The sequence below is a fragment of the Natrix helvetica genome (assembly GCF_964273705.1).
Source record: "Natrix helvetica genome assembly, chromosome: 7".
Classification (NCBI taxonomy): Eukaryota; Metazoa; Chordata; class Lepidosauria; order Squamata; family Natricidae; genus Natrix; species Natrix helvetica.
The window spans coordinates 20,107,531-20,376,578 of record NC_138558.1 but is presented as its reverse complement, the minus strand read 5'-3'; the positions used below and the strand labels follow the sequence as shown (position 1 = coordinate 20,376,578).

The 269,048-nt window shown below is 39.8% G+C and overlaps 5 protein-coding genes across 10 annotated transcripts; 3 read left to right on the top strand and 2 right to left on the bottom strand.

The window, feature by feature from the left end:
* The first annotated feature begins 6,169 nt into the window (after window positions 1-6,169).
* Window positions 6,170-19,677, top strand: LOC309395724 (alcohol dehydrogenase class-3). Its single transcript, XM_081960218.1, has 9 exons — window positions 6,170-6,325; window positions 9,216-9,317; window positions 10,062-10,203; window positions 10,782-10,869; window positions 13,514-13,733; window positions 15,234-15,494; window positions 16,177-16,312; window positions 17,975-18,113; window positions 19,338-19,677. Exons 1-9 carry the CDS (start codon window positions 6,314-6,316, stop codon window positions 19,360-19,362), a joined length of 1,125 nt encoding a protein of 374 aa, XP_081816344.1. The 5' UTR covers window positions 6,170-6,313; the 3' UTR covers window positions 19,363-19,677.
* Window positions 19,678-20,154: 477 nt separating this feature from the next.
* On the bottom strand, window positions 20,155-45,465 carry METAP1 (methionyl aminopeptidase 1). The gene is made up of 11 exons (XM_081960214.1): window positions 45,222-45,465; window positions 42,141-42,192; window positions 40,224-40,336; window positions 34,531-34,591; window positions 33,005-33,096; window positions 32,756-32,839; window positions 32,168-32,306; window positions 30,671-30,802; window positions 28,940-29,083; window positions 26,006-26,071; window positions 20,155-24,506 (listed from the first exon to the last, which is right to left on the bottom strand). The coding sequence occupies exons 1-11, from the start codon at window positions 45,333-45,335 to the stop codon at window positions 24,343-24,345; spliced, it is 1,161 nt and encodes a 386-aa protein (XP_081816340.1). The 5' UTR covers window positions 45,336-45,465; the 3' UTR covers window positions 20,155-24,342.
* Window positions 45,466-51,859: 6,394 nt separating this feature from the next.
* EIF4E (eukaryotic translation initiation factor 4E) lies at window positions 51,860-76,276 on the top strand. The gene is made up of 7 exons (XM_081960220.1): window positions 51,860-51,995; window positions 61,985-62,100; window positions 65,442-65,537; window positions 66,497-66,560; window positions 67,079-67,192; window positions 72,796-72,935; window positions 75,222-76,276. The coding sequence occupies exons 1-7, from the start codon at window positions 51,957-51,959 to the stop codon at window positions 75,334-75,336; spliced, it is 684 nt and encodes a 227-aa protein (XP_081816346.1). The 5' UTR covers window positions 51,860-51,956; the 3' UTR covers window positions 75,337-76,276.
* A 33,307-nt stretch (window positions 76,277-109,583) lies between these two features.
* TSPAN5 (tetraspanin 5) lies at window positions 109,584-172,619 on the top strand. Its single transcript, XM_081960472.1, has 8 exons — window positions 109,584-110,188; window positions 161,863-161,913; window positions 165,595-165,741; window positions 166,914-167,084; window positions 168,265-168,390; window positions 168,926-168,973; window positions 169,060-169,176; window positions 170,451-172,619. The coding sequence occupies exons 1-8, from the start codon at window positions 110,108-110,110 to the stop codon at window positions 170,514-170,516; spliced, it is 807 nt and encodes a 268-aa protein (XP_081816598.1). The 5' UTR covers window positions 109,584-110,107; the 3' UTR covers window positions 170,517-172,619.
* Window positions 172,620-181,163: 8,544 nt separating this feature from the next.
* Window positions 181,164-267,749, bottom strand: RAP1GDS1 (Rap1 GTPase-GDP dissociation stimulator 1). 6 transcript variants are annotated; one of them, XM_081960206.1, is made up of 16 exons: window positions 264,715-264,802; window positions 263,588-263,849; window positions 241,182-241,292; window positions 226,434-226,556; window positions 225,170-225,295; window positions 210,299-210,445; window positions 203,988-204,116; window positions 202,399-202,524; window positions 198,518-198,661; window positions 197,017-197,148; window positions 195,789-195,923; window positions 191,812-191,937; window positions 191,153-191,292; window positions 189,118-189,244; window positions 186,284-186,412; window positions 181,164-181,748 (listed from the first exon to the last, which is right to left on the bottom strand). In XM_081960206.1, exons 2-16 carry the CDS (start codon window positions 263,676-263,678, stop codon window positions 181,621-181,623), a joined length of 1,914 nt encoding a protein of 637 aa, XP_081816332.1. In that variant the 5' UTR covers window positions 263,679-263,849; window positions 264,715-264,802; the 3' UTR covers window positions 181,164-181,620. The 6 variants fall into 6 exon arrangements, with proteins under 6 accessions (XP_081816332.1, XP_081816334.1, XP_081816333.1 ...); XM_081960208.1 differs by having other exon boundaries at window positions 191,153-191,289; XM_081960207.1 differs by having other exon boundaries at window positions 241,182-241,289.
* Between the last annotated feature and the right edge of the window lie 1,299 nt (window positions 267,750-269,048).

The window sequence follows — 269,048 nt, the reverse complement described above, 5'->3', positions numbered from 1 at the left end:
TGTCAGTAAATTTCTCCTCAGTTCTAAGTTGCTTCTCTCCTTGATTAGTTTCCACCCATTGCTTCTTGTCCTGCCCTCAGGTCCTTTGGAGAATAGCTTGACTCCCTCTTCTTTGTGGCAACCCCTGAGATATTGGAAGACTGCTATCATGTCTCCTCTATTCCTTCTTTTCATTAAACTAGACATACCCAGTTCCTGCAACCGTTCTTCATATGTTTTAGCCTTCAGTCCCCTAATCATCTTTGTTGATATCCTATTGTGGCAACCAAAATTGGGTGCAGTATTCCAAGTGTGGCATTACCACATTATTAAAATATTGCAAAACATAGGAGATAGAAACATGTCATAATTAAAATGTGTTGTATCCTTGTGTTGTCCAGACATTCTGGTACTGTCAATCATATTTAGAAACTGAAAGCTATTTTCCATAAGATCTTACTGACAGAGGAAGATTTAATTAAGGTACAGCATTTCTCCAGTGTCATTGGCAGAATAGAATTCCAATTGCTGGGATTTGGAGAAAAATGAACTGAATTCAGATTATCCCTCCTCCTCATACAAAGACAAATCAGACACCCACCTACTCAAATCCTGTCAGGATCATATTTCTACCCTGTTTCCCCAAAAATAAGACCTCCCCAGATAATAAGCCCAATCGGGCTTTTGAGTCCGTGCACTAAAATAAGCCCTCCCCCAAAAATAAGACCTCCATGAAAATATTGCAATATAGCAGCAGCCATGAGGTGACCACACTCGCCGCCTCCTGCACCTCAAAAATAATAATACCTCCCGAAAATAAGGCCAAGTGCTTATTTCAGGGGTCAAAAGAAAATAAGATCCTGTCTTATTTTCAGGAAAACATGGTAGTAAATCTAATACAATCCTTACATTTAAAACAAGCTAAACTCTTTAGACAAAAAAAAAAACCTAGCCTTTTGCTTGGGTGGATACAGGATATTGGAAGCTTCCAGGTGAATGGTTTATTTTGAAATAATATGTAGAATTTTAGAGTGGGGAGGAAGAAATCATCATTTTCCACTTTCCTCTTCTATTTTTCCCATTGTTTCTTTCCAGCAGTACTCCTGGTCTTGGGCCAGATTTTCATAGCCAATTCTTTTTCATATTGGCTGCTGCTCAAAGTTCTGATCTGAAAATTGCTTTTCAAGGCTTATGGATATAAGCAGTTCTTGACCAGAATTTCTGTTGCTAAGCAAGGTGTTGTTAAGTGAGTCGCACCCAATTTTACAAGCTACTGCCACTGTTTTCACTGCAGTTGTTAAGTCAATCACCTGGACATTAAGTGAAACCAGTTTGCCCCATTGACTTTACTTGTTGGAAGGCAGCTTAGGCGGTCTCAAATGGTTATCACATGACCTCGGGATGCTGCAACCATTACATGCCCGTTGCCAGGCATCCTAATTTTGATCATATGGAGATGTTGTGATGGTTGTAAGTTCAAGGACCAGTCATAAGTCACTTTTTCCAGTGCCATTGTATGTTTGAACGATTGCTTAACAAATGTTTTTAAGTTGAGGACTGCTTATACTCCATTTCCCATCCTGCCTTCTGCAAATGCTTCCTGGGAATAGACCAGAAAAATGGTGCATGTGCAAATGCCCTAATAGATATCACTTTGCCTTTATCCCTCCACCCCTCCCAAAAAAATACTAGTAAATGACCCTTTCACAGATAATGCAAACCTGTAACCAAGACCTTGGGAACTTCATTTAAACCTATATGTGAAAAGCTGGTAGGACTGCCTGAGTGCTGGAGGGAACCTATTAATTAGACCAACATTTCTCAACCTTGGACATCAGCAGAGCTGGCTAGGGAATTCCAGGGAGTTGAAGTCCACCCTTCTTAAATGTCCAAGGTTGAAAAATGCTGGTCTAGTTGAAGTCCGCCCATCTTAAACTAGCTAAGATTGAGAAACTTTAATCTAGACAGGTTTAAGTCAGGTTTCAGCTAGGATTCAACATGGAGACAGCCTTGGTGTTGCTTGTTGATGACTTAAGTAGAACTGGGGTGGGAATATTGCTCCTTGATCTCTCGGTGGCTTTTGATGTTATCAATCGCAGTATCCTTTTTGTACCAGTAATCAAGTTTGGAAATTGAGGATATTATTTTAGTGGCTATCTTCCTTTGTGGCTAGTTCCGAGTGGTATTCATGGGGGAGAAATTGTTTCAGGATCCAATCTGAATCAGTCACTGGTATCAAAGATTTAGCCTTCCATGCTTTCAGACTCATACTTTTGGAGTCCATCCTCAGGGAACTTCTCTCTTTATGTGTGCACTGGGCTCTTCTGTGGGCATTGTATTTAGGTAGTGCCTGGTTCAGAGGTGGGTTCCTACTGGTTCGGCCTGGTTCGACCAAAAAGATAGTAACTCATCCTGCCACGCTGCTGAACCAGTTCCATCATCGGCGCCACCATCTTGATTTTCAGTTTTGTGCATGCACAGAACAATCTTCATTGCAAAAATTTAATTTCCTTTTCCTTTTCTAACATTGTGCGCATGCGCAGACCTTTTTAGGTGCAAATGCGCACAAGCGAAGCTGGGAATGGGAATTACAGCTTATCTAAATTGCTCTACTGACACCTACTGTTCATAGAAGTCACTGTGCTGAATCGGCAGTAATGCCGGCAGGAACCCACCCCTGGCCTGGTTGTGTGTGGCTTTTAGTGTTAATTGGTGTGTTGAGAGCCAGCAAGTTGTTGGTTGTTGTTTCCTTGTGCTGCTATGTCCTCAGTTCCTAACTATCGGGTAAGGTGGGGGTAAATCAGCAGTCCTGTTGATTGACAAGGGGCCTATTTCCTAGGCTGCAATCATTTCCCTGGGTATTTTTGTCCTTGCTCCGCCAACAATCTTAGTAGCTGCGAAATTGAATGTGTGTCCTTCGTTGCAATGCGAGGCTACCAATGAATTCTGATCACCGTGTCTATGTTCTTGTAGTCTGGTGGTTAGCTTCCTCCCCATCTGCCCTATATAGTCACAAGGGCAACCCCTTGCAGGGAATCCGGTAAATTCACATTAGAAGTTTCTCCCACCTCCTTTACCGGATTCTCAGGGATATGTTAAACAGAAGGAGGTGGGAGACCTGTATATTTGCCTTATATTTATCCTGGGACGTGTATATTCGCCTTTATGTGTGATTGTTTCTTAGTCCCTTTCTTTGTGCTATGCCCTTTCTGTTTAACATATCCCTGAGAACAAAAAATGAAAGAAGCATTAGGAAAGAATACCATAAAAGGGTTACAGTTGTTATTCTTTCCAGCCAATCAATCTGCAAGAAAGCCACAGTCCTTATTTCATATATTCCTCTGCAGAACCTGTGAAAACTACAGCATGATGGGAATTACACCTTATCTAAATTACTCTACTGACACCTAATGTTCACAGAAGTCACTGCAGTTTTCATGGCATTTGCAATTTCCTCATTCCTAGGGCTGAGATTCACCCAAGATCATCCAGCTGGCTTCGTGCCCAAGGTAGGACTAAAACTCAAGATCTCCAGGTTTCTAACCTGATGCCTTAACCACTACATCAAATTGGTTTTTAAAATTTTAAATTTACTGATCCAGTAAATATATATTTGCATTCCACATAAATAAATAAAATTAAGTACTTTGATCTTTAAGGGCTTATTTGGAAATAATAAATGAATGCACACATTTATCTTGTAAAAACACAGTGATTCATTCACCTTTCAAGTTTTTGTTGTCCAAGATTTTTTATATTCACATTCTTAAGCTTGTGTGCTTGTTCAGTTCTACATTTTATATTTTTTATAGCTTTTCCAACTATACATATTGGGGTTAGATACACATTATTTAATTAAAAACAAAAATTATACAAAGAATAGTTTGCCCATGATACTAGTCTCCTTTAACATGGTCTCCTTCAATTCTGGTGGCACAATATATAAACCTTACCATAGCTCAACATTCCTGTAGTTAAGTGAGACATTTGTTAAGTAAGTTTTGCCCCGTTTTACAACCTTTTTTGCCATAGTTGTTAAGCCAGAGGTGGTATTCAGCAGGTTCTGACCAGTTCTGGAGAACCGGTAGCGGAAAGTTTGAGTAGTTCGAGAACCGGTAAATAAATATCACCTCTGACTGGATCCACCCCCATCTATTCTCTGCCTTCCGAGTCCTACCTGATTGGGAGGAAATGGGGATTTTGCAGTAATCTTCCCCTGCCATGCCTACTAAGCCACGCCCACCAAGCCACGCCCACAGAACTGGTAATAAAAAAATTTGAATCTCACCACTCTATTAAGCGAATCAGTTAACAAGTTAGTAACCCAATTGTTAAGTGAATCTGGTTTGCCCCTGACTTTACTTGTCAGAAGGTCGAAAAATGCCATCACGTGACCTTAGGACACTGCAACCGTCATAAATATGAGCTAGTTGCCAAATGTCTGAATTTTGATCATGCGACCATGAGGATATAAGCCACTTTTTTCAGTGCCGTGGTAACTTTGAACGGCCCCTAAATGAACTGTTGCAAGTAGAGAGTTACCTGGACTTTAGGCCTGTGATGCGGAGGTATGACAGACAAGAATAAAGCATCTCACTTAGCAGAGGTGGGTGAGAAAAATCCCAAGGAAAAAGGCGATTACTACCATGTCCGTGGTTGAACTAGAACAGCGATGGAGAACCTTTTTTGGCTCGCGTGCCACAAGTGGGGGGAGCACACGGGGGTCGTGTGCAGGCGTGCCGCACCCATAATGCAACCCACGACCCCCCCAGTGCGCATGCATGCACAACACACGACCCCCCCATTTTTACATGTTTTTTTCGCCCTCCCGAGGGTCCAGAGGCTTTATAAGAGCCTGGGGAGGGCGAAAAGAGCCTCCCCCGCCCCCCGGAGACCCTCCGGAGGCTCCAGGGACCATCCGGAGGCTTCCCTGAAGCCTTCGGAACGCTTAAAACCACCCTCTGAGCAATCCGGAAGTGACTTCCGGTTTGCTCGGAGGGTCGTTTTAAGCGCTCTGAAGGCTTCAGGGAAGCCTCCGGATGGTCCCTGAAGCCTCCGGAGGGCCTCCAGGGGGCGGGAGACTCTTTTCACCCTCCCCAGGCTCCTATAAAGCCTCTGGAGCCTGGGGAGGGTGAAAAATGGCTTTTAAAAAGGTGAACTCAGCTGGCCAGTGCGCACATGCGTGCTTGCCAGCTGACAGGGCAGCTCCTCGCGTGCCCTGACAAATGGCTCCGCGTGCCACTTGTGGCACGTGTGCCATAGGTTCGCCATCACGGAACTAGAATGAAGACGCTACCCTATTTGGCCAAGAATTCTGTTCTTCTGTATCTTTTAATGTGGGGCTGGGTTTTTGCAACTAGGAGAGACTTCCGACTTTCATCCTCAAAACGATGCTATGGGGCACTGCATGTCAGAACAACTAGACACAAGGACAGTTCCCCACCCCACATGCCGTCCCTCTGCTAAACAACTAATTCCCACAACACCGTCAAACTATCTAGAAAAGCAGTGTTACCATCATTATTCTCATCTTCCCTATTACCTACCTCCTTATCTTCTTATAACTATAACTTTGTTATTTGCATCTTACAACTTAAATTGTTTAATTAGTATCCTAGTATGATTTATGTTGATTGCATATGTAGTATCCATGACTATTACTAAGTGTGGTATCTAATGTTTTATGATGAATGCATTTTTACAGTGACTATGATCATGATCTATCACTATTGTTGTACGTACCCTGAGAGCGTATGCACTGGAAACAAATTCCTTGTGTGTGTAATCACACTTGGCCAATAAAGAATTCCGTTCTTCTTCTTCTTTTCCCTTCCCCTCTCCTCTCTCCTCCCTCTCCCTCCCTCCTCCTCCCTTCCGCCCTCCCTTCTTCTTCTTTTCTCCCTTCCTTCCCCCTCCCTCCCTCCTCCCTTCTTCTCCTCCCTTCTCTCTTCAACCTTCTCCTTTCAACCTTCTTCTTGTCCTCCTCCTCCTCCTTCTCCTCCTCCCTTCCTCCTTCCTCCCTTTGTCTCCTTCTCCCTTCAACCTTCTCCCTTAACTCTCCTTCCCTCCTCCCTTCTTCTCCTTCAACCTTCTCCCTTCCCTTTCTTTCTTCTTCGAGCAAACAGCACCTGACAGTACCGCACTGGCTTGGGAAGGCGCATTTAAAGCAGGTCAGCCCTTCTAAACCGGAGGGAGGCGTGTATTCACACGTCAGCGCCTCTCTTCCACCCTCCTCCTGTGGTAGGCAGATCCCTAGACGAGTGCGCATGCCTCGGCCTTCTTAGAAGAGATCCCTCTGAAGTTGGTGCTTTGGGCTGGCTGGTTCACGTGTCCCATGGCGAGCGGGGTAAGGAGAGGCTTTTGCGTTGGCGCTTCGGAGCCCCGGAACTTTCCCACCGAGAGCAAAGCGGCCGCCTACGGCTCAAGCTGCCTCCAGGCGAACTTTGTCCTCGCCAAAGGGAGGGTGAGAGGCAAGGGTGGCCCTGGGTACCAGCGACGGGAGCTTGCGGCTTGCTTCCCACCGTATCCAGACCTTTGCCAAAAAACTTCATGGAGTTTAGTAGGGCTTCCTTCCAGTGGGCAAAGGGTCTCCTTGTGTTTTTTTAAAGAGCCCGTATTGGGCTGGCGAGACCCCCTGAGTACAACTTGTGGTATCTCGGACTACAACAGGTGGGAGAGGTGTTTTCTGTATCGCTTGCCTGCCACGGTGTAGTCTAGATAGATTAACAGAGTTGGAAGGGGCCTTGGAGGTCATCTAGTCCAACCCTCTGCTCAAGCAGGAGACCTTGCACCACTTCTGACAAGTAGCCGTCCAGTCTCTTCTTGAAAGCCTCCAGCGATGAGATTTGGGGGTTTCAGAAGACACGCGTGTCTGTGCGAATAGGGACATTCAGATATTCAGGCATTTTAGCAGCCGAATCCCAGGAACACAGCCTTGTGTTTCTCCGCTCAGACAAAAAAAAATCACCGAGTTGTACTTGATTGTGGTCTTTGTGTGCTATTTTCCCCCCACTTGGCTTGAAATCAATGATTCCTCTGGTTGATTTGTCCTGATTTCTGCTTTGATTACCAGAACAAACTTTATAAATGCTTCAGGCATTCAGATTTGGTTTTCTCACACTATCCCTCTATCCACTGGGTTCACAGCAATGCTAAATCAAAATATGAGGTGTTTTTTTTTCTTATTTCTAGATTGGGATGTTACATCCTAGGTAGTGTGATTTGTAAGGCAATACATTCTGGGTTGTTTTACAAATCCCTTTAGAAGTGATTTGTAAAGCATGCTTTAGACTTGAATACATTCTGGTTGGAATATTATATTCTAAACATAATGTGTAATGCATTCTAAACATAGTATAAAAGTACTTGATAGTAGCTATTCAACAAGCCATGTTTTAAGTTTCTCGGTTTTCTAACATAAAATTTGCATTCACACACACTAGTATTTGGATATATTTTTTAACTTGGCACGTTTTCTCAGTTTCCCTCTTAGTCTTTTCAGCTGGAGAGGAGTCCATATAAGTGAAAAAATAATATTACTTTCAAATACGTTTTGTGCTCCCAATTTCCAGAATATACTCACACAGTGAGGAATTTGAGAGTATAGTAGCATTTATTTATTTTATGTATTTATATCACACTTTTATTATTTTTACATGTAACTCAAGGCAGTGACATTTTCCAATCATATCTTCCTCCTCCTGTTATTCCCCCAAAACAACATCCCTGTGAGGTGAGTTGGACTGAGTGAGAGTGATTGGCCCAAAATTATCCAGCCGGCTTTCATGGCTAAGGCAGGATAAGAACTCATGGTTTCCTGCTTTCTAGCTTGGTGCCTATACAGTTTTTCAATAAGTGAACTCCTTCGGAAAACTAATGTGTTTATGTGGTCCTGTAACTTGCTACTTTCTTACTTTGTTAGGACTATAATTTCCAGAATTTTCCTGCTGCTTTGTTGGTGCAATAATATGGGTAAAGTTGGTCATCTTTACTGAGATTATTGCATAGCCAAACAATTTACATGTTCAAGATCCTATAGAGTTGAAAACAATATAGCAGTTGCAGAATAATGAAAATTACTTACAGAATATAATGCCCTGTATTTCATTACAGAATTCACTTTCAAGTGTTGCTTTGCCATTGCTAAGGCAAATCTTCAGAGCTTCAGGATTCCAATTACCAACTTAACATGGCTTGGACATCTTTTATTTCCTCTGAGTAATATGGTGTTTTAACTAGTTACCCAAAACTGTACAGACTCTATAAAAATACAAAAATAAAAATTATTCTTCTGCAGTTGCTTAAAAAACCTGATTATTGCTTAATGCATCACATTTATTTCTCTAGCCTTTTGCAATTTCTAATTGCTAACCATGCATCTTAGAAAATACTTTCAATGTTTACTTTTTTAAGGAAAAGTTAAGGAAAAATTGCTTGAAATTGATCTGTTAGCCCGTGTAAATTACAAAACTAGTGCTTTGTTCTCAAATCAGAAATTCTACATAATTCTTATCAAACATATCTCACTGTAATATAAAATGGATTTATGCCTAAATACTTTGATCATTTATACTTATACCTTTTTCTAATGAATGCATAGTTCGTAAAGATAAGAACGCTGGGAAGACTGCAAATATTTTACTTGGCATCACGTTTTTGAACCTTGCTCCATAAAAAAATGAATTGGTTTCCGTCTTATGATAGATTTTGCAACTTTGTGCATTGCAGTAAGAATTGAACAAAACGTTCAAAACAAAGCTTAAATCCAGATTAAAAAGGACAAGTGATAGTGCTGTGGAATTTTTTCCACTTTTCCAATTCCAAATGACATTGGCAAATTAAGAATTCTACACCCCCCCCTCCATCTAAACATTTAGAGTAGGGGTCTCCAACTTTGGCAACTTTAAGACCTGTGGACTTCAATTCCCAGAATTCCTCAGCCAGCAAACCTTTGCTGGCTGAGGAATTCTGGGAGTTGAAGTCCACAATTTTTGCTGGCTGAGGAATTCTGGGAGTTGAAGTCCACAAGTCTTAAAGCTGCCAAGTTGGAGACCCCTGATCTAGAGTGTTAGCTGATTTTGTTAGAAGTGAAGATCCATTTCCAATTCTAAGATGATCTCCAAAGTTCCAGTAATGAGCAAACTTGAGTGTTGAATGGAAATGCTGGAATTGATCAAGATTCAAATGTGATTGTCTCCACTGAATTCATTACATGGAAACTTTCTTCTCTTCTTTAGGTTATCAAATGTAAGGCAGCTGTTGCCTGGGAGGCAGGCAAACCACTCTCCATTGAGGAGGTGGAAGTCGCTCCTCCAAAAGCCCATGAAGTTCGTATCAAGGTAACGAATCAAGGGTTGAGTTTTAATAGGTCTGCACATGCGGGCATAGTATTCATTGCAGCTACTCTTAATTGCCAATGCAAGACCAATAGTTTGGGTGACTAATTTTATACTTTACAATTCTTGCTTTCCATGATGAATGATAGAATCCAGAAATAGAATTATTAATAACAATTGCAAGTATTAAGACTATGCATTAGTCCAGTGATAGCGAACCTTAAGGTTGCCTGCAGAAAAGCAGTTTGCCTTGGGGATTGCTTTAATGTCTAAAAACATAAGCTGAATCCTGGAAGTGTTCTGTCTATACCAGGGGTGTCAAACTCAAGGCCCGCAGACCAGATACAGCCCACAGGGTGCTTAGATCTGGCCTGTGAAGCCACCCTGGAAACAGCAAAGGCCTGGCCCACAGTGCCTCTGCCAGTGACAACGGGGCCCCAATCTCCGTTTTCAGCTGGGACGGCCTGCTGCAATCCTCTGTCAGCGAAAACAAAACTCGGGAGGACCAACCTTCACTGACAGAGAGTTGCAGGAGGCCATCCCAGCTGAAAACGGAGATTGGGAGCCCATTTTCACAGGCAGAGCACAGGCCACCACAGGTGCCCCTGACACGAGTGACATCAAGCTGGACATGCCCCCCCCCCCCCCCGGGCACACCCCGAGGTCAAATACAACCCTGATGCAGCCCCCAATAAAATCGAGTTTGACACCCCTGCTCTATACAATTATTCATTGTTAACTTCCTAGATTATTGCTACTGCGGTGTGTCACACTGATGCTTTTACTCTGAGTGGCGCTGATCCTGAGGGAAGCTTTCCTGTTATTCTGGGTCATGAAGGAGCAGGGATTGTGGAGAGTGTTGGAGAAGGAGTGACTAAATTTAAACCAGGTAAGAAGCTGGGTCTCTTGATGTTCCATCGAGAGAAATAATGGCATAATAAGAGGGATAATCTTATATAATGTCTGAAGAGTCTTGGTTTTCTCCAGTCAAGCATATTAGATGGCGTGATTATGATATTGTTTCTGCTGCTTGTGCATCTCTGCTTCAGGTTAGAACATTCAGTTCTCTCCATTCCCTATTTGAGAGGTTCTGATTTTTGCCTTAAAAAATAAAATGTGTTAAACTCAGTGCATTGATTTTGCATATTCTTCTAACCAAAGAAATAGGAAAAGTATGCATTTTTATCTAGCGGACTCTGGGAGACGACAAATTGCCCACCTTGTGCTTGAAGTTTTATTTATAAAAATAAAAATTCACGTAGGCAAAGGCAAAGACTCACATAACCTCACAAAAATGTGAGGAACAGGCATAACCTAATCTACCCCACCTCCCTTTTATTGTGTCCCTTGACATACCCTGCAGTCCTTAGCCACTCAAAATAGAGAAATGTGTGAATAGAGGAGTTCTACACTGTAGAAGTAATACACTGTACTTCTGATCAGCTGAAATTATTATCTGTTTTTCAGGAGACACGGTTATCCCTCTATATATTCCTCAATGTGGCGAATGCAAATTCTGCTTAAACCCTAAAACGAATCTCTGCCAGAAAATAAGGTTGGTGCTTTTCATTTTCTTTCCTGGTTTGTGTGTTACAGTAATCAAATGTGCTTTATTTGCTTTTTGGTAGAACAGTGTTATGTGTGCACATTTGGCTTATCAAGTGGAACAAGGAGGGGTTTGATGTATTTTCTCAGTGCCAAGTTTATACAGACAGCCTGTTCCATAGAACCCAAATGTCTTCCTGGCAGCGTTCAGTTTCATTGCCCCAAATGGTTCTTTGCCCTGTTGTGTCCATGCATGGGGATTTATAATCCAGCTAACTCAAATGGAGGCTCATTGTTAATGGTGTTCCTTTCCTAAATGATGTGGTATATGCAGTAGATGAGAAAACTGGAAGACTCTTGTTTCCCATTTCATCTCCAGTTAGGAGAGAATTTTAAAGCTTCAGAATTCCCTTCAAAGCTCCTGTGTGTGAACAGGATGTAGACCTTGGATGAGAAATCAGCTTGTTGGCAATCAGAAATAATATATCAATAGGATAGATAGATAGATAGATAGATAGATAGATAGATAGATAGATAGATAGATAGATAGATAGATAGATAGATAGATAGATAGATGATAGATAGATGATAGATAGATGATAGATAGATAGATAGATAGATAGATAGATAGATAGATAGATAGATAGATAGATAGATGATAGATAGATGATAGATAGATAGATGATAGATAAATAGATAGATAGATAGATAGATAGATAGATAGATAGATAGATAGATAGATGATAGATAGATAGATAGATAGATAGATAGATAGATAGATAGATAGATGATAGATAGATAGATGATAGATGGATGGATGGGTGGGTGGGTGGGTGAGTGGAGGGGTGGAGGGGTGGAGGGGTGGACAGGTGAAGGTAGGTAGGTAGGTAGGTAGGTAGGTAGGTAGGTAGGTAGGTGGGATGGTAGGTAGATAGATGGGTACAGAGGTGGTATTCTACTGGTTCGCCCAAAACGGTAGCTCTGACTTCAAGACAACAGCGAACCGGTTCTCTGTTTCTGTGAAAGTGGGCCACTCCTCAGCTGTTAAAATTGAATATGTATATTGAAAAGGAACTATAAATACCATCCACACAAAATGGAGCTTGCTCAGAAGCTGAAATACACCAAATAAATGAGGTGAAAGAGTGGGAAGAAAAGGAGAGAGGTAAGGGAAGAAGAGAGGGATAGGAGAGAGGGCAAGGAGGGGGGGGGAGGAGAATAGAAATGAGGAGTGGAAAGGGGAGAGAGGAGAAGGAGAGAGGAAGGGGAAGTAAAAGAAGGGAAGGATGACAGAGGGAAGAAAGGAGGTAGGGAGGAGAGAGGGAGAAGAAAGTGATGGATAAGGTACAAATATGGTGTATGGCGAACAGAAGAGCAAATAATTGTTTTTTGGGAGTTGATGGTAAGATGAATTGATGTAAACATTTAATAATACAATACGATGTTGGCTATGTAATAGTATACATGTGATTATATGTTATGAAAATGAAAAAAATAAAAAACTTTACAAAGAAAAAAAGATAAGATATAGGTAGATAGGTGGGTAGATAATAGGTAGGTGGATGGATGATAGATAGATAGATAGATAGATAGATAGATAGATGATAGATAGATAGATAGATAGATAGATGATAGATAGATAGATAGATAGATAGATAGATAGATAGATAGATAGATAGATAGATGATAGATAAGATATAGGTAGGTAGATAAGATAGTAGGTAGGTAGGTAGGTGGATCGATGGATGATAGAGATATAGATAAGATAATAGGCAGGTAGATAGATGATAGGTAGGTAGGTAGATTGATATTGAATTGAGCCTTAGTATCTCTGAGCTTGTTTTTGCAGACATTTCATTGCAGGTAGTATCAATGCCTTGATCATCAATGAAATAATATATGTAAGGCAACCTAAAACCTGTAGGATACTTCCCACAACAGTTATGTTAATTACAGTTAAATTAAACCATGGCTGCCTTAATGCTGATAAAGATTGCATATTATCAGTGAGATTAGAGCAACCTTAAGCCCTAGGCCCAAGAGATTTCTATAAAGAGAGATCACAAATTAGTTTTTAGCTTCCAAACAAAGACCTTGGCCAAGCAAGGAAGTATGTTTGAGCCGTAGGTTTGGTTGGCAAAAAAGGCTGAGTGGTGTTTTGATTTACCTAGGAAGCAAGCCTTGCCTCTAAAAGTCACATTTCTGGTAGCATTATGAATTTATTGGGGGAGACGAATTCCTTGCATAAGATATGCAAGTAACACCTTCTTACTTGGTTTTATAGCTTATTTTTACAGACGTCTGCCTATCCATTAGTGTTTATAGATATAATTTGGGATTGCTCCGGAAGACACAAAAATGTGGCTGAGGGGTTCATGCCTACTGTGGATTGCCTGCCCTGTGGCTTGTTGAATCGGCTACCATTGCCTGGGTTCACACCGCATGCTAAATCTTAATCCATGGTTTACACATGGATTTTGCTTCATATAGGCTGCAAAGCGTATAACTAAGTTTCATCTCGGTATGGTATGCCTAACCCAGATTTATGCTACCCAAAAACACAGTGCACCAAATCAGGGTTTTAGGTCTGTACCGCAGCCTGGCAATAACTTAACATATTGTGATACGTGAATGATGTAATTTTCCCACCGCAGAGTCACTCAAGGAAAAGGTGTGATGCCTGATGGTACCAGCCGATTCTCCTGCAAAGGAAAGCAAGTTCTCCATTTCATGGGAACGAGCACCTTCTCAGAATACACGGTTGTGGCTGACATATCCCTGGCAAAAATAGACCCTTCAGCCCCATTGGACAAAGTCTGCCTGTTGGGCTGTGGAATTTCTACTGGTTATGGGGCAGCCTTGAACACTGCAAAGGTAGGACACCTGCTTCCTCTCCATTATTTTTCTTACAAGATCATTTTAATCCTATTTTTAAAAAAATGATATTTATATATCCTATTTTGACACTGCCCCTCATAGAGCAAATCTGGGCGGTGATTATAATATAACGCAGCGAGTAGGGCAGTGTTTCTTTTTTATTAATAGTTTTTATTAAACTTTTTAACCTTTAAAAACAGAAAGAAAAACAACAACAACACATACAGAAAAAAACAAGGCACACATAACAATATAAAGTAGTTTTACAGCCCTCTGTATCGGCTTACATATTTAGCTTTTATAATTCTCTATTCTACATTGCCTTCCTATTGGTTTTAGCATCTATAATAGTGTAGTAACAGTTGTACTCACAGTTGTAACAATAATAATTTGTTTATATCACCATTATATTTATATTATGGTCAATACTTTAAGTTTGATAGTAATTAGTAACTTTGGTTAATTTTTATTCCATACTAGTTTAGAAAAAGCAAAAAAAAAGAGACTTCTATTTCCTGTTTTGGCTTCTGTTTTCTAGTCACTTATACATTCTATTCCATATTTTATAATAATCCAATTCTTCTCTTTCTTTTAACTCTGTAAAGACGACTTTGCAGTAGCCTACAAAGAAAACCTCTATAAAATGTTTTATAGATGACATTTGCCCCCAGCGAGATTGGCCAAAATGTATCCAAATCTATCCCCCAAATGTTGGAGATGCAGCCACATGTCTGGAACATTCTACCATATGTGGTGGATGTGCCCCATCACAAGGAAATACTGGTGTAAAATTCAGAAATGGTTGGAAGAAATTATGGAGCAAAAGATAGAACTGAAACTGGAACCGTTCTTATTAGAAATATTAGACCCAAAAATGGACAAAAAAATCTCAATACTACACATACTCACTGCAGCTAGGATTGCTTTCGCACAGAATTGGAAACAAATCAATACACGCACAGTCAAAACAATAATTAGAAATGTACCATGGAGTTAAGGGCAGTATTTCTCAATCTTAGCACTCTTAAGATGTGTGGACTTGGAGGAGGTGGCACTGGCTCTGTAGAAGTAGAAGGCTGAATTTTCCTTAGTAATTGTTTGTTTTAATTCTTCATTCTTTCTCCTGCCTCTTTTATTTTAAGCAGGTAGATTAGTAATGCATGACAGCAAGCCAGTTATTAATCCAGGTTAAGGTGACATATAAAGCCACGGCAGGATAACTAAATTAAGAACAGATCATGGCTATGGGTTGAGCATACTTTCTGCATATTTTCCTCATGTCCCAGAGTTAGAGGAAACCTAACCAGAATATAGCTTCATGTGATAAATGAGCCTACCCAAATTAACTTTAAAGCACAAGTTAACGTTTGTCAGTTTTAAAAGCAGACTACAGCTTGGCTTAGTTTTTGGACAAGCCTTGAACTTTCCCTGTGTAAGAATTGTTTTCTGTAGCTTTCTTTACCACACCATTCGTTCAATTGTCACATTTTCTTTCAGGTTGAACCTGGTTCTACCTGTGCAGTCTTTGGCTTGGGTGGAGTTGGGCTAGCAGCTATCATGGGCTGTAAGGCAGCCGGTGCATCCAGGATCATTGGGGTTGATCTCAACAAGGACAAATTTACCAAAGCCATGGAATTTGGGGCTACGGAATGCATCAACCCCAAGGATTTCAAGAAGCCTATTCAGGAAGCCCTGGTTGAACTAACAGATGGTGGAGTGGATTACTCCTTTGAGTGCATCGGGAATGTCGGTGTGATGGTAAGCACAATCTGAGGCCTCTTCTGTGGACCCACCAATTTTATTTTTATTAAAGTGGCTTCTACATTTAAAAAGTGAAACGGGAAGACGGTATGTTACAAAGTATGGGTCTCTAGTGTCATCTTATTTACAATGATATTTTTACAATATTGTGATTGTGCAGTATCTGTACTCATGCCTTGCTTGTAATTTTTCCACCTCCCAAGAAAATAGCCAATGGTAAGCTTTGTATTGCTAATCCTTTGGCTATGGGATTATTATAGCAATAGACGTATATACCACTTTAGAGTGCTTTACAGCCCTCTCTAGGAGGTTTACAGAGTCAGTATATTGCCCCCAATAATCTGGGTTCTCATTCTACCAACCTTGGAAGGATGGAAAGCTGAGTCAACCTTGAGCTGGTGAGATTCAAAATGCTGGTAGTCAGTAGAATTAGCCTGTAATACTGCATTACAACCACCGCACCACCCTGACTCTTATTAACTGTTATTAACTCAGTGGTTAACTGAGAATCTGCTAAATATTTGTTTTGTGATTGGCCACAATCCTATGTTAGCTATTTTACAAGAGCATGGAAAATATCTTTTCAGAATTCTAACTGTGCCCTCTCATTGAGCTATGGCCTTTCCTGTTTCTTGTGTCACCTCAATATATTGCCTCTTTTCCCTTCTACGTTCAACAGAGAGCTGCCTTGGAAGCATGTCATAAAGGTTGGGGAGTGAGTGTGATAGTCGGAGTTGCTGGCGCTGGTCAAGAAATTGCTACCCGTCCATTCCAGCTGGTTACTGGACGAACATGGAAAGGGACTGCTTTTGGAGGTACAGCTGTGCTGGGATACAACCATTGATATTGCTGAGCTGGGACCTTTTCCATTGCCAGTCTAGCTAGTACTTGGAAGTTGGAACTCAAGCATCTGGAGAGCTCCCCTAGCAAGGACTATAGCATTTCAGTCCCACCCTCTCTTTATTGAAAACTAGCCGATGACCCGGCATTGCCTGGGTATTTATTTATAGGGGGGAAATATCTGGACCAAATTCGATAATTTCTAATGTTGGATTTTACCCCTTGCCAGAGGGATTCCCCTTGTGGAGTACTGAGAAGCCATTACCATGGCAACTCGACTGTGCTGTACAGGAGAAGCCAGTATGGCACAACAGGCTGTATCTTAACAGAATACACACCCCGAGGGGTATTAGGGTTGTCTTACCCCCATAGTATTTTTCTCCAGAGGGTAAGTCATCTGTGTACCATATTTGGTTGAAATTGCTCAAGGCGTTCCAGTTATGCTGGAACACACACACTCACACGTTTTTAGATAGATATAGATGATAGATAGATAGATAGATAGATAGATAGATAGATAGATAGATAGATAGATAGATAGATAGATAGATAGATAGATAGATAGATAGATAGATAGATGATAGATAGGATATCTTCTCACTAATGTATTCTTGGTGCCCAGCTTTGTGTGATGTTAAAGACTACATATAAGTCTTTTAGAATGTGTTGGGAACTGTATGTAGATAGTGGAGAAAATGAGTTTGATTAAAGTAACATACCTGTCAGCCTCTGTTTCGCTATTTGCTTTCGGCTGCCATTGAAACGGGGAGGGGGGCCTGGTATTTGGGAGGGGAAGCTTTTGTACAGGAGAGATTGTGAGTTTTGGTCAAACCGTATACTGCACATGCTGAAGATTAGCAGTTGGTGTCGGTCAAGGCCAACGGTCCGCATACCTTCCTGAAGATGCTCCTTGAAGATGGAACTCGCATGACACCTAAGGCATTTGCAGATTGGACAGTGGGATGAGGGTTGCCAGGGGGAGGGGGTTGATCACGTATTGATATGTATGATTTTGCGGCTTTAGCCTCAGATCTTGCTTTGCTTAGCTACTATCTTTTCATAACCAGTAAAAGTACTCTTAATTCTGCAAAATGGAGTTAAGTGGTTTCTTTCTTGGTTACTGAGGGAGGCCGGCTTGACAATACCCAAAGTAAAAATATTTTTTCTTACATTCTGCCCAGCAAAATTGCATCTCCTCCATACTTTTTCCCTTCTTTTCCAGTTTAAATCCATTATGTTGAAACTCAAAATTGGCAGCACTTTAAGTAGTGATAGTTGTTACTGGTTATATTCCCATGTTCTAAAAAAAAAGTTTCTACAACTTCTAGAATTTATAATCCTTCTTAATCTTCTACGTAAGATACATCATTTTTAAAACAACACACAAATTATGTGGAGCAGAACTCTTGCTTATAAAGAAAATTAAATGTCCTTTCCTGCACTTACAATGAAGATATTAGAGACGATTACCATTGCAGTTGTATTATACGCCAACAGTGATGGAAGATCTCCATTGTGGAATTTGAGATTCGTTGTTACTTTTGTATTATTGTCTGATATTGCTGTAAAGATGCTTAATTAGGAGTATTTTATCTTGTGCTGATTCTGCATTAAGTAATAATTTTATTTCATGTCAGGTTGGAAGAGCGTGGACAGCATACCCAAGTTGGTAGCTGAATACATGTCCAAAAAAATAAAAGTGGATGAATTTGTGACCCATACACTACCTTTTGAGCAAATTAATGAAGCTTTTGAACTTATGCATGCTGGAAAGAGGTAAGGGTTTTGCTGCATATGAAGTTTATAACACAATTTTATATAGGATTTTTAAAGAGATAATCCCTACTGAAGAATGGGCCTTATTTTTAGTTAGGTAGGTCAAAAATTACCGTTTAGTATTTAACCTGTACAACTGGCATCCTTTTTTGTTTTTGTTTTTCCTCTTTTTGATAGCGGCTTGGCTTTTTATACTTTTTTTTTAACCATCTCATGTTGCTTGGATCAGCTGCCTTCCTTTGAATGGGAAGTGATATCAGTATGCCAGTTTGGGTGCTGGAGTATTTTCCAAGATTTTGAGTCGATCCATTTAAAACTTCTTGGTGTTTTCTTCTGATGTGGGAACGCAGCTGTTTTGGTAAGATATTTAGCTAGAGAAAATACAGCTTGTGCTACAGGTTTTTTTCAGGGCCATAAGCCTGATGCTTCGGAGAAGGGCAAGTGACCAGAATCCTTATTTTAAATGTAAACGTTCTGTCTTTTCCTTGCAATCTTACACTGGGAAGAAGTTAGAAAGAGGGGAACTCAAACAGATAAAGGGGGAGCAAAGGGTGAATTACATAAAGAAACCAATTAATTTGACTGTTCAGTTGTACTTGATTGGAAGAGTTGCTGAATGCATGGAGGGCTACAAGATACTGTTATTTATCTGAAAATATGACTAATTTAAGATATCTTCTAAAACATATTGATAAAATATGGTGCTCAAAAATCCTCCAGTTGGTGCCATGTCAACCTTTATCTTCCTTTCCTTTCACTGGAAATGATGAAATAAAAAACTGGAAATGGGATAAGAGAAAAATGTAGCTAGGAAGGAAGGGGGGGGGAGGACTGTTTAAACTGCTTAGATATGCAAATAGACTGCAGTGCTGAGCATTCTGGGAATTGTAGTCCTCACCTCTGAAAAGTACATAGGCTGGAGAAGGCTCATAAGACAAGAGCATTTTCGTTTTTATTGTACAATTAATTATTTGTTAGCTTCCTTTCTCTTTAAGGTACCTTAAGTTTAGAGTACAAAATACTTGTCTATTTAATTCAATAATTTAATTTTCTTAAATGTCTTATTTACCGGAAAAAATAACGTCATCTTTTTGGTGACTATAAGTCTTGCATAATTTGAGGAAAAATACAGCTTTCTTACTAGTAAATATACAATAAGAAATATTACTTTTGTGGTATAGTGTAACTACACAGTTTGAAATTGTTTTTCTTTCCACTTTACAGCATCCGAACTGTTCTGAAACTTTAAAAGGTCTGAAGAAATAATGTTTAAAACCTTTCAACACACTTTTTGAAATGATTGTAATGATCAAATTGGAACCCTCTTCTGCAATTAAAAGTATGGATCATGCCTTAAAATAGCACACACCAGCTGGTTTTTTTAAAAAAAAATACTGTGTACAATCTAACTTTTTCCATCTTAGTGGACATGAAATATCAAACTGTAAACTGTATGTTTACTTAGAATCACAAACTATTTTTAATACTTCTACTAATAATCAGTTTAGGGTATTTCTGCCCTTGGAAAAAGAATAATGATTAAAACTTGTCATTACCTTATAAAGATATATTTATGAAGTTTTTTTTTCCCCTTTCAGGTTTACCCACAATTATTCAGGGATTCTGTTGTAGTTCTGGTTTGTTTCAATAGTGGTAATGAAAGATAAGCAAAAAAAAAAAAGGTCTTATTATAACCATGGATTGTGTGAATAGGCTGTGGTTTCCCAGAACAATATAACCCTATGAATAAATAACACAGCTCCAAGTTAGACCTATTATAGCTTTTATTCAATGGGGGGGGGGGGGGAGTAACAATAAGCAGAAAGCCCCATCAATTGATCTAGATTACCCATACTCATATATTTCACTGATATTTGCTCAGAAATATATGTTGCATTCCACCCTTCCCAATTGCCAATGCAAGAGCACAAGTCACATAATTTCTAGATTTCCCTATGACATGATAAGACAGTTCCAGGGCCCTGAAACAACACCGAGATAATTTTAAAAGCTGTTTCCATAAGAAAACTGTTGGGTTGGGTTGTTTTTGCTCATTAGAACTGGGTTTCACCTTTCTTGTTAAACCCACTGCTGGCACAGTAATTTCAGATGTGGGTTTTTTGTTTTGTTTTTTTGACATGTAGGGTACAATTCAAAGGCCCCTTATTTTTCTGGAATGTTAAACATGTTTGGAGGCTTGAAAATGTTATGGGCCATTCTCACAAAAGAGCTGAGATAGTGGTGGTTGGTTTTACCACAAACCACCTTTCTGGTTACCAAAAAGGAGATTTGGGAGGAAAGGGCTAACTCCATGTTTTAAGTAGCAGTTGGAACCTACAGCTTTTTTATCTCCTAGAGCAGTGTTTCTCAAACTTGGCGACTTTAAGTCCTGTGGACTTCAATTCCCAGAATCCCCCAGCCAGCATAGCTGGCTGGGGAATTCTGGGAGTTGAAGTCCACAGGACTTAAAGTCGCCAAGTTTGAGAAACACTGTCCTAGAGAAAAGGTTCATCTCAGTTAGCATAACTAGTAACTGGTAAAGATGGGTGTGAATAGCAAAACTACATGTAACAAACTGGTGCAGTAAAATTAACCTGCATTTCAACCTTTAGACCAAATGAACTTTCTCAGTCTCCTCCTCTTCAAAAGGTGGGACTGTTGGACCCATTGTGCAGTGACCAGAAATGTACTTCAAAGTGCCACCTACTATTTTAGGTCATTGGAGATAGCTGATTTACCATAACCAAAATGTCAGGGAGCATCAGAGTCAATATTCTGACCCAGTGAGGCTAATTTTTGCATCCGAGGCAGCAGTTACTATAGTCTATGAGCAGCTATCACTTGTTTTCTAAAAATGTCATGTTATTCCAGCTGCAAAAAAATCCGAGAAATGAAAGGGAATAAACTTGGTGAACACACTTTGAACTATCATTGTGGGAAACCACGTTAATTCGTGTGGTGGAAGAAGTATAAGACTCAACTGTCATACAGTATATGGTTCTAATTAGAAGCTCTTTTGGTAAGGCAACATGGAGTTCCAACTATCACATTAGGCAATAATGTAGTTTGATTTTTTTTTTAACTTTAAGGGGGTTGTATGAAACCAACCCAAAGGGTGGTAAATAATCATGGTTTATATCTTATTATCTCACCCAGCTGAGGTTCATTCAACTCAAATATATGAATCTAATAATAAAGCCAAAATCAGAAGTCGGCATTGAAGTACATCTAAAATTTGGTTCTAGAAACAAAAGTGCAAGTGGTGCATGAATGACGTATTTCCTCACCTGGCACATTTTCGCTGCTGCTTTTGGTCCCTATCTGAACTTGGTGGCTTTTCTGTTCTATCCCCTGGTCAAAGACATCATTTGACTTCCTTGGGCTAGCCCCTTTGTTGCTGGTTTCCCTCCTTCTGATCCAGGCACCTCAATATTCTGCCATATCATTTTGGCTTTAAAATTCAGGTCCACTTTCTGGAAACTTTGTCCTGTTGGAACTTTGCAATGCTCAATTAGGTACACTGATCTTCAGCTTTCCTTTAAAAGTCATGAAATTCCAGCAGTCGGGATATTTCAGCAGTCTTCTGTCTGAGCTCCTCTTTGCCAAATCTTCATTAACCAATGCGCCATATCTACCTATACACCCTTTGCTAGACTAACTCTTCTAGAACCAGCCTTCTTAAAGGCTCCGTCCCCCACAAATGTCTTTTTCAGGCACCCAAAGACTAAGCAAAGTGTGACTCTCAGGGCAACAATAGCACTTTCATTTAGCTGCCCTGTCACAACTGTACTTCTTTCAACACACGCAAAAAAGGAAAGAACAAACTCTAGGGCAGCAATGGCAAACCTTTTTTGGCACGGGTGCCATAAGTGGGGGGAGCGCAGGGGGGTTGTGTGCGGGCGTGCCGCACCCATAATGCAATGCGCGACCCCCCCCAGTGCACATGCGCACACTACAGGCATGACCCCCCCCCCCATTTTTTGCATGCTTTTTTCGCTCTCCCCAGGCTCCAGAGGCTTTATAGGAGCCTGGGGAGGGAGAAAACAGCCTCCCCCGCCCCACCGGAAGCCCTCCGGAGGCTTCAGGGACATTCAGGAGGCTTCCCTGAAGCCTCCAGAGCAGTCAAAACGAACCTCCAAGCAAACCGGAAGTCACTTCTGGTTTGCTTGGAAGGTTGTTTTGAGCGCTCCAAAGGCTTCAGGGAACTTCAGGACACTTCCCTAAAGCCTCCGGAGCAGTCAAAACGAACCACCGAGCAAACCAGAAGTCCGTTCCTGAACTTCCGGTTTGCCCGTAGGGCTGGTTTTTTGTGTTCCGGAGGCTTCAGGGAAGCTCATGAAGCCTCCGGAGGGCCTCCGGGGGGGGGAGGCTCTTTTCGCCCTCCCCAGGCTCCTTAAAGCCTCTGGAGCCTGGGGAGTGCGAAAAATGGCTTTAAAAAAGGGTGAACTTAGCTGGCCAGCGCGCGCATGCACACTGCCCAGCTGACAGGGCAGCACCTCGCGTGCCCTGAGAAATGGCTCCACGTGCCACAGGTTCGCCATCACTGCTCTAGGGCCAACCACCCAGACTTCTAATCTCCTTTCAATGAATAAGTTACCCCTTTTGTCATACCTGCTCTAAACCTCCAAAGAACAATAAAGTCAGATGCTGCTGATGGAAGCTGAGATCATTTAAATAGCTTACAATGATTTTATAACTAACACAGAGCAGAAATGAGCATATTATGCCCATGATTTCATGACTTTTATTTGTCTTCATTTCTGTTGCTGTACTTCAACGCTGTATGGATGAAGTAGGTACCAGAATAAACAATGGTTGAAAAATCATTCTCATTACAGAATACAGATGGAAACAGCCACTGGCCAACAAAATTAAGCCTTCCCTGACATCAACCATGGTAAATCTGTATAACCAATTCACATAAAGTATGAGGGGACATTATCATACTATCACCTTTGTTACTGGTCTAAGGATCTTTGGGGAAAGAAGAATTATTTCCAGGGTTGTCCAAATCTTGCACATTTCAAAGGCATTATCTTTGCTGCAACAGCTTCCTTTTCATGAAGCATCACATTGGCCAGTTGCAATAGCACCTACACCTGGTTTGTCAAATGCCTAAGAACATTTCAGGAAAATAATTATGTGATAAAATGGGCCGTGGGAAACATGCAGCATTATATCTTACTTTCCTGTCTGTGGCTCAGTTCTCATTACTACTGGCAAAGTTTTCCTCTTCAATCTGCAGTGAAGCTGATTTCAGTTGTTATGGGCTCAAAATTAACCATTTCTGATCCCGTTCCTGACAGCTGCATGTCACAATCCCAAAGTATCATTTGGGGTACTTTAGGGTATCAAGTGAGCCCTACAGTGGACAAACATTTGATCATGGCAATGAAGTCATATAAAGTCACAAATGTTACTATGCATGGTAGACAGGAATTCTTTGTATTTTTTTTTCTATTTCAGTTGGAATAACAGCTTTTTACTAGTAAAATTTTAGAACCTTATTGGCTGTCAAGTGCTACCCATTTTAAAGCTGTAATTTGGTAAAAGCTCAAACCAGGCGGGATATCTCAGTAATTTTGGCCTCCCTGCCTCACACTTCACGGCTTTTCACAGAGAACCCCTAGGCAAAGGCAAACTCTCTTCATTAACTAGCGGTTATTGTACTTCTATGTACAATTAAAACAGAGGCAACCAAAATGGTAGAAGGAAAGGCAGCAAAGTTCTAGAGGGACTAGTACACAGTACTAGTTTCATTTTTGTAGTATATAATGCCACCTCTGAGTTGTAAACAGGCGAAAGCCTAGCCTGTTTAAAACTGCCTTTGCAGCACAAGCTGAGCAGGGATTGCCTTTGGAACAAGAAAAGTTCAAAAAGTAAAGTAAGCTCTCACATTCACCATGAAAACGTTGTCTTAGGTACACCAGCTGACAACTGTGGCAGTGACAAAAATCATCTGAATCCCAGCTTTTTGTTTTTGCTGTTGTTTTCTTTTGGTGGGCGGAAAGGAAAACAAAGGGGTGCTACTTGGGAAACTCTTTTTAAAAGTTCAAACAGTGTTGGGGTCCTCTGCGTCAGATTCTTCCGGGTTGTACAATGCAGATTTGCATTTCCCTTATCTATTAGGCAATGACAAGAAAACAGGTGATAAAATCCCCCTTCCATCCTGTACATTAGTAAAATGCATAGTACAAATGCTCATTTCAAGGTCTTCGCGTGGCTTATACTAGCACTGGGTCATGAAGTGAGGACGAATGCTATCCAACTGCCGGGTTAAGATGTCACACCCAGTATCTGTGACTAGGAGTGTGTGCTCAAACTGAGCTGACCGCTTGCCATCTCGGGTAACTGCAGTCCAGCCATCGGGCCAGGTTTCATCTTGCCACCCACCTAATGAAGACAACATAAACAGATTCAACATAACGAACGTAACACAACAGATACAGCTTCTGCAATTGACTATGGAGAGTCTCAAAACATCCAGTCATGGTTGTCCCAAAGGTGCTTTTTCCAAAAGGTTTTTTTTCTTTGAAAACATTTCGCTTCTCATCCAAGGAGTTTCTTCAGTTGAAGAAGCAGCTTCTTAAATGAGAAGCGAAATGTTTTCAAAGAAAAAAAAAACAAAGTCCAATTATCTTTCGGAAAAGCACCTTTGGGAGAGCCTCATCAATGGTTCATTCTTTTTACAAAAAGAAAAACTTCAATGGTTCATTTTTTTAAAAAAGAAAAACTTCAGCTTTTTATTTAGGCATACTGCTTATATATATATATATAGAATGTTGGCCTAATTTTCATTAAGCAACATCTCTGGAAGAAGTGTATTAAAGCCGATAACCCTGCTGTTTTCTCCCCTACAATCATCTTGGATAAAAGTGAATACATAGCCCCCGCCTCCTCTATTTTCGGAAGCAATTGTTCCCCACCCTTTAAGAATGGTTCCAACATAAGAAAATTTATTGGTGCTGTTCAGAAGCTACTTTTCAATCAAATCCCCAGAGAAGACAATCTTTTAGCACAGGTTGATCATTTAGCTAATGCTCATGTTTTTTCCAAGGTTTATTTTAATAAGCATGAGGAAAAACCTGTTTTTCAGTCCACTGATCATTAATATTCTGTTGCTATCTGGACAACATTTATTCACATATTCTACTCTGAGTATTACTCTAGTAATATAGACCATTTATAGCAATGGTGGGTTGCCAAATTTTTTACTACTGGTTTGGGTGTATTCCTGCGCACGTTCACACGCGCAACCCTTCTGCACATGCGCAGTAGAGTCTGGGCGGAGCCTCCCGCTGCCGTTACTACCGGTTTGCCAGATCTGGGCCAAACCGGCAGCAACCCTCCTCTGATTGATAGGCTCCATATCCTTATTGTCTCTGCTCCCTTGCATTCTTATTACTCAGTTTTTATATATTTTAACAAATTATCTCTATGAAAAAATATGCAAAAGGATCCAATATATGCCAATTTGTAGAAGATATTGTTTTTTAAAAAAAGGGGAGGAGTCCTCTGAACTCTTTTATCATGATGCCCTCTTATAATTTTATTTACATACATGACACTCAAAAGTATATTTAATAATTTGATTGTGCAGATGTTTAAAAAGCAAAATGCTATTATGGATTTTTTAGAACTGACTAGAGAGCCTGTCAGATAGTTTAGGCATAACTTAAGAACAATCTTGGATACAATATCTTGTACCTTCAAGAAAAGATGTAACAATGCAAAAATATGCAGCAAGATTTCGGTTCAACGGTTGGAATATACTTTGCCTACAAGATAGCAGCTCCCCAGTGACTAGGAAATGTTCATATATAGCTCCCAATTTAATTTCAAGAAATTTCCAGTTAGAAACAGAATTCCTTAGATTCATAAAAGCATATTACCTTCACAGATCATTGGTTCTATCGTAAATGCATGCCCAGGCTTCATTACTCCAACAGCTTTATTTTCTGGGAAGGACAATAAAATATTATCGGGAAATGATCACTTCTCAGACAAGACAGGAATAAAATACAAGACAATGCTAAAGTACCACAATGTACAGTAGTTGTACACAGTTTTTTTTTAAAGCCTTTCTTTTATTTTCTTTCACTTACTATAAAGTACTTTGGATAGAGGTATTGAAAGTTGGATCCAGTATAAAACAATTCACCCAAAACAAAAAGTAGATTTAAAAAATGAATTTACAAAAGTCCTTTGTAATTTTTACTTTCCTACCTGCAGCTGCCAATCCTAACAAAAATCAATTCTAGTGATTTCCTTCCCACCCAAATAAATGTATACATGCTTTTGTTAATGTGCTCGTTTCTTTGGTAAGTGAGGTTATTATATCATGGGTTTTTCTGTTTTTTTTTATTCTTATAAGCTGCCCAGAATCACTTGTATGGGACAAGTGACTATATAAATCATATAAGTAATTAAACAAAACACCTAGAGTGGACATATAAGTGAATGTATATACTTGCTAAAAGGTATATATTTAAAAAGGGTAGGGAACGAGATAAATAGCCTCACAATTTAATAATTAGTGTTTAAAACTTTCTATAAAAGCTATTCCACTTCTATAATTAAGAGATTTCCATCTGCATGGAACAATTTCATAAAGATTTGACAGAGAAAAAGACCTTCATGGGTTAGTACAGTCACCTTCTTTGGGCAGGTAAGGAAATGAAAAAGAATCTACATCAAACCAAGGCAAATATATAACAAGTTCCAGAAATCGCCACGATGTAAAAAAGATGTGGAGACTCTAGAAAGAGTGCAGAGAAGAGCAACAAAGATGATTAGGGGACTGGAGACTAAAACATATGAAGAACGGTTGCAGGAACTGGGTATGTTTAGCTTAAGAGAAAGAAGGACTAGGGGAGACATGATAGCATTATTCCAATATCTCAGAGGTTGCCACAAAGAAGAGGGAGTCAAACTATTCTCCAAAGCACCTGAGGGTAGAACAAGAAGCAATGGGTGGAAACTAATCAAGGAGAGAAGCAACTTAGAACTGAGGAGAAATTTCCTGACAGTGAGAACAATTAATCAGTGGAACAGCTTGCCTCCAGAAGTTGTGAATGCCCCAACACTGGAAGTCTTTAAGAAGATGTTGGATAGCTATTTGTCTGAAACGGTATAGGGTTTCCTGCCTAGGCAGGGGGTTGGACTAGAAGACCTCCAAGGTCCCTTCCAACTCTACTATTGTATTGTATTGTAAATGTCAAGATATAGCATTAGCCTGGCCTTTTTAAAGCAATTAACCATTGTTTCATGAGTTGTTCCCCTTCTTTAAGGAAAGAATATAGACAAAGTACGAGCTGTATCCATATCTCACTTCTCAGTCTGGCCTATGTTAACAGTCTTAAAACTAACTATGGTTTGCCTAAAAAAGCCATGATTCTACCTGTAGCAAATGTGGGGAAATTTCATTATTTTCAATAAGAGCAATATAACTTCATAATGTATTTACAGTTGCACAAAAATAGAAGACATTCACTTATATGTGTATTGTAGGTATTTTATTTAATTAGTTATATGATTTATGTACTTGTTCATCTCATCTCTGGGCAGCTTACAAGAATAATTAAAAACACCGAAAAACCCATGATATAATAAACCCATGATATAATAAACCCAGATACCAAAGAAATGAGTATAAAATCCTTCACTGGCATCTGACATCTGAGCTTGTGGTAAGATTTACAATAGGATAACCATGCAATCTCATTTTACTATCCATCAATCTTCACATCCTCTACTGAGAAACACTTCCACCAATCAATCTGAATTATTAACTAGACTAGGCGAGAAGGGGAGCAGACAGGCAAGCTAACTAGGAAAGAATGGGATAGCAGGAAGAATTGTTCACATTACTAAAATACAGGCAGTCCTCGACTTACGTTCGTTTAGTGACTTATGACAATTTTTCAAGAGTTACAACCTTTGCAGCATCCCCAGGATCACACGATCAAAATTCAGATGTTTGGCATCTGGTTCATATTTATGACCGTTGCTATGTCCTAAGCAGTGGTGGATTTCAAACCCCGTTCCAATTGGTACGGTTGGAATGGGGCTGGCGGCATCCTCATGGATGCGCGCAGTACACACGCACACACACACGGCACGCGCATGCAGCTTAGTGCCTCCGCAATGCTCCAGCTGCTCTGCAGAGCATCGCGCAGGCGCTGCACGCACCATGCGTATGTGCGGCAGCGCAGAAGCTTTAAAACACAGGTAAGGAGCTCGGGCGGGTGGGTCCTCTAGAGCACCGTACCAGAACGTTATCCGTTGCTCCGGTATACCCGGGGCGTACCACCTCCGGTATACCCGGGGCGAACCCACCACTGGTCCTAAGGTCATGTAATCCACCTTTTTGATCTCCGGACAAATAAAGTCAATGGGGAAGCCAGATTCACTGGGTTAGTACTGGGTTTACTAACATATCGACTGCAACGATTTGCTTAACAACTGTGGCAAGAAAGGTCGTAAAATGGGGCAAAACTCACCGAACAAATGTCTCACTTAACCACAGGAATGTTGGGCTCAATTGTAGTTGAAGACTACCTGTATATTGTTTGTGGAGCTGCCCTTCAAGCGTACATCCACAACAATATTAACTGCTTCAGCCAGTATTCTGATTATAAAATAAGCCTTTGTGCTTCCCAAACCATTTTAAGATGTTCCTAAAGGCCAAGATACACATATGTGTCTATCAGTTCCAACGCCAACTTCACTGTCTTTTAAGGTCATCAGCTATAGAAATGTAGGAAACAATCAGGTTTACCGATTGCTAGCAACACAACACCAAAGTCGGTATTCCTTATACTTACTGGCATAATGTGGCACATTGGGAGCGGTGTGGAACAGCTTATGAATCCCATGCCCACAGTAGCTCCGAACTACTGAAAACCCATTGGCTTGAGCGTGCTTCTGTATAATATTTCCCAATTCTCTATACCGTACACCAGGCTTTACTGCAAAGCAATGCAGACGTTTAGAAATCACAATGAAAACAACGGTCACTATGCATACACATATTCTCTTCTTTTGCACATGTGCACGTTCTCCCTCAAAGAATTGCACAAGAGCTCAGAATTTATGATACAGGGTGGAAAAAGGAAGAAAAGGAAGACTTCTGATCAAATACTTTCAAATGTAAAGATTTCAAGTTTGGACTCACAGAACATTTCAACAGAATATTCTCGGGGAGAACAAGCTTACCAGCTGCCCAGGCTAAAAAGACAAGTATCATTTCTAGTTTTCAGACACTAGTTCCACAGCTACAACTAAGGCATAACACAGTTTGCATTGTTTGTGGGATGGCTGTATAGGGTGGCAGGCCAGCTTAATTTTAAAAGACGGTAAAGTCATGGAGGCTCAGGCTATAAACTGCTATTGGACTTGATGGCTGTTATATTACCTCTGAAATCATGAGCAGCAGCATTTGCCAAATCTTAGGGAGCAACTCATTCCCCTTCTATGTTTGTGAACCTCCTAAAGGCATCTGCATGGCCCTCAAATGACAAAAGATGCTGAAAACATGGACCTCTGGCCAGGTTTGGCGTGTGGCTTAGGATGACGGGTGAATCCAGTTGTTGTTTATAGCTTAGCATGATAGGCTCCTACTTTAATATGCTTGTTTTACTAAACATTGTTTTAACAGTGTCTTGCAAACCACAGTGGTTCTCATAGGCAAGAAAAGGGAAGAGCTACAAAGCCTTCAAACTGTGAGTCATAATATTTAGGGTAGGCAAGCCAACATTGTGGCAAGTATACACTCTCTTTTGTGTGCTTCTTAAAGACACTTAATATTTTTAACTCTTTCTCTTTTAATTACCACAAGTAACATATTTGTGCTTTAAGAGAACAAAATTTCCTCTGGTTCTCTCCAAGGTTTAACTGTTGAGAAAAGCGGTATTTATATATTAGTCCACGATGGATTTTCAATAAAAATACAGCGAAGTGTAAATCATTCCTTGGGGAACATAAAAAAGAAAACTCTGTGTCCTGTTTAAGTCTGAGTATTAGTTTCCCCTGCAAATGCTAAAGCTCCAGGGGAAGAATTTTGATAATCAGTTTAATCTATTATTTTGTTATGCAAGCTAATTGCCTGGATTCTGGAGAACCTGAAGTGCCTCCAGTAAGTAACTGTTTTACATGCTTAAGATGCCTAGAGATTAAGTTTCATCTTATGTTACCTTAATTCATTTTCACTATCTGGCTCAAAACATTTTTAATTTGTCACCAACATGCAGATTTACAAGAGAAACAGACTGCAACATTCAGCAAAGAATTCTAAACTTGACATTCCATTAAAGTTTAGCCAGTGCTCTGGAAATGATCGATTTCCAGAAACTTTATTTAAGCAATTTATTGCGCTATTAAAATTAATCATTTTGAATAAGCCAGTCATCACCACCAAAAGGAATAAAATTATAGCAATTTGGAACAGTGCAGCATGTTGATTGAGACAGACTCCTTAAGGGAGGCGCGACTCAATGTAACTGATCTTCTGTCTGTAATGTGTAAAAAGAAAGGCGCAGGTTTCAAAACGCTCTTACCTGCATCAATTGCTTGCATTAGGCATTCATATGTCGTCTGAACTAATCGTTTTGCACCCTCATCAACTTCTCCAACATAAAATGTCTCATTGAGATCCCCATGATAACCATTACGATAAACAGTAATGTCCACTACAAGAAACAAAAGGAACACTCTGTTCTTCGTATTCTGTTTTTGCAATCATAACAAGCCTACAGATCAACTATCAAAAACACATCACAAAATCAGAAAGCACGTGTGTGTGCCCCAGGACTTAGCTCTTTTTGTCCTATTTTATTTGACATCCATATGAAACCACTAGGAAAGATACACCATCAGTCTGAAGCTAGAAATCACCAACATACTGATGACATTCAGCTGTATATTATCTGATGGGTGCTAGGCTCCAGAGGGGAAATGATATTAAGACTCAGATGGAATCCCAGCAAAACAAAATGACTGTTTATCCAAAAATTACCTAGAGCCAGAATAATTTCATATTTAGTGTTAGAGGTGATTATAGCGCCTCTGGAAGATTTTACCTGGAATCCTGGATTGAAAGCTCCTCCTAAAACATCAGATAGAGACTCGGCCCAGGGAAGCCTCTGCCCAGCTACAGCTGAGAACCAAATGCAAACATTTCTGCAAAAGGATGCTCAAGGGGTGATTATTTCTGTCCTTACCACCTCACAGTCGAGTCAAAATATTGTGTTTTATTTGGGCTGCTTTTGAAGACAAAACAAAAACTATTCCAAAGTGCAACAAGTTGACTGTTGATGTCTCACACTTGGGTCAGAAGATTTTCAGAGTCCGTTGCATATGAATATTGGAAAATTAGTTGACGATATCAATGGCTGTACCAACAACATGATAATCAAAAGCCTCCTTGTTTAGTGATGAATTATCAGGAATTAAAAACAGAAAGGTCCTGTTAGTTCAGATTAAAAGTTTCTCATGGTGATTACCAAAAGGCATCTGAAGAAATAGCCATAACATCAGCACGTAAATATAATTTACAATCTGATATGGCAATGCAAGAATTATTTTTCAGACTGATAAACACTCACGGGTCTCTTATGTATACAACCAGTTGCAAAACTCCCATTTTCAGTTCAGGCTCCTCTCAAAAAGCTTGACAGCCAAAAGGGACAGTTAGTTGGAAGATGCAGAGACTTTTTTTTAGAAAGAAATTGCTATAAGTTTATGGCTTTAATTCTGGACAAATGTAAAAGTTTGAAAAGAAAAGAAACAAAAAGAGCTTAATCGGTTGCATCTGTATACAATTAGCCAAGTAGGAGATGAATGAACTATAACCAGTAAGCTTCCCCGGCAATTTTTTTACAAATATCAAAAATAAAGCATATGTTTTAAAGTTTGGTAATCCCCAAAGCAAAACAAAACTAATTATTTTGGAAGGATATCGTCATTAGATACATGTTTACATATACTCTCTCTCCAATGGCGATATCCTTCCAAAATCCTATTTCCTATGAAAATATTTATTTGAAGTTTCCTACCATTAACAATATCGCCTTCTTGTAAGCGTCGTCTGTCTGGAATGCCATGGCAGATGACTTCGTTTACTGATGTACAGCAAGACTTAGGAAAATTGTAATAATTCAGTGGTGATGGGTAACAATTTCTGGCAATGCATGCCTGAAAAGAATTTTAAATAAGATTTAAAAATATTCCAAAGTGTAATTTTAATAAATGCAGCAAGTTTAAGAAAGCATAATTTCTGAAAGATGAACTAAAATCAACTATATAGGATTAGACATTTAAATCTCTCCCTGGAACAAGGATCTATTTGAGACCCAATAGCATAAAATACACATGATGCCTGATAATATTAGCTTCCTGATTTTTTTAATTTTAAGTATTAGGGGAAAATGAAAGTCAGATAGTAGAGAGTCTGGCAGGTTTGCAGAAAAGTCTCAAGAATGCGCTGGTGCTACAGATGTAATGTTGGGAATCTATGAACTAATGTTATATAGCCACTCCTAACTATGCAGGAGATTAGTAAACTGGGTTTAAAAAAAAATTAAAGACAGAATCAAGCTTTAGAATATGGTAACAAAAATAGAACCTCATCAAAGGATCCTTACTAAATGAACAGCATGATCTATTTCTTCAGTGGTCACACCTGCTTTCACCATCATGGCAGCAACATCTAAGACTTCTCTAGCAAGCTGAAAGATAAAGGAACAGAAATTATTCATAATAACAAACAATTTTTACGGAATCAATATAAATGCATATATATGTGTGTGATTACATTTTCAAAGAAAGCATGCAAAAACATTTCTTTTTAGATTCTACTTCATTTTAACTAATGTTGTACAGTATAAACTTACCCTACACACAACTCGCATCCCTTCTATATCTTCTGAAGAAAGGATCTTTATCTGAGAAGTTCCTTTAAGGGTCTGTTCTGACTCAGACATACCTAAAAGAAAGGATTATTACCATTATGATAACTAATAAATTGGTCTCCCAGGTTTCTTCCAGAAAGCACAAGCTTAGAAAACTTATAAAGCTGTCCTCTTATTTTATTCCAACAATGACACCCAATGAGCTGAGTGATGATTGCTCAAAAATCACTAGGAAACTTGTGGTTCAGTGGGAATTTAAATCTGGTTATTCCAGCCCCCAATTCCAGCTATTATATTATACTGGGAAATGATATCTATTCACAATAAATTTTAGAAACAAATGCATGGTGGTTGCATTCAAAAGCTATGGAAGGTTTACATCCAGTAAACTACCACAGCATTCGCAAATAAATCAATGGTTAATATAAATCAATGGTTAATATAAATCAATGATGTGACCACATCTGGAATAATAATGTGTGCAATTCTGGGCACCACACCTTAAAAATGATACAGTGGAAGTAAAGATTCAGAGGAAAATAAAAAAGGGGCTGGAGCAGTTTCTCTGCAAAGAGAGGTTGCAATATTTGGGGCTTTTTAGTTTATAAAGGAGACAAGAGAGAAAGAACATGATTGAAGTATACAAATTACCTACAGTGTGGATAAAAAGAAAAAGAAGGAGAAGGTATTCTCTCCTTCCCAAAAGAACCAGAGGTCACCCATTGAATCTTAAAAGAATCGGGACTGACTAAAGGAATTTTTTTTTACACAATAAGCAATTCAACTTTGGAACTCACTACCGCAAAATGTAATCCTGGCTACTGGTTGGATTCCAAAGAGTTGGGATTAATGACTATTAGTTTGATGGCAGTATAAGTGCTTCTGAAGGCCATCTACTGGAAGACTAGAGAGCTTTCCTATGCAATTGGTTGGTCATGGTGAGAACAGATCACTGAACTAGATGGGCTAGGCGTCCAATCTAGATGGGCAGAGCTGATCTCCTATATATGGCTGGATCAGCTTGGATCCAGATGAGAAATTGGAATGCTCTAATGTTGAAATGTCTGTACCAGAATGTTCCATTCCAGAATGGTAGGTTTTGCACATAAAGTCTGCAATTATATTTGAAACTTTTTTTAAAAGATAAAGGGTATTAATAAAAGTGAAATATAAAACAGGAGCAAAACAAGAAACCTTGGATATGACACATCTTACTTCCCCTAATTTTTCTCAAACATTTGACAGAGTTATCTGACGAAATATTGTGACCAAATGTGTGTTACCCAACAGAAGGGTGGCTAATGCTTGTTTGTCAAATTAAAGAAAAACACACTTCTGCTTGAATTTTTTTGTTCGTTTGTTATTTTTCTAAAGCAACTGGTCACCAAACCTGCAGCATAATACAACCAATATTTTTGAGACATACCCGTTCTGAAAAAGAAATAATTAACACAGTTTAAATTAATCACAGGCTCAACAAATGAAAATTGTACTATGCCTATAATTACCTAAGGTGTGATCTGCATAATCTGGCCTTTGAATGTAACTCGGCACAGGCCTCATTGGCATCTAAATAAAGCACAATTAGGATCTGTTTAAACATATTTATTAGCTTAGTCATTCTGAATGTGGATAACAGTTGCTAGAAAACAAACTATAAAATGGATATTTTCAAATCAAATGAAAGCATATATTAAAATCTCTCATCCAAGAGACGCAAGCCAAGTATGTTGTTTGATGAGCCGGTGTCAGATAACAAGAGACACAACAATGGGAGACATCAGCAAAAGTAACTGGGAGCCCAAAGTATATACCGTAATTTTTGGACTATAAAATGCACCTAGCTTTTGGGAAGGAAAACAAGAAAAGAAAATCTGCCTCTACCTCCCAGCAATTTGCCTCCTTGCAGCAAACAGCCTGGTGAGCTTCAGCACAGCCTGATTTAGCATAAGCAGCTGATTGACAATTGGATTGGCCTCCCTGAATACCGATGATCAGCTGTTCCAGACTGTGGGGATCGCCGCTGCCCTGTGGCGCCATTGCTGCCCATTGCCACTGGCAGCTCCATGCACCTCCATTTTCGGCCTCCACACCCCGTTTTTGGCCCCTTCCAGGAGAAGGGGATAGGCGGTAGCGGCGATGGTCGGCAGCAATCCCCGCAGCCTGGAACAGCTGATAGGCGGTATTCCAGGAGGCAGATCCAACTGCCAATAAGCTGCTCATGCTAAATCAAGCTGTGCTGACCAGGCTGTTTGCGGCAAGGAAGCGAATTGCTGGGAGGCAGAAGCTGAAGGGTGGGGGCTGGTGGGTGAGTGGGGCTTTGGCAACATTAGCTCTGTAAGACGCACAGACATTTCCACCCACTTTTGGAGGAGGGGGAGAGTGTGTCTTATACTCCAAAAAATACTGTAAATAAAACCAGAGTTCCAAAGGAAGAAGACAATACTCTAGGTAGACAGATGTTAGGAAATCAAAGAATATAAGAATACAATAGCAGAGTTGGAAGGGACCTTGGAGGTCTTCTAGTCCAACCCCTTGCCAAGGCAGGAAACCCTATACCGTTCCAGATAAATAGCTATCCAATATCTTCTAAAAGACTTCCAGTTTTGGGGCATTCACAACTTCTGGAGGCAAGTTGTTCCATTGATTAATTGTTCTGTCAGGAAGTTTCTCCTCAGTTCTAAGTTGCTTCTCTCCTTGATTAGTTTCCTTCCATTGCTTCTTGTTCTACCCTCAGGTGCCTTGGAGAGTAGCTTGACTCCCTCTTCTTTGTGGCAACCCCTGAGATATTGGAACACTGCTATCATGTCTCCCCTGGTCCTTCTTTTCATTAAGAGAAGAAACTGAACTGGGGCCAGGAACTGGAGACAAAGGCAAGTGCACACAAATGTCCTTAGTAATTCTCAGCCTTTCTCTGAAAAAGTGGATGAAGAAGTATCAACACTGAGCTCCAATCATATTCCTCTGGGGATCCTAAGCTCCATGAAGCCTGGTGCACCCTAGAGAAAAAGTGTTCATCTCCCGAGTAACCCTCCCAAGATGTCTATCTTTAAACCATTCGGTACGTTGCTCTGAAACCTAGCAATCACACTGAACTCCTGGGCTCAAAAATCAAGAGAGTTCTTCTTGTTTAGCTGCTTAAATTACAAGCACAAAAGACAAAGAAAATGCTGTTTCTGCTTCTGGTTCAGTCTAACACTTTAGGAAATAGGTCTCTGTTAGTACTCAAGTTCCCCAATCCTACCTCTCTTCCTCTAATCAGGATTTCTTAGAAGTTGTCAGGGGAAAAAATGCCCTGGGGAAATCTGAGATCAATGGACCGAGGCTGATTCCCTTCCGCATATCTTTTGAGATATTAAAAAATAAAATAAAAGTCTTTGACAAGTATATTCTAATTAACAAACAAACTTTAATACGAAAATAATAAAAGTAAATGAAACAGAAATAACTAATGGTTACATTTTGATAATGAAAGCTACGTCTGCCAAGCTGGCAGCCGAACAAAGAAGAAGGGAATTTTGGAATGTGTAAACGCATGCGCAATAAATCACTTTCAGATAAGAACTTTTTGTTTTATGACCTGCGCAATAAAGCTTTCTTAGTTTAACTCTTGAGTGTCAGTTTAGGCAGTTCAGGCCTAGCAAACTTTTTAACATCGTGACAGAAGTGGCTATAGCTTAAAAATCCTGAGCTATAGGAATGAAGCCCAAATAAAAACGATTTTAAAAAATAGTCATTTGGACAATAGCCAAGTTTTCAGTAATTCCACCATTCCTTTTTATAGCTATTGAAGTGATTGTATATTTATGAAGTTTCAGTTTGAGAACATGAAGTTAGAGACAAAACAGAATTCAGTAACTCTGAATAACAATGTCATACCACATTAGCTCCCAAGCAGAAGTGGTATTCAGCAGGTTCTGATCAGTTCTGGAGAAGCGGTAGTGGAAATTTTGAGCAGGTTTGGAGAACTGGAAAAATACCACCTCTGACTGGCCCCACCTCCATCTATTCTCTGCCTCCCGAGTCCCAGCTGATCGGGAGGGAATGGGAATTTTGCAGTAACCTTCCTTTGAGTGGGGAGGGAATGGAGATTTAACAATATCCTTCCCCTGCCACGCCCACCAAGCCACGCCCACAGAACCGGTAGTAAAAAAAATTGAATCCCACCACTGTTCCCAAGGCATAATGTGAGCCTTCCAAATACATTCCATTGAACTTGTAATATTTAGGTGGCAGAAGGAGAAAATATTAAATGTGTACTGCTTCAATTATATTTTGATTTGCCTTTTTGTTTCCTTGCTTTTTGAGTTGAAATAACAAGCCCCCCAACAAGATAACATGCCCTTGCCTTTAAGGATTGCAGAAGCACTGTAGGAAGCCTGTTGCTTCAATAAGTTTTCTAGTTTAAACTGGATGTCCCAAATCATTGCACTAAGAACTGCAGCTTATTCCAAATTTTCTATAGACTCACCCAGCAAGACAACAAACTGGGAGTTCTCATTTGTATTAAAAGTTGCAAACTGGCAAAGTCATTATTATATGAATGACAGTGACTTATGCTGCAATGTACAGAAGAATTTACAATTTCATACTTTATGTCACACATTTAGCAGCTGCTTATAACCAGAGAGGAAGATTCTCAAAATCTTGTTTAACCAAATGTATTGAAGGAGAAAAAAAGATTAGTTTAGAAAAGTATTAGCAATTATTTATGTAAAGCAATTTCTTATGTTCCGAGTATGATGTCATAAAAGCCTTAGAAGACATAGAAAACACATTCTGAAATAGGTTGGCAAATCACATTAACAATGATTTGAGAAATCAGTTATAACTGTGACTCAGGAGTGCCAGCATCATAAAAATATAACTGTAACTAAATCATGACTGATTGAGCGGAGAGAAAATGGAAGTAGGTAATAAAGAAACTTAAACCAAATTGTCCAGCACTGGGTATATGTTTTTCTTTGGCTTCTTCACATGAATCATTACCTAATTACAACAGAGACATTTAAATAAGTACTTTCTGATAAGCAGTAAAAAGCATTACCACCATAATCAACTACTGCACCCATGATAACAGAAAATTATTTTTTCAAGTTAGTGTTTCTTCAATGACAGAGATACTATTGTACAAGAGTTCATCTCCTAGCAAAAAACCTAAACATTCTGTTAGCAGCTTTTATCCAAAGTCTTTATGTTTGGGCAGGAACTGAATTATTTGTCAGTCCGCTCTACGTGGTTAGTTTATGAATTCACTTATTATAGCTTAATGCTACATTCAAAACAAATTACTATGGTTTATTCAAAAACCATGTTTAACTGATCCGAGTTTAATACATTATTAGTCACTACCTATACCAGGGGTCGGCAACCTTAAACACTCAAAAGAGCCACAAAGATCCTAACCGGAAACACACACACACACACAGACGTTCAATTCTGGAGCCGACCCAAAGTCCAGTTCCTCCACCATAGAGTCGCCTCCTAGTGCAGCATCTTTTTTCCTCTGCCGACTGGAAGTCCGGTTCCCCCACCATAAAGTCTCCTACTAGCTTTTTCCTCTACCTGTCCTAACCAAAAGCCCTATCAATTATGGAGCCAACCGGCAACAGGGAGCCATAGCAGAGGGATAAAAGAGCCACATGTGGCTCCAGAGCTCGGGTTGCCAACCCCTGCCCTATACCATCTGCGCCTGTCAAGATTTAGAAAGGCCTTAAAATATTTTTTTCCAGAGCCTATATGAAATTGGAAGAACTCCTCTAAAATATATATTTTAAAATGCCTGATTTGTTCTCATCAAATTGAGCTGCCTGTTTATATGCACAGTCATTTCCAAGCTGTGAAAATATTTGCAGAATAAAACCCGAATCTTCTATTATGGACTATCCACTAAAACAGATATGACTAATGTTTCCTTTGTTCTATATAGAGCTGGTCTTTGACTTTAGCATACAATTGGAATCGGAATGTCTGTTGCTAAGCAAGGTAGTTGTTAAGTGAGTTGCACCCAATTTTACAACCTTTTTTGTCTGAGTTGTTAAGCGAATCACAACAGCTTTTAAGCAAACGATGCAATTATTGAATTTGCCAGGCAGAAATCATCAGGGAAGATTGCAAATGGAGATCACATGACCCTGGGACACTGCAGTTGTTGTAAATGTGCCAGTTGCCACGTGCCTGAATTTTGATCACGTTAATCAAAACGCCAAAAATGGTGTTTTTCACAAAAACGGGCCCGTTTTTTGTCAAAAAAAAAGAGAGGCATGCATAGCCTTTAGGAGGCTTGTAGAGTGCTCCTGGAGGCCGGGGGGGGGGCAAAAACAAGCAAAAAACTTCCCGTTTTTCACTCATTTTTGCCCTCCCCAGCCCCCAGGAGCACTCTGGAAGCCTCCTAAAGGCTATGCACGACCATTTTTGCAAAGGGGGCGGGGTTTTAGGAGGCCAAAAATGCTGTATTCAGTATAAAAGACGCACCCTTTTTTTTTGAGGGAAAAACGTGCGTCTTATACTCCGAAAAATACGGTAGGTACTCCTTGACTTACTACACTTACTGACTGTTCAAAGTTACAAAGCCACTGAAAAAGTGACTTATGACCATTGCAGCATCCCCATGGTCATGTGATTTACATTCAGATACAATACAATAGTAGAGTTGGAAGGGATGCTTGGTAACTGGTTCATATTTATGATGGTTGCAGTGTCCCAGAGTCATGTGATCACCTTTTGTGACCGTATGACAAGCAAAGTCAATGGGGAAGCCAGATTCACTTAACAACCGTGCTACTCATTTAACAACAGCAGTGATTCACGTAACAAATGTGGCAACAAAACTCGTAAAATGGGGCAAAACTCATTTAACAAATTTCTCACTTAGCAACATAAATTTTGGGCTCAATTGTGGTTGTAAGTTGAGGACTACCTGTTTAAGCCTTCATGGAAGTGGACTTGATTCATAAAGACAAATAATATAATTTGTTATAAAATGTTCTCTTTAATGGATAATAGGATATTTTAAATTGTCTGATATACATTATGGTAAATAACTATCAAAATTGTTTAATGTGTACACATCTTTAAAAAAATAATTGGACAATCAAGTTCTCTAACTGGGAGAACTATCATGAAAAAATTACCTTCCTGTGGTTTGACTGGCGGAAAAACTGAACAAAGTGACACATTTCAGTTATTTCACCCTATTTACCAGTGGATAATGTGGCCTGAGTTTCCCAGTATATCGATAACCAGCCCAGGGATCTGTGTTTATGTCTCCATCTACAGTCCAGGCAGAAACTTCTCGTTTTGCTTTCTCATCTTCTATAAAACAAAAGCAGAATCATCACTGATTTTAATTAAGAAACTTCATCGAACATCAGAAATTGAAAAGTTAGATGGATAGATGGAACTTCTTTCCCTTCTCTTATTTAGAGCTCTAAATTCCCCTCCTCCCTCCATGCTTGCTTTTCCTGTACAATCTACCGTATTTTTCTAAGTATAAGACGCACCGGAGTATAAAATGCACCAAGATTTTGAAGAGGCAAATTTTTTAAAAAAGGTTTTGCACCCTACAGACTTCGCAAAAACAGCCTGTTTTTTACAAAAACGGGCCCATTTTTTGTGAAAAAAGGGGCATATCTAGCCTTTAGGAGGCGTAGAGTGCTCCTGGGAACTGGGGGGCAAAAACGAGCAAAAAATATGGCTCATATTTTGCTCGTTTTTGCCCTCCCCAGCCCCCAGGAGCACTCTGGAAGCCTCCTAAAGGCTATGCATGGCCATTTTTGCAAAGGAGCAGAGTTTTGGGAGGCCAAAAATGCTGTATTCAGTGTATAAGTCGTACCCAGATTTTAACCGTCATTTTTGGGGGGGAAAGGTGAGTCTTATACGAAAAATACAGTAACTCGGATACTATTTGTATAAAGATCATTTTTTGCCAAAAAGCTATAAAAAAAAGAAATAAATCCAAGTCAGTACTAAAGCACTGGCCTAGTCTTGCCTTGCCCAGCAAACAGTAGAGTTTGTCAAAACTCTACTGTACCAATCATGCTGTGTCTTTATTTTTCAGTTCCTCTGCCTCCCTGAACTCATTTTTAAATACAGGTAGTCCTCGGCTTGCAACAGTTTATTTAGTGACCGTTCAAAGTTACAACGGCACTGAAAAAAGTGACTTATGACCGTTTTTCACATTTACAACCTACCATCCCCATGGTCACGGGATCAAAATTCGGATACTTGGCAACGGACTCATACTTATGACCATTGCTGAGTCCCAAGATCATGTGATGACCTTCTGTGACCTTCTGACAAGCAAAGTCAATGGGAAAGCCAGATTCACTTAATAACAGTGTTACTAACTTAATAGCTGCAGTGATTCACTTAACAACTGTGGCAAGAAAGATCATAGAATGGGGCAAAGCTCACTTAACAAATGTTCCACTTAACAACAGAAGTTTTGGGCTCTATGGTCATAAGTCGAGGACTACCTGTATGCCATGTCTTGCACCATTCCTGAAGCAGTAAAAGATCACAACTGTTTAAGAAACTAAAGTCCAAGGTCCCATTCAGACATAGAAACCTACCAATGTATAAAAAGCATTGTCCATAAAATACTTAGAGAGCAATCAGAAATATTTTAAGAAACAGACTAAAGTGTCAGATCACTTTCGTGACTGTACCACTCCAAGCTACAGTTGTGGCTTCCCACGTGTATGAATGTTCTTCCATAAAAAATAAGAAAATGTATATAGTAATAAAAAGGGAATCAAGGAAAATCATAACTTAAACCATTTTCCTCTGTCATCTAGATTGATTAATATTTCCCATTGTGTTATATGAATCTAGCTGCTCTAAATTATCAACTATGTCTACATTAGTACAGCCAATTGAACAAATTCAATAAACCATACTTAAGCAACACATCATTCAGTGCAAGACATGGACTTGGTTTTTTCCTTTTCTGTTATACAAAAGACCCTTGTATGATGTACCTCAGACAGCAAACCCACATTTATTACATCAATAACAACCAGTTATTACAGATTGATTTTAGGATGATTTGATGTCACCATCAACAAAATAGATTGTAAAGGAAATATGATAAAATCATAAGGATGTACTTGCTTACTTGCTTTCTTGTGCAGCAATTTGTGAGTAGCCCAGCTTCCTTTAAAACATTCCTAAAAAGGCAAATTATATAAATTTAGCAATACTTTGAAACAGATTAACTTTATATGGCTTACACAGTTCCATAGGTTATAAACCAGACCCTAGAAAGATGAAGGAAAATAGGTTTTCCTTACAGTTCGCTGCACTTCAGTTCAAACAGCAGACACTTATTGGATTTATTTTTAATAAGGCTCAAAAGCCACTTGACATATAAATGTATATGCTTAATATTGCTTTTATATATTTGTAGTATATGTTTTAAAGCACTTTACAAACATATCTTAGTTTAGTCTTGGACTGGAAACATGGAGCCCTTTCATATCTTTTTTATTATCACACTTATTTGCCACCCACCTCTCAGTTCAAGGCAATTCTGAGTCTTTTATGGCAATTATTTGTTGTGACTATCTGAGCATTTACAGCCACCATATTTGGATGGGACATAAGTTTGTAAAAAGCACAGTAAACAAATTTTGGCATTTCCAAATGGAAAATAGTTTCCTGGAGCCTAAATGATAACATTCACAGTACTGCTAGATAGTACAGAACTCACCATCACATCTACCTACTGGTTGTACCCTACCATTAAAAAATAAAGTTTTCATGCAGCTCAAAACAAAAATTTAGCAAAATCATGGAGAGGAGATTCAACCATTGCTAAATCCCTCATTCCCTAAGGCAACATGTAGATGGTTTCTTCTTACAATCCTGTTTTTCAGGAGTTTACTTTAGCCTGGAGTAGTTACTGCAAAAGGCAGCTCCACAGCACCACTAAAAAGGTAGACAGCTGAATTCCTCATATGTGTAACATTTCCACACCTATCTTTTTTTTATCCTTCAAAAATACATTCTGAATGCTTGATTCAACCTGCTTTCCTATACACATATGTTCCTCGACCCAGTTCTATTAAAAGCAAGCCTGACTTTCTTCATAATTTGTAAAACGGTTGCTCTTTGCAACAAGAGCAAAAATACAACACAAAGATGTTCCCATTTCCTTTACTCCCAATTCTCATCATCTTCAAACATTAATTTATTAATGACACAGAGGTGGTTGCTGACTTAATTTTGTTCCCCCATCTTGCTTTCTTGTATTAATTTCTTAAGAAAAATAATCAAATGGATTTCACACATCATAAACCTTAAAAACCTGACAGAAGCAGAGTCTGATCTTGTGGCCCTCCGGCACGTTTAACGTGAAGCCAATTAAAGTATTCACCATCAAAAAAGATTGCAAAAGGCTTCTTCTTTCAAAACCTGGCAAACATATATTTGTCTGAATACCACAGAAACCATGTAAAATTTAAAGCAAGCATTTATTACATAAATTACACAAATTTTCCTGAGTTTCCACATTCATGCCAATCATTACGGACATTGCATGTGTTTTATACTATGCACTATACACTAAAACTATGGTTTATGCTTTTACTAGTGTGTATAAATATGAACTCGGGTCCCACTCCAAGCAACATCAGGATCATTAAATTGGATAAATGAATCAGACTTACATTACTGAGTATTTAAATAGGATTTGCAGTAGGAAAAAAAATGACACTTCCTTATAACGGCTCCTCAAATTTCTGTAGCCAGCTCAGGTAACACAGCCAGATGACTTTGGCTAATTTCAAATGAGCATGGTACCTGGGTGGTGTACCAATAAGACACCCAAGAACTCTTAGCAAGGCTGAAATAGTGAAATACCATTTTGGAAGGAAATCATGGCACATTATTTCTCTACTAGTTTCAGTTAAAACTACAGGGATATGTCTATACAGTCATCAAAAGCTGCAGCTGATTCAGAGGAATATTCCACATGAAGGACAGAAATGTCAGCACTTTGGAAAAGGGAGGAAGATTTTTCTTCTAAAAAAAAAAGAAGGTGGCTCACCTGATTTTAAAAGCTGAACTATGGAAACAAAGCCATGAGATTAAATGAAGACAAGGCAGGGCACCCATGTTCAGAATCATTCTTAATTATGATTGCATTTCAGGATCCCTAAGACCCTGGAAAATTTAGAATAGTTCTGGTGCCAAGGCCTGGGCTTTTTTTTCAAATCTGACAGAGAAACTTGTTACAGTTAATATCAAAAACTTAGCCTCTGGGCTGCTTTTAGAGGGAAAGTTTTGGCAAAAATTCCCTCGGCAATCAACTAAAATATCCAAAGTGCAACAAACAATCACTTGTTGACAGACTGGAAGAACCAAGCCCTTGTTTTTTTCCTCTCCAAAATCTGTCTTGTGAATCTTGAGGGCAGAACGGGGTTTGGTTTTTGTTTGTTTTTTAAGTGGGGATGTCAGGCTTTGTCCTTCAGGATGTATGGGGCCTATTCCTAACATTAATGAGTAAGAAAACGCATCTCCCCTTGCTTTAGATTTTTCCGACTTCTGACATGTGAACCCCGGGATAGAAAAACCTTTTTTTTAAAAAAAGGGGGTGGGGGTGGGGGTGGAGGTAAGGAGAGGGACGGTAAGAAAGAATTAGGGCTTCTTTAGTTCACTGGTACCAGAGTTGGGTGTGTTGGACTACAAGTGACATCGCTGGGAAGGATGGACGTTGTAATCCTTTGCTCTACCAAATCCCAGGTGAATGATAGAGCCTTCCTTTGGCTTTTCCTCCCTTAGCAACAACCAATGGAAGAAGGCAAACTTGAAAGAGAGAGAGGAAGAGAGACTAGCAGAAACGCAGAAATCTCGGCAACGCCATGCAGCCTTTTTGAATTCAGTCCCTCACTTCCCAGCAAAACGTGCTCGGGCGGCCAGACAACAGGCCCGGGCCCAGCCAGCCTGAGTCACACCTGCCTTGGCAGGGCAGCAGCCGCCCCACATATCCGTCTCCCCCACCCCACCCCAGGCGCAGGCAAGCCCCGTGTCCCCGAGGCCCCCCAGTGTTGAAACCGAAAGAAAAGCGGGCCGAGGCGGCCGGGGCCCCGGCTCGATCCGAGCTCCCGTCGCCGGAGGAAATCTCTTGGCGGCCGAAGCTTTCCGCCGAGCCGCCCTTTGGCGGGCAAAGGACGCCCTCGAGCAAGCGGCGCTTTACCTGCGAGCAGAAGTAGGAGCCCTGGATGCCCAGCTTGATGCAGGTGGGGCACTGCAGCTTGGCCTCGCTGCTGCAGCCCGCCGTTTCGCACACCCGGGCTTCCACCGCCGCCATGCTGCCTGCTGCGACCGCCGCCACAGGAGCGACCCAGGCGGACGGCGGGAGCAGCAGCGGCAGCAGCCACCACCGGGAAAGGGCGGAGGGAAAGGCGGAACTCTCGGCCTGGAGGTTCCCGATTGAAACAGGGAGGGGCTCCAGGACCCGCTTGCCCCCTCCCCTCCCCGCCTCTCTCCGCCCTCTTGAAGGGACGGGCGGGTGGAAACGGAGGGAGGTGGCGTCGCTACGAGCAGGCCCCACCGCCTGCAGCCGACTCGCCTCCCCGGGATATCAGTCTCCGGCACGTTTCTCTAGTCGCCGAGAGTGGCTTTCCTCACCGCTATGTAAGCCCGCGGTTGTTCCGCGAGTTTGCGCTGGAGACACGCGCGAAGTGCCCTCATCCGGACTTGTTGCACACGTCAGGCTTCGCACGACCAACTTACCTACTCGGATAACGGATCGTTGGGTTCCTCCGGGCTCGAGGAGCTTGCGAATTCGCTGCCTTGGCTAGTTTGGCGATATCCGCGGGATCCTGCTGGAATGGCTTCTGGCTCTCCGATTTTATTTATTGGCTTATTTATTTACTTATTTGTTTTTTTGATTTGATTTGTCAATCGTTTACAAAATAATAGGTATAAGAATAAATATGAGTATGAATGAAACGGGGATGAATAAATGGGGACAGTAGGACAGGGACGATGGTACGCTTATGCACGCCCCCTTTTACAGACCTCTTAGGAATGGGGTGAGGTCAACAGTAGATAGTTTAAGGTTAAAAATTATGGGGATTTGAAGATGTTAACAACAGAATCGGGTAGTGCATTCCAGGCGTTGACCCCTCTGTTGCTGAAGTCGTATTTTCTGCAATCAAGTTTGGAGCGGTTTACATTGAGTTTGTATCTGTTGTGTGCTCTTGTACCATTAAGGTTGAAGCTGAAGTAGTCATTGACCGGTAGGATGCTGTGTGTGGATAATTTTGTGTACTACGTTCAAGTCTGACCATAGGTGGCGTAGCTCTAGGTTGTCTAAGCCCAAAATTTTAAGTCTGGTGGTGTAGGGTATGATGGTGTAGGGCAGAGGTCTTCAAACTTGGCAACTTTAAGGGTTGCCACAAAGAAGAGGGAGTCAAACTATTCTCCAAGGGACCTGAGGTTAGAACAAGAAGCGATGGGTGGAAACTAATCAAGGAGAGAAGCTACTTAGAACTAAGGAGAAATTTCCTGACAGAACAATTAATCAGTGGAATAACTTGTCTCCAAAAGCTGTGAATGCCCGAACACTGGAAGTCTTTAACAAGATGTTGTTTAAGAAGATTTGTCTGAAACGGTATAGGGCAGGGGTGGCGAACACGCGGCTCGCGAGCCGCATGCGGCTCGCGGCCAAAATAAATGAGGCTCTTTGCCTCTTACCATTATTTAGTTTACTGTGGCTCGGATCGCGCGCTAAACCCGGAAGTACGGTCGACGCGACGACGCTTGCCTGCACTCCACCAGCTCTCCACCAGTACTTCCGGGTTTATCTCAACAGCGCCCTCTGCTGCGCCCCAAAAAATAATGATTCAAAGTCTAGCACAGTTGCTGCAGGATTCCGGTGAGGTTCTAATGATTGCTCAAATTAATAATAATGGTTGCATATTGAAGCTCTGGGTTCAGGAGCATCAGGGTTTTAAATAGGAGAAAACATTTAATTGAATTTCCATGGTTAGTATATTTCCCAAAATTCTACGAGTGTTTTTCTCACAGCCTGTAATTGTAATAGATATCAAAGATAATCCAAACTCATATATATATTATAATACATATATTAGGTTAAAGGAAGATAATATTAGGACCAGGCTTTACCCATGTATAGGTTGTACTCGATTTACAATCACAATCTCGTCACTGAGCAAAGCAGTCATTAAGCGAGATATGTGACTGCTTTGTTTAATGACTGCAAGTGTGGCATTCCTGGTTGTGGTCATCAAGTAATCTTGTAGGTTGTTAGGTGGACAGAGATTCCACTTATTTATAGATTTAAAAGTTATACAGCAGCTCTAATGGGTTTATAAAAATTTATAACAAAAAACACCTGACTGAGCATGTTATATTATGTGTTTAATATATTATTGTTAAAATTATATGCTTTTGTGTGAGTGTTTGTCTGTTTTGGCAGGTCACTGCATGGTGTGGCTCTCTGACTCTCACAGTTTAAAATTTTGGCTCTTTTTGTCGAACTTGTTCGCCACCCCTGGTATAGGGTTTCCTGCCTAGGCAGGTGAGGTGGTTGGACTAGAAGACCTCCAAGGTCCCTTCCAACTCTGCTATTGTATTGTATTGTAAGAACTGTGGACTTCAACTCCCAGAATTCTCTAGCCAGCAGAGCTGGGAGTTGAAGTCCACAAGTCTTAAAATTGCTAAGTTTTGAGACTCCTGGTGTAGGGTATTCCTGAATTTGCTGGGACTTGAGGGATAGACTTGGTAGAGGATTTTAAGGGTGAAAGGGGAGGAGAAAAAGCCTTCTATCTAATGTAAAGCGGGCTGATTTAGATCATCATTCCAATCCTTCTTATCCAAATTATTTAATTGGAGGTAAAATGCTCAAATAGTATGGAAAAAGATCAAAGGAAAATCAATGCTTAACATCAGAAAAAAAATCCCGAAATAAAAAATATCACATTTGCACATAGTCCTTCTGAATCTGTTACATACAGTTTTTTTTAATGCCAGCTGATTCACTGGTAGGCCATAGGCTGTCCTGGCGCACCAGTGTGTTTGTATACACTTGAAGCAGAGCCTAGGGGACGTCCCTTTTCCAATTGACTTTTTATTTTTTTAAATATTATTGTCATTATAAATTAATAAGTTAGAAGATGACATGCCTGCCACATACTGCATACTTTTGTTGCCTAGAGCATTTCTCGGCCCCATAGTTATGATTTGAAAATAACAATGATAAGTTTCCACAAGCTCTTGTTTCATTTAGAAGTACCCCCTTCCATATTCATCCACAAAAATACAAAAAAAAAATAGACAATGAGATAAGGTACATTCTTGGGTGTTGAAGAAGAAACAATTTTACAAGTTTGGCTTCTGGTAGTTGTTCATGACTGGTCCTAACTTTCTTTGAAAGTTCGGCATATTTTGTTTTTTTCAATGAGTAGCCTTGAGTGCATTTTAAAGTATAAAATGCTTTAAATGACCATCATATATACTACATTAACAAAATTACATGATTCAGCATGAACAATTTTTAAACTGTTTGGTTTCAGAACTGAATTCTGTCATAGTGAGTAATTCTGTCATTATGGTGAGTATTTGAATCCAATCAATCCTCCTGTATTCTCAGTTAAATGAAATATTATCTGAAATATGGATCTAACTGAATTGAATTCATTGGAATAGGACAATACTTTTTGGGGATAAAACAAAAAGATTTGGCTACTGCTTCTGAGTATATAAGATTTTGATTACGTAAATTATTATGTGTTTACAGTGTATGACTATACTATCTGGAGATAAGGGCCGAGTTAAGGAAGAATTTATTACAAATGGTTGTTTTTTTAAAAAGGTATTGCTAGATGCATATTGTTAGGCCTTTATCATTAGTGTCATTTTGATTTTTATTAACATCCTAACAATGTAATTAACAATGTTAAAATTCTTTTATTTGAATACTATAAACTCAAAGATTCAAAACTCCATGACAAGGATAGGTTTGATGGTTTATTTTCTTCTGTGATAGGTTTTTGGGGGGATGGATTAAAATGTTTATACATAGCTTAAAAGAGAACTATTAAGTGTACATGTTACCATAGCACAGTTATATTACTGTCTGAAGGGAATTCCATACTAAACAAAAAAAAAACCTTCACAATATGGAGTTTTACCATATTGCACATTATCCATCAGAATGCTACATTTTGATTTCAATTCTTATGATAAACCGTATTATTTTCCTGAAATCAGAAGAGAAAATCTAAGTGGAAAATTGTCAGAAGAAGATCAGAGAAACAGCACATCAATTAAAGATTAAGAATAAAATAAAGGATGTATTTTGAAGTCATATTAAAATATTTAAGTATAGTGTATAATTAAACATTCATTCCTTTCTGATCAGTAACAATAAAATAAGACATTGAAAGATGTTTTATGCTGTACATTGAATATGTGTTAATCCAACATTTCCTATTCCTTCACACTTCATAAATAATGAATATACTGGTATATACATTGATTCAATAGTGTTTGACAGACTCACTCATTTGATTTTCAAGAATTTTCCTTTTCTCTTTACCCCATTTTGCTGCATATCCATAAAGAGAATCTGTAATTACTACACATTTTATTCAATCTTTTATTTGATAGGAATTCTGAGTAAACATTCAGATTTCATTGTCAAGGTTTATCCTCACTGCTCGGTATTTCCAATATGAAGACATTCTGCTAACTGTTTTTAGGAGACATACCCTCTTGTAACAGGAATTTACATAATCTTCAGCTGTTTCAGTTTTAAAGTTATATTTGTCTGACACAAGTCTTGCTACAGGAATAGTCTACAATATCTCATTGACAGTGTAAATAATATCAGGCACAGGGATCTGGCCATCTCCCATTGACTATTTTCTACTTGTGGCTATGCTTTCAATGAAATTTAATACCTTGGGGAATGCCATTTCACCTATTTCAGTATCATTTTGCATTCTTAATTGGATATTTCTTGGTGCTACCTACTGAGACACATGTTGCCATCTGCCTTTTCTTTACAGTATTTAGTGACTTTAGATACCTAGGTAATGGGGTTAAATGGATGAAGAGTTATATTGGTTTTGCTTTCTAATGCGACATACTTCACTATACCAAACTGGCTCTCTTTTTACAGTGTTAAATTTATCAGTCAAAATCAAATTTAAAGAGAATCAAGGCAGTAAACAAAAATGTGTAATACTCAAAAACATTGAACTAGAATGCAGTCATTATGTAATCTGAGGGGAAATGGTGTAATTTGCTGCAGAAATTCCTTGAAACAGGAATATAGCTGATACAATCTCAGTGTGTAGCACACTATATGGGACTGAATAAACTATATTATAATACAGACAGAATAATCAAAGACGGGACAGATCTTTGGACCATTGAAGTACTTATAAGATAACATTACAGAATATATATTGTTACTTTTCTATACAGCAGCTCATAAGACTTGTTTCCAGGATAGATACTTTATTAAACTTTATGCCACTTAACTCTCAATGATTCTGGGCACCTCACAACCTTCAAACAAAGAAATTACAATACAAAAAAAAATGAATAAGATGCCAAGTGGGATGAAGATACGGTGCTGAAGATGTGACTTTGTTTATTGTACAAGTGTTTAGATGCATTCAGATTGTTTTTCCTTTCTCACAAGAATAACTAAATGAATTTTGCAACAAATTGTCTTCAGTTTTGAATGAAAACAAATATGTGTCCCAGGATAATGCTGCAAGATCCAATCTGGGTTGGTCACCGGGACCAGAGGTTTTGTCTTCTGAGCTTTCGGAGTTGTATTGGAGTCCATTTTTGGGGAACTTCTGTAGCCAGTCTGGCTACAGTTCAAAAGCTTGGAGGACAAAACCTCTGGTACCTGTGACCAACCCAGATTGGATCCTGTCTTCATTTGTGTACAAAATGCCTTGTCTGAGGGATACACTATTTTCTTCAAAATGTTTGTTATATAAGTCTTCCTTTGATCTGTTATTTTCTGGATGTATTCAATTTCAGCTTCCATCATCCCCCAACCAGCATAGTAAAAAATCAGAAGTTTACTAGCACTTTTTTTGACTAACAGCGCATAATAAAATGTGTTAGTTGGAAAAGGGACTCCTCTCCTCCAGATTTTGTGCCCCCTCCCAAAGTACGGCTGCCCACCTACAATGTGACAGTTGCTCACCATAGGCTTTCAAAGAGATCGAGATCTACCACATCTCAAGATCACAAAGACAACACTCTTAATGAAAAGACAGAGTAAGCAAGAAATTGGGCAGCTGCACTGGAATCTATGTTCCTATACCGAAAGTGGGTCCCTCGTCAAATTATCTCTAGGATATATCCTCTGCTTTGGGTACGATTAAAACCCGAAGGTGAAAGAAGAAGAACTGTTATCGCTCCCATGTCTTCCCGGCTCGCATTCAGATTTTGGATAGGGAGCTGAATGGTGGCGACCGGAGCGGGGCGGCTTGCATCACACATGCTGACACCCTGTGACAGAAAAGGACCAGCTGCGCCGTCAGGCCGGGCATCGGCGGGGGGATGCAGAGGTCACACCCGCAGGCTGCTCCGGCAATTGCCAATTTCGGACTCGAGGAGTCACTTTTCCCCACTCTGAGGAACCTCGCCTCAGCCTGACATGCCCCTGTCTGCCTTTCCCACGTGATTTCTCTCCTGGAAAGGGAAGGTGGGGAGAGGGAAAAAAAATTAACCCGAGACTACAATTCCCAGAAGACGCTGCTGCTTCTGCTCCTTCTGGCAGCGGGCAACAACCCCCTCCCCGCACCGGACTTGCGCACGCGCCGAGCCGCCAAAACGGCCGCCGCCTCCACGTGACTCTCCACCGGCCAATCGTTTTCGAACCTGATTTGTTATCCGCCTTCCCTTTACCTCTCTCCTCCCCTCAGCGCTTATGCGATCAGAGCGATCTAAGATGGCGACGGTGGAACCGGTGAGTGTCCTTATTCCCGTTTCCTCCCTTCGGTTTACCCCCCCACCTTTTCCTTCCCTCCGCCTTCCTCTTTTTCTCCGCCCTCGTTCTGTCACGTAGGCTTCCGTGAAGATTGTGAAAAGACCGCTCGGCCCTGAAGGGAGGGTGACGGGGACACAAAAATCTCAGCCAGAAAGCCCCAAATTGGGGGGGGGGGGCAGAGATGGTTGGTTGAAGAGGGAGGGCGGCCTGGGAAGTGGTGTGTGTGTATGTGTGTGGCGCGCGCGCGTGTACGGCGAGCGAAAGGCGCCGGCGTGTGCGATGGAGCGCCTTGGCGGGAGGAGGATGGGAAGACCTGGGAGGCCCGGGAAAGGGGGGGGACTCGGAGCGCGTGAGGCGAGCGGCCAAGATTTGTGCCGTCACAGTTTGGGCGGGGGCGTTGAGGGGGCGACGGGGAAGGAGGGGTCGTGTGACGGGTGAGGTGGCGAGAGGAAGGCAGAAGACGGGTGCAGGGCGAGGAGAATTCACCACGAGAAGAGTGGAGGGCGGAGCTCGGTCGGACTCCGGGCCCCCATCCTGGACGTAACTTCTCTGTAATTCGCCGTGCCAGCTAGCGGAGAGTGTCGCTTATGCCGGCCTATGTCTCCTTGTCTTCCCCGCGCCTGCCAGACTCAAAAAAGGCCCAAACACTGGCGGAGAAGACCTTCCTCCACAGCTCCCATCCATGATCTTCGTGGCTGCTTCCAATGCTGTCACAACGCCCGTTTGTTTCCTCGTCCTGCGGTCTCCGAACCAGGAGACAAAAATTGCTTTCTTTAAAGATCCTTGGCTTAACTTGTTCCCTTTTTCTTCTTTTGAATTTCCCAAGAAAAGTATAGTTATAATTGAACCCCATAGAACCGGCTAGGAAAGAAAAAAAACTAAAATTATTTAACAGGAGCATAATTTGGGGCGGATCTGTACAGGCTAGATCATTAGTTGTACTTCAGTTTTCAACTTTTCCTAAAGAAGGTCGTCTCTGATTTAGGCTTTCTTCATACACTTGTCCAATACTTAAATAGACTTTGCTCCTCTTTCCCCCCTAGCTGTGCAGAATTTTTAAGGCCAAATATTTTCAAATACTAATTTGTTGAATATCCCACACACACACATTGCAATGTACTGTATTGTAAGTTGAGTGCTGAACCACAGAAGTAGGAGTTGACATGCAATGGAAAATGACAGTAGTAATACTAAGCAGGGGGAAATACTGGCACTGAACCAAGAGAACTGCAGTTGGCACTGACACTGTAGGTAGTAGCAAGTTAAACACTGAAGTAGTAGTTCACTACAAAGCATCCATGTACTATGTGCCTCTGGATCTAGTTATAAAAAATGTTATCTGTCATGTTCTAGAGTAGGCACAATTTACAAGTATATTATTTTTCTAGCCCATAAATGTTGCCAGGGTTTTTAAGCTCAGAAGAAAAAAACTATGGAATGATCCATAATTACCACTAGATTATAGCTTTAAGCGTGTTTGCCTTTTTGGAAACTCCTTTTCTGATAGGCTTCACACAATCCTAATTTTTATACTTTTATAAGCGTTATCCATTTTCAACGCAAGTAGAGAAAAAAGTGCATGTATACAGAAGAGTTATATGAATGACAGTTTAAAAACTTTGAATCATAGTTATTGAAAGCCATTCTGGGTTATTTAGTTCAGTAAATGTAAGTTGAAATTTTGAATATGTCCATCTGCGGTACTTTGTTTACTTACTTGAAAGACAGGCTTATTAAATCTAACATGAAGGAAAGACATTGAGCGTTCATATAGTTTTGTTATATTATGGGAATGAACTTCAAAAACATTCAACTATCAGCAAAATCAATGAAGCCAAAGTGGATATATTTAGTTCAGAAGTTTTATTGTGTGCAGCAATTTTAGTTGATGCTTCTCTTTTAAGAAAAGAATTTATTAAAAAGGTAGTTTTCACAAGCTAATTTACAATTTAACATGATTAAGTATAAAATCATGGGTTCAGTTTTCAGATGATCCACAAGTATGCATAAGGATTAATTTCATTCCTGTTTAGATTGCAAGTTAAAGGGACGACAAGTCTGTGTTGTTGGTTATTTAAAGATTTTCTTCACCTAAGGTATAATATATCTTGTAACTGCAACTAAGAGAACAGGTAATAAAATTGAAAGTTACATATTTAATCAGTCTGTAGACTACTAATATCAAATGGTTATTTTTATATGCTAGTTTTAGCTAATATAGTTTCTGTGTACCATCTGTTAGATGGTAATATCACTATATCTCCAGATATTCTAGCACAGGGACATCAAACTTGTGTCATCACATGTCATATCAGGACTTTTTCTCCTTTGCTAAACTGGGCGGGGCCAGCACATGACGTATGCGGGCCACAAGTTTGACACCCCTGCTCTAGCCTATAGAATGTAAAAAATAAATCCTCATAGTTATCTTTATTTCTCATAGCACTTTCATTTAGAAATAATGCTTTTGTACCTGGATTATTATTTTTAGCCTTTGTTAACGGGCAGAAAAAGGTCTCATATTTTATAGATGTAAGTTTAAAAGTGGCAGGAGTATACCATTTACATGACAATAGAGGTGTCTTCTTTACAGGTAGTTCATGGTTAATGACCACATGTTCAGCAAGTTACAACAATGTGAGTGAGTGGTACTAAGATCAGTCCTCAAAGTTCTGGCCACCACAGCACCCAATCATTGCATTTTGCAACCTTTTCTGCTGGCTTCCTTCAAGCAAAGTCAATGGGGAGCTGGCAGAGAAGGTGGCAAGTCACTCAGGTAAGTCTCCTATGCCCAGCAACTGCACCCAAATCTCTCTTCCATTTGGCACCCAAGCCTTGCTTGCTTGCACCACACTCACATTATGTGTTTATTCTCCTAGGCACTGCTTGGAGTGTCCAAGCACGGGTTAACATCAGCTTGCTGCCCAAGGACTGAGTTCGAATTCTTGTAGCTCCGCCTCTTGCTCCCCTCAGAGGCTCAGTTTTAAAAACTCAGTCGCCCTACAGGACGCAATTTGGGGAGATCCAGTCCTTGAACAGCAGACTGGACCCTTTGGTTAGTGTAGTTAGCTCCTTTTGAGTAAAATAGTTAAGTTTAGTTAGCTCCTAGATAGAAGTTTGTTATTTTTCTGTATTTTTCTTGGATTTTCTTGCATTTTCGGCTTTTTGCAGTTTGAATTTGGTGCGCGAGCCAGGCTGCCTGGAGCGCGACTCGCTTCTCGCAGCGACGAGAGCAGTCGCACCAGGGGGGTTCGTTTGGCGGCTGCCAGCGGACAACGGGGGTGCAGGTAGGAGGCTAGGACCCCAAGGGACAGCATTAGGCTGTTGCCTTTTCCCCCGGTGCCGCTCCAGGCGCGAAAACATGAACGGCGGCCATTTTTCTTTTAGATTTTGGCGCGCTTTTTCTGCCGGGGCTTTTAGCCTCATCGCGTTGCCTGCGCTCTCTGCAGATCGCTGCAGTAGGGGTTGAAGAGGACCATCGCAGGGTCTCCTGACTGGGTCTCTTCCCCTCCAGACCTACAAGCGGCCGCAGGGGTTCTTTTGGTCATCTAGACCATTCACCCTTGCCTTCTTCAGCGCGGATCTGCTGGCTTCCGACCTCATTTCAGCCGGAGCCATTTTCCAGCCACCACTTGCCTACAGCAGGAGGATCCCAGAGATGCAAGCCTCAGATTCTCCAGCACCTCAGCCATCGGGAAGGATTCCCAACGCTATGGAGAAGCAAGTGGATCAGCAGGCTGGCCCACCAGCAGCTAAACGCAGCAGGACCAACCCTGCTGCTAAAGGTGAAGGGGTGGGATGCCCAGCTAAGGGGAAGGCTCCTAAAGCCAAGCAGCCTTCTAAGGCTGAGGAGAGACTAGATGCTAGGAGGCAGAGGGCCCTGGAGAAACAGTTCCAGAAGGCCTTTTCTGCCCAGCAGGCCCTTCCTCCAGCCCCTACTCCTGGGGAGGAAGGGGTTCCTGTTCCATCTACCTCCAGACAGGGGATTCCTCCCTCCCTTCCAGGGGAAAGTGAGGAATTTGATTTTTCCCCTAATCCATCCAGGGCCTCTATGGGTTCCCCAGGCCATTCCCTGGCAGCAGATTACCTTGATGAGGCAGACTCCCTGGCAGAGGAGGGGTCCTTCATCTATTCAATAACTGGGCCAGATACCCCTCAGGCCCACGATCTCCCCTTGCCCAAAAGCATGCAGGAGGTGGTGGCAGAGGCCATTTCCAGGGGTATCACTGATGGGATGATGCAGCTGGCATCTAAGCTTCCCTTTGCATCTGTTAATCCCAGTAAGGGGAAACCAGCTAGGGCACAAGGTCCCCCAGCTAGGGAAGCCTCACCTGATCCCTCGGGCATCAGCGAGGTTTCTGACTCAGAGGAGGTGGAGCGTGATGCTCCAGACCTCTCTGAGGATGAAAATTCCACTCCAGAGCCTCCCCCCTCTCTGGGTCTTTTTAACTCTTCCATGTTTAAGGCTATTCTGACTAAGGCCCGGGCTGCAGGACCCCAGATGGGCCTTCCAGCCCCCAAGCCCAAACCTACCTCGGATCAGGCTTCCATGGTGACCATCGGTCCCCAGGACCCAGGGGCAGGGCTTTTCAACGAAGTTTCCCCCCCCCCTTAGACTTGGTTCCAGCCCCTCAGCTGTTCCTAGACATTATCCAACGCCAATGGACCCAGCCTGGTTCCTTGGCAAATCCCAGCGGGAACGACAAGAGGCTATTTACCATGGAAGAGCCTCTGGAGGAGCTTCTAAAGCTTCCCCAGGTCGATGACCCCATTATGTCCCTTACCTCCAATTCAGCTCTACCTGCTGAATTACTGGAGGGGCTCAAGGCAGAGGACAAAAGGGCTGAATCGTCTTCTATCAAGACGCATATGGCCACTGCCTGGGCCATGAGAGCATCTTCTGCCTCTTCCTACTTCGGGAGGGCAGCTCTCTTCTGGCTTCGCAAACTATTGGCCGGCCTACCGGCTGGGGACACTAAAATGAGGCAGAACGTAAATAAAATCATAGCAGCCATAGAATACTCTGCTGATGCCTCACTTAGCGCCACTAAGTTTTCCTCCAGGACATTAGCCGCCAATGTGACCTCATGTCGCCTACTGTGGCTCCGCCACTGGCAGGCAGATGTCAAGGCGAAGTGGAAGCTGGCTTCCGCTCCCTTTAAGGGTGGGAAACTTTTTGGGGAGGCCTTGGATTCCTTTCTGATTGAATCCAAGGATAAACGCAAGGTACTCCCAGCCATGACCAAGAAACCTGAACGCAAGGGCCAGCCCTTTCGGAAGGGTTCCTTTCGGGGCTCCGAGCCTTCCACCTCCTCAGGTGGTTCAGGCCGTCCCTTTCCCCAGTCACAGGAACGTCCCCAGGACAGATCTTTCTACAGGGATAGAAATAGACAACAGGGCTACCGTAAACCTTCCCGAGGGGGGTTCTCCAACCGCCCCTTCAGGAAATCCAAGTGACAGTCACAGGGACCCTCCCATAGGCGGCCGTCTCCAACTCTATGCCGCCCAGTGGGAGGAGACCACGACGGACGTGTGGATCCTCAACACGATCCGTCACGGCCTGACCCTGGACTTCCTTTCCCCCCCCCCCCCAAGATCCCGGGTTCGCTGCCCCACTCCCAGGTCACCTCACAAGCTCCAACTAATGAGGGCGGAGATAGACCACCTTTTAGAGATAGCGGCCATAGAAAGGGTACCCGAGGGTCAGGAGGGCACAGGCTTCTATTCCATCCTGTTCCTAGTCCCCAAGCAATCGGGAGGGGTGCGGGCAATCTTGGACCTCAAGCGACTCGACAGGCACCTAGAATACAAGCGTTTCAAGATGCAGTCCCTGCAGACCATCCTGGGTTGCATCAGGCAGAGAGACCTCTTGACTTCGATAGACCTGAAGGAGGCGTACCTGCACGTTCCGATTCACCCGGCGCATCGCAGGTTCCTGAGGTTCCAGTTTGCCAACCAGCATTTCCAGTACAGAGCCCTTCCCTTCGGACTCTCGTCAGCCCCACGCACCTTCACCAAGCTGCTGGCCGCCATCGCAGCTCACCTACGCTCAATTCCAGTGAGGCTGGAGTGCTACCTGGACGACATCTTGATCCACTCGTCATCAAGGGATCAGGCGCAACAAGACCTCAACACCACCATTCAGGTCTTGCAACAGTACGGCTTCTCGGTCAACCTGGCCAAGAGCCATCTCAACCCGACCCACAGGATCCAGCATCTCGGCACCATCATCGACTCGGAGTCCTGCAAGGTCTTCCTCACACAAGAGAGAGTGGACAGCATCAGGTCTCTCGTGCGGAGGATCCGGTCCACCAGGTCAGCAACGGTAGTTTCCCTCTCTCAACTGCTAGGGAAGCTGGTGTCCTGCATTTCGGTGGTCCCGTGGGCACACCTCCACGCGAGGGATCTCCAGTGGTTCCTGCTGCCCCTCCAGAGACGCATGGCCAGCAACTCCAAGAGGGTGATACGTCTCCCTCCCAAGGTAATCCGTTCCCTCCGATGGTGGCAGTCGGACGCTCTCCTAAAGGGTTCCTACTTCAAGGAGCCGGAGCGCCTGGTCATCACGACAGATGCCAGCCTCTTCGGGTGGGGGGCGCACCTTCAGAACCAGGTGATCCAGGGCAGATGGTCTCCAGCGGAGCTCGCCCACAACATAAACTGGCTAGAGCTCCGGGCTGCCAGACTGGCCCTGAAGCATTTCCTCCAGCTGATCAGGGACAAGGATGTGCTGATCCTGACCGACAACATCGCCACGAAAGCGTACATCAATCATCAGGGCGGCACACGATCCCTTGCTCTGATGACGGAGGCGGAATCCCTGGGTCGGTGGGCGGAACGACACCTCAGGTCTCTGCGGGCAGACCACATCTCGGGAGAGGACAACGCGACTGCAGACTGGCTCAGCAGATCCACCATCCAGAACGCGGAGTGGCGCCTTCACCCAGATCAGTTTCATCAGTTGTCTCTGCGATTCGGCCTTCCAGTTGTCGACCTCTTCGCGTCTCCGGCCAACGCCCAGCTACCCAGGTACTTCACGAGGTTCCAGTGCCCAGGGGCGGAAGGCACGGACGCTCTTCGTTCTCCCTGGCCTCCGGGTCTGCTGTACGCCTTCCCGCCCCTGCCGCTAATCCCACAGGTCATCGGGAAGATCCTGACAGAGGGAGCGGAGGTACTGTTGGTAGCTCCTCACTGGCCGAGGAGATCCTGGTTCGCCGACCTGGTCAGTCTCTCAGTGTCTCGTCCCTGGCGCATTCCTCAGGACCGCATCTCCCTCAGCCAAGGGGCCATCCATCACCCGGAACCCCAGTGGCTGAAACTTGCCATGTGGCACTTGAAGGGGAGATCCTGAGGCTCAGCGCATACTCGGAGAAGGTGATCCACACCATCCAGGCATCCAAACGTCCATCAACGATCAGAATCTATGAAGCCACCTGGTCGGCCTTCTCTCGCTGGTGCCTTCATCACCAGATCTCTGCCACTTCTGCCACCGTTCCCCAAGTGCTGGACTTTTTGCAGGACGGCCTTGACAGGGGTCTGGCACCAAACACCCTCAAACGCCAGACTGCCGCCTTGGCCTCCATCCTGTCTACTGAGTCGCACCTGTCCCTCAGCAAACACCCGCAGGTGCGCAATTTCCTCAAAGGAGCCACCAATCTGGCTCCTCCTACCATCCACAGGTATCCTACCTGGGACTTGTCCGTGGTGCTACGTTCTCTGTCCGGGCCACCATTTGAACCCCTTCGGACAGTTGGACTACGCCACCTGACCCTCAAGACGACGTTCCTCATTGCCATCACTTCGGCACGCCGGATCTCTGAACTGGCGGCCTTGTCAGTCAGAGAGGACCTTTGCGTCATCCACTCCGACAGAGTGATATTACGTCTGGACCCGGCATTCGTACCAAAGATCAACAGCGTTTTCCACCGCTCGCAGGAAGTGATCCTCCCGGACTTCTGTCCGCATCCCAGGCACTCCAAGGAACGTGAGTGGCATAAGCTGGACGTCCGCCGTGCCCTACGGATCTACATGAAAAGAACAGCTCCTTTCCGCAAGTCGGAGGCCCTCTTTGTGTCATTTCAACCTGCCACCATGGGCAAGAAGGTCACCTCCGCTACAGTAGGGCGCTGGATAAGGGCGTGCATCCAGCTGGCCTACGAACATCAGGGCAGGCCGGCGCCTCCTCGTATCACTGCACACTCAACAAGAAGTGCTGCCGCATGGGCCACCCAGGCATCCATTGAGGACATCTGCCGGGCTGCTACATGGTCAGGCCCGTCACCGTTTGTCAAGCACTATAAACTGGACACCTTTGCCTCGGCTGAGGCAGCCTTCGGGAGAAGAATTCTGCAGAGGGTTGTGGCTAGCCCCGCGCCCGTGAACAGTTCTTCCCTCCCTGGGGGATCATAGCTTTGGCATGTCCCGTGCTTGGACACTCCAAGCAGCGCCTAGGAGAATGACCGTTGTCTTACCTGAATGGTCTTTCTCTAGGCGCTGCGGGAGTGTCCAACCCCACCCTATCAGGGGTCGCGGGGTAGTTTCTTCATTGGACTGGACTATTGCATTGACAGTTCCTTTGGACACTCCTTCGTTTTTAAAACTGAGCCTCTGAGGGGAGCAAGAGTCGGAGCTACAAGAATTCGAACTCAGTCCTTGGGCAGCAAGCTGATGTTAACCCGTGCTTGGACACTCCCGCAGCACCTAGAGAAAGACCATTCAGGTAAGACAACGGTCATTCCCTCCCCTGCATCATTCATTTACAGCCTACTGCTTGCTTGCAAGCCATCTGGGACTTTCAACTTCCTGCTACTTTTCCCACAGTCTGGTTGTTGGAAGCCAGCAGGAAGTTGTGAGAAGATCCTCACTTACCAACCACAAATCTGGTTTAATGTGGACTGCTGGAATTGTCACTAAGTGTCTAACCCTACACTCTAATCCTGAAATGTAATGATGTGGTCATTAAGTGATTGGACATTGTCAGTAAATGATGGGCTGGAATTAGGAAATTACCATTGTTAAGATTCCAGAAAAAGTAATAAATAAATCTAAATATAAATATAAGGCAGGTGAGATCTTGCCGAAACGTTGCAAAGACAATCTCAATCTTACACGGGAAAAGACCCGAATACAACAAAACCAGCATAACTACACCCATGAAAATCTACGAAAACATATTTGGGCATACCAGGGGTTGTAACACACACACACACACACACACACACATATCCCCACTGAAATCCTCTACGTTAGTCATAACAAATGCTTCACACTAATAATTTGAGAGTTTAATGTAGCTAGCTTTATTTGCAACTGTTCTGTTACAGTACTTTTTTTGTATTTTTTTATACAGTGTCTGTCCATAAAATAATTTTGCAATAAATAACATGTGTACATGTTTTCTAATCAGATGTATTAGTGTATTACAGTTGACAGTGATTTGTGCATGCCTTAAATTTTATCATGTTTTAATATTCCAGATCTTAATGAAATATATAGAAAGGGCAAGAAATCTCTATGAAAACATAGCTGTTTACAATGTAGTAAAGTTAGCAATAATTCAAAACGTATGTTGATTGGTACCATTGTCTGCTCTATTTTATCTGAATCATACATTTGGAGTGTGCATGGGGCCTATGGTAAATGAATCTCTTAATAGTATATGCTATGAGAATTACTGCATGAAGAAAAGTAAAAGTTTGATATTTTTGCACACATTTGATAATATAATCCTCTGTGGAGAAATATATTCTATCTTATTGTTTCAGTTTCAGTTGTCTAAGGTGACTTTTAAACTTTACATTCATTCTAATTGTTCTAGATTTGGAAAATATAGACATATCAGTATTAAAAAAGATTTGCAAATGTTAATGGCAGACTATTTGAACATGGTGGTTATCTTTTAAATAAAGCTTTGTGCATAACATATTATTCTTTGTAAAGAAGCAAGTTAATTGTTTATTTTGTTTGTCTAGGAAACCATTTCTAACCCTCAGCCTTCAGAAGAGGAGAAAACTGAGAAAACTGAGACACCAGCAAGTCAGGAGATTGCGAGTCCTGAAACATACGTTAAGCATCCATTACAAAACAGGTGGGGCATATTTCCTTTAAATTATGTAATAGCATGTTCCAAAACAGAATTAATTAGATATTTTGGAATGCTTTTTTTTAAAATGCAGAATACATGTGCACAAACATCCTCTTTTAGAAAAGTTGGGGAACATTTGTCTTTTATGTTAAATTACAGGTCCTTTATGACTACCTCTGAAGTATTGTATGTTCTTTATGTTTCAAGAGATTTCAGTTGAAAAACACTATATAACAAGGTTCCATATCATTGTCTGTGTTGCAATTTTAAACTGGAAAGTATAACATATTAACTCACCATATGTTTCATACTATGATTTGTATAACATACAGTAACAATTTGAAGTGCAGTGTTGACAGGTAAATAAGTTCTTGGTTTAAAAGTCAGCTAATTGTCCTATCTACAGTAGTTTGAGCCAAATCATACTTTGAACTATAAATAGTATACTCTTCCTATTCAGAATCTTTAAAAAAATTCAGTTTCTTCCCAAAATATTACTTTTGAATGCAATTAAAATCTTTGCCCCAACTTTCCTTGGTCATCTTAATAAAGGTAGAATGTGGGTGATGACTGGTTCAGTACTTTTAGGTTTTAGTTGACAGAACAGAGCCTGCTAGTCTCAGAATTCTTTCAAAAAAAATTCAGCTGATGAAAAACTGCTAAGCCCTGGGAAATAATTGATTTTATCTTGATTTTAATAAAAATGAAGACACATTTTTGTTTTTCTTTTCTCTGTTCAGTTTTTGGAGCCCAACTTTCCACATACAACTCAAGGCCTTAAAACAGCTCTTGATATGAAAAAAAAATGCACATGCCTGATTTGGTTAATATATCTACCTCCTGTTTTTGGTTCTTGAGCTATCATGCAAGGCACTAAATACATTCAGAATTTCAGAAATGATATAAAACTACAAAGGTGATTCAAGGAAATAATCTTAAAAATCTTATAAACCATGACTATAATAAATAGTACTACTAATTAAATGTGCCTATGAAATTATGTATAATAGCTTTTAATTCTTTAGGATGATTTCTTTTTTAGTTTCCAACTAGAACGATTTGTCAGCAGTAATCCTTCCAAAATTGTATGGCATCCTTCAACCTGCAGCGTTGAAAACCAATTTTTTAAAATAAGTATTTTGTGTCTCTGTGTATTACTTGCTTTATATACTGCATTTTTATTCATTTTATGACTTTTCTGCATGACAATTTTATTTTCAGTAGCATTTACAGATATAATGTCTATACAAAATATGTCTGTAAAGATATACACTTTCACTTTTTCAAATGGGAAGGAATACTTAATCTGATTCAATGTAATAAGGTCAATCCAACCCGTGCTGCTGATAATTTAAGGCAGGGATCTTCAACCTCCAGTCTGTGGACCAGCACTGGGCTGCGCAAACAAGTGAAGCCCCATCTGCAGGATGCAGGCAACATCGAAACCACGCCCCTTACTGTCCATGGAAAAACCTCTTTCCATGGTACCGGTCCCTGGTGCCCAAAAGTTTGGGGGCCATTGATTTAAGAGACAGTAATGTAGGACATGCAAAACAAAACACTTCATCGCTAGAATATTTTCTTTTTGTCAGAATATTTTTTTCTTTGAAATTGAAATTATTTTCTCTTCAGAAAGACATATTTTCAAGAATACATGAAATTAGAAGTGACCTGTTTGGGGAAACCTTTTCAGAAACAAATGTCTTCAATCTATACTTAATTGCAGCACTATACCTTAGATATTATGCATAGCGCATATGTTTATAATTCCCATTTTATTTTCACATTTTGTTGAACAAACATACATTCATGTTTGTGAATTGTCATATTTAATTACTATTTTTCATTTTAGGTTTCCAATATTTTGTGCAAGAAAATGTTTTAAAGCCTGAGTAAACCAATAGCTAGAATTGAAGTTTGTTCTCAATATTAGCGACTACATAAATGTTTCTGAGGTGGTCAAAATTAGGAAATGAAAGCAATAATTCTTCCCAATGACTTGTTTCTCAAACATATATTAGATTGGCAGTGAGCAATATACCCCGTTTCCCTGATAATAAGACCTCCCCAGATAATAAGCCCAATCGGGCTTTTGAGTTCATGTGCTAAAATAAGCCCTCCCCTGAAAATAAGGCCTCCCAAAAATACTGCAACACAGCAGCAACCATGATGTGACCACATGCACGCGCACGCCTCCTGCAGCTCAAATATAATAAGACCTCCCCAAAAATAAGGCCAAATGCTTATTTCGGGGGTCAAAAGAAAATAAGATCCTGTCTTATTTTTGAGAAAATATGGTATGAATTTACAAATTGTCAATATTCTTGGCAGAGACAGTTTTATAGTAGTTTATTTAAGGAACATAACATGCTCTTAGCTTAAAATTTGAATTATCTCAAATGCATGCTTTTGAATTATCTCAAAATGAGTGTTTTTGAATGTTAGCTTTGTTTAATGTTTGTTTTAATCTTTTGCAAAATAGAATTATTTTCCAGTAGGCTATTATCTACATTTTAAAAGGAATTATATTAAAATGTGGCATTTTACTTGTTAAATGTCCAAATTCTTATTATAACTTGTTTTTCCCCACTTACTCTCTTTTTTTGATGAATATATTCATGGTTACTATAGTTAGACCTATTGGTGATAGACGGTAGTTGATAGAATAAGTTGCAAAATTGTGATTTTTAAATTTTTATATAGACCAATAAAATTATGACTACAAAAGTTAAAATACAAATCCTTCCAAGCCTGAAACAATAATGAGAGTATCAACCACTTTCCGCAAGTCATACCTATTAGTAGAAACTTGACAACAATCCTTTTTATGATTATCAGACTTTAGGGTGGTACAATGGATATGTGTAATCTGATTCTTTCTCAGAACAATTGAATGCTATATTTTTCTTGTAACGGGGGAGTTGGTATAAGGAATCCTTGTTTCAGAATCAGAAATTTATTGATTCATTTGTCAGCTATAAGTGCCACCAGACGCTTATACCCTATTTAAAATTATTTCAAATTATATAATTCAAACTGATTTCCTTAGGATCTGTTTCCAGAAAATGAAAATTTGGAAAAGCGGGGTAGTTTGATTATAGTCATTATATAAACATAGGTATGACTTCAGACTTATTCTATAGTAGTGTTCACACTTAGAATCTCCCTTGTATGCTTAGGTGTTCATTGTTTAATAAAATAATGGAAATGAACATTAAACCTGTATTTTTTTTGTGTATTCTTGTTTTGTATTTTCCTTCCAAAATTTCCTCGTATGCTATGATTTCAGTCTCTGCCTTTTAAAATGATAATTGTATGCCAATATAAAGTCTTTTTTTTTTCAGGTGGGCACTCTGGTTCTTTAAAAATGACAAAAGTAAAACTTGGCAAGCAAATCTTCGTCTGATCTCAAAGTTTGATACTGTTGAAGATTTTTGGGCGTAAGTAAAATTATAAATCAGATTTGAAACCTGAGTGTTTTTTCATCTCATCTGTTTGTTATTGAGGATTATATATGAGAAAATATAGGGGGATAAGTTGAATGAGAGGGAATATTCAAAGACAAAAGTGAACCGAATTTGAAATGTACATTTAAAACTCTTGTTCTGTAACCTTAAATTGGGTGAAACAGTTCATTATAGGGCAACAATTTATGAACCAAAATACCAAATGGGCTAATTTACAAAATGCTTCCAAAATCTGGGACACATGACTCCCGTGTGATTGAAATTGGCAGATTTGTGGTTGCTTCAATGCTTCTGTGCCACTGCCCAGGGCCGCAGTAAACTGGTCCTCCCCTAGCCTTCTGGAGGCTAAACAGACCAGCCCCTCCTTTGGCTGCTGGAGATCAGGTAGACTGGTCCAGACCTAGCCTTCCAAAGACTGGCTAGACTGATCCCACCATTGGCTTCCGGAGGGCAGTCAGCCCTTCCTGGTCATGCTGGCAAAATTTCTTCTCCCACTACTTTTTTGCCCAATCATCTGTTACTCTGTTTAGGTAAGGAAATATCTCTAAAATGATGATCCAATGGATCATGGGTTGTCTAATTTAGACTTAAGTTTGGGAAAGTTGAAGGAATTAAATATTGTTACCTGCTACAATTATAAAAAGAGGGCATCTAAGAAACTGCAAGCGATTGGCTCTGTGAAGTATTGGAAATTCTGTGAATTGTATTCTCAAGTATTGTGATGATGACAGCATTGAATTAGTTTTTAAAGTAATGATTATATGACTTTAATTACTGTTTTTCTTTTAATAACATTTGCTATTAAGAATTATTAAAATTTAACCCCAAAAGTTAAGATAATATATATGTTTTTTGACATTTGCACATCTATAATCATTAGTATTTGTGGTATTTCATTTCATTGATTGTACTTATGTTTTTTTCCAAAATAGGTTGTATAACCATATTCAGATCTCTAGTAATTTAATGCCTGGTTGTGATTACTCACTTTTTAAGGTATGTGGAATAAACTTTTGAGTTTATTTCATCTTGTTAGGCTATTTTGGGTGTAATCTGCTAAGTAAAAGACTAAAGGTTGTACAATTTAATAAAATATTGTATTGTAAAAATGTATTAATAAAACTTACTACAGCAAAACTTATTGACTAGTTTCTATGGTTATAATGTGATATTTCTATGTTAGTGTACATCTTAATATTTTGACATTTTCAAGAGCTGAGGATGAAATACATAACCAAAATTTGTTTAAATGTTGCTAATCTTGTCTTTCCTATTTTACCAGTCACTGTCTCTGTTTTCATAGTGTTGCAAATTAAAATATTTAATGTAATTAGTATGTCATTTCAATTTCTCTGTCAGAAGAATAATATTACTTTTTAAAAAAACACTGATACTTTTTCATGCATGACTTAAAATCTTTGTAATATAAGATATATAAATTTCAAATATGTACAAATGAATTGTGTGAATTACACAGGTGAATATTGTGTTTTATGTTAAACTATACTTTTTAGGATGGTATTGAACCCATGTGGGAAGATGAGAAGAATAAACGGGGAGGGAGATGGCTAATTACACTAAACAAGCAGCAGAGACGAAGTGATCTTGATCGCTTCTGGCTAGAGACAGTAAGTTATCTTTATATTGTTTGCTCATTTTGGCTACATTTAAGAGAAGAGTTCTTTTCCCAATTTCTAAATGGAAAGTCAGGGTGTACCAAATCCCTTCAGATAATTAATTGACCATAGTTTTAGACCATTGCTACATCAGAGAGAATACAGAATAACAGAATTGGAAGGGATCTTGGAGGTCTTCTAGTCCAACCCCCAGTTCAGGCAGAAAACCTTATACCGTTTCTTGGCATTACATTTTCTTCTTGGGTGGAGGCCTATGAAAACCATTGGTCTTGGAGCTTTGTGAATCCTTCTAAATTCTGGAATTTGATTCAGGAGATGTGTTACAAAAAAAATTTTTCATGTTGTCTTGGATTAACACATCATTGTCATCCTAAATATATAGCAACGCTGGCAATCACAAAACTAATGGCATTGCAGTTATATTGATTCTAAGGAGAATGCTGAGCCAATTTTATAGACTTGGTAGCTGAAAGTTTCATATCTCTGGTATGCAATGTATTTGTAAGCTTGTAAAATGTGTTACAGGCCTGTCAATTGTCAGTGACCACTAGGGAAAGTGTGGAGAGCATAAGTTCTTGAATCCTTTGTCATTGCTTAATATTAGTGCTGCTTGGATCACTTTCAAGAAAAGAAATTTAGAGTGGAGGAATTGGCCACATCCTGAGCCACTGGCCCAGCTACTTCTCTCTTGTAGGAATGCACTGGAGAAACTTTTCTTGATGCTTTGATTTATTGATTCTTTTAAACGCATTTTTCTTATGTTTGCTTTTCTTCCATATCAAGTATGTAGAGCATAGTGTTGAAATTCTTTTCAATATCTTCACTCCTCATAGCCATAGGTGGTGTCTGCATTATATATACTAATATAGTCTGTTTCTACTCTATGAGTTCGGAGAAACACAAAGTAACTCTGCTCTGGGTCATATGGTGAGGAAGGTGGAAACCTGAGTATGAATCAGCAAGAAACATTATATCAGTCCCATAGGACAGCGCTCCCCAAATTTTCCAATTTGGTGGACAGGCGGGGGGGGGAGGGGATGGTTCTTTGTTAGTGGTAGGCACAGGTGTGAACACACATACCGGTAACTCCCATTTGTTCAAGAGACTGGCGCACACACCGCTTATGCAAACGGAGCTGCGAGTTCAAGCACCTGCAGCTCACACAAATGGAGCTGCATGCGTGCATACTCACCTGCCACTACACAGCCCAGTTCCGAACGAGCTGCGGCCCTGGGACCCCTGCCTTAGGATACATTTCTCTTGATTCCTTTTTTTTATCCACAACTCTCAGTCTGATCTACCAATTTTTGATTTGATCTTTGTTTTGCTGGCTTCTTTCCCACCCTACTCCAATTGCCAAATTTAGTCCTATTCTAATACGTTTTCAGAGAGTCATCCTGAAGTGAGCAGGACATTTACAATTATTTCTGATCCTTTTATCAATAGCAACCATTGGCAGTTTTTATATTTTATGCAGTATTAGTAAACTAGGCATTCTGGCTTTTTGTCAGAATGTACGTGCTGGGAAACGCAAGACCACTATTTCTGAATTGTTGCCTAATTATATCTTCCTTAAGAAAACATTGGGTGTTTAGGTAGGAGGGAAATCCTTTTTCTGTTGCCCCAGCCCATTTTCTAACCTCGCTCTTTCTGTCTTTCCCCAACAAATTTGGTCCCATTTGGTTCAGTTTTGGGGGAGATATTCTATTATCTAGACAGAGTCCCAGCTCCTCTCTATCTCTATTTCTTTTTACAAATTGCTTTATTTTGGAAAATATTATAGGTTATCATATCAAATTGGTGACAGCTTTGTATGGGTCGCATCGGAGTGTCATATCTGGGATAAATTTTCAGTGAATGATGTGTAGCCCATTAAATCATTCAAATTAGTCTGATTTGTTTGTTACATTTTGGACCATAGATATCAATCACCTGTTTCTTGCAATTGGTCAGATTAGTTTAACATAGCTTTTCTTGAATATGTTGACACCATGCTTAGATTTGTGAAGGCCATTGCATATTTATGTTCAAGGAAGTTCTGGCAGGCGAATAGAACTTGGAAAATAAATGCATCATTTTTTAAAGGAAATGTTTCTCCTTTGGTGATTATTCAATCACTTTGGGTAAAATTGTCTTCAAATCAGGTGAATCAGTCAATGTTAGGTCACCTATGAATAGTTTTTTAAAGGATAGTCTGGCATAGCAAGCAGGCTGTGTATGCCCTCCAAAATAAATACTGTTGATATAAATGTTTCTGGATTATAATTTTCAATGCACTTGAACTTTACTTCCAAATTTCCTTTGAGATTGAGTTGGCTTTATAGCTTTGATGATTAAAAATAAACCAGATTTTATTTAGTTCTCTATCATTTTAGATATGAAATAGGATTGTATCATTTAGATTGTTTGCTTTTAATGCTTTGAGTACTAGACTTCTATTTTTTTTGCTGAGAGTGTTCTTTAAGGAAGCTGATATAATGCTTTCCATATACCAGACATGCACATTTGAAATTATGACATAGGGTGTCATTAGCGTACTTACATTATGCAGCTTTCTGTGTCAGTAACTGACATTCCAAAGCTGTCTATTTTCCAAATTGGTATGTAGAAGCTGTGATGGAGTAAGTGAATTTCAGATAATTCCTCAATTTATGACTATTCATTCAGCAACCATTTGAAGTTACAACTGTGCTGAAGAAATGACTGGTCCTCAAAGTTAAGGCTGTGGCAGTGTCCCTGCAGTTATATATCAAAGTTCTGTCCCGTTCATGCTTATGATTGAAGGCTACTTTGTTTCCCTCTCCCATTCATGCTTCTTGGATGCCCTCTACTCCACCGCATACCTCTATTACCCCACCACCACCACCACCCAATTGCCTGCAGCTCACCTTTGTCACCTTATTCCTCCTCCTGGTAGCCTGGGATCCAGGTCCTGGATGAGGGTGCAGCTCTAAGTTCTGCCCAATGAGTATGGCAGAGCTTTGTCTGCCAAAAGGAACTTTCTAGGCCTGGCTGGGGAGAAAGCAATGAGACTGCAAGGTGCAGTGCTGCATTACCAGGTGCGGCAAGATAATCAGTAGTGGTTTTCTGGGCAAAGGTGGAGGCAACATGGGAGGTAGTGTTCTGGATGGCAGCAGAACTGGAAGAAGGGGAACATTATGGGCTTCCCAGAGGTATAACACATACTTTGCAACTCATGTTGCAAGTGCTTTTGGAAAACTGGTCTGTTGGGATTCCCATTCGCAAAGATGCCCAGGCACTGCTATACATGCTGTCTGCACTGGAATACCTAACTAGCGAGGCTCCTCTTCCATGATATCTGGGGCCAGTGGCCCTTCAGGATCCTGGCAGTGGTAGCTGGGCCCCTGAGCTCAAGTATGGCCAGCCAAGGCAGCAGGTGGCCCCTTGCTTCAAGAAAGGCTTCAAAGCCCACATCCACCCCTACCCTTTTCTGCAGACTCAGCTGTGCATATAGGGGGATTCCTTTGTTTTTACAAGTTTACCTATTCCTTGACCATCCTTGCTAATGGGAAAGTGAGCTGCATGATAGACGGGAGAAGTTGACTATTACATTTTCAATATCTTCAATATCTTAAATGTCTTAAGGGGTTTTTTTTCTAATTAACTGGCCCCTCCCTTCCATCATGTGACTCATCCTTTCCAAGATTTCACTGCTCAACCCTCATGTGCTCTTCCTAGTGACTATTTTTGGAGACAAGATTGAGCTTTTATTACCTGTTTCCTCGAAAATAAGACAGGGTCTTACTTTCTTTTGCCCCACGAAATATGGCTTTGGGCTTATTATAGGAGTAGGGCTTATTGTTTTGGGGTTGCTGGGCAGCTGCTCCCTTGCGAACTGGCTCCCGGAGAGCCGGGCACAGCCTTAGGGGCGAAGCAGCCATGAGGTGACCATGCTCACGAGCAACCGCTCGGCAAACCCCCTCTCCAGCCGGGCAGATCGCCATTCACTGACCTAGGGGGTATCCCTAAGGTGCCAAGGTACGTTGCGCTCTACCCGCTCCACAGCTCCCACAGCTTGGCACATTAGGGATACACCCTAGGTCAGTGCATGGAGCTCTGCCCAGCTGGAGAAGGGGGTTGAGCGAGTACCTGTTCCGCCCCCAGCAAGCATGCCTCCCAGCCTCACCATGCGGTGGCCCAGCTCCCCCTGCAGCACCAGGGCACTGCCGCCACCACCGCACTCCGAGCATAACTTCTTCTCCGGCTTCCAAACTCCAAAACTCGGCTGCCGAGTCTTCCAGCAGCAGCCGCTCTAGGAGTGCGCTCTGATGTGGATAAACAAACAGCAGGGTTGGGAAGAGTTCTTATGTATCTCTACTTGATTAACTGCCATTGCATGCCACTTTCCTGATTGGCTGGAGTATTCTTGTGTCCATCCCGAGGTAGAGTATTTCTCCTCACCCCATGAATTTTGTCAGCTTTGCAGGAGGACAGCTAGATCAAGAGTGAACAGAGCCTGTGGGTAGGGCCTGTCAATGCTGGGCTTTCCTCCACTCCTTGCTGAAGAGTGCTTGTAACTGCAGAGTGTGCATTGTGCCTCCTAGAAGCCAACCTTCCTTCCTCCAGTTCTACTGCCATCCCAAACAGCACCTCTCACATAGCATGCATCTTGCTCTGAAAAACATTTCCAACTCTCCTTCCTCACCTGGCAATGGAGAATGCTGCAGTTCGCCACTCCGCTGCCTCCTCTCTGAATGGGCCTGGCAAGCTCCCTTCAAGCCAATGAGAAGGGAGGTGCTGCCCTGGGATGCACATGTCCTAGGGCAGCACCTTCACCTAGCACCTGTAGCCCAGAGGACCAGCAGGAAGAAGAAAGGGGCAATGGTGGAGGGCAGCAGGAATATGTGGCAGAGTCTAGGCACCAAAAGGGCAAAGTGGGGGAGATAGACAAGAGGAGGGAATTGCAGCAAAGCTTAGTTTGGCAGGGTAGGAGAAGTGTGAGGTCTAACTACTGCAACTATGACTATTGAAACTTTTATAAGTTTCTTTTATAAACCACATTACTTAGCAATGCAAGTTCAGGTCCCAATTGTGGACATAAGTTGAGGGTAAAAGTAGGTGAAATTCAAAGCAGAAACTAATAGAAACTAAACTCTGGCACAAGCCTTTAACTCAGTGATAGTGGTAATCTCTTGGTGTTAGATTAAGATCCAGGGGCTAGTTGTGATTTATTCTTTGCTCTACCATCAATATTAGTGTTTATCGATAATCCAGTTTACTTATTTTTTTCCATAAGAGTTATCTTTCTTGATGGAAGAAAGAGGATTTTGATGGCTATGCCTCTTGTACTATTCTTGAAACAGTCTTAATATACATGTTAACCATTAAAGAAGCTCTCTGGTATAAATGGGCTTCTAAATCAAATCTCTGGGGAGATAAAAGTACCTTCTACTATAATAGGATCTTTTCTGTAGCAGCTTTCAACTGGGAATTTCCTCCCCTGGTAATCTATTGTAATTTGTCTTGGTGGTACACTAAAATCAGTAGAAATTTACATTATTATATTGTGTATTTTTTTGTAAGTATTAAGTTGTATTTTGTTTTTTAGTTTGTTATTATCTTCAATTTCATAGCTGCTGTGCCTTATTGGAGAATCCTTTGATGACTACAGTGATGATGTATGTGGAGCTGTTGTTAATGTTAGAACCAAGGGTGATAAAATAGCAATATGGACTACTGAATGTGAAAACAGAGATGCTGTTACACATATAGGGTAAGTTGATGTTGTAAAATTCCAGAATTGCTGCTTTAGAAAATACTGATGTTTCAGGAGCTTTGCTTTTATTTTTTGTTAGTTATGGTTTAATTCAGATATAAATTGTGTCCATAGGAAACAGATCAACTTTATAATTTAGGAAACTCATTTATTTCAATACATCAAGATTTGGGGTATCATTCTCATCTGTGTTTAATGAAAAAGACTTCCAGTATCCTTGTCATGCAAAAGAATTAATACTCATTTTGGGAGGGCCGCTGTCAAAATTATGGCTGTTTACATTTGAACCAATTCATAATTTGCAGCAGACTATTGTACCTACTTTTTTTTAGGACTCAAGGTAATACAGGAAGTAGCAAATGTGTCTTAATAATGTTACATGGCAAATAAAGCCAGTTTGGTAGAGCAGCTAACTTTCTGTGCTAGAAATCGGGAGACCTATGAATTCTGATCATCTTTTGGTCATGAAAGCCAGTTGGATGACTTTGGACCATTTACACTCTTAGCCCAACCCACCTCCCAGACTGGAAAAAAGAGGTGGGGGCATTAAATAAATACACTGAATTGATAAAAAGGATATCATAAAAATCAAATAATAGTAGAAGTAATCCTCAACTTACAACAGTTCATTTAGAGACCGTTCAAAGTTACAACAGCACTGAAAAAAGTGACTTATGACTGTTTTTCATACTTACAGCTTGTTGCAACATCCCCCAGGTCATGTGATCAAAATACTTAGATTCATATTTATGACTGTTGCCGTTTCCTGGGGTCATGTGATCACCTTTTGTGACCTTCTGACAATCAAAATCAATGGGGAAGCCAGATTTACTTAATCACTATGTTACTCACTTAACAATTGCAACTGTGGTAGGAAAAGTCATAAATGGGGCAAAACTCAGTTAACTGTCTTCCTTAGCAACAGAAACTTTAGGCTTAATTGTGGTTGTAAATTGAGGATTACGCGTATTAAATTTTATAGCAAAAGAATTTTTCCAAATATTTTTTTCATATTGATATTCCATAAGGTCCATCTAAATAAGAGAATTAAGTCACAGCCATAATGAACAAACTTTGTTGCAGTGATAGTAACTTTATATTTCATGTGTGAGTACAAGTGCAGTATAAAATAATTAATTGCAATATCAAAAATTAATGCATGTACTCACTTCAATCTAATATAAGATCACAGCTAAGCAAACCTTAGTGTTCTGAGTAGCCTTTATCAATTGTTAACACATATCAAAAATAATTCTGCATTAAAAATATTTAGTTTCACAAAGGTCCATTAAAAATAAGCATTTTAGCATCTTTTAAAATAAATTGATTCCAGATGACTAGCACTAAATTTAAAAAACCCTTTCATTCATGGCATGGCTATTTTATCATAAGGAGGTGCCAGCTGAACAATTAAATTGAGCACAGGAATATAAGTTTTGAACTGATTTTCCAAGTAACAAAATGCTCCTATACATAACTCAGTAAGATAGCAGCTTCTATTCACATTTTTGCAAATACCCAAAGTAGCGAAAGGTAGAAGTTATTCAGATGTCCAGAACACTTCAGTTATGAATATAAAGCAAGGGGACACAAAGAGTTGTAAGGTTAATTTGGTCAGTAAACAGTTTTAGTAATTCATACTTGCGACATTTGGCTTGAATCAGCTGCTTTGCTCTTACACTGATGTGGAGCTGACAAACTGTGATTAACATTAAATTAACGTTACAAGTTTAGTCATTTGAGCTTTAAGCGAAAGTCCCTCATCAGTTTCAACTTTGGATTGCTTTCTGCTGAGGAGACTTAGGTGACAGACCTAAAGATAAATATAATCAGGAACTTATAGGAAGGCAGTGATCTTTAGATGTAGAAAACCATCCTAGTTCCTATATGGTTTATTAATTTTCAAAACAGGGAAATGTTATCAATCTAGTTTGATCATTCTTGTAAATATTAAAGGTCTGTCTTTGAAAATCAGATAAGCAGTGACTAAACAAAATAGTGCTAATGCTTGTTTACGTGAAAATGTAAGCCATCTTTTAGAGAAACATGGTTTAAGGGTTGTTTAGCACGGGATCATCTGCTACTGGAAATTTACCACATAAAATTCATTATATGCTAATATGGCTGTTATCTGATTGTGATAAATGATAAGGTCAAATATTGGGTAAATAGTGTAAAAACATTTGGTATATTGCATTTAGAGTTTAAACAGTGAAAATTAATGCCATGTTTTCTTATGAACAATGCTACTTAAATTTATATTTTGTGTTTTTAATTTCCCAGGAGAGTATACAAGGAAAGGTTAGGACTTCCTCAAAAGATAGTGATTGGTTATCAGTCCCATGCTGACACAGCTACTAAAAGTGGTTCCACCACTAAAAATAGGTTTGTTGTTTAAGAAGACACCTTCAGAGTATTTCATAGGAGACTGCGTCAAGCAATCGAGATTTGGGAGCTGAACCAAAGCCTCTATAAAAGCAGAGTGGACTGCATTTAAATCTGATTTCCATCTAAATGTTGCTAAATTTGTGAAACTCTCATTTGCTTTGTCTTGTACTTCTGTTTTCTTCCTCACCCCCTCCCCACCCTATTTTTTGGCTGATGGTAACCTTTTCCAATCAAAGAATTTCAGTGCAACATTTGTCCCTCAAATCCATATATGTCTCCCTAACCCATTCTCTGATGCTTCTTAAGAAAATAACTATTATATTAAAAAAAATGTCCTGAAAACAGTGCCATTTCTACAGGGGAATAAACTACTACTTTTTCATCTTTTCACTGTATGCAATAACATGTTTTGCTGGTTTGAAAGAAAAGTATGATGCATACATTTTTCTAGCAAATCTTTCTTTATACAGCATGATCATTGCTGTAATTGATGCTGATGGCTGCTAGATTTAATTTATTTGTTTCCCTTTTCTGATAACATTAGTGATATTCTGATTTCAGTTCTTGCTCATGTAACATTGGTGAAGGATCTGGGAATATGACAAAAGGTTTAATAAACATAATTTTGTGCATTCTATGGTAATTATTTTGTAATATCAAAGCTTTGCTACAAATTTCATGCATTTCAAGTCAAATCAGTGATATGTTTGTGTGATTTCCTGAACATAATTGTGGATTTTAAAAAAAATGTTAACACCAGAATTACATTCCTTACTAGAAATAGTATTCCTGTTTTTTGTATCTTATGCTGTATTTTAACACTTTGTATTCCTTAGGTTAAATTTTGCTTTGGTTTAAGTACGGCTCAAATAGAAAAGCAGTCCCATTCATATTAAGACAGTGTACAAAACTGTAAATAAAATGTGTACAGTGAATTGTCTTTTAGACAAGTAGATTTGTCCTTTTATTTCATTATACTGAAGTGCTTTGTACTACTTTTGACAAGATAGTCTCTGTTGTGGCTTCTGTTGTAGTGTATATTCTAGAAAAGGATAAGTCTTAAACTACAGTGAATTCAAATCCAGGATTTGAATTCTATAGTATTATATCCATATGCAATTCTTTGCTGTGGTTATAATTAGAATTAATATGCTCCATGTATTGTTTAGCTGCCAGGCTAGCATCTCTAGAAACCAAATGGATATCTGAAAGTGTGCCTGGAGCAGCAAATGAATAACAGCAACAAAACCCTCTGCATCTTGCTAAGTTTGGGGGGAGGGGAATAAATTTGTCAATTACACATTTATTTTGAGAAAAGTAGCAAAATGTTATTCTGGCACTTAATGCAGTTTGTTGAGACAGTGGCAGATTAAAACTTATTTAAAGGCGATATTCCAAAATTGTAAATTTCAGTGTAAAGTGTAATGGTTGGATGATGTCATATTTCCTATATGAGAGGGAGAAATCTTGAAGATTTTTAGCTGGCCTATAGCTAAATGTTTTGGTCTGAATATTACCCATCAAGGCAGTTTTGCTGTCTCCCTGACTTTAGCTATATTACCTTAGGATATTTGCCTTCTTTGCTATAAATGTCTTAGAAATTTTGTCTAGTTATCCTGATTTTTGCCTTTTGGTTCTTGCAGTTTATCTAGCACTAACTCAAATAGCATTTTGTGTAAAAACTGATGCTGTATCCTTGCAGTTAATACTTCCCCTTATAATAAACAAAACAGCTCTTGTATTAAAGCAAATGTGGTTTGGACTAATGTCTAATTCTATTTGAGAAAAGGAAATGATTGACCAGTGAGAACCCAGTTACATCTATCAGGGCAGTATCCATGGTATGAGAAACATTGATTGGTTCATGGTAATTTGAGGGCTGCATATAAAACTTTCTGACTATCATGGCTGCATATTGTAGTCTCTCTTGAAAATATAATCTGATGAGTTTCGGAATAAATGGTTTAAATATTTGCATTAAATAAACCCTAACTGGATAAATAGAGGATGTTGAATGCGATCTGGAAAAGGCTGATTTCTCCCCTCAGCTCTTATCCCTCAGCAATCCTTTCCTAATTTAAATTGCTCATTTGAGGATGTTTGCCTTAAGCAGTAAAAATAGCAAGTGCAAGGATTTTAAGAGGCAGAAAGTGTGGGCTAAGTTAAAAGCGATCCATTTAACATCTTTTAACGCTCTGTCTAACATAGTTTACTGAATTGGTATTTGGTGGCTGTAACGATGGGATGCTGGGAGCTGACCTCTGCATTTTCCATTATTTATTGCAATGCACCATGAAAGGTGACTGAGTAAATCTCCAGGTAGTGAAAACTTATAGAATCAGTTGCAAAGTGGCTGCGGGTTTTTGATTCTTGTATTTTGCCCTCACCTGTCTTCTATTTTATTACATCTAGTCATTAGCGCCTTCATCCCTGTTTTTACCCAAATATTCTGAATAATTATGTCTACCATCTTTTTACTGAAATGTTATGTTATATTTTAGTATTTTCCAACATTAAAATATTTGCTGTATGGTATAAAAGCCAGTTTGGTGTCGTGGTTAAGGCATCAGGCTAGAAACAGACTTGAGTTCTACTCCTACCTTAGTCTCAAAGCCTGTTGGATTATCTTGGCTTAGTCACTTTCTCTTAGGACCTAGGAAGGAGGCGGTGACAAAACACTTATAAAAGACTGGGATTCTAACGAAATTGAACAGAAAAAGAAATCTGCGCCTTATACCATTTTTTAAAGTTAATAGTTGGATAAAATACTACATATGCTTGAATAAGGGCGTTTCTAACATTGTATGCTTTTATTAATGCAGCCTATTTCTTCAATTGCTTACGGTATTGCTATACTTGAGGCATTCAAAAATGCAGAGCTTTGTGAATTTTATTGGCTGATTCAAAATAAGTTGTTATAGACCCAGTTTTTATTGTAAGAATCTTTGGTTTCAAATTCCATTTTCCTCCAGGTTTGGCAAACATACAAGTATACTTCTGATTCACAGGATGGATGTGATTAGGGATACTGTGTTACATGTATATCCTAATTAACCCTTTGCTATATTGGAGATGGGCAGTTTTCCACTGAACAACTGGAGGGTCCAAGTGATACAACCACATTTTTCATCTGATTTTTTTTTATTCCCCTAGGAGAAAATGCCACTTTCACATTTAAAAATTCTCCAAGCAACAAGCTCTACTTTGATGGGGTGACTTTGAGATGTCTAAACAATTTTTTAATGAAAATAGTATGTTACTTACCAAAATCTTCCTGCTCACATTTTCGTCTTTATTTTTTGCTGTGAAAGCATTCAAAAATGGTACTGCAAAAAATTGCAATGCAAGGTGCAGTCTTAAAAATGCTGGTTTGTCACTATTTGAGTCTCAAGTTACCAGCATGACTTATGGGCTGTGTCCTTCCCAATTCTGGGTTAGCAAGTGGAATTGCATTCCGTTTGTCCTTAGTAATCTACTTGAATACCTGGCAGTGAAGGTTATCATCTAAATTTAATTTAGATATACATTCTAAAAGTATATAGGTGTTTATATTTACTAGTAGTATTTGTCTATTGCCAAAAATTGCTATAGTACTTAAATGTTAAAGTGATATTGGCTGTCATAATATATTAAATTCAAATGAATAATGGATATAAAATTACTAAAATATACTAGGGTTTTTTTTTCTATCTAGTTATGTAGAAGACATTCTCCACTTTTAATACTGTAAACATGTAAAAGTTTAAACTTTATATTTTCTGAAATGGTGTAACACTTACCATCCAAGAACAAAAAACAAAGACCACGGAAGGGAAGTTGTAAATTGACCTGGGAAGCATAAATCCCAGGATTCTTAATTACACAATTAAGGATAACTTTGCCCCAGGAGTGTCATTTCATGTCCCAAGTACTGCCAAGGGAGTTCTCAGATGAATTTGACACCTCTTAACTTTGGGGGAGCGAATTCTGATGTCAGAATAGCTCAACACGGAAAACAATGCAAGGATTATGTCTGGTGAAAAAGCCCTCCTCCCTTTCACCTCCTCAAACAGGAAACCATAAACTGCTTACAACACTGGAAACGATACTCAAAACGTGAGATACTTGATCTCGTTAAATAATTAACAGTGGGAGAGTTCCCTTTAAACTTATTTTCACTGCTGGAAGCGTTGCTAAATGGGGTCACTCTCAGATGTTGCACCAAAATGTGCCACTTTTACAAATGGTGGTAGTTGTTTTTTTAACATTTAAAGTTATTGTTAAAAGTGACTTGGGTGCAAATGGAGTGAACATTTGGTGGGAGCAGATGGTGGTCAGCTAAATTGCTATGCCCGTTTTCTAGTTCTAAATATCTCACAATGGGAGGAGAAAAAACTTCCTTCTGCGACTCAAAAGCCAATTGGGCTGAGAGAAGTGGTCTTCTCCCCACACCAGCATGGCTGCTTGTTGACCTGACCTTCCAGCGTGAGGCATCTCTCATAGTCCTATTTTGGCTCCAAATCTGATGTGCTTAGCTCTCGGTAATAAGAGTTTTTAAAAAACGGTCAATACTTGTTTTCTCTGGGTGAACAGTTAAAAACTTCGTGTTTTTAGTTTTATTTCCCTCTCTTTTCTGGCCAAAGTGATTACTATTTGGTAACAGCAGAGTTGTCAAACTCGCTTCGTCACGCGACGTATCGCAACTTTCCCCCCCTTTGCTAAACCGGGGGTGGGGGCATGGCCTCCACATGATACATCCGGTCCGTGGGCCATGAGTTTGACACCCCTGGGTAACAGCAATGATATGCTGTCAGTGCACGTGGCACTTAAGGTTTTACCAGTATTTATTCTGTAAGAGAAGCAGGGGACTTCTTGTAACATGTGAATCCAGGAAACATTGCTTCATGGAAGTTTAGCAGGAAGTTTAGCTTATTGCATATTTGTGCTAGTCCAAAAATGAATATTTGGCCAAGCCTTCAGTGCTTGTGATGAATATACAGTGTTTGTATATTCTCATGCACACAAAAATGTAGAACTAGATTTTACAGATAGTTTTTTATGTGCAAATTATTTTCAAAATCCATACCTCACCATTTACTGGCCAACTTTGATGGGGTCTTTTTAAAAACTGTATCTAATTTGATGGAACCACACTCAAGAAAGCCACAAAAACACTTGACCTGGACAGATGGTGTCTTTATATTTCCCCTGAAGGTTGAAGAGATGTTTAATTTTATAAATGATAAGGGAGTGCTCCTAATATTCTTTTTCTTTCTCTTTACCATCACTATCATAGTTATGATTATATTACTATTCAATTGCTATCAGTAATGCCTATTACTCTATTATCTTTGTAGAATGTTCTATACTTTTATTAAAATGTGTCAATGTTTTTTTAATTTCTTAAGCCTGCTCTGCCCTAAGTAAAATCTCCCAAGATTTCTTTTTCTGTTAATGTCCAGCATGTAAAACTCTTTAAGTGTTTTTTTACGATGTACTAGCTGTCTTTTGCTGGGCTACTTCTTTTCCTCTCCTTTGGAAGGAAAAGCTTTCATTCAGATGCTGTACTCCTTTTGCAGAATGCCAAGACACAAATCTCTACATCAGTTTCAAAGTTGCAGGTTTATTGGTAATTCTGCCATGTTGATACTTGGGCGGGGAAGACAACAGAGATGCCTGCAATTTTACTAAGATAGTTTGGAAAATAGATTCTTGGACCTAAAAATATATATACAATCTACTATTTGATCAAATTCCAGTCAAAAGCCTTAGATGTTAATGTCATTAAAAAAAACAGTTTTTGACAATATGATCAAATGCTGAGTTTTGCTTGAATTTGGCTTTATGGGGCTGAGTAAATCAATTATGAGTTGTAAGCGAAAGTGATTTAGTGGCTGAATTTGTATGATACATTTAACCATGATAACAGCTGTGGTTGAAGAGCTTCTGAGGTTTTGCACCACATTGTAGCCGAAACTAACTCCCTCACTTGAATTCACACAGCATTGCTAAGCAAACTTATGGTTCCCTGTGATATAAGGTTAGCTAATTGTAGCCTAAATCATGGTTAAAATGAATTACAATGTAATCAACATGAAATGCTATGGAAAATTTTAATCCATCGAAGCTTTATTCTTATTGCTTGCTAAAATCTTTGGAATAGCAAACATTTATTTAGAAGTTGTAAATGCTGACTTGCAGTTGAGTTAGTTTTATGGCTGTTTATGGCATGCTATTATCATATGTTACAAATGTGAGTTGGGCAGTATTAAAAATTTACCAAATAAATATTCCTATAGCCATATACAGTAGATTTTCCTTCTTCACATGGAATCATTAGGTATATTCACTAGGTCAGGAGTCTCCTGGAATAGGGCAGCCGCTGGGGCCCTGGACCGAGTTGCGCCTTTGCGGCCTCTCCTGCAGCGACGACCCACCCGGGCTCCTTGGTTCACCGAGGACCTGAGGGTGATGAAGCGCCATAGGAGACGCCTAGGGGGCAGGTGGAGGTCTTCACGCTCCGAATCTGACCGAACACAAGTAAGAGCCTATTTACGGACTTACCTTGTGGCATTAAGAGTGGCCAAACGCAGACATCGTGCCACTCTTATTGCGTCCGCCGATAACCGCCCTGCCGCCCTGTTTCGGGTGACCCGCTCTCTCTTATCACAGAGGACGCGGGAAGCCCCTCTACAGGGCAGAGCAGAGGAGTTTGGGGAATATCTGCAGAACAAAATTGCTCAGATCCGGAGCGGATGGACCCCCTTCAGTGGACCAGAAGAGCCGCCAACAGTGAGTCTTGTGAGACCACTCTGGGAGGAGTTTGCGTCTGTTGCCCCCGAGGATTTGGATAGGTTGCATGGACGGCTGCGACCGACCACATATTTAATGGACCCGTGTCCCTCCTGGTTGGTACTGGCATCCTGGGAAGTGACACGAGGCTGGCTACTGGGCCTGGTGAACGCCTCTTTGAGCGAGGGGTCCTTTCCTGCCGCCTTGAAAGAGGCGGTGGTGAGGCCCTTACTCAAGAGGCCTTCCCTTGACCCGATGGAGCTAGCTAATTATTGTCCAGTCTCCAACCTTCCCTTTTTAGCGAAGGTTGTAGAGAATATGGTGGCACAGCAGTTTCCACGACACCTTGAGGAATCCGAATATCTAGACCCACGCCAGTCCGGCTTCCGGCCCGGACACAGCACGGAGACGGCCTTGGTCGCGTTGGTCGATGATCTCTGGAGGGCCAGAGATAGGGGTTGTTCCTCTATCCTGGTCCTATTAGATCTCTCGGCGGCTTTTGATACCATCGACCATGGTATCCTATTGCGCCGGCTGGGGGGGATGGGAGTTGGAGGCACCGTTTTGCGGTGGTTCGGCTCCTACCTCTCCGACCGGACGCAATGTGTGTTGGCAGGGGGGCAGAGGTCGACTCTGAGGCCACTCACTTGTGGGGTGCCTCAGGGGTCGGTCCTCTCGCCCCTTCTGTTCAACGCATATGTGAAGCCGCTGGGGGAGATCATCCGTGGTTTTGGGGTGGAGTATCATCTGTACGCTGACGATACGCAGCTGTACATTTCCACCCCAGACCACCCCAACGAGGCTGTCGAGGTGATGACCCGGTGTTTGGAAGCCGTCGGGGTCTGGATGGGGGACAACAGACTCAAGCTCAACCCCTCCAAGACTGAGTGGCTGTGGCTACCGGCAACCCGGTTCAGTCAGTTGATTCCATCGCTGACCATAGGGGGCGAGCAATTGCCCCCTGTGGAACGGGCGCGTAATTTGGGCGTCCTAGATGCCCGGCTGTCAATGGATGACCATGTGGCAGCCGTGGCAAGGGGGGCGTTCCACCAGGTTCGCCTGGTGCACCAATTGCGCCCCCTACTGGACCGGGATGCCCTACGCACGGTCACTCATGCACTGGTGACGTCTCGGCTGGACTACTGCAATGCCCTCTACATGGGGCTTCCCTTGGGACGCGCTCGAAGACTGCAGCTAGTCCAGAACGCAGCCGCGCGGGCTATTTTTGGGAGTACTAGGTACTCCCACGTAACACCGCTCCTGCGCGAGCTGCACTGGCTGCCTGTGGTCTTTCGGGTGCGTTTCAAGGTGTTAATCACCATCTTTAAAGCGCTCCATGGCTCAGGACCTGGGTACTTGCAGGATCGCATCCTACCACACACTTCCCTGCGACCGATTCGCTCTCACAGGGAGGGGCTCCTCCGGGTGCCGTCCACTAGGCAGTGCCAACGGGCGACACCTAGGAGTAGAGCCTTCTCTGTGATGGGCCCAACCCTCTGGAATGACCTCCCCCCCGATATCAGAACCACCACCGACTTTCTCTCCTTTCGACGAAAACTGAAGACTCACCTGTTCCGTTTAGCCGGCCTGGACCATTCATAACCTCATTATACCTCTTGGCAGATATATTTTTAACTGGGTAATTTTAATTGGGTATTTTTTAGGATTGTTCATATACTGTTTTTATCTGCTTTACCTGTACAGTGTTGTATTGCCTCCTCTTCTATGTTTTTATGTTTCTATGTTTGTAGTCTATTTTATCTATTTCACTTGACTGTACACCGCCCCGAGTCCCTTTGGGGAGAGAGGGCGGTATAAAAATCGAAATAAAAGGTAAGGTAAAGGTAAAGGTCCAACCTTGGTAACTTTAAGATTGGTGGATTTCAACTCCTAGAATTGGGAGTTGAAGCAAAGTTGGCTGGGGAATTCTGGGAGTTGAGGTACTCCAGGCTTAAAGTTGCCAAGATTGGAGACCCCTGCACTAGGTAACATCCTAGTTGGGCAACGAAACCCTATATTCACTCAAAGCAAATTGCATACTTATTAACACTTGATAATGTTACCTAATTGGGTAATGAAATGTCTGCCAGCAAATGTTGAAGCTGGTTGGATGAATGGTGTCTCTCTTTGCAGTCTTACTTATTTATAATGTATTTTAAATTTATAAGGCCACCCAGCTGCACATTAACTATGTGCAGAGTGCAACTTAAAGTCATTTAACTAAAATCAGACGGAAAAGGATAAATGTAACGGAACTAACATAAACCATAACCAAAATACACAATACACTTTGGGTGAACACATCTGGATATTTCCTAGAGCCTGGGGGGGAGGGGGAGGACCATCTTTCAAGGATCTTTTAAAAGACTGCAGAATGAGGACAGCTTTTGAAAACCAGCTTTACTGAATTCAGTGAATTGCACTTCTAAATAAATAAGCAGAGCAAGGAACCATCATAAAAATATTTTGGCTGCAGGGGGGGGCAGGAGAGAACATTATTAAATAGAGTAGGAAGAGCTTCAAGAGATCGCATTGTAAATTGCGAGTAGGTGTCACAATGAAGCAGGACTTGCCAATAAACATACTGTACATAGCAAGGCAGCGCCTGAATGCTTAATTTTTAGAAGGCAATGCTGATACAAGGAACTATGGCGTTTGAAGCCACTTGAAGTGCAATTGCAAATTTCTGCTTTTATTCTGGGAAGACTTCACAGGGTTAGTGTCATCCATAGGATTATACTAAACCTTGCTGGATATATAAATCCTAGCACTTGAAAAGTGACAGGAAAAGAGTACGCCCCCTTGAAAATACAGGCGTGGGAGAAGACACCAAAGGAATACGAAACTATGACTCAGCAGCTCCTGACGGCCTCTGCTGCTTAACGGCTCTTGCCAGCTGTGACTACCCGATGGCCAAAGGCTAGGAAAAGCAACCCTGCTATTAATGCATAATGTCATAACATTTATCCTGTTCTTGTACGAACAATGGAGAGATGCTAGAAGGGACTTTGTTTTATGGATGCTTACTTTTTTCCAGCGTTCGTCAGACACAAGGTTCTGGGGTTGCTTTGCAAAACAGCTCTTCTGTTTTAAGAGTGGGTGTTGTAGAACTGGGCTTCTGCAAGCAAAAACAAAATGCACATTTATTTACTTCTATATTTATTTACTTCTCTATTTCTATTACAAAACAAAATGAATCCATGGCTTAGACCCTTGATGGCAAACCTATGGCATGCATGCCACAGGTGGCATGCACAGTCCTCTCTGCCCGCACACAAGCCATCACCCCAGCTAACTCCACTGCGCATGTGAATAAGCCTCTCACCAGCCAAATGATTTCGGGTCTGCCATGGTTGCGGGAGATGCATGCACATGCATGGGGGGGGGAACGGGCATGCGCAGGGGTGTGCTGCCCCCCACGCCCTGTTTTTGGTCCCAGAAGGCTTCAGGGAGGCCTGCTAGGCCAAAACGGGATGCAGGGGATGTAGCTGACGTGGGTTCCTGCCAGTAGTGGTTTGCTAGCCTGGGTCAGCGGAACCGGTAGCAACCCAGGCCTGCCACGCATCTGAACCGGGTCCCCTGGTCGACAGCATGGTATTTTTCCATTTTTAATGGTTGCGTTATTTATGGGCAAATGCATGCACATGGACAAAATTGCACGCACACAAACCAGCAATAATGCCAGCAGCAACCCACCCCTGGGGTACAGCGCCCCTCCCTGTGCCCCACCTTTGGTCCCACGAAGTTGCAGGGAGGCCTGCTAGGCCCAAAACGGAGTATGGGGGGTCGGCGCACATGCACAAGTGAAAATTTAAAAAATACAAAAGGGGGGATGAGGTTAAAAAGGAAAAACAAAGTAGATAGGGAATTTATAACACAATTTGTCTGGGATGGTGTAAGGTCTCCTGCCTTGGGAAGGGGATTGAATTAGAAGACCTCCAAGGTCCCTTACAGCCCTATGATTCTTCTGATTTTAAAAACAACAACATTGTTGAAATTCGAATAGTGTCTAAATATCAACATAAGTATAAACTACAGCACGACTTTAAGAATTATTGTAATTTCTAACTAATTAAAATATGTTAAGAGAAACTGAAATTTTGGATTTGGTATAGCCCATATATAGTTATAATCCATAACTGATTTCCAGATTGAATTCAATTCTTGCCAGATTTGCTTTTAAAACACAAAGTTATTTTAAATATTGAGATAGCTTAATTAGCTATTTTCCGAAGGAATCAAATGCACTTTCCAATAGGAAGTGTACAACAAAGTTCATTTATTATACTTTATAGAAATATTATATTTAGTAATACATAATAAAAATAGCAAATCAGAAGAGATGTGGAATTTTAAAATACGTTTATTCTGTTTATTCCAAAAGCTTTATATGGGAAAAAAAAATCCAAGCTGATCATTTTGTTCCCAACAATTTTTCGAAAATCAACTGTTTTGGCAATCAATACTGGAATAATATGCTGCAAATGAAATATCCTACACTGATTTTCTGTAGGTATAATATTTATTATTCATCTGGAGTTAAAATTTTATTGTCATATATCCGTTCCGTTGATCACACCATCTTTCACTTATTCAGTTTCTGAGTCATATTTCAACAATTTAGAAATATCCTGAAAATGCTCCAAATTTAAGTCATATGGAATATTTTTGATGCAAGGAAAATATCAGAAAACGGCTTCTTACTACTTACACGAATTCTACCCTGATATTATAGTAAGTGTTAAGAATTGATTTCCACCTACTTTTATTCAATTGTCCCTATTTCTGATAGCAAATCTTGCTCAGATTGGTTCATGTGGCAATCTAAGAAAAGTCCCTAGTAACTTTAGCGATAACACCAACTGATAAGTAACAAAAAAAGTTTCTGGAAAAAGCAAAGATTTTCCCTGTTCTCAATGCCACTATCTACAACCTTATTTACAATAATGAACTCCACTCTAAATATTCTTAATCCAAATTATTTATAAAAGTTTCTCCTTTCATTGTTATCTGTTTCAGTGATAATCATCTCCTGAGTTTTAAGGAGAGAGTGCATTGGTAGGAATTTTACCACTGGGATTTACTCTGTACTATCTTTGCTATCTTTAGAAACCAAAGCTATTTAATTTTAAGAGCACCTGATATTAACCTCAGGAAATTGTGATTGCTCCAACACTGGAGGTTTTAAAGAAGAGATTGAATAACCATTTGTCTGAAATGGTATAGGGCAGTCATGGTGAACCCTCACACGAAAATGTCATGCGCACAAGCACATGCTCATCGGAGCCACGCTCCAGAAAAGCCAAATTACCGGGTTCTATCACGCATGCATGCCCGATGACCAGCTGGCCGGCACGCATGCGCAAGACGGTTTTCAGCACTGCCATGCGTGCGAAGGACAGCTGAGAGTGTTGCGTGCATGCGCACCAAAAACTTGGAAGACAAACAGGCAAGTCTGCGCATGCCAGGCGATACGACTTCATGTGCCTCTTTGGGCACATGTGCCATAGATTCGCCATCACGGGTATAGGGTTTCCTATGTGAGGAGGGGGTTAGACTAGAAGACCTCCCAAGTCCCTTCCAACTCTACTATTCTGTTATATTCCGTTCTGCTAACTGTCTGAGGTTGTTTAACTGGAAGTTTGTCTGGTGGTGGTTTGCTTTTAAAAATATTTTTAAGAGTTGGCTTATTCTGCTGTATTTTTCCTCTGTGATTTTGCAGTTTGATATGGCTGCAAAAAGACAAATGCCACTTGAGACTGCATCAATGTAAGTAACGTTTCCAAATTATCAAAAATAATTGTTCTTCTTTGTTCTACACTGATCAGATCACACTTCAAGTATTGTGTCCAGTTTGGGGTCCTGGATTTCAAAGAAATAAGGCAAACTGGAATTCTTCTGAAGAATGAGCCAGAATTAGAAATGAAGGAATTTGAGATATTTAGACTTGAGAAGATTGGAGGAATAACATTATTCAAGTATTTTATAAAATATCCCACAGATGGCCAAGTAATCTAAGCTAGTGTTTATCATTTTCTTCTGCTTCAGAAAATCTCATGCCTCTGTGATGCTCATCCCTTCATGACTATACATGGGAAATCAGCAAACATAAACTGGTGTGGTATATGAGGACTAATGTGAGTCTGTGTTTAGGACTGCAACTTTAGTCAGAGAACTAGGCCAGCTTCAAAAATTCAGACGTTCGTTCACGGTGAATAAATACACCCATAAATCATGCTATCATCATAGAAAGGGCACCGAACAAAGGCCCTGCCAAACGTGTGAAAATTTCAGTGCCACATCCAATTCATGAATGAGAAATTTGTCAGACTTATGACATTAGTTAACTACTGAAACAGACTATCCAGCAGTTTTCCTTCTTCTTAGCCTGGAACTGAATGCCAGGAACATGAGCCACCCTTGATATAACCTAGATAATCCTACACCTTTCATACCCTGGGTGATGTATGGAGGGTTCCCGAGTTATTTTTTTCCTTCCTTGACGCCTGGCTAGCCCGAAAGATGGTATCAACATCTATAATTAGGTGGTGATCTATGGTTAGTAGCCTGTGTGCCATTTCTTCTTCTTCTTGAGACATTTGACTTGGCATACCAGTTTCTCAGGAGGTTATAGAAAATGCTGGCTGTTCAGAAGCTGAGCTGCCCAAACCACTCCTTCCCTCTCTTACTAATCACTCAGATAATATATTATGTTCACCTGCTTTTTTTTTTTTTGGATGGCAATGCTGTTCCCAGAAATTTTAGCTGTATAATTTAAAAGCAAAATTATGTTCTTGCTGATATTAGTCACAAAGCCATCAGTCATTACAGAGAAAGCCTTAGTCTTGACTAAATCCAAAGCAAAGAGTAGGTAACTCACATACTGTATATGGCAGGGGTGTTAAACTCAATGCCCGGGGGCTGAATCCAGCCCACAGGATGCTTAGATCTGTCCCGTGGGGCCACCCAGGAAACAGCCCGATGTGACTCGGCTAGTGAAAATGGAGCTCAGGGAATTTTTTTTTACAATACAATACAATAGCAGAGTTGGAAGGGACCTTGGAGGTCTTCTAGTCCAACCCCCTGCATAGGCAGGAAACCCTATACCGTTTCAGACAAATGGCTATCCAACATCTCCTTGAAGACTTCCAGTGTTGGGGCATTCACAACTTCTGGAGGCAAGCTGTTCCACTGATTAATTGTTCTAACTGTCAGGAAATTTCTCCTCAGTTCTAAGTTGCTTCTCTCCTTGATTAGTTTCCACCCATTGCTTCCTGTTCTACCCTCAGGTGCCTTGGAGAATAGTTTGACTCCCTCTTCTTTGTGGCAACCCCTGAGATATTGGAACAATGCTATCATGTCTCCCCTAGTCCTTCTTTCTCTTAAGCTAGACATACCTAGTTCTTTTACTACTGGTTCTGTAGGTGTGGCTTGTGGGCATGGCTTAAGGGAAGCCTGCTGGGAGCAAAAATTGACCCCCCCCCCATTTTTTGGCTGTGCGACGTGCGATCATTGGGATTAGTATTTTTTACTACCAGTTCTGTGAACCAGTAGCAATTTTTACTTCCGGTTTGGGCGAACCAACCAGAACCGGTGGCATTTTACCCCTGTCAGGGAGGCCACGCAAAGCCCACCCGGACTTTGTTTTCTGCCACGACAGCTTCCTCAACCCTCTGCCAGCGAAAACAGAAGCCCGGGGAGGCTGCATGCTCCGTTTTCATTGACAGAGGGCTGCAGAAGGCCATTGTGGTAGAAAACAAAGCTTCGAGTGATGTTGAGGTGGCCAAACCCACCCTGGCCACGCCCCCTGAACACTACTCCCTCCCCCCCGAGATCAAACAACCCTGATGCAGCCCTCAATGAAATTGAGTTTGACACGCTTGGTATATGTCTTCTAGCTAGACACCCGTTAAGCCCAGAAACATCCAGAATCATGCTACTAATATTCACTATGAGGTCTGCTGTTTCGCATGTTTCTTCTAATAGACTAAAATAGGTATATAAAAATAACAGGCTTAGTACATCTACTTTGCCTAGGGACAAATCCACACACATTCATAAAAAGTGGTGACATTGCTGACCTTCATCCCTCTGAGGATATACCTGCCACATTCTCATATACAGTATACATATAGACCAGAGGAGAATAAACTCCTTTCTTTCATATCTAGATTATTTGATCCCATATAACAGGGGTCCCCAACCGGTCGGCCGTGAGGGAATTGCAACCGGGCTGCGAAATGGCCGGCGACCATGTGCACACACAGCCTCACTTGTGCGAACAGTGGGCAAGAGTGTGCACGTGCGTGCTCCATTTGCATGAGTGACAGGCGCGCGTGCCCACCGCTCTCACAAATGGAGCTCTGTGAGTGTGCGCACTCTCCAACCACTTGTGTGGAACCATTCCCTTCCTTCCCCCTCCCCCGCCCCCACACACACTGCCCATCCGCAAAGCCAGAAATTTTGGGAAACTCTTGTTATATGTCTTTCAGATTCGCTGAAGAAAATTTGAATAACTTACCTTTTGTGATAATTGTAAAGCCAAAACTATGGTATGGGGCATGCCTTCACCAAAATTGGAAGGATGGAATAAAAAGATGATAAATAAAATAGGGTAAAACTAACATAAGAGTTGCATTTTGAAGTTGTGCCAGAGGATGGAAGTGCTCTAAAGAAGAATAAGTGGGACAAAAGAAAAAGACTCCAAATAGTGGATTTTGTGTTACTAACAATCATAGATTCATCATGTAATTTATATATAATGTTGCCTATGTAGCTTCTAAGGGATGCGGTGGCTCAGTGGCTAAGACACTGAGCTTGTTGATCAAAAAGTTGGGCAGTTCGAATCCCTAATGCCGCATAATTGAGTAACCTCCTGTTACTTGTCCCAGCTTCTGCCAACCTAGCAGTTTGAAAGCATGCAAAAATGCAAGTGGAAAAATAGGAACCACTTTGGTGGGAAGGTAAGTGTTCCATGGACCTTTGGCGTTTAGTCGTATGACCACGGAGATGTCTTCGGACAGCGCTGGCTCTTTGGCTTTGAAATGTAGATGAGCACCGCCCCCTAGAGTCAGGAACAACTAGCTCATACATGCGAGGGGAACCTTTACCTTTACCTATGTCGCTTCTTCCTCTTCTGTCACATGAAAGTTATCAAAATGGTGCAAGTAGAGGTCAAAAAAGTTAAAATGTCCAAAAACTCCAAAAAAAAGTTTGCCACGCAGGTAAAAAAGTAGGACAAGACTTCTTTGATCGCATAGTTGTAGTCACCATCCTTGTTTTAGTTATATCCTCCTGTATGCTTCGAAACAGAGGAAATATTGTGAGAGTTGCTCCCAACTATTCCAGAGGCCTTGCACAATCATGAAGTTTCAGGTTTTGTGCCTCTGCATTAGAAAGCAAATTACCCAGCAGTTTGGAAAGAAACTTGCTGGAAGCCAGGTGACGTCTTCAACTTCTTAATAATGTTAAAATGCAGCACACACTATTCTACTATCAAATGGGGTGTGTCCAAGTTCTTGTGTTAATTATTTTCTGCTGTTCTGGGATGTGACTTCTGAGGAAACCAGGAAAGTCAGAAGCCACCTAGTCCCTCTGTTCATAGCAAAATAAAACTTCCTGTTTCCCAAACATGATGTTTTCCCACATTTGTTTTTCTTGGGAAAATAAAAGCTTGTAGCATAAACATCACTTTTGAAAGCCAGCAATCCCTCAACAACCCTTATATTTGAACCTCAGAATCTTCTCTCTTTTTTTCTCAAGCGATTTGAGCTCCAGCGTTTCAGGATTACAAGATTGGAATTACAAAGTTTATTTTTTGGTTCATTCTGATCCAGAACGTCTGTACACATGGTGTGATTAGAATTGTACAAAGAGTGCAAAACGTACCTTTATGCTAGTACTAAAGACTAAACTAACTAAAGACTAATTGTTGTGCTAATCTCAACGAAAACATTTTTTTTCCTTACATATTGCCTGAGGTCATTTGCCAGGACTATCCCATTTACTGAATTTTGGCAGGATTGCATAATACACAGAATTGAAGACCAAACAAAAAATGCCTTCATATTTACCAGATTATGTAAATTCAATGATAGATTTTTATTTGAGCATGATTAAGTGTGATGTGTGAATGTGGCCACCTCATTCTAATACCCAACAGTTGCGAACAAAAGACTGCAAGCAATATGACATCAAAATCTGTCAAATGTTAATGAGATACTTAGGAATTAATATTCCAAAAACCTTTAGTAAACTAGGAATGCTAAACTATAACCGGCTGGTGTAATCAATAAAAAAATACCTTAGGGACAGTCATTATTTTATCTATTTTGGACAAAAAAGCTGCCCTAAAGTTATTGATTTTTGAGAGTGGTTATACAGTTGGCTGACAGCAGGCAAACTCAATGGGGGAAACCAGATTCATTCAGTGACGGCATAATTAATCAGTGATTCACTTAACAGCTGTGGCAAGAAACATAAAATGGGACAGAATTCGCTCAACAACTGTCTTGCTTTGGACGTTTGGGCTCAATTGTGGTGGTAAGCTGAGGTCTACCTGCAGGGGTGTCAAACTCAAGGCCTGCGGGTCGGATCCAGCATGTGGGGTTCTTAGATCTGGCACGCGGGGACTCCCTGGAAACATCAAAGGACTGGCCCGCAGTGCTTCTGTCAGATAAAATGGAGCTCAGGGGAGGGGGGCACCCACAGCCCTCCCAGTTCCCATTTTTCGCTGCCACCCTCTGCTAGCAAAAACAGAATTCGGGGGGCATGCAGAGGGTGGCAGGAGGCCATCACAGCCGAAAACAGAATCAGGAAAGGCCACATGCACAGACACCCCACTCCCCCGAGCTCCATTTTTGCTGGCAGAGAGCGGCAGGAGGCTGTCACGGCCGAAAACAGAGCTCAGGAGCCGGTTTTCGCTTGTAGAGCGCTCAGGCCACCACAGATGCCCCCCAACACGAGTAACATCAAACTGGCCATGTCCATCCCATCCCCCGAGGCCAAACACAACCCTGATGTGACCCTCAATGAAATCGAGTTTGACACCCCTGGTCTATAGTAAGAGGATAGCAGTGCAACCATTAACAGTCTTTGGAAATCTTATGTTAATAACTTTCTGAGTCTTCTAAAGGTTCAATATCCAAAATATATCCTGTTACAAGTTGCTGGAATGGGATTGACATCTCTCAAAGAACCATGAAAGTCAGTTTCAATTGTGTCAGAGACAATGCGCTGTATACACTTGGGAAGAACTTCACGTTGCAATCTGTATTAGAAAAAATCTGAGAAGAATTCTTGAAAACGATTCATAAATAGTATTATTTCCACATAATGTTATTAAAATTACTGGAAAAAAACTCGTAACGCTGTGGAACTGTGATGAAACAAAGGTTGTACACATATTCTGGACTGAGATGATTAGAGAGATTAACAGAATGGACATTGAAAAATTTAGTTATCTTCCCATGATAATTTAATGAGACAACTCAAAGAATCAAAAATATAGGCATTCAATTCATGGTGGTTGCTGCAAGGATGGCATAGTAGAAAAAATATAGTAGAAAATGCAGAGGCCTCCATCATTAGCTCTCTAGTGTTTAAAAATATGAACAATTGTTGTAATGGAAAAATTGACTTATAAAAAATTGGAGGTGTTGGGCTAAACCAAAAAGTTGTATTTGATTCAGTTTGGTGGGGGTAGGGGGAGACTTTCCTTAGGAGGAAAATAGGTGGTCATGAAATATTTCAAGTTCATCAGATGGTTAAAGGGGGAAAAGGGGGGCACTGGAAGAATATCTGAAGGATAGTAAAGAAGATGCACTGTCTGAAGCTAGTACATCAGGAAGGCTTACTGACTCCTGGAGAGACCAAACTGACCTACAAGAAAGAACAAATGAAGAACAGAAAAGAGACAGAGGAACATAAAGTATTATATAGCCACTGTATAAACAAAATAGCAGGCAAAGCAGATCCCAAGATCTGGCAATGGCTAAGAACAGGAAAGTTGAAGAAAGAGAGAGATAGGCTAATTCTTGTTACACAAGAACAAGCCTAAGAACAAATGCATACAAAGCCAGAATTGTGAAGACAGCAACCGACAAGCGAGCAAAGGTAGTACCAATAGTAATAGGCACTTTGGGTGCAATCCAAAAACAACTGGAGCACCACTTGAACGCCATCAGCATTGAAAAAATCACCATCAGTCAATTGAAAAAGTCAGCTTTGCTCAGAAGAGCTTACACCTTGTGACGATACTATTAAAACCATCAAACATCAACATCTGCCTATCCCAGGTCAATCGATATATATAAAAATGGCTGTGTGTGTGTGTGTATGTTCCAGCATAACTCTGGAACGCCTCAAGCAATTTCAACCAAACTTGGTACACAGATGACTTACTCTCTGGAGAAAAATACTTTGGGGGTAAGACACCCTTAACACCCTTTGGGGTGGGTGTTCTGTTAAGATACAGCCTGTTGTGCGATACTGCCCTAAAATGGCTTCTACTGTACAGCGCAATGGAGTTGCCATGGTAACAGCTTCACAGTACTCCACAAGGGGGCTCCCTGTGGTAAGGGGGAAAATCCAATGTTAGAAATTACATTTAGTTTGGACATTTTCAATCTATAAATAAATACCCGGGCAACGCCAGGTTATCGGCTAGTAGATGGATAAAAATGACAAATACAGTCTGAAAAACTGGCTGATTGTACAATAAACAATAAATTATCCTTTTTGGTTATCCTAATATGTACAAAAGTTATGAGATCTTGATTTATTCTTAGATTTTAAGAAAATCTAATAATAATGCTTTTGCTTTATTGCTTTTGAATAAGGTTTATTTTTTAAAAAATGACTATACATGAGGAATATACCAGTATGTGGCAAAATTAACAATATGCATCAATAATAGAAGTTTGACTAAATGTAAGGAAGAATGAATTTCCTTGTTTATTACATGTTACGAAACAAGGCAAGCTCAGATAATGAGAGTATGGTTTTTAAAGAAAAAAGATTGATATAAAGATAGTAACCTGAAACATTTGTAATGTTTATTAATAATTTGAAGTAAACAAAAGTCAGTACAATGGGAGGTAATCTAGAACTTAATGTTATTCTTACTGATAGTTTTAGCATCTATTTTTTATTGTTTTTCATAAGATCATGTACATTTATTTTGGATAATTATAAACAGTGGAGATATCACTGTAAATATTAATATTTAGCATTTTGTGATAACTTGTAATTATTTCTCAAGATGAGTGTAGTTTTATATATGCAATTAATTATTTAGTTAACGAATAATGATTTTTAAATTTTAGGAAAATTGTAAATTCTTTAAAAATTGGTATTTTATTTTCCATCTACTATGCCCTATCTCACTTTTTTCTTATTTTGTCATTTATTTTTTTCCTTCGTTTTAAATAAAAATATTAGGACATATCCATTTACCCTCTATGCATTGATAGAATTTTCAGTGTATTGTGTATTTTTCTGCTGCATTTTCTGCAACTCCCGAGTTCTGGGAGTTGGTCCACAAGTCTTAAAGTTGCCAAAGTTGGAGACCCCTGCTCTAGAATTAGATCCCATCCATGAGTTCCATCTTAGTGCCATTGCGGAAGATCTTGAGGACATGGCCAGTCTCCTAAACCTTGGGTTAGAGTGGATGGGGGACCCTCATTGAATGAGGCTGAATGATACTGAGCAGCAGCTCAGTTTGTTTGTTTATTCTGTATTTAAATGTTTATGTTAGGAGTTGCCAAGAGTAGCTTGGAATTGAACTGCGCCTAAATTTAATGAAATAAAATAAACACATTGTGTGACCCAGATAATTATGGTTTATTCAGCAAGAAACGACTGACCATTATTGAACAATGTAGCTTCCTACTGGCTTTCTTGTTAATTAATTAGCAAAATTAAACTAGACAGGCACTAATTTAAAATTAGTGAATTTATGATAGAAATAAAAATGTTGGGGGCAAACCAGCCGAAGGTCTATATACCCGAATCCCTAAATTATTTTCATGTTTTTTCTGGCAAATTGGAAAAAAGGGATTTTGCAATACTCATAATATTTTACTTATGCAACCTTGATCATCTAGAATTGAGAATACTGTAGATTAGCAATGCTTTTCACTTAAAGGTATACACTTCAGTTATGTAAATATGTGATCATTTTCTGTAACGGATCAGGTTAATTAATGGTTTGTTCAGTATATTGAAAGGATGACAATTCAGATTGTATGACAAGAAGAAGAATCTTATCACGTTAGACGGTAATTTATTTTTACAAAGTTATTTTACATGAAAAAGCTACATACTGTAGTTTGCCAGAAATTTATAATTATTTAATGTCATTGGTGGGAAACTATCACGAAGAGTCATAATTAAGTCTCTGACTGAGCATGTTAATGATATGCCATTAAGGCAGAATCATATTTCTCTTCCATTGCCAACTGGTTTTCAACAACGCGATGACATGTACTGCAATTGGATCATGTGAAAATAAACTATTAAGGGGATAGAAAGGGTGCAGTCTATAGACCACATAATATACACCACATAAAACATGCAATATATTAAATACCCACAACTAGTTAGTTTGTGTGCAGTATTTGCTGGGCTTGAATTTTAATAAAATGTGAGCATTTGCTACATTTGCCTCCTTCTGTTCCATGGGAAATAAGAACCTTGCTTTACACTATGGCTTCCACCCTGATGAAGAAATTCTAATGGCATAGAAAGACCAATGTCAGAATCATACCTCTGCTGGTTGTGTATATGGACAGGTTCAAGACAGTGAAGCCTTCCCTGAACATCCAGAGTGGCTTCTTCCCTCCTGAGTACAGTAGAAGTACAAGTAGACACAGTGGTGGGTTTCAAATCTTTTTAGAACCTCTTCTGTAGGTGTGGCCTGCTTTGTGGGAGTGGCTTGCCACCCTTGTGACCGGGTGGGAGTGACTTGCCAGCTATGTGACGGTGGGCGTGGCCAACTTATAAAATGTGGTGAAACTCACTTAACAACGCTCTTGCTTATCAACCAAAATGTTGGCTTAGAAACTCTGGCATTGAAGTGTACAAGTCTTAAAGCTGTCAAGTTACAAGACCCTTGCACCCCTAACCCTTTAGAAAAAAAACCCAGGGGTGTTCAAACTTGACAGCTTTAAGACTTGTGGACTTCAACTCACAGAATTCCTCCTCTCACTCTTCATCTTGATGATGTGCGGACGGGCGGGGAGAGGGAGCTGGAACCGGTTCTAAAGGACACTGTAGATTTGTGGAACCTCTTCTATAGAAGAGGTTAGAACTGGCAGGAACCCATCCCTGAATAGACATAAGGATGGAAACCTAGCCTTCACTACCGCTAAACTACAGTTCCCATCATTGTCCACCCTTCATTACAGTAGCTGGGATGTGCCATTCAGCAAGATTTGGAGTGCACCAGCTTCTCATACTTACCATTATTCAATTATTTGTTCCATTCTGTCGAGAAGAGTACTCCACTCCCCTACTCACAATAAAATTCCCTATGCCACTAGATTTGAAATTTTGGGCTTGGACTATATGGAACTCTGCTGCCTGCGGTATGATCTAAGCACAGTACACAAAATTGTCTGCTACAACCTGTCAATGACTTCTTCAGCTTCAACCTCAAGAATACATGGGCAAACAATCAATACAAACTCAAGATAAACCGCTCCAAACTCAATTGCAGAAAATATGACTTCAGCAACAGAGTGGTCAACACCTGGAATGCTCTACCTGACTCCGTTGTTACATCCTCACACTCACAGCTTCAACCTTAAAACTGTCTATGGTGGACCTCACCCCATTCCTTAGAGGTCTGTAGCGCACCAGCGTGGCGCACCAGCGTGACCTCACCCCATTCCTTAGAGGTCCGTAGCGCACCAGCGTGGCTAACATCCCCGTCCTACAGTCCCCATCTATCTGTATTCATTTCTTTTGTTTATATCATGTTTATATTTTTACCTGCTATCTTGTACATGTTTGACAAACTAATAACTACAAATACTAGTGCAGGGGATTTTTCTTTCATTCCACTCTTGGTTCTCTTCCTTTGTTCTGCTTAGGGACAAAATCAGACTCAGGTGTCCTACAGCTCTTCTACTATTGAACAAAATGAAGGTTCAAGAAAAACATACTTTTCCTTTCCCTTGTCCTTTTTCATGCACAGAGGAAAAGATCACAAGAGCACTTCACATTGCAGTGAGCATCTCCACTAGATGGCTCATGTGTCTTCCCTTCTGTTTGTAGTGTACTGGCAAGTAAACTCTACTTATGGCTAAATAATAAAAGTTCTTGGCTCTTACGTTTGGCTAACTACAGTTTAGATTGCCTCTTTTCTCCTAGTATTTTTTCTTCCCTTTAAAAAAAAAATACTGATCTTACAAGTTTAGCCATTTCCTTGGAATATGGCACTTTGTATTTTGACAAAGCTTTGTAAACTTGGATTCTTTTTTGCTCCTCCAACCACAAATGATTCTTTGGTGGCCTTCCAGTTCTTTAATTGCTTTTGTATTCATGCACACAGAAACCTCTACTGTACTCGGAAGAAAGAGGAAACCGGCACCTTCGTTGCAAAGCGTTGCACGAACTGAAGTCCTGTTCCAACCGCAAAAAGTATTCAAGCTACTGATCAGAGAAAATAGGCTGGTAATTTAAGTTCTCATTCTGGTTGCTGGAGAAAATTTGAGACTTAATGAGGTTTAATACATGCTGTAACCATTACTTTTGAAGAATTACAGCACCATCTGAGAAAATGCAACCAAATAACATTACAACAAATCATTTAGTGACCGTTCAAAGTACAACAGCACTGAAAAAAATAACTTATGACCGTTTTTCACACGACTGTTGCGGCATCCCCATGGTCACATGATCAAAATTAAGACACTGGCCACCCAACTCAGATTTATGACAATTGCACCGTCCTGGGGACATGTGATCATCTTTTGCAATCTTCTGAGAAGCAAAGTCAATGGGGAAACCAGATTCACCTAACAACTGTGTTACCAACTTCACACCTGCTGCGAGTCACTTAACAACTCTGGCAAGAAAGGTCTTAAAATAGGGCAAAACTCACTTAACAAATGTCTGAGCCACACAAATTTTGGGCTCAGTTGTGGCTGTAAATCAAGGGCTACCTATATTAAGACTGTGTAATGCAACAATGAGCACTTGTAGTGTAGCTTTGTAAAGTACATGCATTGTAATCATCATTACAAGAAGGAGAAGACAATGACAATCACAGTAAAGCAGGGGTGTCCAAACTTGGGAACTTTAAGACTTGTGGACTTCAACTCCCAGAATTCCCCAGCCAGCATGGCTGGCTGGGGAATTCTGGGAGTTGAAGTCCACAAGTCTTAAAGTTCCCAAGTTTGGACACCCCTGCAGTAAAGCATCTGGACCTATTTCCAGGGGCAGTGGGCAATGGTGCATTGGGAAGAGCTGAAGAACCAGGTTGAATTATCCTACAGCTTTCAATCTGGAGGGTATTTTAGGAACTTAGAGCAGCGCTAGTGTTTTTTCTTGAGCTGGACGTAGTAACAAATGGGACAAATAAAATCTACATGTTTATTACATCTAAAAATTAACCTCTGGCTTCTGGGAAGTAGGAAATATATGTGAATATGAATGAATGTGTGTGTGTGGTTGTTTGGCAAAACAGATTAAATACTGAGCGGAGTAGGCTAGGTAATTTTAATTGGTGTAGATGTTTGCTCATATTTTATTGATTTTATTGTAGCTATTTGCCATAAAATAGAACCTCATTTCTCTCCTGTAAGGAAGAATAAGATTTTTGTGTATAAATGTCAGAAACATTCTAGGTAAATGTATACTTTAGATTTATAAACATGCAAACAACTGCACTGAAAATCTCACATCATAAAATTATAATGCACATAATTGCACTGAAAATAGTAAAGCGATTGTCTATCCTCTCAAACCAGATAATAATCTTAATTAAAGTCTAACATGTCCCAGTGGCATAGCTATCATTTAAAAATCATTAAAAAAAAACAGCTTAATTCATTGACTGCATCAGATTAGGCTAACTGTGGTTCATTAAATAAGCCCCAATAGCTAAACATGCTGCATTAAACTGAATATACAGCAACACATTGCAACTTACTTAACAGATGATGTTTAAACTTTCGCTTAGCAAGCGACTTGAATTCAATCACTGCAACTTAAAAACTTTTAACAGTGGTTGGATAAAATGGGTTACTGGGACATTTTAACCATACAGATGCTACTTAGTCAGACTGATAGTGAAGTTTACAGTGTGGTACTGGACAGCCATACAAAAAATATGTTTCTCAATATTGTTGGTGACAAGATGCTTCAAATCATCTTTCCTTTAAGAGTATGCAATCTACAAGAGCTATGATAACACATACCTTTTCTAAGGGTTTCACAGATGCTGCTACTCTTGTAACACAGGAATGACCAAAGAAAAGCTGAAAAAAACTCTCTATTTTTTTGTAAAAGTTTTTTATCTTTCAATTTTAAAATACATACATTCCATCTTTCCTTAAACAATGTGTTCTCTGGGCACAAATATCTGTGCAACATTCTTCCATAAATTATAATGTATTATACAATTAAATCTTGTAAGTCTCTTCATTTCCTTCTTAACATACCTTCTAATGTGTCTTCTAATATATATATATATATATATATATATATATATATATATATATATATATATATATATATATATATATATATATATATATATATATATATATATATATATATATATATATATATATATATATATATATATATACATACATACACACACACACACACACACACACATATATATATATGTGTGTGTGTGTGTGTCTGTGTTGTATTTGTACTGATAAAAAAATAAAGGGAGACTAGTATAGATCTATTATAACACAAATACAAATATGTGTGTGTGTGTGTGTGTGTGTTGTATTTGTACTGATAAATAAATAAAGGGAGACTAGTATAGATCAGTACAAATACAACACAAATATATAAAAAGGCAACATTAAAAATAAAAATATGGTTTTCTGCCTGCATGGTCTTCTGTGATGAGCCGAAGGACAGAAAGAGGGAGTAGTGACCTTCCTCCCATATTTAGGCATACCAGGGGTTGTAACACAAATACATACATACATACATACATACATACATACATACATACATATAAACATTGATTATAGTTTTTTCATCATACTCATGCTATCAATTATCATTTTATTCTTATCTCTCTTAATACATTTTCTATTCTTTTTTATCTTCTTTTATTTCCAGTTTCCTTTTTTATTCTCTTAACCATTGATAAAACACCTTCCATATCATATAATTATCAGTTTGTTCTTTCTCCTTAATTGCCAATGTTAGTCTATTCATTTCTGCACATTCTAATATTTTCCTAATCACCTTTTCTTCAGACAAAATCTCTTCACATTTCCAATATGGTGCAAATACAATTCTAGCTGCAGTTAATATATGAATAATTAAATATGTATTCTCTTTATTATAGGTTTTAGGGAATATCCCCAACAAAAATATTTCTGGTTTTAACTCAATACATCGTTTTATAGTCCTTTCCAACCACATCTTTATCTTAGTCCAGTACTTCTTTGCTTGTCCACATATCCACTACATATGATAGTAAGATCCAGGTAACTGGTGACATTTCCAACACTTAGCTGATTTGTCTTTAAACATCTTTGCCAAACTCGCCGATGGAAAATGCCATCTATAAAACATCTTATATAAATTCTCTTTATATGCAGTTGACATTTTAATTTATAATTTCTATCCCACAGTTTCTGCCATTTATCTAATTCTATCACATGACCAACATTTTTCACCTACATTATCATTGCCTCTTTTACTTGTTCCTCTTCCAGTTTTATACCCAGTAAATAACTATACAATTTCTTTATTAATCTTTCCAAGATTTTTTGCAGATGCTGCTACTCTTGTAACACAGGAATGACCAAAGAAAAGCGGAAGAAAACTATTTTTTTTAAACTGTGATATAGTGACAAAAAAGAGCATGAACTGTTCAGAAGTATCATATGTTTTGTTATGTGAACCCATAGTTCATGTTCTTTAGACGCGGCCAGAGAATTAATTGTTTTGCAAGTCTGAAGGCATATCTCCACTTGAACTTAAACAGGGAATTAACATATCCTGGTGCTCTCTTTTTCCTGCTCTGTTCCTCATGATGTTGCTATTGTCATACCCTCAAACAAGCCACAGTTTTGAGTTAAAATGTCATGAAAGGAAAGATGAAGTGGGCAGCACACATACTTGTTGGCCAAACATCTTTGTTTAGCATGGCATCCATACAAGAATGAATGGCTTATGGAATTTAATAAAACTGCAGTGTACTTCCTTGAATGAGTCAATTGATATGATCCCAGTTGTGGCTGTAACTGACTCCAATCTGTCACGTAGCAGCACAAATTCTTCTATGCAATCAGTTCAGTTACAGACTAAACAATCCGTGCCTGGTCTGCCTTTGGACAAAGTGATTGTTTCAACTTTTACCTGAAAAAAATATAATTCTTTTCCTATTGATAGGAATAATAAAGATTGTATAAATGTTTTTGTATGACTGCAAGCTGTTTGCCAGTTGCAACGTATGGCTGTGAAAGTTGGACCATAAGAAAGTCTGAGCGCCAAAGAACGGAGGGCTTTGAATTATGGAGCTGGAGAAGACTCCTGCGAGTCCCTTGGACTGCAAGGCGATCAAACCGGTCAGTCCTAGAGGAGATCAACCCTGACTGCTCTTTTGAAGGCCAAATCCTGAAGAGGAAACTCAAATACTTTGGCCACCTAATGAGAAGCAAGGACTCACTGGAGAAGACCCTAATACTGGGAACGATTGAGGGCAAAAAAAGAAGGGGACAACAGAGAATGTGGTGGCTGGATGGAGTCACCAAAGCAGTAGGTGTGAGCTTAAATGGACTCCAGAGGATGGTAAAGGACAGGAAGGTCTGAAAGAACGTTGTCCATGGGGTCGCGATGGGTCGGACATAACTTTGCAACTAACAACAACAACAAAGCTGTTTTATCGATTAATCTCCACATTGCTATCTTTGGTCAAATGCTGGAACTAATAGTATAATTTAAGTAAGCACAATCCACACAGAAATGATGCAGTTCCCTCCTACTATGAGGCTTAATACAGGTAGTCTTCGGCTTACAACAGTTTGCTTAGTGACCGTTCAAAGTTACAATGACATTGAAAAAAGAGACTTACGACCATTTTTCACACATGACCGTTGCAGCATCCCCATGGACATGTCATCAAAATTCAGATGCTTGGCTACTGACTCACATTTGTGATGGTGGCAGTGTCCCTGGGTGATGCGTTCCCCTTTTGCAACCTTCTGATAATGGGGAAGCCAAATTCACTTTACAACCGTGTTACTAATTTAACAACTACAATGATTCACTTAACAAATGTGGCAAGCAAAGTCGTAAAATGGGTCAAAACTCACTTCACAAATTTCTCACTTAGGAACATAAATTTTGGGCTCAACTGTGGTCATAAGTTAAGGATCACCTGCAATCACATTGAAATAAGGCACAGTTAAATGACACGCTCAGGATTGATGAAGCAAGATAGACCAGCAGCAGAACTATCACAATTTGCACAATCTGCTTGCACACAAATTAACATTGCAATGGTTTGCTCAACCCAGGTTTCATAGAACCAGCCCTGCTCTGTTGGCAGCCTCTTCTTGGTTCATGGGGAAGTACAGTGATTCTTGGAGGATCCATTGTGATCTACTTCCAGAATGGCTTTAATTTGCTCTGGGATCCACTGACCTGCCTGAACCTGAAGTAGAGGGATATATGGAAAGAGACTGGTAGGATACAGGTTTCTGTCATGATTAAAGACTCCTTCCATTGTGGGGGAGGAAAGCATTAAAAATAAGCAAGTGTGGGCATCTGCTACAAAACAGCTGTAAAATATAGCTTGTGAACAACTAGCAATGAAGGGGGGCTCTTACAATGGCTGTGTTGAATTGATGTAGGATGATTTCTGCAGTGGTTGTGATTTTCTGTTTTAAATTGTTTACGATTGGCTTTCATATTTTTGTATGCTAATTTTTAACTTGTTTTATTGGATTGGTCTTTTTTACCAGTTGTGAGCTGCCCAGTTGCTTAGATAAAATGGTTAGCTATACAAATAAATAAACAATAAACAAACATATCCTCTACAGAATGTTGCAAAGAAGGTCATGGTTATGTGTGGTGCTAATTGGATTGGGCTTAACAGATCCAACTGGCCTATAAAAAGCATATGTCTATTCAGTTATTAGGATTGTCACAAAGTAAAATGTATGCTTACAAATTGCTAAGTTGGCTGAACATCATCCTTTGAATGTAAAGGGCACGGAGGCATTTAAGAGATAATTTAAACAATTTCTTCTGAAATGTTTGGGGCCTTATCATAAAACATATTTCCTGCAGGAGCGGTGTGTTCCTGGAAAATAATATGGCAGCTTCAATGAATTACACATAGCTGTTGCATTCATATTTCTGTGCACTTTTTCCATCTGAAGCACTGCTCGGCCCTATTAGTGAACAGGCAACCAAAGTGGAACATTTGAACATTTACCTGTCTTCAGGAATGGACTCTAATATTCATACAGCATTGGCTGCAATCTGCAAACTATTCTCAAGAGAACCTGCAAGGATCTTGCGTTCTAGAAGAGTAGTAGACAAGCATTTAAATATGAGCCAGCAATGTGCTGCAGCTGCCAAAAAAAGCCAATGCAGTCCTAGGCTGCATTAACAGATGGATAGAATCAAGACCACGTGAAATATTAGTACCACTTTATAACGCCTTGGTAAGACCACTCTTGGAATACTGCATTTAGTTTTGGTCTGCATGATATATAAAAGATGTTGAGACTCTAGAAAGAATGTAGAAAAGAACAAAAGAATATTAGATTAGAGGCTAAAACATATGAAGAACAGCTGCAGGAACAGGGCCTGTAGTTTAATGAAAAGAAGGACAAGGGGTGACATGATAGCAGTGCTCCAAATATCAAAGGGGCTGCCACAAAGAAGAGACCTATTCTCCAAAGCACCTGAAGGCAGGGCAAGAAGCAGTGGAAGAAGTAATCAAGGAGAGAAGCAATCTAAGGGGAAATTTCCTGACAGTAAGAACAATAAACTCAGAAGTTGTGAGTGCTCCATCAATGGAGCTTTTCAAGAAGAGATTGGGCAGCCATTTGTCCAGAATGATACAGGATCTCCCTCCTGCCCAAGCAGGGGTTTGGGTTAGAAAGCCTCCAAGGTTCCTTCCGACTCTGTTATTCTGCACAAAACTAATTCAGTGACAGCTGTACTATGCTACATTTAGCAACAATGGTGGGCCGTACCTGTAGTAGTCGGGAGCAGCGGCCACCGTACCGGTACAGTGGCTCATTTGGCCCACGTGCCCGCCCACATTCCATACCTGTTTTTGAAGCAACTGGGCCAATTGTGGCGAGAAGCTGGGTGTTTCAGGGGCAGTAGTGTGCGCATGTGTGCGCAGCGCACATCAGGCACATGCATAGTGCATGTCCAGCGCATGCACAAACAGACCATGAGCAGCGTACCAATAGTGATGGTAAGAGCAACCCACCACTGGTAGTATAGTACATTACTATTAGTACTAGTAACGGCAGTATAATGGTATTATAGCAATATTATGCTGCTGTGACCTTGCACCCTACTGTTTGGGCCCAGAAATCTCAAGGAGCACCCAACATGGGTTTGGTTATCCATGAAATTGTTATCCACCAATGTTAACATATGGCATTTGTATACTTGATGCTTTAACAACACATGCATGCATTTGGAGCATATGGTTCTTACATATTAATTGTTTTCTCATTAAGTCTCTGGAGAAGGGTCTTACCCCCTGAAAATACTTCCAGAGGTCCAGCACTTATTCCCAATGCGGTCCCTTGCAGCAGATTCATGAGTGAAGGTGGAGGATAGGAGCATTTTAAAAAGTCAAGATGCAATAGCAGTCAAAACTCCACCCATTAGTGCAGTCGTTCTCAACCTTAGCAACTGTAAATTGTGTGGATTGCAACTCCCAGAATTACAGCAGAATTCTGGGAGTTAAAAGTCCACACATTTTAAAGTTGCCCAGGTAGAGAAATGCTGCATTAGTCCATTGTATTGAACAATTGTATCATGCCCTGCCCATCAAAACCCCAGTAGAGAGAAATGACTGGATTGAACACGTGAGCCTAACAATAAATGGGGGCCTAACAAAGTGGGAATCTGGTAGGCTGTTTGTAAAAAATCTGGGATTCACAGTGAGAGGCAGCTAAGGCATCTTTTAAGTAGCTGTCCATTAGCATTGTTCATATAAGCTGAACTGCATCTTCTACTGTTTGAATCAGTTGAATTTAACTGGAATTATTTTCAAGTAAACATTGGACTGGAGGATTATTTTGAAACCAGTCATTTTCAGCAGTGTTTATGGTCATTATAGGATTCCTTATCATTACAAGGCAATAGAAACCAGGCTATTTGTATCAGCAAAGGAACAAAAATCCAAATGCTGAATAGCTGCATTTAAATGACTCATTTTATAGTACGACTTGCAGGCTGCTTTTATGTGGCACACTAATGTATGATATGGATTGTTGAGCTTGGCTTCATATGTTGCATGAACCTAGTCTTGTAGATTTAAATCATGGCTATAACTTAGCATGTAGAAGTCCAGATGGCTGGGATTTATTCACTGAATCATGGCTTAAATTTGTGAATATAGCTTCAATATGTGCTTCAGTGTGCAATTACCAAATGCTGCATTGGTGATAGTTGAGACAGTTAAAAGAAACAGGCGTGAGAAGATTCCAGTTCATATTTCAACTGATAGTATCACACTCAGCCATCAAAGAGGTAAGGCCTACAGTACTTTTATGTACAGACCAGACCATTATGGTTGATTCAAAAAATCACATATAAAGTAGGTTGTGTTTTATTTAAACGTAGCCATTGATGTGTACACACACTGCACACAATTTAATTGTGGCATAATAAAAAAGAATTCTGGCTTAGTCTTAGCTGAATTATGGTTTACAAGCCACATTATTATTATTATTATTATTTCTTTGGATTTCTAAACCGCCCCCTCTCCCAAAAAGGGACTCGGGGCGGTGTACAGCCAGATAAAATGCAGATAAAATACATGAATAACAATATAAATAGTATAAAAACAATTAAATACTAAACATTTAGATGGAGGAGATGAGACTGTACAAGAAATAAATATGCTATGGAAACCCTAAAAAACATCCCCAATTAAAATACCTAAACCCAATTAAAATATATCCCCGGGTGACTGAATTCACACAACATGCTAAAATCAAAAACTAATGAATTTCATAATCACTTCATGTGATGTAGGAATTCAATCCCTGGCAGGTCTTTAGGCAAAGACACATCCCTACAACCTCTTTATTTAAAATAACCATCTCATGTAATTGCTTTGACTCAAGATGATTATTGGTTAAATTATATATTAACAAAACCAATAACAATACTATGATACTTCATAAAAAAGGCTGTAAGATCAGAGTTATAAATATTTAGACAAACAAATACATTTTGTATCTCTTTAATGCCACTTAATGATTGGCTGGACTTTTTTGCAGCCCAACTCTGATAGCCCTACCAAATACTTAAATACTTTAAAATTTGGTTACTAGTTAACTAAAACTTCAGCAATTTATTTGCAAGAGGGACTATAATATTGACTATTGTACATAGTCCAGTGTCACTTCTCATGAGATGAGCAGATATATAAATTAAAGAAATAAAAATACTTGTCTAGCTTTCAAGGTTGTTATAAAACTAAGTGAGCCAAAACAAGTATTTTAGATATTTGAGAAATGTGCTCCATAATTTAGTGAAAAGTAAGGTTTGCACACCAAATTAGATATCTCCCTGAACCAGGATGAATTGTTTCTGTGTCAACATACCCTAAAAACCATGATTTACTCACTTTGTCAGTGCAACTTAAATCAAGTTGAGATACAAGTACCACTATTGTAATCTTAATTGGGGGTGCTCTTTTCTTCCAGACCATAATGTGTTTTCTTATTTTCTGATAGCACAACCTTATCCACTTCTCCTGAGAAATGTTCAACTGAGTTCAAGGGAGTTTACTTCTGAGCAAATGGTAAGGAATTTGCATCCAGAATGTTATTTTACTTTTGATAAGAGTAACTGCTTTGAGAATATATTTGAAAAGGCAGGAAGAATAACCCATAGTTAAAAGCCCAAATTATTATTACCCCCAAGGTTTCCCCAACTATCCAAGCTGATTTGGCCTCCTTGTCCACATTACAATGTCCAGGTGAGGGCAATTTGGATTTGCATTTCATGCTAAACTATTTTTTAGAATGTTAATTAAAGATGAGAAAATGGGGAAGTATTCAGGTTCATGACAATTTATTTCATTTTATTATATTTTAAAACCGACCATCTCCCTCAAACTATGTTAGGAAGAAGGAACATTTCTTAAAATAAACTGAATTGGGTGTGCTTAAGACACATCTTCTGCTCGCTTGGTTACACGGGAAGTGATTTCAGGAGAAACACGCCTCACCAACATTGTAGGAAGGGGTTTCTCCAAGAATTGCGCGCAAAAAGAAAAAAGAACCGAGTCCGGAATGAATGGGCGCTGCATAAATGTGGACCGAATACCCAACCGAGTTACCAGAAGTGGTTTGATTACAGAGAGGGATGGATGGTGATTAAATCACAAATACTTATATCTGTCTTCTAATTCATGCTTGACGAAAGAAATAAAATAAATAAATATATCTAAATGATCTGGAGGAAGAAAAGAAAAAAGAAAATTCTACGGAAACCCGACTAGAATAGACGGAACTGAGGAGATCCTGAGGAAATAAAAAGGACCGAGATACACGAGGCGTAGATGGCCGCGTTGGAAACCAAGGACCTTCCCCGATAGAGAAGATAACGCAGAGAATCACCCAGCTCTTCTTTGGCTACGCGCTCTCACTTCACGCCTTTTCATTATTCCGTTCCTCGCTCCCTTTGTGCGCCATGCGCAACGTTGCCTTAAAGCTAGCAGAGGAAGAGCGCGGCCGTCCGGTGGGCTATTTGTGCGCGTCTTCTTTGGACGCCCCGCATGGAGCGGACCCTCGCTCGTCATTGGGAAACCCTGGTTGGTGCCTCAGCGTGCCAATGAGCCGAGCTAATCCGGGTTTAAACCGCAAACACGTTCAAGCAAGCAAGCGACGGCTCGGCTCGTTTCCACAAACCTATCCGCAAACAAGGCTACGCCGGGCCGGGATTCCAGCAGCTTCACCCCCCCCCCTCACCCCTCCCGCCGCCATCTCCTTCAACCGCGGGGCGGAGAGACCCCTCCACCCCCCCACCCCAATTCAGCTGCTCCGCCGCCAGCTGGACCTCCGTGCCGCGCCGGATTGGCGAGGACGCCTCTCCATTAAAACGGGCCCAGCCAGTCGCCGGCCTCCCCCCTTCCCCGCTGGGCGTGCGAGCGCTTCTGGCGAGGAGGAGGAGAGGCGCTGGCGGTGGGAGGAGGAGGAGGAGGAGGCTCGGCGGGTGTCAGAGGGGCGGCGAGCGCTTGGCGGCTCCTGAGGGGGGGGGGTCGAGCCTCCCCGCTCGCAACGTCTTCGCCCTGAGGGCACCGCTGGCCGCCGCTTCCCGCGGCTGAGGACCTCCGCGCTCTCCCCGCTGCTGCTCGGCCTCCTCGATGCGCGGAGGCAGGAGGTGGCGGCGGCGGCGGCCACGACGACGCGGGTTTCCTTCGCTGCCTGCGCGCTCCGGGCGGCCAGCGGCAAGCCAGCAATCGGCCGGCTGCCTCTAAATCTGCACGCCTGCCTGCCCGCGCCCGGTTCCTGCGCCCTCGCCTTTCTCCCCGCCTCTCCCGGCCAACGGTGCTCGCGAGCAAACTGTCTTCATGAGCCCCGAGGATGTCCGGGAAGCATTATAAAGGCCCCGAAGTGAGCTGCTGCATCAAGTATTTCATCTTCGGCTTCAACGTCATCTTCTGGGTAAAAGGCGTTCGTTTTATTTTATTTTATTTAAATTTTATTTTGGTTTTGGCCGGAGGAAGCCGCTCGTGCCTGGTGGTGCGGTTTCTGCGTGGAAGGGGTAGAGCCGCGCGGAGAGAGGGCGAGGGAGCGAACGCGCGTGGCGGAGAGCGAGGCGAATCGCCCCTGGCAGGTTGAAGGCGTTTGAAAGGGGGGGGGGGTCTTTGTCTATCGGTACGGGGGGGGGGGTCGGTTCGCTTTAGGAAATCCGGACAGAGCCTTTTATTCCCTTCCAAAATGTGGGTTTGCTTTGCCTCGTTCCCTCTTCCCTGAGGGCTTTTTTTTTTGAAAGCGATGCCTGGGTGGTGCTTTTTTATCCTTTTGGCCAGGTAGACCTTGAGGGTAAGAGGTGGACCTTCTCTCCCCCCCCAATTTTAGGCCTTCGTTGCTTCCAGTTATGATTTATTTAAAAAAAAATACACCTGGAAGAAAGCAAGATTCTACTCTTATCAAGATGCCCTAGAAACTGTGGTCTTTTTTTTAAAAAAGAAAGGGTTATGCAATGCATAGAGAGGTTAAAAAGAGGTTTGATGAGTTCCATGGAACTGTCATAGAAGGGAACATAATTTACCAAGCTACTGCATAATTTATGTGTATTTTAGAATAAAGCAAGATTAAGTAAAAGTAAAGGTTCCCCTCGCATATATGTGCTAGTCGTTCCCGACTCTAGGGGGCGATGCTCATCTCCGTTTCAAAGCCGAAGAGCCAGCGCTGTCTCTGTGGTCATGTGGCCAGCATGGCTAAACGGCCAAGGGGCACAGAATGCTGTTACCTTCCTACCAAAGGTGGTCCCTATTTTTCTACTTGCATTTTTATGTGCTTTTGAACTGCTACGTTGGCAGAAGCTGGGACAAGTAATGGGAGCTCACTCTGTTATGCGGCACTGGGAATTCGAATTGCTGAACTGTGGACCTTTCTGATCAACAAGCTCAGCATCTTAGCCACTGAGCCACTGCGTCCCTTAAAGCAAGATTTGAAGTAGCATTTTTTTTAGAGTAAACCGTTTTTGGGGGCAATGAGTATCTATTAATCAGGCACCCTCCAGATATGTGCTAAATAATGTTACCATTGATGTACTTACATTGTTGGATAATGAAATGTCTTCAAGCAAAGAACCAGGCTCAGAGACCACTAAGGACTCCACATGGATAATCTTATTGAACAACTGGAAATTATGTTGGTTGGAAATTGTGAATCTGAGATTTGTAGCTGATCAAAGTCATTTGAGAGTTGGACAGCCACAAGTTTAAATGATTGTTATTATATCTGAAGAGTGTCAGGTTGGAAAATCAGATGCCTGCCAAGCTTGTTATCCTCCTAACTGACCTCCTTTAATTGGCTTCTCTGCTGTATGATAAATTAGTGCTGTGTGCTGAAATATCACAACCCTTTCTCCCTACTTTCTCCCTTGATTGATGATAGTTGTGACTACCTCCTCACATTTACAAATATTAAAGACATATTTGCCCATTATTGTTCCCTAAATTGGGTTGCTATGAGAACTATGCAAAATATCAGAACTTGGATGTTGATGGATGGTATACATATCAGACCATTTTTTTAGCGCTTAAATTTTGGGTGGGTTGGAATCTTGCGGTTGGGTGTGTGATAATAATGTACACCAACATATCTGGAGGGTCGGGAATGTCTGCCCTAATTGTAGCAAATAATGTTGTTTTGTTCAGTGTACTTGGCTTGTAGAAGGCCCTATTCCATGAAATCTGCTAGTGGCTGGTGCATTACATAAAAGACATAGATTTTGCATTAAGTAATCATAAATAGTCCAGGGTGCACAGAATTGCATCTGAGTGATTGTGAAAGCAATCTGGACAAAGTCTTCCATTGCTGTATGGGGAAATTCATTAAAAGCCATTCCCCTCTGTTATTACATATTGAAATGAAAGAAGTGCCAAGTTTTGATTAGTTTTGGCATTCCGGTCAAAAGTTAATGGAAACGTGGCCAGTGGCCTAAGACAAGAGAAAGGTGTTAATGTTGTTATTCAATTTGCCCATTGAGAAAAAGCCTTCAATCATCTAACAATCTGAGCTCTTGCCCAGAAAAGCTTTTGTGCTTTTGTAAATGTGAATGTTTTGATATTGTAAGATTCTTGCTTGTTAGTGGGTCTCATCCTGGAAAACAAAGGCCAGGGTAAGGTTTGTACAAGGCCTTTCTAGGAAGCCTAATGCTCGTATAAAGGCAAAGAAATGCATGGTTTTACTAGAAGCCAAGGACTCTTTGTCTTGTGAAAACTGTACTGGATTTACCAAATGATTTCCACAAGTCTAAAAGTCTTCAAAGCTGTTTACATCAGCTTTGAAGGACAGTATTAGCTATGCTAGCAACCCTGCATTAAATCTGTATTCTGATAAATTTGTTTAGGGGATGCGGTGGCTCAGTGGCTAAGACGATCAGAAAGGTCTGCAGTTCGGGGGTTTGAATCCCTAGCACCATGTAACGGAGTGAACTCCTGTTACTTGTCCCAGCTTCTGCCAACCTAGCAGTTCGAAAGCACGTAAAAAATGCAAGTAGAAAAAATAGGAACCACCTTTGGTGAGAAGGTAACAGCGTTCAATGAGCCTTTGGCGTTTAGTCATGCCAGCCACATGACCACGGAGAACGTCTTTGAATAGCGCTGGCTCTTTGGCTTTGAAACGAAGATTAGCACCCCCCCTAGAGTTGGGAACGGCTAGCACACCTATTTGAGGGGAACCTTTACCTTATGACTGTATTTAAAAATGTCCTAGATTGAGCCTGAAATTATTTTTAAAGATGGTAGCCTTGTAAGTGCATGTATCTGTGCAATCCATTCTGAAGAAAGTGGTGAATTTAGAAGAAGCCCTAGAGATAATTCTGAGAAAATACTGTTGAATTTTTAGTAGCACAAAAGCAGCCACATAGATGGATTTTTCTCCATGATAATCCTGTCCTTAACCTAGTTTTAACCTAAGCTCTGCGCTGGCCTGAACTTTGAAGGTTGATCATGAGTATCATTCATTCAGCATTGTTGCAAGGTGAAATAGTTACTGAATAAATGATCATTAAACAAGGATCATCTGTACTTCAAAATCTTACGCGTGTATTCCACTAATGCCGTACATCAGGGGTATCAAACTCAAGGCCATCAGGGGTACATCAGGGGTATCAAACTCAAGGCCTGCGAGGTGCTTAGAACTGGCATGCGGGACCACCTGGAAACAGTGAAGGAACAGCCCGTGGTGCCTCTGCCAGTGAAACGGAGCTCGGGAGGGCCGCGCACAGCTCTCCTGAGCTCCGTTTTTGCTGGTAGAGTGCTCGGGCCACCACAGGTGCCCCCGACACAAGTGATGTTGAGCTGGCCATGCCTCCCCTGGCCATCCCCCACCACCCCCGAGGTCAAGCACAAGCCTGATGCGGCCCTCGGTGAAATCGAGTTGGACACCCCTGCCGTACATGATCAAGTATCATCTGAGAGCCAGTTCAGTGTAGTGTTTAAGGCATCAGTCTAGAAACTGGGAGTCTATGGAGTGCCCATCCAGGCGACTATGCATTCTAGTCTGTCTTGGGCACAAGGCCAAGTGGGTAACTTTGGGCCAGTCACTCTTTCTTAGCCTTGCAAATGTGGTAACGGCAAACCACTTCTGAAAAACCGTGCCCAAAAAACTGCAGGGATATATCCCAGCAGTTTTCAAGAATTGACATGATTGAATAGAAGGGGGGAAATGGCTATTTATAGTTCCCAATCTGGTGAGACATTATTGATAGGCTGCCAAATCGCTTCCTGATTGGCTTAGCTGCTGTGATGTCAAGGAATAGATCAGAATGTAAATTACAAAGTTAACCAAGAGTCTCTGTTAGATCAACATAGTTTCATCTGCATTCTGCAAGCTTGTTTAAATGCACAGTACATTTTATATGCAAATTTTATTTGCTTTTAACCTGAGGCTAGTGTAAATATTTCGATTTACTTTTTCATGTATCATTTGCTTCAGCATTAGTAGCATCTAAAGTTATGAATCTGACTCTGTAACTTACATTAGAGACAGGTCATCATGAATCTTGCCATGATCGTGGCTTGAGCTGTCTTCCTGCATGTTGGCTTGTTTTGAAAGTCCTAGGATGATTATATCTGTAGGGGCAATGACACATTTGAATAGGTACATAATTTAATCCTAAAGTGAAATGCTTATGCAGACTTCACAGGTTGGAACCTGCTGTGCTTGTATTAATAATGCTCCTTTTAAAACCTTAAAATAATTGTATTAGTCAGAGGATTGCGTTCACCTCAGTTTACTTGCCCTGTGTTGAAAACATGATTAGAGGTTTTATCTGTATGCCCAACTACTAGAAAAATTAGGCTGGTGTATATAAGAAATAAATCTTGTGATTAGAAGCCTGCCTATAAGCAGGGAAGGGTTTTATTTTGGCAGCAGTACCAGGTGACACATCCAGGGTATGTGGATTAAATCACAATTTCATGTTCTAGTTTACCTCTTTTCTAGTGATTGAAGTAGGTTGTCTTTTTAATTTAAGTTTAATTTTCTTTGCAAGTGCATAATATATTTATCTAAGAATTGATGTCTTTGCATTTGATTTTAGTATATTGTGTTTAAAATTTGCTTAGAGATAAAAAAGCTTGGAGAAAGAAGACCAAGCACAGATCTGCTTGGGAAAGGGAGGAGCATAATTGCCATTTCCCATGTCAGTCAGATGCTGACTGATGAAAAACAGGCACAGCTAGTCCTTGAGTTATAACCACAATTGGGGCCAGAATTTCTGTTGCTAATCAGGGTGGTGGTTAAGTGAGTCACATCCAACGTTATGAACGTTTTTTTCCCTATAGTTAAATGAATCATGTGGGTAATAGGTAAATCTCATCATCAACTTTGCTTGTTGAAACTGGCTGGGAAGGTTGCACATGGTGACCATGTGACCTTGGGATAATGAAACTGTTGTAGAACATGCCAGTTGCCAAGTGACCAAATTTTGATGATCTGACCATGGGGAAAACTGTGATATTCGTAAGTCTGAGGACTATTCATAAATATTTTTTTAGAGTATGGTTGGAACTTGACAACCAACTTGAATGGTTGTAAGCCAAGGTGTATCTGTAGGATATTAGCTTAAGAGACCCTGCAGAAAGTTAGATTTTTTCTTAACAGGTCACTGCAGAAAACCTGCGCTTCTGTACCAGTCAAATCAGAAGCTAATATAGGGGGTTTGTTTTCTGCTTTCTCTAGCAAAAAACAACATTGCCTTAGAGAAACTAATTGGGAAAAATCCCTAATTCTTTTCTGTAGACCAATTAACGTTAGTACTTGGTTACTATTGAAATATATTTTAATAAAATAGATTAGATAGATAATTACATTTGATTAGGGAAGCTGCAGTGGACATTTTTAGTGGTAATGAGTTGCTCAGCTACTTTCTTGATTTCAGCTGAATTGGAGGTAAACCATGAAATAATAATAAGGAAGACAGGATAACAGATTTGGAAGGGACCTTAGAGGTCTTCTAATCCAACCCTGCGCCTAAGCAGGAGACCTCCGGCCTATACCGTTTCAGACAAATTGCTGTCCAATTTCTTCTTAAAAACTTCTACTGATGGAGCATTCACAACTTCTGGAGGCAAGTCGTTCCATTGATTAATTGTTCTGTCAGAAAATTTCTCCTTAGTTCTAGTTGGATCTCTCTTTGATAATGGAATAGAATAGAATTCTTTATTGGCCAAGTGTGATTGGACACACAAGGAACTTGGCTTTGGTGCGTATGCTCTCAGTGTACATAAAAGAAAAGATATATTCATCACAAATCATAAGATTCAATTAATTTCCATCTGTTAAATTTCCATCCGCTATATATAGCCTTCCCCTCAGGTGCTTTGGAGAATAGTTTGTCTCACCTTCTGTGACAAATAACATGTTGACAGGGCTTTTTTGGTGAGCTTTCAGGATTTGATGAAAGACATAGGGCAAAACACTTCTTGAATACATATTTTGCTGTTTAGTTAAGACAAACCACATTTATTTTCCATTTCAGTAACATTCCTTAGCAAGGTGACTTACATTTAGAGAAGCCAAAAGTCTACCTGTCCACTATTTTCATAACTGTTTTACTGACGAACAGCAGGAAATGAGGAAAACACCCCACAGTTTGAAATTTAAAATGAATGGTAAAGGGCCCTTTATTTCTCACTTAATGTTATGCAGCTTGAATGATCTCTAATGGCATAGTGTGTGCATTTGTAATTTTGGTTTAATCTGTGTGTATACTGCTGTGTTGTACAAGACTCTAACTTTTTCTATTTTGAGTTGAGAAAATATTTAAAAGTACTGGCTGGCACACCTCTCTTAGGCTGACAGTACATGGTGTCTCCTCTCTCTTCTGACTTCCCTGGTGTCATACTTCATATGGGCCATGCTGGTCCTCTTCAATTTGCTTCTCTGGAATTTCTGTCATTCCTGACATGGATCAAAATTGCTCAGGCCATCTCAGAATCACCAGCAGCATTGTTCATTAGTAAAATTCAGTGGTAAAATTCAATTTTTTTTACTACCAGTTCTGTGCGTGTGGCGTGGTGGGCGTGGCAGGGGAAGGATACTGCAAAATCTCCATTCCTACCCCACTCTAGGGACAGCCAGTGGTGGTATTTGCTGGTTCTCTGAGCTACTCAAAATTTCCGCTACCGGTTCTCCAGAATCTGTAAGAACCTGCTGGATTTTACCCCTGGTAAAATGCCTAATCACATGAGTAAAACAAGACATATCTATGAGAGGATTGAGGAAATGTAATGACTCCCAACCTTAAGATGGATCTAGATAAGCTGTTAACTTATCTAGGTCCATTGCCAGCCATTGCATTTCCTCCATCCTCTCATTGATGTTTTCTACCACTCTGCCCTATTTTGCCAGCTCTGCAGCCCCACTTTCTCCTATTCTTACTAAGCTAACTCGTACTCTGAATTTCTTGGCTACAAAAGGTGTCACGTCTTTTTGATAAATTCAGGAGCTTCTGTAGCTTGTCATAACATACAGTGATGTCTGGAATACATCCATAAAAGAGGGATAGGGTGCTTAAAAACTCTAATGCAGTCTCATCACCCATATGCAAGGCATCAGTTCGTCCAAGTCAATAACTTAAGGGTGTACAACAAAACCTTTTAATATGTTCTTGCACTGGGTATCTGTGCATAGCTTTGGAGATTTACTTAATGGCCTTAAGGTGCAATAGCAAAATTATTAAGATTAAATCATGCAGTGAAAGGAGTTATGCAACGTGCATAGTTTAGCAGGGCAGGGTGCTATAAACGTCTCTTGATACAACATTTGAATACAGAAAGTGGAGGGGGGGAAACAAGGTTATTCTTTAGTGCAAGATTATATATATAGTCTAATGTTATATTATTCAAAGCATACTGAAAGGTCTAAACTGTCATCTTGTTATGATCATAGAGGATGCACATGTTCACTTTCACTGGTTTGATTGTTGTATGGAGTGGCAGCTGATATATTTATCTCTAGTTATAAGCTGCATGCTGGATTCAGACGGTGTCTGGAGGCAATTCATTAGTGGCAAATGGGAATCTATGGTAACAGCAGTTTACTTGGCAGCTTCCCCGGTGTAAGATTTATGTGTCCTGGATTTTAAGAGCTGGGAAATGCAATGGCTGAAAACTGAAGATTTACATGTCCGTACCCTAATTTGTCTGCCATTCCTTATTGTGATTTTAGCTTCTTGTACATTGAAAGCTTCCTTTGAGGATTTTAACATTCAACTGCTACTCTTCGGGCCGCATTGGAAAATACTCTGAAATGATCTTGCAGAAGTTCTGGAGTTCAATCCCTTCAACCTTTCTTGAATTTCCTTGCGCAGATCCCACAGGAGATATACAAAAGCATGAAGGCAGAGTCTTGATATAGATCCGAATTTCCTCGTTTGGCTCCTGTCTATGATAAAGATGAGATCAGTTAGCAAAAATGGTTCTAAAGACCAAACTATTCCATTTTTACCTTTCTAAGACTGGAATATACTAAGTCATGGTTTATTCTGGCTTGTCAATATTTACTTCTCTCCTCCAAATACTGTAGGTAGGACTAAATATGGACTTCTTTTTTTAAACGACTTTGCTAGGTAAGGGATTCCTAGAAGAAGAATTCATCTCTCTGTTTTTTGGAATCAGTGGAATGAGTTTGATTCTCTTGCTAAAGGAGGAGGCAGTTGTTTGCTTTGATGGATAATGCCCTGTATACAACTAATATTTCTGATGTTAAGGGAAATCCAAGAGAAAATGAAATACAGAAAAGGAGTTGTTTTCCCACCAATAAATGAAATGTGTACAAACGCTATGAACCATTTCATTTGGAATTTTGCTAGTACTTTTAATAAGACAACTTTGAGCCTCTGTTCGATATTTGTAAAGTAGGTATAAAACTCCCTACATTCACACACTGCCATGTAATTCTGGAATTGCTAGCTACAGTGTGTTGAAGAAATAATAGTTAGCTGGCTTTGCACAATATGGTATACCAGAAGTATTCACATAACGATTTAGAAAGTTGTTTGATTCAGGTTATACAGCTGAGCCAAAAATCCTAGTTTGCAGACCATAATGTCTGAATTCACAGACTTGGCTGAATCAAAATCAAACAAATCATAGCCCACCCCAATGTGGCATATGAAATTAACTCATTTGGGCTTCATTAGGAAACTACAGAGCCCCAGATACTATGCAGAAAAGGATGGGAGAAGAAACACAACTAGGATTGGTTGGTATCTTAAGCAACCCATACATGGTATATAGATGGAGAGCAACCGTACATAATAGGTCTCTTGTCTCAATTTGGCTATCCATGGAGGAAAAGAATGTCTCCTTTCTAATCAATCAGCCCCTACCAGCCTGCAGATACCTCTGTCTTCTATTCCTGCCAGGCACTATTCTAAACTCTGGGAAAAAGCATAATGCTGCCTCTGATACTGGCTTTAACTAAACGTTAGGGAAGGTTTTCTTGGACTGAAAGCTATCAAGAGGTTTCTTGTGTCTTTACTTATATCATCCTAGGCCACTTGGCCTCTCATATCTGTTCTTTCTTTATACTTTGCTCTAGAGAATGTACTCCTCACAAAATAGCTTCCAGAAGTTGATGAAAAAAATTGAAATAAAAGTGGGAATTACAAATAATAAAGAATAAATCAAGAGGAGACCTTGGAAAAGCCTATTGAGGGAAGAACAGTTTGTTTTAACTCTTAATTTTCCCCAGCTACAACTTATGGGGTTGGAAGTCAATCTAATTTTCATGCTTTCTTGATGCTGTATTGTGTTACTGCTGTAAACAGGAGTAAGAAATTAAATCTGGGCAGTGGTTATATATTCAGAAGTTTCTAGTGTTATGGAGGGTGCCAAGGCTTTGGAGAAGATACTCTAGTATAGCTATATAGTATAGCTTTAAACAGATTTCTTCAGCTAATTCACCCGAGAATTGGTGAGTGACAGGGTACTCCTAGAATTTGATAGCAAGCAAAAATAAAATTGATTCTCATAAACTGTGAGCTAATATATAGGATTGGATTCTGTCTCAAAAGGATCCAGGAGGAAGAGAAACTTGATAGGTGGAAATTCCTTAAAAAAGGAATTATTAAAAGCACAATTTCAGTTGAGTGAAAAATAGAAGAATGTAAATGTCCTGAAACATATTAAAAATTTAAGAGATATATGCTGAAAATGGAAATCGCCGAGAAGGAGAACATGACCTAGTTACCTGCGGGATCGTATTCTGCCCCATACATCCCTACGACCCATCCGCTCGCACAGAGAGGGACTTCTCCAGGTGCCGTCTACCAGACAGTGCCATGGGGCGGCGCCTAGGAGCAGAGCCTTCCCTGTGGAATGACCTCCCCCCGGATATTAGGACTACTACTGACCTCCGCTCCTTCCGTGTCAAGCTCAAGACCCACCTTTTCCAAATAGCTGGCCTGGCTCGACCATAACTTAGTAACGCTCCTGATGGGTTTTTTAATTTGGTAATTTTATTAGGGGATTTTAAATTGTATTTTTAACTGTCTTTCACTTAAGTCCATCCTCCTCCATGCACATATGTATATGTCTCTGTTCTTTTGTATATATGTTTGTCTTATGTGTATTTTTTATCTGTTTGATTGTACGCCGCCCCGAGTCCTTCGGGAGAGGGTTGCGGCTAATCAAATAAAATTATTATTATTATTTATTATTTATACAGTAGCCTGCATTTGTAGAGATGGTATCAGGAAAGCTAATATTAAGAATGAATTGAGGTTAGTGAAGGAAGTTCAAAAGAGTAGAAAGTAATAGTATGCCAGAGTTTAGTGAATGAGGCAAAGGCTAACAAATAAGAAACAAAAGTTGAACTACTGATTTTCTCCTTTGTTTCTGTCAGGGAAGGGGATACGCCTTCCTCTTGCCAGTTGTTAGCTGGTTGAAGAAGTATGATTCTGCTTAGGTTTGATAGAATAGAGAGAATACTTACTGCTGTTATATGAATTCCAGTTTCCATTGGAAGATACATTGCCTTCTGAGTAGTAAAAGAACTTGCAGACATGGTTTGCTTATCAAACCCTATTTATGTATTTTTGAAAAATCTTAGAGGACACAAGCAACAGATTAGAGGAGAGCAAATACAATATCAAGAGAGAGAGAAAAAAAAGATGTGTCCAGGGAACTAGAGACCAATCAACCTTGCAATGATATCTGGGAATATTCCAACTTAGAATCTAAAGCAATTATTGTAAGCCCTAGACCAGTGATGGCTAATCTTTTCGTTGTTGTGTGCCAAAAGTGTGCATGCCCATACCCACACCTATAATGCAATGCACACACAACACACAACCCTGTGCACCCCACCCCCCCTGTGCATGTGACCCCCACACATATGCGTGTTACCCCCCTAGTGGCCCATTTTGGGCCTAGCAGACCTCCCTGAAACTTCCTGGGACCAACAATGGGGCACAGGGGAGTGTGCTGCTCCGCCCACGCTCCCCCACCCCCATGCATATGCGTGTGACCCACCTGCCCCCTGTGCATGCTTGGCAGAGACCCAAAAATCAGCAGGCCAGCAGGAGGTGCGCACGTGCGTGGTGGAGCTGAGGGTGACGGCTTGCGTACCATAGGTTCGCCATCACAGACAATGCTGCATTATTAGAAGTAATACAAGTAGGCTTATATTTTTGCCCACACGAAAAATGTGGCAAGGGCTTAGTTTCAGGACAGGTCGTATTTTTGGGGAAACACAGTAATAAATGAATTAAATAGTGTCTTGGTAGTATACATTTTAGAGTATGAGTGCTATTCTTTTAGATTCACAGTGGCTTGAAACTCATAGTCAAGAGTGCTAATTAAGAGATCCTCACCAAATCTGAGCGAGGTATCAGATGGAATGCCAGAATTGTTTCTGAGTCTGGCATACTTCAAAATTTTCATTAATGCTTTGAAGAAATAGAAGCAGTGCTCACCAAATTTGCATTGGCAATATTGGATGAGCTAATTCTAATACTTGAGAACACAGAAATCAAATTCAAGATGATTTGGATTGAAAGCAAAAGTAATCTGAAAAGAATGACATTTAACATGCAAAATTGTTCATTTAAAATAGTAATAAAATGCACAACTACAGAATGAAAGATAATGGCTTTGATAACAATTATTTGTGAAAATACTTTGTATTTGTACTAGATTAGCGGCCCCAACCTTTTGGGTACCAGGGTCCGGTTCCGTGGAGAGAGGTTTTCTCCGCAGATTGGAGGAGGCATGGTTTCCTTCATGTGCTGCCTGCATCCCGTAGATGGGCCTACACTTGTTTGCGTTGCCCGGTTTCTGGCCTGGTGCTCCTGCACGGACCAGGGGTTGGGAACCTCTGTACTAGATGACAAGATGAATATGAGGCAGCAGCTTGAAATAGGTGCTAAAAATCAGTATGTTTTTAAACTGCATCATTTTTCATAACATAAAAATAATAGTTTCCATTGTGCATTTGTTGGGCCCTATCTCAAATTTTGTTTGTGGTTCTGGGCATCCCATTTTAAAGATTCAGACAAAGTTGAGCAAATTTAGAAATGGGTGTAATGAGAAAGATCAAAAAACAAATTAAATCCTGTAAGGAAATGCTGAATGAAGCAAATTGTTTAGTTTTGAGAGCTTTAACAGTATTTTCCAGTACTTAAGAGTGTCATAGAAGAGATATCACAGGAACAGAACAGTTCCATATCTCCCTAGATTACAAGCCATGGAATAAGATACTTAGCTCCTAACTTAATTTACGGGAAGCTAGGTTCCGGTTGAAAAACTTCCTAATGGCAAGAGGAATCCAATATTCCTAATTTCCTAGATGTTTTCAAGTGAAGGCTGCATAACTCAGGACTGTTTACATTTGTACTTCTGCACTGGGTACAAGTTGTAATTGACACCTCTGTAATTTTGAGAGATGCATTCAGTTTCAGTTTCCTTAATTCTTAGATGCGATGTGAGATTTCCAGCTTACTGGGTATTGTCTTTTGCTTTGTGGTCTTTAACTGGGATAGAAAATAGTTTGCATTTCCAACGCTGCTCACCTTAACTTAATTCTTCCAGTGATTTGCCCTAAGTATTAGAATGCCCTATCCAGAGACTTTGTTCTTTTGAACTTTCAAATTGTACATAATTTTATATTGATATAATTGATATAGTATAAACAACATAGTATAAACAATATAATATAAATAATGTATCTACAGTGTTGTGGCCTGCCAGCAGCCAGCAGATTCAGACAGTGAGGAGGTTGGGGAGAAACATGGGCCAGACCTGGAGTCTGGGGAAGGCTCTGACGAGTGCTCTGCATCGGAGGCAGAGATGGGGCCAGGACCGTCTGACAGTTATCAGCTGCCTTCAGAGTCGGACATCAGTGGGGCAGAAGAACAGCTGCAGCCTGTTCTGAGTGTGCACATGTGCAGATCTGCCAAGAGAAGGAAACAGCTAAGGAACAAGGGTCAACTCAGGAGTAAAGCCACAGGTGAACGTTGAATGGCCCCTCCCATGGGGAATAAAGAGGAAGGAAAAGGGAGTGGAGTTTTCAGGAGACAATTAGTTCAATTCATTGGAGTGAAGATCTGTTCCTGACTTCTTGCCAAGTATTGTCTGCTACAGAGCGGCCTTTGGAAGATATTGGCCTGACAGGTCTCCAAGCCTGATAAAGGTCTGTATTTGTGAAATTTTTTTCGACTGTTGGCTGGGACTTTGCTGGAGAGGAATTCACTTTAAACTAAATAAAAGAGGAGTTGGCTTCATGCTTTTGGGAAGCCTAGGTCAGAACATACATAATAAATTTATGTTCATAGTAAATACACATTTTATATTTTTAAATAATTAAATAAACGGGGTTAACTTTTCATTATAGTTATCCTATTGATTAAAAGAAACCCTTGCATAAGAGCATTTGATATTAACACCTTGTGTTCTTCAAGTAATTACATTCATTTTTGTATTTAAGATTTTACCCTCTGTGACTATGTGGACCATTTCTGGAATGATTGGAAGAGAGATAATGGGGATAAGGAAGACAAGTTGTAGAAGGAGAAAATAGTGACTTTAAGGTTTTTTTTGGTAATAATTCTACCTGGTATTCCCCCCCTCCCCTCTTGTACTTGTTATTCACATCAAGAAGGAAACCCAAATATGGAGTGGGGAAAAATATGAGAATCACAGCAACAGCAAATGCTTAAAACTCCTTCCCCTATAAAGTATCCCTGGTACTTCGATTCATTCTCATTTCCTTGAAGTAGGGCTGATTTTAGAATTGACCGCCGGATAGTCATGCCTGTTTGTTGTGCGTAGCAAAGTTTGTTATATAATCCAGTGAAATAAAGACTACGAAAGCTTCAGAAGTAGGCAGATGTTGGCAAGTGGGAGACATTCAAGCTGGCTGGCCATATAAAGTAAACTACAAATAAGCTATATCGAAAGTCTGCCTTCTAAGTCTAAACAAAATGAATGTTAATTGGAGAAAAATAACTTGGGGCTTTTGTGCCATTGTTTGAAATTCCAGTGAAGGATGTTCTTTAAAGAAGTTTTTGTTTGGAATAAAAGGTCTAAAGCCCGTTTTTTCTAAATTCTGTGGCAGCAAGCATACCAATTTTTTTAAAAAAAACAGAACAATTGTCAAACAAACTAATATTCTGTTTTTCCCCCTTTTAGATATGGAGTTCAAATATATTTCTGCTGACCCTCCAGTAGTTTGGTGGGAGAGTAGTCTTCATGTTGATAGAACTACTGCTACCTCAAAAACTGGTAGTTTCATACTGGTACAGTGGGATGTATGGGAGTCATCCCATTATGTATCAGCCTTGGGGCTGTTATAAAAATTCATTAAAAAGCAGTTAATAATGTAGATGAAAGAACAATGAAGGCCTACTAATACTACTTAGGTCTGAGGAGAAGCAGATACAGATTGCTGGACTAAATAGATCCAGCAAACTCTTCTTTCATTCATTCATTTTGGATCTCTTTGAGAGAACAAAAAGCATGTGAAAAATTATTAAAAACCAATATTTGAGTACACTCAGAATAAAATCTGAGTGTAGAAGACTTATCTACAAATAAACCTACAAATTCCAGGGGAAAAATCTTAGGCCTGAAAACTAAAAATAGTAAAAATATGATCATGTCTTCGGAATGATAGTTTTCTCCTTCACTTCCAGACCTCATAACTCTCCTTTCTCTAGTCATTTCTACCCCCTTGTCGTGGAGATAATCTCACCTAATGAAGATTTTTTTAAAAAAGAGTTAACCACTAAGAACCATAGTCAAAAAAGAAGAGTGATGTCTTTGTGTTTATGACTGCTTGGAAGAAAGAGAACACTGATGTTCTGTTTACTTACACATCTTAATATATAAAAGTTGGGTGTTTCTTTCCCAAGTTACCATATTTGGCAGGAACAGCATGTTTTGATTTTAGATTACCTTGAATTTATTTTGGAGGAATCTTTAAGTTGTAAGGCTGTCAACTTGTTTTCTTACATCCAAATGATTTAATTCTTGCATACAAAAGCAATTAGCTTCAAGTCACAAATCAGCATCAATAACGAAACTCTTTAGTAATGACCATTGAAAAAGGTTATACTATTGCTTCTCACGTTTTGGTGTCCCTATTCGGAAACAAAGCTGAATAGTCTTGCTTCTCTTTTAGAACTTTACAGGACACTGCATTATTTAAATTTTTTTTAAAATTATTTTGAAAATAATAACAGAAAAAGAAACAAAGGGAACAAAACACATACATATATTATCCAAAAATACATAACATAATTGCAAAATAAATGAAGAAACATGCAACAGAAAAAAAGAATAGGGAATTATTGGTTATTATATCAAGAAATATTTACAATTATATGCCATTATATAATGCAAACATATTATGTAGGAAGTTAGCACGTAACCCTCTCCTAGGAAAATGGGATATTTTAGGAAATATTAACTCCCCTAAAAAGGAGGCAGAAACTCAGCCCCCCACCTTTGTCAATGGGCTACTAAGGCCTGAGCCAGTCTATTCTACATAACAAAGATCTACCCCTTCAGGCAGAGCCATTTCATTGCCTTTCATTGCACCACCCACCAAGTTTCAACCAAACTTAGCACACAGACAACCTACAAGGCTAGCTATGAGTTTTGACAGCAACCAATCAGGATACTCTTCCTGTGCCCTAGGAAGTTCAAAACCTAGACTAGAGGGCATAAAACCCAGGGATTCTCAGGATCGCTTCCCTTTTCACCCAGGAGCTCCAAGGCATATGATCCTGTCTACCATTAAACCATCTTTCTAAACAGCCTCCATGTTTCCAGTGTCTTTTCCCCCACTTGGAACTGAACCCAGAAGGATATTTCTTCCAACAATTATACACACACAAACACAGAGATCAAATTGCTGTGCTTGTCAACTGGCATGTATTTACAATGGTTGCAATATCCTGAGGTCACGTGGTTGTCATTTGTCACCATCCCAGCGAGCTTCTAATTAGCAAAGGGGAGACATTTTCATAAGCCTCGTTCTCATCTTAAGTTCAGGTTTTGTTTATCTGATTTTGCCTTTGTAATGGATCTCCTTTCTGTCTTTCAAGATCATCTTTGCTGGCTAAAATATCTCACCACTTAAGCTACCTGACTGAGAATAAACTACATAAAAAGAGACCCTTTTTAAAAAAGAAAATGAGCTACATAAATAAAAGGGGGCAGATTTCCCCTCCTCTCAAACAAGAAATCATATTCTTGGTAATCTTTATAGATATACATAACTGTACAGATTCCAGATGGAATAAAACCAACTTTGCATCTTCTTGCAGTTTAAAAACAATCAAATGTATTGCTTGGATATGACATGGTTTAAAAGAAAGACTTGTGCTTTCAACTCTGTGCACCCCGTGGACCTTCCTGCTTCATATTTAAATTAACTTTCTGCTAGCCAGAAACACTTTGTCTGCGTACTCAAAGGAGAAAGCTGGCTTTGTCCTTGATAAGCATATAATTCCCTTTCCAATTTTAGATGGGAGTTACCTGGCAGTTCTGGCCAATTGTGATGTTTTAATTTGGACATCAATAAGAAGGCAGAGGTTTTTACAGGATTCTGACACAGTTCAAATATTTGATTTTTGTAGCAGCCTTCAGTCTCTTCCAAACACATGGTGGATGATTAAAGTTGGGTGGTCTAAACGCTTAAGCAATATGTTGTTAAAGCCAGTTTGAAAAGCTGCCATTCCTAGGATTTCTGGGAGGATAAAGTTGTTAAAGGTAACGGTTACACTCGCACAAGCGTGCTGGTCATTCTCGACACTAGGGGGCAGTCCTCATCTCCATTTCAAAGCCGAAGAGCCAGCGCTGTCCGAAGACGTCTCCGTGGTCATGTGGCCGGCATGATTAAACACCGAAGGAGCACGGAACGCTGTTACCTTCCCACCAAAGGTGGTTCCAATTTTTTCTACTTTCAATTTTACATGCTCTCAAACTGCTAGGTTGGCAGAAGGTGGGACAAGTAATGGGAGCTCACTCCGTTATGTGGCACTAGGGATTCGAACCGCCGAACTGCCGACCTTTCTGATCGACAAGCTCAGCGTCTTAGCCACTGAGCCACCATGTCCCTCAATAAATAATAAATAAATAATAAAGTTGTTAGACACCATCAAGAAGTTGGTAGCCATCATATTACTGGTTTAGATTTCCAGGTTCTATCCCAGAACATAATAGGAAGCTAATGAGAATCTCACCTCGTACAAATCTTTCTGAATTACAAGGCATCCTATACTGTTATAAATCTATGGACCATATTCATGGAATTATGATTTTGGTGACAAGGTGGTGAGTTTTCTTCTAAATTCCCAAAGGGCAGGGAAGAATTACAGTGGACTCCTGACAGAACTTCACCTGGGTCATCACAATAAACCTCTCTCTGAAGTTTCACCAACAAGTGTCTTTTATTGTTTTACCCTTCCTCTTCAAAATATCAAGTCTCTTTAGATTAACCTTTTAATGAGATTTGAAAAATGTCCAAAAAGCTATTAGGAAAAAAAAACCCAGACGGAAACTCTTAATTTAACAAAATGCAGAGCAAAAAAAATAAAGGATATTTATTTAACCTTTACAGCAAGTTAACGGATCTAGGATTGGAGCATTTCCATGCATCATTTATTGCTGAATTCTCTGCAGAACTTTCGTCGCCTGCAGAAGTTATGGAAAAGAGTAAAGATTTGCTGTGGAAGCACTTCCTGAAGTTTTCCTCGTGTTTAAATGTTCCAATCTGTTCTAGTAAAGGTCATAAAGTACACCCATCTTCAAACTTGGAAGTGTGAAAAAAAAACACAACATTTTTCAATACGAAGAATCTGAAGAACATCTTTTAAACATTGTAAATATGTATAAATTTAACACAGTTCTTTGGAGTTTGTAATTTCAATCACATTTGTTCATTATTCTATCTGTTTATTGCAACAATAGAGCATTTTATACATGGATATGTACCGGTTGATAGTTTATACGTCAGTGTTCCTACTCAAATTTACGTAATTCCCTAAAGAATTACAAATGAATTAAAAAAAATCCAATGAAGCTTTTTTTCACTCACTTTCATGTTGCAGTGCTATTTAGAAGCAGAAGGACAAGGAAATGGGATTATTTCAGTGGTAAAATTCATTTTTTTTACTATTGGTTCTGTGGGCGTGTCTTGGTGGGTGTGGCAGGGAAGGATACTGCAAAATCTCCATTCCCACCCCACTCTGGGGGCAGCCAGAGGTAGTATTTTCCGCTTCTCTGAACTACTAAAAATTTCCGCTACCGGTTCTCCAGAACCTGTCAGAACCTGTTGAATTTCACCTCTGGATTATTTGCTGCAGATAATCCCATACTAGCAGTTCCTGTTATTCACCATGTTCTGCTGAATTATTAAACAGGAATTATTTTCATTTTGAATTTTGATTGACTGGACCCCTTTTAGCAATGTCGTTGTGAGAGAAAAACAGTAGATGAATTTAGTTTGGCCTCTTGTTTTTTGCATTTCCAAGCAATGTTTTAAGGATTAAAATGAGCATTGAAATCAGAAGCATCCGACCCACCTTATTTTTCATAATAACAAGTGAATGATACATACACCCACAACAGAGGTGGTATTCAGCAGGTTCTGACCAGTTCTGGAGAACCAGTGGCGGAAATTTTGAGTAGTTCGGAGAACTGGTAAATACCACCTCTGACTGGCCCCACCCCATCTATTCTCTGCCTCCCGAGTCCCAGCTGATTAGGAGGGAATGGCAATTTTGCAGCATCCTTCTCCTGCCACGCCCACCAAGCCACACCCACAGAACTGGTTGTAAAAAATTTTGAATCCCACCACTGACCCACATGGAAGATCCTCTCTCTATTCATTTCCCGGGGAAACCGTTATAGTGTAATCAAGGATCCAAGCAATGCTTGTAGCGTGTCAATCATTTCTTTACCATTTCCATTGGTCTAGTCAGGAGAAATAAAAACAATTTTGGCTAAAAGCAACATTAAAAACAACTAAGATGCTTGCTGAGGCTACACATGCAAATTGTAGTTTTCTGTAATAACTTAATCTTCTTTTTTCTGTTTGTACCGTAACTGGAGAATTCTTAACAAGTCACTAGACAACTTGTGACCCACTGGATTATTATTTCAGAGATATTTCTTTAACATCTTTAATATATCAACATATTTTTTAATATTTCTGAAATGATAATACATCCCTGTTAAAAACAGAGAGAGAGAATGGCTACAGACGGGCAAAAAAGCAGTGAGTGTAGAAACAATTCCAACTTCCTCTTGGCTTCCCTATTGAACTTTCTTGTGGAAAACTGGCAGTGAGCATCAGAAATCTTTCTCCTTCCCTTTTTTCCCTTTCCTTTCCTCCCCCTAAAATTGTAGAATTGTAGGAAATGAAACAGATTTTGATAGCTGCATCAGATGGAAGGATGGGATAGAGTTAATTGTGATTATGTAGAATAGTCATTGTTCCGTGTAGGCCAGTGGTCCAGATCATTGCTGTGTGGGTGAAATGCCACAAAAAATTCCTCCGCATTCATTATCTCAGCGAAACAATGAAATGATTAAAGGTCATGTGCATATGCATTATGATGGTAATCCTTTGCATAAATATTGCTAATAAAACCCACCAGAGGGCTTGTTTTTTGAATAAGCTTGAATAGGGTCCAGTAATATGTTGATGAGTCCTCTAAAAAATATTGTTGATAGTAGAGAGAATCATTAGTATTGCTTGCCAAATGAATGCTTATCCCACTCTTTGGCTTTTTAATATAATTTGTGGGAATTCCAGTGGCAAATGTTAGTACCATGCAAATATTTGAAAATTCCCTTATGAACGGTGTTTTTTCTTTTATGGGAAGAGAGAAAATGAGGCGGCAGAATGCATCTTATTACGTTGCCATATTTATGGCTATTGTTCCTGTTTTTCCACAGTCATCGTTATGCATGCATCATTTAGGAATACTTTAGTAAAGACTGGTTCCATTGTTTTATGTCAGCTGACAAGTCTTTTCTTGATGTCTTTCACAGAGTAAATCAAATTTTGCATAGTTGTTTTGCTATAATACAATAGTTAATCCTTTACACAAAATAGAAAGCAAATGATTGAATAAATCAGGTGGTTATATGTTAACTAATTTGTATGGATAAATGTGCAACCCGCATACATACATGACTCTCAGTATTGTCAATTTTTTTTAATTTCACAATTTTCTTATCTGTGGGTGGTACGTTTTTAAAAATTTGAAGGTCAGTTTATCTGCGGATAGACATCCATGAGTATATGTGGTGTTTTTAAAAAGTATTATATATACACCACTATATGTGTATGTTTGTATCAGTGATGGGATTCACTTACCTTCCCTACCGGTTCGCAAATGTGAGCGTGTGCGTATGTGCAGAAGGTCGAGCATTAGGTCAGGGCGGGTGGGCCAAGCCTCCAGCAGCCGCCACTACCGGTTCGCCAGAACCGGAGAGAACCGGCTGTATACTACCTCTGGTTTGTGTGTATGTGCAGTTTGGTGTAATGGTGAAAATGCTCACCAGGAGACATGCAGCATGAAATCTTGAGTGGGTGACTTTGGACCAGTTTCTCTCAACTCAACTCACCTCATCTGGTTGTTGTTATGAGGAAAATAGAAGAGAAAGAAATATAAGGTATGTTTGCCAACTTGACTTACTTATAAAATAATAAAAATATAACAAATAAATCAACATAATAAATAAATATCCATCTATGTATAAGCTAAATCCACTTTTGGGATATGTTTTGGAACTTGGCTGATCCATAAGAATATAGGGTACTTATGCAAGATTACCTATCATTACGATTCCTGAATTCATATTTTATTCTAATTTCTTTTTAAACATTTCAACAAACTTAGCTGAATAACACATTGAAATATAAATATAAAGATTCAACAGAACATCAATTTAGTTTAGAAGTTTATTGCAGTCAGGTGTCTCTGGAGAAACCATCCAAGATCCCCCAAATAATACTGTATTGTTGGTTTTGCATCTGATATTTAGGGATATCTTGGATCATTTAATACCATGTAGCTATGATGGTTATCTTCCAAGAGTGTGTCTTCCACTCCTCTTTAAAACCATAATTGCAATCATCACCTCATTTGCTTAAACATTTATCTTAGTTTCTGGCAAACATGCCTTTTGTTCAGAATATGAATGGAAGGAAATGATATGGCCAGAGATGTGCATAAGTATCCTTTTTCCTCTTCATAATAGTATAAACATAACACATCAGAGCTGAGATTTTGTTGTCCAAGATCAAAGGTTTGCTGGGGTTGGTAATGGTAGTAAGTAAAAGAAAAGAAAAGAACTTGGAACACTTTGGCTATAAACACCCCTGTAACAATGAGTAAAGGAAGAAAAGCAACCTGGAGGAAATGTTCTTTAAATAAATGTGTCATCCATGAAAAAAAAATGAATGCAAGTTAAATTATGGACATAACATCTGTACATCCAGAATAATATATGCAACTTGGTTCACATGTAATAAGATACGTTGAATTTCTAAATGTCATATTTACATTTACGTGGTGGCCAATTCAAGTTTATAGGCCTTTTCCTACTACAAAATTGAAGTGCTTTCTAACCATATTTCTTGAGTCCTTTGAAAGCTATATTGGCATGACATTTGCTATTCCCACTCTTGATCCCTGTCTTCCTAATTTGCTTCTTTCAAGCAACTGCAATCAAAAGGGTAATGAGCAATCAAGCATAAGAGATTTTATACATTTTGAGACTGCCCTTTGATAGTATCGGAATATGGGGAAAATACGATTTTATCTCAGGTGCAACTAAGAGTGAATTAAGTCTTAAGTCATTTGTTGGCTACGCTTAAGATGATGGTACCATCATAGTAGAAATTACAGGCATGTGGGTGGGGGGAGGCCCTGTCAAATGGTAAGCCATAGTTTGGGCTGGTTGGCTTTTTTAAAAAATTATATTTATTTGTACATCTGTATGTTGTCTATTCCAGTGTTTTCAGATCACGAACATTCTGAACAGTAACAACAAAGCAATAGATTATACACAGTACACAAAGTTGCTTAATTCTGATCTTGAATAGTTCTTTTTGCTCAAGTGGCACTTTCTGCCCTGGGAAACTCATTGTCTTCTGAAATCTTAATAAGAACAGTCATCATAATTTTGTGAAAGCAGGTTGTTTCTGAGCAAAAGGGCTGCTACTGAGAAGGTTCTTTCCCCCCCTGATCCTTCCCACTAGCGTCTTACATTGGGAGGATTTTTATCCTTATCAGGGCAATTTTTTTTTCTAGTTGAGATATCCAAGAGGTACAAGGACCAGGGCCATAGAGGGTATCACAAGTGTTTTCAAGGACAGTGGTGAGGCCAAGAGATGTAAACAACCATTAGATGGGAGTTTATTAGCATTTTATCTCATAAGCAGCAACTTGGTCCAAGCTGAAAAAAGCTCCAGAAGAAGAGATTTAACATGTTCAAGGAGACTCTGCCCCAATAAACTCATTGATACAAGAAGGCAGGAAATTAATATCACAGTTTCAAAGATTCTGTCCTATTCTTGCATTAACATTATTTATTGGACTGCATGTGATTCTAACAGGCAATTACACATCTGTTTTACAAACATATAATATTGTTATAAATATGATACTGCTTCATTGCAGAATATTAGGAATTGCATGGATTATTTTGTCCCATGTTATGTTTCTTGCCTAGGGAATAATTGTCATATTCCTTTTTAAAATAATTTTAAAGATACATTTTTAGATGGCTTATTAGTCTGAGTTGCTGTCAAATCAAAATCCTTGTGATACTGCCAGGCATTTTCAAAATTGAAGGGTATCTTCAAACATCAAATACACATTTATACGTCTGGCAGAAGCATAAAATATTAGCATATATGTAATAAGTAGTTCCCTCCCCAACTTCTCATTTTCTGCTAGTTAGGACATTTTTTGCTCTTTTTAAAAACAAACCAGATGTTGGCTGAAATGCGAGAAGCTAGTGGGATTTAACATCTCCCCTCAGCCTCATATTTAAACTGGAATTTTCAGGAAGAAATATTTCCCAGGTAACACATTGGCTCTGAGTAACTTCTAGAATAGGTACTATTCCAACAGTCATCTGTTCTCTAGAGGAGAATGAAAAATCTACCTAACAACTTTGCCTTTTTTTGTCTACTAGTGAATGTTTTATTGTTCCCAGTCTCTATACAGTTCACTTACTGTGTTTTTGTGCAGCTTGCTACCTCTTTATTTTAGACTTCTGCTTTATCTAGAAGCAAACCAGCCTTATTTTGTAGTCCACTGTAATTTTATATATTTTCGTGGAAGTTCTATAAAAATGCCATCCGTGATTTGAACAGTTCTGTATTGTTATCTTCTCCACAGTCAAAAATTTTGCATAGGATTGTACTTTGAAGTACGGTTGATGGTGTGTGATCTGAAGATGGAGGGGAGAGACACCAGGTTTTTTATTGTGTCCAGATCACTTTCTAAGCAAACACTGGATAATTGATTTCTTTGGCCTTTGTGGAGGAGGCAACTTAAACCAACTGTCCTCAACTTACCACTGGTCACTAAATGACTGAAGTTACAACAGCCCCTCCGAAAGCTACTTACAACCCATCCAAATTTCTGACAGCTGTCCCCCCAACAGTGACATGACTGCATTTTCACATCTGACTTGCTTTTACATCCATTTGCAGAGTCCTGCTATCACATGTGATTTATGATTTATGATGATTTTGCTGAAAATTGGTTTTGGTCAAATTTGGTTGACACTCCGTATCAAACAATAGGTTTGAACACCAACCATAGCATTCACTTAATGACTACTGCAAGAAAGATCATAAAACCAGATTGGTCGCTCACTTTACAGCTGTCCCAATTTATGACTTTAATGGGTTCCATTACAGTCATAAGTTGAGCGCTACCCCTGCAATCATCCATTCTTGACACTTATTTGATCTTGAAGTAGGCTAGACAATCTCTACATGGTGCCTGGAGATTATAGCAGCATTGGAAGAGTGTGTTGGTGTGAGGCTTTTCTCCAGTCATCAATCATAGGGTGTACCTTGAATTATAGGGGAGCTCCAAGAAATGAAGAAGATAGTGATACCTAGGGTGACATTGACAAAAGATCTGATTTGTGCCTGCACTGAACATAATAGTGATCATGCATGAAGACTTCTCTGTTATTGTTATGTCTATAGATTCTTGTACAGCTCCCCCATTCAGAGTTGCCTGAATATCTTAGAGAATTAAGTATGGTATCATATGTGTACAGACAGCTGAGAGATATGTGGGATTGTACAAAAAGTGTCTCACATTTGCTTAGGTCTTGATGACAGTTGGGTAGAATGGATTGAAGAGCTGAGGGCAACATCTTACAATCTGATTTGGGATTCTTTTGATCTTATAGAGCTGAAGGAAATAGATTGATAGATCTTACAGAGCTGAAGGAAATACATCAAGTCTATACAGACTTGTACTATATAATAGAAGCTCTACCACCACTGGGTTGCACTTGGACCTATACCGACCTGGTTCTTTTGGGTGGTTAGATGAAGCTGGATTGGGAGATGGTGGTACTATATGAGGAAGGATTAAGAGTTGTCAGTGTTGAAATGGGAAATGAAATGCCTTTTCTTCAAGAGGCTATTCAACTTGGTCTAGCACTTGATCCAACTTTTTTGTTTTGTTAATGGGTTAATGCAGTGTGTGAAAATATCCACTGTACTGTAGCACCGTGTTCCGTCTTTAGATCAGCAGCAGGTAAGGTATTCCTCAGTCCACAATCTAAGCCTGAAACCCTCAGGTAAGAGCTTTCCATTATGTGTAACCAATGGTGAAAACTGAATGTGACTAGTGAGTCCTATTTCTCAATTCTTGTCAATAGAACATTTGAGAATGCAATATAGCCGTGATGGCGAACCTATGGCACATGTGCCAGAAGTGGCATTCATGTGTGGGGGAGAGCTGGAAACAAAAAGAGCAGCCGCCCGGTGTGCATGCACGTACCGGGAAGATGATCTTCTGGATTCTGGCACGCGCATACACACCAGCCAACTGGTCTTCACGGATGCATAAATGCCAGAAACTGGAAGAACAGCTGCCCAGTGTGCACACACGCTCCAGTTTTGGCCCAGAGTGCCAAAAAGGTTCGCCAATGCTGCAATATAGTATTCTAGTTCTACACTGATATTAGTGTTTGGCACTGAAAATGTGTATAGAAGATGTGAGTTTCAGGACCTGTATTCATTTTTTCAATGGTATTTATTGCAAATCTTCTGGTAATTACAGTAGCCATAACAAAATCCATTTCTATGCTTTTTGATGTTTTGCCTTTTTGAAATATTACAATTTAGTATTAGGTATTAGTATCATTTAGTATTTAGTATTAGGAACATGGCCAAAACTCATCTGATTCTAATAACCTTTTACTGGTTAAGCTAATTTTAATGGGTTTGATTCAATTTTTTATTGTGTCAGCCAAGTTGAATGCTTATAGAAGAAAAGTGGTTTATTCATGTAATAAAGAACAATAATAATGTAATATCTTTCACAATTATAAATAAGTCTTTTCATGAAGGGTTCTGGGGCCATAGAGATATAGATGACACTGTCACACTAGGCCCAAATCAAATTGTTTGTAGCTGTCAGGAGAAAATGTGGATCTTCGATTCTCAGTGAAAAATATATGACTGGACCCAGTTCATTTACATACTAATTCTGTCAGACTCTATGCTTGTATTATTTTTTTAAATGCTGGTTTCCTAGGAAACCCCTGCCTTCATGTCGGCTAGGAGTTATATGGAGACTGCTGTGTGTGTGACACATTGTTCATTTGTGGACAAAAGGCCTCAAAAGTAGGAGGGAGGGCAGTTTCTAACAAAGCAAGCTGACGTTTTTATTTTGCTAGGACATTAGGTGTCCTGTTTTCCCATGTGCTATTAATAAAGCCGCTTTTGCAAAATAAACCTGAAGCAAAAAAAAAAATCTGTTTAGAAAGACAATCTACTTAGCATTGAGGTATTATTAGACTAAAGCTGAATTGAACATAAAGGAAAAGTACCCCCCACTAAAATGGGGGGTGGAACTATACAAGAGATTAAATGAACTGAAACAAATGCTCACATTTTCAGCTGCTATCTTTGTGTGTGTGCGCACTCTCATACACACACACTCACACCAGACCAATCAAAATGTTTTATTTTGAAATTTATATTTTTTAAAAGACCTTTACTGGTGATTAACTGCATCACCCTTAGATTCAGAGCCAGATTGTCAGATGATTTAAACATAGGGTGTCAATATATCTATGTTTTGGATAAGAATTTCTTTAATCTCGGCACAATGCTCGATAACTGCGAGAGGACCCTAGACTAGAGACACTGAAGTAAAAGTTGAACCTATCCTAATAAATAATTGGCTGTAATCAAATATTAAGCTAAATTACGGTTTTACATGGTAAGAAAGAGCTTAAATCAGGAGTACAAAAGAGGTGGCCCTGGGGCTGTGCTATCTGGTGGAATATTATTCCTCTTCCTTGATCTCCTAACACGAATTTGCTGCTGGTTTCTTTTAGCCTAATGATAGATTGGGTACCATATTGTTTCATGGTAATAGCTATTTTTGGAAAGATTAGAGCAAAATGGATGAGAAGCATTGACTCTTTGTGAGACTCGATAATTTCGTTTGAGGTATTAGATGTTTGATAGTTGCTAATAATAACTTTCTGCAGGTGACAGTATCAAAAAGACTTTGTTTGATCTTGGAAGCTAAGCAGGATTGATTCTGGTCTAGTATTTGAATGAAAGTGCTCTGGAGAATTTCACAGCTTTGGACTAAATTGGGAAGAACAATATCCTGGAAGAAGGCAGATGGAAACCACTTCGGAAATGCTACTCCAAACTTTAATTGATATGGTCATCGGAAGTTGTGTTCCATTCAGGAAAATCAGTTGTAGCCTCACCTCACGAGGTAACGTTGAGCTTGGGCTAAAGAGGGTTAGGCTTGGTTAGAACATGGGTGAGTGATCCTTAGGAAATATGGGAGTTTTAGCTGAGCTGAGAAATTAAAAAATAAATTTGAGAAAAGGCAATGACGTGATTTTATATTGTTACCAAGGCAACTTCACCAGAAGTTCAATGCAACTTTAGGGAGACTTTACCACTATATAATGAATACTAGCTGAATACCCGTGCTCCGCTACGAAACTATGTGATCGGCCTTGGTAAATCGACACTTACAGCTTGAAAATTAATGAGTAGTTACGATCGGCCTCTCTCCTCTCCCTCAGGCTTGCCCCACAGAGGCCTCTCCTATTTTATCCCCTTCTCTCCCTCAATCTAACTTCTTAGCATCCAAGCGTTTTTCAGGTGGGAGTAGAATGTCTAACTCCTTAGCATCAGAGAGTGTTAATAATAACATAAGAAATACTAATGATCTTATGGTCATTTCAAGAAATCCTTTCTTAGCAAGCACCTAGAAGCCAAGAGGAACATAGGTGCCAAATTTCAAGTTTGTAGCCTTTATGGTTTGGGTGATAACGCGTGAGTGGTATTTCACTTTTATATTTATAGATTTTGTGAGTTTTGAGTCCCTCCTGTTGATCAGTTTGCTGGTTTGATTGCTCAGTGGTTCTGGGAAATAATAGATGTATTGTTGTTCGATATTATTTTTTGTTATTTCATGTTTTCTTTCTTCAATCATACTTGTTTATAATTTGGAGGGGGAGAATTAGAATGATAGGCGGAAGTTCTTAAAATGAATCTCCTCAAAAATCAAATATATGGGCATGTTATGAAAATGAATAAAGGACCTTCCCTGAGCAATACGATGGCCAAAGAAATCCTTGTGTTTGCATCCTTGGTCTCATGTGCCTTGGAAAAAAACCAGTTTTGAGAGCAATAATGAGTGTTGCTTTTCAGCAAAGAGAAACATTCAGGTTCATCTTTAGCCAATTGGTTAAGATCATGTTGCTCCTTTTGTGCAGAAAGTACTCAGATTGTAAATGAATGAGTCGTTCATGAATTGCCAAATGAGTTTGGTGCTCCTCCTCTTCTCTCTGTTCCCAGCAACCACTTCACTTGGCTAGGAGAAAGAAAAGGAAGAATTTTCTCATTATTCCCAGCCCCTAAGAATGAATTTGAACTGTAACATGACAATTTTTTCCAGATTAACTTTAACTAGCGTGAACATTGTGTGCCTAATGCACTGGTTGGTGACATTTCAGCAGTAGCCTTTGTTGTAGATTTAACTGGTCTATCTTTGGCAAAAATTGAGCCATTGTTTTCAGAATGGAAGGGAGGCAAGAAAATATAAAGGTGGTGGCATGGCCAAAAATTTGACTGCGCACAAGCCTTATCATCACAATAGATGATCATTTGAAACTGCCTTTACCAGGGTTAAGAAGGAGGAGGAAGTAGAGGGGAAAGGATAGGGATAAATATATAGAATGTTATGGTACAATTATGAAAATAATGCTTATAACTATGATGTACAACATTATGTATTTAAAAGAGACTATAAATGTATGATTAAGAGAATGTTGGTTATAATCAGTTGTATAAAACTATGTATACTCAAAAAGGACTGGATACTGCCAGTACACTGCCTTTGTAAAACTGGAAATGTGATGTATTATAAAGAAAAATATACAATAAAAATATTTATATAAAAAATATGAAACTGCCTTTAACACTTTTTGTTTTGACATCGTACTTAATTCACACCATTAGAATTGTAAGTGTTTGGGTGGGCGTTCCCATGCACCTTTTCACTATTGAAAGTGCCAAAAACTAAAATTGTATGCAGCACAGACTTGGAAGATGTTCTTGCAGATTTTAGCAACCTATATATGCGTGCAATTTTTTGTAACAGAGGATATTTAGCAGTTGTGTGTATCGTGTTGCTTTTTTTCTTTCTTTTTTGCTTGGGTGAAACTACTTTGAACCAGTGTTTCTAATGCAGCGATCTAATACACTGGTGTTTCAAACTATTCTAGAGCACTATTACTTTATCAGGACTCGCTGCATGGGAAGCGGGGGTGACTCTTGATGGCTTACATGACGTAAGAACTTTAAAGCATTCACGATAGGTTTCAAATTACAGTAATTTCCAAACAGAACATAAGCCAAATTGAATTAAATGAAAATAAATGATAATACTAAATTTTTAGGTTTCAATTAAAATGTTTTCCATAACATCTCTATTTTTGCTATTTTGCTGATCTCCATCTAGGAAGTGGTCAGATTGGCCCGAGGTAATCCAGTGAACTTCAATGTTAAGTGTGAACTTGACTTTTGGGTCTTCTTGGTTATGTTGCCTTATTTTCATTTTGATATTTTTACTAGTTATATTATCTGCAGCTCCTGAAAGTATAAAAAGTTTGAAAAGCATTTATCTAAAATAGGACAGTAACTTCCCCAAGATCTTTCCCTACTATCATTGTCTAAGATGTAGCTTTTTGTATCTGGAGCTTAAATCAAAATAACAGCATCAACAAAGTAAACTAAAATACTAAAACTAACTATCTAAAATAGTACAGTAACTTCCCCAAAATCTTTCCCTACTATCATTGTCTAAGATGTAGCTTTTTGTATCTGGAGCTTAAATCAAAATAACAGCATCAACAAAGTAAACTAAACTGATTGAGAACAGACCAATATAATGTCCCAGTATAAGAAGAGATTCTTTATTTTGTTAGGTGTATCTTGGAGCCAGTTTCAATTACATATTTTGTTCTTTTTGCAGGACAGCTGCTTAGTCATTTAGCCCTCCCAAATTTTTCAGGATTGTTGTACTAGGATAAAACAAACTTTTGGAAGCTATTTGTATTATTATATGTTTTGGACCTTGATTTGGCATGTCAAGTAACAAATGTTTGGCATGGATTGATGCTTCAGCTTTCCCATCTGGTACCTAAATGACTTTCCACATGCATTTTTGTCTTATGAAATCATTTATTTGTTAAACCAAGATAGAGAAGGATTTAGACATTCTTCCCTATTATGTGAAACATTATGTGCTGCATGTACCATATGAAAATGATTGTAAGGTGGGAAAAAGTACAAAAAAAACCCACAGTTTTAACAATCTACAGTCCCAGCAAACAATTTCATGGGAGGTTGACTTACATGTGAAAATCTCAAGCAATCAAACTTCATTGTGGCTTTTATCCAATTATGCTTGAAGTATATCTTAAATTCAAACCCTTTGTAAATCTCTTTCATCCTGTTTTTCATTCTTACACTGGAGAAAGATATTGGAAACGGGTAACTATAAATTATAACAAGAAGTAGGATTTTGCCTTGTATCATATTTAGTTGTTTCCAAAATGTTCTATCTTTTGGTTTGTGCCATTGTGAGGAGAGGACAAGGTTCGTGAGAAAAAAGTCTCCAAGTGGCAGGTGGGGAAATGTGATTTACACACCATGAAAATTCATTCAGCAGCAGTTGAACATGCAGTTGCCTGCCTTTGCACAACAGGACCATTGTATTGCTGTGATAAAAGACAAAGTGCTTGGATTGTTTTAAGATGAATATGTTGGCTTGTCACACTGGCTTCCTCTTGCAGTAAGATAGGGTTGCCATTGCAAATGGTCATATGAAGAGCAATCATGGTATCTTCTTAAAACCTGTGCCATTAAAGCAGTGGTGGGTTCCAGATCCTGATGCAACCTGTATGATGCAACAGGGCCCGGCATCCACTACATGAATGTGCGCAGCATGCGCATGCATCCCTACCTGCTGCTATGCTCTGCGACGCCTCCGCGACACTCCAGCTACTCGGCGGAGCGTCACGCAGGCACCATACGCTCCATGCGCATGCGCAGAAGCGTTAAGAGCTCAAATACAGGTAAGGAGGGTGGGAGGGCCCTCTGGAGCACTGTACCGGAACAGTACCCGGTGCTCCCGGCAGGCACCGGTACGCCCGTACCGGGGCGTACCTCCTGCAACCCACCACTGCATTAGAGGCAATTTGGTACTTTCCACCCTCCTGATGTTTTCAGCTACAGCTCCATTTATTCTTAGCCATCATGGCCAGAATATGTGTGCATAATAAACAATTGCAAAAATAAGATTTTTTTTTTTTTAAATGTAGCCACCCAAACTATCCATGATCTCACTATGGAGTGAATTTAGCGGCTATCAAGAGTGGACGTTCTTTTCTTTTTATACAGATCTTACACTCGGTAAAGAGAAGGCTTTGAGTCCTGAGGGAAAGGAAGGCCCCTATTCATTATAAGCACGGGAGAAGGATGGAGGACATGGCAAATTAATTTATGAGGATGGAATGTCAACTTCTGGACTATCTACTGCATGGCCTTGTTCTGCAGGAATGATTTGTTACACTTGTCCTTTCTGGATGATATTACTGCATTTGCCTCTAGGCAGAAATGTGTGATCATTCCCGTGATGTGTCTTTTTGGGCAAAAAAAGCTTTCAGGAATGCCTTGCATACCAAAGATTACATATGTTGCACTTATTTTACAAGAAGAACACATTCTGTGCAATAAAATGATGACATTAGAAATATTCTACTACTTCCTATAAATGTAATTCTTTCCTTCATTTCCATATGCTGGGAAGCAGATGATTGCTTGTAGTGATGATATCCGTTCTAAGATAATCTGTTGCAAAATGTTTTCTAAAACAGACTAAAGGAAACTTTTTGCCATTATAACACAATAATGAATGGAGTGATTTTAATATGATTTCATGTTTTCTAGTTGTGGATCCATTCTATGGCTGTTCATGATTGTTTTTTGGTTGACCTCAACTGGTGGTACAGATTCAATAGAGATTCAAGTAGAGATCTGAGTAAATTTGACAGTATGGTCTTTTTTTTTATTGTACACAAGACCCTCCCAGCTTCCTTCCCAAAATACGTATGCTTTTCAATAACTATTCTTAAAACTTTTTACTCTCTGTCCAGCAATTAATGAAAAACAAGGATTTGTATCAGGAAATAAAACCTGAAAAACACCTCATAAATATGTATTCTGACATTCCTAGATTCTAATAAACTATCATTTAAGGACACATAAAACATAATGGACCATTATTTTTATTTATAGTTTAGCACTTGAGTTGAAATATCTTGAAACAGCACATTTAATTTATAGGGGCTTTGTCACATTACTTTCCTTCTTCTTTTATTTCCATTGAAGGGTTAAAATGTATAGAAATTCTTAAATTTGTAGATATGTAGGGACATTTGTCCCAAGTGAAAAGTTTTTGTAGAGTTGATTTTTGAACTGAAATTAGAATTATTCTAATCTATTGAGGATTTTTCCACAAAAATGGTGTCAACTTCATTTATTTGAAAGGAAATGAGAGAAAAAAACCAATTGTTTAACTGGATTTTAACTATTGTCAATAGGAAAAAAGACTATAGCACCTTCTGAAAATCGTTTTTTGATTTTTACTGAGAAAGAAACTAACAAACTCCCTTGTTAATTAGCTCTCCAAGTGATTCAATTTGACCTATTGAAGGGGACATAGTCACATAGGAATTAAATGTACTATAAATAGACCTCATTAAAATCCATATTTTGCTAGCCATGATTTCATTCAAAAATGGATGACAGTGGACACATTGTTCAATTTATAGGAGAACTTGTAACTGTAAATAAAGCTGTAGTAAAACTAGACTTTTAACCCTGTTCTTACAAGTTGTTTCCCAACATATCAAGATTTTTATAGCAACAGCTATCTATGTTAACAGTAAAAGAAGTGGAAATAAAATAACATTATGCAAAGAAAAGAAAATTTGAATTTGTGAAAAAAACAGAATATAAGGTTGGCTTATAAGATTGAAGAGAAATTAAAAATGATATTGAAATTATAAGGGGGTAGATATGTATTTATGGTTTACAAAGATATATGGGTAGTTCTCGACATATGACCACAATTGAGCCCAACATTTCTGTGGCTAAGCAAAACAGTTAAGTGAATTTTGCCTCATTTTATCCTTTCTTGTCACAGTTGTTAAGTGAATGATTTTAGTGAAGTTAGTAACACGGTTGTTAAGTGAATCTGGCTTCCTCTTTGACTTTGCCTGTTGCAAAAGGTGATCATATGACTCTGGTCAGGGGTGGGTTCTGGCAGCCGCTACTGCCGGTTTGCTCAGGGGTGCGGCACGTGTGCATGCATGCGTAGTACCACTAAAATTGCTCTGCGCATGCACAGAAGCAAAAAACAAGATGGCACCGGGAGAACCAGTTCGAGGGTGTGGCAGGCCTGGGTCGCTGCTAGTTCCAGTGACCCAGGCCGCCAAGTTACTACTGGTTTGGCCGAACTGGGCCGAACCGACCTCTAGCTCCAGGGATATTGCAACTGTCATAAATATGAGTCTTATGAAAATTTCCTTATGAACAGTTTTCCTAATGTGCTGTCCAGATGTTTTGGAATTGCAACTCCACGAGTTTTTCAGACAACATATCCAAAGACCATGACATTTGGAGATTCTGCTGGCCAAACACATGTGGAGGACACCAAATGCTATATATTTGTCTACTATATATTTTGATGCTATCTCTTTCCAAATGCATGCCATTGTGTGTCACATGAAATTATTGATTCAGTGTCTTTCATGATTGGATTTTTATATTGCCTTATAAGGTAAAGGTAAGGTTCCCTTTGCACATATGTGCTAGTCATTCCCAACTCTAGTATTTGAAACTCTATCCGTTTCAAATCCGAAGAGCCAGTGCTCTCCGAAGACATCTCCGTGGTCGTGTGGCCGGCATCACTAAATGCTGAAGGCGCACGGAGCACTGTCACTTTCCCACCAAAGGTGGTCTCTATTTTTCTACTTGCATTTTTACATGTTTTCAAACTGCTAGGTTGGCAGAAGCTGGGACAAGTAACGGCAGCTCACTTCATTATGCGGTGCTAGGGATTTGAACCGCTGACCTGCCGACCTTTCTGGTCGAAACGCTCAGCTTCTTAGCCACTGAGCCACCACATCCCTATATTCCCTAATACCTAATGCTTATTTGACCTCCAGAAATTAAAAGTTTTATATCTTTTTGCTCCAGTCTGGTAGGCATCTACATTTTTGCAGCCCAAATATAAAGCCGTAACTTTAAGCAAGATGTAATTTATTTGATTTTGATATAACTCGTCCATTTCCAAGCGTTTTGCCTTTTTGAGAAAAAAACCTCTTGGTTTAGACTTCACTTGGTGTGAAGTCACCTTTTTATTCCAGTCTATATATTGCATCAAAAGCTATCGTCGTGGATGATTCAGACAGTTCACATAACAGGGAACCACAGCAAGGTTTATTTTTATCTGTTTCACAGCATTTATAAACCATTTCAGCTTACTAGACCCTGGGCAACTTACAAGGGCACAGCAAGAAACAGAATATCTCTACTGTTAAAAATAACACAGTAATCAATCAAACATTATTATAAATATTACACAAAGAGTTCCTTCTCATCCTATTTGCAGAGGCCTTTTGAAACAGAGTGCTTTTAAGGGCCTTCCTAAATTAGATCAATGCGGAAGCTGATGATATATTCAGCTATTACACATGGTCTTCGACTTATGACCAATCACTTAGTGACTGTTTGAAGTTGCAGCAGATGTCCTCAGGACTACTTACGACCTGAACTCAAAGTCAGAAAAGGTCATAAAATCAGTCACAGTCACATGGTGACCTGCTTAACAACTGGTACAACTTAATCATAATTCTGGATTCAATTACGGTCCTAAACTGAGGACTACCTGCGGCCAGAAGGCCTGTTTCCTAGTGCAGGTCCCCTTGACTTAACTTCACAAAGGGGTGGAATCTCCAACCAAAGCTATTCCTCCGTATTGAGACTGGATGAGTAGAATCCTATTTGGCAAGCTGGCCAAGCGTATCCTGAAAATGCTTGCTTTTTTCCATTGATTGTTACATCTTTGATATTGTGCTTCTTTAAACAACCTGTTTAATTTGGCAAGCTGGAAAAGAAAATATTTCACCCTTCCTGCACTTTCTGATTCAGTTTTGGCAAATGCCTCTTGAAACAGCTTTTTCCTGTTAGTGTTTTTGGAATACTGTGGTAGAAATGATCTACACCTTATCTAGGATATCCTTGTCAGCATCCTGTCTGATTATTTGCTAAAGTGGTTTTTCCAGAACGGCATCACAATTTTACACTTCCCCCATTCCACTTCCAGAGAACCTTCTTATGCTTTAGAGCAGGGGTGTCAAACTCGCAGTCCAGATGGGCCAGATGCGTCACACGCTGGCCACGCCCACCCCCATTTTAACAAGGGGGGGGAAAGTCACAATACGTCACGTGATGACAACGTGACAACACGGGTTTGACACCCCTGCTCTAGAACACTTTCTTGGACAGTTTCTTGCCTTAAGAGTCGATGAAGTAATCATTCCGTTATGGTGTCTTCTAATCAGATCTTACCTCTGCTTTTGGATCCAGTTCTGAGGACCAGACTATGATAAAAAGGTAGCTGGCGTAGGTTTTGAGAAAGGTAAAAAGCATGGTGCGAGTGCTAGGATCTTCTGTTGCATTGCTGCTAGAGACATCTTTCTTTAGTTCAGGCTTAGTTTCTTTTTCTCAGTTTTTTAAAAAAATGCATACATAACAAACCTTAATCCCAAATGAATGTATTGTTGTTGCTCTTAATGCATTCTGTTGCACCAGTGCAATGGAAGGTCTTTTATTTTGTAAGGTAAACCTTGTAGGTGTGACAGAATAAAGTTGTCTGATCTATATGTGGGTGGTATATATATATATGTAAGTAAGCCAGAGATGGTATTTGCCCAAAACAATAGCAGAAATCACGGGTGGTGCCACCCACCCAACCCATTTAGGCACTTTTTAAAAGTCAAAGTGCATGCGCTGACGGCTGAGCGGATGCGCGGACATTTGCGAACCGGTAGGGAAGGTAAGTGAATACCACCCCTGTAAGCATATATGACTTAACGTAGCTTCCCTTGTAAATTGTTTTATAAGAGCAGATCATTTTCTCAGTTCTTTAGGAAGAAAAGGATGAAGGTATGCAGTCTTCATCAGTACAGTCATGCAAAGTCTTTAGCAAGTCTGAAGACAGTTTCTTTCTTGGGTTATTTGGTTCCTCCTTTTCAGCCTTGTCTCTTCAAGGCTGAAAACAAAAACTTACAAGGCCAGCTGAAAGCTTTGGAAATGAAGTGGGGGTTGCATCTCAACTAAATTTTAATTTAATTGGTTTAATCTGCTGACATATTTATGATTGGGTGTCCACCATCAGCAGTACCTGGACTTACCTATGAAGTGCAGAGAAGGGAAATACGGTAGATAAAACGGCACAGTCTCTCTGCCAAAGAATTAAAGCAATTGAAAGCACCAGCACTCATTGCTGGCAGAAGCAGCAGAAAGTCATTGTGCAGAATCAGGAATACATATTTTTCTCACTTTAGGTTACTGTGGTAGCTCAGGAGGTTTTTTTTACTGACCATTGAATGCATATTTAATAACAGGTGTAATAGTCTTCCAGAGAACCAACATGCCAGTGTATATAAGGGACCCAAATTATATCTGGACAGTAGTTTGCAAAGAGCAAATCAGGCATTAGATGGAGAGATCTAAGGTCAATAACCAAACGGAAGAGGAAATGACTTAAGTAGTCTGAACCTATCAATAGGTACTCAACAGATATCAACCCTCGGCTTTGTCATCAGTAAGATTAAAAACAAGGCATCATAAATCAATGATATTGAGACATATATCAGAAGAAGATGGAAAATACTTCTTTAAAATTGAAGAAGCATGGATGAATTTAGGCTGCCCCTATAACAGGTTGGAGAAGAAGGCATCATGAGGACATGTTTTCCAGTAGAATCGAGGGAGGGGTTATGCATGGGTTTTGTCACCGCCTGATTGGTCCATAGATTGAGGGAAAGTTCTATAATATTCCTCCATTTCCCATTGGCTGCCAGTTTCCTCTCAGTCTTTTGGTCCAAGCACTGCTTTGGCTCCTAGGTAGGAAACCTTCAAATATTGTAATCTTGCTAAAATTCATTGAAGTCATTGGATTAATTGGATATCTAAATTACTAAATTTATTTCAGCTGCGGCCACTAGGGATAGTTGTTTTTGTTTCGCGCGGGATAGGAGAGCCCTTTGGGGCACTGCGCCTCCTACCCTGCAGGGCTAGGGGCCTTGTCTGATTCCTGGGCCAGCGGGGGTGATGGGCCTCAAGGCGCAGCTTTCCGGGATTGTGACTTCGGCAGAAGAACAATCGAGCCGCATAATTTAAAAGGCAAACCGCGGCTTTTTTCTGCCACCGGGAGTCTCCTTGCGGTGAATGGCACTTCCATTGATCGCACTGTCTTCCTGCCGCTCCAAACTTGCCCGAACATGCTACCTTCCTTCCGCTTGAACTTGCCCGAACATGAGTTGTGGTGTTTAAAACACAAGCCACAGTGATTAAAAGACAAGCTGTGGCCATTCCTAATGCTCTTGGCAGCACGATCAGAGGCTCTGGTGGCCATTTTGAAGCGGTCACGTGGAGGTAGCCATTTACAGAAGCCTCCTGGTCGGGCTACTCTGCTTTCTGCATCGTGGCCATTGATCGAGGCCGGCAGGTCCTTATCTAGAACGTGGCCCACAGCTCCCGAAGGCCCGGGCACCAGCGGGACCTACAGTGGCCTTGATACTCTGACATGTGAGTAGCTACAATGGAAACAATAAGATCCGAGCTCCCGCAGGCCCCATCAGGGACTCCAAGCGAAGTCAGAGAAGTGCAGTTAGGCAGGCCCAGAACTTCTAAGCCCTTGGCTGACCAATGCCCTTCCAGAGCCACCACTAGGGATGAGCTTAGACAACAGAGGGCGCTGGAGAAGACAATCGCCAGGGCAGAAAAGCAGGCCAGTCCACTAGGCCAACTCTGCCAGCAGATCCAGATCTCCTATCAGGCCCTTATCTCTTCACTCAGGTTCACCTCCTAGAGGTTTCAGCCCATCTTCCCCTTCAGTCTCTCCTGCTAGATCCCACAGGCATTCCAGGCAGGAAGTTTCTCCTTCCCCCTCCATCTCCCCAAGAGCCATTGGGGGTGGAGATGTGGATCCCTTGGAGGGCCCCTCTAGGTCCTACCATACCTCTTCAGGGCTAGCTCCTCAGGAACCTCCGGTCCCAGGTCAATCGCAGGATGACCTTGAGGACCTGGATCTCCTTCCTGAAAGTATAAGGAGGGTTATTTCTACAGCTATCACACGGGACATTGCCATCAGTATGTCCCAGAGAGAAAAGGCATCACAATCTGGCAGGGCCCCAGTGGCTCATCACAGACAGCACCATGTTAGGCTCCCCTCCCCCTCCATGGTCAGCAAAGGCTCCATTTTAGGGGAGGACATCCATCAAGACATGGGGTTTTCGGAGGATGAGGACTCAGTTCCTCCTGATCCTCCAGCATTTCCTGGCCTTTTTCCACCGGTCACGTTCAAGACACTTTTACACAAGGCCAGGAAGATTGGAACTGGGGACCCGACGGTCCCCCAACCTAGGGATCCAAATCTGGCAATGTTTTCTAACACTGCCACAAACAAGAAGGAGATTCCTGCCCCTCCCTTATTTCTAGAGGTGGTAAAGAACCAGTGGGCCCGTCATTCCACCTTTTCCAATCCTGGTAGCAGCGATCGCCGCTTCTACAATATAGAGCAGGCTTTTGCCCAAGCTCTACAATTACCAGCAATCGATACCCCAGTAGTAGCCCTGGTCTCTTCTTCCTCCGTAGTCTCAGGAGACGCTGCTGATAAAATGAAGCCAGAGGACAAATGTGCAGACTTACCTTGCGTAAGAACTTTAACGCTTCCGCCTGGGAGATCAAATCTGCTGCGACGGCTTCTTACTTTAACTGAATGATTGTCATGTGGCTTCGTCAACTACAGGATCATATTCCGGTCCAGGATGAGCGGCTGCATCAAGATATCACTAAAATCATAGCCGCCTCTCAATTCTCTGCTGATGCGACTCTAGATTCCAAAAAATATGCTTCTAGAGCTCTTGCCACGTCGGTAGCTTCCAGGCGGTTACTGTGGTTGCGCAGTTGGCGGACAACAAGGCCAAATGGAATCTGGCGACTGCCCCTTAACACGGGCACTAATCTATTTGGGGAGGCATTAGATCCTATTCTAATACAGAACGATAAGAAAAAGGTCCTTCCTCCCAGTGCCAAGAAGACAGACTCTCACCCAGCCCCATTCCGTAGATCCTCTTATAGGGCTCCAGAGACTGACCACTAGCAGAGGTACCATTCCTTTAGGTCTGACAGACAATTCCAACGTCCCTTTTACCAGGATTGAAACAGATATCAAGGTCAGTCCAGGTGGCCCTTTCGCGGGGGGGGGGGCATTCCTTCTGCAGGGAGAAATGACTCCAATCCGGATTTCCCCATAAACGGTCGCCTGGCACACTTTGCGGATCAGTGGGACCTGATCACCACGGATGCCTGGGTCAGGTCCACCGTCAGGAATGGCCTGCGACTGGAGTTCCTTTCCACCCATCTGATGCTCTTCAGGGTGTTCCCTCCCTCACGGGACCCGGAACGACGATGCCTGATGGATCTAGCTATCAATCATCTTCTTGACATTCAGGCGGTGGAGGCGGTTCTGTTGGCGGAACGCGGGTTGGGCCATTACTCCAACCTGTTCGGGGGACTGGAGGGCGATTCTGGATCTCAAGCATCTAAACCAATATCTAGTCTACAGACGCTTCAAAATGTTGTCCCTCAGGTTCGTTCTTCTGGGGATCCGTCAGGGGGGATTTCTTAGAGTCGGTAGACCTAACAGAGGCTTACCTTCATATTCTGATCCTGTCAGCCCACCGCAGGTACCTGAGGTTCTCACATGGGAACCTCCATTATCAATACCGCACCCTTCCTTTCGGCCTAGCCTCCGCTCCTCATACCTTCACAAAGGTCCTCGCACCATTGGCAGCTCACCTTTGCTCCACTCCAGTGAGACTCCAATGTTACCTGGACGACGTGTTAGTTCAGGCAGGGTCCCACTCTCAGGCAGTCATCGACCTCCATCTTACCATCCGGTCCCTTCAGTCCCTAGGGTTCTCCGTCAACTTTCCCAAAAGTCATCTCTCCCCCTCCACGCGGATACTACACCTGGGGACAATGATCGATTCAGTAGCGGGGGTGGTCCATCTCTTTCCAGACCACCTGGTCAGCCTCTGAAAACTTGCAATCAGGGTTCACAGAAGTCCGTCAGTTTCCATCCTGACCTTGTCTCAGTTGCTTGGCAAGATGGTGTTGTGCATAGGGATAGTGCCCTGGGCCCGTCTACACTCACGATCCCTCCAATGGACTCTCATCCCCTTCCAGAGGAAGCGGATGAGCAACATCCTCCGATCCATTCATCTCCTGGCGGACGTATGGCTGTCCCTCCAGTGATGGCTTTCCCCGGCTCTGAGACAGGGTTGTACATTCTCGGAACCAGACTGAGTGACAGTGACTACAGATGTGCGTTTGTTTGGTTGGGGGGCCTTGATGGACTCCAAGCTGGCGCAAGGTCATTGGACTGCCTTGGACCTCTACCACAAAATCAATTGGCTGGAGCTGAAGGCAGCCCGCCTGGCCCTCTGACATTTCAAAGACTCGATCATAGGACATCACATACTTCTCTTGACAGACAATGTAGCCACGAAGGTCCACATAAACCGTCAGGGGGTACCCACTCCCAGAGTCTCTGGCTAGAGGCCCTGAAGCAGTTCCTGGGCGGAGAGATACTTGTCATCACTGGTGTCAGAGCACATCTCGGGCACGTCCAACCATCAGGCCGACTGGCTGAGCTGAGCAACACTTGACAACGGTGAGTGGCAACTCCTTCCTGAATTGTTCCAGAAGATCTGCTGGCGGTTCGGCACTCCGGTAGTAGACCTATTTGTTACCCCGGCGAACTCACAACTGCCGAGGTTCTTCTCCCGCTTCCAGACCCGAACCGCGGAGGGCTCGGATGCCCTCAGGAGCAGATGGCCGCCAGGCCTTCTTTACGCCTTTCCCCCTATTCTCCTTATCCCGGGGACCCTCAGGAAGGTAGTGACAGAGAGGGCACACATTATCATGCTGGCCCCATATTGGCCCAGACGGCCCTGGTTTGCGGACCTTGTCCAGCTATCTGTTTCCCCCCCATGGAGGATACTTCGGGAGGAGATCACCCTGTGCCAGGGGGTCCTCATCCACCTGGAGTCCCAGTGGCTCCACTTGACCGCCTGGCACTTGAGCAGCATCTCCTAAAGAACGCTGTCCTCCAAGGTCATAGCAACCATCGAGGCCTCGAGGCGTCCATCGACCACTTGGATCTACAATTCCACATGGTCAGTGTTTGTCAAATGGTGCGATCCACTTGGTATCTCTCCATCCGAAGCCTCAGTGGCTCAGATTCTCGAATTCCTACAGAAGGGATTAGGTGGGGGCCTCTCCCATAACACCTTGCATCGCCAAGTGGCTGCATTGTCCTCTGTTCTCGGGGGGGGGGAAGGGTAATTCCACTCACTCTCACCTCCCCATGATAAAGCGGTTCCTAAAGGGGGCGGCAAATCTCAGTCCTCCCCCAGTACATAGATTTTTCCACTTGGCCCCAACCCCTTGTCCTCAGGGCCTTAATGGGAGCTCCATTTGAACCCTTGCGATCAGTCCACCTTAGATTGTTGTCCCTGATGGTGGCCTTTTTGGTCACAGTGACGTCGGCCAGACGCATATCGGAACTGGGTGCTCTGTCGTTCAGGGACGATCTATGACAATTTCACTAGGATAGGGTGGTCCTTCGTCTGGATCCTACATTTCTTCCAAAAGTAAACACTCCATTCCACAGGGCACAAGAGATCATCTTGCCTAATTTTTATCCTGCCCCTTCTCACGAAAGGGAACATCTCTGGCACCGACTGGACGTCCACCGCGCCTTGCGGATCTACCTCAGGAGAACGTCAGAGGTGCGCAGATCCGAGGCTCTCTTTATTTCATTTCAGCCCGGGTCCTTAGGAACAAGGGTGTCTTTGGCCACTATTGGCAGGTGGCTGAGGCAGGCCATTGTGACGGCCTAAGAAGCCCGCAGGGATCACTGCCCATTCCACTCGGAGTGCCGCCACCACGGCGGCATGGGCCACCAGAGTCCCATTTGAGGACATTTGCCGGGTGGCCGCTTGGTCGTCTCTGACCCCCTTTATCTGCCACTATCGGCTAAATGTATTCGCCTCTGTGGAGGCGTCCTTTGGACGCAGGGTCTTGTAGCAGGTGGCTGCCGCCCCTCCCCCTGGGTCCTAACCTTTCCCTCCCTGGGACTAAGCTTGGGTATGTCCCATGTGTAACCCCTCCCTTGATTCTACTGGAAAAAGAATGTTGGTTCTTACCTGAACATGTCTTTTCAGTAGAATAGAGGGAGGGGTTACAACCCACCCTAGTTAGCATTAGGGATGGGCCAGGTGGAGGGTCAGGAGGTCCCGTGGTCTGCTTGTATTTTGCAGGTGTAGTCCTTCGACATCGAGGAAACTGGGAGCCAATGGGAAATGGAGGAATATTATAGAAATTTCCCAATCAGGCTGTGACAAAACCCATGTGTAACCCCTCCCTCTATTCTACTGAAAAGACACGTTCAGGTAAGAACCAACGTTCTTTCTCTAAAAAGAACTAATGTAGATTTTTGTGCTGTTGTTTGTGGGATGTGTGGATGAGCTCTTTGTCAAGCATGCAACTAGTTGAGCATTTGTGCAATTGTTTTCTCTTTTTTTCTTTCTGTGATAGATTCCAGGAACAGTTATTGTGATTGGGTAAATAGACTCTTTTTTGTTGTTATTGTGTAATGGAAGCTTGTCTATTCAAAATTTACAGTGCAAATATCAAAAGAGTACCTAATGAGCACAGAAAGAGCAATTAAGGCATTATTACATAAGTAATGCTTTATTCATTTATTGGTTAAATGAGAAGCCACACTCTCCAAGGTAGGATTCACAAGATGTTGTTGTAAGACTCAGGAATTCTGTGTGTTATAACATATTTGAAGGATACTCTGTTATGGAAGTCTGTAATAAATCAACTTCCAATACAAAGTAGTAACTACAAAGAAACTGCCTTGATCAAGAGTTGAGCTGTGCTGAAGTGCCTCCTATTTTTTTTCTTCATGTTCAGCTTTGTACCTCTTGAATATTGCACTGTGTGAATATCCAGACTTGTGAAAACAGCTTGCTAGTATCTTGTGGACAAGGAGGCCCATACTGCATATTGACTATTTCAAAGCAACCATTACTGCTCAGGAAACCAGTACTGTCTGAAGGATTCCTAGCTAATTAGCAAGGAGTATCCCAAGACAGGGAAGTGGATTTTTGCTGAAAACAAAATTGTTTGGATGGCGTCTAGAATATTATCGAAACCAGTACTTATTTCTGAGGCTGCTTAAAATATGTATGATATCTTGTCTGGCTAAGGTTGATCTGGACTGGAAATCACTTCTAAATAACTTTTAGTTCAGTTTAACTGTAATTAAAAGAGAATAGAATGTAGCTGGAAGGGACCTTGGAGGTCTTTTAGTTTAGCCCCCTGCTCTGGCAGGAGACCCCATACCCATGATGACGAAGCTATGGCAAGTGTGCCACAGGTGGCATGCGAAGCCATATCTGAGGCCACGCGAGGCGTTGCCCTATGTCAGCTTCAGCATGCATACGTGTACTGGTCAGCTGTTTTTTGGCCTTCCACAGGGCAGGGGAAGGCCGTTTTCAGCCTCTCCAGGGCTCAACCATCAATGGCACCTTTCCCCAACATAATTATGTCCATATGTGATGGGACTGTAGTTAATGGAATTTGTAGGTAACGTGATAGAAAATATGGATATGTAGGATTTCTAGTTCAGTACACCAAAGTTTGTGGCTATTAGTGTGGCATTCTGGTTCAGTTATTGGACAAGAAATAACAAAACCCAGGTTCAAGACTATCCTGACAAGTGGAAGTCCCCAGTGACGTGAGGCCAATGACTCTCTCTCAGATCAGACTAAGTTTGTTGAATACCAAAGTATTGATGGAGAAAATGGGAGGAAAGAATGCTGCATTTATCAGGCTCGTTTGTGAATGAAAGGCAGGATCCCCTCCCACAAACGGAAGACATTGCATTTCTATTTCTCTCTCCTTCCACCCCCTCATCTTAAAGGACAATATGCAGCATTATCCTTTGCTTTGCTTTGCTTTCCCATTTTGAGCACGTGCAAAGTTACTAACCCAACTGGAGTAAATGTTTCTTCAAATCACAAGTAATAAATAGATACCCTTTCATTTATTTCTCTTGTAACTTTTTCCTCTCATTAGCTAGAACAAATGCTTGTTTTTGCTGTTGATGCTCTTGTACAAAACATGACGTATGTGCTAGTCCTTCTGGCCCTAACCCAAAGAAGCTGTTGCAAAGGCCAACTCTTGCTATTGACCCGCTCCATCAAGTCAGGTCCCTGTTGTTATCCATATTAATGTGAAAAACCATTTGCTCAGCCAACTGCTTATCACCAGCCTGGTCATGTATACTTTCTATAGGTCATTTCCCCTTTTCTGCTGTTATGTTTGCTTACACCAGTTAATTGTTGCGCACATTAGCTTGCATCTGTGTTGTCAGTGTGAACCATCTGTTGTTCTTGAAGGTTCTGAGTGATATTTCAAATTCCTCCATTTGAGTGATTGGATGTATGAATGCAATTGTCCCTAAACGCTAATTTCTATATGAAGCGTTCTAACCTTTTTTTAAAAGGTGGCAGTGGAATCCCTGCCTCGTTTCTTTAGCTTCCAGAGCCTTCTAGGATAATCTACAGAAACTTAGTAGAAATTAATTTTTGCCGGTTGTATTCTTTTTATGGTATGTGATGTAAAATAAATAGAAGATTCCTTCCTTCCTTCCTTCCTTCCTTCCTTCCTTCCTTCCTTCCTTCCTTCCTTCCTTCCTTCCTTCCTTCCTTCCTTCCCTCCCTCCCTCCCTCCCTCCCTCCCTCCCTCCCTGAAGAAACATGACCATCCCTATTGAAAGATCAAATCAGGGGAGGAATTTCTAATACCCCTTTGGAAAGTGTTGCTGGCTTAGCAGCCCTTGTTCTTGCCAGCCTCCCAATGGTTGTGCTCATCAGATATTCCTCTGATACTTTAAAAAATATCCATGGGGTCTCTAGACAAACTGTTTTTTGTTTTTGTTTTTACTAAAGTATCGTCTTTACTGCAGGCTGTGTTTGCCAAGTCTGATGGTGGTCACAGTTATCTACTTTAATGCCCCTCAGTTTTACACACTCTTCTGTTATTCCTAAAAATTACATGCAAGTTTATTATATACAATTAAGAATCCATGTCCGTGTCTCTGCTCAACTTTTATTGCTTTTTTAAATAATTCACTTGTTTTTAATCTATAGTACAGGAAGAAGGAAGAAAGGATAATTGATTGTTTTTAATCAGTTCCCAGAGGAATAACTGAGTTTAGTCTGTCGCCACAAGCCTCTCTGCTTCACTTATCTCTGAACTTACTCTTTTTTTCCCTCTTGCTTTCTCCTCCACCCAGCCATGGATATACTATCTGTCTCAGGAGAAGTGCATCTGACATAGTAACAAAGCATGAGAAGTTGAATGCTTCAGAAAGTTTTCAGAGCAATTTTAGAATGTTGTCTTCTCTATTCATGTTTCAAAGTATCAATGCCAGTGGTCTGTTAATACCAGACTTCAGGAATTTAAATATAAATATAAGACTTTAAGTCTTGGGACTTGAAGTTGGTCTTTGGATTCCTCTCTTCTTGTAGTTAATATTATATGCCATCACAATGAAGAGGGGAATCCAGAAGACACAGGTGAAATCGCCTGACTCTGATTTTGACAGTGAATCTGGAAATAAAGTCACCCAGATACAGGAACAAATTTGATATAGGTGGACTGATCAGGTCAAGAGCTGTAGAATTTGGAGAAATTGAATATGATATGAATTATATGGGAGTTCAGCAATAGCATAAGCTTTCCACAAATTATTTATTCTGAGTAAAAAAAAATATATTCCAGGGCTTTGTGGTTATCTTATTATTTGCTTTGCATTCTTCAAGGAATTTATGTCCTTGGTGAGAAATACCAGACTCAAAGATGTGTAGAGGTTGTTTCTTTATCTTGTTCCTTCTTGCAGTTAATTCAGGGTCACTGTGATAAAATAATTACAACACTGGCACCTCTTCTATTTCAAAGTTGCTATTTTGCATTTCAAAGAAGATTATTGTAGTGTCTCTTCAGCCTTTGTAGAATGGCTATGTTTCTTTTCCTTATCATACAGTTGTAAAATAGTTTCCTTATCATACAGTTGTAAAATAGTTTTCTTTGGAACTAAGGAAAGGGGTTATTAGCTCCACGTCTGCTTCGGTTGCCTTTGATCAGTATTTTATATAAAATCTCTGTAGGGAAGTTTGATCTTAGACCATTTTGGTGCAGGATACCATGGATTCAGTGTTACTTGCCTTAATAAAATGATTGTTCAGATCTCCTCCTATTATTGGCATTTATTGGAGTGGTAAATAGGAAAAAATTCTCGGGATCCTTTTTTCTCTAACACATCCCTATGGAAAAAGAAGATGGGAAGGGTCTCAGAATGATACCAACTCCACCAACTAAGCCAAATGGATCAATGTGATCCAGAGCGTAGCCTATGCAGTCTGTTACATTTTTCCCAGTGCACAATATGATCACAAAGTATAACCACTGTTGTTGAAGGGGTAGGAAAGAATTTTAGAAGTCATGCTCTGTGTGCTTTCCCTATGACAAAGTTTGCTATACAGAACTGGAACACATTGTGTTATTTAAATGGTTATGCAAGTGGTTTTGAAAAGGGCTATCCAGCAAGGTGAGGATGGTTGCTATTGAAATAATTTGAACATTTTTTTTCTAATAATCATTATTTATTTTAATGTCTGTTAAATGATATCAGGGAGTAGATTTACCATCCAGAAACTAAAGTCTCCTAGGCAAATTCTTTGGTGATATAAATTCAGGCAAGTCTAAATACTTACTGTGTTTAATTCACTAATAGTTAGAATGAGGCTTCTCACAGGCAGCTGTTGGTAGGACAAAGAATTGGATGCCAAGCTAGCTGTAAATGTTTACAAGCTAGCTTGTAAATGTCTATGAATTCAAGAGATGCCAGGCACAGCTTGTTTTTTCATGGTAGAGAGCTGTGATCAGTCTTCTAAGAAATAACTGTCATGGTCCAATAATTAGCAGACTGGCAATATGAGTACTATTTTTATTTGGGGAATACAAAGTTCTTAACACACTCCAGTTTTTGGTTCCGATAGCAGTGCAAGGGTTTGTAGGATACCAAATAGGGTAAATAGTACTTTCGTGTGGTGAGGATCCTGAGCTATCAGATGATGTGTTTGTAAATATATTTTCAGGTTCATATAATAGACTAAGCCCAATGTTTTGGGGAGCTTGAACTGCCAGAACTCATTTCTTGGTTGCTTGGCCAAGTGTTTACCTTTGCAGGGTTGAAGTATGGTTTGGCAAATGTCTGATGTATTGTACCTACAAGTTACGGAAGCCCAGAGTGGACTGCTCTTTGCACAGAGAGGAGAGGTCTCATAATACAGTACAATATTTTAGGGGTTCAGTAGTAGAAACTGGTGGCCTACACATCTGGAGTCAGGTCCGCTGTTTATGTCAGATCTTCACAGAGAAGGCTGGTATGTAGTCTTGCAGGGGTCCAGACCAGAATATTTAAAATTGATTATTGACAACGGGCAACATGTTTCCTAGCCCGAATGGAATAACATATTTCACAGGTTGAGCAGGTCAACAAAGTTTGTGGCGTCCCTGATGTTACAATACAATACAATAGTAGAGTTGGAAGGGACCTTTGAGGTCTTCTAGTCCAACCCCCTGCCTAGGCAGGAAACCCTATACCCTTTCAGTATTCAGTAATTGTTGAGCTACATTATTCAAAATCCTTGTCAGTTGATGGGGTCATAACGCTATAGAATTTAAAAACCATGCAAAGCCATTGTATTAGGTCAATAAGCATAATTGTGTTCACTGAGTAAATCACAGCTGGCTGGGTTTATACAATAGTTAGTCAAATCAAACAAGGCCATTTTGTGCCATTGCTTGACATGTGAACCAGGTCAGTGAGTGTGTAATATAAAATCTTTTTGGTGCCTAGAGTGTTTAGAGTGTCTTCACAGATTTTCAAACAGCGATCTCTGCTACTTTTGGTACTCTCTGGTACTCTTTAGTTCTTACTGCCTCTCTTATTTCAGTACTTGGAAGATGCTATTGATTGTAAACTGAGCTTACAGTACATTGCAAAAGGAAAAAGGTATATATTTTTAGGACAGAGTAGATTCTGGGCAAATGGATGCAGCCTCTACATTACAGGATTAATCTTAATTCCAAAATATTATTATAGATAAAGATTGAAAGTTAATATCACTATCTCATCTTCACAGTCTTGGCTATCTGCTGGCATTGAATGTAATAGTAGACTTATTAATTAACGTATGATTTATACTGAATTTCTGGAGTCCTCTGTTATTATTACCTTTTATTGAAATTCAGAGAATCTACATTAGGGTACACTATGTTATCAGAATGCATTGATGAAATTATGCATTGTGACTAAGCGGGAGACTAGCTTTGAAAACACAGACTTAATTTAGAATGATGTCTAAATTAAGAAACAGTTTTAGAGGTTAGCATTGTTATGCTTTTTGTAGCAAAACCAACCTAGACTTGAGGATCCTCAAACTAACCCATCTTTAATTATATCATACTTATTAGAACCATCTTCCTGGATTCATAACATCCCTCAGAATAGTTTTCCTTTCCTTTTCTGGTTAATGATGAACTGGAACTTATGGCTTCCGAATTACAAGCTATAGTTTTGTTCTCAGTCCAACACTAGATATTGAAGGCTCTAAAACTGTACTGATTTTTTTTTTTAACCTTAGTTAAAAGTAGATGTGCAGTTTGCGGTATCTGAGATTATCCTAGCTCAGAAGAGAACATAGTTATTTGGCTTACACTTTAATAGGAGTGCATGAAGAGGAACAAGTAAAAACCTCTGTTTTTGTGTTCCTGAGTTTTCCGGTGGAATTCTCACATTAAAAATGCCATTGAGCAGAAAAAAGCCTATATAAATTGCTTGTAAGCATGCTGTATTGGGGAATAAAATGTACATAATTGGTATTGATTTTAAAAAAGGATAAGACAACATGACAGAAAACATATGTTGAAAAACTACAAACATTATATAAAATGAAACAAAAATAATTCATTTAAATTACACCGGGCTCATGGTAAACCAATTAAATTATCAGAAAAGGTATCTGAAGGATAAGATTTAGAAAGCTAGCTGTTTTCTCCCAGTAGCTGGACTATAGCTTAAGATTAGACAAAGGACTGATTTTATACAGTTTCTGAGAAATATATATACCTTAACTAATCTCAAAATCAAATTAGAGGTACCCTGTTTCCCTGAAAATAAGCCCTTCCTGAAAATATTGCAATATAGCAGCAGCTGTGAGGTGACCACGCTCGGCGCCTCCCGCACCTCAAAAATAATAAGATCTCCCCGAAAATAAGGCCAAGAGCTTATTTTGGGAGTCAATTTCAAGTTATTTTCGGGGAAACAAGGTATATTTTTCCTTTGGTTGCTAATTCCATGTAGGTGTTCTTGACTTCTTGATCTGACTGATGCTCATTCTTGGTAAATTAATCCTGAAAATACTTTGATCCCATTATGGAGGATCAGCTCTGTAACTTTTTAAAGATCTCTCTTTCCCAATTAGGTGCCCTCCAGATACATGGACTTCACTTCCCAGAAAGCATGGTCATTGCTAGAATTGTATGACTTCAGTTCCCATATTTGGAAGGTTGGTCACATTGGGAAAACACTGTCTTAGATGTTGCTGAGCCATACCTGTCAGCGTCTCTGGAAAGACATGTTTCATAGCACAGATTGTCCTCGACTTACTGCTATTTGCTTAGTGACCATTTGAAGTTAGAACAGCACTGAAAAAAGTAACCCTGACTGTTTTTGAAACATATGACCATTGCAGCATCCCCATGATCCCATGATCAAAATTCGGACACTTGGCAATTGTATTTATGACAATTGCAGTGTCTCAGATCATGTGATCACCTTTTGCGACCTTCTGACAAGCAAAGTTTTAATGGGGATACCAGGTTCATTTTAATAACCGTATTAGTAACTTAACAACTGCAGGGATTATTTAACAAATGTATCAAGAAAGATCGTAAAATGGGGCAAAACTCCCTTAACAAATGTTTTGATTAGCAATGGAAATTCTAGGCTCAATTGTGGTCTAAGTCAAGGAATAAGTCAAGGACCAGCTGTATAAGACTGCTTCAGCAGTACTATTTTGCTTTTTGGCGAGAGCAATTATAGGTGTGTAGAATGTTATAATGGTAATGGAATATAGATAAGAATAGAGTATAATGTGAAAAATCAGCTGTCCTTCTGCTTAGTCCACTAATGACAATACATTTATAAATCTGTTCAGGCTAACAGGAGAATGGAAGTGGGTTTCTCTTGCTTAGAGTTGTTTGAAAAATGTCTGCTACTCACTAGCAAATTTGCATATGTATAAATTTATTTTCAGGCGTCTTTGGCTATTGCTGGAAACAGTGCACTCAGTGTAGGTGTCTTATAATGCTGTTTGCTAAGGGACATCATGTAACAGATTCCAGATCGTGACTGCAAAAATTTGGAGAACTGTAAGAGAAAGTTGTGTGTGTGTGTTGAATTCACAAATATCTAGTGGTTGTCCAGATTTTTGCAGCCCTGTGGAGGAACCTAACATTTTAGGCAAAAAAATTGTTAGCAGCCTATCTGGATCTGCCCTGGGGCAATTTTTGTGACAAAATCTTTATGGACAAGAGTACTTTACTGCTATAGCTACAATTATTATTGGAAGAGAATAATTTGTGGCTTAGTATATTTGAACTGTGGAGTCTTTAGTATTCTCTGAACTTGGGTATTTTCTTGCAGATTTTTCATTAGCCAACTAGGTAACCATCAGTGCTAGAAAGGAATTTGCTCTCTGTTTGTATACCAATGGTTTGCCCTAGCAAGATGGTTCCTTGAATAGGTGGTTGTTTTCTGTTATCTTATTTGTTTGTGTTGGTAGTTCCTCAATTAGAGTATTGTTTACTGTTTGATTGTTAATCTGGTATTAATCTTGGTCTTAAATCTAGGTGCATTTTGGGGGGAAGGGGAGCTGCCTTGTATCTTCCTTGGGGTTGCCTTGATCACTTTCACAAATGTCCAAACACAGTGAAATGAACTTAATTCGTAGTAAGATGTTTCTTGTACACTCAAAACAGAATATTGCTTTTTAAAAATTGTCCCCACCTTCCAGTTATGAGCATTGAGAGATCAGAACTTACTACAGTAATTAAGAGTAAAGGTCCAACTGTTTATGAAGCACTTTTAATCTTTTAGGGAGCCTATTAGAATCTATTTCAGTTGATTCAAGTTTTACATATGTAGTTTGGATTTATTATAAAATGAACATAGGGGGATGTACTCAGGGAAATCTCTTGAAATGCTTACTAATCTTACTTCTTGCTTTTTCTCTCTCTCTCTTCCTCATTTTTTCTTGCAGTTCCTGGGCATAGCATTTCTTGGAATTGGACTTTGGGCATGGAATGAAAAAGTAAGTTAATAACAGCAATTTGTACAGCCAAATAAATTTAAACAAATATCTCTCGATATTTGAAAAAAAGATTTCCTTTTTTAAAAGGTACCTTGTTAAACACATTCTACATGTCACAAAGTTTGCAAGTAGTCCTCAATTTATTGCAGTGAGTTGTTGGTCATGATGGTCATTAAGTGGGTCTTCATATGACCCCACCTAATTTTATGATATTTTTTTTTGCCAGAAACCAGAAGGAAACACTAGTTTCTGGCAAAAATGTTATAAATTGCAATCATCAAACCATGGTTGCAAGTGACCGTAAATGCAAGCAAATTGCCTAGCACTCAAAATGTGGACACATGATGGAGAGTGGTGATGGCCACCAGAACTTTGAATTCTGGTTTTAAGTATCTTTGTAGTGGGAAGGTCCATTGTAACTTCAAATGGTTGCTAAGCAACCAGTTGACATATCCTGGCAGTAGGAAAAGAGCTCCCAAAATGTTAGAAGAAGCATGTAGAGTTCCACTTTTAATAGACTCTCGGGCTTACTCAAATTGTATCCTCATTTTATTTTTAAATTAGATTTCTTTATTACTGTAAATCCTTTTAGACTCCTGGTGGTTTACAGCAATGAAAAACAGACATAATAGAATTAAGTGACTTTGGTCCAGTCATTCTTTCCATCCACAGAATAATTTTTGAGGAATAAAATGGCAGGGGAAACCATTATGTACAGTGGTTTCAACTCCTGTAGGAAAGGTAGGATATACATCTAACAAAAATAAATAAATTTAACAAATATATTACATAAAACAATAGTGTATTCTAAGCAAATCAGTAATAAAAATAAATAACATTATAAATATGCTGTACAAAATGAAAGATGCCAAGGATTCGGTTCTGGAAAAGCACAATTGGCTGTTCCACAAAATAAGTAAATCACAGGAAAATATATCGTTTTCTGGCTTCAGCTGTCATCATGTCAGAAAAATGGCGGGATCACCTGCGGCTTAGCCCAAGACAATTGCCTTGGACAGGTTGACTCATGTTGGAGGAGCCCATCCTGTTGATAGCATGCTTTTTAAATCAAAACTGCACCTTGAATTGCTTCCAGAAATACGTTGTGCAATATACTTTTAAGGTGTTAATTTAGATGAAAGAACTGGTTAAAATAGACAGTGTCTTGGAGTGATTCTGCCCTGTTTTAGAAAACAAGGAGTGTCTTCAAAATGATGGTTGTTATGACTTGTTTTTCCATTGTTAAAAAATGACATGCATTTATCTTTACACTTATTTTGGCAGTTTTCAGACTTAGATAATTAAAACCTGGTTGGCTTTTTTCTGTAAATGAGATGACAGTCTTAGATATAAAGGAGAAAATGAAGTTTGAAAGAGACATATTAAAGAATGGGAAGAGCCTAGTTCTGTCCTAAGAAAGTAAGAATTTCAGGGAATTGTTAGAATCATATGTATCATTGAAATCCCTCTATTGCAATTTGGAAGAGTTCAGTTCACAAATCTTTCATTATGTAATTAATTGTTTATATATGTTAAAGCTTGTAGTAGGTATAAAAGATTGCTTGGTTTAATTTAGGGGGAGACAATGTGTGGACCTTCTGATGTTGGATGCTCTGTTGCAATTGAGAACATTGGGATTGTGTTGTCTATCCCTGATTTAATTGATAATCTCCAAATAGATTAAACAACTAATGTCTTTGCAGATTAGTGTTTCTTAATCTGGCAACATCCAGAGGTGTGGACTCCAAATCCCAGAATTCTTTGTAGCTATATTTAGCACTGACTAAGTCCATACCTAAGTTGTTAAGGTTTAAAAAGACTGCTGTGGATGGCCTTCCTTCTGTAATCCTTAGCCAACATGGATTTTGGTCCTCTTGTTTGAGGATTAGAGGAGATCACCCATGAACAAAACTGGAAGAAACCAGTTGGGGAAGACTGAGTTAGTGCAATAAGTCACTTGAATGGATTTGGTTGAGCTCAGGTCTATCTCATGTAGCTGTACATTTAAGCAAAGCACTTCTTTCTTTTGGGAGAGAAATGCTGTCTTAAGAATTTGTTACGTGGTGACTGCAGGATAATCAAAGAACTACATAAAATCATTAATGAGGCAGAAAAAGGTTATTTTTTGTCTCGTTCACTTGTTAGAAATTAAATGCAGAAATTCAGCACTGATAAAATACATTTTTTATCTAGCGTATTTGCTGCCAGCAATTGTAGTAATGGCAGCCAATTTGAATGGCTTTTGAAAAGCGATTCGGCGCTAGAACATTATATAGTATTAATACAGCTAAAAAAGGGGAAAAATAGATGAATACAAATAAAAACACAGTATAGACTAAAATAGAAAAAATAAAATACAGCAATAATTATTTAGCTACATGAAAATTACAACTCAGATATTGTACAATAAATCAAACACAGATTCAGATGGTCTAGTCTGCAGACTGAGAATTAACACATTTTATCAACCAGCCATATTTTATCATCTGGTCCAGAAGCTTTTTTCCAAAAACATGTGATTGTATAATTATTTAGGTGCAGTAGATCCAAAGATTTTCATAGATAGATATCCAAATAGCAGTAGCAATAGCACTTAGACTCACCTACCACTTCACAGTCCTCTGTAAGTGGTTTACAGAGTCAGCATATTTTCCCCAACAATCTGGGTCCTCATTTTATCGATTTCAGAAGAATGGAAGGCTGAGACAACCTTGAGTCGGTGAGAATCGAACTGGTGAACTGCTGGCAGCCGGCAGTCAGCAGAACTAGCCTGCAGCACTGCATCCTAACCACTGTGCTACCAGTGCTCTTGTTTGGAATGTAGTTTAATATTCCTGAACATATTAGAGTATGTGGTTCACTGTGTGATGGGGAAATTGCCAGTCCAACTTTCAGCCTCAAATATCAACTTTTATTCCTAGAATGCCAGGATAATAAATAAAGGTAGTCATTAAATATTACTTGTATGTTTTTCTGCATTAGTTTAGATCACAAGATGTAAATCGGTAATATCTCCTGTCTTACTGAGGCCCAATATTACAGGGTTAATATTAATACAGTACTACAGATGAGGCTGTTTATCAGATATTGCCTACCTGGTTCTCTTCTGCTGTGTGTAGTGTAATAATGAGAGAGAGAAAATATTCCTTCTTTCAGGTTACGGAAGTCTGTTTTGAAAGGGTAAGCTATTTCATTTTTCAGTTTTTTAGAAGATTAATATTTTATTGAGATTTAGTAATGTGTATGGACATACTTGGATGTAATTAGCAGATAAAAGGGCAGACTGAGCATCTAAAAAATTAGCTTTGCTACACCGTTCTTAGTGTCTCTCTTCCATTATTGCTTTTCTAACCTTTCAATAAACCATTTTGGGCAGAATGTCATTTGTGCTAAATGACATGTCATGACTTTTTCACAAAGGATATGGCTGTGGGCCTGATTGCATTGGTCAACTAATATATGTCAACCCAGAAAGAATTTACAGGAAATAATCAGAATGTTTGTACAGAATGTTATTAATCTCTCCTGGACAGAAATGGCAAATGCTAGAGTGGCTCCTTCATTCTTTCCTTGAAAGGGAAGGGGGAGTGACAGTAAAAACCCGGATACATCTGTGATATATTTGTGTTCCTTGTTTTCCCACTCTCTCACCTCTTCTTCCTTTTACATTCATTGCCAAAGGGAGTGCTGTCCAACATCTCTTCCATTACTGACCTGGGTGGCTTTGATCCAGTTTGGCTCTTCCTTGTGGTTGGAGGAGTGATGTTCATATTGGGCTTTGCAGGATGTATCGGTGCTCTGCGGGAGAATACTTTCCTTCTCAAGTTTGTAAGTAATTCTACCAAATTCTTCCTTAGAGAATAAGCCTTTACCCCCCTCTACAAATGTGCATCGTTTTAGTTCGTTTAAAAATTTACTTCAAGCTTTTTTTTTGGAGACGCTTGCTTTTTTAAAAAGTACCTTAAAGTCCAGCTCAGGTGTTCAATTTGAATGGGAAGTTTAAACATAAGTAAAATAATGGGATGATCTCACCTCACCAGCTTAATGCTGAGTGGAATTTCTGATAAATTCTTCTTTAAATGGAACCACTGGTAATTCTTTCTTTAAATCTTACTATTTAACCTTCATTTTAAGTAATCTATTGTTATAAGAAATGACATAGAAACAGCTATGAATAAATAAATAAATATTATGACACACTGAGGCACTGAGAAGATTGAACCTTTGCCTATAGTTCCAATTAATTTATACATGTTCTGTTCATGCTTTTTGTGTTTACAATCTTGAGTCTTGGAATGTTTCAGCATCAATTCTGAGATGTAAATGTTTATTTTAGTCATTGGTGACCTCCTTTGACAATTACAGGGAGTAGAAATTTGATAGATAACTTAACAAGTAATAATAACTTATCGGCAGCAGAAAGGTCTCAGTCTGGCCCATATCAACCAGTTGGTCAAACAATTCGCTGGATTAGTTAGTTTTCTGCCATTAATTGGCCGTGGGACATTAGCAGTCCATTTTCCTGCTAATCATATTATCATGTGAAAAGCATGTCTGGTTCCCTGCAACACCAAAGGCTGCAATTGGCCACTCATGTTTTAGATGAATATATTGCTGTAAAACAGTCTCATTGGTTGTTTGAAAATTTGGAAACTAATTCTAAACGGAATTAAATATGGAACTGTTTGAAAAGGTAGTCTTCATGCTATAATACATGTGTAATTCATTATTCCTCTGATATGGTTTTTGCTGTAATTGTTTCTCAATGAGGCTGGCAAAAACAACAAACTCTACTCACGTATACTTTAAGCACACCTGAAAGTGTTGTGCTTAAAGTATGTGTATAGATTGTTGTTTCTGCCAGCCTTACGGAGAATAATGAGCTGTAAAATGAGTAAAAATAGCTGTAATATTATCAGTTTTTATCCATGTGATTCTTTGGTATTGCATTAGTTCTGAAGGTTTTCTTGAAGCCAATAAATTATTTTACTTCTTTGCAGTTCTCAGTCTTCCTTGGAATAATCTTCTTCCTGGAACTCACAGCGGGAGTTCTGGCATTTGTTTTCAAAGACTGGATCAAAGACCAGCTGTATTTCTTTATCAACAACAATATCAGAGCATACAGAGATGACATTGATTTGCAAAACCTCATAGACTTTACCCAAGAATATGTAAGAGCTCCTTCTTTCTTTAAGATTTGACTGTGGAACCTACATGGCCCACTAGATGTGGTGGAATCCTACAATCCCTAGCATCCATCATTTTTATTCATTTAGATAGGAATTACTAGGAATTGTAATTCTACAACTTCTGGTGGGCCATTTGTAATTCTGCCCGTAGTCATTTGAATACTGAGAGGAGTGGCATATGAGTTTGATAAATAAATAATAATAATAAATTAAATATATAAACGGTGAACCACAGATCTACCAGAAAATTTCCCACTTTGAGACTTACTCTTGCTGTACATCTGCAGCCGGTGGCAACATTAACCTTGGCTGATTTCAGAAAGGCAAAGAAAGTCAGGCCAGTATAGTAATTGTAAGAAGTATTCTCAGTAAATACAGAGTTGTAAATTAGAATACAGGCTATGCCTAGAAGAAGGCAATGACTGTATTTGTTGTTAAGAAAAGTATTTGAAACTATCTATGAACTATCTGTGTCTGAGTTAATCTTCTTCTCCCTGAAGAAGCTTGAACAAGATGTGCCATTGAATGGTGCGGGAGTATGAACAGATTTCCAGAAAAGTTTGAACAAGCTTTTTTAATATACACAGCAAAGGTGATTTGAGGTGATCCTGTCTGAAGTCTTACTTCAAGCCTAGGGCCTGCAAAAATCAGTACCACAAACAAGTTGCATTAAATAACTGACTCCACATTTTAGTTATTCTCGCTCTATTGCACATTATTGATGTGTGATGTTTCGCCACAAAGGGTGGTAGATTTTCTATATTTTCCACAATATTTGGTTAAGGAAAAGCACTGACAAAGTGGGATGGGGAATCCTATCTGTTTGGAGCATTGAAGGAGATGCAGTGCCTTGGGGGCTTTTACCATTCCTAGTTACAGGGCAGGGCTGTCAAACTCACGCCCCACGGACTGTATGCATCACATGCTGGCCACGCCCAGTTTAGCGAAGGGGGAAAAGTTGTGATATGTCACGTGACACAGTTGTGACATTGTGAGTTTGACACCCCTGTTATAGGGAAAATAGGACTACAGTAAAGAGTTGAAAACTTTTGCATGCATCTCCAGTACAAAATAAATTCAGAGAGTGATTTGGAATGGTAGCTTAGAAGAATAGCCGTGCCTGGCCCAGAACTGTGATGCCTCTGTTTTTCCCCCCTCCTAGTGGCAGTGCTGTGGGGCCTTTGGGGCTGATGACTGGAACCTCAACATTTACTTCAATTGCACAGACTCCAATGCTAGTCGAGAACGTTGTGGAGTACCTTTCTCTTGCTGCACTAAAGATCCTGCTGTAAGTCAGAACAGAAGCCCGGCAAGGCTACTCTTCCATCCTGAAAGGATCATAAATCACAATGGGATTGTTCTTATACTGGGCTAGTGCCATCATAAATATATTTGCTTTTAAGGTATCACAAAGGTTGTTTTGCAGTGCTGTGGCAGACAAACATGGGCCATCCTTCTGGAATGGAAAAGAATATATGTGATTTTTATTATGAGATCTGTTTAAAAAGTTAATTTTGAATGCCTAGTTTTCATATTGAAGCTCATAAAAGAAACATATTGCCAAATATAGCAAGAAACATATTTTTATCTATATTTTTGAACTTCTGAGATTGTGTGGGATTCATGTACCGATGGTAACTGGGATTGTTGCAACTGCCATCATAAGTTGGCATGGCTGTATGACATCATGCTTTACAATGGTGATGCTAAGCGACAGATTTTCTAGTTTCAATTACAAGTAACTAGGCAAGGTCATGAGATAGACCTTTTGTTGAGTAAAAGGAGACATTTATTGGAAATTGTTTCTGTATTTTTATTTTTAGGAAGATGTCATTAATACTCAGTGTGGTTATGATGCTCGACAAAAACCAGTAAGTTTTCAAAACTTCTTTTTGGAGAGGAAATGGGAAAGAAGTGCTAGAAAAATGTTCAATGTTTTTTATTATTGTTCTTGCAGGAAGTTGATCAACAGCTTGTTATTTACACAAAAGGTTGCGTCCCACAGTTTGAAAAATGGCTGCAGGATAACTTAACCATAGTGGCCGGCATATTCATTGGAATTGCATTATTACAGGTGACCAGTTCTTTTGAAAAACTGCAGAGTATAATCCATCCTCGAGAAAGACTCCATAGAGTGAAATGAAAATTGAATCTCTGTGTATAGAATAATTGATTTATTAATTTTTGAAAAAAAGAAAGTGCATTTGGGTCTCATTGATTTTAGTCTTGTAGTGAACTTGGATAATGCAGAATAAATTATAAATATTTTGCTGGAAATTATGATGGAATTGATGCTGCTTGCTTTTTGATCGCCCAAACATAGTGGGCCTGTTTCTCTAGTAGACTTCCAAAGCAAGCTGAAAGACCAAATTAGGTGCCCTTTTAACTTAAGTAAGTAGTCTCGACTTGGTATCCTATTCTTATTCATAGCAGTAGGAAAATATTTTGCTCCAGGTATTTGGAATGTTATTTAAACCCTGTGCTGTTGAAAGTTAATCTCTTTTCTTAAAACTTACTGTATTTTTCGGAGTATAAGACGCACCGAAGTATAAGACGCACCAAGGAGGCAAATTAAAAAAAAAAGTTTTTGCACTTAGCAGACCTCTCAAAAATGGCCCGTTTTTCACGAAAACGGGCCCATTTATTTTAAAAAAGGCATGAATAGGCTTGCAGAGTGCTCCTGCCCCCCCCAAAAGTGAGCAAAAAACGGTCTGTTTTTCGCAAAAATGGGCCTGTTGTTTGTCAAAAAAAGGGCATGGATAGCTTTTAGGAGGCTTATAGAGTGCTCTTAGGGGCTGGGGGGCGGGGTTTCGGGAGGCAAAAAATGCTGTATTCAGTGTATAAGACGCACCCAGATTTTCAGCCTCTTTTTTTTTTATTCCGAAAAATACGGTAACTATAAAACTTAATTTTAAAAACTTAAAAATATCACCTACATCTGCATTTTCAGAGCTGCTGTTCCCTGGACAATTCTGATATAGTGTACTTTCCTCTCACATATTAAAGACTGTTTTCCTCCCTCCAATTATTACATGCTGGAATACTTAATATTTCACAGTAAATGTGATTGTATTTGTATAGTATACTCAACTGCAAACTGGCCAACCATACAATATTTGAGGCCAGTGTGTTATGTACACCCAGTCACTACTGCTAATTTGTGGCCAAGTGTGTCATGTGTCCCAGAAAACCTGAGTGAAACATGCTTAACAAGGAAAAAACATTTCAACTTTAATGTGTAAATGGTAGCTATTGTGTTAAATTTTGTGGGTAATGCTGGCTAATTCAAATTTCAAACTGCATTTGAAAGTCAGTTCCAGCTTAATGTGTACATTTCTTTTCTTCCAGATATTTGGCATATGCTTGGCTCAAAACTTGGTTAGTGACATTGAAGCTGTCCGAGCCAGCTGGTAAAACTTTAACGTAAGCTACGCAAGACCTTGTGGGTAACCACAGTTCTCAGAAAGCTCCATGCGACCCACATGGACTCAAAGCTATGTGAAAATGCGGAACAGAGAAGTTTTAAGTTCTCAACTGATTAGAAGAAACACCTTTGTTTATTCCAGAACGAGTAGCTCCAGCCACCTAGTTGTGATGAATGCTATTAAAATCGCCAGTCTAATATGTACTGAGCCATGAGTCTCTACTGTATCCTTGACTGAGTAAACTGGAGGATATTTCTTCCGTTTCTTGTGTGTGTGTGTGGCAAGTGGTCTGTGTCAATGGAACCTCAGTAGATGCATCCTTTTGTTGTATGTGTTGCAGCAAACCCTCAATGATGCAATTTCCTTTTGCCATTAAAGAAGTGACCAAGAGACCTATTGTTTCTTTGGAAAGAAATCCCGTGAAGAGGCGACTACTTATCAACTTCTCGTAGGCTTTGTTTTCTGGCAAAAAAATCATCACTCTTCCACAGCAAATTCAGTTTCTGTTCTATTACGTCCTCTGTCGAATAACAACAGCTTTAATTATTTTCCAACCTCTTGCAATCTTTTTTTTCATTGGACTGTGGAATCAGCAAACTTCAGGAAAGACCTAAAATAGAGATAATTCTCCATCTGTACTAGTTGCTAGCAATATGTAAATGAAGAGATGAAGGTATTCCTGCTGGGTGGTTTGATGATGAGATTGACAAATGCAATGAACTTAGAAGCAGAAACAAGCACAGTGTATTCCGTTTCGTGGATAAAATGAATTGTAAAGAAACAAATCTGTTTGGAATAGTTTTTGATATCTTTACTTCATGTAGTAGGGCAAATGCTTTTTGTCACATTATAACCCTTCCTAAGTATATCTTATGCCCTCTTCATAGTGTTGGTATAAACTTTTTAAAATTGCTACTCGTTTTTAATTTGCTCGATTTGAGTGGGCTTCCAGTTCCAACAAACGTGAATGAAATGCTGACCAATTTGCCTTCTTTGGTTTGTGTTTTGTGCTGGCTTCGTTACCACTTAGTTGCCATTGCATTTCCTTTTCTGTCTAGTTAAAGTAGAATCCTTAATGAAATATGTATCTCTCCCTCATTTTTCAAGCAGGAGCAACATTTGAACAGCAATAGTGTGTGTCTGCTTGTGTATTTCAATGAGTGCATTGTGCCTCAGTTTCAGTAAATGCATGAGCATCTTGGTTTTTTGTCAGGGGTGTTCAATCTTGTCTACTTTACGAGTTGTGGACTTCAACTCTCATAATTCCCAGCCAGCTCTGGCTGGGGAATTCTGGGAGTTGAAGTCCACAAGTTTTGAAATTGCCAAGGTTGGACACCTCCGTTTTAGGTGTTTATGTATATTTAAGTACAATGCTGCTTCTGTGAAAAACAAACTGAATTTGGCTGTCAAGGATATGAGTTTGGGCTTAATCCCATTCTTTTTTTCAGGGTTGGCAGTGGAGAGATGACAATCCTTTCAAATTTGGCAGCGATTGAAAATTATTGCTAAATGAAGTAGAACATGGAAAAGATAAATATTTGGGTTCTACTGGTGTTCAGTAGCTATCTAGAAACATTAATTTCCCCAACCTGGTGTCACCAGAAGTATTAGGGATACAATTCCAAGAATTCACAGCTAGCATTGATAGGCACCAGGTGGAGGAATGTTGCCCTAATTTGAGAAGGAAAATAAGTAAATGCATAAATGTCTTGTTCAACACTCCAGTTTTGTACCCAGAGCTAAAGATTCTAACTGCATCTGGTATGACTTCACACAACGTTTTGTCTGGGGAACTGAGTTCTGATCAGGCTTCCAGAATGGGTAACTGAGGTTCATTTACACGTACAGAGCTCTGCAAGTTATATTTGTGTTATTCAATGAATAGATTCTCGTTAGTTTTTAGTCAATGAATTGCTTAAGTGAAGGAAACAAACAATGCAGAATAAAACATACAGTGGATGAAAATTGAATGAATTCTTATGAGTCTCTAGTACTTAAATAGCTTAGTTGTAGTACATTCCAGAAACCAAACATGAAAGATGCTGATGTAAGATGTACTGAATAAACATTCCTTCTTTTTGCTGCTGTTGTACATTTCTGAAAAATTTTCATGTTTCTGCTTAGGTATAATAATGCTATAGTAAAGATGCTTAACTTGTTTTCCATTTTTCTTTTTCAAATATTTTTTTTCTTCCATTACCAAGTTGTTTTATAACTGATTAATGGGTAGACCATCATATTATAGTGATATGGTTTTCTTATTAATGAAACAAAGCTATGTATGGTTAGGCATATCATTCTATCTTTTGGTAAAAGGTGTTGAAATATCTTACTGATTGTACAGCATTAAGAGGTTGTTTTCTTGGTCCCAGTGGTGAATAAGCTTAATAACATTTTTATGTATAGAGAAAAATGGCAATCATTTTGTTTGCATACAAAGCATGTTTATTTCTTGGAATCCTGCAGGAAATCAGGATCTCTTATTTTTTTAAACTAGTTCCCTTACTTTGTCTTGGTCGTGTCCCTAGGTGCAAATAGATAATATAATTTTAATGATCGGGTATGGATTTGCCTTCTATTTGCCTATGCATGATTAAAATTCACATATTTCTTCCAGAATCCCACATTTGCTTTCAAAACAAGGGTGAGCTTGAGAGAGTTTTGAAATAACTTCCTCATAGCAAATGCTCATTCCAAAAGGCAATGGAAAACATTTTGAATGTGAAATGTTTAGAGATAGAAATAGATTATTATGATCTTACCAAAAAGGTTCAGAGCTGGAAATGATCCCATTTCAAGCATGAAACATCCTGATTATTTTTTTTTAGCTTAGAATATTTTGAATTAGAAATGTTTTACACACTTCTAACCCCCACGGTCAAACATTAACCCCAGAGATGCTCCATCTGGCAAATAGAATTTAATTAATAATAGGCCCTAACTAATGTAAAGCTACAGTCTTTGTATCATGGAAATTTTACAACTGTAAGGTGAGGTTTTTTGAAGTAATAAAATAGGAGCCAATTATATGTCTATAGAGAGTGTTGAAATACTATAGGTAGTCCTCAAAAATATGACAATAATGGAGCCTGTCCATTACAGTTGCATGTCTTAGCAGGCGTTAGGTGAAATGTCTCATCTAATTATCCTTTCCTTTCCTTGCTCTCCCCAATGAATTATTAAATGAATATGTGGGTCTTTAAGTGGAGTGGGGTGCCTCCTGGATGGGGGAAGCCTTTGGAGGCCTAGCACAGGCCCAGGCCCACCTTGGCCCTCCCAAGGCCTCCCTTGCCCCTAAGACGCTCCATGCTCCACTTCCCATGCCTTTTCCCATTCCCACTGAGTCCTCCCAGGCCATAGGCCTGATCCCCTCCTCCCCCCAAAAAACCCCCAGGCCAAATACCTTTCTCCTCACTTACCTTTTGAAGAACTACGAGGCCTTCCAGAGGACTGAAATGGCTGCCTTTGCATGGCCACCTGGTTGCGAAAGCTGTTGTCATTTCCTACTCCCTCCAAAGTGGCAGCTGCATTTGGGTCGCCCCGGCAGGGCCCGGGGAACAAGCTGCTGCTTTTTGCCCCTTTAACTAGGTCTACGCAGTGCCAGAGAAGCTTTCTGTCGCATTCAGATGCTTCTGCGGCGTCCTCTCTGTAAGGCGACGAAATGAAGCGATTTGTCTGGCAGCTGCCATTTTGTCTCCACCCACAAATGGGTGAAGACAAAATGGCAGCCATATTTGGGGCACCACTGCATGGCCCAAAGACGAACTGCTTTGTTTTGCCGCCGTAAGAAGGTCTGCGGTAAAAGGAAGCAGTTTGTCGGGTGGCTGCCATTTTGACCCCGGCCACAATTTGGATCACTGCCACGCGGTCGGTTGTGTCTTCCTTTCACAACAGGAGCTCTGGAGAGGTTCAGAAGATTAGTGTGGGGCATGTAAGCCCAAGCACTGCGGGGTGGGATGGGAGGACAGGGAGATGGAAGGGTGCTGCAGGGCCCCTGTGGTGGATAATTCAAGATGAATTATTGCAGGGCTGCTATTACTATAATTCCATTGCTTGGCAGCACCGAAGCAAAGGGCTGCTGCGACCCTCGTAACTTTGACATGGGGTCATGTATAGTCTTTTGGAGGCGCGGGGTGTGTGTGTGGTAACTTTGAAAATGTATGTTCTTTTAATTGGACTCAGCAATTGGATCCCTACTGTATTTTACTTATGTCTTTTAGCTTTTGTGTAGTTTTTATTTTTAAAAAAGTTTGGAAGCCACCCAAAGCTAAGATGGGGATAAAGTTTACAAACAGACAAATAAATAGCCTGTCGTACCTTGAGGACTACCTATATTTTGTAGCTTTCTTTGCAAATTCATATTAAATGTCATAAGCACAAGCATGTTTGCCCGAGGGAATTTGCTGACCAAGTCCCACAATACAATGTGATATACTGGTAAATTTGGGTTATAATCTGATTTCCCAGTTCAAATCAGCCGGTCTCAAAAATGACACACTGTAAAATAGTGAGTGATGGAGAAATCAACAAAGTGGAATAAGGGCAACAGTCATTGTCATTAAACAAGAGGTATCCAACCTTGGTAATTTTAAGATTTGTGGACTTCAATTCCCAGAATTTCCCAACCAGCATGGCTGGCTGTGGAATTCTGGGAGTTGAAGTCCACAGAGCTTAAAGATCTTAAAGTTGCTGCACTAAATAGATGTACACTATTCATGTTTTCAGGTGCCCCTTTTCCTCTTTGAAAGGACGAAGGGTTTAAAAAAAAAAAAGCAAGAGAATTCATTATCAAATGACAGCAGAGTTTTCAGATGCTTATTAGAATGGGGAGAAGAAGTTTAGAGGAGTTTCCAGCAACCAGAACCATGCAAGTATTTGGGAACAAAAAATGCTTGAAGGCAGCAACTCCCCAGAGTGAACTTTACAAGTTTTGATATGTGTCAGTTTGGATGTAAATGCTTAATGTTGAATGTTAATGCTCAAATGTTAAAGTTTGTAGCTGTTGTTCATGTCTGTCCTTTCCACATTTTTAGAATAATTGTACTAAATAGCACTGTAGTTATTGACAAGAAAGAAGAGTCAAAAGAACCCTTTCAAATGATACCAAGTACACGTCAAGCAAGTTTGTGCTTCATGCCTGCCTAACAAATTGCACATATGTTATAGATTATGTTTTAAAGAATTTGTGTATCAGTGTGTTGCTTGCTGCTAGATCTCCCTACATATCACATCATGAAATTTGTATAGTAATGGCTTAATCCTGTTAACAGAAACAACTTTGGGGAGTGGCTTTGCTAGAAAATTCTGTAAATCTTTTTTTCTGAAAGATTGTTGACTATTTTGTTTTTTATTATTGGTCTAAACTTTTGCTAAAGAAACGACAGAAACTGTCTTGTGTTGCCAAATCCACCTTGGTTGAAATGTTCTAACTCCCGTTTTATGTCGTCTGGTCTGAATCTCTGGAAATCCATTTGTTTTGTTTCTTCGAGCCAATTCCTGTTTCTATTAGATAGTTGTTATATGGCGGTGTGTACATCTCGGAAATATAAATAATAGCATGTGTGTGTAATCATTCCTGCATAGGTTTACACATATTAATATGTATTTATTTTGAGAAAATGGAAAAATCCCATCCATTAAAAACAAAGTTTTGCATATCTATTGGTTGAAACCTAAACTGCTTTAATAGCCTGCCATCTAGTGTTAGCTGGGCACTTCTGCAATTGAATGAATTAAGAATTGTTTAATTGTTGTTACTTTAATTCTGCAGCTTTGAATACTTACAGGTTGCTATTATTATTATCTTTTGCAATGAATATAACTGTAACTGGTACAAATGTAGTGGTTTCTGTTCTTAATCAGTAACCCAGAAAAAAAAATCTTCACTGGTCACCATTATCAAAAAATGGCAATTTACCACAGTTGTGTTTTTACCCTCTTTCTGCCCCTACAATAATCTTGTTCAGTAGGGAGAGATTCAGTGTTCAAACAGTGGAGGCCTAATTTTTTATATCTGCCTAGCCATGGGCTCATCCTGGGTCACATAAGATTTCCCATTGATAATAGTTCTGTAAGACCTCAAAAGTTTTGCTAGCGAGTTTTTCCAAGTCTTATGTTGTGGATGCAGATTTCTCTTGATATGCTATTTCAGTTTCTTCAGTGGTTGTGTCAGCTATTGATGTTTCTAGACAAATTATAGTTCTTCTAGTCTTTTATGGCAAAGTGTCAATAGAGTACAGTTTTGGTGTTTTCACATTCCTGCCTTATCTTATTTTGGCACATAACTCTTCTGTGCATTTTATGACTGAGGAAGTCACAGGGAAGGCAACTTGTTTGATTCATGGAGACAGGTAAAAAATATCACACCATCTTTTCAAAGGGCAGGTGTATTTTAAGGCACACTTACCTTTATTCCACAATCCTGCCGGTATTTTTCTTCTGCAGGCCACTTTTTTGAAATACCAGTAATTTTTTTAATGGACTTAGTCTACAGAAGTTGTATCCTCCATTTTCATTTGGAAGACTAATTCCTATATTTGATACAATCTAAAGGAAGAGTGGGGTGTTATGCCTGAAAAAAGATTGGGAAACAGCCCATTTTACATGTTTATTCCCAATGGGGTTATATTAGATGATATATGAACATCTATGGCTGGACTGTAGGCTTGAGGTTTTGTCTCTTGAACATTACAGGAAAATGTTAGGTTCTCTACAAAATTTAATCCAGGTTGAAGATGTTGTTCTTATTCCTGTGCTTTTTTTTTCAACACTGTAAGGTTACATAATGGATGAAAAAAACATGGATTTTTCAGTATGTATATACTGGTGTTGCCCCTTAGTCTTGTGTAACTGTGCTTTCTTGTTTTATGCCTCTCTGTTAATTGCATATAACACAGAAAGAGAACACGCATCCTTAAGTATTGTACAGGATATCCCAGACTCACCTTGTCAAAATGGAAATGTTAGTGTAGCTTATGTGTGCAGTGATAGACAAGAAATGCAGAAAAGCCTGCCTTGGGAACATAATTTAAATCTCACAATCGGTCTTATGAAATCAGTTTAGATAAAAAGATAAAACAGCCCTCCCCAGCAAGTTGCCTTGGTCTTTAAACTCCCAGAATTCCTTTCTAACATTCCCAGAGGTACCCTGAATAGAAATTTCACCCAGCATGTAACTGACCATAAATGTTAGAACTGCAGTGCCTAGCAGAAATCTACCTGGAACAAGTATTTCTGTTTTATTTTCAGAAAACTGGGGGTGGGGCTCTCTAACTTAAGTCAGCTTTAGATATGCTGTATTAACTGCCCACCTTTTCTTCTAAACCATTGTATGACATAATGAAGGCAATGCCTGTAGTTTCCGTTGTGGTTCGCTCTACCCTACTTACTGTATTTGAATGTACTTTACCTGCGTGGAAAGTCTTGTACATTGCTGAATTGATTGTAAATGCCAATTACACTTACTGATAATGGAAAGTATTGTTACAAAGAAAGTGCATGCCTGTACAGCTTGACTGAGATTTTGTCATCTCACTCCCACATGCTCCTATTTGATCTCCAAGTGGATGTATTTTACCTAATTTATCATTTCTTTCACACTAGGTTATATGGTAGCCATGCAGCTTTTAGTGGACAAAAACTGAACTTTTACACGAAATTAACACGATTTTGTGTTGGTTTTTAAGGTATTGAAAGTGGGATGCATCATGCTCTTTATCTTTTTTTAAAAATAAAAGCAAATTTTCAGAATGTTTTAATACATTTATGAACATAATTTTACTAGTTGTGCAGTATTCTGTATTTTACTTGAAATAAATCATTTTATATGCAATTTGTTAGTATGATTAGTTTTACAAATAAAATGGAGTGACACTTTGCCTCTGTTCCTTGTTCTCACATATGTGAAAGTTCAACTTAAACATTTCACTGGGTGTTTGGGAAAATAAACAGATGCTGAGATGGAATGTGATAAAATACTGCATTTATGTGATTAATGAATGAGCTCCTGCGTGTCATAAAAGCTCCTTGTAAAGAAAAAGTCACATAATTTAGATCCAAGAATCTTTGTTTTCATTTGCAATAAATACAAATATATTCCATTACATCTTTGGGTCAAAACTCCCAGAAATCTTGGTTGGTTGCTTTGTTGGCTGAAACCTACCAGAATTGAAGTTAAAAACATTTGGCAGGTGTCATATCACCTGCTTGTTGAGGTACTGAATGTATAAATAGGCAAAAGAAAGTATAGTACAGTAAAACCTCCAGAGTTGCCTAAATTCACCTAATTTTCATAGAGCAGACATACACTATATGTACTGTACATAATAGAAAGCCAACCTCTCTATATTGACCTCTGTAAGTTGTATCTTTACCATCTGGAGCTTGACACACCGTATTAATTTACTCTATAACTTGACCAGTTTGAGTCCAGTCTGCATCAAGGGCAAGAAAAGTGAAATGCCAAATTGGTAGCAGTCAATTTCTTTCAAGAAGAACATCAAATAATACAATATTTTTTACTCTGATTTGGCAGTAAAGATGACATCTTTAACGCTGACAGGTGTGGACTCTTTTTCAAGGTGATACCTGACAGGAGCCTCGTTACAAGGGATGACAAATGTAAGAATGGAAAGCTTTCTAAAGAACGTTTCACAGTTCTGTTGTGCGCTAGCTTAACCGGAGAGAAGCTAAAAACTTTGGTGATTGGTAAATCGGCAAAGCCACACAGTCCAAAGATCTTTTCATCACCTGGGAATATAACAAATCCGCATGGACGACTGATGCCCTATTTGAAGAGTAGCTAAGAGGTACTGACAGAAATGAAGAAATGGTCCTAGCCATCCCCAGGTGAATCATCTTACAAACATGAAACTCAAATTTTTGCCTTCAAACACTAGATCAAAAATGTAACCTCTCGACCAAGATCTAAAAAAAACATTCAAAATGCAATGTCGAGCCCAGCTTCTGCAGAGTCATTGCTAAAATACAAACCTATGGTCCATCTGTAGAAGCAAAATCCTAACCCTAATGCCAATTCTGGGCCTGACGATGATAACGAAAATTAAACAATTTTCCAATCAATATTGACTAAGGTAAAACCCAGCGGAAAAGTGCTGGAAGCAACTGATGAAACAGAAGAATTAAGTAAGGAGGACACAAGAGATTGCAGATATTCCGAAAGAGGATGATTTCAGTCATTTGATAATTCAGTTACAATCATTTGCCATGGAAAAATGCCCGGGTATGCCGAGTGGTATAGCCAGCATTGAGAGTGCTTTCTCTGCTTACCTTCATAACAAGAAAAAGAAATGGTCTAAAACTGAGTCTTTGCAGAAAGATTAAACCATGAGAAAGCAATGCATATATAAATGTATTGCGTTTGTATGATACAGTATTGTATGAATGATTTTCCTGTGTTTTCACTCTTTCTGTATGTCGTTCTCTAATAAAAGCGGATAATAAAATGATACACATGTACATATTAGTACAGTTGTCCTGTGTTGACCCAAAATTTGTAAACCATATAAATGGAAGAATTGAGTAATCCTTGGTGCAGAATTAAGGCAGTTTAGGAAAATATAATTGTTCCTCATTCTTCCATAAATCCCTCACATTTTAAAAGCATTTCAGGTTTCAGATTTTGAAATTGTGAAATTATTCTTAGTTTCTCTGTCAAATCAAAGAGATTGAGGAGAAGAAAGTTAGTGGAAATAGCCCCACCATTTTATATATGATTGAAAAAGCTCTTGCATAGGTTAAAAAAAACAAGTATATTTGGATAAAACCTACTGACTTGGCATGCCTCCTTTTTGCAGGATCTGGGATAAATACGTTTACATTAAATTAAATGCTCTGCCTCTTAATCTCAATTTTAGTTTAATTCAGCATGTTCATACTAACAAACAGCTACACATTTCTGACTCAATCCCCGCTCCCTCTTGTAGCTGACTTTCTAATCAAAGTGTCAGAATGATTATATAATTTGAATCTTGCAGAATCTTGCATGTGAAATCAATCTTGCATATCTGAAGAGCACACTGACAAAAATGCTTCAATTAGTAAGCATTACTAACTTCTCACCAAATGAAAGCAAGGAAGGGGACAGCAGGCCTAGAATTTTTGTGACTTAAAGCTTCACTTAAAGTTACTTTTAACTCCAACCTAAGGTTGCTGCAGGACTCAAACCAAGTGCCTATTGCTTAAGTTAGTCCAAAGTGAATTAAAGCAATGGGCAACTGGGAGACTTCAGCCTCATTTCAAAAGCGTGCAAACAATCCCCAGTGCTCTGCATTTATGTAGAACAAGAGAAAAATGGCCAAGGCTGTGGGAAGAAGAGAAAATGGAGGTTTTAGAAGGAGAATGGTGTATTTTATCTATTTGTTCAGAGTCTGGTGCTATCGGCATCGGACCAAAAAAGAGAAGCAGTCAAAAATACTTATGATTTAGGATGCACATATTCTACTGGTATAGTTTACCACAACATACAGCTAGTTTTTGAAGGCTCCATGAAAATAAACCAGGATACAAAGACAGACCACGGGGAAATGAGTGTGAGAGCACTGGATTTTATTGGTTTTATCTCTTAGGTACCACAGGATTGACATTAGTAGGCAAGACCAGTGAATGAGCAGCAAGATTTCTTTTCCCTCTTTCGTATCTAAAGCAGCAAAAAGAGAGGTAGGCCCCCAAACCTCATCTCAACAGTCTTGCTGCCTACTGAGGAAAGTAGGGAGTCTGAGGGGGAGGTGTCATCACGGCTGTACCACTTTTACATTATTATAGGACTACAACATGCACATTCTAATAGGTGGCCCAAGCAACAAGAATACAAGGAGAACGACGACAAGGCTGCAGGTTGCATGTATGTGTCTGCTGTATGGGTAAGAAAGACAGGATCCTATGACAACTGGCTATGAGTGTTTTAGAAATCTTAAATTTAGAGAGAGGTACCTACAACAGTGCAGTGGGGGGATGCTACACGCATGCATTAGTGACGGTGGGAAAAAACATGGCTGGCGTTAACAACAGCAGGACAGCAGGACAAGAGGTGAGGTCAGTGACATGGTGCTAATGTGGATCCGGTGCCCCCTTCCTCAGCTTTCCACGGCGAGTCTCTGCTCTGTGAGGGAAGCCTGCTGGGCCACCGTTTTGTTCTCGTGGCTGCGGAGTTTTGATACGACTTCTAGGAAAGTCAGGCTCTGCACTTCCTTGTGAAGAGGTTCTGTCAAACAAGAGGTAAGACTGTTACTTCCCTGCTGGGCCTTCCTGGGAACAGCTGCTCTTTTGTCTGCATTTTCTACCAAGCTGAAATGAATGCAGACATTATCAAGGCACCACTTGGCTGGTAGGGAAAAACGGGAGGGACCCAAAAAAAAAAAAAAAAAGCGGCGTCTTTCAAGCAGCCTTAATGCAAATGTCTCTTTCCAATTCCTTAAACTGTATAGAGACGGGGGAGTAAACATTCAGCCTATATAAAGTACAAAGGAACAATCTGAAAAGAAAAGAAGCGCTTCCATTCCAGAAGCCTACTAAGAAATGTACACAAGCTTGTGTTGTAGAAGCTATTGCTGGAAGAGAGGAAAAACAAAAACATTAAAAAAAATATTTCTTTAGCCTGAGCCAGAGTCTACCAGAGCCATCTTGATGTGTAGGCTTCACTTTTCACCCAATCAGTCCTGCCTGTACCAGATAGAGGTGGTGTTTGGAGCTGCTGTTTTGAAAAAAATGTAGGTCGTGTTGTGCTTAAGCTCAGCTTCATTTAGCCACAGAGACCAATTTCCATTCGAAGGCTATGTTTGTATGATAGACTAGGACCGTGATGGCGAACCTATGGCACGCATGCCCAAAGTGGCACGCGGAGCCATGTCACCTGGCACCAGGGGTGGGTTCCTGCCAGTTCTAACCTCTTCTATAGAAGAGGTTCCACAAATTTACCGTGCTGTTTAGAACTGGTTCCAGCTCCCTCCCCCCGCTCGTCCGCACCACGCTTGCCCCACCCACTGCTCACTGATTGACTGGCTCACCAATCGCCCCACCCGCCTCTAAGAGTCCTATCTAAACCTTAAAGTCTTAAAGCTGTCAAGTTTGAACATCCCTGGGGTTGTTTTCCTAAAGGGTTAGGGGTGCAAGGTCTTGTAACTTGACAGTTTTAAGACTTGCATGCTTCAAATGCCAGTTTCTGAGCCAACATTTTGGTTGCTAAGCAAGAGCGTTGTTGAGTTTCACCACATTTTACAAGTTGGCCACGCCCACCCAGTCGCATGACTGCCAAGCCACTCCCACTCAGTCACATGGCTGGCAAGCCACTCCCACCTGGCCACATTTCTGGCAAGCCATTTCCACAAAGCAGGCCACACCTACAGAAGAGGTTCTAAAAAAATTTGAAACCCACCACTGCCTGGCATGCATAGTGTCGCCCGTACCTCTTACTAGCTGGCCAGTGCACATGTGCGCGTCATTAAGAAGATCATTTTCTGGCCACATGCATGCACCCTGGGCAGCTCCTCTTCCGGGTTGTGGGCCAGACGAGTGTGCCCGTATGTATGCTCACTTTTCGGCACTCGGTGACGAAAAGATTCGCCATCACTGGACTAGGATAAAAGCTCAGCTGATGCCACATTTTCCTCATCGGGCATCTTAATGGTTTGGAACTTACTGAAGTTAAAATAGCCCATGATATGAGATCTCCAAAAATTGGGACTAAGCTTAATTTTAACAAATGGTATATTCTGGAAACTGAAAATGTATCAAGTTGTATAACACAGTAAGTTGAAAGCTTGATTAAAGAACTGCAATCAGCAAAGGATAAAATGGAATAGTGCACAAGTCCTTTACATGGGGTACATAGCACGTTGGGCAAATGCAGCTTTTTATTAAGTGCAGTTGAAAACTTTCAAAATTGCAATCAGGCCAACTTGCTTTCCCTCATTACTGCTTATTTTGTTGAAGAACATATTCTTGGAGTGGGAGGGAAGGGGAGGACTCTGGCATCCACCCTGTAGTCTAGATCTAAAATGAAAAACGATGCTGATGATAGCTGTTAAATTTTGACCATCATTGCCAAAGCTGCCTCTGCTTTCACAATACTCAAGAAAGCAATAAATTGATCCTGACTGATCTTGAGGAAAAGCTAAGTGGGATATACCAGGTGAGGTCAGGTGAAACAAAACAATTCTGGAAGAAGGCAATGGCAAACCCTTTCCTATTGCCAAGAAAAGTAAATGGATACGTCCATGAAATCACTAAGGGTCAAGTTTCATTGGAAGGATACAACCACAGGGGCCTGTGCAAATAAAGGCAAAGCGTATGGGCATTTTTCCTCTTTGAAAATGTGTCCCCCACCCCACCCCCTTGCCTGTGGAAGACCTGCAAAAGGAGAAAGCAGGTTTAGCTACTTGAACCTGCTTTTTATTTGTCCTTTTGCAGGCAGAGGAGCAGAAAGTTGGAAGAAATGACCCATGCTTTCTGTTTGGACTACAGTAACTGAATTTCCTGGGACTTTTGGGGGAAGCAACTGGGTTGTCTGGATTAATGCTCAAAACCAAGACAATCCCAATCAAACCAAGGCTGGTCTGAAAAAGCCAAGTAAAGTTACACCTTAAGACGGAAAGCGATCAGAAAATCACAGGTCTGTAAATTTAGACTGCCCAAATTATTGACAGGAAGACAACATGGCTTTAGGTGGAGATTCCAACTTTGATTGGAATGCATGGACTAGACGACACTTTTTGGTAATTCTTGCTTCCCCCACCCTCCTTTTGGCTCTTGATTTCCTGCCAATCTTCATATTCACCTTTTTTTCAGTCAGTTTCCATATACTAATTCTTTCCTGTAACACCACAGAAAGAAGAAACCAGCTTAGGGTTAGGAGGGAGCTTTTAAAATTTCAGTGGCTGCTCTGTTTCAAGACTATGTTGTTTCTTCACAAGGACATTATACTGGATCAAGGCGTTACATGAAATTGCACACAGGATGGCAGTCTTCTATAGTACATGGGCAATCTACTACTTTGCAATTCTTTGCTATCATGGACATAGCATCAGATAAGTAGGCTTAGAAAGACAATTGTCAATAATTCTGTGCTGAAATCTTCTTTTATTCCCAGGAGTCTTGAGTATTTCTTTCAATTTCTCTTGGAATTGTGTTGGAGCTTGGCTCTTAGAAGTAGCACATCTGTAGCTTTTGGGACTGCCTACACTAAGATGCCTAGTGGGAAAATGTGGGAAGCCACTGAGGCTACAGACAACTCACAAGTTAGTGGTAAAATGGAAGGCAAGAAATTAACGTGTTTTCCTTAGACAACTTTTAATAAATGCTTAACTCCCTAGTCTCCTTTGCAACAAATTTCAGAAACAAATATAAATGTGAAGGGATAGGGAAAAAAATCCAAATGTTTTCTCATGGTATGAATTCTTATCACATTTGCAATAATATTAATAACTCATATTTTTTTAATAATTGGAGTGTGATTAGTCCACGAAATATTTTGTCTTCTGTTCAAACATGACAAGCTTAATTCTAATTCTAATGTTTGACTATTTCTTTTCCCTTTTTCTCAGTGTAATAAGTGGCAATGAGGTTTAGAAAAGTATCCTTCTATGTCAAGAATTGGACCCATAATGTTTTTTTAAACAGTATGTTGTTACTGACCTATGCATCTTTTTCACCATTTTCATGTTTTTATTGATGAATAAATAAATTTATTTAGTAATGAATTAAATTGACAATATCTGGGATTTATATGGATCAGCTGTCATATTACATTGTGTCTTTGGAGTCCAATCTATACAAAGAGTTACCTGGCATTCTAAGATAGCTCTAATCCAGATAAATTTAATCGTAATTGTTTCAAGGTTTAAATATACAATGGAATACAGTGGTGGAAATTTAAGATGGTAACATGATATTCAACTTCCTGCTACCGGTGTTTTTTAACTGCAGATAGAAAAAAACTTAAAAGGACAATGCTAGTAAATCATCCCCCCCTCCCCCCGGAATGTGTCAAGTTTCTAGTCTTGGATGAGTTCTGCCTGGAGACATATTTTGGATATATAAATATAGAGACAACTTTACATATGGGGTTTAATTACCATAGAGTTGAATTCCCTACTGCAGCTTCAATTCAAATAAACTAACAAAATTTAAGCTGTCAGAGAAGCCACCACTACTCCCAATTTGGCAAAAGGTATATTCTGGTTTATGTATGTACCAGTGGTGGGATTCAAATATTTTTACTACTGGTTCTGTGGGCGTGGTGTGGTGGGTGTGGCTTGGTGGTCATAGAAGGGGAAGGATACTGCAAAATTCCCATTCCCTCCCCACTCCAGGATAAGGTTACTGTAAAATCTCCATTTCCACCCCATTCAAGGGCAAAGATACTTAAAATCTCAATTTCCACCCCACTCGAGGGCAAGGATCCTGTAAAATCTCCATTTCCACCCTACTCCAGGGCAAGGATCCTGTAAAATCTCCATTTTCTAACCTGTTTTCCAGCTCCGCTCTCCTGGGCAGGGCAACAGAAGGAGACCCAGCCAATTAGCTGGGACGCCAATCAGCTGGGACTCAGGAGGCAGCGAATAGGTGGGGCGGAGCCAGCCAGAGGTGGTATTTTCTGTTTCTCCAAACTACTCACAATTTCCGCTACTGGTTTGCCAGAACCGGTCGGAACTGGCTGAATACCACCTCTGGTGTTTATGTACCCACTCTTGCTTTAAGATTTTCCTGATCTGACCTGAAACAAAGTTTTGGAAAACTTACCTGACCCCATAAGCGCACAAATCAGCACCATGGAATTGTACTTGATTTCTGGTGCGCTTCTCTCATCTGATAAGAGCCGGTGTAGAATCTGCACTAACTGCGCACTTTCGAGGTCTTTCTCTGCTGTGGCTGTGAATTCAAACAGAGGAGAACTGTAAATCAGATACTGTAGTGTGTTGTGAGGGGACATGATATTCTTGTTAACAAGTTAGTTAAGTAAGGCCGGGTGGCATATCTTGATGGCTTCACAGATGGCGAAGAAAATGTACTCACGGAACTGAAAATTACTTCATCTGTTCCTTATTAAACTGGAATAAGATATGTACCACAGAACCTATTGTGTTCGTTTTTAGTAATGAATTGAAGAAGAGATAAAAGAAATGCTTACTAAATTTACATTTGCAGAAGGTGCAATATTGGATGGGATAGCTCACCTTTTAAAACAATGCTTTTCAACTCAGGATACACAGAAATAGGCCAAGGGCCCAAAAATCTACTCTGCAAACTAGCAGAGAGAAATTGAAGCTGCTGGTATCCAGCTGACACATGGAAGCAGAAGGAACTGAGCATCTCAATCAAAACATTTCATGGACTCCAAGATTGGTTGGAAATCTTAAGAGTCCAAGATTGGCGAAGCCTCTGAAAAGTTAGGATTTAGGAGCTGATTTGATTACAGATAGCTAATAGATGATAGATACAGATGATAGATAGATAGATGATAGATAGATAGATGATAGATAGATAGATAGATAGATAGATAGATAGATAGATAGATAGATAGATAGATAGATAGATAGATAGATAGATAGATAGTATCAACCCTGAAGCTGACCTGACCAAAGCCATTTTGAAGCTTCAGTGTTACTACATTGTAATAGAGATAGCTGGGGTTTTATAACCAAAACAAAATACTTTCTCCTGGGAACCAAGGACATTCTCACACTTGATCAAAGAGAGGAGTGACGTTACCAGGCAACCGGATGGCACCTTGATTGGACCATGTGACTGATTGTTTGGGGAAAGGGAAAAACGTTTACTTTTAATTAAGTGAAAATTGCAGGAATCTTTAGAGTCGTTTTTCACCAGAACTGTGCCAATATGATATATCCAATAAAACTATTCTTTGAGGAATCTACCTGCCTGAGAGTTTTGTTCACTATGGGTGTATTACTTGGAACCCAGACAGATAGACAGACATGAGAGGCATGAGAGATTGACCGGTAGATTGACAGTCAGACAGATATAGAACAGATGATAGATAGATGCTGTAGATCAGGGGTCGCCCATCTTTTGGACTACATTCATAATTTTAAATTCCACGGACCACCAATATGATTTAAAAAAAAAAAAGATAAATAGTATTTAGTGCAATATAAAAAATGAAAATAAATTTTCTTGGGGACTTCCAGTGGTCTGTGGACCACCAGTTGGTGACTGCTGCTGTAGATGGATAGATGACATATTAGTTAGACAGATGATAGATAGCTAGATATAATATCAGTTGTCTTATAAAGCTCAAAGCTTCCGTGTAAAGCTCAAGACCCACCTATTTCAAATAGCCGGCCTGGCTCAATCATAACTTCATAACGCTCCTGATGGGTTTTTTAATTCAGTAATTTTATTTAATGGGATTTTAAATTGTGTTTTTTAATTGTCTTTCACTTATGAGCCTACCTCCTCCATGCACATGTATATGTCTTTGTTCTTTATGTATGTATGTTTGTCTTTATCTGTATTTTATCTGTTTTGATTGTACGCCGCCCCGAGTCCTTCGGGAGAGGGTTGCGGCTAATCAAATAAAATTATTATTATTATTAAAAAAATTATTATTATATTAGGAAACAATATCAATACAAGCCCCACTTTTTGAATGTGTGCAACACGTTTACAAAAGGGGCACAGCATACATCATGGCACTCTGCCCATCTTGCAAATCTTGACACACAAACCCAATACTTTTGCTTCAATTACCATTACCTGCCTATGCATAACATAAGGCGGTAAAAACTAATTCTTTTATCATGGTTTTAAATCTTATCATAAATGGTAAACAAAAATAACTGTGGAAATACGTATTTCTTTTTCTGTAAGTATTTATAACTTGGGTTTTATCTGTTTTCTTCAACAGAGTGACTGTTGAAAAACATTCAAAGTGACCTTGATAGGTTGGAGATCTGGGTCGACCAAAACAGGATGGGACGGAACAGAGACAAATGCACAATTCTATGCTTGTAAAACGGAAATCCAATATGCAGGAATAGAAAATACATAAGGACCTTAGAATTGTAATTCATTACAATCTGAATATAACTGTAGAAGGAATGGCAGGGCCAGGGGGAGGAGTAAAAAGCTTGTCTGGTCACCCTTGTCTGCGGTTGACCCTTATCTAAATCTAACCAGGAGCTGGCCGTTGAGTAGATTCCTGTGCATAGGCTTTTTTCAATAGATCAGTTAAATGGAACCTTCACATGTGGACCTAGTTTTTGGGTCTGATATTTATCTGTACGAAATGGTTGACTAAAAGGCAATTGAAATTTTGGATCACTCAATATATTACAATAATTCCACTGTATTCTACAGTGATCAGACATTAGTTTGATTACTCTGTAATGCTCTGAGTGCAGGTTCTTAAGAAAAATTCAGAGGAACTAAGAGGGGCTCAAAGAAGGGCACCGGGGAAGGATTTGAAGCTATATATAGGGACATGTCTTCCCACCCGTTGGCATATACGGGTACACAATTCTCAGTGACATCCTATCATGGCTTAGCATGCACAAGGCCGCTATCATTGGAGATGAGATAAATTACGAAACATTAACCGCTGGACTACTTACCTAATTCTAGAGCTGCTATTAATGCCAGAGCAACGAGAGCTTCATTTTGCATTATTACATGTTCACTAGTTGCCATGGTAACTAAGTGTTTAATGCCACCACTCTGAACAATGGTCCTAATTACATCCTTAAAAAAAAAAAGTAACGAGAATGTGAAGCAACATTGCAGTGCATTATAGATAAATACAACAGGTCAATTTGCTAATTTTTCCTTCTATTTTTTTAAAAAATATGCTAATGTTGATTATAATAAACTGCTTCTAGACTTTAATAAACAAAGGGCATGTTACCCTTTGCCACTGAACACTGGAAAAGATACCCACGCCCACAAGTGGTCCTTTCATTCTACCCTGACCATTAGTAGATAGCTGTAGCTACATCTTATGGAATCAGCTTGCTTAAAGGTAAAGGTTCCCCTCGCACATATGTGCTAGTCGTTCCTGACTCTAGGGGGCGGTGCTCATCTCTGTTTCAAAACCAAAGACATGTCTGTGGTCATATGGCCAGCATGACTAAACGGCAAAGGCGCACGGAACGCTGTTACCTTCCCACCAAAGGGGTTCCCTATTTTTCTACTTGCATTTTTACATGCTTTCGAACCGCTAGGTTGGCAGAAGCTGGGACAAGTAACGGGAGCTCACTCCGTTACGCGGTGCTAGGGATTCAAACCGCCGACCTTTCTGGTTGACAAACTCAGCGTCTTAGCCACTGAGCCACCACATCAGCTTGCTTATGTAACAAGCGCCATCTCACCATTCTGGGAAATGACAAATTCAATGCACACAACCAGTTACCACGTGCCTCTATACAGAGAAAGGACACAAATGTATTCATTTATTTGCTGTCAAGCTTACAATGACTGTTTGCCTTGTTTAAGAAAACTGCTTGATAAGTCTCTCATAACAATATCTTGAAATGTTTTAGGTAATGAGACAATGATTTCAATAGTGAACAGTGCAACATAACAGACTATTTATGTAGTGGGCCAGGTGGTGTCCTGCCTGAATGATTGCAATAGATTTTTGTTGTTGTTGTTGTGTTCAGTTGCTAAATTGTGTCCTACATTTCAAATCCCATGGACTATAAGCATGCTAATCCCCCCATCCTCCACTGTTTTTCTGAGTCTGCCCAAACTCATGTCTACTGTGTTGATGATACTATCTGCCATCTCATTCTCTGCTGTCCTTTTGCTTTCAATCTTTCCCAATATCAGTGTTTTTTCCAGTGAATTGCAATAGATACCAAATATATACCTGCCATCCTACTGATAAGAAATAGGCATATTTCTTATCTTTCTGTATCTATAATGTCAACATCTTGTCATTTAAAGTAAATTGTATAATTTGACTCCATATAAAATAAATGCATGCCGACTGGGCAATTCTGAAAGCAGAAGTCCACACATGTTAAAAGTTGCTAAGTCTGAAAACCACTATCTAGCAAATCCAACAACGGTGCTCTTGCTTCCCTCTCAGGCCACAGGGCAGAATCCATCACAAGATGCTAAGGTTAATGAAATAAGGCTACAGTATTTTGCAGGCAAATCTGTAATCTGCAACCCGGTTAGCTGTTATCTTCCTAAGAGAAGCTATAAGTACAGTTGGTTAACACACTTCGAGAATTTATTCCTAGGATTAGTCTTGAATATTAACCTCAATCAACAAAATCCATTTACAAAAGGAAAACCATTTCAATGGAAAACATGAAAGAAGTTCAAAAACATTACTCAAAGTAGCAAAGTGTGGTGTTCCTTTTCCCCGCTCTCAAGAAATAGTTAGCTTGGTCTGGACTGATTGCATGGATCATACAATATATCAGAGCTAGTTTCTTCATCAGTAGTCATTAAGTAGAACATCCCTCTTCCCCTCTGCATGTCCCTCAAAGCCCAGAGTATCTCTTTGCTCAAAAAAGGATATGCATTCCTCATGTTGACCAATCTGAGAGGATGGTCAAGTCAGGAAATGAGGGAGCACAGTTCTCTCACTGAACAGGCATCACAGTGTTGGGTAAGGGAGCCTCAAGCAATGTCACTTACTTTGGACTTGCTATGTCGTATAAGGGCAGACAGTAGTCTGTTGGATTCTCCCATCACACCTGCGTGATCCTTGGCTTCACACCATTCTACTAGTCTTTCAACCAGCTTGACATTCTTTCCCAACTGCTCGGCAGATTCTGCTGCATGTATTACAAAGACAACATTAAACAGAAAAGAAACGAGATGAGCTCCTCCTCTTCCTCCCCCCTTGAGATGCGACTTATGGGCCTTCTTTTTTAAAATGTAAAAAAAGCACTTGGAAGTGTGTAGCAGGAGTCACCTGTTTTCTAAAATGGCACTTTGTGCTTGACCCCTGTGAGAATCTTGTGGGAGTTCAAATCACTTTGTTGTAATTAAAGAAATTACGGTTCACAGTTTTGCTGAGGTATTTAAAAACGAAAGGATGGTTTTGTAGAAGTACATCATAAAGGGCATATATGACATTCCATATCATACAACTGTTAAATCCACAGATGAGTCAAGCTTTTAAATGTTATGCTACACGCAATACGCTGCCTTGAAGCAATTCATTAACCATCCTCCGTTTGCATATGCATTCGGTTTATTTGAAGGATTTTCTTCAAACCCTTTTCTTCTCCTGGAAAAAAAAAAACTTAGCAATGGATCAAAAGTTCAACAAAGAAAGCAGCTTATTTTACCTTGTGCATCTATTAGCATTCTTAATGTGCCCAGCAGCTTGAACTGAACAGGAGGCATTTCGGATCTGAGAAATTTCAATACTGCTTCTGCCACACCAGCTGACAGCATTTTTGCCTTATTTACAACTGTGGAATAAAAAACAGATATTATCTCAGAAGAATGCACTTGAAGTACAATAGGAAGGTTATTTTTTTTTAGGAAGCTCTCTTCTTTCCTAAAACAATTAAGGATGAGTATTGGTAAAGATGTTCAAATTGTGATCCAGATTTGATTGGGCAGTGGCAGGGCCGATCACAGCCACAGGAACCCACATGCATAACCACAGAGCCTTTATATAACCTGTATTAAATTAAAAGCTAACCTGCATTCAATTTACCGTATTTTTCAGAGTATAAGACGCACCTTCCCCCCTCCCCCCCCAAGAAAATCTGGGTGCGCCTTATACACTGAATAAAACATTTGTGGCATCCCGAAACCCGCCCCCCTTCACAAAAATTGACGTGGAGAGGGTTTGGGAGGCCTGCAAAGTGGTCCTGGGGCTGGGGAGGGTAAAAATGAGCGAAAAATTGGCCTTTTTTGCTTTGGGGGGGCACCCCCCCCAGGAACACTTTACAAGCCTCTCAAACTCTCTGCATACCCTGTTTTTTCACAAAAAAGGAGGCATACAGAGGGTTTGGGAGGTCTGCAGAATACAAAAACCTTTTTTTTAATTTACCTCTTCAAAATCTTGGTGCGTCTTATACTCCAGTACCTCTTACAGTCCGAAAAATATGGTAATTATAAAAGTAGGGGGGGGGGAAATAAGAAAAAGAATTGTACATGTATTTTCTAGTTCTATCAACATTTCAAAACCATCCAAACAAAAGTCACAACCTTTTTTCATGAATGTCAACGAATATAGTTTGCATTGACTGGTGTTCTTGAACTAGGAGTGTGTGTTGGAAAACATGCTTCTTTACACGGGGGACAGTCCTAGCAAGGATAGAATAAAAGAATCACTCTGGACTGCGAACTGGGACAGAAAGAGAATTGAAGCCAAATCTGGTAACTTTCAAGCTGGCTACTTAGAACAGTTGCTTCACTGCAGCTAAAGTGCACAGCTCTTCTACAGGACCCTAGCAATAGCAATAGCAGGCTTATATACCACTTCACAGTGCTTCACAGCCCTCTCTAAGCGGTTTACAGACTCAACATATTGCCACCAGCAACCTGGGTCCTCATTTCACCGACTTTGGAAGGATGGGTCAATCTTGAGTCAGTGGGACTTGAACTGCCAAACTGCTGTCAATCAGCAGTCAGCAGAAGTAGCTGCAAGCCAGTAGCATTTTTTATTACCGGTTTGGGCGAACCGGTCTGAACTGGTAGCATTTCATCCCGGGTCTCCAACCTTTGCCAGCTTTGCTGGCTGGGGAATTCTGGGAGTTGAAGTCCTCCAGGCTTAAAGGTACCAAGGTTGGAGACCCCTGGCCTAGACTAACCACATGGTGAGACAGGCAGCAAGTAAGTGTAACAAATACGAAAATCCATAGGAAACTGTGGCATACTGTATGTCAGCTTCTCTTGGGATAGTTAAATGTGTGCAAAGATTCTACTTTGTGGGCAAGAATGCAGACTTCTTTAGCTGCCATCCTTATATTATGAGTTAAATTTTGCAATTACACTGCAGATGATACTGTGAAGACTCTGTGCTTCTTCCCCCCTGCCTCACAGTGTTTCTCTTCCTCTACTCATGGTAACCACACCTATTCCATCTTTGCACAGGATCCCACCCCCATGTGCAAAGCAGGAGACAGACACGGCTTCATAGTGCATTGTAATTAAAAGTGAGAAGTGAACTGGCATTTAAAATACAGACTAACAAGATGCTGTTCAACAGTGCTCGCTCTGGTGGAGAGTTTTTAGAATCGAAGCATATGTTTGTTTTTTAAGAAGCCAGTTTAATATTGCATTTACATTTCTTCTCAGTATCTCGCTGTTTTGAAAAAACTGTGTTAAGTGCAGTGAAGATCGAAAACAAAATATGAACAAAATATTTGGTTATGTGCCTGGCATTCAAGCAGCCTTTAAAGTTCCCTAGAAAGTATAAAAATAATCCTAGAAATTATATAGTCCCTCAGAGCTAAATAAGAAGAAAAACATTAGGGTATGCATTTAGCATAAGAGAGAAAAAAACCCTGAAAGAACCCTTATTCCTTATTATACCTGGTTAATGAACATATTAGCTCCTGGAATCAAGTCTGTGCTAAGACACTGAGCTCAGAAAGGTCGGCAGTTCAGCGGTTCGAATCCCTTGCACCATCTAACAGAGTGAGCTCTTGTTACTTGTCCCAATTTCTGCCAACCTAGCAGTTTGAAAGCATGTAAAAATGCAAGTAGAAAAATAGGGACCACTTTTGGTGGAAAGGTAACAGTGTTCTGTGCGCCTTTGGTGTTTAGTCATGCTGGCCACATGACCACGGAGACGTCTTCGGACAGGGATGGCTCTTCGGCTTTGGAACGGAGATGAGCACCGCACCCTAAAGTCGGGAACGACTAGCACATATGTGCGAGGGGAACCTTTACCTTTACCATAGTTTGGTTAACTGTCATTTATTGAATAAACTGCAATTGATTGAGTTCACGCAATGCACTAAACATTAATTAGGGAAACAAGGCCCTAGTAGTTTATATCATATTGTATCAGTTCATATCATATATCAATCAGAACAGCAAATATTTAGTAATGATCTGGCATTTCCCCACTGCATTCAAAATTATGCTGATGCCATTGAAGTTCAGTCTTGGTTCCTGGAGCCTGAGAGGAGAATCTTAGAAAGATGAGTTACGGTTTCTCCATCAGGGTCTTTCTGTGTGGACCACTGATGTCTCTCAGGTTATTATTATTCCTGAAGGAGCAGGTTCACAAGTGGGAGTACATTACACCTCTGCTGTGGGCCAGCACAGGTTACCAATAGATTTCTACATGCAGTCCTCCAAAGCTTGGTGCCAGATTATCTACAGGAGTGCAGTGATTAGAATGCACTACCGCAGGCTATTTCTGCTGACTGCCTGCAATTTGGCAGTTCAAATCTTACCAGGCTCAAGGTTGACTCAGCCTTCCACCCTTCTGAGGTGGGTAAAATGAGGACCCAGATTGTTGGGGAAAATATGCTGACTCCGTAAACCACTTACAGAGGACTATAAAGCCCTAGGAAGCGGATATAAGTCTAATTGCTATCTTCCTATTACAATCAGCCTGGTCAATTCAGTCTTGGCAGGAGAAACTGATGATGATTCTCCAATTTAGGGAGGTGAGAGGGTCAAGGGTCAGAGGTAATCTACACTACATTTTAGGCTTCTTCTAGAAAACAATACAACCAGCATAATTTCCACATACGGAAATTATGCTGGTTTTCATTTTGTTGTTCTCCAGAAGAAGCCTAAAATCTTCTGTGGATCTTCCAGAAGGTATTTGGGAAGTGATGTCCTCTTGCCAGAGATTATTATATTAGGTCTTGTTGGGATTTGTGTTTATATATTCCAATACTTTCTGTTTTAATTTAACTATACATTTATCTTTGTAAAACATCATCAACACTGAGGTCAGACGACGTTTTTATTGTTTTACAAATGCAAACACAAAAGATGAAAAGTAATAGCTAAGTTCAACCTTTCCCAATCTGGCATCTGTCAGTTATCTTGGCACTCCTAGTTTGGCCTCCTGGGAGTTGTTGCAATATACAAGGTGACTACCAGATTCCTAAAGGTATTAACTTGTAAGGACTATTCTCCTCACTGTAATTCTTTGATTTCATTATTGTGTAACTATTAGAAAAACGAAGATAAAATTTCAACCGCGAAGAATAAATAAGCTGCAAAAACAAGGTGGGATTTTCTTTTCAGTGAATAGATACAGATGGTAAACATGTTATTTATAGAGCAAAGTATCGTCCCACTAACTTTGGAATCGCTGAGAATGTTGCTGTAATGTGCTTACCAGGAATTGCAAGATTTCGGAGCGCACTCAGTGCGGCATGTTGCACGGTAACGTTTCCATCTTCCACATGCCTGTCCAATAAGTCCATCAGTTTCTGGACAATACCATTATCCACCATTTGGATACAATTTCCATCTGCAGATGAAGGAAACCACCAATTCATGTTTCTTTGTCTAAGTACCATGGCTATTTTTGTACCATCAATTTATCCAATGGCAGGACAGCATGTAATTTAAAAGTATAATTTTATACATTGATTAAAAGCTTTAAAAGGTTTGCAATCTTTTTTCTAGCCTTCCATTAAATCTAAATAGATTTACACCCAAAGATTTTACATTGAGAAGAACTTCGCTCATGAGCTTTTTCAGATGGGTAAACATTGGAAGGATGGAAATAGGTATAACAGGAAGCAGTAGAAATCTGCCGCAATAAATTCAATCTCTCCAAGAAAAAAATGGAAACAAATCCACAATTTGTTCTATCAACGAGGCAGAAAAATTATAGAACCTTTGAGAGATAAACTTTGAAAAACCAAGCGATTTTTGGAACGGTATTCTATGTTCTTATTTAGCACTTCTTTAAATCTGCATATAGGCTTACTTTTCAAATGACTTTTTTGTCCAGATGTTACTTCTTTAAATACATAGCCAATCCCACCCAGCCTGTGCATAGCTTGCTTTCTGGAAGTTATCTTCTTTAGTGAAAATATATTCCCTTCTCTCTTTTAACCAAAACTGTACAATCTTTGTGTTTTCAGAAAGCTCTTCTTCTTCCCCCATAAGCACTTCCATTTTGCTAGTCAGGGGCAACTGGTAGAAAAGAACAATTATTAAATCCACCTGAGCAATCATAGTAATATTATGAACTCATTTCACATTTATTGACTGCATTTGAACTGCAGTTCCTAGCATGCCATTCACAGGCTAAATGCGGCACTGAGTGGAAATAGATTGTTCTCCATCTAAAACATTAAAGTACTTTTAATAAAACATGTCCTGAAAGCAAAATTTCAACTGGCATTCTGCCTGCTCCTTTATTTCGCGGTACCATTTCACCACTCAATTTATATTTAGAAGACTTCACATTTCATCATGTGCTGCGTAGGTTCTAAGGTAGGAAAACAAACCTTTACATAAGGCAGGCTATACGACTCGTTTAAATGCCGCCACATACACAAATACACAGAGCAATACAACTGCTCTTTAATTTTAAGCACTAGCATTCTCACCATTTCTGGCAAAATTTGCAACTGCCAATGCTCCTGCGAGTTGAAGTTGATGGCTATTAGAAGGGATCCATAAAAGCACTCTCTGGAACACACTGCCTTTTCCTCCTTCAAATAATTTTTGCATTGATTCATCTGAAAGCAAAGGCATACGCAGTCAGAAAGAGAGAAAAAAATCCTAACAATGCAACTTCTTATCTGCATTGCCCTTGGTTCATTTCTAAGTTCTCATATATAAACCAGACATTGCTTTTGGGATCTTGCATCTGCTCTACTGCACAGTTATATCAGAGTTAAGACAAGCTCACTTCCACTTCTTTTTCCAAGCTAGCAACATAAGAATAGAATAGAATAGAATAGAATAACAGAGTTGAAAGGGACCTTGGAGGTCTTCTAGTCCAAACCCCTGCTTAGGCAGAAAACCCCACACCACTTCAGACAAATGGTTATCCAACATCTTCTTAAAAACCTCCAATGTTGGAGCATTCACAACTTCTGGAGGCAGGTTGTTCCACTGATTACTTGTTCTAACTGTCAGGAAATTTATCCTTAGTTCTAAGTTGCTTCTCTCCATGTTTAGTTTCCACCCATTGCTTCCTGTCCTGCCCTCAAGGTGCATTGGAGAATAGCCTGACTCCCTCTTCTTTGTGGCAACCCCTGAGATATTGGAACACTGCTATCAGTGTCCCTAGTCCTTCTTTTCATTAAACTAAACATAACCAGTTCCTTCATATGTTTTAGCCTCCAGTTCCCTAATCATCTTTGTTGCTCTTCTCTGCACTCTTTCTAGAGTCTCCACAACTTTTTTACATCCTGACAAACCTAGAAATATTGTCTTTCAGATAGAGTTCTTTAAACATGTGCATATTTTAATCTTTTAAATGCACTGTATTTCTATTTTTCATTATGTTTGGTAGAAGTCCAGCACTTTTTGAAAATAGAAAATCTATATTAACTATAATTTTCACGAACATGAATAAAACCCTCATATCAAGAAAAGGGTTTTGAAAAGAACTTGTTTATGTCCAATTGTTTATGGAAAAAAAAGTGAGCCCGTGTGTTGTTTTTTTGGGGGTGGAAGAAATGTTAAGTTTTCATATTTTCTGGCTTCTCTGCACCAGTGGTGGGTTGCAGGCGGTACACCCCGGTACGGACGTACTGGAGCCAGCCCAGAACACCAGATACCATTCTGGTACAGTGCACAGCTATATGGCTGTGCCATTCAGTATAGCTGTACCTGCTTGCATCTGTCACCCTTCCACTATGTGATAAAACCATGACGAGAAGTTGGAGCATTGTGGAGGCTCGCAAAAGTGCCAAGATGCATGCACGCGCTGCGAATGTGTGCGCCCACGTGGACGCCGGCAAGCCTGTTCCAACCGTACTGGTTGGAACGGAATCTGCAACCCACCACCTCTCTGCACTCACATGATCCCCCCCCCAAATACAATGTAATAACTGACCTACAACTAATATGGGACAGAGTGATCCACATTAAACTTACCTCCCAAAAGTAGAAGAACCATGAGATCAGAAGCAGTTTTAAGCTCAGTAATGTCATCTTCTTTGTCACTATCTACAGTCTTTTGGACGATTTCAAGTAAACACTCTACAAGGCCTGCTTCAACCAGCTGCAGCTTAATGATATCTAAATGATGAACGGCAAAACCACAACATCCTCATGAAACAACATGTTTTACTATAATATCGGTGCAGACACTATTTATTAATTTAGTTTATTTGGATACTGTTAAAAAGTTCTTTAACAACAACATGAATAGTTGGAATGAAGAATGAATGAATATATAAAACATTTCCTTTTCACCTCTATGGGTCGTATGTGTTTTCTTCAATCTATGGTCTACTATCAGAAGCCTGGGAGTTTGAGGGTTCTACACAAAATCTTAATTCTTCCTAGCATTGCACTTCTGGAAAGAGATCTCTGATGTCGTTCCTGAAATCTATTGATCCCAGTTTAGAAATCACAGCCCTCAGTGTTCCTACCACTACTGAGATCATTTTGGCTTTTACTGTCTACATTCTCTCCTGTTCCTCTTTCAGAGCCTGGTATTCTCCAGCTTCTCATAGTCCTTCTTCCTGATGTTGCTGTCATTTGGCATGCTACATCTACTCCTGTGTTCTGGTCCTCATCTACTACCACAATGTCTGATTGATTAGCCTATCTTCTGTGTCTGGAAGTCCTACAGGATCTTAGTCCTTTTATTCTCTATGACCTTCTGCAGGATCTCTCATTTGGATTTTGGAGAGTCTAGCCCATGTACTGTAACAGATGTTTCTGTAAACAATGCCAGTTATATGACTGTGTCATTCAGTATAGCTGTTCCTGCTGGCATCTGTCACCCTTCCACTATGTGATAAAACCCTGATGACAAACCTATGACATGCATGCTAAAAATGGCATACAGAGCCATCTCTCCAGGCATGCCAGCCGTCGCCCATTGCTTTTCCTGTTTCCAGCATACACATGTGTATGCCGGAAACAATTGGTCTTCATGCCTGCATACATACCAGAAACTAGAACACCAGGTGACTGGTGTGCACGCCGGAAACCAGAAGCTTAGCTTCCCGGCACGCGCATGCACGCTACGGAACTGCTCTTCCAGTCCCGTCCCATCTCCACGCTCCCATTTCAGCACTAGGTGCCAAAAAGGTTCGCCAACATTGTGATAAACTTGTATCTTCAGTTCTGCCTAGTGTGGTAGATTCCTGCTTCTATGGATTTGACATTTAGTGCCTATTCTTGTACTGCTATGATCAGTGCTTCAGCACAGCCTTTTCGTCTAGCCATTTCCAGCCACTGGCAATATTTCTCAATGTCTGCCATTTCAGCTATCTGTTGTTGGTCCATTCCATGCAGGGTGTTATCTTGCCAAGGCACTTCCTCTGCTTGATTTACCTCCCTGATGCTGCATTCTCTCAGCAGCAATCTTTGGTTGTCATCTTATTGATGTACTCCTATATGCTCTGGGTTTTGTCCAAGGCAGTGGCTTTGACACTTTATATTATCTCTTTCTCTGTCTCTATCTCTATCTCCAGTTACAAAGATGTATGTATGTATGTATGTTATGTATGTATGTATGTATCAGTGGTGGGTTGTAGGCAGTATGCCCCGGTACGGGCGTACCAGAGCCTGCCCAGAGCACCGGGTACCATTCCTGTACGGTGCTCTGGAGGGCCCACCCACTCGCCCAAGCTCCTTACCTGTCCTTTAAGCCTTTGGCGCTTCCGCGACTGCGCATGGCGCGTACAGCACCTGTGCTCCGCTCTGCAGCTGGAGCGTCTTGTAGGCTTGTGGAGGCGTCGCAGGCAAGTATGACGCTGTGCACGTCCATGTGGGCAACGCTGGGCCAGTTCCAACCGTACTGGTTGGAACGGGATCAGGAACCCACCACTAGTATGTATGTATATGTATATACACACACACACACGTATGTATATGTGTGTATGTGTATGTATGTATGTATACACACACACACACACACACACACACATGGATCATTACCAATCAGTTGGTAATGGGGCCAATCAGTTGCATAAGATTCTCACAAGTAATTATAGAATTTATTTTTCTGCTTTGTGGGAGAGTTTTCAAAATAACAAGATTATTGTTTTTTAAGCAACATACTTCTTAATAATGCAAAACCATCTAGGGTGAATTATGCTAATATAAACAGAAACAGATGTTCTGGGCATCTTCCTACTTTCTATAGATACAAGTACCGGATGTCAAGTATCTGAGAAATCAATATCAAACAAGTAATTCCCCCCTCTTTTATTTGGCTCACTGAACTCCCATCAGTCATACTGTTCAAGAAAGAACAACCTTAAAATAAATTCACTAACTTCTGCTCTGTGTAACAGGAGGCCTTGGGAGCACAGAGACTATTTTTCTGGGAATAGAAATTTAAAACTTTTAAGTACTAACTTTTTAAAATATAAAGCCAATTTTAGTCCTTTTATTTAAATTTTCCATCTCAAAATGTATTACTGGCAATTGTGGTAGGAGAGGAATCTGGGATGCCCAAATGAGGAACAGGTGCCCATATGGAGCTATGGAGCCTAAGACTGTCCACTGTCATCATGCAGTGATCAAGTTTTTCTCAGTTTAGAATTTTTATTGAGTTATAAGATAAAATAAGAGACAAAATACAAAAGTAAACAGGAAAACGGTGGGGAGGAAGAAGGGGAAGAAAAGTGAGGAAGGGTAAGAAAAAAAGAAAAAGGAACATTGACTTCAACTCTCTTTGTTGCAGTAAAATAAGGCATTAACATCAAATGACAACTTTTTGTTCTTTCATACAGTGATTTTTTATTGAGTTCTTATTCTGATTTTACGGAAAGTTAATTGTTTTTTTTATTTTTGTGAGCTACTCAGGGTTTACAATAAACTATACTGCTTATAACTGTTGCTTACTATGGCTATGAAAGTCTTTAAAATCAATCAATCAATCATCCATATCACTAAATTGTGGTCTCTTTCATAGAACCCAGGAGTCAGAAGAAATCTGGTAGCTCTTTGGGAAACTCCTTGTTTTATACAGTAAATGCTGAATGCTTTCATTGGGTAACTTTTTTTTTTTAACCTTCAGCTTGAAAAGCCACAGACAGGAAAAGTGCATTATCACTTTTAGTAATAGATGGCTCTTTCTGAACAGTTTTATATATAAAAACTGTTATAATATTCAACCAAAGTCTGTCTTCTTGCAGCTTCTGCCTACTAAATCTTCACCTAATTTCTGCTTCCTCAACTATTTGAAGATATCAGAAATACATTTGTTCAAATGTATGGACAACATTCTGATTCTTACAACCCAAGTTACCGTGTATGGTACACAATACGTCAAACTATAACTACATCATAGTGTAGGGTTTTTTTCCTTCAATAGAAATACATAAAACTTATGAGAGCAAGCTTTTATATGTGCTCAATTGCACTATTTTAGTTTGCAATCTTTTCTGCAAATAAATGTATTGATCAACAAAGTAAATAAAAGGAATTACTGAATAAGTAAGATTTCAGTCCTACATAACTTGGTAAGATTAAATTTTATTGTAAGAACTGATTTCATCCAAGCTCCTAAATTTAACATAAAGCAAGCCCTACAAATTTAAGTTGAAGAGTTCTTTCAGTCTCATATACGTAACTATACCAAGAGTCATTCCCACTGCATGCCAACTGTTATATCCATGCTTTTTTTCTGTGCGTATTTATGTGTATGCACATTCATATGCAGCTAAATAAATAGAGGCTGTTCCAGCTTCCATAATGAGATGCCTCACCAGCCATCTTCACAAACAAGACATAAAATTTAGGCAAATATCAGTAAATCACTCAGAAATAAAGCTGGTACTCAAAAGTCTCACCATTTTCAGCCAAGGGAGCCAAAACTTCAAATATCATCTCCTTCTTATCATGTTCTATTTGCTTTTTAAAGAGCTTCACAAGTTCTTCTGCAATATTTGTGTAGGCAAACTGTTCTTTACTCGATTCTGTGCAATTAAAAAGCAAGAAGCTCAGCGCACGAAGGAACAAAAATCAAATGACAGAATTATTTTCTTTTCGGTTTCTTAAACAGGTCACACAATGCAGTGATTAATGGAGCTAACTGACTATAATGTCAGGAATAATACACCCTTCTTCTTAAAACAGTCACTAAATGAAAAGAAAAATGACTAGGAAATTTAAGACCTGGTGACCTGAATTATTAACAATTGTTTGAAACTGCACCCAGTGAAAGATGACTATACCCACAGACATAGCAAATTAGCCTTTGGCTGCCTTCAGACAAATAAGGAAAACTATCCAGTGGCTGTTTTAGATCACCAAATGCTAAAATTAAAGGCCAGGTCTTCTCCCTTAGTATTTCCATGGCTATAAACTGGTGAATTTTGTTCTGTTTCAAAATAGCAACATCTACTGCAGGTCTTCTGCTCGGACTGCTTTGTCTGGTAACCCAAGGCACAGAGGCAATATTTGGGCTTACTGATCTCTCACAAACCTTTTAGGATGATAAGGCAACCAAGGTAAGTTGGCAAATATTTCCACCAACATAGATGGTGTTAATATTTAGTGGACTAAAAATTTTAAGGCCTAGACAGAAGGTGACTGAAGCAAAGGAAAAGATTTGAGCAATAGAATGTATTTGTTAGACTCATATTACAATTTACATGGGGAACTCCCTCATTTTTATCCTTACACCACCTCTCCTGTCAGGAAGGCTGGGTTGGGAGCAAGTAACTCATTCCTATGCTTAAGGGTTAGACTCTGACCTGGATCTTCTCACTCCCAAACCAGCACCTTAAATACTGCACCACACTGGCTACCATTTTGCTATGAATGAGGAAGTCAAGAATGTTGCTAACCACAGGAGAGATAATTACAAAGCATGGGAGACATCTGTGCCCTGCAATTTAATAAATGCAGAGATATCAGAGTTTAATTTCCTCAAAATTTTCTTCTTTGAAAGAAATTTCATAAGCAATTTCTTTTTCATCACACAGAATGTGACTCCACGCAACAAGTAACTGAGGAATTTGATCCCTTTGCTCATTGCGATACTCTGAAATGTCGTTTCGCTTCTAGTTTCCTCCTTGATTAAGTTTTTCCATCAAACATTGGTCTATTGATTGAAGAAGGTTGATGACTGCCTCATTCTACGCTTGCATGCAATACCTTTCTAAGTACCTTATATGATTGTGCAAACATGTACATTCCCAACTGCACGGATCTGCACTGCAGCTTTTTCTTGAGATTGATTGACATTGTACTCTTATCCAGTGTACAATATTTTTATTGAACGGTGAATAGAGCAGCAATGTCAGAAGCAAAGAAGCAATTAAAAACAATTAAATGGATTGCTAGAGAAAAACCCAATTGACAATAGCAGCACTGTTTTTTCTACTGAAACACCCACATTAAAAATACTTACAATGTTGCAATTGCAAAAACTTACCAAGTTCTGCTAGATTTCCAAACGCAACAAGGCACATTTCAGTCAAAGCCGAATTTTGGCAATGGATACCCAACAACTTCACTAATGTAGGGATAACTCCCATGTTGATGAGCTGAGATTGCAGAGTATCTAAAGATAATACCAAAAAAAAAAAAAGACAAACACCCTTAAGTTATAGAGTTTCACTTTGCAGTATCATTTCCAATAACTGGCTCCTTAATTATTATCCAGTACCAGCAACATGTCATTGAGGCAACTGCAATTGTACAATACAATTATTATTCTTCCTTGTTCTTCAGATGTCTGCTTAGCATTCAGAGCTATCATGGAAAGAAAGGGTTCTATGCATGGGAGAAACTACCTCTCAGTATTGTTATCTAATAACGTTAGTTTTATATAATTTTAATTACATAGTGAAAAATGTTCCCAAATCCTTGAAAATGTAGTTTATGAAGGTCCCCTTGTTTTTTTTAAAATTACAAATGTGCAACTATTGTAGTCATTTGGGAAATACTATTCGATTTAGTGCCCCAGACAACAGATTTATTAACAAGTACAGTAGGTAAATAGAATTTTTTGCTGCCAACAATCCACCAGTTTTCACACGTCCAAGTTCCTAAATATTGTATACTAACATTGGGTTGGATCTAGAGTTAACTATTTTTTGATCAGTGAAATCAGTGGAATAACACAAACCACTTCCTCCTGATGGCAACGAGGCTATCATATAGACAACTAAATCCAACCACAATTGGATTCAATTCCTCATTTATTTTTTTAAGTTACTATGATCCTGACCAAAAGTGTTATTGGTGCAGGTAAAAAAAATTAATCCTTTGCAATTTAGATATGAGGAGAGGAGTCTATCTCCACATGTATACTGAAATATAACAGATTTAACAGAGCAGTATGATATTTTATTACCTATCTTCCTGCCAGCTGAATGCCTGCATACAATATGTGGGTGACCTTGTGAAAAGATCAATTTCAAAGTTTTGGTGAACTTCTAGTGCCATGAGAACTGCTGTTCAGCAAATTTATATTTAGGAGTCTCCAGATCTCTTTTCAAACTATTGAAAATATATATCTCAGCATTTCAAATAACTACATGTCTACCTTTAGCACAATGGAATAAGAATCTCATTAACACTACGATAAAAAAGAGCTGTTGTCCATCATGACAGACTTTTTGAAGAAAACAATTTCTAATTAGGTATGAGAGAGTCTGTTTAGTAAAAATTAATACTTATATGAGTATGTCAAAAGCAGTCTTCCCTCACATAATTTTTTCTTAAAAAGAGTAGCTGGGGATTAAACAACTGTAATCTGCAAATAATGTTAGATTTCAATTTGGGATATGGTCAATGGTCATGGATGGTAAGAGTAATAGACAAGAGTAAGTGTAGGATTCAGCCCTTCAGCAAAGGCAAATATTTTTTTATGGCCAAACAAGTAATCACTGCACAAATTGCAAGCCATTCAAGAAAAAAGTTCAGCAAAGAATAGGAGATAAAAGCAAATTTATATTGAATCATTGGGGTAAGGCTTCTGTTTGGCAGTTATAGTATTTAGAAGTATATACATGTTTGCTTCATATTTTTGGTAGCTATTATCAGTTGAGATATACTACAAAATTTTTAAAAGTTAAAACAAAGATTATAGTCCAAGATGTCTGGGCAACACCAGTTTAGAATAATATAGCTTTTCTTATCTTAAAATATGAGCAGTTTTATGTTGGGCAGCCTTACCTTTTCAATAAATAGAAATGTTGAAGTGGTTTCGTTTTTCTGAACCAGTTGAAATTATAGATATGTAAGGGACATTAAAAATCACCACCATTAAACTACTCATAATCTATACATCCCTAAACTAGTGAGCAGTTCAAGAATCTAGAAGAGACGCAAAATAAAAGGTCTATATAACAAATTAGCTTGCTTCTGGACTGAACTTTTGAAAAACTCAAAGAGTGATTTAAAGTCAAGGAAGAACTACAGTATGCTGTTGATACCCAGCTTAGATTGCACTTTTTTCTTCTTCTGTTCAATCAGGTCCGATTCTTGGAGACTCCATAGACCAGGGATCTCCAACCTGGGCAACTTTAAAACTTGTGGATTTCAACCCCCAGAATTCCGTATCTGCTTTTCAAATATGGTTACAATGGCCTCCTTCCAAGGACTGAGACAAAGTGACTGGACTGGCTTGGTACCTAAGGTGGGCCTAGAAATCATGGCTTCCTAGTTTCTGGACTGATGCCTTTACCCAGTACACAAAACTGGCACTCAGGCGGCATTTACATGAGTCTAATTCAGATACTTAATAATCCTTTGGATTAGCTATTTGTCTGAAACAGTATAGGGTTTCCTGCCTAGGCAGGGGGTTGGACTAGAAGACCTCCAAGGTCCCTTCCAACTCTACTATTGTATTATTGTATTATTAATTCTGGCTGACAGAAGCTTTCTATAGTGTTCAGACAATTATGTCAGTGGAACCTGCTTCTAAGAAGGCATAGACAAGCTGTATTGCAAAAAAAAAGAAGAAGTGTTCCTATTATAGGTTCACCTTACATGATCTGGCTTAAGATCATCAGCTTTTATTTTTAAAAAATGAATGGCAATGATAGTTTTTGCCAACAGCAGGCAAACACAAGCATGATTAAAATGTTTGGTTCAGCTCTAGAAAATCAAAATGAAAAGCCATTCACTGAGATTATTTATGAGTAGGCCTTCCACAAACCTCACCATTACAAAGCTGACAAGAGTATAATTTTAGGCGAGGACACAATCTCCATAGCATATATTTTAAAGATAACTGCATTTCTTCTGTACGTGTTTGGGTAAATCAAAATCCATTCTCCTTTAACTTGAAATGCTTCATGTAAATTTGGGATCATGAATTATGGTTCTGTGATAAAGAACGAAATGGCAGAGAACATAATATAGAGCAAGCAGGATGAATAGGGAATTTATATTATAGCAGTTTTCATACTGCCGGAGAAGGCAATTTACAACTTGCAGAAATTGGGGAGAGGGAGGGAAAAGGGTGATGAAATTTCTGTCACAATGTTGTGTGCAAACTTTACCTTTATGCAATCAAATAATGCAAATACCAAAAAGCACAGATCCACGTTTTGTTAATACGGCTGTTTTATATCACTTTTTTACCGGAATTAAAGAGAAAACTTCCTATTCTATAACTTGATCAGTCAAACAAATACAGCATTACTTTTAAAGTTAAGTTTCATTCAAAAGTCAAACCTAAATCACTTCTGAATTTCACTGGTTCCATATTCTTCATGTTTCACACAAAAGAAAATGTGAAATTCAATTTAAGACACTATTCTAAACGTAAGCAGTTCTCACTTAACAAACACAAAAAGGACTGGCAATTCCTTTGCTAAGTAATGCAGTTGTTAAGTGAAACATAATATGACCGTGTTGGATTTAAAGTAAGGCATCAGTTCCTCTGCAGTCAAGCAAATCAGCATGGGTCATTAATTGCAATAGCATGTGACTATGATTTGCAAGGACACTGGCTTCCATGCTGACCTTTGCTGGTTGGAAGGAAGTCAGCTCTGATGGTCACAAATACTGATTACATGACCGGAGACACTGCAGTCATCATAAATACATGCCAGATTCCAAGTGCCCACTTCAAGTAATAGCAATAGCACTTAGACTTATATCCCACTTCACAGTGATTTATAGCCCTGTCTAAGCAGTTTACAGAGTCAGCATATTGCCCCCAACAATCTGGGTCCTCATTTTACTCATCTTGGAAAGATGGAAGGCTGAGTCAACCTTGAGCCTGGTGAGATTTGAACTGCCAAATTGCAGGCAGCCAGCAGTCAGCAGAAATAGCCTGCACTACTGCATTCTAACTACTGCGCCACCGCGGCTCTTAGAATAATATGAATAATATGAACAATATTAGTAATAAAATAATATGAACAAAGGATAACTAAATATACAAATTCTATATACATGTTCTGAATCTCAATAATACTCATTAGATCATATTAACTAATTGGCTTCCACTTACAATGTAATTTTAGCTGTCATTAGAAACAGCTTTCAAACAGCAGTTAACAAGTCATAAGCTTTCATAGATAAAATAATTAACAAAGTAGAGTACTGATTATCTTTCCCTTTTTTTTTTGCTTATCTCAAATTTCAAAGAACAAAGAGAAATTTTGAAAAGGTAAAATATAAACCAATCAAGGCAACGTGTATTTTCTATGTCCTGAGATAAGGGGAGCCAAATTCAGCTCTTGAAGAAGTACATTCAATAGCTCAAGCGTATTGTTAAATTCTTCTGCACCAGATAGGCAATGAAGCATCTTAAGAAGGGATCCTCCTGCAGCAGTGTCCACATACACAGAGCTCAAAGATTTTTAAGGCCTGAACTATTGATAGAAATACAAACCCAAATCTATTTTAAATTATGCCCAGGAACCACTGGACAATCAGTGCAAACCTTCTGGGTCCCTGTACCTTGTATAGGTTAGTCGTCTAGTTTTTATGTTTCACATCAAATGCAAATCCCAGACACATTTCAAAGGACACCCTATGAATAGCTTTCTTCTGAGATGACCAGCTTAAAAGATTAGATATAACCATGGATGGCTGTTGCCAAATCTGACCAGTTCAGGAAGAATCACAGCTGGCATGCCAGCCATAATTGTGAATGCTCTACTTCTTTGCCATGGTTGTGACATATGACTCCAGGGACAGCTGTTGATGATTAGACAGAGCTTCCAGATTGTGGAGCTGCTGCAGAAATGGTAGAAGGTTCCAAGTTTGGAAGTCACATTGGTTGCTAATGTTGCAATACATAACTACCAAAATAAAGCAGTTCACCCCAAATGAAAGGAGCAGTATTTTCAGACTCAATTTTTTAAAGTGTGCCTTGCCACATAAACATTTAGAAAATACACACAGTCAAATGTAGATTTTTCTAATTATGCTAATTGATTTAGTCGGAGACCTGACGTCCACTAGAGGACTTTCTTTGAAGTGTTTCTCTTGGATGGAATTAGTAGTTCATTTAGCATTATATTGTGAGGACTGTTATTTCTTTGGGAATTTACATTATAATCACCGCATTCAGAAAAGCTCTCATAGATTAACTAAATGAAATGAATATAATGATCATCCTCAGGTTTGGGATAAGATGGAAAGCAAATTCACTTGGGCCATCTAATCAACCTATCAGTTAGAAATAAAGACTCCCTCTTATTCAAGAGAAGTTCAAGGAAATCCAGTCAATTATTTCAGCAAGCGCATATGCACGCACACACACACATTTAAATTGAAACAATGTTACAGGTAAGAAACGTGAATGAGAAGAGTTAACACAGAGTGAGAGATGGCAGATTGGCAGATGACACCTACAAGAAAGGGTATAGAAATTTGATATAAGTTTCTTAAGGAGAAAAGAATGTATTATTATAAATATTCACCTTTGCATCTCCATATAAGCAAGTTCCCAATACATAGACACCAACCAGAGGCTGACCTGGTTCTTAATGATCCCTGGCATCTATGAAACTGAGAAAGAGTATCAAAGATGTATATCTGTCTTTTGTTTCTCTTCTTCTCAAGTACCAGTTTTGGCACAAGAGCCTTTTGAAAAACCACCCCCTCGCCCACCGTATGCCTGGAACAGGGGCTCTCTATATAAATCCTTGCGCACCAATAAACAGGGAAGGAAAGAATGAATAAAACTTTGAACACGGCTCATCTAATACTTTGAGGCTGATGAAGTTTGGCATCTAAGTGCAACATAGACAGAGTTTTAAAGGGGGGGGGGGACTCCAGCCACCATCCTAAAACATGAAAGTTATTTCTCAAGTTTTGTGGTGGTGGTAGCGTGTAGAAGGACAATCACCGTTGGCCAAACCACTGCACAAGCAAAGAGCTCCCTTGGCTATGTATATTATCCTAGCAATTAGAAGTTGCTATCAAATCTTTCTCCCATTCACTCAAGCTATCACTTCCATTAAAAGGAACTACTACTCTTCTAAAAACAGCTCAGCACACAGAGAAGGACATGGAAGTCTGAACTGGGACAGGTGTGCATTGACTATTTTGATGATACACATTATTGCTGCAGTAATTTAATTAATAAAATCAAAAACACTATTTCACTTAAAATCAAGGTGATTTATTTTGTTTCTTTAATTCCTTTATTCATAAAATTTATTGGCCGCCCACCTTTGTTTTTCAATTTATACACCCTACATTTATTTTTTCTAATAGGTGTGTAGATAGATAAAGGTATAGGTAAGAGAGTTTTTTAGCATATTTCTTTACCATTCTCATTGCTATAGTTCACCAGCATGCCACAAAAGACAGTCAAGAGCTTCTCATTGGCTGGATCTGTTTTAGTGCCCAGTGACCTTAAATGGTCTATTACAATCTGTGCCCCACCTGCAAGGTCAACTGCGCTTCTGCCCTCATCTGTAAAACAAAGAGTCAAATTAAGAAATAAAATTAAAAAGGCACTTAAGAGCTCCAAACATAACAATAATCATAAAGAGAACAAAGGTCCTGGGTTATTAGTGTTGTGCAAAATGTGTTTCAGCAGGATTTTACATAATTATTTTGTCTATGATAAAGATGCTTAGGAGAACTTCAGGGAGTATAACATCCTGGGAAAACACTTATCTGTTCCAACAGTTTGTGTTCTTTTCTTTCTGATCAAATACTCATTTATTAGATTGACATGCTGAATTTTTGTTCATGGTCTGAAGTCACAGCACCTTCCTCCCATTCCCCCTCCCCTCGGAAACTGTCTGTGAGCTAAATGAAAATTATTTGCTCTGATCCAGGAAGTCCACGACTGAGAACAGAATCTGGGTCACCCCGGTGCCAATCCAACAACTTAATCAATACATCTCAATGGCACTCTGAAAGCAGGGAGTCAAGAAGGGGAATTTCTTCAACACAAGGAAACAAAATATAAAGAATTGGATCTCCCGAAAGGCATATATTTTCCTTAGGTCACGTTGCATAGCTCCTATTTTATAGAAGGAATATATCACAGGGCATCTCTAGATTTTGGAAAGTCAATTGTACCCAAATAATATTAACGTTTTACAAAATCCACCTAGACAATAAAAAAGGTAGGCAAATCAAGAAGAAGAGAATTCCTGCAAAAGAAGAAGCTTATCTCTAGACAAAATATTTTAAAATATTGCTTCCTTTAAGGAGTCCAGATGGGCTACATGTGTGCGGACATGCACAGAGAAGCAGCTGCTTGAACCTGTATCCCTGTTATGTGAAAAAATGCTGATGAGGACGAAGTTAATCACCAGGATTAGATGATCAATGTTTAAATGATTAGCAGCTAAAGGGCAAATACTGTTTTTAATGGCATTTGACAACATATATATATATATATATCCCCAACTTAAAAGTCTCTGATTAATATACAAAAAATAATACATTAACATTTGAAAAAAAAGAACATGAAATCTAGATGATTGCCACACTGACTCACAAAAGGACGAAAGCCTGTTGAGACAAAATGATTGTTCAATGCACATCGAACTGTCAATAGAAAAGATCCTGAAGTCTTTCTGGGACAGCCTATTTCATAATGAGAAATCCAATTCTGAGGTGGTTTTTTTTTTCCTAACATAAACGTCTCTTAACTCCAGGGGGGTCTTAAGTAAGCCTCCTCTAGAAGTTCAGACAGGACAACCAAGATCATGTTGAATATGGTGACCCCTGATATATTCTGGCATTATGATGCATGGGTTATAACCAGAACTCCAAAATGGTCTTGGAAACCCACTTCCAGAGAAAAAGCAAAATGCAGCAACTGCAGAACAGGAATGATCCCCCAGAAGTGCATTTCTTCTACCAATTGTTTGGCCACTGTTTTCTGAACCCATTGCCACGTTGGGGTTGCCTTCAAAATGTAGAACACATTGAAGCAATCAAATTACATGATGAGTAAGGCACATGATGAGCGGGGAATGAGCCATCACTGCCAGAAATTCTCAGTCAAAGTTGTGTATGAAGAGCAGTGCACTGGGGGCTACATCCAGATTCTGGAGGAAGTTAACACTTCTCTATGGAAGGACAAAATTCTACCACCTTCCTCCTTGAAGGAAGTGGTAGTATATTGCCACGAAAGAGGACGTCCCTCAATTCAGCCATATTAAACAACTTCAATCCAGTTTCCAACTTTCCCTCTTCAGGGAGAGTGGTTGAGAAGGTGGTTGGGAATTCAGGCCACAGGACCCTAGAAGGAATAGACCAGTGGTTCCCAACGTGGGGCCCACGCTCCATAGGGGGGCAATTTGAACCTTGTTTAAACCACATTAATGGCCTTTTATGCTTCCTCTGCATGAGTAGAGGGGGGATCAGGATTTTAGAGATTCCTAGGTGGGGCATGGCCAAAAAAAGGTTGGGAACAAACTGGAATAGACTATTTAGATCCCTCTCTGTCACAGCACAGCACAGCAACAGAATGGTCATTTTGGAAGATGACTTTAGTCAGGAACTGCATGAACTTCTTTGTAGTCCTGTAAGAACTATTGGTGGCACTTGACAACAGTGATCATAGTATCTTTCTGGCATGCAGCAAAATCTGGATTCAAACTGTCGTGTTTTCCAAAAGATAAGCAAGTTACAGTTTAGAATGCTTTGTTTTCTGCTTTATTTCTCTCATCAGCTAACTATTATTTACAATGGCTTGCATTTGCTTGCCACCTACTCAATCTTTTCTTCTATGGTATAAAAAAATTTAGCAGCAGAGCAATGGTATTAGTTAATGTTTGCCAGTTTAGCAGTTATGCCATAACATAATAATTCCATGTACCATATACTTTGCAAAAAGTTCTTCAAATAGGTCTTGATCCTAGTTTGCTGTCTGAATACAAGTGACTCAAAGCTAGTCTTCCATTTGTTGAAGCATATTGTAGCAATATTTTTAGAACAAATAATTTATGCTTAGACCATATAACCCAATAAAGTTATGCATTATTCCATTGCTGAAGTTTTTATGGACCATACAATCTAAGTAATGTATTATAATATTTCTACATAATCTAAAGTAATGTATCATAATGTTTCTAATTTGTTTTGTAATATGAATATAGGGGCTAATATACTGAATATTAACATCCCGTCTGCCAGACAATAAAGTAGTGCCTTGCAAAAGAAAATCTTGAGACAATTCCTTTAACACAGTCCCATTAGCAAAAAAGAAAAAAATACAGCAGAATGCAAAGAATCTCTGCAATGATTATTGTGCATAAAAATTGTTATGAAAGATAAAGAGCTTAACAACGTTGTCAAAATCCACATGTACGTTTGTCTTTCCTTCTTTCCTAGAAGTAAAGTTTTGGATACAAGAGATATAAGATACACACATAATGGAAAAGTAGCGGGTTTGAAAATAAATAAAGATAAAACAAAGATTTTGACAAAGAACGTACCATTAAGACAAAAGGAAGAGTTGGCGGAAGTCTTGCAGATTCAAGTCACAAACAAGGTTAAATATTTGGGGATATACCTAACAGCTAGATGCAGCACTCTTAAGGAGGACAATTATATTAGACTGACACAGCAAATTGCGACTGACTTGATGAAATAGGAAAATCTACAACTATCAATGATAGGAAGAATTTCTACAATTAAAATGAACATTTTACCCAGAATCTTATACCTGTTCCAGACAATCCCAATCAGATTGGGCAAGGACTTTTTTGAAGGTCTGAACAAAACAGTTTTGAAGTTTGTCTGGCAGGGGAAAAAAGCAAGAATAAAACTCAAATTGCTGCAAGATGCTAGAATAAGAGGAGGATTGGGTTTACCTGATTGGGAGCTATATTACCAAGCAACAAACCTGATGTGGATTAAGGAGTGGATAACACTAAAAAACTCTAGATTATGTAATGTAGAGGGTCATGATTTACTGTTGAGATGGCATGCTTTTTTATGGTATAAGGGAACTAAAGCACATGGTTATTTTAGAAGACATTATATAAGGGAGGCTTTGCTATTAAATTGGGAGAAGGTTAAAATATTACATTACTTAAAAACTCCAGTCTGGATATCAACCATTGAAGCATTTTCATATCCAATAATATATAAAAAGGAACAAACAGTTAGATATGTTGAAATATTGAATGCAGAGGGTGAACTCAAATCTATGCAAGAGTTGAAACAAGAAGGAATAGAAATGAATTGGTATTCATATGTGCAGATACGCTCTAGATATAATGAAGATAGAAAATCAGAAGGTCTTTACAACAAAATGACTGAGCTAGACAAAATTTTAACAGGTACTGATGAAAAAGTAATTAAAAAACTATATGGATATCTATTAGAGGTTAAACTACAAGAGGAACAAGTCAAAGAAACTATGATAGCTTGGGGGGGAAATTTTGGACATGGGATTGAGTTAGAGAAATGGCAGAAATTGTGATCTCAAAATTATAAAATGACAATGTCAACTACATATAAAGAAAATCTGTATAAGATGTTTTACAGGTGGCATCTACCCCCAATGAGAATTGGAAGAATGTTCAAGAATAAGTCAGAAAAGTGTTGGAAATATCATCAGACATGGGCTCATATTACCACATGTGGTGGACTTGCACTGAAGCCAAAAGATACTGGACTAAAATTCACATGTGGTTGGAGAAAATGATACATAGACACATAGACTTTAAACCAGAGATTTTTTTTTATTGGGAATCATACCAAAAACTTACAATAAAGACTTGAAATATCTGATTATAAACGTTTTAACAGCAGCTAGAATTGTATTTGCAAAAAACTGGAAAAATGAGACAATACCAGAACTGGAGGAAGTTATTTGAAAAATAATGGAGTGTGCTGAAATGAGTAAATTGACATTTGAAATTAGAGAACAAGAAGATGAACAATTCTACAAGATATGGGATTTGTTTTATCAGTTGCTTGGTAAAAAAAACCTGGAAATGAAAAATGTTTTATTCATGTTTCAATTGAAGGAGATAAGTGATAATACAAAGATATTTTGTTGTTAAATAGATTAATAACGATACAATGAAAGACTGATATATATATGAATTGAATAATTTAGAATATTTTGTTCTAAAATGAAGGATAAGGATAATAATGAGCCTATGTATATTTGATAGATGATTGGTGACATTATGCATAATTGTAAGTAATGATGTATATCATAAAGATATCTTGTTGTTAAACAGTTTAATAAGGAAGTAATGAAAGATTGGTACATGTATGAAGTGAATATTTAGAATACTCTGTTTAAAAACGAAAGAATAACATTTGTGCTTGAATGTATGATGTACAAGGACAACAATGAACATAAGCATACTTGATGGATGATTAGTGAGACTATGCATAATCGAAAGTAGTGATGTATAAACATAAAACAGTTGGAAAATTCTTTCACACTGTAAAAATAACTAGAATGAGATAGGTGATTATATAAAGGTATATTGTTATTAAATAGATAATTAAAGATGCAAGGGAATTAGGTTTGCTGAAAAGGAAGGAATATTAATTGTAACTGAATACATGATGTACAATGAAAGTGAGGTACTTAGTTATATTTGATGGAAATTTTGCGATCGTATATGTAATTGAAAATATGGATGCACAAACGCTTGTAACCAAACGACATGCTGTATGTAATGGATGAGAGTTTTATATGTTATGTGTTGTTGGTCTTTTATGTTTAAAAATAATTTTTTAAAAAAGATACACACATAAGGTTCAACATAAAAATAGTTCATATATACGCACACATTTTCCTCTTTAGAACAAAGAAAAGGTCATCTGATTTCTGTTTTGTTTGATTATACATAAGGGTGCAACAAAATATAAACTTTTGTCGTCATAATGTTTAAGGCATTTCCATATCAAAATGCTACATACTGATTTTATTGCGATAAACTGGGACAAGAAATGCCCCTAAACCAAATGATGCAGCCTTATCTCACTGCAGCAAACACTTGGGAAGGGGGGGGCAGTCAGTTGTTGGTTTTTAATAGGAAAAAATACTGGGGATGAGCCTCAAGCTAATCTATGTTTTGAAAAGGAAGTTATAAAGATTAATCAGTAGTGTGTAGTTAAAAATTTCATATACGCTGTCTTAAGTATTCTGCAGAGAGAATTGGATAAAAAATGGTCAAGCAAGTAAGCATTCCAAGAAACTAATCCTCATTCCTATGGTTTATATTACACCAATATTCTGCAATTAGAACCATCAAAATACACATACATTTTTGTTACCATAAATGAACTGATTTTTCAGAGACTCCTTGCAATGCAAATTGTGTATATGTAAAAATAATACACAGGATGCAGATCAGAGGTGGTATTCAGCAGGTTATGACCAGTTCTAGAGAACAGGTAGCGAAAATTTTGAGTAGTTCGGAGAATACTAGTTCGTAAATACCACCTCTGACTGGCTCCACCCCCATCTATTCTCTGCCTCCTGAGTCCCAGCTGATCGGGAGGGAATGTGGATTATGCAGTAACCTTCCCCTGGAGTGGGGAGGGAATGGAGCTTTTACAGTATCCTTCCCCCGCGATGCCCACCAAACCACACCCACAGAACTGGTAGTAAAAAATTTTGAATCCCACCATTGATGCAGATATTTGCTGGGCTGTATGTAAAGCACCCAGAGATTTTTGTTCCTTATCATATGATATACAAATCGATACAGAACAAATCAATTGCATATGATAGTTAAAGGCTAGGTGGACTCTATGAGGTCTTATAAATAACACAGATTGTTGTTTAAGGGTTGACTTTCCCTTTAGCCCCCCTGAGTCGCTTCCTCCTTGCAGAAGCTGATCAGGTGACGTGAATTAAATCTGCCCACAACACTGTTTATTTACAGAAATGGAGGGTGAGAAAATTCACCTGTGCCTTTTTGGATCCACTTAATCTAAAATTAACCAAAATTAATTCGGGGGAGGGAAACTGCCAGAATGCTGATTCTGTGACTATGTTCCAGCAGTCTTCATTCTTTAAGGAAGGACAAACCGCACTGTAAATTCAGGGTGTCACAATTCTAATTACCGTCTCTCTCTCTTCTCCATGCATGGAGAATTGCCTGCTAAATATACCCACCATATCCCAGTCAAAACAAGTTTGGAACATGTTGTTTTGTCTTATTCTCTGTTTGTCTATTACCTTGTCAGCAGCGAAGTAAACTCCCACGTAAAACATTCCCAGTTTCTGTAATAAATTGGAAGGTGTTGTTGCCTTTTGAAATAGACTACAGTATATATATATATATATATATATATATATATATATATATATATATATATATATATATATATATATATATATATATATATATATATATATATATAAAATAAAATAAAATAAAATAAAATAAAATAAAATAAAATAAAATAAAATAAAATAAAATAAAGCAAAATGTTCTGCTGGCTGCAAAGCTAACAAACAAACACTCATCACACAGTTTGCATCAGGACTGTTCTCAATAGGTTTTCATTAAAAACAACGAAAGGTGAAACGTAGCACGGTCCTGTTTGGGTAAGAAAAGCCAGGCATAAAAGTATAGCATTTATACATACAAGGCTGCTGCCCTTACGCTGGCTGAACTTGAAAAGCTAAGTGAGGTTGCATCTGATTAATATTTGGAAAGGAGATCACCTGGAAATTTCAGGCTGTAAGATAAATGGGGAAGTAAAAATAAAATCCCCGAGGCAATAATAAACCATTTCTGTACCACTACCAAGAAGGAAAAAGCAAAGATTGCCCAGGAAGCCACAAAGTGTGGAGATGACAAAGGAACTTTACTTTGCCAGTCTAATCTTTCCTGTAAGAAGATTTAGCAATTCAATGGCAATGTCTAAATTTTAATTTTTAATCAAACATGCATGCTTACTCTCAAGACTGTTTTCCTTTGAAATAATGTAAAGCCTTAGCGATGCCGTTATGAATAACCTAAATTTTATACAAGTAGGTTTTGTTAATGAATTTCACAAATTGGTCACAATATTGTAATTTACAAAATGTGAAGTCACATTTCTAAGGCAGGGGTAGGATTCAGCCGATTCGGACCGGTTCGGGTGAACCAGATGCTAATTTTACATCTGGTTCGCTGAACCAGTATTTGCAAGGACTGGCTGGCCCCTCCCCCTGCCCCTCCCAGGAGTCTCAACACAAACCGTTTTGGATGAAGGTAAGTGCAGGGCCCATGCAGAGACTCTGGGAGGGCAAAAAACGGGCCTCCCAGAAGTTCCAGAAGTCCGGAAATGTTCCCGTTTCTGGCCTCCGGAGCCCAAAGGAGGCCATTTTTGCCCTCCTGGAGGCTCAAGGGAAGTCTCCGGAGCCTGGGGAAGGCAAAAAAATGGGCCTCCTGGAAGTTCTGGAAGTCTGGAGACAGGTCTGTTTCCGGCATTCAGGGGAGGCCGTTTTCGCTCTCCTGGAGGCTCAACAAAATACTCCAGAGCCTGGGGAGGGAGAAAACTCCCCCACACCATGGTGAAGGAAGCCAAGTGGGCCACGCCGACCATGGCCACACCCACCCAGCAACCGGGCGCTAAAACTTTTGAATCCCACCCTGTTCTAAGGGTAACAGTTCAACAGTAGGCAATTAAAAATTTTAAACATACATTTTGTATGTTTAATTAAATACTGAAATAAGATTAAGAATATATATCCAACATGTACCTACTCTGTCCTGTATTCTATGTAGTACTTCAAAATGAGCCTCTTCTTTTTTTGAGCTTTCCTTGGACAGAACCTTCCTTTTCTCCATATTGCACAAATGACAACTAGACTAAAGCCCCAATGGCAACTGGGCCTACGCTTGCCTCAACCCCACTTGTGCTAACTTTGCATTAATTAAATTTTAGCTCACATTAAATGTGACCTGGTATGAATTTAATTAATTGCACTAAATTGAATTTTGCATTATTCAAACTCACAACCTGTTCTGACCCCCCTTCCTCCTTTGCCCACACAGAACACGCTCCGGAACAGTACAAGGTAACAAGGTTTATTGCCCAAACAAACAGAAGGTTCCGTGGCAGTAAACCACCAAGACAAAACTCACAAAAACAAAACACGAAAGCAGCTATCCAGCTTGCTAGAATTCCAGACTAGAACTTCTGGCATAAGTCCTCTGTTGACTGCTGCAAAGGGCGTATGCACAGTCAACCCTTTTATAACCTGGAGAGGAGCCTCCTGATCAGCAGCTGAGAGCTCTTACCGCCGATAATTACGCCCACGCTCCTTGCATCTATGGGCGTGGCGATAACGAGCGTCAGGAACTCCCTGTTCAGCTCTGACTCACTGTCTCGTGACTCCTCCCCACTGCTCCAAAGCATGGCATTGGGAGCCCCCCTCCTCTGGCTCTCACCACTGCTCCATGCCTCAGGCGCCTCCGGGTGGCCGACCAGACTCTCCGATCCCTGCTCAGCGTCGGAACCCGGTCCAGGGTCCTCCACCTCCTCTTGAGCCGACTCATAGGGAGCCTCACTCTCGGAGTCTGGTGGCAGCGGCAACGGCTCCTGCTGGGCCACAACACAACCTATCTATATATGAATTTAAAATTTGAAAACTTCTACCTTTACTCCTTATTAGGGGTGAGGGGGAGATCAAATCCTGATGATACTGAGAGGTCTACCTGAACTCCTAACCAACCAAGTGTCACTGATGTGTTGTCCTAGGGCTAATAGATTTAAGGTCTGGAAGGGGTGGGTTAGGATCAGCCCTAGCAGGACTCAATGGCTCTAGTTCAAAGATCAGCTGTGTCTGAATATTTGCCATCTGTAGTTTTCAATGGGTTTATTGCAATTGCTGCAAACTAGGAAGTCTCCCTGAACTCATGATACTTGCTAGAAGAGCAGCTGGCAACCATGACCAGGAGGGCTTTTGCACAAATATATCTAGGGCACCAATTGCACCTTTCCAAGTCTAGCATACTCTCACTGTCACCCACGCAGTGTCACCTATGCCTAATTTACTTTTCATTCACATTAATATAATGCACTTACACTGAGCTTTAAATCCACTTAGGTGATACAGAAACAGAAGTACAGGAGAAACAAGAGTACATTTTTGTACAACCATTTAACAGCTCTGTTCTATGAGCTGGTTACCAATGTGCTTCTGAATTCAAAGTAAGGTATGATGATCTATAAACCCTAAAGAATGTATGAGCCAACTTTTGTCCTATGATCAGGCAGGATGGATAGGCTTTGGGCGTCATGATTAAAAACAGTGCCATCTTGTGGAATGCCAGAATCATGACATTCTATCACTGCCTCCACCCTCTGGAAAACAACCGTTACCTGGCACTAACTTTGAAAACCCAGGTTTTTAGAGATTATATAAAGGACAGCAAACAAACTAGAGGACAGTATGCTTGTGGCCCTGACTGGTGGAAAACATTTTTCTCCCCAATGTGCTTTTCACCTGTGTGGTTTATATTGGTTTTTATGCTGTTTTAACTTTGAAAATCACTGAAAGTCTTGGATTTAATATTCTAACAATCTAAATAAATAACAGCTTGTCAACATATAACATATAAAACATATAACAGTATAAAAGCTGTCAAGGCCATTCACAGTGGCGACCTTTTTATACTTCACTGTGATTTTTTTGAGTTTTGACTACAGGATCATAAATCACTGTATTTGATGAAGTTTCTTCTCTTTCTCTAAGATAAAGGTAAAGGTTTCCCTCACACATATGTGCTAGTCCTTCCCGACTCTAGTGGGCGGTGCTCATCTCCGCTTCAAAGCTGAAGAGCCAGCACTGTCCGAAGACGTCTCCGTGGTCATGTAGCTGGCATGACTAAATGCTGAAGACGCATGGAATGCTGTTACCTTCCCACCAAAGGTGGTCCCTACTTGCATTTTTACGTGCTTTCAAACTGCTAGGTTGGCAGAAGCTGGAACAAGTTAACGGGAGCTCACTCCGTTACACGTTAGGGATTTGAATCGCTGAACTGCCAACCTTTCTAATCGACAAACTCAGTGTCTTAGCCACTGAGCCACTGCGTCCCTTCTCTTTCTTTAGGACAGCCTTTAAGCAATAGGACATAATTATTGTATTTCTGAACTTGCTTCAAAACATTCATGGGATTTTGCTTTACATACAGGTTTACGTATTTTAATTTTTTAGATGCTCTTCATGCTCTATGTACTGCAAATATTCTGCTCATAACCACCTTACTGCAAATTATGGGGATCTACTAAATCTGAACAGTTTTAAGTATACCATGAGCCGTGAAGTAGACAAGAAGATAATCTCCTCTTTCTCAAACACATTTTGACCCAGATTCTGAATTATTAACTGCTTACCTATAGTACAGTAGGTTATATTAAAATTGCTGAAGATGAATACATGTAAGAGTAAAGCAATGATAATCAACAGCTGGAATTCAGGCAGTAAACTGGATTATTTGACAGACATACTAGGGATTCACCACTGACTTAACTATCTTGCTGCCATGTAATCTACCATGGCAGACATATAACTTGCTAAGCCAATGGATGGATGAGTAGAGATCTCTGTTTTTTCTTGTAGATGGAGCAAGGGATCATTTTATTTTTTTCCACTGTTGCAATGGAATGATAAGATAAACAACAGTATATAATTATTTTCTTATCATACAAAATAAACAAGAAGCTCTTTATTGGAATTGCCAGTAGAAGATGTATTTCAAAAATAAATAATACATGATCACTAGCATTTTGCTGCCACGTTCACTAGGGGACAATATATTTACCACATTTAAAATCAAGCTGTGACCAGAACAACCTCTTTATAATTTCACTATTAAAAATGATGCCATTTTAATTAATGTAGTATTTCATTGCTATCTTGGCAAAGAAGAAAAATAATATTAATTGCCAAGGGACTCTTAGCAGCCAGTCAACTCACTATATCCTCATAACTGCTAACAACATAGCTTTAGCTCCTACGTACCACATCAACAAACTTCTAATTGTTATAGAATACCAACCCTTTTATAACTTTAGACATTCATGAATGGGTCTCTCACGTTAGATATGAATGAACAGAGCTATTATGAATCATATAGAAAGCAACTATTAACAAAAAACACTGAGGAAAAGTTTCTCCCAGGGAGCTCCTGGGAGTGTGGAGAAATTCTCCCTGCTCCCTCAGTAAGACAATAAGTCCCCTGACAATACTTTGAATAATTTGGAATATCCAATTAACCAGATCGAATTATCAGAATTAATAAAAACTACCTCACATGAGCCACAGCTAGTGCTTGGACCAAAGACTGAGGGAATTGGGAGCCAGGAGGGAAAGGAGGATACTTAAGAAAAATCCCTCAGTCTCTGGACCAATCAGGCTGTAACAAACCTGCTGTAGCCCCTCCCACCAAAGCTACTGGAAAAACTAATTTAGACTTGGCAAAAATTCTCTACTTCTATTTTTCTTATTCTCATTTTGCACAAATAAGGAAATAATAATTTGCTTGAAGCATTCACTGTTTATTTTATAGGTTAGAATGCAGTATTGCAGGCTAATTCAGCTCACTGCCAGAAGTTCAATCCTCAACGGCTCAAGGTTGACTGAGCCTTCCACCCTTCCAAAGTTGGTAAATTGAGGACCCAGTTTGTTGGGGCAATATACTGACATTGTAAACTGCTCAGAGAGTGTTGTAAAGCACTATGAAGAAGTATATGAATCTAAATGCTATTGTTGTTGCTATTCCCATTTGATGTCATAATCATAATCATGATGTGATATCTAAATATGCTTCTACAGTGGTAATTAAAATATGCCTCTATAACTATCACACAATATGTTGTGTATGACTCTAAATGATAATCAAAATAAGAAAACAAATAACAACAAAATAACCAAGAACAAAGATGTAGATATCATGCTCATGTTTGTAAAAAATATATATATTTCTGAATTCAGAGAGTCTGTATGCTTTTTTATATATTAGGAAACAATGGTTTCATCTGTAGACAAATATAATTATGAAACACAATTCTACATATTAAAACACACTGAACATCAGCTGCAGTTTTATTCTTGTTCTGATGTTACAATTTTATATTTTGGCCTTCTAAGTATTTACCAACCTGTTCCATTCACAATAAAATTATTTCAGCATATATTTTTTGTGGTTCCTTTCTTTCAGCAAGATACACCCCTAATCCAGGGGTGTCAAACTCAATTTAATTGAGGGCTACATCAGAGTTGTGTTTGACCTCGGGGGTGGATGTGGCTTGGGTGGGTGTGGCCAGTTCAGTGTCATCTGTGTTGGGGGCACCTGTGGTGGCCAGAGTGCTCTGCCAGCAAAAACAGGCTTCCGAGCTCCATTTTCAACTGCCATGGCCTCCTGCAACTCTCTGCAAGTGAAAATGGAGCTCGGGAGGGCAGCGTCCGCCATCTGTTTTTGCTGGCAGAAGCACCGCAAGCCGGTCCTTCGGTGATTCCAGGGCGGCCCTGTTTCCTTCCAAGGAATGGCATTTTCCCCTCCAGAAAATTTATATTGCTGCCTGCTTGCAGATGGCAATTCAAGGCGGCTTACACAAATATAAAAACATCATATAAAAAATAAAATAAAATAAATAAAATAATAGTCCCCCACTCCCCATCCTGGCGACAACACATATTCATACAAACCATGGGCTTGTAATGGGCTCCAGCCCGCTCTGGGTTCCCCAGGCATATTATCTGAGATTGTAAATTTGCCACTAATATTTAGTGCATGTTATCTAAAATTACCAGTGGAAACACACCCTTTGTACATATGACTGGCTCTTTTTAAAAGCATCCAAACTAGCATTCATGGTTATGCACATTAATGTCTATGCACATTAAGGTATAGGGCGGCTGAACTAGAGATGAAACGACATTAAAAGACTATTTATTTTACTATATTTCAAGGTGTATTGAGGTCGTAGCAATCATATATAATTTGAGATTGATATTAAAAATGTATAACATGAATAGCCCTTCCTCATTATTAACAGAAAATATATCTCAGTAGCTAGGAATAACCTTTTAACTTTTCAGGATATTAAAAGCATTAAAAATTCAATAAAAACAATCCATTTATCTGAGTTGATGTTTATGATTTGTCAATATTAATAAAATATTAATACTTCAAACAGGTTGTCTTTGCATTTTTAATAGTTGTCGCATTGAAGTAGATAATTCATGTGTCATTTTTTAAAGAAACACTATGCTGATTATACTACATAGATGTCCTCCTTCAGTATTATTTCCATAGATATAATAGACCCATTGTTAAAAACTTCAATTTCAATATTTCTTCTAAGACTGATCATAAGGTGTAATTTTTCTTTTGGAGCCATAGCACATGGGAAGAAATTATAGTAAAGCAACAAAAATTCATCAAATCCCATTTTGTTGCTCCATGTTTTACAACTAAAGAAGCAGAAATGACAATAAAAGCATATGCAGAAATACACATGAGAATCTAGATTCATATTTTGTAACATCACATACAATGATCAGTGGGAACCTAACTATGGCAAATTCCATCCAGTTTTACTTCGTGAGTTGGAGTAAAACTACATTGCATAACTCTACTGATTTATTCATAGAAATAAAATTTGGCAAGTCTTCCACTACAGAAAACTGTTAAAACAAGTAAACACACAAGACAATTTCTATACCCCTGTCTTCAGATCCTTAGGCTATTTGTCAAGGACTTGCTTGCTTCCATTTAAACTAATAAAAAAAAAACCTGTCATCTAGGTCAGGGGTCTCTTTGCTGGCTGAGGAATTCTGGGAGTTGAAGTCCTCAAGTCTTAAAGTGGCCAAGGTTGGAGACCCCTGATCTAGGATAAGTTTATTTGTGACAACACTTGCTAATGTTACCTGACTCAGTGGTTTTTTCCCCCCAACCCCCACAACTTTAACCTTAGACTATCTACTGTTGACCTCACCCCATTCCTAAGAGGTCTGTAAGGGGCGTGCAAAGTGCACCAAAGTGCCTACCCTCCCTGTCCTAACAACCCCATATATTGGTATTCATTTCATGTATTCATAATCTTCTATATACTCATATCTATTATCTTATACACGCTTGACCAAACAAACAAACGTCTCAGGAAAATTTGCACAAAGGCCGTCAACAGCACTATAGAAAATGAATATGTATGGTTTAAGAATAAAAATATTGATCTTTGAAGACTTACGGCTGTCGTAGCATATGTTGCCCAAGGCACGCCCTGTTTGAAGAAGCACTTCCTGATCTTTACAGTTTAAGAGCTGAACCAAAGGTGGAATCAAGCCAGCATCTACACATGGATTCCGCATAAACTCTACAAGCCATGGAAAGAGAAACGAAGATCAATTAAAGACTATTACCAGATCATGTGTAACTGACCGATTGGAGGCCAAGTTGTGATTTTAATATAGATTTTATCTGCTATTCATTATTTTATTCTAGAAATTTTAACTGGATATTCTTGGAGTGTTATTTGTTCTGGCCTCTGGTCTTTGACAATAAATTTGTCAAAGATATCAACTAAGATGAAAGACTATTGCCTAAGGATTATTTAATGGTAAGTTTGAAACAGCTGTTGTTTTAAAATGAAGTTTAAAATTTAAGCACCGCTAGACCCTCCTGTTTAGATAAAATGAGGATCTCTTATTCCTTTTTCATATCTGAAAATCCTGCTCATCCCATTATTTTCAGTGAGTCTAGGTATGGCTAACTCCGAATCCAACTCATAATAATTTACTGCCTGAAAAAGCTTGGGGGAATTTTCGTTTTGAAGTATGATTATTACTCGCTAGGCTTAGAGTATACACCTTGACAGTAGAGTAGGGTCTGTAAAGCAATAAATGTTTAATGTGCTCTGCATGCAAAATGAAATGCTAATCTTTGCACGCCTTCCATAAAAGGGTAGATTTTAAAGAATGTAATGAATATGCAGCTTGCATAAGGTTGGGAATTTATTTTTTATGACCCTAAGAACTCCTAGGAATTGTACTGCTACATTTTGGCAATAAGCCAGTGATTAATACCAATGCAATTGCCCATCTTTTGGGGCTGGAAAAAAAAGGAAAATCTGGTGCATGTGCCTTGTTTAGATTTAAGACACCAAAAAACGTGACCAATTCCACCTCATATCCTTTATCTCTAAGGTGCATGGTGGCACAGTCTTGTCTTTGCTATCATTAGAATACTTCCCACATTATCATGACATGTTCAGCTGCTATTTGTATTTAATGCACGCTCAATTCTTGCAAATAATACACATTTCTGAAAGTATGTTCTTTTGGATGGCACTAGTTACTAGTATAACATGAAGATAGAACTAAACAAAAACAGTGGAGAGACAAAGAAATGGAAACATCCATAAAATGAAAACTTAAAAGAAGTAAAACATACTGACAACGTGAGCTGCAAAACTGAAGATGTTCCAGCAAAAAAGGCTTTGTGGAAAACCTCACCATTTTTAGCTACTTCTGCTATGACGTTAGCTACTTTTGCAGTGCAGGAAGACTGAGGAGTCAATAGGCTTGCAAACACCGGGAGAATTCCACTTTTCTGGATTTTTTCACTTGTCTCAATATCTGAAAAGAAAGATATACAACACAAGATTTTGTGAAAGGAGATCACTGTCAGCTCTTTTAAGATTGTCTTCACCAGGAAACAGACTCCGCAAGAAAACCAGATATAAGCTTTATTAAGAGGCTATATTAACAAAATATGGCAAATCTGATTGGGTTTTTCTTCGCCTCCTTCTTATACCCAAGCGAGTGAGGAGCCAGACTAAATCTTTCCTGAAATTATCTCCTTTCCCAGGGCTTAAGGAATGCTTCTGCTTTTTGTTTATGTAATGATTTCTGAATATTTCCCTTTCCATGACTCTGCAATTATTGAAACCTCTCCTCTCCTTGTCTGTCTGTCTTCCATCCATCCATCCACCCACCCATCCACCCACCCTACCTTTAAACACAATGCTACTTTATAACCCACTGGACTCTTTGTACCGCAACAGAAGCTTTTCCAGAGAAAAGAGAGGGCTGCTTTCCCTCTCATCAACTTCAATCATTGTAATGAAAAGTACTAAGAAGGTATACCAAAACCTATCTGCAGAAAAGTCTCCCAACTTATCATTGCAGAAATAATAACAAGTGTCTTAGTTGGATCAACATTATTATTTATCTATGCTAGCTGATGAGAGCTAAATAGCTTGAAATGGATCCATACTAGTCTCCCTTTATTTATTTATCAGCACAAATACAACACAAATATAAAAAGGCAACATTAAAAATAAAAATATGGGTTTCTGTCTGGATGGTTTTCTGTGATGAGCCGAATGACAGAAAGAGGGAGTAGTGAGCTCCCTCCCATATTTGGGCATACCAGGGGTTGTAACACAGATACATACCCATTTCCCTGGCTTAGCTGATAAAGGAGGAGAGCCTGTGGCTTAGTGGCAATTACATCGGCCTAATAAGCAATACAGCCCTGGTTCGAATCCCAGTAAGGGTATGGCTAGCTGATGAGAGCTAAATAGCTTGAAATAGATCTATACTAGTCTCCCTTTATTTATTTATCAGCACAAATACAACACACACATATTTATTTATTTATTTATTTATTTATTTATTTATTTATTTATATAAACAGCTGTGTGTGTCTTTGTATGTTCCAGCATAACTCTGGAACGCCCCAAGCAATTTCAACCAAACTTGGTACACAGATTACTTACCCTCTGGAAACAAATACTGTGGTGGTAAAACACCCCTAACACCCCTCAGGGTGTTGTTAAGAGCCTGTTGTGCCTTAGAACGACTTCTACTGTACTGCCTTAAATGGCTTCTACTGTACAGCACCGTGGAGTCGCCATGGTAAAGGCTTCACAGTACTCTACAAGCGGGCTCCCTCTGGTAAGGGGAAAAACCCAACATTAGAAATTGTGGTGATGTTCGTGGAAGGAGGGTTGGGATAAATAAATACCCAGGCAGCGCCAGGTTGTCAGCTAGTAGACACATATTTAAAGAGTGGTCAATGTATCAATCAAAAAGCAGGTAAAAAAGGCTGGTTCTCAAAAAAACCTCATGAGTTCTCATGAGATTTCAAACGACTTTACTATTCTACTTATGAGATGTGAACATCTTGTAAGATTAGGCAACTAGGCATTTATAGCCATCATGAGTCTTAGCCAAGGAATATCTCCATCTGAACACAAGTTTGAGGGAAACATATAGATGGTAACACTCCTGGAAATATAAAATCTGTATGAAGCCTGCAATTCTGCTCCCAAAGCCACAAACTCAGTGAATGACTTTGGATATGCGTTATCTCTCTCTGTCTTAAAACCTCCACTTCGTTAATTTAAAGAAGCCAATATCGGATGCTACTATAAGAATTACAGAGATAAAGTATAGCTAACATTTTAGATAGGGGGGGAAATGTTTATTTTTAACAACCAGAATAAAAATAGTGTATCAGGGCATCTGTCTACCAGAACGTCAAGAAATAATTTGAAAACAAAATTAGGATGCTTTGCTTTATAAACATAATCTGTTGAAAAATACCTTAAAAATGCTGGAAGCTAAAATTGCATTTACTGTATTCTACTTACAAAAAAGACACAAAACCGTAAAAAAAATGTTTTTGCAGACTCCAGCCTGCTTTAAATAATATGTCATTTTTCTTCATTTCTTCTACAAAGTCAAGACCAATGTAACAACTCTTCATTTTAAGTTACTACTGTTTGTTAACGTGTCCATATTGTGACCAGGACATCCATTTCTAGCTTTTTGGGGGGAGGGAGGTAATCAAAATTCTGCCTAGTGCTATTGTTTTACTAAGTTCACTTCTGAAAACGGTTGCCTAATCTTATCTTATTTCATCATACCAGAGATCAGCTATGACATTGCTGGTGCTCTGGCTTTAATTAAACTTGGAGGAAAGGGAAATGGCCAGGTTTTTCATCGTTAATTTAAGAGAATCAACAGTGATCAATATTTCCGGTTCCTTGTCAGCCCTGCAAAAATATTTATCCACAATAATTCATCAATATAATAGAATCTGACATGCCCAACAGTACTACCTGTTGAATATATCCTCTACTTCAAATCATGTCACAAAAGTTGTGAATGCCTTAGCATGTGAAATGAAGAATATAGGAACAAGCATGATAATCACATTAAATGTAACAAAAAATATTCCATATTGCTCATAGCCACTGCAATACAAAACCGCAGTACAAAAATTTGCAGATACGAACTAAGGATATTAAGGTATCTAACTATCAGCATGTTTACCCTTTTGAATTTCCATCCAGGACAATTCACTTTTAAGAGCCAAGTATTCTTCCATGTATTATTTACTTTTCAATTTACTTAATATACCAGGGCTGTCAAATTCCCAGACCGCGGGCCGGACGAGTTACATGCTGGTCATGCCCACGCCCAGTTTAGCGAAGGGGAAAAAAGTCCTCATATATCACATGACACTGCTGTAATGATGTGAGTTTGACACCCCTGGTATATACCACAATTCAATTGCTTTTAAATTTGCTCTTAAAACTAGCTAGACAAGCTGTGCTCCATTGGGCCATTTCATAGGGGTTTGCAAAAAGTGCCATGCAGATCAGGAGAGGTGCACGGAGGCAGGATGTGTCAGTTAAGGGCGTATAACAGGTGCTGCATGGGTCATGGGGGCGGAAGAGGTTGGGGAAGGTGCATGTGTGGGTGGTACAGATTGGGGGAATGCGTATGTGGTGGTATGGGCCAGGAAGGGTGCGAGGAGGTTCATTTCTTCCTGCTTCTCCCTTCTCTTTCCAGCAGGCAGGTCAGTGGCTGCTACTGGGTGGGGGAAAGAGTAAGGGATTGCGAGATTGGCTGGGAAAGTGTCATGGAACACTGGAAGTGAAGATCACATGACCGCAGCAGCAGCCCAGCAGTGCAACAGCAACGTAGCATTCAAGTAACCACAATTTCCCCAAATTTTATCCTCTTGGGAGTCATGGGTCCTGGAATTTGGATACATTCCATAAGTTAGCTCATTTGAAGTACCTTGGTTCAAAAAGTGTTGCCCTATGATGCATTGTTTTGCTCAGTTAAAGGTCCTAATAACAGGAGTTCAAGCAATATATGGATAATAAAACAATAAATTCACCTGGAGAGAAATAAACAGCATCAAAGATAATGTAACAAACAACATGAAATAGAATTCCTTGACATAACAGAAGATACTACAAAAAGGTATAATTTTAGTCTACTATCCTTTTCTCCAATTCTTCAAACTGTTTGTGACAATGTTGGGCTTTATGGTAAAGCTATTATTTTATTTAGTTGAAAACTGAACTAGTGAGGCCAGAAAATAATGTACTATGACTCTGAAGACATTAAAAGCGACTATAACTCTAAACAGGAGAGGGGAAATCTTACCATACTTGTCACTTGCACAAATTAAATGTGCAAAGCTTTTATTTTCAACACCAAAGATTCCCCAAACCTGTTACAGGAATTATGGTTATTCGAAATGCACAATCACCCAATGTCACCCATGCTCTTCACTGAATGGCTTTTTTGTTTAACACAACCTAAAACTAAAGCGACTTAAAGTTGAGAAAGCTCTAGCAGAAAATTTCAGAGAAGAGGCTTTACTGATTTAGTAGATTTTGCACAAATTTAAGAGACGAGGCAAGGTGTCATTTTACAGAACAATCAATACTACATTCATTATTGCAACAAAGTCTAAAATTGGCAAGGAAAGGAGTGTTTTGTTTTGGAGGGAGGAACTAGAGGGAGCAAGAACATTCTGAATCAGCTTAAGAATGTCTACTTTGGGTCTGCAAATTAAGGTTGGATCCCCTTCCCACAACTTTTTTATTATGTTTTCTTTCTAACCACAAGCTTTTCTCTTAATGAAGACTGGTGATCATTTTTCTTGTCAAATCCACTGTCGCAACATAGAAAAGCTTTCAAATTTTGAAACCGAGCGTGATGCATTCAACTTAAACTGATTAAGAATAGATCAGAATCACATTCCGGATAAAAGCTAGCACATTTGCAGCCCAATAGTATTTTTTTTTACATTAAAGCAAGATTCTACTCTACTTCCTAATAAAATTCAAGGACCATTTATACTGTTGCAATGTATGTACCCTGTTTTCCCCAAAATAAGACCTTTCCGGATAATAAGCCCAAACACGCTTTTGAGCACATGCTCTAAAATAAGCACTCCCCCAAATAAGTCCTCCCCTAAAATATGTAAATGCATGCGCATCCAGTCACTGTCATTTCCTGGAGGGGAAAGGGAGGAACATGCCCCAGCCATCCACACGGAATGGCCTTGCGGAAGCCGCTCCCATAAATCCTAGCTCCCGCACCCTTTCTCTTAGTGGCAGCCGCAAATCTCTAGACTTAACAAATAATTTGGTCGCAGCAAGTCCAGCGACGCTAGGGTTGGCAAGAGTGTGCCAGAAACAGAAACCGAGCCTCCGGCCCTCTCTGGATCAGCTGATCCGCAGGCCGAGGTTAGGGGGCCTTCTGTATCTCAAAAATAATAAGACTGTTGAGTACTGAGGAGTCTGGCCAGCAGAGGGCGTTTGGAGGAAGCCCTCTGATTGGCCAAGGCGCGCGCTCCAACCGGCGGGAGATTTCAAGAGTTTCTATTGGTTCTACCGGCTGACAGCTGTAAGTATAAATAGCTGTCAGCCGGCTCGCGTTTTGTCCGTTGTCAGTAGCCTGTTCTTAATAAACCTCGTTGAACTGACCGCTGCCTCAGTCTCCTCACTACAGATTTAACACTGGCGACGAGGACGGGCGACACGGACCCCTTCATTGTGCCACCAATGGCTACCTCCGCCGCTTTTTCGCCTTTCAGGCCAGAGGCTGAGGCTTGGGAAGCGTTTCTAGAGAGGTTTGACTGCTTCCTCATAGCCCATGACCTCATCAATCTCTCTCAGGAGAGGAAACGCGGCATCTTCCTAAACTATTGTGGCGCGGAAATGTTCGCCACTGCTAGGGCTCTGGCTGCTCCAGAACCAGCAAACTCGCTGCCGTGGGAAGACCTGATGACTCGCCTCAAACATCACTACGAGCCCGCCCCATCTCGTTTCGCCCGGCGACAGTACTTTCGACGATGTATACAGAAGGAGGGCCAAAGCATTGCCCAGTACGTCGCTGCTCTTCGGGCTGAGGCGAGTCTGTGCGAGTTCAGCGACCTAGAAGACGCGCTGCTGGAGCAGTTCATCTATGGTCTCCGCGATGTAAAACTACATCGCCGCATTCTCGCACGACCAGAATTGACTCTAAAAATAGCAGTCGATGATGCCAGAGCCTATGAGATGGCTGACCAGTCCACCCCAGATTTCAGCCACCTCAGCCAGCACCCTCACGCTGCCTACATACCGCCTTCTCCGTACGCACCTTCCACCGCCTCATTCGCGCACTCCACGGCATCCGACTTCCAAAATGAGGTCGATCAGACCGCCAACCGCCTCCAGTCCCTCGCCACCAGAGACGGACGTCAATGCCTGAGTTGTGGCGGCCGCCACCAACGCTCTCAATGCCGATTCCGTCAAGCCCTGTGCCACAATTGCGGCCGCAAGGGCCATCTGGCTGCCGTTTGCCGCTCCGCGCTTCCTGACAGAAGGCCAGCGCACCAACCTCCTAACACTCCCCGTACTCCAGTCAATGTATCTGGCCGCCGCCAAAACTCCCTCACCGTTGGCGATCCGGCCACTGCTTTCCCTGAATGGCTGGTGGACTCGGCCTCTTCCTCTGCGGAGGGCCGAGGTAAGCTGTACCTCCCAATAACTTTAGAGGGGGTGACAACCTCCATGGAGGTAGACACGGGCTCAGCTAGGTCTATCATGTCATGGGACACGCTTCACTATTTGCTACCTAAAATACGGCGCTCAAGCCTATTGCCCCCAGACTGTAGACTGCGGGACTATCAGGGGAACTCCATTGAATTGCTAGGTTATGGCAGATTTAATGTGACCTATGGTTCCCGCCACGCCAGGCTTCCGCTCCTCATCGTAAAGAACCCGCTATCCTCTTTGCTCGGCCTAGATTGGTTTAGGGCACTAGGGCTTTCTATAGCGGGGGTGCATTCCTTACTTCCCTCTCCTCTTCCCTCTTCTACTTCTCTCTCTTCCCTCCTAACTGAGTTCGCTGACGTCTTCAGCCCCTCCCTGGGTTGCTATACAGGTTCCCCCATTTCCCTAAACCTTGACCCTTCCATAGCTCCCATCCGATTGAAGGCTCGCCGTCTGCCGCTTGCCCTTCGAGCCAAGGTAGACGCGGAGATAGACAAGCTTCTCCGCCAAGGCATCCTGGAACCCGTGGATTTTTCTCCATGGGAAACACCGATAGTGGTTCCTCTTAAGTCCGACGGATCCGTGAGGATCTGCGCGGACTTTAAATCCACATTAAATAAAGCCCTGCAAGCGCACCCCTATCCTGTGCCCGTGGTGCAGCATGTTCTGCACACTCTAGGCAATGGGCGCATTTTCGCAAAATTAGACCTCGCGCAGGCGTATCAACAGCTGCCCGTGGACGAGACCACCGCGCTTGCGCAAACAATAGTGACTCACCGCGGGGCTTTCAAATGTCGAAGGCTGCAATTTGGCGTCAGTGTGGCCCCGGGAATTTTCCAAGGCTTAATGGAGCGCCTGCTCCATGCCATTCCCGGGGTCACCCCATACTTCGATGACGTTTTGATTGCAGCCCCCGACACGGCGACCCTCGTTCAGACGCTGCGCGTTGTCCTACAGCGCTTCCGCGCTGCGGGACTCCACTTAAAGGCCGAAAAATGCCACCTGGGGGTTCCTGCTGTAACCTTCCTAGGTTACCGCATCGATGCCGCGGGCATCCACCCCGACCCTGATAAACTTAATGCCATCCTAGCTGCCCCCCCACCCCAATCTAAAGCTGAGCTCCAAGCTTTCCTGGGGCTTCTAAATTTTTACGCTTCATTCATTCCCCACAAAGCTTCCCTGGCCGAACCCCTTCACCGCCTATTGGACTCCAAGGCTCCTTGGAGCTGGAGCAGTCGCGAAGCGCAGGCGCTCGCGGCTGTCAAACATTCCCTCACTACTCCTCCAGTCCTAGCCCAGTATGATGAGTCCCTTCCACTAACTTTAGTTTGTGACGCCTCTCCCTTTGGGGTGGGCGCTGTGCTTAGCCATTCCTTCCCTGATGGCTCGGAACGTCCCATAGCATTTTACTCCCGCACCTTATCAAGGCCTGAGCGCAATTACAGCCAGCTTGATAAGGAGGCGCTGGCTGCCGTTGCGGGAGTAAAGCGCTTCCATCACTACCTGTACGGGCGTCCCTTCTCCCTCATTACAGATCACAAGCCACTCCTAGGCATCATTGCCGGGGATCGCCCCACTCCGCCCATCCTCTCCCCGCGCATGTTACGATGGCTAGAATTCCTTTCTGCCTATTCGTACACTCTTACATATCGCCCCGGCGGCCATATAGCCCACGCAGACGCTTTGAGCCGCTGCCCCTTGCCAGTGCCCATTCGTGACCCGGCCCCTACTGTTAAGGTCTGCCTCATTGATGACCTGTCCCTTCCTATGTCCGTCTCGGACATAGCTGCAGCGTCTGCGACCGATCCTGTCATTATCCGAGTTATGGCCGCCGTAACTCGAGGATGGGTGGCTTACTCTACAGACCCCCTCCTCCTGCCCTTCTTCCGACGCCGTTGCGAACTTTCAGTGGTGCAGGATTGCCTCCTCTGGGGCTCCCGCGTCGTTATTCCCTCTTCCTTGCGCGCCTCTGTGCTGTCTCGCCTCCATGACGGCCACCCAGGCATTGTCCGAATGAAGGCCCTTGGCCGCGGATATGTCTGGTGGCCGTCTATGGATGCAGACATCGCTTCCTATGTCCAAGGTTGTTCTGCCTGCCAGCGGGTGCAGGCTGCCCCCCCCACCGCTCCTCCCCGCGAGTGGGAACAACCTATGGGCCCCTGGAGTCGATTGCATATCGATTTCATGGGTCCCATCGAGGGACACTCCTTTCTAGTTGTGGTAGATGCATGGTCTAAATGGGTTGAGCTATTTCCCATGACCACTACCACGTCCGCGGCCACTATCCGCGTTCTCAACTCGCTCTTCACAACCCATGGGCTGCCCGATGTTATCGTTTCCGATAACGGGCCCCAATTCGCCTCCTCTGAATTTCTTTCTTTTCTCACCTCCCTGGGCATCCGCCATGCCCCAATTTCACCATATCACCCGGCCAGCAATGGCCTGGCGGAGCGAGCGGTCCGCTCTGCAAAAGACGCCTTTGCCCGTATGACAGCACTGCCCTGGCCCGACCGCATTCACACATACCTCCGAACCCAACACACCACTCCTTGTTCCTCCACGGGCAAAGCCCCCTCTGAGCTACTCATGGGTCGCCGCCTCAGGTCTACTTTAGACCGCCTGCATCCCCTCTGCTCTTCCCCACCCTTTCACCCTTCCACCTCCCCGAGATCCTTTCTAGTGGGGGAGGAAGTTTTCGCCCGGAATTTTGCGGGGGAACCGAAATGGGTGCCCGGAAAAATATCAGTTGTAACAGGGCCCTGCTCTTACAGGGTCCTCCTCAACGATGGGAGATCTTGGAGGCGCCATGTAGACCTGTTGCGGCGACGACCAGCAGAAGTTCCCGCAATTGCAACCAGCGGACAGAAACAGCCAGGCCCTACCAACGCCGCCTGCCGGCCCAACCGTACAAAAGACTCTAGCTCCGAGTCGGCGCGGGTTGCTCCCGGTGCGTTTGGTTCCTTACCTGTGTTGTTGCATCCATCTCCTAGGGTTGGGCCTGTCGCGGCCGCTCCTCCGATGCCTCGTCACACAGGCGGGGCCGACACTCCTTCCACCTCGAACGCCGCACCAACCTTGCCGAGGCGTTCCCAGCGCGTGCGCAGACGACCAAGCTATTTGGACGATTACGCATGCGCAATCCGGGGGAAAGGGGTGTTGAGTACTGAGGAGTCTGGCCAGCAGAGGGCGTTTGGAGGAAGCCCTCTGATTGGCCAAGGCGCGCGCTCCAACCGGCGGGAGATTTCAAGAGTTTCTATTGGTTCTACCGGCTGACAGCTGTAAGTATAAATAGCTGTCAGCCGGCTCGCGTTTTGTCCGTTGTCAGTAGCCTGTTCTTAATAAACCTCGTTGAACTGACCGCTGCCTCAGTCTCCTCACTACAGATTTAACAAAGACCTCCCCAAAAATAAAGCCAGGAGCTTATTTCGGGAGTCAAAGAAAATAACACCCTCTCTTATTTTCGGGAAAACACGATATTATCCATTTTTCTTCTGGGTATTCAAGACTGGATGCAGAAATTTTCCTTCTTATGTTTACAACATACACTATTACACTATTCTCCTATAGTGAGAATAATTTGCTCAAGATCACTCATCCAATGCCAGTTTAAAGTTAATTCTCCCAAGTTCCAGTTTAACATTATAAAACAGGCTGCCAGCATGGTATCTTTAGGCACCAGGACATCCATTACTTTCTCACGTCACCTGAGAATGAATACTGTACTCTGTTCTACACACATGGACAAGGACAGAAACTTCTGAAACTGACAAACAGCAAGGTTCTCCATGATCCTGCATCATAAGAGTCATGGGATGACAGATCTCACACTAGACTATCAATACCTTGTGATCTCAAACGACATTTTAAGGAGGTGGATGGTGGTGGTCTTTGAAGTGTTATGCAAGCTTCAAGTCTTGAAAAGATTTCTAACCTCTAATCTAAGTGCATGTTTTGATTTTATAAAGCTGTTAAGGTTATTCATAATGCTAATGCTACTTTTTACATAACTGTGCCACATGATTTTCCAGAACCTACCCTATTGAGAGTCAAAGCTGACAACTGAAATGAGAGAGCTTTTCTCTACTGCCATGGAAAAGAAAAAGGCAGCCTCTAAAGTAAGTCCCTTCATTATCCTCAGTTCACTGTGAGTCATTCTTATATAAGCAAAATTTGAAACTAGAAACTGTACCACCACAAGAAAGCTGCAACATTAAGTGGACATACATTTTTATTCTGCTCAAAAGATCCTTTGCACTTAAAGACACAAGGATTTTTTTTTTCTTATACACTGGAATAGCCATGCAGACAAAGTTAGGGACAAATTTGCAGTCCACATGATCACAGCAATATTTGTGCAAGACATCTTGCTCCAATTGAGATTTTTTAAGCCAATTTATTGATACCAAATATACTAGTGGACTCTACCTGGATCCTGAAAGTTGAGAGATCCATGGTACGAATCCCTAACCCTAACCCCAAATTCAAATTTAAACTATTTGCAAGGTTATTACCAAACCAAATAATTTAAGCAATCTGAATTAATAACTGTAAGAGAGAAAAAGTTGTAACACATTTTAAAATAGGAGAAAATATGTTCTTCATCTTCTGTAGCAACCCAATTATTAGTATCCAAGACTACCTTTTATATGCCTCTTGGGTCGCTCTAGGTTTTCACCAGGGGTGGGCTTCAAAAATGTTAGCAAGGGGTTCTCTGCCCAGTTGCTGGGTGAGCGTGGCCATGGTGGGTGTGGCCTAGTCATCCTTCTGCACCATGAGGAAGGGGCGTTTTTGCCCTCCCTGGTCTCTGGAGGTTTTTCTTGAGCCTCTGGGAGGGCAAAAACTGCCTTCCCAGGCTCCAGAGCCTGAATTTCTGGTAGGCGCGTTTTTTACCCTCCCTGAGACTGCACACGCCCTGCAATTACCTGCATCCAAAACAGGCTGTGTGGGGACTCCTGGGAGGGGTGAGTGGGGCCAGCCAGGAGTGGGATTTGGAGGTTCTCCGAACTGCACAGAATCTTAGCTAGAGGTTCTCCCAAACCCCTCTGGCGTTTCATCCATTCAAATAGCTTACAAGGTAATGAAATATAGACAGGCACATCTAACAACCCATAGCAATCTATGAACCTGAGGCCCTTCTTGCCTTTCAGGTTTTCTTATTCAGAAATCAGAGTGGGCACATATGTCACAGGAAGCCTTTCACAAGGCTTGTAGGGTATTTGCTGCTCTTCAGCTACTGAAACATTTAGTGTCTCCAAGTTTTTTTTTTTATGCAGTAATTGTTAAATTTTAATATACATGTGTACTAAGGATAGAAATAATTTTGAAAACCTGAAATGTTAAATTATCGAGTAATACAGTATTAAATGACATTATGACTATGCTACTTAGAAGACTACCTCTGACATACCCTGTCAATTATAATCACCTAATGTTTATTTGGACTGGGGGGGGTGTAGTACAGGAGCCAACTCTAAACTCTACCAATGATTAGATGACCTTGGCAGTGATATCTCTAGATCAGCGGTTCTCAACCTGTGGGTCGGGACCCCTTTGGGGGTCGAATGACCCTTTCACAGGGGTCGCCTAAGACCATCAGAAAATTGCAAAATTACAGTTACGAAGTAGCAATGAAAATAATGTCATGGTTGGGGGTTACCACAACATGAGGAACTGTATTAAAGGGTTGCGGCATTGGGAAGGTTGAGAACCACTGCTCTAGATTATCTTTAATGCTTACGGAAAGTGATATAAAAGGATGTACAAAATTAAATGATTATTTAAATGATGGAAGCCCTTTTCCTTCTGTGTTTCATTAAAACTAGTTAAAAACAGAGCCACCCAAATGAATAAGATTCTACCTTTATGGTTTTGCCATTTCAGATTAGTTGCAATACCTCTATCCTTGCTAACCAAATTTTGGACTTTGCTTTTTCTACTGGCACAATATTTTCTTGCATAATTTATACCTGAGATTCAAGTGTGATCAAATTGGAAGAACTATTCCTTTATGATTACTTATCCTAGTGCAGAAAGTTATCTTCCTAGAGAGAGACATTACCAATCTCACTATATCCCACAGTACTTCGCAGGATTTCCCATGGTCATATTTAAAAATGTCTTTGTGACTCTTTATTCTAGCAGACCTAACAAATCAAGGGCTCAGGTCACTCGATCAGAAAACTGCTACTAAAATCAAACTTGTAGAATGATTTCTACCTTCTAGGCTGTTGAGGGAAAGCAACCTGTACACATTTTGTCAGTAGGGAGAGCTTTTTCAATCCTTAGATTTGTACACATTTCAAAGAGAATGTTAGTTTGAATCCTATACCCACCATTTTCAAAGTGAAAAACACTAATGTATCTCTTGAATTATTTATCATAAAACCTAATTGTCACTTTCTATGACAAATTATTCACAGAAAATATACACACTAATAATAATAATAATAATAATAATAATAATAATAATAATAATAATAATATCAACAACAAATTGCAGCTTCCAGCAATAACACCAGCGGAACTGCAAAAAGCTGCACTACTCAGAACATCTTATATTTTAAGAAGGTACTTGGTTGATACCTAGGATGCTGGCAGCAAACCGTATCAACCACTAGCACCAGTCACTGGTATTTGTAATGCATTTTTGAATGTTCAGTTGGCTGAGTTTCATGCTTAATGAATAAAGTATTTAATACTAATACTAATAATATAAAGCACACACAATGAATAGGTATACAGGAGATATAGCCACTCATTGAAGTTTGTTTTTCAAGGATCCTCTCCTATAGGTCCTAAAGACCTTCATTTTTCGCCAGTTATCTTTATCAAATCAAAGAGGAATATCTTTAAGTATTTATATATACTTGAAGAGAAAGATAGACATGCTACTTTGAATATATAGTATGAAGCTTCCATTTGTTTTGATTTCAGAGCCCTCTTTGGGATTAATTAGGAACCTGTAGAGGACATTCTCTCTGGATATCAATTGCAGTATTTCTAATGGGAGCGCTTGCTTTCTATGCATTAGGCTGCTCTTCAGTTGACATCTGAGCCTGTGCTCTTATTTCCTGCCTTCTGAAATGAAGAAAAATCCTGATGTTATGGAAACCCTCCCAAGGGAGGTATGCTTGCCTCTGCTGCCACTTACCTTCCTGTAACTGGGTGAGACTGTCAAAATTTTATTTAGTTACCAGTGCTACTACTGATCAAATATATTCAATGCTTATTTTTAAATGTAAGTTCCAATGTCCATTGCTTTATTGTCATGTTATGCAGTATATCTATATGCTCACAGATATAACTCTATGCTGTTCCCCAGGACTAAAAATGTGGAATATACTTATTTTATAGAAAATAAAACAGAAAGAGCCCAGCCTTTTCAAATAATTTTCACATTCAGCAGCTTGCATTTGGAGTGAGTAATGGTAAAACCTTCAAATTGTGAGATGCAGTATGCTGACTTGTATTTCAATTTCTTGATTATTTATTATTTAACACATTTGAATGCTGAGCACACATCAATACATACCTGGAAGGAAGCAAAGGTGTGAGTCTGAATTGAATGAAAGAACTATAGTATACCTTGAGCAACTCTTTATTCCAGCGCTATTTAGAGAAGGGGTACCCAACACCCAGGCTGTAACCCATTCCATGGGACAGGGTCGCCATTCACACCACCGCGCATGTGGAATTATCCATCTCACCCCCCGCTGCCACCACTGCTCATGCATAACCATTCCCTCCCCCGCCCCCCATTGCTGGTTCACAAAACCAGAAAAGTTGGGTACCGCTGATTTAAGTTCTTTACTTGACACAAAATGAGATAGCAGAAAGGAAGCTAAAAGAACTAGATGACTGGCTAATTACAAAAGTGTTCAGTACAAGCTATTGCTAGTGAATGGGTGCTAATAACTTTAGTTTCAATAGTCGATTTCTAGCTCTTGATTGGAATTCTCCTTGTATGGTTTCCAGCTAGATGCCTGTAGAAATAATTTTAGCACTGCTCTCATATATTTATGAACTGATATAATCATTAGAACCCTGGATCAGAGAAGCATCAATTAGAGAGGTATAATGGTTACCGAGGAATAATCCTTGTTAGTGACAGCCTCAAGTTACAGAGTCCTTTCTGAGAAAAACTGGCTGGAATCTACTTTGTAATCTTTTCAGGGACAGATATTTTTGTTCCTGCAAAATGTTTAAATCATTTTTTTTCTGCTATTGTTCTGGGTTTTTGTAGTATTTCTGTTACTACATTCTCTTTTTAAAATTCTGCATCAGGTTCTGCAAACAGTTATTATATCAGTTCCATTTATAGTTTTACTTCCATTTGGTAGACTTTTTGCTTCCATAATAATTTATTGACTGAATCGTATGGTATGAAATTGAAGGGAACAATCAAACTTACTGTTCTGAGCCAGGGCTTGAAGGAGACAATCCAAACACCCCTCCAAGCTATCAGCTCTGCTGTCAACAGCTGTTATCTTCAGCTTCTTCAAGGCGTCACTTAGATTATCTGCTTGGATAACACAAAAGAGAAAAGCAAATTCAGTGCTATGGCCTGTCAATCGTACCTTATGGAATTAAAGTACAAATCAGCAAAGATAAGGTGATGCCAAGAACGGTTCTGACAAGGGACCATAACTCTTTCGTCTGTCTTGTTCACAAATGCTAGCAGGGCATGAAGCTAAAAAGAGCCTAGTTCCAAAGCAGCTTTTGGTTTCATACTGTAGAGAAGATATTTTTAAAAAATCATATTTATGCCCATTTTTCTCTAAAAGGAACATAGACTCATACTGCCTTGAGAAATTGTAATTTGACTAGAATCGAACTGTGATTTTTCTCTGAGAGGGTATTTTAAACCACATGTCTCCAATACAAGATACTTTGTATTTTATTTCATTCTGATTTTTCCAAATTATTTGTTAATTATTATATGCATTTCTCAAATTCCTTGTAAGAGCAAGGCAGTAAAGAGACGAGGCCCTGCCTTGTTTTATTCAAGTAATAACATTCTGTGAGCAGAAAAATATTGACTGGCCTTAAATTATACAACAATTGCAAGGTCAATATGTACTTGAATCTCTATCTCTTTGATTTCAGTCCAATGTCTTAATCACCACATCCCATTAATTCTTATACAATTTCTTGAAACACCACAGTAGAAGATCTTCTATGACTCCAGAGGAATTGCACTGAATGAGCAAGTGCCTAATCCCCTGGCTTTATAACAGAAAGATACCAAGAAGCCTAGAGGATTGGGAGGAATTGGCTTTGACTCAACTCTGGCAAGATGGAGCAGCTCTGAGTTTTCAGCCCCCTGGGTCCAGATGATATTTCATCTTTGACTCTGGATGGGGTATCACTCCCCCAGTCTAAATTGATGTGCAATTTGGAGGTCATCCTAGACTCACAGCTCCTGCTTAAGGATCAGAGGCCAGCTTTGATGGAGCATGCACCTGCAGGAGCATAAGAGATAGTTTGGATAACACAGTTTTCCGATAGAGAGCCCAGAATAAGAGACTGTGATGTTCAGAGTTGTAGGTGGTTCATGGTTCAATGTAGCCTTGGAATTTCCTATGGATTATAAAAATATAGCGAACAGGATTTGGTTTTGGATCATTGAATTATTTACAAGAATTGACCAGCAATAATTCATTAGTTAAGTATGTATTATTTGAGGGAGGAAATACTCTGTTTGCCAACTTCACACAATGAGTATTTCTTTTCCTTTCAATTTTAATAGCACTTTCATCCAAATAAGGAGAGTTAAGATTACAGGCTTTGTAGGCATGGAATCTGAATTATTCCTTGTGTCTTTTTAAAAAGACCAGACCACATGTAAAGATAGTCATCAACAGGGGGGAAAATTGAACCACAGCTGTTGCTACTTTTTATGTTTCTTGATCAAATAGAATGTATGACAGTGTTCCTATTTCCAGGCATGCTTTACCAGGGACCTTAATGTAAAACCACAGGAAAGTCCAAATTGAAACTAGCCATCTGCTTTGTTTATTTCATCACTGAAAACATCAGCATTTTTTAAAAAAAACTTTTCCTTCCCTCAATCTTCCTTATATCATGACTTAAACTGTGTAGAATTATACAAATATCCTATTAGGTTTTACAACTTATTACCCAGAGTTTTTAATTCCCTTAGGGTTAAACAGCAGTGCAGAAAGCTGCTCCCTTCTTCTTCTATTGGGCCAGGGTAGTGGTGAAATTCAAAATTTCCCCCTACCGGTTCTGTGGGCGTGGCTTGGTGAGCAGTGATATGATTGCATGGACGTGGCCATGCTTTTTTTTTTTTTACTTTTTAAAGCATGTTTTTAATTACTGGTTCTCCTGAACTGGTAACTAAAAATGCTTTAAAAAGTTTTTTTTTAAGTTTTGATGATCACATGGCACAGCATTTTTTACTACCGGTTTGGCAGAGCCAACCCGAACCGGTAGCATTTCACCCCTGGGCAAGGGTTCCCAACCGTGGGCGCGAGAGGATATTCCAGGGGGTGCAAAAACTTGAATTCAGAAGTTCCAAAATTATAGTGTATATGCAAAATTATACGCATATAATTATTTACTTTTATAAGTGGTGCGAGAATATATCAGAAGCGTTCTAGGGGTGTGGGGTATAGAAAAAGATGGGAACCCCTGTATTAGGCTATAGATATCAAGAAAACCCTGCAAAGATTCGGAAAGATTTGCACACACACTTCCTTTCTAGTACAATTCTAAGAACAATTTTCTACCTGAACATCTGTTCAGAATCACCTTGGGTCATAATTTCAAGTACATCTAAAATTTCATTTTGCACTTAGCTGGATCTAGCAAGTCTTAAATCTGAGTATCGTCTTGCAATCTTCCCTATTTCCTAAACATCTGATAAGCAGGCATATATCAATATAAAACCAACACAACAGTGGATACTTCTCTTCTTCCATTAAAGGAAACAAAATTGTAGGTACCTTGCTGGTTTAAACTACCAAGTCTATATCTATTTGTTTTTATTAAAAAAAAACAATTTTGTTTTACCTGAGGAACAGAACTTTCATCAGTTACACATTCAAAAATAACTCAGCATACAATCTACAACACTGAGTCTAATATTTTTTGGCAGTCTATGTGGATTCTCCATATAATACTGCGAAATGAAATGTTCATATTTTAGAAAAGGAGAACTACTCCTTTAATAAATGTAAACATATAAAATTTATAAGAACATCAAAGGATAGTTTATATTATATGAACTCCCTCAGGCAAATAAACCTGCCTGGATTGCATATATAAAAAGAAACTCTTCAATTGTTTGGATATTATCCTTAATTTTTTTAAAGAAGAATTGAAAGATGATCCCAGGCACTTCTTAGAAGAGTTGTTTACTTATGTCCAAAGTGTTAGTTATAACAAGGATTACTCTGGAGTCTAGCATTGTCTAAGAAGAAATGTCTTGAATAAAACCAAGTTTTATCCAAGTGAGACCTTCTAGAAAACCTTCTTTATCGTGCCTCAATGATGCTATTGTTAAATTAGAACTGATGAGGTAAGCCACTTTATCGCCAACCCCGCCACCCCATTTCAGAGATGACTGTGAAATTATTTTGAGAAAAATGGAATTACATACTTACATGTTCTTTTCTGCTTATTAATATTTCAATGTTTTCATGCACCAAATCCAGTCATTGTTCTTTTAGCAGGTTACACGCATGCGCGCGTGCGCGCACACACACACACACTTACTCACTCTATCTGGTTATGTCAAGAGTGCAATTCCAGAAATGTACTCTAAATGTAAGATAACCAATTTATGTATGAGTTAACTGTGATCACATCTGCTTTCTCTGTATGGGTAACATATCCTAAATACATAGCATCAACTGTCATAATGATGTTAATGAATGAAACAAGCTGACATTCCTGAGTTATATTCTTGAAGTTTCTTGACAATGGGCCACACAAATGATATTTGTATTAAAATTAAATTCTTTAGATTTTTTAAAATCTAGAACCATAATTTCACAAAAAAGCTGATTATTATTTTAACTGTATGCAGAATTATTTTTGAAATATTAGCAACATTGCCAAACTATTATTTTGTAGCTAGATTTTAAGATTGGATGGTTGGGTCAGCCTCAAATGCCCGAGGACATACTTGGGAGTTAAACCATCTGTCGCTGTTAGACTTGTTACTTCTTACTTCACTGTTGGCACCTGTTAGGAGTACTTTTGTCAGTTTCCAATCTAACATTGCTGCCTGAAAGTTAATGTGCCACTGGGCCCATTATAATATAAAGCAAATTTTCTCCATGTCTATGTGTCCTAGGTGATAAAGTTGGACCATAAGAAAGGCAGAGTGCCAAAGAATTGAGGCCTTTGAACTATGGTGCTGGAGAAAACTCCTGCGAGTCCCTTGGACTGCAAGGCGATCAAACCTAGAGGAGATCAACCCTGATTGCTCTTTAGAAGGCCAGATCCAATACTTTGCCCACCTAATGAGAAGAAAGGACTCACTGGAGAAGAGCCTAATGCTGGGAAAGATTGAGGGCAAAAGAAGAAAGGGGTGACAGAGAATGAGGTGGCTGGATGGATTCACCGAAGCAGTCGGCGTGAGCTTAAATGGACTCCAGAGGATGGTAGAGGACAGGAAGGACTGGAGGAACGTTGTCCGGACATGACTTCGCAACTGACAACAAGGTTAGTGGTGTAGGAATTTGGAAACCTATATATCTGGATGTTGCCAGCTTTAGAAAGGTGAACTTAGAAAGTCTAAGCTAAAATACAAACATATGTAATATCCATTTTAATTATTTTTCCAACATTCATAATGATTTTATATAGCTTGTGAAATCAAAACTGCACAAATCATATTGTTAGTTAAGTTTATTTGTACCAGCCAGTTTATATTGCTTAGGATTTTATCTGTACTCCATCATTTGAGATTTGTTCAATGACTTGTATTGAAATAAACAATAGGTTATTCTAATGAACATACTAGTTCTTTTCTTTTCCTTGCCTTTTGCAGTACAATAATACATAACATAGTGATCAAGAAAAGGATCACACTGTGAACAGTGAGTGCTTCTAAACACATTCCATTCCTGAAAATGATATTTTGTGCCCTCCTGTTCTCTCTGGTGGACACAACTGAGAAAGAAATAGAGTTATTTCTTTTTTATAAAATTGTGCAATATGCAATGTTAGGCAGAAATATACTGTATCAGATATACTTGGATTTCTCTGTCAAGATCTTCATCCTTTCTCCAGACAGTTTCTGTTCTTAGAAATGTCAAGATAATGTTCCAGTCTGATTTCTGAATTCAGAAGCAACATAGCTATATCTGGCTTAGCTTTATGTGCCAACTTGACTGTAGTGAATTCTTGCTTAAGCAAACTGGAACGCTTTGAAAAAAATTCTGATGTCAAAAAGCATCAGTTTTACCAGTATAAAATTAATTCCCTTTTTCAAATAAGCCTGAGAAAAGTAAAAATCTCTAAGTAGTTTAGCTTAATATACTCATTTCTTTTTGCTTTTTAAAATCAACTATAGAATAATATAAAAAATATAGTTTTCATGTTTATTTACATTTCTCTCTATGCTTCATTTGTCTTCATGAAACCGCCAGAAGCTAGATTGAGCTTGACTTCTTCAAGACCATTTACAAGCTCTTGATTATCACAAAACATATAACCTCATAAAATACATATTTACATTCTGGATCCCTCACACCCTGGACATAAATTGTTTCAACTTCTACCCTCAAAACGACGCTGTAGGGCACTGCACACCAGAACAACTAGACACAAAGACAGTTTTTCCCCAAATGCCATCACTCTGCTAAATAACTAATTCCTACAACACTGTCAAATTATTTACTAAGACTGTATTACTATTATTCTCTTTTTTCCTAGTACCTATCTCTTCCCACTTATGACTATAATCATGTTGCTTGTATCTCTACAATTTACATTGTTTTATTTGTTTCCTAGTATGATTTGATTGCTTATTAGTAACCTATGACTATCACTAAGTGTTGAATCTTATGATTCTTGGTGAATATACTCAATTTTTTTTTATGTACAGTGAGAGCATATGCACCAAAGACAAATTCCTTGTGTGTCCAAACACACTTGGCCAATAAAGAATTCTATTCTATTCTATTCTATTCTATTATTCTATTCTACTCTACTCTACTGTTAAGTTTAATTTGTAGTTTAATTAGCTACAAGTAATTTTATATAGACTTCTACTTTAAAAAGTTATTTCAGGGAATATACAACAGAAACCCTTGATTGGGATACAGTTAGAAGGCAGAATTATATAGACTGAGTGAAGGTCTTTATTGTCCATTTGTCCAATAGGAACTGAAGATCTTAGCTAAGTTTTCAAACTTGATTTGATCACACTTTAAGAGACTCATTTAGACTTAGCTTTACTATACAATTTACAGTTAATGGAACAAATTTGGTTCGGGATACTATCCCTTTGTCTCTGATGTGCAAAAATATGTAAGTTATCAATATCATTTTTAATACTTTATGCTAGTAACACCAACTGTAATTAAAGTTAATTGGTTTAGCCAAGCATGACATTTTAAACCATGGTTTAAAATTTGTTTGTTTCAGTGAGATTAAGGCTCAGTTAAGACTATTTGTAATTTTTTCATTGTTTGGACCAAATACTGTAATTGTCAAGCTTCACACCAGGCACTTCAACCAAAATTACAACTCTTGGCTAGACTTGGCAGAAAACTACTAGTACAACTCAGCTTGATTAGAATGTTTATTGCAGATAAGAATTAAGCCTTCAGTGCAATGCACAAAGTCAGAGGCTACAGTTTTCATTTCTTCCTTTCGCTGTTCCAAATTAAGGAAAACTTGCCAGGTCTTTAGATAGACCCAGAAGGTGGGAAAGATATGGTAAATCAACATCCATCTCTAGTCTTTTCATTTCTGGTACTTTCCCCAACAACTTTACATCCTCAATCCTTACAGAAGTGAATTTACTTGAAGATGAAAACAAATGTTTTTGATTTTTTTTCTTTGTGGCTACAGTAGATAATAAAGGAATGAGGACAGAGAAGTGCAGAAGAAAACAGCAAATATCAATACCCTTATCTCCAGAATAGTTACAATAAAAATTGGCTTTCACATAGCTTTTTATCTTAACCTAAAATGCGTCTGACAGCATAATTTTAAAAGATAATTTTCATAAACTGATTTTTAACCAACTACATTATATTTTGTTTTAATTAATGTAATATATAACTGTATGAGATGGTTCACACATTTAAATAAATACATTCACCATGACATAGCTTATAATGTAAAGGGAGTTTTTATTAACTCTAGCAAACCTCTGGAGAAGCAAAAAGCATGAACGAATAATTAACTGAAGTCTGGGGATATTTAAAATTGTTATTGGTGTCGAACAAAATGCAAGGTAATTTAAAGCACATGATCACAGCTAAATCTAAATTGGTATAAATGGGCATCTTAGGAATGGCATTAGTTTCATTCAATGGCATAAACATCAGAATATATTTGTTAAAGGAAAATATATTTGTTCTGTGTGACACAGTATGTCTTATCAGAAAATAACAAATTATCTCAAGCAATTTGATCTTTATGTCACTTTTCTTACTAAATGAATTATGTATATATAAAAAGTGAAATGCCATCAATTTTTTGAGATCCCAAACGTTGATAGATTATGATGCCTGAATAATGGAATTAATAATATGCTATCCACAGTAGATTCTTACTGTCTATACTTCTTCCTCAAACACTTTTCTCTTCTGCAGAAAAGAAATATTTCTTTTTAAGGCCTTTAAAAATACAACAACACAAAGTTGTTAGAATTCAAGAAACATCTTAGCATGAAAATTCATATGCTCCAAAGGAAAAAACAAACTGAAATTAAAGGTTACTTCATTCTTATCATGGGAAAATGTGCAATAAGGTCAAAAATCATGTATCTAGTTTTTAACAAAAACATTATTTTAAATTGGAGTGAATGTGGATTGAAGGTAGACTATTTTGTTACTAGAAAGACAAAAGGTGAAATTGCCAGATACAAACAAACTGCAGCAAAATGCTCAGTGACCACATTTGCCCTATTCCCACGATTTCTGAACATCCCGGACCCTACTCTATATCAATGATTAACCTTTTTGTCATCACGTGCTGAAAGCGCACACGTGAGCCCACACCCATAATGCAATGGGCATGCCTTCCTTGCACTCCCCCTTTCCATGCATTTGTGTGTGACTCCCCCTGTGTCCCATTTTGGGTCTAGTAGGCCTCCCTACAACCTCCTGGGACCAAAATTGGGCCATGAGGGGGCGCCTCACCCCCTGCACCCCGTTTTGGGCCTAGTAGGCCTCCCTGCAACCTCCTGGAACCAAAAATGGGCAACGGGGGGGGGTTCCGTTGCACCCCCCCGCACGAACCCCCCCGCACGAACCCCCCCCGCACAACCCTACACATATGCAAGTGCCTCTCCCACACGTGCCCTGCCCCTGCACAGGTGCAGCAGAGACACAAAAATCAGTTGCCTGGCAGGAGGCACATGTGTGGTGGAGCTGAGCTGGGGCGATGGATCGCATGCTCCCAGAGAGGGCTCTGTGTGCCACCTATGGCACGCCTGCCATAGGGTCATAATCACAGCTCTACATCTAGCATGAAAATTCCCAAAATGAACCCATGAATACCAGTGATGTCCAAAACACATCTCTTAACAACCATTTGATTCTATGCCACTCCTGATTTTTTTTTAAGTGGGTGGCTGTTTGGAGATATTCCCATCCACACTCCCCCCCCCACACACAATAGGTAAAGATAACTTTGCAAGAGTGGGTAGAAGGGAAGGTTTTTACATTCTGATAAATAGGCGGTTTTGAATAGCTGTACCCACCCTTGCAGCAACTCGGTGAAATCATTTTTGCTTTCAAAATTTCAAACGTGCCCACCAGCCCAAAATATTTAGAGCCTCTCTTTCCAGAATTTGCTTTTACACAGTAAATTCTTAATGCTATAAATGAATTTATAAGTTTCTTTCTAGAATATATCTTGTGTCAAGAATTATTTATAGTTGATTCATAATAGATCAACATGTTTTTATGGACTTCCAACCATTTACCAATACCAAATAAAATTACTTTTAGCGAGTTGAAAACAAAGGAATTTGTCTCAATTTCCTTCATTGTTTAAAATCTCTATATATAGCCATAACTACTGTTCATCTACTTTCATTCAACTATACATGACAAGGCTATATTTAAGAGAAAAAATATTACAATACTAATAGTATGAAAACTGAACTTCTAGAAAACATTACTGGGTATAAAATTAATTGTAAGTAGGAAAAGTCAGCAGTTCATTGCCCTATAGCATGAGTGTCAAACTTGATTTCATTGAGGGCCACATCAGAGTTGTATTTGACCTTGGGGAGCTGGAGTGGGCCCGGCCAACCTGATGTCACTTGTGTCAGAGGCACCTGTGGTGGTGTGAGCGCTCTGCCAGTGAAAACGGGCTCCCAATTTCCGTTTTCGGCTTGGACGGCCTCCTGCAATCCTCTGTCAGCGAAAACAGCTGGGGAGGGGTGCATGCGGCCCTTCACAGCTTCATTTTGCTAGCAGAGGCACTGTGGGCCAGTCCTTTGCTGTTTCCAGGGTGGTCCTGCGGGTCACATCTAAGTACTTGAGTTTGACACCCCTGCCCTATAGAATACACTCCTTGTATGGTACTATCTACAGTTATGGTGTCCTTATTTTGTGTGTGTGTGTGTGTGTGTGTGTGTGTGTGTGAGAGAGAGAGAGAGAGAGAGAGACAGAGAGATCCTATCAATATGTCAATGAAAAATATTTTATCAGATAAGCAGTAGCATTACTTATTCTCACCTGTTTAAACAATTTAACAGCAATAGATAGATGAATTTGTGTCTAAAACTACTCTCACAATTCTCACTAGATCTGAGTGATATGAATTATCATATACTATTACAACTATACAACCATATACTATAGACACACACACACTGTTCAAGTGCTGAGTGACATTAAATGATCATACCCCACTAAAGGACTACTTATTTTTTAAAGATTTTAGACAAGATAGAGAACGTGTATGAAAGCTTAGCTAAGTCATATCAATTTTTTAAGATGGAAGAGGAACATTACTATGTACAGTGCCTTGCCTTCCTTTCTCTGAGATAAGCTCTTACAGAACTTTGCTTTCAAATAAAGCCAACAGCCTACTCGGATGGAAGATTGAAAGGATGAACAACTACAGACCATTTATGCATTTGTAATAACCTACATGTGGAAAATGTGGCCTATTACCTATTATATCAGGGGTGTCAAATTCGATTTCATTCATGCAGCTCAATGTCATTCGTGTTGGGCGTGCCTGTGGTGGCCCAAGTGCTCTGCCAGAGAAAACGGGCACCCAAGCTCCGTTTTTGGCTCAATGGGCCTCCTGCAACCCTCTGCCAGTGAAAATGGAGCTCGGGGGGAGGTGCGTGTGGAGCCCTCCTAAGTTCTGTTTTCCTTGGAGAGGCACAGCGGGCCGGTCCTTTGCTGTATCTAGGGTAGACCTGCGGGCCAGATCTAAGCACCCTGCGGGCTGGATCCGGCCCCTGGGTCTTGAATTTGATACCCCTTTATTACATCGAAAACTTTACCAGGAACCTACAGCTAAACTTACTATGCCCTTGTTAACACAACGGAATCAGTCTAATTTAGAAGGAAAACCCCCACTATTTTCTATTGTCAGATGCAGATGAACATGTAAAAAAAAGTTGTTTTGTTTGCAATGGCTGCAAGATAGAGAAATTGTGTTGTAAATATTAGGGATGATTGGACTGATAAGGATTGTTATAATTTTATATGAATTTGGCTAAAATCAATGGCTGCAAATAAATGTTTCAATGAATACTTGGATTAATGGTTGCCAGTTTCAGCTCATTGTAATTCAGAGCTCTAGACGTTATTAAGATCCCACAATCACAGAACTTGCAATATATAATAAAATAAGCTTCTTAGGCACTTGGGAGTCAAAGCTATTTAGTGTATGGCAACTGAAGTAGCATAAAAGCATTTGCAATAAAAATTCGTTTTGTAATAAAAGATTACAAAAATCACTACAAATCAAAGACATGTGAAATGTATGATCTTGAATACAATTGTATATCATGGCAACATTACCAATCTTGGTTGATTTAGAAAGATAAAGAGTAGTGCTTAGATGGACCACCACCTATTTACACACACACACACACACACACTCACTCACTCACTCACTCACTGTCCCAGGCTAAGGTATTAAGTTCGGCTTCAATGTGACTTTTTAATTTATGGTATAGATGCTAGCTGCAACAGTATAGTGCATTCTCAGAAAATTACCTTCCTCTAAACTGTACAGTACAAAGTTATTTCTCATTCAATGCTGTGAAAAAATAGAGCTCTATCTGAAATTAAGAATGTCATTCAGCAAAAATTAATTCCTGTGGGAAATTAAGTACACATCTAATCCCTTTTCCTAATCTCAACAAAATCCAATGTGTTTCTGATTGATTGGGTTTTGATTTGTTGCTATCCCAGGCATTCAGTTGCAATAAGAACAACGCAAACAGGATGTCCTACAAAGATAGAGGGAGAAAAAAAAAAGAAAGAAAGCTATCTCAAAAAGAGAATTTGACTTGGTATGACGTTAGCTCTGTAGCTGTTGGCTCAAGGTTCATGGCTAAAAAAGCGCAACAAAGACCTTGACTAGGTTTTCATATTTTTGTTCACCAAGGTGACAGTGTAATATCCTTTCTTCCACTTTCTGGCAAGCGTGCTAAGTTTCAACCTTGAAAATTTGGACAAGGAACGTTTTCAGATTTGTACTCCAGCACCAAAGTGTTCAGATCATCTGCTGGGTGAAACCAGCAACCAAGCAATTATTGATAAATATAAAACATAAGATAGATTCTTCATTTTTTTTCTTAGTTTGCACTTTTAATTTTTTTTAAAAAAACTTTCTTAATATTAAATATTGTTTTGTTAAAAAATAATAAAGATTAGATTGAAAAAACAAGTAGAAATCTCTCGTTCTATTAATTCTTGTTCTAAGAATTGTCAGTTGCAGAAGTCTTCATTCTGATACCTTTTCACATCCTGCTTAAGCCATATTCTATCAAAACAACTCCTTTTTTTTACCTCTATGGCCTCCTTTGAGGAGATCTGATAGACACATTACACATATCCATTCATACTTTAAATTAATGCATGGAAGAGGAATAAAATATACAGAGGAATCAAACAACTACATATCAGTTTAAGACTGATATCAATGGCGAGACTCTCCTAAAGGCATTATATAAAATGCTGCTGAAAACCCAGCAAGGGATATACAGTGTCCATGTCCCTAAATCATTCTAGGAAGGTGTCAAAAAGATACCTCAATAGCTTTTAAATTGACTAATCTTCCTCTCTAGTATAGATTTCTCATAAAGATGTTAAAAGTTGTGCATAATCTGGATCCAAGATAGCCAAAATATTGCTTTCTCCCTCAAAGTCTAACGGGCATTTATGTCTTTGGGATGAGTTCTTGTCTTGATCATTCCACTACTGTATTTCCCCCAAAATAAGACTGAGTCTTATATTAATCTTTGTTCCAAAAGATGCATTAGGGCTTATTTGCAAGTGATGTCTTATTTTCAGGAAAATACAATACTAAATGTGTCCGTCTGGCTGATAATCTTAACTAAGGCTTATTTTTGGGGTAAGGCTTATAATGAACATCCTGAAAAATCATGCTAGGGCTTATTCCGGGTTAGGTCTTGGGAAAGCACTGTATTAAAGACACATTTAGTGGGAATCTCGGCAAGAGCTTTCTTGTTCACAGGTTATGACGTCCTTCCTCAAAGGACATTAAGGTATATTTATTTGCTACTCTTCTGCCAGCAGCAAAGCAATTCCCTATCCAGGCAAGAATTTTTGCATTTCAGATAGTCTAGCAATATTTAATGTTAATATTGTTAGTCATTCTGTGAGCTAACAATATTAACATTAATATTAACAGTTGATCCTATTGGGAGAATCAACAGATATAAAACAACTCTATTTTAAAACAAAGTGACACAATTAATAATGGGATAAGAAAGAAAAGAAGTATTGCAGATATATTTTGTCTGGATCCCAAATGGAAACAGTTAATCAATTTAACAATATATTTCTTACTGCACTGAATAAAAGAGCAGAAGATTGCAGAAGCCAACGAATTTTACTTTTAAATGTATATTTTGTTCTACCAAATGTATACAAGGATTATATATGATAATTAAATTCTCAAGCCAGAGTGTCTCTCTGTTCCAATCAAATGACAAAATGTAAATGATCCTTAAATCCCCAATATTAAACCGTACTTTGTTTTACTGAAACCCAACTAAAATCAATTTAAAAGAGATATTATACTTCTATATATTTTTATTTCAATTGTAAGATGCTCTAAGCTTTGTAATACTGGTATTTTCCAATGGCACTTTAGTCCACATCTACTGCTGAATGAATCATCTTTTCCAATAATTGAAGTTTTTTTTAAAAAAAACCAGCCTGGCTGATAAAAGTTGGCAAGTTATTATTATAATTTCAAAACCCACTCAGCAGAAAACAAAGCAAGCAATAGAGATCAATGAGGGCAACAAAACAATATTAGGAACATTCTGGCATTGCTACAGTTTGATTTCTTTTCGTTTTCACAAAAATAGTGACATTTAAAGGTATAGGACCAAATAGTTCATTGAGTTCTGCAGTAATTTACAACACAATGCAAAGCAACCTTCTCAGCCGTATCTCTGTCTTCTAAATATGTGGATTTTAGCTTTCATAATTCTTACTCAACCTGACTCTAGGAATTCTGGGCCCTGAGGACATAAAAGGTTGGGAAAATGTAGAATACTGGTATCAATTTGAATAGTCAAAACAGTCCTTAGAAAGATGGCACAGCCTGAGATGTATGGCCATCAAAAGCTTTGACAAAGCACTTTTTACTGCTGAGAAAATTCCATTGAAATGTCCCACAAAGTCACTAACAGGCAAGCTTGAGAGACATTTTACACTTCAGTACACTTGATCCCAGGCGTGTGCCCCTTCAATGGGCAATGTTCACCAATGTCAAACTTCTACTTTCTTAATATGAGATGGGGAACTCTTTTTATGAAATATTTCCATACTATTTCTCATCTGTTTGCAAACATTTGTAGAACGTAACAAAGTTTAAAATAATATGCATATATACATACATATACATATACACACACACACACACACACACACACACACACACACACATATATATATATATATATATATGGATTAGAATGCAGTCGGTTTGGGAAACTGGTGTACACTACTTCTAAACAGTTAAGGAATTCCAAAAGCTATTTTTAATATCCAAAGAGTAAGCATGGACAAAATCATCTTCTATTTCTTCTATCAATATGTATTTGAGCTTGTGTATTTAATCCCCCCTCCCCTTTCCGAGTGGGCCAAAAGCTACTATGCTATTTCCGCTGTGAATGTGGCTGCTATCACCCACCTGACAGGTGCTAAATACAGCACTCAACAAGGAATTAATAATTTTTTGCAATTCATCTACAAATGTGTTGAACAGATGCCTAAAAACAAATTTCAAGAAAGGTAAGGTTTGGCTTGCGGATTCAAAATGAAAATCAAGTCCAGTTTTTTAAGAAGAAAACAAAACAGGCATGTTATCTACAGAAATACGATGCCAAGATAGGAAATGATCCATCCCCCACTACCATTAGATCATCCGCATTTTAAGCTAGCTTTTCCCAAAAGGACTTGCATCACGAAGTTGTATACACCAGAATAAGTCTGGAGAAAATTCAACTGGCTCATGTTATGCACACAAGTTCAGTAGACTTAGAGGCGGTAGATTTATGCATCGTTCCCAGGCACTTTATCCCTCTGCTTTTCCATAAGAACGCACTTCCCTCAGAAGGCTACATTATTACATTATTATCATTTATGACAGGAAGAGCAATATGGTGACCTGGAGGTGAAGACTCTCACCTCTCACTCAGAAAGTTGATAGTTCAATCCTAGGTAGAGACAGATGTTTCTCTATCAGAGCACAAAGAGAAAATATCTGCTGCAAACTCCATTGGCATCAGGAAGGGCATCCAGCCAGTAAATACTCAACTCCATTTGGTCATCCTGAACCCACCCCAAAGCAAGGGATTACAGGGTTGTAAAAAGGAAAAAAAAACATATTACAAGAATTGTTCTTATGAGTTGCATTGACAGACTGAGCCAGTTAAAACTACAGAGGCATTTCTTACTCAAAGGAAATGAGAGTGAATTGTTTCCCTAAAACTAGAGTAAACCTCAGTGGAAGAATGTATAGCTTTTTATATATAAGGTCAATTCAAGGCATTTGTAGGCCGAAACCTCAGTCTGAGACACCACCAAATAAATAAAGTCAAAGAAGATTGTTCCACTTAAAATGAAGAAAAAATCTGACTATTTTTCCAAGCCAGAATATATGCAGGCATTTAGTTTCTCTTTTTTTTGTTAAAATAAAGCCATTTATTTATTGCCAGTCAAAGGGATTTTATTCTATTTGCTTATTGCTTTAGTCCAACACTGATCTCAGAAAAACTGGCGTAGGAAAACAAAACAAAAACAAACAGAAGACATTGATTAGTGTGATGCTTCCTATATTCGTAAACCCAAAGTACACATATTGGGTATCCTTTTACTTAGATGTGGTAGTGGGTGGGCACATCAAAGCAAGGAAAGTAACATTAGTGGGACTACAACACATCACGAGATATGCAAGTATTAGGACTATGAGATGATCATTTTAATAGTTTAAATAAAATCTTGAAAGAGCAGACAAGTGTATTTGTTCCTGATGGTTCATGCCAAAATTTTAGTGGCACAGCAAGAGGGCATACAAGAGAGATGCAGAGACCCACTAGTTTATAGGCAAGACACCAAGATTTTGAAGAGGCAAATTAAAAAAAAAAGTAGGTAGGTAGATAGAGGGATAGAGGGAGGGAGGGAGGGAAAGAGAGAGAGAGAGAGAGAGAGGATAGGTAGGTCTTTCTGCTGACATAGCACTTGATCAATGTAATTCTCTTCTATCAGTTAGAGCTTTCCAAAAGGAAAAAAAGTTTTGCACTCTGCAAACCTCCCAAAAATGGCCTTTTTTTTTTGGCGAAAACGGACCCCCTTTTAAAAAAAAATGCATGCATAGCCTTATGAAGGCTTATAGAGTGCTGCTGGGGGCTGGGGACAGTTTTTTGCTCATTTCTGCTCTCCCCAGCCCACAGGAGCTCTTTGAAAGCCTCCATAAGGGTTTGCACGGCCATTTGGTGACGGGGCAGGGCTTCGGGAGGCAAAAAAATGCTGCATTAGATGTATAAGACGCACCCAGATTTTCAGCCTTTTTGAGTAAAAAAGGTGCGTCTTATACTCCGAAAAATACGGTACATATTGAAATTTTTAAAAGAACAAAGTGATAAGTATTCAAATAGGCCAGTGTTTTTATTTGTCCAGTATCTATTAAAATAACCATAGAGACACCCTATCCATGTGGGACCTACAAGATGATATTCATTTGATGGCACATAATTAATCCATTTAAATACTATTGCCTAGATTATGTATGCATCCAACATCACTTGCTGTGAGATGGAGATTTATCTATATAAATTAGACAAATTAATTTAGCTATTTCCCCCCATCTCTTTTCTATGTTTCCATCTTCAAAAACAGCCACATCCATGCTTGTGCTTTGTTTAATGATGCCACTGGGCATCAACAGTCCTCTAGATCAGTGTTTCCCAACCTTGGCCACTTGAAGATGTCCGGACTTCAACTCCCAGAACATTCTGGGAGTTGAAGTCCAGACATCTTCAAGTAGCCAAGGTTGAGAAACACTGCTCTAGATAGTCATATTCCAGGATCTTTTGATACTGCTGTCCAATCTATAAAGATCCTCCTTCTGATTGCTATGTATATATAATGTACTGTGCACCATCTTCCCAAAGACTGTAAAAAATAAAAGTAATCCACCATCCTGCAATTGATGTCCCTCTTCTTTCAGGATAATTCAATATCCCCCGAGGAACTGCCTTTTTCTACCCAACTCGATCCAGCAGATAGGGCATGCAGCAGCTACCAGCAGGCAAGGCGTGTTGACTGGCAGGGACTGGAAGATGGGCTTTTTCTGCAGTAGCCCTTGACTAATGGCAAATCCTCCCCTCAAGAGATTAGAATGGCCCCGACCTTGTTAGCTCTAAAAGCTCTAAAAAAAACTAGCTGTGTTCCTGAATCTGGGGTGCTGAATTTGCTAAGGGCCCAGTTTTCTAGCTTTATTGTTAGATGGTCAAGTATCTCAGCTGCTTTGCGTATTTATTTTGGACCATCATTTTTTTCTTTAGTTTTTTTATTATTTTAAAATGTTTTATTGTGTTTATTCTAGCACATCTTTTTAAAATTATAAACCACCCAGGGTTATTGATTGAGATAAGCAGCTATAAATGAATGAATAAATAAAAATAACTCTTATATAAATGGACAATGAAACTGAGGTATCACACTAATGCAAACTATCTTAAGCTATGGCATAAAACAATAGATTTTTCTGGCATTGCTAATGTTGATTTGCTTTTTTTTCACAAAAAATGGGGCAATTTAAACCTGGTAATGAAGTATCCGCAGGAAGAAAAGCAAGCTCAGAGAAGTGCATAATCTGATCATTTTTGACAGACTGATCAGCATTTGACAACATTCTCCATGAAATTGTGATAATGACGACATAATGAGGGGTAGATTCTACTGCTATTAGATGGATAGAGCTAATTGAACCATTTTATCTAAGTATACATCTGCAACTTTGTACTAAGCAGGAAGTGGTAATGACTTCTGTACTACAAGGCTCCATCATAGGTTCTGCGCTATTTGGTCTATTTATGAATGACCTGGTTATGGAATTAGAAACCTTTGAATGATTTGATTATGAGGGTTAGGTTACTAAATACAATGGATTCAACAGTAATATATTTAAACTGCAGTCATGCTCAGTGTATTGAAATTTCATTTAAACCTTGCTATAAGAGAACTGCATGGACTTATCCAGGCAGTCTATGAGAATCAGACACGAACAAAAGATTTTTTTTTTAAAATAACACCTTTTCATAAGTTTGCTAATCAAACATTTGGAATTTGGAAAGGAGATAAAAGATCCAGAAGAAACACAGGTTTCACAAGTCATTTTTCCATCTTTCGTATTCGGTGTTCACACATTTTGCAACCTCAACCCAGTTGCTCATATGACCTTGACTTCTTTTAAGTTTTTTTTTTATAAATATACATGAAGCTTGTAGCTGAAAAGGGATTAACAAAGACATATTCTCTAGCATTTTGTAATGATCTAAAAATAATTTGATTGCATTGGCCATTGGGAGAAGTTATCTTTTATGGAGGTTAGGATGTCACATGGCAGTAATACATTTGCTACAAAGGAAATTATAGAAATGATGGGAGGTCCCACAGGGGATTGATGCTAACAGCTGGAGTGGGTTACCCCTCAAGTATTGTTAATTCTTATGGTGCCCTAAGGGCTTATCGAACTGAAATCATCAGCTATGATAGAAATAAATTGCTGCCATGTCATCTTCTATCTCTATGGTGAGTTCACTTGTTCATCTTAAGAACATAAGCAGTGACCTAATGGATTGAATGCCTGGACAATCTAACTCAACAATCTATTCTCAGTGACCAACCAACTGTACCAGGAAGCCCACCACTTACCCACCAGATGGCCTTCAGAGGAAGTCACACTGCCATTAAAGCTAGCAACCACTGATCCCTATGATTTTCAATAATGTTCATCCTTACAGTACAGCTGATCCCAATGGCTTTTGTTTGAAGGATAGTTGATTGCAATGATGAGTGAAAATATTTGTATTAAAATGAAATTTACTTTGCTGGTGTCTTTTCCAAATGTATCTTTCTTTTCCAATGTTATTTCTGTATTAATCTGTCTTTACTGTACTCAAAACAGCTTATTAAAAGGACAGCGTGCACACTGAGGTTATTTTTATTTCAAAATGAAGAGTGTATATTTTCTTCTTATGATGCCCTTACCAATAATTTTAGTGTAATACAGTTCATTAATTTTCTCTCTTTTCAACTTCTAGAACAGCAGACTGCTTACACCAATTTATTTAAACCTCCTCCTCCTCCCTTACTTATGCTCAGAATATATTCAGGACTAATAATACTAAAGTGTAAGACATTCTAGCTCTAGGATCAAGCTTTCTCATACTAGTCATGGTGTGTCGGAGATCAGAAAGCAGATGGGTAGATATGCAAACACAGAGAATCCACACTGTCATCTTTCTAAAACGTTTTCTCGTTTTTTTAAATTCATCATACAAAAATGACTGAGCAGATAATTCTGGGGTAAAGTTACAGAACAGTCCTACAATAAAAGTACATCTTCATTTTCTCATCTTATAGAATTTCTTAAAAGGAAGAAGTTCGTTGCAAAAATTATCTTGGGCTGTCTTCCATAATTTTCCAATGAGGTTGGAACAACTTGTTTTGAGTTCTTTGTGTATTTGCAGCTTTTAAAGTTTTACATTAATTCATTAAAAACTATTTATTGTTAGAATTTGAGGAATACTTTTTCTAGGATGTAGGGAATAAGTATCACTAGTATATAAATAGTATCCACAATATTTTTATTCATTGTTCATATTTGTGTTCCATTTTTAGAAAAAAGTTTATTCCAGATGTGTTAACTTGCATATGATGTGTTCACATTCTTACAAAATAAATATGATTTAAATTTTTAAAAAGTACCTTAAATGATTTTTATTCTCCCTGAAGTCAACTGGCTTAGAGGTTGTAGTCCTAATTATTTTGCATTCTTCAATGAAACAGCCAGGTCAATAATTTGTCATTTTTTAAAAATAATCTGTGAAAGGGATTTGATACTTCGTTAAAACTGAACCTAGCTAGTTCATTGCAAGGTGTTGCAGTGTTAATGTAATACTGACATGTAATTTCAAAGTCTTTTGCATTTAAAAATATATCAAAAAAATTTGTTATACAATACAAATATGCATTATATACAATACAAATACCAACAAGAATTAATTCTGATAGCAGGGTATAAATGTAATAAATAATTAAAAATAATAATAAACAGTACCTTGTGATTAAATAGAAATATAAACTATCAAAAAGATTTCCCCTTTCTGTTATCTTATTTGCAGAAAAAAATTATCACATTAAAATAATTTGTCTAAAATGGTGTAAAGTTTCCTGCCTGAGCAGGGATTGGACCTCCAAGGTCCCTTCCAATTCTGTTATTCTATATTCCATAAATATAAAGCAAGGCAAGGAATGAAAAAAAAGAAAAAGTCTTAAAACTATAGCATACAGAATATGCTTCTAAAATACATTTTAAGTATTTTATCCATATAATATTCTATGCTTTAAAACTAGTTCCAGCTTTTTCCTAAGCTTTGTTAAAATAAAAAAATAATTTCATAAGCGTTGTTAAAGTTAAAATTAATTTCAAAGTTATTTTAACAGCCCCCATGAACTAAAAGATCATCTCGGCATAATTTTGCATGCTGTGACAAATATGTCTCATGAAAACAATTATTGCTCCTGAACTACAGGCATTGCCATTGATCTATCTGCAAAATATAATTTTTTTTCATATGATTCAATGCAATGTTTATACCAAATCTCAAAAACTGGTTTGGCAGGCCAAAAATCTTACCTGCTATCCTTTATTTCAGTTTTCTGAATCAGTTTAATATTAATGTCTATGAAGATTACATCAGAAAAATAACAGTAAAGCTATAGAACTTTAGAGCACCTACACACTGCTAAGTAAATATATTAACATCACACATCTTTTTATTAAAATAATATGTTTACAAGCTCCATATGAAACAAAACTATGTACCTGACCCCCTTAGGTGCAGAACATTCAAACCATTTAATCATAAAACTGACGTAGCGATTTAGTGCTCAGAGAAGCAAATGTTGATGCTTTGACATGATTTACCAAGTGGGCAGAGAGTCACAAGGAACACTTAGTTCTGGGGCTTTGGGAAAAGAAAATCAGCCTTAATATATTTTTGAGGCTTTCCAACAAGTGCAGAAAATAAATCCTGTAAAAAGCAGATAGGAAGATTTAACCGTAAAGATGTTGCATAGAAGCTTCAAGCTAGGTTTTCTATGTTCAGAACTCATCACATTTTATTGTGATTTTTTTTTTAAAAGTAGTTGTTATAAACGCCTTCTCTTCAAAAAAAAGGAGAAGACTGCAAATCAGACTGTGGCGTGTTCCCTGCTGAGAGAAAACAAGGACAACCGCAAAGATTCCTAGCTTTGATTCTTCGGAGATTTCCTCAGGAACAGCAGGAGCGCCTGTACAATCACATACGGCCAACAGTGCAGTGGCCTTTTCAAACCTTTTTAGTTCCTTCCTTGCTCGTCCTCATCTTTTTCTCTCCTTTGCAAGCAACAGTGTCACAGCAAAACAATGCTGTGAAACAAGGCGTCCAACGCATTAAGCAGCAATGCAGTATCTATGAAGCTGGCAAAAGGTAGCAGTGTAATTACTCCAACCAACCTTGCAATTATGTTAGGAGGAGGCAGTCCCAGCGTGAAAAATCAACCAAGGTTCCCAATGTCAACTTTTACCGGGCAATTCTTCTTGTCACTATACAGAGACCACCTGGCCCAAGTCTCAGGAGTTTCTTGGCTTCCTTAGCTGAATCACTCGTCTCTCACTTTCTCTCCCTTTGTCATCTCTGCCATCCAACTCTTGCTTTCATTCTCGTTTCCTTGAAAACAGTCTGCTTCCCAATTCTTGAGACTCCATATTCTATTCACAGACTATTCGTTCATTCTATTCATTAGGCCCCCTTTCCCATCCTATTTTCCCCCCTCCTTTTTTTTGTCAGTGATATGTTGTATCCTTTGATTATAATATCTGAATATTTTGATTTTTCTTATTTTTTTCTGGTAGCTCCTTATGAATAGTCAAACTGGCTGAAAGTATTCCAGATGACCAAAGCAGTATGGATGATGGCTAGAGAGTTTTTATGCAAAGGGAAGACAACTAAACTATGACTAAGCAAGCTTTGTGACTCGAGTCGATGTCCACGTGAATGTCCATCATGGCTGTAACTGTAACGCAGCCAGCTTATGCAACAAATCATAATTAAACAAACTGTGATTCAGCATACATGAGCCCAGTCTAAGTCAAAGAAAAAAGGTTATAACTTATGTATAGGTATATACATATATTTACTACTCTCCATAAAGTACAGGCAAACTAAGCCACAGATAAAACAGCATCACCTATTGATAAAAAAGAAATTCTAGCTATTAGGCACAGGTACATAGTAAGAGAGAGAGAAAAGGGTCTTTTTAAAAAGGGAGAAACTTCTTAGAATGTAAATAGAAACAGGAACCGACATCATAAATTATCTACAACGTGCACAGCAGTTACGAGATTAATGCAAGCAGTAGCTCCTTTTCCTAAAAAGATTGCAGTCCAATGTTACAACCAGTACCCATAGAAATATTTTAGCAATGGTGATAGACATGCCTGAAGGTTGATATAGGACTGCAGTCAAAGTCTGTACCGTTGTACATGATTCATTGTAATTAAAGGCAGTACCTTTATATTTAAAATTAGATTAATATATTAAAAGAGTTTCATATAATAAAAAGGTATATAGCTAATGGCTAAAAGTTAAATACTTACAATGTGTTAAATAAACAGAGCTGTGCGTACTCATATACAAAAATAAGACCATAGTGCAACAAATAGGAGGCAATTCTGAAAGTATGGACATCAGGATTCAACACTCGGCCATCGGAACTTTAAGTCCTATGCGCCATTGAAAATAAACCTTCAGGAACACCACTTTTATTATTTGAGTGATTTACATTGCATGTTTCTGTCCCTGATCTTCAAAACATAGGCAAAAGCAGTGGATAGATTCATTCAGTTCCAGCCAAAACGTCTGAGTGGATTAGAGAAATTAAAATAGCTTTCATGGTTTTCTCCAGACATCCTTTAAGTGACCTAGCTGGACACTTCATTACTAACAGTTTTTTTTAGCCTTCACAAAGGATTTAAGATTTTGATGCCTTAAGCAAGTAAGTTTTTCAGGGTGAAACAAGTTATAAAAATAACTAGAGCATTCTGGGAATATTCCAATTCTTGGAGACTTGATTCATCTATACTTTCACAACCCAGCTTGTAGTATAAATTTAAAAAACCATGAGCCTTCAAATTGAGTCTGAAACAGTACGTGCAAGAAACTACAAGTACTGAAACAATATACAGTATACTATGAAATTAATAATAACATTTAGGAACAGGATTTAATCTAGAGCATTTAAAACTTTAGACTTTGGGGAAAACCATTCCATAAATTGAAAATATCTGGCACTGTACTGGATACTGTTTGTGCTAGGTTGCCACCCCCCCCCCCCCAAAAAAAAAAGAACTACAAATTAGCCAACCATGCTAGTATATTGTGCATCTACAACTCATTTCGTATTATACAACCCCAGAAATGTGGGCCTGGTTGTTATAGAAATGTAAATAATTAAAGTAAATAGAAGTGAGTAAACATGGGTAAGAGGTTGTGTAAACACAGCATTAGGCCCTCTACCCACTTTCTCCTTAGTGCAGCACAATCATGCTGAAACAACTTTCTCTCGTTTGTTTGATGTTGCTTTCATCTGATTCTCACCTTATAAGTAAGGCAAACGTAAGTCATCATAAGATGTATATATGTAACTATGTAGTAGCTTTTCCTTCTTCATCTAACACAATCCTATGAATCAATTTCAAGGTGTGTAAAATGTGCAACATTTTACCTCCAAGGGAAAATCTGGAGACTACTAGGATTGATCCGAAGTGTATTTTGGGATTGAGGTGGGACAGGAAGTAATCCTTCCCTTTAGTCCAGGGGTGTCCAAACTTGGGAACTTTAAGACTTGTGGACTTCAACTCCCAGAATTCCCCAGCCAGCCATGCTGGCTGGGGAATTCTGGGAGTTGAAGTCCACAAGTCTTAAAGTTCCCAAGTTTGGACACCCCTGCTTTAGTCAGTAGTCAGCCTCCAACCTTTACCATCTCCTTCAGTACTTTATTTCTTGAATTCTTTTTATAACATCACTTTCCTTCGGTTGGTGGACACCAGCTTCTCCGCAGGCTTCCAATAGTGGCAGATCCCCCATTATGTCAATTAAACTTTATATTTGGCACTTCTTTTCACTTCCTAGCCCTCCTGCTGAAATAAGAGACATTGTCCAACTACTTACTACTTACATGACGAAGTAAGCATCACTTTTCTCAGGGACTATTTTAGGGTTGGCATTTCTCTTGTATGTATGTATGTATGTATGTATGTATGTATGTATGTATGTATGTATACACACACACATACACAAATGGAAAGACCAGACCAGCATAGAGAAGCCAAAGAGTCCTAACCCATCCTATATTTACAATTCAGCACTCTGAATGATGGATATTTTCTTAGGGATGAGAGGAAAAGTAAAGGAGAAAACTAGTCATTTTGTCTAATGTGAGTGTTACACATGCATATAACATCCTTCAGCGGAATCTTGGTATAGATGCAATAGACTAGAGGCAGGGCACAGATTAGCAATGGGGACAGGCAAGGGCTGAGAGTCTCCTGGCTACTCCAGAAGCAAGATGGTTTGTGGAGTTCCAAAGAAGCTATATAATATTTTATCCTCCAAAGTGAGATAATGCAAAACAAGCAAACAAACCAAAAGCATTTTCACTATCTGCAAGGAAATGGTTTCCCTCTATGACCATTGTTGCCCCTAAAAGTTTCAGAACTTTTGATGTGAAATTAAAGAATCACCTCTCGTACATCTCTTAAAGCAACTAGTGAGATTGCTCTTATTTGTTTGTCCGCACTACTATCAGCAGCTTCTGAAAAAAAAGAGGCAAGAACAGGTTTGATATACAGTTCTCAACCTCAGTGTTTGAGGAAAAAATATAGCAATGGCTAACTAATGAAATGAAAAGGCCACATTTAAAAAAAAGAAAAACACTAGTCCTAGTATTTCAAGGTAGGTTATTTCGGTGGCACTGCTTGCTTAAAGTGAGGGATTATGATATTGCATTAATCACTCTCTCGGTTTCACATATATACAACACAAAGCATTTCTTGAAAAAACAACTTATGTAAAGGGGGCAGATAATAAGTCTCAAAACAAGCAAACGCATGGAACCATTAGATGTATTTCTTTCCTTACTATATTTGAATAATTCCAACTATATTGGAATTCAAGGTTACTTTATACTGTATAACCAGATGGATTCCCTTCCAGGCATTGATCCAGACTAGGCCTCCTTACAAGTAGTTTAATCCAATGTGCTCAGTGGTAAAAACAATCCAAGGAACTTCAGCACAATTGACGTTTGAGTAAGTGTGGTCTGGAAATGCTGTGTTAGTAAGTGGTATCCCCGACCAGTGCAGCTTTTCCCTTAAGACCTTTAGTGAAGTTTAATTGACTGTTTTACTAAATGACGATGCAGTCATGTCTTTTTTTTCCATAACAGACCATCCGTCTGAAGTAATCCATGTTCCTCATTCTTAGTAAGAAAATCTAATGATGTATACAGGAGCCCTTGTAAGGATGCTTGCGTGGCAGGTTACCTTACACAGCGACAATAATATGCCCACAATGCTCAGGAAAGAAAAATCTTAAGACCTACAGCCAAACCGAGTTCACATCAATGAAATGATGTCCAGCTCAGATAAGCCAAGGGAAACTTGGCAACTGATTTTGGAAAATGCTAATGGTATAATTCATTAGAAAACTGGGATTCCTGGTTATTGATAAGGTGGCAGGACCTGAACTCAAGACAACCTTTTCCCTCATTCCCAGCTCCTTCTTTCCGTCTTGGAAAGACCTTCGCAGCTGCCACCTCAACCATCCCCCGGGTTGACTAAGGTCACTCAGGGTACCTGCAGTCCTCCTGTCCCCCGCTACGGACATCCTGGCAGAGCAGCGTCATGAGAACGCCCCGACACTTGAACTGAGGTGGGGGGGGGGAGGAAAGCACATTTGCTTTTTCCGGCTCCCCCGCGGAATCCGAAAGCGAAGGGGATGTGCGGATGAGGAAGTTACAAGTAGTCGGCTTCCTTCTCCCGTTGCTCGGACATAAGAGCGAGGAGGAGGAGGGGGGTTAATCCATGGAGCATTATTATCCCCCCACCCACCCCCCAAAAAAGACGGAGAGCGCGCGAGGGGGGAGAACGCGCCCCCGACTTGCTAACAACGCCGCCGTCCTATTCCTCCCCATCCGCCCCTAAGGCGGGTTTGGTTTTAAAGGGCTGCCGGCTGTCCCTTTAGCGCAAGCCAGGACCCGGCTCGAGGAGATGCTTCAGCGGACCAGGACGGAGCCCGGGAGAGACGAAACTGACCTGCCGGGCTCGGGACAACTTACCCATGTTTCGGCCACAGGAAAAGGGAAGAAGGCGGCGGCGAGGAGGCGCTTTTTTTCCTCCCTCCTCCTCCCGGCGGCGGCGGCGGCTTCCTCTGCTGCTCGTGGGCTGCTTGGCTCTCCGCCTCTCCCGCGCCAGGGAGAAACAGGCGGGGCCCGGGGCTAGTGCAGCTGCTTGCGGCCAAGAGGCGCAGGGCAGGGCAGAGGCGGAGGCGCGGGAGGAGGTGGGGAGCCAGGCAAAGGGGGCCAGCCCGAGCGCGCCGTGCTTTTCCTTGCCGCGCCTGGCTGCGTGTGTGTGTTTGTGCGTGTGTGTTTGTCTCTCTTGGGGGCGCTCGGGTGCACGCGCGCGGCCGCCGTCGTCGGGAGGCGAAGGGCTGCCCGCGCTGTGCTCTCTCTCGCTCTCTCGGCAGCAAAAAGGAGGCGGAGAGAAACGAAGGGGGAATTTTCCGGGGTGGTTGCGCGAGGGAGGGCCGGCGCGTGCGCCGCCGCCGCCCCCCCGGCGCGGTCCACCCTGACGGTGCCTTTGCCTACAGGGGGAGCGAGGCGAGGCGGCTTCTGCAGCCGGAGAAACGGGGGTCGTGGGGGGGGGGGGGAAGCATCCGTTGGAGTTGGAGCTCGCTCGGGCGTTTGGGTACAGCCGGGCAAGGCCTGCCCGTGAGAAGGCTGGCAACTCCCACAGAGGAGGAAGGGGAAGCTGGAGAAAGGCGGCGGCGGGAGCCGGAGAGCGAGCAGCACGTCGGCCGCACCTGACTTTGGCTTGCCTGAGTGGTCGTGACGTCCGGGATGGGGTTGAATGTTCGGACGCGTTAATTTTACAGGGATGCAGCGGAATTCTTTAAAAAGATGATTTTATCTTTTAAAAAAAACAACCCATACCCTTGTTTCCTTGAAAATAAGACCTCCCCGGATAATAAGCCCAATCTGGCTTTTGAGCACATGCTCAAAATATTGAAAATATTTCCCCGAAAATAGTGCAATACAGCAGCAGCCATGAGGTGACCTCGTTCGCCATTTAGCGCACCTCAAAAATAATAAGGCCTCCCCGAAAATAAGGCCAAGTGCTTATTTCGGGGGTTAAAAGAAACTAAGACCCTGTCTTATTTTTGGGGAAACACTGTATTAAAATAATTCTTTTTACTCGCAAAACCCATGGTAAGATGCAGTGGGTGAAATGAATCCCCCAAACAGGACAACTGTATAAAGCAAACTATGGGTCTGGAGAGAACAATTTGCTGTTGGATGAATAGCTAGATTTTAAATTGGTGTTTGCACAGCAAAGCACCCCAGCCAGAATGTTCCTCTTTTCATTGCATATTGAATTAAGCCATGGTATCTGTAACCTGGCTTCACATACATGCATAAAAGCAAAGAAAGCAAACTACTTTGTGGCTGAAGGTGTAATAGGCCCCTGGTGGTAACATTCTGCTCCTAATGGACAATCAGTTTCTAATTCAGTGGTGCATACAGGATGGGCATTTTGAATTGTTTAGGTCTTTGTCATTATAACAGGAATGCTTTCCATAGCAAAGCATGATACGTGCGACATACATTCATATCGATCATATTATGAGCCACGGTGACACATTGGTTAGAATGCAGTACTGCAGGCTACTTCTGCTGACTGCCAGCTGCCTGCAGTTCAAATCTCACCAGGCTCAAGGTTGACTCAGCCTTCTATCCTTCCGAGGTGGGTAAAATGAGGACCCAGATTGTTGGGAGCAATA

Excerpts from the sequence above, each read along its gene's own strand:
- LOC309395724 (XM_081960218.1), top strand. Across the intron at positions 9,318-10,061 it reads CCCATGAAGTTCGTATCAAG|ATTATTGCTACTGCGGTGTG; the intron begins GTAACGAATCAA and ends TTAACTTCCTAG. Across the intron at positions 18,114-19,337 it reads CTTATGCATGCTGGAAAGAG|CATCCGAACTGTTCTGAAAC; the intron begins GTAAGGGTTTTG and ends TCCACTTTACAG.
- TSPAN5 (XM_081960472.1), top strand. The coding sequence starts at position 110,108 with ATGTCCGGGAAGCATTATAAAGGCCCCGAAGTGAGCTGCTGCATCAAG. Across the intron at positions 167,085-168,264 it reads TAGACTTTACCCAAGAATAT|TGGCAGTGCTGTGGGGCCTT; the intron begins GTAAGAGCTCCT and ends CCCCCCTCCTAG. Across the intron at positions 168,391-168,925 it reads GCTGCACTAAAGATCCTGCT|GAAGATGTCATTAATACTCA; the intron begins GTAAGTCAGAAC and ends TTTTATTTTTAG.
- RAP1GDS1 (XM_081960206.1), bottom strand. The coding sequence starts at position 263,678 with ATGTCCATACTTTCAGAATTGCCTCCTATTTGTTGCACTATGGTCTTA. Across the intron at positions 198,662-202,398 it reads GGCTCCCTTGGCTGAAAATG|ATATCATTAAGCTGCAGCTG; the intron begins GTGAGACTTTTG and ends TTCATCATTTAG. Across the intron at positions 191,938-195,788 it reads CCGAAATCTTGCAATTCCTG|TTGTAAATAAGGCAAAAATG; the intron begins GTAAGCACATTA and ends TTTATTCCACAG.
- EIF4E (XM_081960220.1), top strand. The coding sequence starts at position 51,957 with ATGCGATCAGAGCGATCTAAGATGGCGACGGTGGAACCG. Across the intron at positions 51,996-61,984 it reads AGATGGCGACGGTGGAACCG|GAAACCATTTCTAACCCTCA; the intron begins GTGAGTGTCCTT and ends TTGTTTGTCTAG. Across the intron at positions 67,193-72,795 it reads ATCGCTTCTGGCTAGAGACA|CTGCTGTGCCTTATTGGAGA; the intron begins GTAAGTTATCTT and ends TCAATTTCATAG.
- METAP1 (XM_081960214.1), bottom strand. The coding sequence starts at position 45,335 with ATGGCGGCGGTGGAAGCCCGGGTGTGCGAAACGGCGGGCTGCAGCAGC. Across the intron at positions 33,097-34,530 it reads TTATGCAGATCACACCTTAG|GTATGTCTGAGTCAGAACAG; the intron begins GTAATTATAGGC and ends CCTTTCTTTTAG. Across the intron at positions 29,084-30,670 it reads AATGCAAGCAATTGATGCAG|TAAAGCCTGGTGTACGGTAT; the intron begins GTAAGAGCGTTT and ends ATTGCTTTGCAG.